The 267,337-nt window shown below is 39.5% G+C and overlaps 2 protein-coding genes, 2 long non-coding RNA genes, 1 other non-coding gene and 1 pseudogene across 8 annotated transcripts; 4 read left to right on the top strand and 2 right to left on the bottom strand.

Moving 5' to 3' along the window:
• Positions 1–8,289: 8,289 nt before the first annotated feature.
• Positions 8,290–9,073, bottom strand: LOC114456794 (uncharacterized). The gene is made up of 3 exons (XR_003672884.1): positions 9,027–9,073; positions 8,849–8,909; positions 8,290–8,482 (listed from the first exon to the last, which is right to left on the bottom strand). It is a non-coding gene; the product is annotated as an uncharacterized LOC114456794 (long non-coding RNA).
• Positions 9,074–51,601: 42,528 nt separating this feature from the next.
• LOC114456330 (uncharacterized) lies at positions 51,602–57,882 on the top strand. The gene is made up of 4 exons (XR_003672817.1): positions 51,602–52,024; positions 53,282–53,448; positions 53,542–53,623; positions 56,968–57,882. It is a non-coding gene; the product is annotated as an uncharacterized LOC114456330 (long non-coding RNA).
• Positions 57,883–94,487: 36,605 nt separating this feature from the next.
• Positions 94,488–210,493, top strand: ccdc88c (coiled-coil domain containing 88C). 4 transcript variants are annotated; one of them, XM_028437743.1, is made up of 32 exons: positions 94,488–95,104; positions 112,415–112,527; positions 123,366–123,474; positions 142,633–142,702; positions 143,326–143,384; positions 143,960–144,043; positions 150,190–150,333; positions 152,144–152,367; positions 152,747–152,828; positions 154,219–154,377; positions 154,449–154,595; positions 158,088–158,232; positions 159,972–160,153; positions 161,878–162,015; positions 163,093–163,377; positions 166,409–166,696; positions 166,769–167,206; positions 169,778–169,905; positions 169,972–170,113; positions 170,977–171,096; positions 171,284–171,445; positions 171,528–171,808; positions 174,316–174,459; positions 174,525–174,711; positions 176,417–176,562; positions 176,637–176,726; positions 178,077–178,375; positions 191,775–191,873; positions 191,951–192,070; positions 197,155–197,292; positions 199,322–199,560; positions 208,795–210,493. In XM_028437743.1, exons 1-32 carry the CDS (start codon positions 95,045–95,047, stop codon positions 209,518–209,520), a joined length of 5,748 nt encoding a protein of 1,915 aa, XP_028293544.1. In that variant the 5' UTR covers positions 94,488–95,044; the 3' UTR covers positions 209,521–210,493. The 4 variants fall into 4 exon arrangements, 3 of the variants coding, with proteins under 3 accessions (XP_028293544.1, XP_028293543.1, XP_028293542.1); XM_028437742.1 differs by having other exon boundaries at positions 166,409–167,206; positions 169,975–170,113; XM_028437741.1 differs by having other exon boundaries at positions 166,409–167,206.
• On the top strand, positions 136,583–136,656 carry trnan-guu (transfer RNA asparagine (anticodon GUU)). Its single transcript has one exon. It is a non-coding gene; the product is annotated as a tRNA-Asn (tRNA).
• On the bottom strand, positions 204,934–205,051 carry LOC114456962 (uncharacterized; annotated as a pseudogene).
• Positions 210,494–219,025: 8,532 nt separating the features above from the next.
• LOC114456267 (ovarian cancer G-protein coupled receptor 1-like) lies at positions 219,026–259,788 on the top strand. Its single transcript, XM_028437916.1, is given in 9 exon segments — positions 219,026–219,135; positions 250,699–250,801; positions 254,246–254,395; positions 255,380–255,513; positions 257,250–257,479; positions 257,598–257,668; positions 257,670–257,759; positions 257,761–257,773; positions 259,351–259,788. Coding segments are annotated over 9 exon segments (1,290 nt in total). The 3' UTR covers positions 259,740–259,788.
• Positions 259,789–267,337: the final 7,549 nt, after the last annotated feature.

Here is a 267,337-nt window from a genome sequence, read left to right as displayed (position 1 = left end):
GCTCTGACCACACCCACCTCTCCACTTTGTTCACCTGCAGGGACCGTGCCTTTGCCGACCCTTTAAACACCTTCCAACGTGTGACACTGTGACATGCGCACACAGTGCACACCGATTGATCCAATCATTTCTAATCAATAACTTATGTTTCCTTTGATCCATAGACATGTTTAGCATTTATAAACCCTTTCCAACCATTTTTACACCTAGTGTCACATATGTTTTTATTTTATTTTCACCATATTTCATGATTATTTCTGCCAATTTACCGACATTCACGATTTGTCATGCCCATTATTGTTCCTACTTCCTACACCCCTCCCCTTTAAATGCTAATTTTAAGCAAATATTGACACTTGGAACCCTTTTTACCACTTTTTCTGTTTTTGGCCACTATAATTTGCAACTTTTAACCAATTTCTGTTGGTTTTTTTAAAAGCCCATTTCAACATTATTTTCCCCATTATTTCTGAGTAAAATAAGGATTTACATCAATAAGATTACTTTATACTATGGCCCAAATAATAATAAACTTCCTGGATATCAGTGGATATTATTTGTATGAATAAATAAATATGGTTGTCACAGACATAACCCAGTGGTCAGCTGGAGGAAAGTGGAGCAAAAAACCTCAATTTTCATCTAAAAAACAGAAGAAAGTGAAATTAGTGGCTCTTCTAAAAGGCAAAAGAAAAGCAGCTCATGTCCCTGAACAATGACATAGACATAAATAATTCTGTGTCGGACCAGTACATTTAAAGTCAATTAATACATTTACAACCACAACCGTGGTGTCTGTGTGCCAATAATCTGCCTTTCACATGTGCAATTCCCCCAAAATATCACATTTTTCACCAGTTCTAATATGAGTACAAACATGTTTAGGCCCTCAAAAATGAGATCATTTTGCCCTAAATAAAATAATAATAGAGTTGCCCTAATTACGTTCTCAATTACTTAAATTCAATTACATTTAAACAAGAGATTACTTAGCATCTCTAATGATAACAGGTCCTAAATCAGCAGTAAAATACACTAAAAACAAATATCTTTCTTTCCTATCTATGATCAAAAATGTGGGAAAACTTGATATGAAACATATTTGAATAATGAACTACATGTGGAGCCATAGAACTGTAACATGGTTCCCCCAGTTTTGTGTTTAATTATAAATGACGATCCTCGAATTTTCATGGCAATTACAATTACAAGTCCATTTTCTGAACTCTGCAAATACAATTTCATTACGATTTTCGACAGGAACATATTTTTAAAATTACAATTATAAACCTGGTTAAAAACATCTTAAATAGCTGCATATCATCGCCACGTACATCGCGTGGGAACCAAGCGGTCCAACTGCGTGACGTCATCATCAGCCGCTGACTCGACGAGATGACGCTGATTACGTTCACAGACGCAGCTGTGAATCTGTCTGTTAGTGTCCTGAACTTCAGCCATGGATGAAACTCATGAAGAGTCGGTGGGCGGAGCTCTGGGTGATGACCATCACCTGGTGACGATCGATGAAGACGCTTTCCATATTTATTCTGAGACTCAAACTCTCAAGTTGGTTGGAAATATTCCGTGAAAGTCAAATGATGAGCGCAGATGTTGATGATGATGAAGATGAAGGTCAGATTAGAGATGTGGGCGGAGCTGACATGGAGGAGCTGCAGGTACTAAGTATCCGTATTATTGATAAACTGGAAAACATGATCGCTGGCCGTAATTATGAGCTGACACACATTGATGATGATGATGATGATTCAGGTATTTTGATACCAATGGTCAGAAGGACTGTTAAGCTCATCATTGTGACACTAAAGGTGATTTATCACCTGTTTGTCCTCCAAAATATGATGGGAAAACTAGATTTTAATAATGTAGCGTCACTTATTCCAGGAGCCAGTGAATGCACCACTAAGTGTTCTAGTCCCTACACCAGGGGTCTGCAACCTGCGGCTCTGGAGCCTCATGTGGCTCTTTGACTCTTTTGCAATGGCTCCTTATAGCTTCAAAAATATTGAAATAATTAATTCTTTCTTACAGAGGGTATTCATGATTAATGATTTTGACACCAAATGAAATCACGATATCACGATTTGTTAACCTAAAAATAAATCGCATGGTGCAATAACTCGGCAACCTTCCTACTTCACCTCCTGAAACATCTACAGAACATTAACTTTCCCTGTGGCTCACCTTCAGTTTTAAATCCCTGGTAAGATAAATAAATTAACTAAAATGACTATTCTGGAAGTAAATAGAGACTTTAATTGTGTGGGAACCGATTTATTTAACTGCCAACATACTGGATAAATATGTATGCTTGATATGTGGCAGTAAATTAGCATTTAGCATGTGTTGACTGACATTGTGTTATCAAATTAATGTTATTGTTTTGTATCTATTATCTAAAAAAACATATATATATATATTTATATAACATTATTGGATAGAATTTCAACTGTATATAATTTCTTCACTATGTTGTCTTCATTAAAAAAGTTTTTTTTTTTTTTTTTTTTTCGGCTCCGTAAGGACATTAATCCAGGTGAGATGAGGCAAAATGGCTGTTTTGAGAGTAAAGGTTGCAGACCCCTGCCCTACACTGGACTGAGCTGTGTCCTTAGAGGTCACATAATGTAGATCTAAATAGTACAGAGCAGCTCTTGTGTCTGTAGTCTGGTGGGGGTTGTGCAGTTTGCATGTTCTCTCTGTGTCTGCACAGGTTTACCGCAGGTGATCAGGTTTCCTCTCACAATTAAAAGCATGACTTTAGAGTTTTCCTGTGATGTCACGAGCTTGTGCGGGACAGTCGTGGAGCCCAACACCATCACTGCTGTGTTCATGTCTATAGTGAATAAGATGGCTTATTGTGCCGTGTCAACAGCAACAGTCGTTCCCTCAACCAATGCCAGGGTCCCGAACACGCAGAATTGTTTGGTAAAAGGATCGCATATATAATGAGCAGAAGTCCAGAGATTAAAAAAGGCCATTACTGCCCAAATACTAGCGAGACATTCAAGTGTTATCTCTGCGATATAAACGCTAATGTAGTGCGAGAAAGAAGGAAAACGTTGCAGCGTTGAATGCCTGAAAGCTGTAACCATAGCAACCCTTTCTCTTATCCCCCTACCTGAGGGGTAATTTCAGAAAGCAGGATCAACAAACTCACTAAAAGTGCTATTGTGTTTGATTACAGGTGTAAAAAAAATGGGGGAGGAGTTGTGCAGTTTGCATGTTCTCCCTGTGTCTACATGTGTTTACTCTGAGTGATTCAGTTTTCCTCCTACAATCAAAACATTTATAATAATATAAAATATACAGTATGTATATCAATATAAATGGGATTACAATATCATGTTGTCATTAGTGAGAATGTGTAACTTACTCACTATGGTTTCCCGTTTTTAAAAGTTGGTAAAGATGCAGCGATCTGTCAGGGAAATAAAAGACACAGTAACGGCACACGGCTCTAAGGAAGGCTACCTATTGGCTAACCACAAAAACAAAGGCACAGGGATTGTTATGAGACTGTCTGTGAGAACAAAACATGTTTGTGAATTAGTCTGTGGGAAACAAACTGAAGGAAAAATAGATGTAACAGAGCTCTGAGAAGCAGGGGAAGGGCATATATATATATATATATATATATATACTGTATTAAAGGTGCAGTAGTAACTTTTATAAAGTGTCATATTTGCTAAAACTGTCACTATGCCAAATACAGCATTACATGAAACTAGTAATCTGTAAAAAAAAAAAAAAAAAACGGGCTCATTAAGACAATTATAAATTGTAATTGAGTTTAGATGATGGACTTTGTAATGTAATTTGCATGAAAATTCAATAAACACTTTGTGGTTTACACATATCAGATAGCACTCACTGTTCTAGCCTTGTTCCTGCTTACAAAATACATGTGTGACCAACAAGGTCTCCTTAAAGGCGCAGTCCGCAACTATCAGATCCCTCTCTCCCCCTCCCTCCCCGCTGCTCTCTTGCCCTGCCTCCAACTTTCCAAAGTCCCTCCCTCAGAGGAGCTAACAAGCTAACGTTAGTCCGACAGCATCATCACAGTATATAACATGCTCTGTTAAAAGATGTTAACTGCAGCACTTCTCTCTCTCTGTGTGCACACACCTCAGCAGCAGCAACAACACAGTGGCCACGTTTACATAGGAGCTTTAATTCCTCTTTAAAGCAGAATAAAAGTTAATTCCTCTTTAACCTGACCATGTAAACCAGGGGTCACCAACGCGGTGCCCGCGGGCACCAGGTCGCCCGTAAGGGACCAGATGAAATCGCCCGCTGGCCTGTTCTAAATAGCTCAAATAGCAGCACTTACCAGTGAGCTTTTATATATATATATAGATTTATTTATTTTAGCTATTCTTGTTTAAATCACACTTACATGTAACTTAGAAATGACAATACATATATATAAACACTTAAATGTAAAGTGTTTTTTGTGTTTAATACATACTTGCCAACCCTCCACGATTTTTCTCCTGATTTCTGCCCGACATTGTCCGGGCGGACCATCCTTCACTTAGCGTCGTTTCCAGCCGGACAATAATAACGATTACAAAAACATACACCGCATAAGAGAGGAAGAAGACTTTCTTCCTCTTCTTATGCGGTGTAATTATATTATTGTAATAATAATATTGTTGTAAGTAAATAATAGACGATTACACCGCATAAGAAGAGGTGTAATCGTTATTATTGTCCGGCCGGAAACGACGCTCAGTGAAGGATGTCCGCCTGGACAATGTCAGTGAGGAATCGGGAGAAAATCAATCCACCATGTGTAGGGAAGGTGTTTCTGTTATGGTTATAGCCGTTGTTGTATAGGCTATGTTTAATTTTCCTTTTGTTGATTATTTTTATTTCAAGCATACATTGCATAGATTGATGGATAATTTATTCAATGTATGCCTTTTTTGTTTAATTTAATGTTATTTATTTTATTTATTCTACTACTACCACCATTTACCATTTGCACGGGTACTGTGGAATTTGTTCTTTACTTTATATGTGTTTTTCAAATAAAAGAACACTGAAATTGAATTATTTCATTTTCTCTTTAAAAAGCAAACTACCCCCCCCCCCCCCCCCCCCTCCCCGCTCTTCTAATTATTATTTAAGTGTGTATCAAACTGGTAGCCCTTCGCATTAATCAGTACCCAAGAAGTAGCTCTTGGTTTCAAAAAGGTTGGTGACCCCTGATGTAAACACATAATTCCTAATGATGATTTAATTCCTATAACTACTGGTGTATTTTTGCACAAATATTCCAATGCGTTTTTTTGCAAATGGCATAAATAGAACTTGAACCTAATTAAAGGAAATTCCAAATTAGGTGGCTAGTTTATTTCGTTTTTTAATTCCGAATCAGATAATTCCTCTTTCTTGTAAATACTTAACTTGGATAATTTCGCTTTAAGTGAATTCGGATCGTTTTGCGCTTGCGCGATGACGCCGGGTGACGACATAATCCAAGATGGCGGCAGCCTGGCTGGTTCGACTATTTATTAAAAGCCTTAAAAGACATGGATATAATGAAAAGAGTGGATGGACGGAGGCATAAACATACAGACTTTTACACAAACGCACCACACGGACCTCGGTAAACACGATAAACGGAACCGGCTTCACCGGACGGCAGGAAGTAAATGTGTCCCTGTACTGCATGTACAGGCTGTAATATCACCAGTTTATCATTTTACCTGTTGTTAAAGCTACTGTCTTTACCAGGGAAAAACTATTTATCTCATATTTAATATTTAGTTTTACTGGGATTTTTACAGGTGATTAGTTCCTATTTCCAAACTGAAACCGTGTGTTATTGTCGAGCTGCTGCTTCACAACTAAACGTTCTCCTCCTGTCCAATCAGAGCCTTCCCAACCCTTAGACCTGAAGCGGAATTATCTAAAGCCGAATTAACCAGTTTTTCCATGTAAACCTTGTTCCCATGTAAACATGAAGCAGAACACTTTAATTCCGAATGATTGAATTCGGAATAAATATTCCGAATTAAAAAACATCATGTACCTGTGGCCAGTGGACCCCCAGTGGGCCCCCCAGTGGACCCCCTATGGGTTCACACATGCATGACCTGACCCGGCCTGGCTGCATCCTTGTCTGCTCTACCTCCTAACGGTGGGTGAATCCCTACATGTTAATCAGGGTTTTATTTTTTATTTTTTTATTCAGTTCATTTCCGACATGGTTGCATTCACAGAAATTCATTTGACATTCAGAGCAAAATTTTTTTGTCCTTTTTTTGTCCTTTTTCATGCCGGAAAGGGCGACGGAAAAAAGCATTATAGCTTATCCAGATCGTCCCCTAATTGAACACAGATAATTTATTTACATCAACCTCGGTTTCTTCCCTTTTTTTTTTTTTTTTTTTGTGATGTGTTCTCGTCTTGCAGTCATTGTTCCTGTTGTTACTCCTCCTCACAGTCTTTTTCTTCCGTATTTCCTCGGGCTTTCTTTTCCAGTCGTTGTTTACGTTCCTCCAACTCTCCAAACGTGAAGTTCTTCTTCTTTCGGAGTACCTTCATATCCTCTGAAAGTCGCCTCTGCTTACGATCCATCCGGAAGGCACATGCACATACACATACCCCCATCATTAGCAGGCCAAGATCATGACTCCTAGCTGATAGATGTCCTCCACATCTTCAACTGTCAGCAGGGAGAGACAGAGCATCTGGCTTCTCCCTCGTGCGTCCACGACATATCCACCTGGGTATGTGTCCTTTGGACACGGTATTTCCTGCTGAAGCAATTGCCGCGTTGAGAAGATTTTGTCAATGGTGCTCAATGACCAGTTGATGAGTTCCATGTTGTCGCTGTAGCGTTCAATGAAGAGTTGACTTGAGATCTGTATGTGTGTAAAAATGTACTCCTCGTTTTGTCCTTAAATTGTTTCAGATTATCTGACTGTTGTGTCTCTGCGTCAAGGCTGTTCCAGAGGTTCATGGCTCTATACACAGTACTATGTTTGCCAACGTTTGATATGACCCTATTTGGTCTAAACACATTATTATGTCTGAATTCATAGGGATTTTGATTGTATGTGAAACGTTTTTGTATTCGATGTGGTAGTTTTTTTGATGCAGCCCTAAATGCGTGTATTTGTGTGTTGTAGTGTATTATTTCTTGCAGTTTTAGGTATTTTGACTTCTCAAATAAATCGTTTGTGTGTGTGTTGTATGGTACTTTATGTAAAATTCTTATAGCTTTTTTTTGTTGTTTAAATAGTGGTTCAAGATACGTTTTGTAGTTATTACCCCATATTTCAGAGCAGTAATTTAAATGCGATGCTATGAGTGAAGAATAGATTGTTTTAAGTGATTTGGTTTGTAGGATTTGTTGAAGCTTCCCTAGATGTAACTGCTTTGGCAACTTTGTTTTTAACTATTTGTATATGTTTTTTCCAGGTCAGCTTGTCGTCCATCCACACTCCAAGTACCCTATATTCTTTTACTTGTTCTATTATTTCCATGTTTAGTTTCAGTCTTATATCTACCATTTTATTCTCTTTTCGAATTAATGAATTTTGTTTTACTGACGTTAGGGCTAATTTGTTTACATCTAACCAAGTTTGAATTTTTAATAGTTCCTCATTTGTTGACTCTATTAGAGTGTTAATGTCTTTGCCTGAGCATAGAATGGTTGTGTCATCTACAAACAACGTTAGTTGAGGCAATTTGAGACTTTGAAAATGTCGTTTATGTATAGAATGAAACAGTTTTGGCCTAAAATTGAACCCTGTGGAACACCACATTGTATAGTTTGGCATTTTGATATGTGTTTGTAACACTTTTGTTACTATATAGGCAAGAATTTAAACCAAATGTAATTTAAAATGATATATATTATTCTTAACTTTGGACCAGAAGGTTCAGCTACTTACAGGAGCAGTAAGATAAATGAGACTCAGACAAAGGGTTTAAAAGTTTTAAATGCCGGCTCGTATTAAAATAAAAGTAATCTTGTTAAATGAAAATAATCATTTTCTTGGTACCAAAAGTTCAAAGAAACAGCTGTTTCACAATCACAGTAATCTCAAATTCTTACCTGGGTGCACCCATCTAATTCACATTCACAGTGTCTTTCAAAAATAAAACTGGTTGAATCACAAAAATCAATTTTCATCACAATTTTACACAACCAAACCTTAGTTGGTTGAATTGCTCCACCCACTCCAAGTTCACTTCCTGCTCATGAAGATGTGTTTGTAGTCGCAAAGTCCTTATAAGTTCGTTCAGTCCAATGTAAAAGTTCCAAGGGAAATGTGTGTGTGTGTGGGAAATGGGCAGCAAGTGACAAGGGCGTGTAAGGGGTTTTTGTTGCAGGGGGCCTACCACACTGCACCGTGTAGCAGAGGATCCAATCAACCAGTTCGTCCCAACGGGTGGCTCGCCATCAAATAACAGGTCCTCCCAACTAAAAAAACCTGACCTGTCAGACACAGTGTCATAAATAACATAAGTGTACAAATAAAATCCTTTTCACAATCCGTTTTGACTGTAACTTATTTCTTGTAACATTAATGATCTTTGTATTTTTAAATAAAACCCTGAATAATGAAATTATAATGTATTATTGCATAATACATTCCCCTTTTTAAATATTGTTTTCTGTTTTACATATAATTACTAGTACATTCTCAATTCAAATCAAAGATACAATGAACTGCATTAAAATAGCAGTAAATAACCATATAAACATAAATGAAGTAAATCCTTCTGATAATTAAACATTTCTCAGCATCTCAATATGAGCAATATACACTTTAACCTTAAACATGAACAACAAAATGCTCACCAATCTGCCGATAGGAAAAGACAAGAGGCAGAAAATGGCGTCGCCTCAATGCCTTCACTGTCTACAAACCAAAATGCAGAAGGAAAAATAATGAATTTCTAGGCTTAATGTTCCATTTTTTCCTACCTAAATACACAAGGTATAATGTTTATCTCTGTTGTTGATGTTAAATTCGTACCTTTTTCTTAGTTTTTAAAGTCCGTTTTTGACAGTGCCTTCTGTGCTGGTGTCGCAGGAGCTAAGAGATAGAGGCCTGCTTGACAACAGCGCTATTGGGGAAAAAAAAAAAAAAAAAAAAAAAAAAAGGCGGGGCAATGCGCCGTTTTACAGCAGCTCATTGGTCAAGAGCTGTGTCAATCATGTTAGGGAAAATGTTAACCCTTTAGTTGCTGATAGTTTTTTTTATATTTACAATAGGGGAATATGGCAGCATAGTATCACTATTTAAATAGCATTTTGGGGCTCATGAATGTTTATTAAAGCCATAGTTAATTATGGGTTACACCCTCCCCACTTAAACTGTATGCACGTCCCTGTGCATCCAAATGATTGAGCTGTGGCATAGAACTTGCAATGGCCTCACCCAAGCTACTAAAGACAGCATTAACAACATACAGTAAGGGGTTGCCCAAACTGCGATACTGCAATCTTTCTGGTCTCGCATGAGATCTCTGAGATCTACGTGGAGGGGTTCCAGCTTGAGAACTTATCTCTGCATCAAGTGAAACTGGCTGCTCGGTTATAGTCTCTTGAGGAGAACTACTGGAACACTCTGGCAGTGTCTCTTTTCCATCGAGCAGTATGTCTTCATCAGAATCATTGGTTGGAATGTTGCTTTCAAAAGAGCAAGGTTCGGGTATGTTGCTACATTCAGGTAGGTTCACATCTTCCACAATTTCCTCAGTTTGTTCATTTCCTTCTTTTGAATTTCCATGTTCGATTGCATTGTCAAATTCGGTTTCATTGTCACATTCGATGGTTTGGACTTGTTCGGTAAGTTTGACTTGTTCAGTGTCATTGCAGGTTGACAGATGTGGTACACTTTCAGCACTGGGCACAACTGGCCTTGGCAACATTTCATTTGGTTCGTTCGAGGGAGAGGACTGAGGGGGTAACCAGGTAGGTATTGGTAAGTATTCGGACTCGGAGTCCTCTTCAGATTCCTCTTCATCTCGAGCAGCACTCTGCCTTGTTTTAGGTTTTGTCTGCTTTTTGGGGTTCTGTTCAGTCGTGTCTGTGGCAGGTATAAAACTGCAAGGGAGGAGCAGATCACGATGCAAGGTCCTGACCGGCCTATTCTTGCTTTCAGGTTTTACTGTATACACCGGCAGTTCACCTGCTCTCCCCAGTACCACATAGACATCATCTTCCCATCTGTTTGCCAGTTTGTGCTTACCTCTGATCTTTACATTTCGCACGAGTACTCTGTCACCCACATTCAAGGTTGAGTCAACCACTTGTTTGTCAAAACGTGTCTTATTGCGTTCTGCATTTTTCTGTGCATTTGCAGTAGCGATCTTAAAGCTGTCCTCCAGTCTCTGTTTTAGATCACTGACATACTGAGAGTGTGACTTCCTTTGAGAGTTCACTGGCAATCCGAATGCTAGATCAATGGGGAGTCTAGGTTGCCTCCCAAACATTAGTTCATAGGGTGAATAACCTGTCACATCACTTTTGGTAGTATTATATGCATGGACAAGAGGTTTTACATGCTCTTTCCAATGCATCTTTTCTTGACCACTCAAGGTACCAAGCATTTGGAGGAGGGTTCTGTTGAACCTCTCAACAGGGTTGCCCCTCGGGTGATACGGAGTTGTACGCACCTTTTTTATTCCAGTGATGTCGCAGAGCTCACGTATGGTCTTTGATTCAAAATCGGTGCCCTGGTCACTTAAGAGACGATCTGGAACACCATAATGAACAATGAAGTTCTCCCAGAGTGCCTTTGCGATAGTTCGTGCTCGTTGGTTTTGTGTTGGAACTGCCACCGCGTATTTGGTAAAATGATCTGTCATAACCAATACATCTTTTGTGTTAGACTGGTCTGGTTCTATAGACAGATAGTCAATACAAAGTAACTCAAGGGGCCTACTTGTCTGTATATTCATCAGAGGAGCTGCTCTCTCAGGTTTACTTTTGCGTCGGACGCAGCGTTCACACGTACTGATCATCTTTTCAACAGAATTGTACATCTTGGGCCAATAAAACCTAGTTCGGACTAAATCGATGGTACGGTCAACTCCTAAATGCCCCATATCATGGTGAAGACTTTGGAGAGCTATTGGCCTCAGCTCTTCAGGGAGCACTAGTTGGAAAGAGGGGTCCGGACCGATTTGTCTTTTGCGGTATAGAACACCATTTCGCAGTTCAAGGCGATTGAGCTCACGTAGCAGTAGTGGAAGCTCAGGCAACTCTGTTTTGAGGCTGGGAGGTGGTGTAAGACCAGTTTCTAACTGAGTGATTACAGCGTCAATGGCAGGATCTGATCTCTGTTTTTGTCTGAGCTCGTCCTCAGAGATAGAAGGGACCAGAGGGAAACCATCTAGCTGTTCTACCTCAAAGCTACCAGGAACAGCAGCAGCAGTTAGGGCTAGGGATTCGACTAACGCAAACCCAGAACTGCTAGGGTTATTTGGATCAGGCTCTGTGGTGGTAATCGTATGCCTGTCACAAATAGCTCTTATTACCTCACTCGGGACTGAAACAGTTTCATTACTGCTCAGGTGAGTTAGCGCAAACTGTCTGATCCTTTCAAGTTCCTTTTGTGAAGTGGGATCATCTCCCAGAGCACTGTGTGGGCGACGAGACAATGCATCCGCATCCAAGTTTTGCTTACCGGCTCTGTACTGTAGGTGGAACGAGAATGTAGACAGAGCCGAGAGCCACCTATAACTCGTAGCATCCAGTTTTGCTGTGGTCAGGATGTAAGTTAACGGATTACTATCTGTTACAACTTTGAAATCCGTGCCGTAGAGGTAATCTGAAAACTTTTCTGTGACGGCCCACTTCAGGGCCAGAAATTCCAGCTTGTGGGCAGGGTATTTCATTTCACTTTTTGACAGTCCTCTACTGGCGAAAGCTATAGCTCTCAACTGTCCATCCTGAAGCTGGTACAGAGCTGCACCAAGACCAACTGTGCTAGCGTCTGTATGAAGGATATAAGGAAGTTTTGGATCTGCATAGCCTAATACTGGAGCAGAGGTGAGTTTACAGATGATCTGTTCAAAGGCTTCCTGGCACTTTTGAGTCCATCTTCGGCCAAATGGGTCTTTCGGATTGTGGTACTCAGAGCCAAGTTGTTTTGTGGGCCTCTTCGTCCCTTTTCTGATTGGCGGATAACCTGCGGTTAGCTCATTCAAGGGCCTTACGATGTTGGAGTATCCCTGGATGAACCGCGTATACCCAACCGCGCAACCCATGCAAAGCCCCAGCAAAGCCAAAAATGACCTGAGCTCTTTAAGGTTGGTGGGGACAGGCCAGGTTGTCAGGGCTTTGATTTTTTCGGAGTCAGTTTCGACACCATGTTTCCGATACCACATGGCCAGATATTTGACCGAAGACTGAAAAAATTTACATTTCTCAGGTGCCAGCTTTAGTCCATACTCTTTTAAACGCAGCAGGACTTTCCTTAAGCGTTGCTCATGTTCTTCTAGAGATGATGAGAAGACAATTAAATCGTCGATGAAGACAAGGACCTCCTTAAGGTTCATTGAGCCCATGCACCGCTCCATGAGCCTTTGGAATGTGGAGGGTGCGTTGGTTATCCCCTGGGGCATACGATTGAACTCCCAGAACCCTAAGGGACACACAAATGCTGTTTTCTGTTTGTCTGACTCAGACATCTCTATCTGATAGTAACCCGACTTGAGATCTAAGACCGAGAACCATTTGGATCCTGCAAGAGCTGAAAATGCCTCCTGAAGATTAGGGAGCGCATATGCATCCTTAATAGTTTGGAGGTTTAGCCTCCTGTAATCGATGCAAAGACGAACTGAACCATCTTTCTTTCTGACGACTACAATTGGGGAGGCAAACAGGGACTCAGACTCCCGTATGACTCCTGCCTCCAACAGCTCCTGAAGGTGTTTTCTGACGGCTTCCACATCAAGAGGATGTATTGGTCTGGGTCTGGATTTGAATGCTGTTTCATCACTGAGCTTTATTTGATGTTGTACTTTATCAGTGTGTCCAAAATCCAGCTCATGCTGCGAAAACACTTCAGGCATTGAATTGAGCAGTTCTACGACACGTTCTTTCCACTCAACAGGCAATGGGGAGTCTCCAAAGTCAAAGTTGATGGTTTTCAAATGGGTGGGTCTTTTGTATTATCGGGTTTGATACTTTCACACTTCACCGTTTGCTCTTTATGGAAGACTCGGGTTATGGCATTAACATCTGCTAGTACACTGCCTGGGGGGAGAACTATGTTGTGGTCCGCCTCATTTTTTATCAGTACTGGCAGTATACATGGCTGTTTAACTGGTATGTCAACAAGGCTAGTTAGCACTAACAGGCCACTGGGCAAAGAAGAGGCTGATGGTTGTTCTATGAGAGCACATTTCTCATTAACTGTGTTCGGAACATACACTGAGGCCTCAAAAACCGTTACCTGCCCTGCCTGCACGACTGTTGGATTTTTATCTTGCAGCCTTGCACAGCCCAAACTACTGACACTACGGGTTCTCTGTCGCATTTCAAGGAGCTTCAGGAGTGCTCTATAACCGTAAGGGGCAGGCTGAAAGTTAGGATTGGATTCATGGTAATCAGCATAAAGGGCATCCAAACTATTTGTGCCTACTAACACCTGCTCTTGTGCTGTAGCTCTCAGAAGAGGAATGACTAACGCCAAGGTGTTAACATTTATCTCTGAGCCTACAAAATCTTTAGGGAAGGTAAGCGAGAGCTCAACATAACCTAAATAAGGGACTGATTGACCATTAGCGCCCTCTACATCAAGGAGATCACCCAAAGGTTGAATAGGTAAATCTGATAAGTGTTCTTCATAGAAACTTTGGGGGACTGTTGTCACCTGAGACCCCGTATCTAAAAGACAGTTTGTTTCTTTACCAGCAATGATTACATTGGCAGTGGTCCTGGTGCCAACCAAGCCTTTTGGGATGTTAACTGACTGCATTTATGAATGGGTTTTCTTTAAAGAGGCTTGGTTTGTTTTGGGACGCGGTTTGTCTGGTAAAGCCTCCACTTGTCCCACAATGGAGGCTGTGATCAGTTTAAATGGGAATTGTTGCTGGTGCCATTGGCTGCTTCCCAAATAGCTTGCCTCTCTCTTAACGGCTTTTTCTTTGAGGCAACTCGGGATGGGTTTGGTTCCTCTTCACAGGCTGAAGCTATGTGGCCGTCCTCCCCACATTGAAAGCAATACCAAGGTCGGGGCTTTCCACTTGTCTTATCAGAGTTACGGTTTGGTGCATCTCTCCTTTTAACAGGCCGGGCCTCAACTTTGGCATTGGTTGTCTGGCACTTTGGCTTTTGCAGTTTAGATTGTTTTGGTTGTTGACCTTCCGTTTTCCAACTGTTCAGTTGCACTCAATCAGCAATTTGTCTCTTTAATGCGTCAAAATCTGATTCACTGGCACCAACTGTTTGCACATGAGACATGGCTCGTTGTTTTTGATTGGCAGGAGAGGGTTTGTTACGACCAAGGTGTTGTCTCATACGGCTAACTTTTGCTGTTTGTTTGTTCTCTTCAGTGCGTATAAGCAAAAGTAGTTTGAAAAGGAGGGGACTTCCCTTCTTTGCTCTAGTTGTAGATCACTGATCAGGTTCTCTCCCCAGCAGCCACGACAGAACTGCTTCAACAGCTGCTTATCAAAATCAGAATCACTAACTCCCCCACGGCGCATAGCTTTTGTTAAGCATACATGTAATCTTTGCAGATAGGTCGATGGACTCTCACCTTCATTCTGAAGGGTGTTCATAAAACGAGCAAAAAGCTCATCACCATCTTCCACAGCTCCGAAGGCCGAGTCAAGCACTTTTACGTACTCGGCAGGTTGGCATGTGGACCTAAATGCTTTGTAACGTCTGTAGCAGGGGGTAGGAGACTGTCAAGTATTCTTTGTGTGCAGTTCAAGTTAGACATTGCTGGGTCTTTGATGAGTACTTCAACACTGGTGCGCCATGTATCGTAATCTGCCTCATTGTTTGGGCGAGGATGCGACCAGAGAAGGCTCTAAATCGGCTTGGCATAGAAGGTGTGAGGGCGTTTCACTACTACGCACTACATGTTCCACCACAACTCGCTGGACACTGGGCGGATTGAGGTCGAGTGTGGGATGGGATGTTGCATTAGAATGCATTTGTACAAAGTTCAGATTAGTCAGGTTTTTATTTACAGTTGGTTCACTGGGCTGAGTAGATTCCACAATAGGTGGATCAAGGGAAAGAACACGTGATTCTGCTTCAGGACTTTCACTGGGTGCAAGGTTTTGCTGTTGATGAGACTCAGGAGGTGAAAGACTCAAGTTAGCAAGCTCCTCCTTCATAACATCCTCAAACGAGTTTCCACAAAGTTTTGCCATTTCACACAGCTGTTTCATGTATTCTCGTGTAGTCACTGCATATACATCTGCCAGGCATTTTATTTCAAAAGTAACTTCAGGTTGTACATTGCTTTGGACTTTGAGGGGCAGAAGAGGCTGTAAAGATTCCATTGCAGTGGCGTAAGTGAACTCCACTATTACGTGTGTGTTAAACTCAGATTCAGGTTTATCTATGCGGAAATGGCGGTTAACTGAGCCATGTTTTTGAAGGTAAGTGGATATTTCTTCATCAAGAGAAGCGTTGATTAAACCTTTTATGATTACTGAGTTTGGGACATTGACTTTTTTTTGTAATACGATTTCCATTTTTGCCGATCCTATCGATGGTTTATTAGGCTTTTTAGAATGTTGTCTGTGTAATACAGAGTCTCATGCACTCACTATATCTCCTGGCTGACTGGCTCGCCACTTGTAACACTTTTGTTACTATATAGGCAAGAATTTAAACCAAATGTAATTTAAAATGATATATATTATTCTTAACTTTGGACCAGAAGGTTCAGCTACTTACAGGAGCAGTAAGATAAATGAGACTCAGACAAAGGGTTTAAAAGTTTTAAATGCCGGCTCGTATTAAAATAAAAGTAATCTTGTTAAATGAAAATAATCATTTTCTTGGTACCAAAAGTTCAAAGAAACAGCTGTTTCACAATCACAGTAATCTCAAATTCTTACCTGGGTGCACCCATCTAATTCACATTCACAGTGTCTTTCAAAAATAAAACTGGTTGAATCACAAAAATCAATTTTCATCACAATTTTACACAACAAAACCCTTAGTTGGTTGAATTGCTCCACCCCACTCCAAGTTCACTTCCTGCTCATGAAGATGTGTTTGTAGTCGCAAAGTCCTTATAAGTTCCGTTCAGTCCAATGTAAAAGTTCCAAGGGAAATGTGTGTGTGTGTGGGAAATGGGCAGCAAGTGACAAGGGCGTGTAAGGGGTTTTTGTTGCAGGGGGCCTACCACACTGCACCGTGTAGCAGAGGATCCAATCAACCAGTTCGTCCCAACGGGTGGCTCGCCATCAAATAACAGGTCCTCCCAACTAAAAAAACCTGACCTGTCAGACACAGTGTCATAAATAACATAAGTGTACAAATAAAATCCTTTTCACAATCCGTTTTGACTGTAACTTATTTCTTGTAACATTAATGATCTTTGTATTTTTAAATAAAACCCTGAATAATGAAATTATAATGTATTATTGCATAATACATTCCCCTTTTTAAATATTGTTTTCTGTTTACATATAATTACTAGTACATTCTCAATTCAAATCAAAGATACAATGAACTGCATTAAAATAGCAGTAAATAACCATATAAACATAAATGAAGTAAATCCTTCTGATAATTAAACATTTCTCAGCATCTCAATATGAGCAATATACACTTTAACCTTAAACATGAACAACAAAATGCTCACCAATCTGCCGATAGGAAAAGACAAGAGGCAGAAAATGGCGTCGCCTCAATGCCTTCACTGTCTACAAACCAAAAGTGCAGAAGGAAAAATAATGAATTTCTAGGCTTAATGTTCCGTTTTTTCCTACCTAAATACACAAGGTATAATGTTTATCTCTGTTGTTGATGTTAAATTCGTACCTTTTTCTTAGTTTTTAAAGTCCGTTTTTGACAGTGCCTTCTGTGCTCGTGTCGCAGGAGCTAAGAGATAGAGGCCTGCTTGACAACAGCGCTATTGGGGAAAAAAAAAAAAAAAAAAAAAAAAAAAAAAAAAGGCGGGGCAATGCGCCGTTTTACAGCAGCTCATTGGTCAAGAGCTGTGTCAATCATGTTAGGGAAAATGTTAACCCTTTAGTTGCTGATAGTTTTTTTTATATTTACAATGGGGGAATATGGCAGCATAGTATCACTATTTAAATAGCATTTTGGGGCTCATGAATGTTTATTAAAGCCATAGTTAATTATGGGTTACATGTTCTTCAAAGTCAACATATTGTTTCCTATTTGTCATATAGCCTTTAATCCATTTTAAGGCGTTGTACTTTATTCCGTAATTTTGAAGTTTTTCTTCTAGAATATCGTGATTAATTGTGTCAAAGGCTTTTTTTAGGTCCAGAAAATTTCCGAATACAAATATTTTTTTTTCTAATGCTTCTCTTATATTCTCCGTGATGTCAATTATAGCCATTGCTGTTGAACGTCCTTTTCTAAACCCATATTGTCCTTCATGTAGTATATTATTGTCTTCTATAAATTTGTCGAGTCTGTTCATGAACAGTTTTTCCAGAATTTTTGATAATTGTGGTAATATTGATATAGGTCGATAATTAGTAAAATTCTATTTTTCTCCACCCTTGTAAATCGGTTTGATTTTTGCAATTTTCATCTTTTCTGGGAAAACACCATTCTTAAATGAGAGATTACTTATATGTGTTAATGGCGAGGTTATTTCAGCTGTTATGGTTTTTATTAGACTCATAGTTAGATTATTAACGTCTCTGGATTTTTTTGAGTTACTGGTTGTGATTATTCTGTCCACCTCTGCTTCTGTTACTTCTTCAAGTACAAGGTACTTATCAATGTCTTTCTTCTCATTGTCATAATGGTTCCATTTAAGTGTTGGGTGTTTATTTATTCCTTTCTCTGTGTTTTTTCCAGTATTTATGAAAAAACTGTTGAGTTCTTGTGCTATTATGTTTTTATTGTATTCTTTTACATTGTTTATTATAAAGTGGTCTGCATTTTTTTCTTTGCATTTGCGCATGGTTATATTGTTTATTATTTCCCACAACTTTTTGTTTTTGTTTTTATTCTCTTTTAATTGTTTTTCATAATATTCTCTTTTTTTTTCTCTTAGTAAATTATTAACTTTGTTTCTGTATTTTTTATAACGTATTTCTGCTTTTAATGTTTTTTCTGTTATATATTTTTTATATAATATGTTTTTCTTTTTGCATACGTTGGCTATTTTCTTATTAATCCATGGTACGTTGTTTGTTTTACTTTTGATTGTTATTTGTTTCAAAGGGCAGCATTTATCGTATATTGTTGTTATTGTGTCTGTAAATGTGTCATATGCTACGTTCACGTCTTCTTCATTGAAGACACTTTCCCACGTCTGTCTTTTTATCTGTTGTTTAAAGTTTTCTAGTTGTTTTTCTCCTTCCAGTCTTCTGTATGTCTGTGTGTTATGATTTTCACGGTTCTTCTTGTCTTTTGTGTTTAGTATCATAAATATTGGTAAATGATCTGAAATGTCATTTATTAATATACCACTCTTTACATCTGTGTTTTGTATGTTTGTGAAGATGTTGTCTATCAGTGTTGAGCTGTGTTTATTAATTATAGTTGGTTGCGTTATTAGAGGTTTTAATCCATTTGTGTACATGTAATTAGTAAAGTCTTCAATGTGTGTATTTTTTAAAGGATTTAAAATGTTTATATTGGAGTCTCCACATATCAGTAATCTCTTATTTTTAATTTCTTCTATCATTTTAGTTAATTTCTCATTAAATATGTCTATTTTACAGTCAGGTGCACGATATAAACAACAGATTATTATCTTACGTCCCTCTGGACTTGTAATTTTCACTGTTATACATTCCATTACTTCTTCCACAGTTAAACTCAAAGACTCTATTATCTCCATATCTATATTTTCTTTTATGAATAGTGCTACACCTCCTCCTGGCTTATATAATCTGTTGTAGACAAATTTATATCCTTTTATCATAAAATCCATGCCTTTTTTTTCTGTCATCCAAGTTTCTGATAGTGCTATTATATCAAATCTATACAAAGTAGAGATGTAATCCTTAATGTCTTCAAAATTTGCATACATACTGCGACAATTACAGTGAACAAGTGACAGACCTTTTTCCTTCTTATTTTCCACTTTGAAGTCAGTCTCTGTGTAGTAATGGCAGTTCGTGTATTGTTTCCAATGTGAAAAGTTGTTTGGGTCCACTTCGTCTACTTGATTAATCTCCCGTTGTTGATGTTGATGATGTTGTGGATGATTTTTAGTGGTTCTGTCCATATCCATGATTTTTATCATTGTTCTTGGCTTTTAGGCACCTCATTCGTATTTTTCCAGGTCTTCCATCCTTTGGATTAGAACTGGTTTTCCATTTTCTCCTCCTAGGGGTGTGATGTAAATCCTGCAGCCTCTGGTCCAAGTTTTCACAATTTTCCCTCCTTTCTTCAGTTGGCGTGCTTTCCATGCGATACTTGCATTCTGCTTCGTCAGGTTCTCGTTCATAAACACCATCGTTCCCACCAGTTTTCTTCCTTGTTTCATTATTTCAGCTTTATATTTCACGTTGGTGAATGTAATTTTCACATCTCTGGTGTCTTTGCGTTTTGGCAGCAGCTGGCAGTAGTTGATGTTGTCTGGGTTCACTTCAATACCTTTCCAGTCCAGGTAATCAATCACCTGTTCTTCAATCGATTTTTCGTCTTCGATGGTCGGATCCTCTGTTTGTCTTGTTGCACTGGCGTAGCTCCTTGGCCTTATCTTTAGGCCCGTGATGATGACATCCTTTTCTCTTTCTTTTCTTTCCAAATCTTCAACCCTCGCATCCAGCGTTTTTATCTTTTCAACATTCTTTGCATTTTCTTCTTTCAGTACCTTGACATCATTCTCCAGTATTTTCAATGATTTCTCCAAGGCATTCGTCATGTTCTCCATCTTCGTAGATATTTCCTCTCCTAAGGACGTGAAATCCTGTCTCATGTCCTTAATCATTTCTTTAAGCTCTTCTTTGAGGAGCTTAAAGTTCTCTTCCATTTTTGGTGGCATTTTCTGGGCCCAGTTTTCTCTCTCTTCAGATGCAGCTGGTCGCTGCTCGCTGGTAATCAAGGTCGCGTTATCAGACGGGAGTATAGCTTTTCCCAGAGCTCTGAAAAAACACGTCTGCTCTCTTCCTTGGCTCAGGAAGAAGTTGGTTGTTGCATTCTATAGGTGTGCATTCCTCAGACGACATCATAAATAATACCATTTGAATATTCACACCCACACAGGTAGTAGTATTATAGTTTTTCAGCATGAATCATTTATCATAGATTGGCTGTTATGAGCTATGGTACAAAGTACAAAGCTGTGATTTCCTCTGCAGGACTTTTTAGTCTTTGAAGTCAATGTTGTACTAGATTTTCTTTGGAAAATGTCTGTAAATTTTTTTTTAAAAAATGACAAAATGAAGTGCATTTATCCATTCCTCCATCGTTACATGTTCTCACTCATCTGCACCAAACCAGATACTAAGACACACAAAGAAGGAAACTCTTCTGTACGATACGACTACGACCGTTCACAGGGCACAGATGTGGCAGATGTGGTCAGGTACTTCTGTGCACTGGAGGACAGCTTACTGTGTGAGCCTGCATGTTTGGACCACCACTCTAATGGACAGGCCTGGGTACTGATGGTGGGCTTCGCTCGGTATCAACGCACACTCTTCCTCCTGTTCAGAATCAGACTCTGATGAAGCACCAAACTTCTTCCTTGGTGGCTCCACAGGTGCAACAACCCTCGGTGACCCACCCCTCACCCCTCAGCTCTGGGTATACTCGAGGTCTTTGAATCTCCGGTTTCAATGCAGTAGCAATCTTCAGATATGCAATGTTGGCCTTTTTTGACGTGTCTCCAGGTCTGTTCTGAATGTAGCTTTGGATTTGACCACGTGAGCAGTGTCATCCTCTGAGTTCCCCATCACCCCAGAAACAGAGAGAGATGGTACAAAGCAGGCAGAGCCACAGAGCAAAAAATGTCCTTTACTCCTCCTAAATGTTCAGTCACATACATGACACAGAAAAAACTTATTTCAGTCAAAATGTATAGCATTCACTTATACACACACACACACACAAGAAAAACTTGTCTACATTTGACCAAGGCATTTTCAAACACACTGTTCTGCAGCAATACTATGTTATATATGTGTGTGTATATATATATATATATATATATATATATATATATATATACTGTATTTCTGGCAGTGTCTGTACTAGGTGTGCTGACTATTTGAAATATTCCACTGCTCTGCAACATAAATAAAAGTTTCATCAGACGTTTCAGCGAAATGACAAATCATGTGAATGCCACGCCCACTGATCATGAATGTAATGCACAGTAACTCTGAGATAATTGTGGTTACTCAGTGATGTCCAGTAGCTTTTATAGTCGACTCTTTTTCATACAACTCATTAGGGATGTAACGATTAATCGTAAGGCAGTTAAAAATCGATTCATAGGTATCACGGTTGATATCGATTTTCTGAAAATTGAATCACAGTACTTTTTTTAACCAGCAGAGGGCGCTATCCGGAAGTGTTGGCGGTGGGCGGAGTCTGCTAATACTTTCTTTCTGGCCGCCTTCTACTCTTAAATATGTTAATAAATGATTCATTACCCCTTTAGCACTGAAAGAATATCTGTAATATTACTTGAATATCTGTAAAAGTCACGTTTTTCTATTAGCTCTGTCTGCTAGCATAGCTTCTCTTCTTCACTGCTAGAATATCTGCATGCCAACCGACCACTGTGTTACCAGCGCCCTCTGCTGGTCCAAACAAATATGACGTAAATCAGTGCAATGACGTTTTTTTTTTTTAAAAGTCCAATTGTTAAGGCACAAAATACATTTTCAGTTGCACTTTTAAAAGAAAAAGAACTATTATGCAGTTTTGCATTGTTTATTATAGAACCAGAATTTAAATTAATAGGCTTCATTTTCATTGGTATTATTCCTTTATTTATTTCATTCAAGATTTATTTTTAGTTAAATTGCATTGTTTTGAATAGTTTATCAAGGGATTCTTTTGACAATGAAAAATAAAAGGAAAATAATACAGTATTTTCTAATTTTTTCCCAAAAAAAAAGTTGTCTACAGTCCCATTTTGTAAATGAAAAAATCGTGAGAGAGTCGTATCGTGAACCCAGTATCGTGAATTGAATCGTATCGGGAGTTGAGTGAATCGTTACATCCCTACAACTCATGTATTGTTCAAACATCCTGAGAACGTTCCTCAGACCGACATCTGCAACGATACTTATCAGCCTATGTGTGTCCCTACAAATAATAACAGAGTGTAATGTCATTTCCCTTCAGGGATTAATAAAGTTATTAAAATTCAAAAAATTCAAATGCACGTGCTCACACTGAAAGTGAGCTGAGCTCCTCTTCTGCAGCAGCTGTGAGCATGCATGTGAGTAAGACGGAGCACAGAGGGGAGGGGCGAGGGGGTAAAGGCGGAGCCGTCAGGGAGGCTACATTCAAAATCATGCTAGCTTTTGAAAATCGCCTACCCTACCTTTAAGCTATTGTTAGGTAATTGCTAACGCTACGATAATGCTAAGGCTAGGCTAATGTTAATGCCAGGCTAATGCGATTGCTAGGCGAACATTAACATTAGGCTAATGTTAATGCTAGGTTCATGCTAATGCTTGGTTAATGCTAACATTAAGCTAATGCTAACATTAGGTTAATGCTGTTGCTAGACTAATGTCAGTGGCGGATGCTTTAAGACTACAAGGGAACCTCAGCTTCCCCTAAAATCAGTGGTCAAATATGTAGTGTTGTGTGTACATTTCATTGACTAAATATATGACAGAACACATGTATGTTTAGTTCAGAATCAGCTTCTTATAACAGGAAACTAACAGTGACAGCGTGACGTTCTTCATTCATTACCGCAGCGTCACAGTGTTAATAAACAGTGGTGAAGTTCAGCTTCAATTGACTTCAATGGGAGAGGGTTTAGGGGTTGATCCACTGCAGTCAAACTAGACGCTCATTGGATAAATGCTCGGTTATGACGCACTTAGTCCCGCCCATCGGACGCCGAGCTTCACAGGAGGTCTATGGAGCAGTGGGCTGGATCTGTCTGTTCCGGACGCTGGAATAATGGATGATGATTGGATGATCTGTCTCAGGCTAATTCAATTTTGATTGACAGCGAAATGAGCCAATCAGAGAGTATGACGTTGTAAGCACACAGGCGGGTTTTTCAAATATTTCAGTCTGTTGCTCTGTGTTGACACGGAGACTTTGCTGATCCTCTCATAGCGAATCAACTTCTGACAAACCTAGTGTCTGTTTTTGGTGTTTGTGGAGACTGTTACTGCTTGTGTTGTGAGACTTTTGACCAAACACTCACACTCCAGCGCGCAGCAGCTACGCGCGTGCGTGCGTGCGTGTGTGATAATCTACAAATAGTTGTTGACAACAAAATGTGAATTCTACTAGAATTCACATTTAAATAAACAGATACATTTTCTGAAGTAGGCAGAAAATGAGCTTCCCCTGCATGAAAGACCAGCAGCCGCCACTGACTAATGTGATTGCTAGGCTAATGTTAATGCTAACGCTAGACTGACGCTAACGTTAGGTTTAGGCTAGTGCTAATGCTAACGCTAGGTCAATGTTAATGCTAACACTAGGCTAAGGCTAGTGCTAATGCTAACACTAGGTCAATGTTAATGCTAACACTAGGCTAAGGCTAATGCTAGGCTATTACTAATGCTAGGTTAATGCTAATGCTAAGCTAATGCAGTGCGACACGGGCCAGCACATACATCACTTGCAATTTCTTAAAGAAATGCAAATATTCTAGTTATTTTTATTTTTATCCCATCCGCGTTTTTTTTTATTTTATTTTTTAACATTTACACTTTTTGAGTTATTGCCGTTGCAACTTTTTGTTCCCATTCACTTTCATTGAAACTTTTAAACCCTTCATCTCCAGCAATTTTGTAACTGATTCAAACCATTCAACCTTTAACATGTTCAACTACTTCCTCCAACCCATTTACACTTTTTCAAACTATTTCAAATTTTTTTCCCACTTTTACAACAAATTTCAACTTTTTTTTTTACTTTTTCATATATATATAAATATATTTAACCTAATAGCTAATAATAAGCTATTGCTAGGTTATTGCTATTGCTAGGTAGGTCAGTGCTAATGCTAGCTTAATGCCAATGCAAAGCTATTGCTAACGCAAGGTTAATGCCAATGCTTGGTTGATGCTATCGCTAGGTTAATGCTAATGCTAGGTTAATGTTAACGCTAGGTTAATATGATTGCTAGGCTATTGCTAATGCTAGGCTAATGTTAATGCTAGGGTAATGCTGATGATAGGCTAATGCTGATGATAGGCTAATGCTAATGCTAGAATAATGCGATTGCTAGACTAATGCCATTGCTAGGCTAATGTTAACGCTAGGCTTATACAATATCTAGGCTGTTGCTAACGCTAGGATAATACATACGCAAGGGTAGTACAATTGAGTTAAATGTAATCCCCTCCCTCTTTGATAAAAATGGGTCGAGGCACCTTAAATTAGCTGATATAAATAAAGTAATGAGATTGTTCTACAAAGACCTCTATAGCTCTGAATGTACATCTTCTGAAGAGACCAGAGCAGAATTTCTGAATAAGATAAGGCTCTCGTCTTTATCCGATGAACAACAGGCTGCTCTGTGTCGGCCGATAAGCAAGGCTATATCCACTCTCAGGGGAGGCAAGGCCTCTGGACCGAACGGTTTCAGGCCTGAATTTCATAAAACATTTGGTAAGATATTGGTTGGCCCTCTAACAAACATGTTTTTAGATTCTTTTGACAGGGGCTGTCTTCCCCCCACCTTAAACCACACCTGATGTGTGTGGGTCTTATAGGCCTATCAGTCTGATATCTGTTGATAGTAAGCTGCTCTCGAAACTTCTTGCCACGCGGTTGGAAGACTTACTTCCGACTCTTTTCAACTCAGGCCAGACAGGCTTTGTTCACGGGCGCTTGTCAACTAGCAACATGAGAAGGCTTTTGAATGTTGTACAGTTTACCTCCCAGAAGAAACAGAAAGTTCTGGCCATCTCTCTAGATGCTGAAAAAGCTTTTGACCGGGTCAAATGGGGCTACCTGTTTGATGTACTGGGGAGATTGGGACTGGGGGGTGACTTTCTTAAATGGATCCGAACCATTTATCACTCCCCAACAGCTAGTGTGATAACGAATGGATGGCGCTCCGAAACTTTCCCTTTGGCAAAAGGCATTCGCCAGGGCTGTCCTCTGAGCCCACTGCTCTTCACTCTAGCATTAGAACCATTAGCTGAAAGTATACGGCGGCACACTGAGGTTAGGGGAGTGCGGATGGGAAGCGTGGAACATAAAATTGCCTTGTACGCTGGCGATATCCTTTTATTTCTGACGTTCCCAAGACAATCAATTTCTGAGATACTTAACATTTTCAACAAATGTAGTTTTATATCGGGTTACAAGATAATTTTTTCGAAATCTGAAGCTATGCCACTGGGCACTCTGAGCTTAAATGATGTTGCGGACAATTTTCCTTTTAAGTGGACTGTTAACGGTTTCACATATCTTGGAATAAAAGTGTTCCCCGATTTGAAGGATATGTCGAAATTAAATTTTAGCCCAATTTGCTTTTCAATTAAAAAGGATTTGGAGCGTTGGCACAAACTTCCACTGTCTCTGATGGGTCGGATTAGTCTCATTAAAATGAATGTCCTCCCTCGCTTACTCTACCCACTTCAGATGCTCCCCCTATACATAACCAAGAAAACTAATCAGGATTTAGAGAAAGCATTTTCAAAATGTATTTGGCATGGCAAAAAACCAAGGCAGAAGCTCAAGAGTTTGCAAGTACCCACAGATATGGGTGACCTCTCTGTGATGAACTTGATATTTTATAACTGGGCCTGTCACGCACGCCACTGCTGGCCATGGCTCTTTGCTCTCCCCTATAGCTCTCCCCTATTACCCATAATCAGGATTGTTATGGAAATTATTATATTCATCATCATATCATCAAATGTGTGTTCATGTGTACAATTTGTCATGTTTTAATGCATGATGACTTCATTACTCTTTGCACTTTTAAACAGCTGAGTCATGTTAGATTAAACAGTACAGATCATACTGTATTCACAGTGCAACACACAGTCTCTGCTGAAGGCCAAACTCAAACTCACATGCAGATAAACACGCACACACACTATCAAGGACAGATAACAGTGGCGCCCAACCTTCCTCATAATATACACATCTTCATCATCCTCCAACATCTCCACTGTTGGGAGCATCTGACCCCCTCCTTTTCTTCCTTCAGGGTTGGGACTTCTTCTCATATCTGTATAAAGTTTAAGCTATTAAAACTGTTAGTCCTTTATACAAGATGCTTCACAGACTTCATATTACCCCCGTCATCTTGCACAAAATGAATCATTCCTTTTCCCCTATATGTATTAAGTGCTGCACTGATAGGGCAACATACTTTCATTGCTTTTGGGAGTGCAAGATGATCTCCAAATTTAGGACGTTTATTCCCAAGGAGATAAGCGGGATATTTAAATTAAAAATTAATAAAGACCCCGGCGTTTTCCTCCTTGGCCTACTATGCCTTCCTGCTATACATTACAAACTTCTTGAGAAGCTCCTTGTAATTGCTCAGAAATACATTTTGCACAATTGGATTAGAGATTCTCCACCGAGTGTTACCCTTTGGTACAGAGAGGTGTTTGGCCCCTCCCTCATGAAAGATTACATTCAGGGGAAAGATGATCTGTTTCTAAAGATCTGGACACCTTTTCTAGATTATTTACCTGCTGAAGAATTTGTGGAAGTCCCCTCCAATGACCTTTACATGATGGTTCTGATGACTGGTTACCCTAAAATGTACATATAGTGGGCTGGACATATGTTAGCACTCTCAAGGTTAACTGTTTACCATCATCATTATTATTATTTTCATTATTCTTTATTTTTGCGACATTTCAATATTTCTTTACATGCCGCTTCAAACTATAATGATTTTTATTATTACCTCTGTAATTTTGTGCTCTTTTATTGTATGACTGTCTGGGAGAGGGGGGTGTTGTGTTATCTGTCTGATTGTCATTATTTGTATTGTAATTATTCATTATTGTCATGTCATTATTGTAAAATTCAATAAATAGTATTTTATTAAAAAAAATTAAAAAAACATAGAGAAACTATACCCATAAACACTGTGCTGAGCAGTACAGAACAACATGCAATACAAATCAAAGCCCACAAAAGAGGAATTAACCATAAAAATCTCATAAAAATTAAAACTACAAACAATGAAAGAACTGTTAAATGTGGACTATTAAATATCAGCTCACTTTCGTCTAAATCCCTCTTAGTGAGTGATCTTATAACTGACCATCAATTAGGTGTAGTATGCCTCACAGAGACTTGGCTCAAAAGTGAAGATTTTTTTGCACTTAATGAAGCCAGCCCTCCGAATTATGGTAATCACCATATTCCCCGTGAGAGTGGTCGGGGAGGAGGAGTGGTAGCAGTTTTTCACTCAAACTTACCAGTTACCCCAAAAACCAAACTTAACCAAAATTCATTCGAAAGTTTCTCACTTGAAATTTATAATCCCAAAAACAAGATAGAAAAACCCACCTTACTGGTAATAGTTTACTGTCCTCCTGGTCCATATTCAGAGTTTCTCTCTGAATTCTCTGACTTTCTCACTGATCTGGTGCTGAGCACCGATAAAGCTATCATAGTAGGTGACTTTAACGTTCATGTTGATGATGAAAACAACAGCTTAAATACATTATTTACCTCACAATTAGATTCAATCAGCTTCACACAAAATGTAAACAAGCCAACTCATTATCTGAATCAATTTTTCAGGCTGTTCAGCTGTAGCCAGCTGTAGCCAAGGTCGTGTTATCGGAGCGAATGAAAACACGTCTGCTCTCTCCAAAGACCAGAGATGATCCGAAATATGGGGTAATAACTACAAAACGTATCTTGAACCACTATTTAAACAACAAAAAAAAGCTATAAGAATTTTACATAAAGTACCATACAACACACACACAAACGATTTATTTGAGAAGGCAAAATACCTAAAACTGCAAGAAATAATACACTACAACACACAAATACACGCATTTAGGGCTGCATCTAAAAAACTACCACATCGAATACAAAAACGTTTCACTTACAATCAAAATCCCTATGAATTCAGACATAATAATGTGTTTAGACCAAACAGGATCATATCAAACGTTGGCAAACATAGTACTGTGCATAGAGCCATGAACCTCTGGAACAGCCTTGACGAAGAGACACAACAGTCAGATAATCTGAAACAATTTAAGGACAAAACGAGGAGTACATTTTTACACACATACAGATCTCAAGTCAACTCTTCATTGAACTCTACAGCGACGACATGGAACTCATTAACTGGTCATTGAGCGCCATTGACAAAATCTTCTCAACGAGGCAATTGCTTCAGCACGAAATACCGTGTCCAAAGGACACATACCCAAGTGGATATGTCGTGGACGCACGAGGGAGAAGCCAGATGCTCTGTCTCTCCCAGCTGACAGGAGAAGATGTGGAGGACATCTATCTGCTAGGAGTCATGATCTTTGGCCTGCTAATGATGGGGGTATGTGTATGTGCATGTGCCTTCCGGATGGATCGTAAGCAGAGGTGACTTTCAGAGGATATGAAGGTACTCCGAAAGCAGAAGAACTTCACGTTTGGAGAGTTGGAGGAACGTAAACAACGACTGGAAAAGAAAGCCCGAGGAAATACGGAAGAAAAAGACTGTGAGGAAGAGTAACAACAGGAACAATGACTGCAGACGAGAACACACCAAAAAAAAAAAAAAAAAAAGGGACAAAAAAAAAAAAAAAAGGGAAGAAACGAGGTTGGAAGTAAAATAATCTGTGTTCAAATTAGGGGACGGATCTGGATAAGCATAATGCTTTTTTCCGTCGCCCTTTCCGGCATGAAAAAGGACAAAAAAGGACAAAAAAGGACAAAAAAAAAAAAAAAAAAAAACAATGATGTGATTTTGCTCTGAACTGTCAAATGAATTTCTGTGAATGCAACCATGTCGGAAATGAACTGAATAAATAAATAAAATAAATAAAATAAATGATATCCTCAAAATCCTCAGATCACTTCCTGTTATCTTTTGAATTCAAAATATCAGCCTGCTTAAATTCTGAGAGAAGAGTACACTATAGTAGATCACTGTCTGAGAAAGCTGTAACTAGATTTAAATATTTATCTCCATCATTGCTGACCTCTGATCCATATGATATATCAACAGAGAGTAGCTATTAATGTCTAACGACAGAGAAAATAGATGATCTTGTCAACAGTGCAATGTTGTCACTGTACACAGCTCTGGATGCTGTTGCTCCACTTAAAAATAAGACGATATGTCATAAAAAGGTCGCTCCCTTCTGAATTGCGTCTTTTAAAACAGGCATCGTGGAAATTGGAAAGGAAGTGGCTCTCTTCAAACATGGTAGAAGTTCATATAGCCTGGAGAAAGAGTTTAACTTATAAAGAAGCTCTTCACAAAGCTAGAACTTCCTATTACTCAACTCTAATACAGGAAAACAAAAATAATCCTCGGTTTCTATTCAACACCGTAGCCAGGCTCACCAAAGGCCACAGCTCGGTTGAACCCTCTATTCCTGTTAACCTGAGCAGTGATGACTTCCTCAACTACTTTACTGACAAAATTCTAATAATTAGAAACAATGTCCCCTCTGCAGGGGTGCTCAATCATTTCTTAAACAAAACAGCTCTTGAGGTATCCCCAACATGCAATTTTTATTTACATAGTTTCACTCCACTTGGTCTATCTGAACTGACCTCAATAGTTAGTGCTTCGAAACCAACAACCTGTCTTTTAGATCCAATTACAACTACACTATTTAAATTTATTATTCCACTATTTAGCACTGGATTAACACATCTTTAGTAACAGGTTATGTACCACAGGCCTTTAAAACCGCCGTAATCAAACCTCTCCTTAAAAAAACCAACCCTCGATCCAAGTGACTTGTCCAATTATAGATCAATATCCAATCTCCCTTTTATTTCCAAAATTGTTGAAAAAGTCATCACAGGTCAACTATGTGATCACCTACATAGGAACAATTTATAGAGAGCTTTCAGTCTAAATAGTGTCTCTGGATGACATTACTCTGTCACCCAGCACCACAGTAAAAAACCTAGGCGTTATCTTTGATACTGACTTATCCTTTAATTCTCAAATTAAACAAATCACAAGGACAGCCTTCTTCCACCTCCATAATATCTCTAAAATCAGGAATATCTTGACCCAAAGTGATGCTGAAAAACTAATCCATGCATTTGTTACATCTAGACTAGATTATTGTAACTCTCTACTGTCAGGATGTTCTAGTAACTCACTAAAAAGTCTCCAGTTAATTCAGAATGCTGCAGCTAGAATACTAACTGGAACAAAAAGGAGAGAGCATATTTACAGTTCGCATAAACAGGACTGAATCATAACCTAACCTAAATACTAGAGCGGATATGGGCTCGTCTGTGAACGGCCACATTTACAGACCTTGGAGTCGCTGTTAGCTTATCACTAAATGGAAAGAGATTTGTCACTTTTATAATAAGTGCTAGTGGTTGTCTGTCTGTGTTGCCCTGCGATGGACTGGCGCCCTGTCCAGGGTGTACCCCTGCCCAGCGCCCAATGAGAGCCGGATATTGGCACCAGCAGACCCCCGCGACCCTGACAAACAGGAAGAAGTGGATCTGAAAATGGATGGATGGATAATAAGTGCTGACTAGTCCAGTGGGAGTGAGGTCCAAGGCCAAGACAGGCTGACTTGATAATAATGTATCATGTTTTTCTGCAGTCAGTGTCTTCTCCTCGTTCTTCTCTCTCTGCTCTGTTTTAGGTGTCGTGAAGCTGATGATGTCACTTCCTGATCTGTGGTTCACGGCTCAACTAGTCTGAAACACTCTGATGTTCTATCTCTCTATCCTGTTCTGTTGGTCCTTCTGTCCACTAACCCCAACCAGTCCACGCAGATGGCTGCCACCTCTGAACCTGGTTCTAGGTTTCTTCCTGTTAAAAGGGAGTTGTTTCTTCCCACTGTCACTAAATGCTTGTTCATGTGGATCTTGTTGGGTTTTTTTTTTATTATGAATTTTATATTTTGATAAGAGCATTGAGATGACTCTGTTGTAAATTGCGCTATACAAATAAAGTTGAATTTAATTGAATAAACATAAATCTAATAATCAGTGATTTAGAAAAGTGATCAGCTCTCCCTCATCTTACTGTAAGTATAACAGTTCACTTTACATGTTTGGGCTACTTATACCAAGGCTATGTTACATATACAGTACTTATAGATAAGCTTAAAAAAAGGATTTGTCATCTATAATTTAACATGACTTCAATAATTCATTTAAATCAAACCTTTGACAGCAAATCCACGAGCAGTATTTATAAGTATTACAAAATATCCAGAGGTCCGACAGAAAAATAAATGAAGTGAAGAGTTATTGAAAAGTTAAAAAGTAAAATCAGAATATTGTGAAACCCTTCAGATCCAACAGTATTCTTTTTTTTTTAAGGATACACTTGAAAAATATATATTCTATTAGTTCCATTGCAGTTATAATGAGTAAAGTCAGATCATTCTGTATCTTTTCCAACTTTTCAGTGTTTCATTTATAAGGAAAATATTTCTCATGAACCGTCTGCCTTCTCACTTTTATTGTTCAAATATAGTTTTTTATGTTCTTTTTGTCTTTATATATAAACTATGATAATAAAAAATATTAAAACCAAAAGTCAACAGACATATTAAATGACTATTTATAATATTTGGGTGAAGAAACATGTATAAAAACTATGGACATTCTGTAAAACACATTTCTCACAGCACTGACAGCAAAACCACAACAGGGATAACTTTATCCTGGTTATTAACCTGCTCTGTAACAGGTTAGCTGTAGAGGCTAAATTACCACGGTTACAGGTTAGCTGTAGAGGCTAAATTACCACGGTTACAGGTTAGCTGTAGAGGCTAAATTACCATGGTTACAGGTTAGCTGTAGAGGCTAAATCACCACGGTTACAGGTTAGCTGTAGAGGCTAAATCACCACGGTTACAGGTTAGCTGTAGAGGCTAAATCACCACGGTTACAGGTTAGCTGTAGAGGCTAAATCACCACGGTTACAGGTTAACTGTAGAGGCTAAATCACCAGGGTTACAGGTTAGCTGTAGAGGCTAAATTACCACGGTTACAGGTTAACTGTAGAGGCTAAATCACCACGATTACAGGTTAGCTGTAGAGGCTAAATCTCCACGGTTACAGGTTAGCTGTAGAGGCTAAATCACCACGGTTACAGGTTAGCTGTAGAGGCTAAATCACCACGGTTACAGGTTAGCTGTAGAGGCTAAATCGCCACGGTTACAGGTTAGCTGTCGAGGCTAAATCACCACGGTTACAGGTTAGCTGTAGAGGCTAAATCACCACGGTTACAGGTTAGCTGTAGAGGCTAAATCGCCACGGTTACAGGTTAACTGTAGAGGCTAAATGACCACAGTTACAGGTTAGCTGTAGAGGCTAAATCACCACGGTTACAGGTTAGCTGTAGAGGCTAAATCACCACGGTTACAGGTTAGCTGTAGAGGCTAAATCGCCACGGTTACAGGTTAACTGTAGAGGCTAAATGACCACAGTTACAGGTTAGCTGTAGAGGCTAAATCGCCACGGTTACAGGTTAGCTGTAGAGGCTGAATCACCACGGTTACAGGTTAGCTGTAGAGGCTAAATCACCACGGTTACAGGTTAGCTGTAGAGGCTAAATCACCACGGTTACAGGTTAGCTGTAGAGGCTAAATCACCACGGTTACAGGTTAGCTGTAGAGGCTAAATCACCACGGTTACAGGTTAGCTGTAGAGGCTAAATCACCACGGTTACAGGTTAGCTGTAGAGGCTAAATCACCACGGTTACAGGTTAGCTGTAGAGGCTAAATCACCACGGTTACAGGTTAACTGTAGAGGCTAAATCACCACGGTTACAGGTTAGCTGTAGAGGCTAAATCACCACGGTTACAGGTTAGCTGTAGAGGCTAAATCACCACGGTTACAGGTTAGCTGCAGGGGCTAAATCGCCACGGTTACAGGTTAGCTGTAGAGGCTAAATCACCACGGTTACAGGTTAGCTGTAGAGGCTAAATCGCCACGGTTACAGGTTAGCTGTAGAGGCTAAATCACCACGGTTACAGGTTAGCTGTAGAGGCTAAATCACCACGGTTACAGGTTAGCTGTAGAGGCTACATCAGGAAATACAACAGGTCAATAAGGAAAAACAATAGGTTAAAAACAAGGACAACAAACTGAAAGAAAGAAAAGCAAAACACACACAAAAAGCAGAAAACACCTACAAAGACATGAGAACAATTCCAAACATCTGGGGCATAACAGAACCAATACAACAAACAACGTTTACACACCAGATATTTACATGAATCTATGATCTTTATGGAAGAATACAGTCCAGGTTTGAACAGTCTAGCTCCAGTATTTTGGAAGTTGGAGCCAATATTGTGCAGTCAATTTGTTAAAAGAAATGAATTTTTACAAATCAAATAAAAGTGTTTAAAATCAGTCCATCGCTCCCCCTTAAGTTACCTCCATCAGCTTTGTTTGAACATCTGGACCACAAGATTTTTTTCTACTTCTTCTCCTTTCTTGGTTATTGGCGTGTTACAACCAACTTAAATAGGTGCATATCGACACATACTGTACATGTTTTATTTTATTATTACTTTCCTTCTACTCTGAGTCGCCCGGAACCAAGCATTCCAACATCGTGACATCATCATCAGCTGCTGATTTTGGAGATGACACTGATGACATCACAGACGCAATTCAAAGCGAAGCCGCTGAGTCCAAATCTCTCCAGTTGTGTGTGAACTTGTCTGTTAGTGTCTGAACACCAGCCATGGATGAAACTTATGAAGATAAAACGAAGTCACCGACTGAGGACATGACCGAGTCGGTGGGCAGAGCTCAGGGTGATGTTCAGGGTGATGCTCTAGCTGACACTCAGGGTGATGTTTTGACCTTCCTAAATCTTCTGAAAGAAGATCTGTTAATGTGGATAGAAAAACTCCATGAACATAATAAGACTGTGCATGTTGATGGAGATGAATGTTACAGAGTTTCAGACCTGGAGGAGTTAGAGGCACAAATTATTCACATGACTGATAAGCTTGAAGACATGATAATAGAACGCAATTGTGTGATGCTCTATGTTGATAGGGATGCTTTAGGAGATTATAGTGGTGATGAGGAAGATGATGATGATGATGAGGAAGATGATGATTCTGAGGAAGATGATGAATTTAAGGAAGAAGATGATGATGATGATGATGATGAGGAAGATGATGATTCTGAGGAAGATGATGAATTTAAGGAAGAAGATGATGATGATGATGATGATGAGGAAGATGATGAGGAAGATGATGATGATGATGAGTATTGAGCAAAGGGTTGCTTAGTGGGAAGCCTCCACGTAAGCGCATGGGGGTCTTTTTTCAACAACAGTTTATTTACACATTTTCACTTTCTACTGCAGGCTGGATCTGTTGCTCTGAAGGGCTGGATTTTGACACACGAGGGGGGGGGGGGGGGGGGGGGGGGGGGGTGCATGTTCTCCCTTTGTCTGCATGAGTTTTTTCCAGGTGATTGAGTTTCCTCTCACAATGCAAAGCATTATTGTGATGAACATATAGTTGATTACATTGCATAAGATTTGAATGTAGTTTGCAGTAATAAAATATGGGGGAGGGGTTTTGCAGTTTGCATGTTCTCCCTGTGTCTGCATGGGTTTACTCCGAGGAATTCGGTTTTCTCCCACAATCCAAAATATTGATATTTAATAACAAAAGTTCAGAATTCCAGCTTTTATTTCATGGTACTTACATCTAGATGTTTTAAACAACTCAGGATAGAGCACCTTTTGTTTGAACCCACCCACTAATAAACTTTGGTCCTTGCGGCTTGCCGTAGTTCGAGTACTTCTGATTGACTGACCGAGATAACAAATCCCAGACCAATCCATGTCTCCTTGTGCCTAAATCTAACCAACCACAGCAGGCATCACGTAATAATAAACCAATCAGAAGCAACGTCTCTAACTAGTATCTTTCTCACACAACACGCGCCTAGGAGTCCTCATGCTTTCAGAAACAAAGTTTCTAGAGAACAGACGCCGTCTGAGATGGTATGTACAGTAACTACCAAATTTTGTTCACTGTTTATATTGCTGTGTGTGTGTTAGTTTCCTCGTCTAAAAAAAACTAACATTTTGTGTGTGTGTGTCTTTCTCTCACTCACATGTGTGTGTCTGTGCTAGACATTAACTTAAATTAATTAAAACTCCTCCTCCATGAACCGCCACCTTAACGTGGTGGAGGGGTTTGAGTACCCAAATGATCCTGGGAGCTATGTTGTCGGGGGCTTAATGTCCTTGGTAGGGTCTTCCAAGGCAAACAGCTCCCAGGTGACGGGTCCGACTAAGAGCGGTTCAATAGCCATATATGTACATGAAACAACAAAGGCAGTTCACGTCGCCCGGATTGGCGCTACCGGGGCCCCACCTTGGAGCCAGGCCCGGGGTTGGGGCTCGAGTGTGAGCACCTGGTGGCCGGGGCTTTGCCCACGGGCCCCGGCCGGGCAGAGCCCGAAAGGACGACGTGGACCCGCCCTCCCATAGGCAAACCACCCACAGGAGGGATCATATGAGGCCGGTGCAATGTGGATCGGGCAGTCGTCCAGGGCGGGGGCCTTGGCGATCTGATCCCCGGCTACAGAAGCTAGCGTTAGGGACGTGAAATGTCACCTCTCTGGCGGGGAAGGAGCCTGAGCTTGTGTGCGAGGTGGAGAAGTTCGGACTAGATATAGTCAGTCTCACCTCAACACATAACAAGGGCTCTGGAACCAGCCTTCTCGACAGGGGTTGGACTCTCTTCTACTCTGGAGTCGCCAATGGTGAGAGGCGCCGGGCCGGGGTGGCTATACTTCTTGCCCCCCGACTTAGTGCCTGTATGTTGGAGGTCACCCCGGTAGACGAGAGGGTAGCCTCCCTCCATATTTTCAATCTGTTTTGATTTTTCGATTCTCGATTACGTTTTTTGAACAATAACGTCAGCGGAACTGCCAAATTAGTACATCGACTCCAGGTCCAACACTTCGAGCAATCCACCATTTTTATTTCTCGCTTTTATTTTGTAGTCCAAGCTCAAGGATGCAGAAGTTATGAGAGGATAAGTCAAAATGTTGGGTTGTTGGATGTAGTAACCCACACGCTTCATTACACCGTCTCCCAGCATCAGAACCTTTTCAAAGTGTTTGGTTGAGTTTTATTTTTCATAGAAATGTACCCACATCTGTGGGTAAGGTCATTTTTGTGTGCGTGAAGCACTTCAATGATGACTGCTTCATCAACCTCCACCAGTATAAAGAAGGATTTACAGAAAGACTTTGTCTGATTGAGGGTTCAATTACTTTTATCTTTGGAGACGACGAACAGAGCACTTTGGTAAGCTGTAAATAACGCTAAAAAGTGTGATGATAAGACGTCCCTGTCATTGTTTTGTTAGCATTAGCAGTTGCACCGTCTTCATATGTTAGCGCTGTGTGCTCGTTTTAGATCCTTGATGATATGGCCTACGTGATTTAATTTAAGTCTAAAGTTTTCATTAGTCATTTCATTTTGATGTTTTTGTCTTTGAAAAGACTGTATCAAAATGCATTTTGTGATGTTCGCTTGGCGCTAGCGTTAGCTCGGTGCTTGTGTTAGCTCACTTGTTAGGGTTCTACAGGTTCATCATCTTCATTTTCATCTCACTCCGCCGGGTCCGACTCTGGCTCGAACATGTAAGGCTGGATGGACAAGTCTAACGTTGTTGACATTTTGTAAATAACGTGTGAATAAACTTTTTCTGCACCGCTACATAATCGTATCTCTTCTATCAAACTACAAAAATGGCCGAGCAGGGTGGAGTTGAACCTGGAGAGGGGGCGGGGTATGAAGTGTCTCATTTGCATTTAAAGAAACCGCACCAAAACGAGCTGCTCTTGGAAGCACATCAGAAAAGGGTAGAAAAGGGGTGGAGCTATAATATTGAGGAATTCAGACCCAAGCATTGCAGTTCCACTTTATATAGACCACAACTGTATGATTTATATGTAAAAAGGAAGCATTTAAAAGCATGATATCTCCCCTTTAAGTGGGAGCCCCCTGCCTCTGTCATCATCAACATCTGTGACAAACACCTACACCTATGGACAGTTGGTTGAAATGAAATATTGACAAATAAATGTATTTTGTCAAAATTCTTGTTACTTTTCATTTGTAATTTCTGGTTAATTAAAACTAGCATTAGGAGGCCACAGTGCAGGGAGAGCTGCTGGTATGGAGGTGATGACATCATTCTGAAGGTAGAAATCAACGTTAAAACAGGACAAAGCCATGTTCAAAAAGGACACATTTTTTTCCGCCGGAATACATTATGTCACTAAAGTCTCACTCTTGTCATTTTCTGAAACTTGGCAGCACTGAGTACAGAAAATTCAGATAAATATAAACTGAACAGTGTAAAATATTTAGAATATTTGTGAATATCATGAAATAAACAGAACAACTGATGAATCTGATTAATTTAATTTGAAATAGTTTTTCTACATAACAGTTGATAAGTTGGGTCAGACGATGCTATCTGTAGCAGCTCTTCTAGCCCCGCCCACATCCTCTACCACAGAGTGGTCGACTGTCACTACAATCATTTATCACTGACTTTGTTCATTTGTTACTCATGGATTTATTCATTTTAGTTCTGAACCCTGTCTGAGTGTCAGTGTGGATTGGAGACACTGTCTGCTCCACTAGGACCATTGTCCCTGCTAGCTGCTACATGCTAGCATTAATGTGCTAACTGCAACATGTTAGCATTGATGTGCTAGCTGCTACATGTTAGCATTGATGTGCTAGCTGTTACATGTTAGCATTGAGGTGTTAGCTGCTACATGTTAGCATTGAGGTGCTAGCTGCTACATGTTAGCATTGAGGTGCTAGCTGCTACATGTTAGCATTGAGGTGCTAGCTGCTACATGTTAGCATTGAGGTGCTAGCTGCTACATGTTAGCATTGAGGTGCTAGCTGCTACATGTTAGCATTGAGGTGCTAGCTGCTACACGTTTAGAATGAGGCTGAGGCTAGCAGAGCTCTGCTGATCTACAAACTATTTTTTGCACAATTTGTACACAACTGGAATTTTGTTTTCAATCCAGTGTTTTTATTTAAATTAAAATTAATGCCCACGAAGCACAGCAATGACTTCTCCTCTGGTTCTCCTGTTTCTTGTGTTGCGCTCTGTGCATCAGTATTATGGGTATACTGGGAACTCAAGAAATTAGAAAAGTTCTGTGCTGTTTGGAATAAGTGTTTGCCCCCTTCCTGATCTCTTCGTTTTTTGCATGTTTTCCACGCTTAAATGTTTCAGATCATCAAACAAATTTAAACAATAGTCAGAAATAACAAAAGTAAACACAAACTGCAGTTTTTAAATGAAGGGTTTCATTAATGAGCAAGAAAAAAATCCAAAGCTACATGGCCCTGTGTGAAAAAGTGTTTGCCCCCTCAACCTAATAACTGGTTAGGCTACCCTTAGCAGCAACTCCTGCAATCAAGCGTTTGCAATAACTTGCAATGAGTGTTACAACACTGTGGAGGAATTTTGACCCACTCATCTTTGCAGAATTGTTGTAATTCAGCCACATTAGAGGGTTTTCGAACATGAACCGCCTTTTTAAGGTCATGCCACAGCATCTCAATAGGATGGAGGTCAGGACATTGACTAGGCCACTCCAAAGTCTTCCTTTGGTTTTTCTTCAGCCATTCAGAGGTGGACTTGCTGGTGTGTTTTGGACCATTGTCCTCCTGTAGAACCCAAGTTGGCTTCAGCTTGAGGTCACGAACAGATGGCCGGACATACTCCTTCAGGATTTTTTGGTAGACAGCAGAATTCATGCTTCCATTTATTACAGCAAGTCTTCCAGGTCCTGAAGCAGCAACAGCCCTAGACCATCACACTGCCACCAACATATTTTACTGTTGGCATGATGTTCTTTTTCTGAAATGCAGTGTTAGTTTTACGCCAGATGTAATGGGAGACAGACAATGGTTTAAGTGGGCCGGAACGCACCGGTACGGAGTCCCAGGACTTCTAAAAATGTCAATTTAGCGTCCTGGCACTTCTCCAAGCACCAAGAACGTACTTTCAGTGTTCCGGTACACTCACCAGCACGTCTCTTTTAATCCTTCAAATAGCTACTTCGCCGCTTATCAGAGCACATCAGCCTTCACAGTGCCGATGTAGGTACCAAATGTGTCCGGGCATCCAAATTAGTCCGGGGTCCGGCGCGCATGCGCAAAACGCATCTCCATCTGGTTGGTATATTTTATGGCAGTTCGTGTACTATTTAATAGGTTTAAAAGTTTATGCTTTCAGTGAATTCTGATTTATTTTGGTGTTTATCTTATTTTCTGTTTGGTTTTTGATTGTCAATGTTGTGTATTGTGTTTTAATCTGTTTTTTCATTTTTTATTTTTTTAATTAACAATTAAAAACACCAAAAAATAGCCACATATTTAAATGTGTACTATTAAAATATTTAATAAGCGTCGGAGAGTGAGGGGCACTTCCTTACTATCAAAAACTCAAAGATTTGTTTTCAAACAATTGAAAGAATTAAATGTCTGGTATTTTTATTAAGAATTGTGCATTTGTATCATACCTGGTCTAAACCAGGTCAGTCATAGCCCGAATGTGCTGTTGGTGCTTTTCACACTTTATTATTGAAATGTTTCTGTTCTTTGTTTGGTCCAAAAAAGTTGAATATAAGCTAAACTGAAAATATTTATGTCGTCTATTTTTGATCCATTTATCTTTGTTATGTTGTTAACTTTTTATGTTAACATATTTGAATTATATATATACATGAAAAAACCTGCTCAATTTGATTATAAGTAAGGATTTTGGGTCCTGGGGATCATGCTGCACGTGGAGAGGAAGGGTCTCTATCGGGTGGAGGTTGTGCTCATTAACCTTAGCAGTGTAAGTTCTGTCTGACTCCATCCAGCTGCCCTGGAACTCATATACTAAATATTAAAGATCTTTTGTTGTATACATGGTCTGCTAACTGCTGGAGAGGTAAAGTTCAACAAACATTGTTGTTGCAACCTAATGGGAAAAAATGAGTTTGTGGCAGGGATTCGAACGAGGGGTCTTTGTATGAAGAGGCGAGTTGTTTTTTAAGATTGACTCATGCAAAAGAGGGCACCGACACCTTTTTTGAGCCACTTAAATCACTGGACACAGACCTTCCCAAAAAGTTCAACTTTTGTCTCACCAGTCCACAGAATATTTTCCCAAAAGTCTTGGGGACCATCAAGATGTTTTCTGGCAAAAATGAGACAAGCCTAAATGGCCATTTTTGCCCAGTCTCTTTCTTATGGTGGAGTCATGAACACTGACCTTAACTGAGGCAAGTGATGCCTGCAGTTCTTTAGATATTGTTGTGAGGTCTTTTGTCGCCTCTTGGATGAGTTGTCGCTGCGTTCTTGGGGTCATTTTGGTCGGCTGGCCACTCCTGAGAAAGTTCACCACTGTTCCGTGTTTTGATCATTTGTGGATAATGGTTCTCACTGTGGTTCGCTGGAGTCACAAAGCTTTAGAAATGGCTTCATAACCTTTTCCAGACTGACAGATTTATATTACTTTTTTTCTCATTTGTTGCTGAATGTCTTTGGATCTTGGCATCATGTTTATAGCTTTTGAGGATCTTTTGGGGGCAAACACTTTTTCACCTCACTGTATACTGTAATTTCTGGACTATAAGACCTTACTTTTTTTTCAGCTTTGAACCTTGTGGCTTAAACAATGACGCTGCTAATTTGTGGTTTTATAAGCTTCATGCTGCAAAAAAACTGAGCTCCGTCACATTAGACCAGGTGGACCAATGAAACTGTTTACATTAAAGGAGACATATCATGCTTTTAAATCCTTCCTTTTTACATATAAATCATACAGTTGTGGTCTATATAAAGCGGAACTGCAATGCTTGGGTCTGAATTCCTCATTATTATAGCTCCACCCCTTTTCTCCCCTTTTCTGATGTGCTTCTGAGAGCAACTCGTTTTGGTGCTTTAAATGCAAATGAGACACTCCATACCCCGCCCCCTCTTCAGATGACACTCTGTTCAACTCCACCCTGCTCGGCCATTTTTGTAGTTTGATAGAAGAGATATGGCTATGTAGCGGTGCAGAAAAAGTTTATTCACACGTTATTTACAAAATGTCAACAACGTTAGACTTGTCCATCCAGCCTTACATGTTCCAGCCAGAGTCTGACCCAGTGGAGCGAGATGAAAATGAAGATGATGAACCTGCAGAACCCTAACAAGTGAGCTAACACAAGCACCGAGCTAACGCTAGCGCCAAGCTAACGTCACGAAATGCATTTTAATACAGTCTTTTCAAAGACAAACGTCAAAATGAAATGACTAATGAAAACTTTAGACTTAAATTAAATCACGTAGGCCATATCATCAAGGATTTAAAACGAGCACTCAGCGCTAACATATGAAGACGGTGCAACTGCTAATGCTAACAAAACAATGACAGGGACGTCTTATCATCACTTTTTAGCGTTATTTACAGTTTACCGAAGTGCTCTGTTCATCGTCTCCAAAGATAGAAGGAATTGAACCCTCAATCAGACAAAGTCTTTCTGTAAATCCTTCTTTATACTGGTGGAGGTTGATGAAGCAGTCATCATTGAAGTGCTTCACACACAAAAATGACTTTATCCACAGATGTGGTACATTTCTATAAAAAATAAAACTCAACCAGACACTTTGAAAAGGTTCTGATGCTGGGAGACGGTGTAATGAAGCGTGTGGGTTACTACATCCAACAACCCAACATTTTGACTTATCCTCTCATAACTTCGGCATCCTGGAGCTTGGACTACAAAATAAAGATAGAGAGAAATAAAAATGGTGGATTGCTTGAAGTGTTGGACCTGGAGTTGATGCACTAATTTGGCAGTTCCGCTGCAAATACTGTGATGTAATTGTTCAAAAAACATAATAGAGAATAGAAAAATCAACACAGATTAAAAAATATGACCAAAACAGAATATAAAGACATCAACGGAGCACCTGAAGAGACTAATTTGAACTTTTCTGTACTTCTAAACACTCTAAATATACAACAAAATGCATTTAAGGGCTAAAAAAGTGGATTTAGCATATGTCCCCTTTAAATCATTCACGCTTCCACTGCATCATTCTGATCAGTCATTTAGTCATACACACCCTCATCATGGCAAAGGCACGGAGAAATGCATACGATGCAGCTTTCAAGTTGTCACACACAGAGAGAGAGACAGTGCTGCCGCAGCCTGGATGAAGTCAAAGTCAGCCAGTTTGGAATAGAAGCAAACAATAATAGAAGTTGTTAAATCACAGCGTAAGGTTTGATCAGAAGCGATCGTGTCCATATTCTGACTCAGAGTTTGAACTCGACATGATTGCTCCGCTGTAGTTCACGGTAAGAAGAACTGACGAAGCAGTGTATCAGTCTCGATCTAGTAAAAAGTTACCATAAAAAGCTGTAAATGAATTGATATGCAGACATGGAGCAGTGAGGAGGAGACTTCATGTGGAGAAGGAAACTCATCAGTACACTACACTACAGTAGTCCCTCATTATATTGAGGTTCACCTTTCGCGGCCTCTGTGTTTTGCAGATTTTTTTACAGTGCAGTTTTGAATGCATTTTTTACAGCGTATGAACGCACATTGTGTTCTGCGTCCTGATTGGCTAATGCTGCGTTCACCCACCAGCAACACATCCAACTCAGTGAGTTTCACTTCCTGCTGAAACGAGGAGCTGTGCTCCTTTTTCTCCTCTCATAAACATAAATCATCAGTGAAAAAAGCCGGTGTGATTAGCGGCTAATGCTATGCTAGCTCAGTGCTACAGAAAGAACTTTTACCTGCTACTACCACCTCCTCACTGATTCTCCTCCACACCTAATCCTTCCTAGTTCGATCCCGGTTTTAAAGGGCGTGTCCTACAGCTCCAGGTGGTCACACAGCTTCTACTCCATGGTTTAATGGGTGAACAGACCAGTGTCCATGTTGACGTGACGTCATCGTCAACAAAGACTTTGAATGCGTTCGGCATCAATGTCTGATCACTAGCAGTGTGACTCTGAAGTGCTGTATGTTTGAAAACAGGTTTATGTTTTAAAATCTACGAAGGTTTGAACTTTGAGAGTTTTTAAACGAGAGAGAAATGTTCATTCCTGTCTGAGAAAAGTGTATAAAGTGTGTGGTGAGGGGTTTTACAGCCTTAAAACATAATAATAATAGTAAAAAATAGAGCTGACTACTTCTCGGATTTTGCCTATTGTGGGTTATTTTTAGAACATAACCCCCGCGATAAACGAGGGACTACTGTAATCAGAATACTGTTCTGATTGGCCAAGTCGTCTGAAGGGCACCCTCATCAGCCAATAGGGTGCGGCCTATGTGATGGAAAATTGCTAAATTACTGGAATGCGGCCAGTACAACGGTGTGTTCAAATGAGAGCCAGGTCAATTAAGTGCAAAGCTCAGATTTCATGACCGTGCAGACTAATTTGCTTACCTGGTGTCACACAAAACACTGCTCGGCGTTGTATCAACTCGCCTTAAATGTAACACCGACCTGTATTTCAACACGAGCTTAGAGGAGAGACTGGCAGACGGGCTACGAAAGTACGACATCTTTAAAACACGTCCCAGGAGTACAAGGACTACAGAGAAGCACTAAGGATTGTGGGAAATGTAGGATTTTAATGGAAACTACTATACAGCAGTGAGTTTGATCATTAACGCTCTGAGGAGAGCAGACAGTCCGCGCAGAGTCTGCTTCACGTACGTTGTGCCAAGTATGTTTGATTCATTCCATTACATCATTCATTCATTATACACAGTGGCGGTAAGCTACTATTGTAGCCACAGCTGCCCTGGGGCAGACTGACAGAAACAAAGCTGCCATAGTGGGCCATCGACCCCGCCGACCAACACTGGCACTAATCATTTTCAAGTATAATGCTAAGAAATGTTTTGTTTCCTCCTCTGTCCACACGTACCATGTCATGTTTTCTCAGACGGCAGTGGTCCGTGAGTGTTTCCGTTGAGCTTTTGATGATACATTTCAAGATGGAAACAAAAAAAAAAAAAGAAAAGCTGTATTTGAGTGTGTGTTTTTTAAATTCAGGTGTTTCCATGACCAGTTTTTATTGCATTATTTAGTTTTTACACATTTCTAAGAGTAATGGAAACACGGCTATTGCTATTAAGGTCAAAGACGAAACTGTTTGGGTCAGGGTGTGTATTTAAACAATACCTTTAACAGCCATTTTCACATGAAAAATCTACAAATATATTGAGAGAGAATTATAAAAGCTTTAGAGTGTTTAGACACAGAAGGTTTGCTGGTTCATTGTCTATTGCCCTACTCATGTGCTCATGTGTTTTAATACAGTGTGACATTATAAACTATAATCTAAATAGAGCAACAGGCAAGTGACACATTGGGCTCTGTAGGACTGCCCTCTAGTGGTGAGTAAAATCATTACATGATTGGTTTTACACCTGTGATAAGTCTGATTGTGAACTCAACTATCTGACTTGTGTCCATAGATCTGAGAGAAGCTTTCTTGTGTAAATTCTTATTATACATTATATCCAACAGGATACGTAATATTCAGAAGCAAATTTCACTCTAGAGCTACATTGTATGTGACATTAAGTTTGTTCAGTGTGCAGGAGTAGGGGGTACATTGCTTCAGGTTAAATGTCAGAAGCAGTACGGGAGTGGGAAAAGTTTGGGTTCCACTGCTTTACATGATTAAAAAGTTCAACATTTAACAGTTTTAAAATGAATAAGAAATCAGCAAATTAAAATCAGCAATTAAATCAACAATATGACTAAGAATCTGCAGTAGATGATAGAGTTAAATGTGGCTGTACTTACTTTTCAGGCAGTTGTCTCTGGCGTTGAGCAGGCCCACTTCCATTTTGAGCATAAATGGTTCCCCATACCATTTTGGTCCTGTACTACAAAGTTGGATTTCTTTTTATCATCTAACTATCAGGATTCATTCAGCGTGTGCTGTACTACGACACTGGCTAACTTCTTACCGGGCTAAATCACCATGGTAACTTAGGATGAACACCTAAACTGGTTGGGACCAGGTTATGAAGTGGATAAGATCTAAGTAAGTTCAACCTCCTGACCAATCCGTTATCTTGAAAAATGGCCTTTCCACTCCAAGAAGATTCCTTATCATTGATGGGGATAGAAGCAATCCCTTCGACGTACCAGAGGACAAATTATATGAAAGGTACAGATTTCCCCAGATGGACTGAGCTGCATCTGTAACCTGCTGTAGTCAGAGGCATTGCAACAGGGTAGGCAACACAGGCAATAGCCTCGGGCCCCGAGCTGAAGGGGGCCCCCGACGGATGGCTGACAGTCAATTTCAATGTCAAATTAATGTAACTGCTTTGAGACGCTGTAGCTTTTATACAATACAGACACACTGGATGGATGAGAACACCTTGCAGTGTTACACAAAATGACAGAAAAAAAGTGAGGCAAGGGCCACACATCTAGATGTCCAAAGCTGCCAATAGACAGTAAAAAGAAACTTCCCCTCACTTAAAAACAGTCCTGGGTAAAAAACAACAAAAACAAACTTAAAAAAACACACACATATATGGGTGGGAGTAAATCAAAATCCTCAGTCAGTATGCCAAATAAAGCAGAGTTTGTACATAATGCAATATAGACAGAACACAGCAGCACAGACCATCAATGAACCAATGAGTTGAGCCTTATCTAGCATTGTCAGAAAAGGTTTCCACACTTTATTGAAATAACCACCAGAGTTCTGTTTGCTAAAACAAATCTGCTCCATCTCAGCAATGAGAAGAATTTAATTTAATTTAATTTAATTTAAAACACGGAGGTGTTGTAGACTTAGCCTCAACCATGCCTGCATTGAGAGTCTGCGTTTGGTGGGAGGGAAACCTCGTTAAGTCAGAATGACCAAATATTGCCAAGTTGACGTCTGGCTGAATGTCCGTTTCATATTGTTTGGAAAAGCAATTTAATATGTCACTCCAGAAATGACTTGGTGCCAGACAATGCCAGAACCTTCTGCAGTACCACGCCCTTCACACAAGGGGGAGACTGATTCAAAACAAATGACTTAGTTTAGTTTTAGAATAATGCAGTCTATAGATAACTTTGAATTGAAATACCTATATCTAGAGTTTATAGAACAGCTCCTTATACTAGACAAACCCTCCACCCATAGTTCATCTGACAATGGAGCACCTACAGTAGTTCTTTAGCCCACGCCTCTTTGAAATGACCATAAAAGCTGATACAAAGCCAGAGACAAGACGTTTAGAGTTTGGATGTGAATTAAGTTCTTTAGTTTGGTTGTAAACTGTGGGATTGATTCCTGTATCAAGTGCCTGGCTTGAAGGTAAGGGTAGAAATGAGGATGAGGGAGATTACATTTAGTTTGGAGAGCACAGTCCCCTCTTCCTCCAGTTCAGAAAAACACTGTCCATTAACCCTGGCTTGAACAAGTGATTACTTTATATGTTATAGGAGTGTGCACTGAAACATTTGGGAAACCAAAAAACATACAGAGTTAATTTTTGAAAATCCTGATTCTGACCTTTCCATCCATTCATGGACGAACTCCTGTGTAACTTAGTTGACCTGATCAAACCTTACAGCTGGACCTGGGGGCCTCAGGTGCTCCTGACGGTCCCTCGTACATGCTTTTAAACTAGAGGGGAGCGGCCATGTAAAGCTGTGGGATGAGCTTCCTCTCACTTTGTACTCTGTAGATTCTTTTAAAAAGCACTTAAAGACCTACTTTTTAAAGAAAGGGTTCAAGCCTTAGCGACTTAGTCAGAGCTGCTGATATTGAATGTGTCTTTTCTCTGTCTAGCAATTTGACTGTCTGTGAAAAGCAATATAATAAACTTTACTCACAGATTCTTCTGCAGATGCCATGTGACCATGGTGATGGTGAGCATCCTTGTGGCCAGGGTCAGTCCATGATTCATGGGTCTTCAGGGAGTCTGTACTGTTACAGACACTTGAGCAGGGTAGGACATGTTCATAAATGTGGTCCTCGCAATAACCAGGGTCAGAATTATGATCACACAGGTTCAACTCATAGACTGTACAAAGAAGGGATGGGACAAGCTCCTCCAAATGTCAAGCTTTTATTTTTAGACAGGCGATGATTGGGCCATTTGCTAAATGGGTGGAGTGTGTTACCAGGGCTCCTCCCACAGGACCCAACTGCACAGACTCTGGCTCCAAATGACGTCAAATTTACAAGATGGCTGCGCCCCTAAGCGCTGTATTTTGGCTTCAAGAACGTTGAGTGGGAACTATGGAGGACGACACATCCATTCTTTTTACAGTCTATGGTTCAACTACCTCTGAGGTCTCAGGGTGGCCCCCTAATAACAGCATGTGTTGTGCTACATAGAACAGCCCCCTGTTGGGCCCCCTCCTCATGATGTGGTGGACCCCATCACCCAACCACACAATGTCTGTGAATGAAACTCTAAATAAATGTGACTGCTCAATGTGTGAGGTTAATACTGTTCTTCAGCTTCATGTGAATACCTACCAATATCTATGCTTTTGGTAATGTGTACTAACTTGTGTTCATTGACAATAAAAACACACAGCTGAAGGAGTTTGCAATTCTTTTCTCATTCCCACTTTTTGTAATTTTGTAATTCAAATTCTGATGTAGCTGGTTATGATTTACAGTTCGCATAAACAGGACTGAATCATAATAAAACATAACCACTAGAGCGGATATGGGCTCGTCTGTGAACGGTCACATTTACAGACCTTGGAGTCGCTGTTAGCTTACCAATAAACAGGAAGAGATTGGTCACCTTTATAATAAGTGCTGACTAGTCCACTGGGAGTGAGGTCCAAGGCCAAGACAGGCTGACGTGATAATAATGTATCATGTTTTTCTGCAGTCAGTGTCTTCTCCTCGTTCTTCTCTCTCTGCTCTGTTTCAGGTGAAGCTGATGATGTCACTTCCTGATCTGTGGTTCACGGCTCAACTAGTCTGAGACACTCTGATGTTCTATCTCTCTATCCTGTTCTGTTGGTCCTTCTGTCCACTAACACCAACCAGTCCACGCAGATGGCTGCCACCTCTGAACCTGGTTCTAACGGAGATTTCTTCCTGTAAAAGAAGAGTTGTTTCTTCCCGCTGTCACTAAATGCTTGTTCATGTGGCTCTTGTTGGGTTTTTCTTTCTTATTATGAATTTTATATTTTGATAAGAGCATTGAGATGACTTTGTTGTAAATTGCGCTATACAAATAAAGTTGAATTGAATTGAATTGAATTAATTTGAATTTAATTCTTGTTTACTGTCATTTAATCAGTTTTAGAGGCACAGTTTTTGTTTTGATCGCTTTGAGGCTTACGCTTTTTTCAATATCTTTCAAATAAGATAATAATATGGTTTTAAAATCAATATTTGGTCGTTTTTAGTTAGCAAATTTGGTAGAGTGAATATTAAACTTGGCTATAATTAAGAGAAAGTTGATTACAATTTTTTTCTTTGATTTTAATATGTCACTTATCACCAAACCAAACAGTAAATGTTCAATATTCAATGTAAAAGATGAATCAACTAAGGAATTAAGAAGAAAAAAACAAGATTGTGTGTGTTTCAATCCCAAAATAAGTGATATATTGTTTCATACATAATATGACAAATAGAGCAAAGTGTGTCAATGTTCTGCCTATCTGCCTGTGAGCTGCCTCCCACCCTCCTGCTAAGCAGGGGAGGGGCCAGGTATAAGCCCCTCCCACTTGTGAGTGTGCACACCTGATTCTTTTAATGACACAAACCTGTCATGCAGTGCATGCTTAGCAGCTCCAGTGGAAAGAGTTGTGTACCCTCATTGGGACTGAACTTTGATATTAACACTTTTTCTATGTTTGGATGAACATCTGGTAAGAACCTCAAAATAACCACAGGTTTCATATAAACTTCTGTTGCTTGGATAATTCATTCAAAACGAATCAGGAAACCCAAGACCTAAACATTGTTCAGCATTGAAACTTAGGTTGAATACATTTCTTGTTCATTGATTTTAAAAAAGGCAATGCAAAGAATGTTTATTGCATTTGATACTTGTTTAATTTAAAGGTTTATTATGTTATTATTAATAATAATAATTCCTTTCAATATGTGACCTTGACCAAAGGTCACATATTGAAAGGAAATGTTCAATGGTACCAATCTGAACACTATCTTAACTTGTGGCCAAGTTATAGGGAAAAAAGTTTTAAAATTGTGGCGTCATGAACTTTGACCCCTACCAATCTTTTTACTGGTAGGTCGTACAGCTTAGGTCTAATTAAAAAAAATACTCCACTTGAGATGCACTTTTCAAAAATGGAAGCATCAAACTTGTACAATAAATGTTAAAACAGAAAATGTTAGTTTTTAACACTAGACGCGACCTTGACATTTTGGCTTCAAAAAGGGTTGACTGCACACCCTTGACATTGTCCCTATGAGATGACATACAGTACGTGTCATTAGTGCTGCATTAATAACCTATAGGAGGAGTTCTAGGACAAAGCAGTTGCAGAAGAACATTAATAAGAACTCCTACGATAACAATGTATTTGACCATTTTTAATTACCAAATACAATTAGAGCTCTGGTTCTTTGAATGAAGTCCAGAAAACAGCATCCATTAAAGAGGAGTTATTTTCAAGTCAAGAACAGCACAAGATTGAGATTGATTTGACACACAATATTAATCTTATACTATAATTGTTAAAAGGGAGTTGTTTCTTCCCACTGTCACTAAATGCTTGTTCACGTGGATCTTGTTGTGTTTTTCTTTCTTATTATGAATTCTATATTTTGATCAGCGCATTGAGATGACTTTGTTGTATTTTGCACTATACAAATAAAGTTGAATTTAATAAGTCTCTAAGTCAGTGGATTCCAACCTTTTTTGGGTCACGACCCAAAACACATTTATGCAAATTTATACAAATGCAGAGTAGTAAGGATTGATGTACAAAGGGACAATTTGCACCAGCTCAGATATTTTTTAGATATATTTTCAACTGTTCTGTGATATCTTGTCCTGTTTTTAATAATGAAATGCAATTAAAAAGAATAAAATTATTTTATTATTACTAAACATTTCAGCTGACTCCATTTTATTTCCAGGTGACACGACCCCAAGTGACCCTAAGATAGAAAAACCCTGCTCTTTTTTATTTTATTTTTTTTTATTATTATTTATGTATTTTATTTTATTTTTATTTTATTTTTTTACAAATTTTATTGATAAATTGCAAGTTTACAAATCAATAAAACAACAAAAGGAACAAAAGACAAAGTCATGGAAAACATCACTAGTAAGAATAAAAGCAGAGTTATTTCACCTTTTTGTTTTTCACAAACTTTTAATTTCATATCTAAACTCAATTAAAAAAAAGATGAAAAGTTGGAAGTGTTTGATAATTTCGATTAATGAGTATGGAATTTTTCCATTAGGATTATGGGACCAATTATGAAAGTTATCGATTTATTTTTGTTTATTAAAGATAAAAATAACATCTTTTGGCGTTATTTCTATCATGTTTTTGGTTGTTATAAACATAACCTTAACCTCATTACAAAATAATAATGTAAATTGGCAGCAGTAAAATAAATATGAAATCATTTCAGGTTCATTTAAGCAAAATTTGCATTTATCAGCCTTATCGAGATATTTGGAAATTAACATGTTACAGGGATAAATGTTGTGTACAATTTTAAAATGTACTTCCCTGATTTTAATATATATACAAAATTGAAAGGGGCATTACCAAGCTTTTTTTCCACTTAATATTTTCAAAATGTGAGTTCTAAATTGCTTTGCTTTTGGGTGTAATTTTATTGTGAAAAATTATTTTATTATTACTCTTTTTATTAGTTTAACACCACTTAACATTAAACAAGGGAGTTTTGAAAAAGCCTGCTCTAAATAGTTAACTGTGTATCACGGTGACGTCAGTTACATTGAACGCTACCAAATGATTGGACGTAAGTCGTTGTTTTAAAGCTAGAGGAAGGACTAAGCTGTATCCCGCTCGCTCATTGGTCAGTGTTGCTGTCGCTCAGGCTCGTGGCTCCGCCCCCACCCTTTCGGTCAGGTTGATGGAGTGAAGTAAAGACAGAAGAAGAAGAAGAAGAGTTATAGCTGTGGATGTAGCTAACGACCGTGACTACGGAAACACTATTTAGCTCTACTCCTGTGTTTTATCACTTTTTATTGTTGGATTTATCTTCTGGTGCTTTTCACTGCTTTTTCACCGCTTTACGGTCCGAGTGGTGTCTCCTTGGCAACATGATCAACTGTCCCTGCGAAGTTTGGATCAAGTGTTTCCCCCTCGGTCGGAGAATAAACCGGATATTTCACCGCTAACGACAGCATTAACGTGTTTACGGTGCTCACAGGCGGAGGCTGGGCGGCTCTGGATGGTTTTCACTCCGTTTTTCTAACTTTTTCCACTTCAAACCAAGTGTTTGGGACACCGCGAGACAATAGTGGTGAGCGAGGCTCGTGCACGGGGAGATCGATGCCTCGCGGGGGCTTTGTTCTGTCCGCTGTGCTGACCTCCCGCGAGCTCGCGGCGGATATCGACGGGATCTATTGGATGATCGATTAGTGATCAATCAGAAACATGGATGTGACTCTGTGTGTGTGTGTGTGTGTGTGTGTGTGTGTGTGTGTGTGTGTGTGTGTGACACACACAGTTTGACAAACTACAAAGTACTCACCTTTATTACTACTCCAATACTAAAGTATCTTCATAAAAATACTTGAGTATTGAAAGAAGGGTTGTGGTCAATTAGTGCATTTTTTTTTCCCAATTACAAATATGTCTTCAATTATCCATTTTCAATTGCAACTCAATTACCATTACGGGACTGCCATTTTTTTTCTTCCAATTACCAATAAAATTATTATTTTGCCCTGAATGTCAATTACAACTAGAATATTTGCATTTCCTGAAGAAAATGCAAGTGTGGTTGCAGGTGCTCGCCCACTGTGCACTGCATTAGCCTAGCATTAGCATTTACCGAGCAATAACGTCAGCATTAGCCTTGTGTTAGCATTAGCATTAGCTTAATGGTTTTTTAGCGACAGTATAGTAGACAGTATATACTATAGTATATAGTAGACAGTATATACTATAGTAGACAGTATATACTATAGTAGACAGTGTATACTATAGTATATAGTAGACAGTGTATACTATAGTATATAGTAGACAGTATATACTATAGTAGACAGTATATACTATAGTAGACAGTGTATACTATAGTATATAGTAGACAGTATATACTATAGTATATAGTAGACAGTATATACTATAGTATATAGTAGACAGTATATACTACAGTATATAGTAGACAGTGTATACTATAGTATATAGTAGACAGTGTATACTATAGTAGACAGTATATACTATAGTATATAGTAGACAGTATATACTATAGTATATAGTAGACAGTATATACTATAGTATATAGTAGACAGTATATACTATAGTATATAGTAGACAGTGTATACTACAGTATATACTATAGTATATAGTAGACAGTATATACTATAGTATATAGTAGACAGTATATACTATAGTATATAGTAGACAGTATATACTATAGTAGACAGTTCTATGGTTTAATATATATTGAGTTCCTTCAGAGCAGGTGGATATTTTATTGTAGTTAGTTTGTAAATGGACGAGTCTGTGTCTCTATATGTTTTTGGTTTGTTAAGGAGTTTTTTTGTGTTTCCAGATCCGGATAATGAAGAAATCCTGACCTATGAGGAGATGGCCTTGTACCACCAGCCAGCCAACAGGAAGCACCCATCGCACTGATTGGTCCAACCAGTTGTGGGCAGGCGGAGCTCCGACAGAGGCTGCTCACCAACCAACCAGAGAGGTTTGCTGGAGCTGTGCCTCGTAAGTGTCTCCACACAGAGCAGAGGATGCTAGGATGTTCTCTCTGAGTGTTGGTCATTTCAGTGTGTGTGTGTGTGTGTTTTCTTCTCGCAGACACCACACGGAGCAGGCGTGATGGGGGGAAGGGACTACCACTTTGTTTCCCGTCAGACGTTTGAGGCAGAGCTGGCAGCGGGTAGGATTTACTGTGTTCACCTTGTCCACAATAACGTCAAACAACTTTTTTTCTTATGAGCAATTTTCAGAGGTGACAAATAACAAAGTACACATACTTTGTTATTGAATTTAAAGCTGCAATATGTAATTTTTGGGGGTGTTATTTAGGGATGTAACAATTAATAGTAAGGCAGTTAAAAATCGATTCATAGGTATCACGATTGACATCGATACTTTGAAAATTGAATTGTAGTACTTTTTTTAAACAGCAGAGCATATATTTATCTCTTCTCTTGTCCAGTAGTGTACGCAGCAGGCGGAATCTGCTACTACTTTCTTTCTGGCCGCATTCTACTTTTAAACATAGATGATTCCTTACCCCTTTAGCACCGAAACAATATCTGTAATATTACGTGAATAAATGTAAAAGTCACGTTTTTCTAATAGCTCTGTCTGCTAACATTGCATCTCTTCTTCACTGCAAGAATTTCTGTATGCCAACCGACCACTGGGTTACCCTCTGTTGGTCCAAACAAATATCTGACCTAATTACAGTGCAATGACTGTTTTTTTTTTTTTTTAAGTCCAGTTGTTAAGGCACAAAATACATTTTCAGTTGCACTTCTAAAAAGAAAAAGAACTATTATGCAGTTTTGCATTGTTTACTATAGAACCAGAATTTAAATTAATAGGCTTCTATTTCATTTTATTATTCCTTTATTTATTTCATTCAAGATTTATTTTTAGTTAAATTGCATTGTTTTGAATAGTTTATCAAGGGATTCTTTTGACAATGAAATTTAAAAGGAAAATAATAAAGTATTTTCTAGTTTTTTTCCCAAAAAACATAAAGGAATATTTTTCAGTCATTTGCCTGCAGTCCCATTTTGTAAGATAAATCGTGAGAGAATCGTATTGTGAATCGAATCGTATCGGGAGTTGAGTGAATCGTTACATCTCTAGTGTTATTTGGTCGCGTTCTGGATCTGAGAGTAGGGACAGTCCCATGGATTTATATTCAAGCTGAAGTCTCTAACACAACTTTTAACACAGCAGTTACACAGCAAAGCAACAGAATAAAGGCACAAACGTGTTCAGGAGGAATGGTGTGTGCGGTGGATCCACTGCGAGTGATCCACTTTCAGTCAGTGCGCAGTCTGCCCCGAGTCAATGAGAGATAGTGATAACAGATGGAATAAATAGCTTGTAAACCTAAGAGAAACATTGTCTAAGGTGGAAACAGAGAACAAACACAATTCATCATGGATGTGGAGTGTGTCTGCTCTGATCAGCTGGGCTCGCTGCAGCTACTTGTGTGAGGAGCAGCTGTGACTCTGAGCCTCTTACTGATACGTGCTTTCATGAATATAAAACATCACAAAACTCTCCAATAACACAAGATAATGTCACTACATTTGTTACTAGTTTCTTTTGAGAAAACAGTCGCAAAGTGTTCCACAGTTGTGTGCGATTCTGCAGCTTTAAATGTTTTTTCTGGTATATGTACTTAACTTGAGTATTTCTTTTTTTGGCAAACTTTTACTCCTTACTTTTTAAAAATGAATTCATTTTTTAAGACCTTGTCAATCAAACTAAACACGCGAAACAAACAAAAACTTGTAAAGAACATGATCATGTGTTGCACCTTTTCTAGCAGGCCAAAAAGAGTGATATGGTACATTTTTAGTTTAAGTGAATAAACAGTTAAAAGCTCATTTACAAGTTTTTATTACCATGATGAAGATCATTTCACAAAATCTATTACAGTACAATAAAAGTGAAATTATTAAAAAGAAAAAAAGGACAAAATGAAAACTAAAACTGATTTCCACCAACTAAACAAATGTAAAATAAAAGACTAAAATGCGACTTTAACTAAATCAGTCTATAGCTGTAGTTCTGCTCTGGATCCAACATTGTTTTAATTAAGTTTCCATAGAAGAAAAGAAGACTCTCCTATTACTCCTATAGCTTTATCTGAACTAAGTGCCATTTTTTAAAATCATCATCAGTATCACTGCAACAACTCACAACTAGCTGCACTAGTTTTATATTCATTCTTCTGTCTGTTATTCTTTCTAACCAGGATCAGGACAGAGGCAGAAGGATGATAGGTTACGTTCACGCTGCAGGCCTTGATGCTCAATTCTGATTTTTGTGTTCATCCGTTCACATTACCATTTAAAATGTATCAGAGTGAACGGTTTGTGTCTCCAGACTGACCTGCGTCCGCATTGTCGCGTTTCTCTCAAGGTTTTTGTGCAGCAGAGCCAGAGAATGAATGAGCAGGTGGAGAAGAAAGAACAAGAGACAGTTATTGTTTTGGCTTTTTGTGGTGCTGATTTGCTTTTAAACACAGACCAGTTATGATATGAACCTTCCCACGCGTCCTTAAAAATCTTAAAAGGCATTAAATTCATGAATCTAAAATTAAAGGCCTGAATTGTCATTAAAATGTCTTAAATCAATGTTTCAAAATTCTTATATTTTAACACATATTAATTATGATTTTATGATTGTAATTAGTTTCACATTTCAAAATAAATGGTAACATTTGTTTGTTTTTTTAATGTATACACAACATGGGAAAATGTAAATTTAATGAAAATTGCCTGTCCAACAAAGATTTTTCTTTTTTTGTATTTTTGTTGTTGTTATATAGATTTATGGCTATTTTTGTAGTCATCTTGTGTTTTTGGAGTGATTTTGATTATTTTATTTTACTGTTATTTTGTGTGTTTACTTTGGGAGTCGCCAGTTGCACGTCTGCATTAAACACGAGAACAGAAAAATTAGCCCTAACTATGGAATTGATATGGCGTTTTTTTTCCCCAATTATGTTTACTGTGAAGTTGGTCTTAAAGGGCAATTAAAAGTCTTAAAAAGTCTTGCATTTAATTTGACTAAAGCTGTAGGAACCCTGTTCAAGTTTTGACCCGAACCCGACAGACATTAGGTATTTATTGTATATCTGTGCTCGACCTGAAACCCACAATTAGTGAGTGTCTGCATGAGACAGTGGATCTATTTACATGATCCAGGTATCAAATATAAGGATAATGTGCAGAAAAATGAATGTGGAAGCTTAAAGCCTGTCCCTCTCTGCTCCAGGGGAGAGCACACAGCCTGCAGCGCTGCACTCACTGCTCGTAATGACGTCATTGAAAAAGATCCGATCTGTGTGTGTGTGTGTGTGTGTGTGTGTGTGTGTGTGTGTGTGTGTGTGTGTGTGTGTGTGTGTGTGTGTGTGTGTGTGTGTGTGTGTGTGTGTGTGTGTGTGTGTGTGTGTGTGTGTGTGTGTGTGTGTGTGTGTGTGTGTGTGTGTGTGTGTGTGTGTGTGCGCGTGTGCGTGTGTGTGCACAGCCTGAGGAGCTGCGTGACATCATAGAAAAGGCTCGTGAGATGGAGCAGAGCTGTGGTCACCTGTTTGACGCCGTCATCGTGAACACGGACCAGGACAAAGCTTACAGCGAGCTGCTACGACTCATCAACAAACTGGACACTGAGCCTCAGTGGGTGCCCTGCTCCTGGCTGCGCTGAACACACACACACACACACACACACACAGAGCAGGAGGCGGAGCCACCTGGACGACTCATTTAGGTACTGACAGCTGTACGTTTTCAGTCCCAACTCAAGTGTTTGCATCTGTTCCCATTTCTTGATTGAAGAAGATATTTTAATCTTACACCACCCAAACCTTTACTATTTACTTTTCTTATAATCCTGTCACATTTACGTCTCCTCCAAACTGTTCAATCATGACAAACGTTTCCTGCACTTCCTGTGAAATGAATCGTCTTGTTGTGATTGGCCCAGTTTTTCCAGTGCCGTACATCAGCCTCATGGATTAACAGGAAGTAGACAAAGCAATGTGTGTAATGTAAGACACACACACAAACACACACACACACACACACACTCGCCTTTTTCATTCTGCAATCGTTTAAACTCACTGAATAAATGTTGATGGATAGAATTGTCTGTGACGTGGTAAAGGACGTGCAGCCAGATGTTTAGTGCAGGCGTGTGTGTGTGAGAGGACGGTGGAGTATTATCCTGAGCTGAAGTAGACCTGACGCCGTATCACTGTGTAGAACAATGTTATATTTGTATTATTAAAGATAGTTTTATAAGATTCCAGAGAGCACCAATAGGAGCGCACGCACTGCTCGCCTCTCATCATTGGTCGATGGGGTGTGATGGATGGAGGCGGAGCTTAGTGGACTTAACTGCATTGAATGTAAAGTGAATCGATGCCAGTACTTTAAGACAAACTGCTTTTTTCTATGATTATTCACGATGAATAAAGGAATAAACGATTGATAAAAGTTGAAAAGTGTTTTTTTTCTCCATTTACTTTTCTTTTCTGCATTTTTTTCCCACGTTCCAGACATGTTTAGCATTTATAAACTCTATCCACCATTTTTACACCTAGTGTCACATATGTTGACCCATTATTGTCATTTTTATTTTATTTTCACCATATTACATGATTATTTCTGCCAATTTACCGACATTCACGATTTGTCATGCCCATTATTGTTCCTACTTCCTACACCCCTCCCCTTTAAATGCTAATTTTAAGCAAATATTGTCACTTTGAACCCTTTTTACCACTTTTTCTGGCTTTGGCCACTATAATTTGCAACTTTTAACCAATTTCTGTTGGTTTTTTTAAAAGCCCATTTCAACATTATTTTCACCATTATTTCTGAGTAAAATAAGGATTTACATCAATAAGATTACTTTATACTATGGCCCAAATAATAATAAACTTCCTGGATATCAGTGGATATTATTTGTATGAATAAATAAATATGGTTGTCACAGACATAACCAGTGGTCAGCTGGAGGAAAGTGGAGCAAAAAGCCTCAATTTTCATCTAAAAAACAGAAGAAAGTGAAATTAGTGGCTCTTCTAAAAGGCAAAAGAAAAGCAGCTCATGTCCCTGAACAATGACATAGACATAAATAATTCTGTGTCGGACCAGTACATTTAAAGTCAATTAATACATTTACAACCACAACCGTGGTGTCTGTGTGCCAATAATCTGCCTTTCACATGTGCAATTCCCCCAAAATATTACATTTTTCACCAGTTCTAATATGAGTACAAACATGTTTAGGCCCTCAAAAATGAGATCATTTTGCCCTAAATAAAATAATAATAGAGGTGCCCTAATTACGTTCTCAATTACTTAAATTCAATTACATTTAAACAAGAGATTACTTAGCATCTCTAATGATAACAGGTCCTAAATCAGCAGTAAAATACACTAAAAACAAATATCTTTCTTTCCTATCTATGATCAAAATGTGGGAAAACTTGATATGAAACATATTTGAATAATGAACTACATGTGTGAGCCATAGAACTGTAACATGGTTCCCCAGTTTTGTGTTTAATTATAAATGACGATCTCGAATTTTCATGGCAATTACAATTACAAAGTCCATTTTCTGAACTCTGCAAATACAATTTCATTACGATTTCGACAGGAACATATTTTTAAAATTACAATTATAAAACCTGGTTAAAAACATCTTAAATAGCTGCATATCATCGCCACGTACATCGCGTGGGAACCAAGCGGTCCAACTGCGTGACGTCATCATCAGTCGCTGACTCGACGAGATGACGCTGATTACGTCACAGACGCAGCTGTGAATCTGTCTGTTAGTGTCTGAACTTCAGCCATGGATGAAACTCATGAAGAGTCGGTGGGCGGAGCTCTGGGTGATGACCATCACCTGGTGACGATCGATGAAGACGCTTCCATATTTATTCTGAGACTCAAACTCTCAAGTTGGTTGGAAATATTCCGTGAAAGTCAAATGATGAGCGCAGATGTTGATGATGATGAAGATGAAGGTCAGATTAGAGATGTGGGCGGAGCTGACATGGAGGAGCTGCAGGTACTAATTATCCGTATTATTGATAAACTGGAAAACATGATCGCTGGCCGTAATTATGAGCTGACACACATTGATGATGATGATGATGATTCAGGGTATTTTGATACCAATGGTCAGAAGGACTGTTAAGCTCATCATGTGACACTAAAGGTGATTTATCACCTGTTTGTCCTCCAAAATATGATGGAAAACTAGATTTTAATAATGTAGCGTCACTTATTCCAGGAGCCAGTGAATGCACCACTAAGTGTTCTAGTCCCTACACCAGGGGTCTGCAACCTGCGGCTCTGGAGCCTCATGTGGCTCTTTGACTCTTTTGCAATGGCTCCCTGTAGCTTTGAAAAATATTGAAATAATTAATTCTTTTCTTACAGAGGGTATTCATGATTAATGATTTTGACACCAAATGAAATCACGATATCACGATTTGTTAACCTAAAAATAAATCGCATGGTGCAATAACTCGGCAACCTTCCTACTTCACCTCCTGAAACATCTACAGACCATTACCTTTCCCTGTGGCTCACCTTCAGTTTTAAATCCCTGGTAAGATAAATAAATTAACTAAAATGACTATTCTGGAAGTAAATAGAGACTTTAATTGTGTGGGAACCGATTTATTTAACTGCCAACATACTGGATAAATATGCATGCTTGATATGTGGCAGTAAATTAGCATTTAGCATGTGTTGACTGACATTGTGTTATCAAATTAATGTTATTGTTTTGTATCTATTATCTAAAAAAAACATATATATATATATTTATATAACATTATTGGATAGAATTTTAACTGTATATAATTTTCTTCACTATGTTGTCTTCATTAAAAAAGTTTTTTTTTTTTTTTTTTTTTTCCGGCTCCGTAAGGACATTAATCCAGGTGAGATGAGGCAAAATGGCTGTTTTGAGAGTAAAGGTTGCAGACCCCTGCCCTACACTGACTGAGCTGTGTCCTTAGAGGTCACATAATGTAGATCTAAATAGTACAGAGCAGCTCTTGTGTCTGTAGTCTGGTGGGGGTTGTGCAGTTTGCATGTTCTCCCTGTGTCTACATGTGTTTACTCTGAGTGATTCAGTTTTCTCCTACAATCAAAAACATGTATAATAAGATAAATATACAGTATGTATATCAATATAAATGTGATTACAATATCATGTTGTCATTAGTGAGAATGTGTAACTTACTCACTATGGTTTCCCGTTTTTAAAAGTTGGTAAAGATGCAGCGATCTGTCAGGGAAATAAAAGACACAGTAACGGCACACGGCTCTAAGGAAGGCTACTATTGGCTAACCACAAAAACAAAGGCACAGGGATTGTTATGAGACTGTCTGTGAGAACAAAACATGTTTGTGAATTAGTCTGTGGGAAACAAACTGAAGGAAAAATAGATGTAACAGAGCTCTGAGAAGCAGGGAAGGCGATATATATATATATATATATATATATATATATATATATATATATATATACTGTATTAAAGGTGCAGTAGGTAACTTTTATAAAAGTGTCATATTTGCTAAAACTGTCACTATGCAAATACAGCATTACATGAAACTAGTAATCTGTAAAAAAAAAAAAAAAAAACGGGCTCATTAAGACAGTTATAATTGTAATTGAGTTTAGATGATTGACTTTGTAAATGTAATTTGCATGAAAATTCAATAAAAACTTTGTGGTTTACACATATCAGATAGCACTCACTGTTCTAGCCTTGTTCCTGCTTACAAAATACATGTGTGACCAACAAGGTCTCCTTAAAGGTGCAGTCCGCAACTTTCAGATCCCTCTCTCCCCCTCCCTCCCCGCTGCTCTCTTGCCCTGCCTCCAAACTTTCCAAAGTCCCTCCCTCAGAGGAGCTAACAAGCTAACATTAGTCCGACAGCAACATCACAGTATTATAACATGCTCTGTTAAAAGCATGTTGCTGCAGCACTTCTCTCTCTCTGTGTGCACACACCTCAGCAACAGCAGCAACAACACAGTGGCCATGTTTACATGGGAGCTTTAATTCCTCTTTAAAGCAGAATAAAAGTTAATTCCTCTTTAACCTGACCATGTAAACACATAATTCCTAATGATGATTTAATACCTATAACTACTGGTGTATTTTTGCACAAATATTTTAAAGCGTTTTTTTGCAAATGGCATAAATAGAACTTGAACCTAATTAAAGGAAATTCCAAATTAGGTGGCTAGTTTATTTCGTTTTTTAATTACGAATCAGATAATTCCTCTTTCTTGTAAATACTTAACTTGGATAATTTCGCTTTAAGTGAATTCGGCTCGTTTTGCGCTTGCGCGATGACGCCAGGTGACGCCATAATCCAAGATGGCGGCAGCCTGGCTGGTTAGACTATTTAATAAAAGCCTTAAAAGACATGGATATAATGAAAAGAGTGGATGGACGGAGGCATAAACATACAGACTTTTACACAAACACACCACACGGACCTCGGTAAACACGATAAACGGAACCGGCTTCACCGGACGGCAGGAAGTAAATGTGTCCCTGTACTGCATGTACAGGCTGTAATATCACCAGTTTATCATTTTACCTGTTGTTAAAGCTACTGTCTTTACCAGGGAACAACTATTTATCTCATATTTAATATTTAGTTTTACTGGGATTTTTACAGGTGATTAGTTCCTATTTCCAAACTGAAACCGTGTGTTATTGTCGAGCTGCTGCTTCACAACTAAACGTTCTCCTCCTGTCCAATCAGAGCCTTCCCAACCCTTAGACCTGAAGCGGAATTATCTAAAGCCGAATTAACCAGTTTTCCATGTAAACCTTGTTCCCATGTAAACATGAAGCAGAACACTTTAATTCCGAATGATTGAATTCGGAATAAATAATTCCGAATTAAAAAACATCATGTACCTGTGGCCAGTGGGCCCCCAGTGGGCCCCCAGTGGACCCCCAGTGGACCCCCTAGGGGTTCACACATGCATGACCTGACCCAGCCTGGGCTGCATCCTCGTCTGCTCTGCCTCCTATCGGTGGGTGAATCCCTACATGTTAATCAGGGTTGGTTGTTGCATTCTATAGGTGTGCATTCCTCAGACGCCATCATAAATAATACCATTTGAATATTCACTCCCACACAGGTAGTAGTATTATAGTTTTTCAGCATGAATCATGGTCTGTACCTCAGGCAGTTATTTTTATTTTTTTTATCATAGATTGGCTGTTATGAGCTATGGTACAAAGTACAAAGCTGTGATTTCCTCTGCAGGACTTTTTAGTCTTTGAAGTCAATGTTGTACTAGATTTTCTTTGGAAAATGTCTGTAAATCTTTTTTTAAAATGACAAAATGAAGTGCATTTATCCATTCCTCCATCGTTACATGTTCTCACTCATCTGCACCAAACCAGATACTAAGACACACAAAGAAGGAAACTCTTCTGTACGATACGACCACGACCGTTCACAGGGCACAGATGTGGCAGATGTGGTCAGGTACTTCTGTGCACTGGAGGGCAGCTTACTGTGTGAGCCTGCATGTTTGGACCACCACTCTAATGGACAGGCCTGGGTACTGATGGTGGGCTTCGCTCGGTATCAACGCACACTCTTCCTCCTGTTCAGAATCAGACTCTGATGAAGCACCAAACTTCTTCCTTGGTGGCTCCACAGGTGCAACAACCCTCGGTGACCCACCCCTCACCCCTCAGCTCTGGGTATACTCGAGGTCTTTGAATCTCCGGTTCAATGCAGTAGCAATCTTCAGATATGCAATGTTGGCCTTTTTTGACGTGTCTCCAGGTCTGTTCTGAATGTAGCTTTGGATTTGACCACGTGAGCAGTGTCATCCTCTGAGTTCCCCATCACCCCAGAAACAGAGAGAGATGGTACAAAGCAGGCAGAGCCACAGAGCAAAAAATGTCCTTTACTCCTCCTAAATGTTCAGTCACATACATGACACAGAAAAAACTTATTTCAGTCAAAATGTATAGCATTCACTTATACACACACACACACACACACAAGAAAAACTTGTCTACATTTGACCAAGGCATTTTCAAACACACTGTTCTGCAGCAATACTATGTTATATATGTGTGTGTATATATATATATATATATATATATATATATATACTGTATTTCTTGCACTGTCTGTACTAGGTGTGCTGACTATTTGAAATATTCCACTGCTCTGCAACATAAATGAAAGTTTCATCAGACGTTTCAGCGAAATGACAAATCATGTGAATGCCACGCCCACTGATCATGAATGTAATGCACAGTAACTCTGAGATAATTGTGGTTACTCAGTGATGTCCAGTAGCTTTTATAGTCGACTCTTTTTCATACAACTCATTAGGGATGTAACGATTAATCGTAAGGCAGTTAAAAATCGATTCATAGGTATCACGGTTGATATCGATTTTCTGACAATTGAATCGCAGTACTTTTTTTAACCAGCAGAGGGCGCTATCCGGAAGTGTTGGCGGTGGGCGGAGTCTGCTAATACTTTGTTTCTGGCCGCCTTCTACTCTTAAATATGTTAATAAATGATTCATTACCCCTTTAGCACCGAAACAATATCTGTAATATTACTTGAATATCTGTAAAAGTCACGTTTTTCTATTAGCTCTGTCTGCTAGCATAGCTTCTCTTCTTCACTGCAAGATATCTGCATGCCAACCGACCACTGTGTTACCAGCGCCCTCTGCTGGTCCAAACAAATATGACGTAAATCAGTGCAATGACGTTTTTTTTTTTTAAAGTCCAATTGTTAAGGCACAAAATACATTTTCAGTTGCACTTTTAAAAGAAAAACTATTATGCAGTTTTGCATTGTTTATTATAGAACCAGAATTTAAATTAATAGGCTTCATTTTCATTTGTATTATTCCTTTATTTATTTAATTCAAGATTTATTTTTAGTTAAATTGCATTGTTTTGAATAGTTTATCAAGGGATTCTTTTGACAATGAAAAATAAAAGGAAAATAATACAGTATTTTCTAATTTTTTCCCAAAAAAAAAAGTTGTCTACAGTCCCATTTTGTAAATGAAAAAATCGTGAGAGAATCGTATCGTGAACCCAGTATCGTGAATTGAATCGTATCGGGAGTTGAGTGAATCGTTACATCCCTACAACTCATGTATTGTTCAAACATCCTGAGAACGTTCCTCAGACCGACATCTGCAACGATACTTATCAGCCTATGTGTGTCCCTACAAATAATAACAGAGTGTAATGTCATTTCCCTTCAGGGATTAATAAAGTTATTAAAATTCAAATGCACGTGCTCACACTGAAAGTGCGTCACCGCTGACAGAGTTACTGTAAAACTGTTTTTGGTCACGTTTTTTTAACATAAATAATAATAAAGTTTATTGTTTACTTACTGCTGAATGAGACATGAAACAGTTTCTACACAGTAGAAGTGATGAGCTGAGCTCCTCTTCTGCAGCAGCTGTGAGCATGCATGTGAGTGAGATGGAGCACAGAGGGGAGGGGCGAGGGGGTAAAGGCGGAGCCGTCAGGGAGGCTACATTCAAAATCATGCTAGCTTTTGAAAATCGCCTACCCTACCTTTAAGCTATTGTTAGGTAATTGCTAACGCTACGATAATGCTAAGGCTAGGCTAATGCGATTGCTAGGCGAACATTAACATTAGGCTAATGTTAATGCTAGGTTCATGCTAATGCTTGGTTAATGCTAACATTAAGCTAATGCTAACATTAGGTTAATGCTGTTGCTAGACTAATGTGATTGCTAGGCTAATGTTAATGCTAACGCTAGACTGACGCTAACGTTAGGTTTAGGCTAGTGCTAATGCTAACGCTAGGTCAATGTTAATGCTAACACTAGGCTAAGGTTAGTGCTAATGCTAACGCTAGGTCAATGTTAATGCTAACACTAGGCTAAGGCTAATGCTAGGCTATTACTAATGCTAGGTTAATGCTAATGCTAAGCTAATGCAGTGCGACACGGGCCAGCACATACATCACTTGCAATTTCTTAAAGAAATGCAAATATTCTAGTTATTTTTATTTTTATCCCATCCGCGTTTTTTTTTTATTTTATTTTTTAACATTTACACTTTTTGAGTTATTGCCGTTGCAACTTTTTGTTCCCATTCACTTTCATTGAAACTTTTAAACCCTTCATCTCCAGCCATTTTGTAACTAATTCAAACCATTCAACCTTTAACATGTTCAACTACTTCCTCCAACCCATTTACACTTTTTCAAACTATTTCAAATTTTTTTCCCACTTTTACAACAAATTTCAACTTTTTTTTTTACTTTTTCATATATATATAAATATATTTAACCTAATAGCTAATAATAAGCTATTGCTAGGTTATTGCTATTGCTAGGTAGGTCAGTGCTAATGCTAGCTTAATGCCAATGCTAAGCTATTGCTAACGCAAGGTTAATGCCAATGCTTGGTTGATGCTATCGCTAGGTTAATGCTAATGCTAGGTTAATGTTAACGCTAGGTTAATATGATTGCTAATGCTAGGCTAATGTTAATGCTAGGGTAATGCTGATGATAGGCTAATGCTGATGATAGGCTAATGCTAATGCTAGAATAATGCGATTGCTAGACTAATGCCATTGCTAGGCTAATGTTAACGCTAGGCTTATACAATATCTAGGCTGTTGCTAACGCTAGGATAATACATACGCAAGGGTAATACAATTGAGTTAAATGTAATCCCCTCCCTCTTTGATAAAAATGGGTCGAGGCACCTTAAATTAGCTGATATAAATAAAGTAATGAGATTGTTCTACAAAGACCTCTATAGCTCTGAATGTACATCTTCTGAAGAGACCAGAGCAGAATTTCTGAATAAGATAAGGCTCTCGTCTTTATCCGATGAACAACAGGCTGCTCTGTGTCGGCCGATAAGCAAGGCTATATCCACTCTCAGGGGAGGCAAGGCCTCTGGACCGAACGGTTTCAGGCCTGAATTTTATAAAACATTTAGTAAGATATTGGTTGGTCCTCTAACAAACATGTTTTTAGATTCTTTTGACAGGGGCTGTCTTCCCCCCACCTTAAACCACACCTGATGTGTGTGGGTCTTATAGGCCTATCAGTCTGATATCTGTTGATAGTAAGCTGTTCTCGAAACTTCTTGCCACGCGGTTGGAAGACTTACTTCCGACTCTTTTCAACTCAGGCCAGACAGGCTTTGTTCACGGGCGCTTGTCAACTAGCAACATGAGAAGGCTTTTGAATGTTGTACAGTTTACCTCCCAGAAGAAACAGAAAGCTCTGGCCATCTCCCCAGATGCTGAAAAAGCTTTTGACCGGGTCAAATGGGGCTACCTGTTTGATGTACTGGGGAGATTGGGGACTTTCTTAAATGGATCCGAACCATTTATCACTCCCCAACAGCTAGTGTGATAACAAATGGATGGCGCTCCGAAACTTTCCCTTTGGCAAAAGGCATTTGCCAGGGCTGTCCTCTGAGCCCACTGCTCTTCACTCTAGCATTAGAACCATTAGCTGAAAGTATACGGCGGCACACTGAGGTTAGGGGAGTGCGGATGGGAAGCGTGGAACATAAAATTGCCTTGTACGCTGGCGATATCCTTTTATTTCTGACGTTCCCAAGACAATCAATTTCTGAGATACTTAACATTTTCAACAAATGTAGTTTTATATCGGGTTACAAGATAATTTTTTCGAAATCTGAAGCTATGCCACTGGGCGCTCTGAGCTTAAATGATGTTGCGGACGATTTTCCTTTTAAGTGGACTGTTAACGGTTTCACATATCTTGGAATAAAAGTGTTCCCCGATTTGAAGGATATGTCGAAATTAAATTTTAGCCCAATTTGCTTTTCAATTAAAAAGGATTTGGAGCGTTGGCACAAACTTCCACTGTCTCTGATGGGTCGGATTAGTCTCATTAAAATGAATGTCCTCCCTCGCTTACTCTATCCACTTCAGATGCTCCCCCTATACATAACCAAGAAAACTAATCGGGATTTAGAGAAAGCATTTTCAAAATGTATTTGGCATGGCAAAAAACCAAGGCAGAAGCTCAAGAGTTTGCAAGTACCCACAGATATGGGTGACCTCTCTGTGATGAACTTGATATTTTATAACTGGGCCTGTCACGCACGCCACTGCTGGCCATGGCTCTTTGCTCTCCCCTATAGCTCTCCCCTATAACCCATAATCAGGATTGTTATGGCAATTATTATATTCATCATCATATCATCAAATGTGTGTTCATGTGTACAATTTGTCATGTTTTAATGCATGATGACTCCATTACTCTTTGCACTTTTAAACAGCTGAGTCATGTTAGATTAAACAGTACAGATCATACTGTATTCACAGTGCAACACACAGTCTCTGCTGAAGGCCAAACTCAAACTCACATGCAGATAAACACGCACACACACTATCAAGGACAGATAACAGTGGCGCCCAACCTTCCTCATAATATACACATCTTCATCATCCTCCAACATCTCCACTGTTGGGAGCATCTGACCCCCTCCTTTTCTTCCTTCAGGGTTGGGACTTCTTCTCATATCTGTATATAGTTTAAGATATTAAAACTGTTAGTTCTTTATACAAGATACTTCACAGACTTCATATTACCCCCGTCATCTTGCACAAAATGAATCATTCCTTTTCCTCTATATGTATTAAGTGCTGCACTGATAGGGCAACATACTTTCATTGCTTTTGGGAGTGCAAGATGATCTCCAAATTTAGGACGTTTATTCCCAAGGAGATAAGCGGGATATTTAAATTAAAAATTAATAAAGACCCCGGCGTTTTCCTCCTTGGCCTACTATGCCTTCCTGCTATACATTACAAACTTCTTGAGAAGCTCCTTGTAATTGCTCAGAAATGCATTTTGCACAATTGGATTAGAGATTCTCCACCGAGTGTTACCCTTTGGTACAGAGAGGTGTTTGGCCCCTCCCTCAGGAAAGATTACATTCAGGGGAAAGATGATCTGTTTCTAAAGATCTGGACACCTTTTCTAGATTATTTACCTGCTGAAGAATTTGTGGAAGTCCCCTCCAATGACCTTTACATGATGGTTCTGATGACTGGTTACCCTAAAATGTACATATAGTGGGCTGGACATATGTTAGCACTCTCAAGGTTAACTGTTTACCATCATCATTATTATTATTTTCATTATTCTTTATTTTTGCGTCATTTCATTATTTCTTTACATGCCGCTTCAAACTATAATGATTTTTATTATTACCTCTGTAATTTTGTGCTCTTTTATTGTATGACTGTCTGGGAGAGGGGGGTGTTGTGTTATCTGTCTGATTGTCATTATTTGTATTGTAATTATTCATTATTGTCATGTCATTATTGTAAAATTCAATAAATAGTATATAATAAAAAAAAATTAAAAAAACATAGAGAAACTATACCCATAAACACTGTGCTGAGCAGTACAGAACAACATGCAATACAAATCAAAGCCCACAAAAGAGGAATTAACCATAAAAATCTCATAAAAATTAAAACTACAAACAATGAAAGAACTGTTAAATGTGGACTATTAAATATCAGATCACTTTCGTCTAAATCCCTCTTAGTGAGTGATCTTATAACTGACCATCAATTAGGTGTAGTATGCCTCACAGAGACTTGGCTCAAAAGTGAAGATTTTTTTGCACTTAATGAAGCCAGCCCTCCGAATTATGGTAATCACCATATTCCCCGTGAGAGTGGTCGGGGAGGAGGAGTGGTAGCAGTTTTTCACTCAAACTTACCAGTTACCCCAAAAACCAAACTTAACCAAAATTCATTCAAAAGTTTCTCACTTGAAATTTATAATCCCAAAAACAAGATAGAAAAACCCACCTTACTGGTAATAGTTTACTGTCCTCCTGGTCCATATTCAGAGTTTCTCTCTGAATTCTCTGACTTTCTCACTGATCTGGTGCTGAGCACCGATAAAGCTATCATAGTAGGTGACTTTAACATTCATGTTGATGATGAAAACAACAGCTTAAATACATTATTTACCTCACAATTAGATTCAATCAGCTTCACACAAAATGTAAACAAGCCAACTCATTATCCTAATCAATTTTTCAGGCTGTTCAGCTGTAGCCAGCTGTAGCCAAGGTCGTGTTATCGGAGTGAATGAAAACACGTCTGCTCTCTCCAAAGACCAGAGATGATATCCTCAAAATCCTCAGATCACTTCCTGTTATCTTTTGAATTCAAAATATCAGCCTGCTTAAATTCTGAGAGAAGAGTACACTATAGTAGATCACTGTCTGAGAAAGCTGTAACTAGATTTAAATATTTATCTCCATCATTGCTGACCTCTGATCCATATGATATATCAACAGAGAGTAGCTATTAATGTCTAACTTTTTTTTTTTTTTTTTTTTTTTTTTTTTCTACCTTGTCTGCACATGCTGTTGAAGGTTAACACTACAAGAAGTGCAATCTTTTAACAGCAATGCATATTTTATTATTGCAATTAAATAAATGAATTTATTTCATTGCATAATTGTGACCATCACCAGCCCTCCCTAGGGAAGGGTAAATACTTTATTAAAGGGAGGATGTAAAAAAGAGAGGGCAGTGTTACACCAGGGTGAGGGGGGTGGGGGGGGAGTTAACAGGGAGGAGGGATACAAGATAGGAAAATGAATGGGTGGGGAATAGTCAATAAGTTTCAAGTGATGTGATGTGAAATTGTGGTTGTGTATATTGTGCTTATTGTTGTGTTATCAAGCCAGTCTGGTGACCAGTGTGCGGCTTAGGAATAATGGTGGTGGCTGTGAGCAGAGGAGGAAGTGAGTGGAAGTTACATAAAACAGGTATTTGGGAACAACGTGTCTATGGTTGAGCCCAGTATGAGTGTTATCCCACAGCCCAAGGCCAGTGCGTCCATGACAAATGTGATTCCAAGAGCCGCTACTGCAAAACCAATGAGCCGCCCCCGGGCCCGAAGAAGCAGTCGGGCCAGCAGAAAGAGCGAGAGATCTAGGGGCCCCCGGCGACCACCCCACGGCCAAGCAGCCCCCCGAACGCCCCCAAGGTCCCAAGCCGAGAGGCTGCCATTGCCCCCCCCATACACACCCGAAAAGCCCCCAAGGAGCCAAGGACCCAGCGCACCACGCCCCCGACTCCAACCCCCAACCCCCAGGTCCCGGCCACAGCCCAGCAGGACCGCACAGCCCCAGACGGCACAAGGCCAGCAGCCCAGGGCCCGCCGCCCCCCGGACAGCGCAAGCCACGGGGCAGCGCCCCCCGCCGGCCCGCGAGCAACCGGCGACCCCCACCGCGGGGACGGAGGCACCCCAACGGCACACATCCAGCGCGGGACAGCAGCCCCCAGCCAAAGATGCCCCGGACCCACCCACCAGTCCGCAGATGGCAGGACATACCCACCAGGCGGCCGAAAGCAACCTCAACCACCGGAATAGCTAACGCCGCCCCCCCAGTAAACAGCATCATCCCGAGGCGCCAAACAACCCTGCCCCAACCCCGGTGAGGACACCAGCACCCCCCCAGCACACCCACCCCCCAAACCGGCGAGGCAGGCCGCCCCGGGCCCGCACACCGCGGGGCCCGCCCCCAAGGCCACCAGGAGACAAAGCAAGCACCAAGCCACACCCAAGGGGGAGAGGCACCCCCGCGCCCCACCCGGCCGACACAGCCCGGAAAGACCCCGCAAGGAGAGACCCCGGCAAAGCCCCCCCGAGACCCACCGGCACGCCCGACCGCACCATCTTGATGTACTTTTACTCTATGCAGTGGCCCAGCCACCAACAGAGGGGCCAGGCCCCCACCGGAGAGGCCCAAATATGTGTACCAACCCACCACCCTGTTATGGTGCCTCTCCATTCCCCAATGGAGAGGCACTTCCCCTCCATTCCCCAATGGAGAGGCACTTCCCCTTGGAGAGGCACTTCCCTCTGAGAAAGCTGTAACTAGATTTAAATATTTATCTCCATCATTGCTGACCTCTGATCCATATGATATATCAACAGAGAGTAGCTATTAATGTCTAACGACAGAGAAAATAGATGATCTTGTCAACAGTGCAATGTTGTCACTGTACACAGCTCTAGATGCTGTTGCTCCACTTAAAAATAAGACGATATGTCATAAAAAGGTCGCTCCCTTCTGAATTGCGTCTTTTAAAACAGGCATCGTGGAAATTGGAAAGGAAGTGGCTCTCTTCAAACATGGTAGAAGTTCATATAGCCTGGAGAAAGAGTTTAACTTATAAAGAAGCTCTTCGCAAAGCTAGAACTTCCTATTACTCAACTCTAATACAGGAAAACAAAAATAATCCTCGGTTTCTATTCAACACCGTAGCCAGGCTCACCAAAGGCCACAGCTCGGTTGAACCCTCTATTCCTGTTAACCTGAGCAGTGATGACTTCCTCAACTACTTTACTGACAAAATTCTAATAATTAGAAACAATGTCCCCTCTGCAGGGGTGCTCAATCATTTCTTAAACAAAACAGCTCTTGAGGTATCCCCAACATGCAACTTTTATTTACATAGTTTCACTCCACTTGGTCTATCTGAACTGACCTCAATAGTTAGTGCTTCGAAACCAACAACCTGTCTTTTAGATCCAATTACAACTACACTATTTAAATTTATTATTCCACTATTTAGCACTGGATTAACACATCTTTAGTAACAGGTTATTTACCACAGGCCTTTAAAACCGCCGTTATCAAACCTCTCCTTAAAAAAACCAACCCTCGATCCAAGTGACTTGTCCAATTATAGATCAATATCCAATCTCCCTTTTATTTCCAAAATTCTTGAATAAGTCATTGCAGGTCAACTATGTGATCACCTACATAGGAACAATTTATACGAGAGCTTTCAGTCTAAATAGTGTCTCTGGATGACATTACTCTGTCACCCAGCACCACAGTAAAAAACCTAGGCGTTATCTTTGATACTGACTTATCCTTTAATTCTCAAATTAAACAAATCACAAGGACAGCCTTCTTCCACCTCCATAATATCTCTAAAATCAGGAATATCTTGACCCAAAGTGATGCTGAAAAACTAATCCATGCATTTGTTACATCTAGACTAGATTATTGTAACTCTCTACTGTCAGGATGTTCTAGTAACTCACTAAAAAGTCTCCAGTTAATTCAGAATGCTGCAGCTAGAATACTAACTGGAACAAAAAGGAGAGAGCATATTTACAGTTCGCATAAACAGGACTGAATCATAACCTAACCTAAATACTAGAGCGGATATGGGCTCGTCTGTGAACGGCCACATTTACAGACCTTGGAGTCGCTGTTAGCTTATCACTAAATGGAAAGAGATTTGTCACTTTTATAATAAGTGCTAGTGGTTGTCTGTCTGTGTTGCCCTGCGATGGACTGGCGCCCTGTCCAGGGTGTACCCCTGCCCAGCGCCCAATGAGAGCCGGATATTGGCACCAGCAGACCCCCGCGACCCTGACAAACAGGAAGAAGTGGATCTGAAAATGGATGGATGGATAATAAGTGCTGACTAGTCCAGTGGGAGTGAGGTCCAAGGCCAAGACAGGCTGACTTGATAATAATGTATCATGTTTTTCTGCAGTCAGTGTCTTCTCCTCGTTCTTCTCTCTCTGCTCTGTTTTAGGTGTCGTGAAGCTGATGATGTCACTTCCTGACCTGTGGTTCACGGCTCAACTAGTCTGAGACACTCTGATGTTCTATCTCTCTATCCTGTTCTGTTGGTCCTTCTGTCCACTAACCCCAACCAGTCCACGCAGATGGCTGCCACCTCTGAACCTGGTTCTAGATTTCTTCCTGTTAAAAGGGAGTTGTTTCTTCCCACTGTCACTAAATGCTTGTTCATGTGGATCTTGTTGGGTTTTTTTTTTTATTATGAATTTTATATTTTGATAAGCGCATTGAGATGACTCTGTTGTAAATTGCGCTATACAAATAAAGTTGAATTTAATTGAATAAACATAGAAATCTAATAATCAGTGATTTAGAAAAGTGATCAGCTCTCCCTCATCTTACTGTAAGTATAACAGTTCACTTTACATGTTTGGGCTACTTATACCAAGGCTATGTTACATATACAGTACTTATATATAAGCTTAAAAAAAGGATTTGTCATCTATAATTTAACATGACTTCAATAATTCATTTAAATCAAACCTTTGACAGCAAATCCACGAGCAGGATTTATAAGTATTACAAGAGGTCCGACAGAAAAATAAATGAAGTGAAGAGTTATTGAAAAGTTAAAAAGTGAAATCAGAATATTGTGAAACCCTTCAGATCCAACAGTATTCTTTTTTTTTTTAAGGATACACTTGAAAAATATATATTCTATTAGTTCCATTGCAGTTATAATGAGTAAAGTCAGATCATTCTGTATCTTTTCCAACTTTTCAGTGTTTCATTTATAAGGAAAATATTTCTCATGAACCGTCTGCCTTCTCACTTTCATTGTTCAATTATAGTTTTTTATGTTCTTTTTGTCTTTATATATAAACTATGATAATAAAAAATATTAAAACCAAAAGTCAACAGACATATTAAATGACTATTTATAATATTTGGGTGAAGAAACATGTATAAAAACTATGGACATTCTGTAAAACACATTTCTCACAGCACTGACAGCAAAACCACAACAGGGATAACTTTATCCTGGTTATTAACCTGCTCTGTAACAGGTTAGCTGTAGAGGCTAAATTACCACGGTTACAGGTTAGCTGTAGAGGCTAAATTACCACGGTTACAGGTTAGCTGTAGAGGCTAAATTACCACGGTTACAGGTTAGCTGTAGAGGCTAAATTACCACGGTTACAGGTTAGCTGTAGAGGCTAAATCACCACGGTTACAGGTTAGCTGTAGAGGCTAAATCACCACGGTTACAGCTTAGCTGTAGAGGCTAAATCACCATGGTTACAGGTTAGCTGTAGAGGCTAAATCACCAGGGTTACAGGTTAGCTGTAGAGGCTAAATTACCACGGTTACAGGTTAGCTGTAGAGGCTAAATCACCACGGTTACAGGCTAGCTGTAGAGGCTAAATCCCCACGGTTACAGGTTAGCTGTAGAGGCTAAATCGCCACGGTTACAGGTTAGCTGTAGAGGCTAAATCACCACGGTTACAGGTTAGCTGTAGAGGCTAAATTGCCACGGTTACAGGTTAGCTGTAGAGGCTAAATCACCACGGTTACAGGTTTCCTGTAGCGGCTAAATCGCCACGGTTACAGGTTAGCTGTAGAGGCTAAATCACCACGGTTAAAGGTTAGCTGTAGAGGCTAAATCACCACGATTACAGGTTAACTGTAGAGGCTGAATCACCATGGTTACAGGTTAGCTGTATAGGCTAAATCACCACGGTTACAGGTTAGCTGTATAGGCTAAATCACCACGGTTACAGGTTAGCTGTAGAGGCTAAATCACCACGGTTACAGGTTAGCTGTAGAGGCCTAAATCACCACGGTTACAGGTTAGCTGTAGAGGCTAATCACCACGGTTACAGGTTAGCTGTAGAGGCTAAATCACCACGGTTACAGGTTAGCTGTAGAGGCTAAATCACCACGGTTACAGGTTAGCTGTAGAGGCTAAATCACCACGGTTACAGGTTAGCTGTAGAGGCTAAATCACCACGGTTACATGTTAGCTGTAGAGGCTAAATCACCACGGTTACAGGTTAGCTGTAGAGGCTAAATCACCACGGTTACAGGTTAGCTGTAGAGGCTAAATCACCACGGTTACAGGTTAGCTGTAGAGGCTAAATCGCCACGGTTACAGGTTAGCTGTAGAGGCTAAATCGCCACGGTTACAGGTTAGCTGTAGAGGCTAAATCGCCACGGTTACAGGTTAGCTGTAGAGGCTAAATCGCCACGGTTACAGGTTAGCTGTAGAGGCTAAATCACCACGGTTACAGGTTAGCTGTAGAGGCTAAATCGCCACGGTTACAGGTTAGCTGTAGAGGCTAAATCACCACGGTTACAGGTTAGCTGTAGAGGCTAAATCACCATGGTTACAGGTTAGCTGTAGAGGCTAAATCACCACGGTTACAGGTTAGCTGTAGAGGCTAAATCGCCATGGTTACAGGTTAGCTGTAGAGGCTACATCAGGAAATACAACAGGTCAATAAGGAAAAACAATAGGTTAAAAACAAGGACAACAAACTGAAAGAAAGAAAAGCAAAACAAACACAAAAAGCAGAAAACACCTACAAAGACATGAGAACAATTCCAAACATCTGGGGCATAACAGAACCAATACAACAAACAACGTTTACACACCAGATATTTACATGAATCTATGATCTTTATGGAAGAATACAGTCCAGGTTTGAACAGTCTAGCTCCAGTATTTTGGAAGTTGGAGCCAATATTGTGCAGTCAATATGTTAAAAGAAATTAATTTTTACAAATCAAATAAAAGTGTTTAAAATCAGTCCATCGCTCCCCCTTGAGTTACCTCCATCAGCTTTGTTTGAACATCTGGACCACAAGATTTTTTTCTACTTCTTCTTCTTTCTTGGTTATTGGCGTGTTACAACCAACTTAAATAGGTGCATATCGACACATACTGTACATGTTTTATTTTATTATTACTTTCCTTCTACTCTGAGTCGCCCGGAACCAAGCATTCCAACATCGTGACATCATCATCAGCTGCTGATTTTGGAGATGACACTGATGACATCACAGACGCAATTCAAAGCCGCTGAGTCCAAATCTCTCCAGTTGTGTGTGAACTTGTCTGTTAGTGTCTGAACACCAGCCATGGATGAAACTTATGAAGATAAAACGAAGTCACCGACTGAGGACATGACCGAGTCGGTGGGCAGAGCTCAGGGTGATGTTCAGGGTGATGCTCTAGCTGACACTCAGGGTGATGTTTTGACCTTCCTAAATCTTCTGAAAAAAGATCTGTTAATGTGGATAGAAAAACTCCATAAAAGTAATGAGACTGTGCATGTTGATGGAGATCAATGTTACAGAGCTTCAGACCTGGAGGAGTTAGAGGCACAAATTATTCACATGACTGATAAGCTTGAAGACATGATAATAGAACGCAATTGTGTGATGCTCTATGTTGATAGGGATGCTTTAGGAGATAATAGTGGTGATGAGGAAGATGATGATGATGAGGAAGATGATGAGGAAGATGATGAATATAAGGAAGAAGATGATGATGATGATGATGATGATAATGATGAGGAAGATGATGAGGAAGATGATGAATTTAAGGAAGAAGATGATGATGATGATGATGATGATAATGATGAGGAAGATGATGAGGAAGATGATGAGTGGGATGATGAGGAAGATGATGATGATGAGGAAGATGACGATGATAATGATGAGGAAGATGATGAGTGGGATGATGAGGAAGATGACGATGATAATGATGAGGAAGATGATGAGGAAAATGATGAAGAAGATGATGATGATGATGATGATAATGATGAGGAAGATGATGAGGAAGATGATGAATTTAAGGAAGAAGATGATGATGATGATGAGGAAGATGATGATGAAGATGATGATGAGGAAGATGATGATGATGAGGAAGATGATGATGAAGATGATGATGAGTATTGAGCAAAGGGTTGCTTAGTGGGAAGCCTCCACGTAGGCGCATGGGGGTCTTTTTTCAACAACAGTTTACAACTGAATGTGTTGGTAATTTACACATTTTCACTTTCTACTGCAGGCTGGATCTGTTGCTCTGAAGGGCTGGATTTTGACACACGGGGGGGGGGGGGGGGTTTGCATGTTCTCCCTTTGTCTGCATGAGTTTTTTCCAGGTGATTGAGTTTCCTCTCACAATGCAAAGCATTATTGTGATGAACATATAGTTGATTACATTGTATAAGATTTGAATGTAGTTTGCAGTAATAAAATATGGGGGAGGGGTTTTGCAGTTTGCATGTTCTCCTGTGTCTGCATGGGTTTACTCCGAGGAATTCGGTTTTCTCCACAATCCAAAATATTGATATTTAATAACAAAAGTTCAGAATTCCAGCTTTTATTTCATGGTACTTACATCTAGATGTTTTAAACAACTCAGGATAGAGCACCTTTTGTTTGAACCCACCCACTAATAAACTTTGGTCCTTGCGGCTTGCCGTAGTTCGAGTACTTCTGATTGACTGACCGAGATAACCAATCCCAGACCAATCCATGTCTCCTTGTGCCTAAATCTAACCAACCACAGCAGGCATCACGTAATAATAAACCAATCAGAAGCAACGTCTATAACTAGTATCTTTCTCACACAACACGTGCCTAGGAGTCCTCATGCTTTCAGAAACAAAGTTTCTAGAGAACAGACGCCGTCTGAGACGGTATGTACAGTAACTACCAAATTTTGTTCACTGTTTATATTGCTGTGTGTGTGTTAGTTTCCTCGTCTAAAAAAAACTAACATTTTGTGTGTGTGTCTTTCTCTCACTCACATGTGTGTGTCTGTGCTAGACATTAACATAAATTAATTAAAACTCCTCCTCCATGAACCGCTACCTTAACATGGTGGAGGGGTTTGAGTACCCGAATGATCCTGGGAGCTATGTTGTCGGGGGCTTAATGTCCCTGGTAGGGTCTCCCAAGGCAAACAGCTCCCAGGTGACGGGTCCGACTAAGAGCGGTTCAATAGCCATATATGTACATGAAACAACAAAGGCAGTTCACGTCACCCGGATTGGCGCTACCGGGGCCCCACCTTGGAGCCAGGCCCGGGGTTGGGGCTCGAGTGTGAGCACCTGGTGGCCGGGGCTTTGCCCACGGGCCCCGGGCCGGGCAGAGCCCGAAAGGACGACGTGGGCCCGCCCTCCCATAGGCCCACCACCCACAGGAGGGATCATATGTGGCCGGTGCAATGTGGATCGGGCAGTCGTCCAGGGCGGGGGCCTTGGCGATCTGATCCCCGGCTACAGAAGCTAGCGTTAGGGACGTGGAATGTCACCTCTCTGGCGGGGAAGGAGCCTGAGCTTGTGTGCGAGGTGGAGAAGTTCGGACTAGATATAGTCGGTCTCACCTCAACACATAACAAGGGCTCTGGAACCAGCCTTCTCGACAGGGGTTGGACTCTCTTCTACTCTGGAGTCGCCAATGGTGAGAGGCGCCGGGCCGGGGTGGCTATACTTCTTGCCCCCCGACTTAGTGCCTGTATGTTGGAGGTTACCCCGGTAGACGAGAGGGTAGCCTCCCTCCACCTTCGGGTGGGGGGACGGATCATGACTGTTGTTTGTGCCTATGGGCCAAACAGCAGCTCGGAGTATCCACTCTTCTTGGATTCCTTAGAGGGAGTACTGGAGAGTGCTCCTTCTGGGGATTCCCTCGTTCTGCTGGGGGACTTCAACGTTCACGTTGGCAGCGACAGTGAGACCTGGAGGGGCGTGATTGGGAGGAATGGCCCCCCTGATTGGAACCCGAGCGGTGTTTTGTTGTTGGACTTCTGTGCTCGTCACAGATTGTCCATAACAAACACTATGTTCAAGGGTGTCCATATGTGCACTTGGCACCAGGACACCCTAGACCGCAGTTCGATGATCGACTTCGTAGTCGTGTCATCGGACTTGCGGCCGCATGTCTTGGACACTCGGGTAAAAAGAGGGGCGGAGCTGTCAACTGATCACCACCTGGTGGTGAGTTGGCTCCGATGGCGGGGAGGATGCCGGTTAGACCTGGCAGACCCAAACGTATAGTGAGGGTCTGCTGGGAACACCTGGCAGAGTCTCCCGTCAGAAGGAGCTTCAACTCCCACCTCCGGGAAAACTTCAACCATGTCTCGGAGGAGGCGGGGGACATTGAGTCCGAGTGGGCCATGTTCCGTGCCTCTGTTGCTGAGGCGGCTGATTGGTGCTGTGGCCGCTAGGTAGTCGGTGCCTGTCGTGGCGGCAATACCCGAACCCGTTGGTGGACACCGGGGGTGAGGGATGCCGTCAAGCTGAAGAAGGAGTCCTACCGGGCCATTTCCGGAGGCAGCAGACAGGTAACGACGGGCCAAGCGGAGTGCAGCCACGGCGGTCGCCGAGGCAAAAGCCCGGACATGGGAGGAGTTTGGTGAGGCCATGGAGAACAACTTCCGGATGGCTTCGAAGAGATTCTGGACCACCATCCGGCGTCTCAGGAGGGGGAAGCAGTGCACCGTCAACACTATGTATGGTGCGGGTGGTGCGCTGCTGACCTCGACTCGAGACGTTGTGGATCGGTGGGGGGAATACTTCGAAGACCTCCTCAATCCCACCGACACGCCTTCCAATCAGGAAGCAGGGCCCAGGGACCCGAGAGTGGGCTCTCCTATCTCTGGGGCTGAGGTTGCCGAGGTGGCAGGGCTCCGGGGGTGGATGAGATCCGCCCGGAGTTCCTCAAGGCCCTGGATGATGTGGGGCTGTCATGGCTGACACGACTCTGCAACATCGCGTGGACATCGGGGGCAGTGCCTCTGGATTGGCAGACCGGGGTGGTGGTCCCCCTTTTTAAGAAGGGGGACCGGAGGGTGTGTTCCAATTATAGAGGGATCACACTCCTCAACCTCCCCGGTAAGGTCTATTCAGGGGTACTGGAGAGGAGGGTCCGCCGGATAGTTGAACCTCGGATTCAGGAGGAGCAATGTGTTTTTCGTCCTGGCCGTGGAACTGTGGACCAGCTCTACACCCTCAGCAGGGTCCTTGAGGGGTCATGGGAATTTGCCCAACCAGTCCACATGTGTTTTGTGGACCTGGAAAAGGCATTTGACCGTGTCCCTCGGGGATTCCTGTGGGGGGTCCTCCGGGAGTATGGGGTATCGAACCTCCTGATAGGAGCTGTTCGATCCCTGTATGACCGGAGTCAGAGTCTGGTCCGCATTGCCGGCAGTAAGTCGAAATCGTTTCCGGTGAGGGTTGGACTCCGCCAGGGCTGCCCTTTGTCACCGATTCTGTTCATTACTTTTATGGACAGAATTTCTAGGCGCAGTCAGGGCGTTGAGGGGGTCCGGTTCGGGGGCCTCAGTATTGCACTGTGAAGAGGCCGGAATGAGAATCAGCACATCCAAATCCGAGTCCATGGTTCTCGACCGGAAAAAGGTGGAGTGCCTTCTCCGGGTTGGAGATGAGGTTCTGCCCCAGATGGAGGAGTTCAAGTACCTCGGGGTCTTGTTCACGAGTGAGGGAAGGATGGAGCGAGAGATCAACAGGCGGATTGGTGCGGCGTCTGCAGTGATGCAGAGTCTGCACCGGTCCGTCATTGTGAAAAGGGAGCTGAGCCAAAAAGCGAAGCTCTCGATTTACAGGTCGGTCTACGTTCCAACCCTCACCTATGGTCATGAACTTTGGGTCATGACCGAAAGAACAAGATCACGGGTACAAGCGGCCGAAATGAGTTTCCTCCGTAGGGTGGCTGGGCTCTCCCTTAGAGATAGGGTGAGAAGCTCAGTCATTTGGGAGGGGCTCAAAGTAGAGTCGCTGCTCCTCCGCATCGAGAAGAGCCAGATGAGGTGGCTCGGGCACCTAATTAGGATGCCCCCTGAACGCCTCCCTAGTGAGGCGTTCAGGGCACGTCCCTCCGGAAGGAGGCCCCGGGAGAGACGCTGGAGAGACTATGTCTCTCGGCTGCCCTGGGAACGTCTCGGGGTCCCCCCGGAAAAACTGGAGGAAGTGGCCGGGGAGAGGGAAGTCTGGGCCTCCCTACTGAGGATGCTGCCCCCGCGACCCGGAAACGGCTAAGCAGGAGAAGATGGATGGATGAATGGATAATGAAAACTCTTATTCAGCTACTAGCAGTGTTATGAACACTGCTAGTAGCTGAATTACACTTGTAGGTTATATCAGCATAAATACATAGTAAATGAAATAAATGCCTTGTTTAATCTAATGTTCATTTAAACTGTTCTTATGATTATTTTTGTATGTAATAGTGTATTTCTATAGACATTGAGTCTGCTGCTAAGACATTCATTCAATCAAAAATCACGTGATGTTTTAATGTTTTTTACATGATTATCTTTTAAATGACCTCCTTTCTGTTGCAGACAAAGAGAGCTGAGGTAAAGGTAGCACTGCCTTGGGCCACAGTGTTTTAAAGGGGACATGTCATGCTAAATCCACCTTTTTAGCCCTTAAATGCAATTTGATGTATATTTAGATTGTTTAGAAGCACAGAAAAGTTCAAATTAATCTCTTCAGGTGCTCCGTTGATATCTTTATATTCTGTTTTGGTCATATTTTCAATCTGTTTTGATTTTTCGATTCTCGATTACGTTTTTTGAACAATAACGTCAGCGGAACTGCCAAATTAGTACATCGACTCCAGGTCCAACACTTCGAGCAATCCGCCATTTTTATTTCTTGCTTTTATTTTGTAGTCCAAGCTCAAGGATGCAGAAGTTACGAGAGGATAAGTCAAAATGTTGGGTTGTTGGATGTAGTAACCCACACGCTTCATTACACCGTCTCCCAGCATCAGAACCTTTTCAAAGTGTCTGGTTGAGTTTTATTTTTTATAGAAATGTACCCACATCTGTGGATAAGGTCATTTTTGTGTGTGAAGCACTTCAATGATGACTGCTTCATCAACCTCCACCAGTATAAAGAAGGATTTACAGAGAGACTTTGTCTGATTGAGGGTTCAATTCCTTCTATCTTTGGAGACGACGAACAGAGCACTTCGGTAAACTGTAAATAACGCTAAAAAGTGTGATGATAAGACGTCCCTGTCATTGTTTTGTTAGCATTAGCAGTTGCACCGTCTTCATATGTTAGCGCTGTGTGCTCGTTTTAGATCCTTGATGATATGGCCTACGTGATTTAATTTAAGTCTAAAGTTTTCATTAGTCATTTCATTTTGACGTTTTTGTCTCTGAAAAGACTGTATTAAAATGCATTTTGTGATGTTAGCTTGGCTCTAGCGTTAGCTCGGTGCTTGTGTTAGCTCACTTGTTAGGGTTCTGCAGGTTCATCATCTTCATTTTCATCTCACTCTGCCGGGTCCGACTCTGGCTGGAACATGTAAGGCTGGATGGTCTTCTGTTGTTGACATTTTGTAAATAACGTGTGAATAAACTTTTTCTGCACCGCTACATAGCCGTATCTCTTCTATCAAACTACAAAAATGGCCGAGCAGGGTGGAGTTGAACCTGGAGAGGGGGCGGGGTATGAAGTGTCTCATTTGCATTTAAAGAGACCGCACCAAAACGAGCTGCTCTTGGAAGCACATCAGAAAAAGGTAGAAAAGGGGTGGAGCTATAATATTGAGGAATTCAGACCCAAGCATTGCAGTTCCACTTTATATAGACCACAACTGTATGATTTATATGTAAAAAGGAAGCATTTAAAAGCATGATATCTCTCCTTTAAGTGGGAGCCCCCTGCCTCTGTCATCATCAACATCTGTGACAAACACCTACACCTATGGACAGTTGGTTGAAATGAAATATTGACAAATAAATGTACTTTGTCAAAATTCTTGTTACTTTTCATTTGTAATTTCTGGTTAATTAAAACTAGCATTAGGAGGCCACAGTGCAGGGAGAGCTGCTGGTATGGAGGTGATGACATCATTCTGAAGGTAGAAATCAACGTTAAAACAGGACAAAGCCATGTTCAAAAAGGACACATTTTTTTCCGCCTGAATACATCATGTCACTAAAGTCTCACTCTTGTTATTTTCTGAAACTTAGCAGCACTGAGTACAGAAAATTCAGATAAATATAAACTGAACAGTGTAAAATATTTAGAATATCTGTGGATATCATGAAATAAACAGAACAACTGATGAATCTGATGAATTTAGTCTGAAATAGTTTTTCTACATAACAGTTGATAAGTTGGCTCAGACGATGCTATCTGTAGCAGCGCTTCTAGCCCCGCCCACATCCTCTACCACAGAGTGGTCGACTGTCACTACAATCATTTATCACTGACTTTGTTCATTAGTTACTCATGGATTTATTCATTTTAGTTCTGAACCCTGTCTGAGTGTCAGTGTGGATTGGAGACACTGTCTGCTCCACGAGGACCATTGTCCCTGCTAGCTGCTACATGCTAGCATTAATGTGCTAACTGCAACATGTTAGCATTGATGTGCTAGCTGTTACATGTTAGCATTGAGGTGTTAGCTGCTACATGTTAGCATTGAGGTGCTAGCTGTTACATGTTAGCATTGAGGTGTTAGCTGCTACATGTTAGCATTGAGGTGCTAGCTGCTACATGTTAGCATTGAGGTGCTAGCTGCTACACGTTTAGAATGAGGCTGAGGCTAGCAGAGCTCTGCTGATCTACAAACTATTTTTTGCACAATTTGTACACAACTGGAATTTTGTTTTCAATCCAGTGTTTTTATTTAAATTAAAATTAATGCCCACGAAGCACAGCAATGACTTCTCCTCTGGTTCTCCTGTTTCTTGTGTTGCGCTCTGTGCATCAGTATTATGGGTATACTGGGAACTCAAGAAATTAGAAAAGTTCTGTGCTGTTTGGAATAAGTGTTTGCCCCCTTCCTGATCTCTTCGTTTTTTGCATGTTTTCCACGCTTAAATGTTTCAGATCATCAAACAAATTTAAACAATAGTCAGAAATAACAAAAGTAAACACAAAATGCAGTTTTTAAATGAAGGGTTTCATTAATGAGCAAGAAAAAAATCCAAAGCTACATGGCCCTGTGTGAAAAAGTGTTTGCCCCCTCAACCTAATAACTGGTTGGGCTACCCTTAGCAGCAACTCCTGCAATCAAGCGTTTGCAATAACTTGCAATGAGTGTTACAACACTGTGGAGGAATTTTGACCCACTCATTTATTTATTTATTTATTTATTTATTCAGTTTATTTCCGACATGGTTACATTCACTTTTTTTTTTTTTTTTTTTTTTTTTACATTTTTTGTACATGCCGAAAAAGGAGACGAGAGAAGCAGTTTGCTTATCCGGGTCCCGTCCCCTGTTTTACCATCGCAGATTTACATGGGTTTACATGTCTCTCTGGTCAAAACATTCTTGATTTCTTCTGAACGTCCATCTGTAGTCAGTGTTGTCCTCTCTATCTTTGTTTTTGTTGGCCTTGTTCCCTGCCAGACATTGTTAGCATTCCTCCAGTTCAAGAATAGTTCCTCTTTCGAAGGTGTTTGGAAGGTTCTTCCCTTTTCATCCACAATGTCACCTTGTTTTGTCTCTACATCAAAGGTAATCCAGCTGTTGTTAGTTCTATTGGCCATTGCTGTTGAACGTCAGTGTTGTATTTCCCACTGTCTGATGATGGGATCAGATCCAACTAGTATAAACACATCACCACATCCCAGTTCACAAGCAAAGTAGTATTTTAATGTAATATATCTTAGTTCATAAGCGTGTTTCTAACTGCTGTTGTTAGTTTTATTGGCAGTGTTGTATTTTCCACTGTTAGATTTAACTTGTATAAACACATTATTATATCTTAGTTCATAAGCAAGGTAGTAATTTCATTGTATATAAAAAAAAAAACGTGTTTCTAACTGCACATATGACAATAAACACTTTGAATTTAAATTTAATGTAATCCTTAATCACCCCACCACCTAGCAATTGAAATGAATAAATGACAGACCTTTTTTACTCTTGGTTTCCACATTTAATTCGGTCTCCGTAAAATAATCACAGTCTGAGTTTTGTTTCCAGCGTTTATATAGATCTGGGTCCATATCCATGATTACCATCAGTAATGTTGTTGTTTAGGTGGATCCTTCGTATTTTCCCAGGTTGTCCATCGTTTTGATGAGAACTGGTTTTCCGTCCTCTTCTTCCTGGATGTAAATCCTGCAGTTTTTTGACCACGTCTTCAAAATCTTTCCTTCTTTTTTTATTTGGCGTGCTTTCCATGCAATGCTTGCATTTTGTTTCGTCAGGTTTTCATTGATGTACACCTTCGTTCCCTTGAGTTTGTTTCTTTGCTTGATTATTTCTCCTTTGAATTTTATATTCGTGAAGGTTATTTTTACAGCTCTGGTATCATTTCTCTTTGGCAGGAGATGGCAGGAGTTGATGTTGTCAGGGTTCAGGACAATGTCCTTCGACTTCAGGTAGTCAATGACCTGTTGTTCAATCGATTTTGTTTCTTCGTCACTCCTGGGTTTTATCTTTAGGCCTGTGATGATGACATCTTTCTCTCTTTCCTTTTGTTCCAGCTGTTCAATTCTCGCGTTCAACAATTTTATCTCTTCAGCATTTCTTTCATTCTTTTCTTTCAGTACCTTTGTTTCGCTTTGTAGTCTTTCCAGTGAATTTTCCAGCGTCTTTTCCAACGACTTTATCTCGGCAGATAGGTTTTGTAGACCCTCGCGTATCATCTCCTTGACCTCTTCCAAACCCGAATTGGGTTCTGAAGGGCCTCCCTGCGGTTTTTTCACCATTTTCCTTCAGTCTTGGGCCCAGTTTTTCAGGCTGTTCAGGCTGTTCAGCTGTAGCCAGCTGTAGCCAAGGTCGTGTTATCGGAGCAAACGAAAACACGTCTGCTCTCACCAAAGACCAGAGATGTCTTCTGCAGAATCTTTGCAGAATTGTTGTAATTCAGCCACATTAGAGGGTTTTCGAACATGAACCGCCTTTTTAAGGTCATGCCACAGCATCTCAATAGGATGGAGGTCAGGACATTGACTAGGCCACTCCAAAGTCTTCCTTTGGTTTTTCTTCAGCCATTCAGAGGTGGACTTGCTGGTGTGTTTTGGACCATTGTCCTCCTGTAGAACCCAAGTTGGCTTCAGCTTGAGGTCACGAACAGATGGCCGGACATACTCCTTCAGGATTTTTTGGTAGACAGCAGAATTCATGCTTCCATTTATTACAGCAAGTCTTCCAGGTCCTGAAGCAGCAACAGCCCTAGACCATCACACTGCCACCAACATATTTTACTGTTGGCATGATGTTCTTTTTCTGAAATGCAGTGTTAGTTTTACGCCAGATGTAATGGGAGACAGACAATGGTTTAAGTGGGCCGGAACGCACCGGTACGGAGTCCCAGGACTTCTAAAAATGTCAATTTAGCGTCCTGGCACTTCTCCAAGCACCAAGAACGTACTTTCAGTGTTCCGGTACACTCACCAGCACGTCTCTTTTAATCCTTCAAATAGCTACTTCGACGCTTATCAGAGCACATCAGCCTTCACAGTGCCGATGTAGGTACCAAATGTGTCCGGGCATCCAAATTAGTCCGGGGTCCGGCGCGCATGCGCAAAACGCATCTCCATCTGGTTGGTATATTTTATGGCAGTTCGTGTACTATTTAATAGGTTTAAAAGTTTATGCTTTCAGTGAATTCTGATTTATTTTGGTGTTTATCTTATTTTCTGTTTGGTTTTTGATTGTCAATGTTGTGTATTGTGTTTTAATCTGTTTTTTCATTTTTTATTTTTTTAATTAACAATTAAAAACACCAAAAAATTGCCACATATTTAAATGTGTACTATTAAAATATTTAATAAGCGTCGGAGAGTGAGGGGCACTTCCTTACTATCAAAAACTCAAAGATTTGTTTTCAAACAATTGAAAGAATTAAATGTCTGGTATTTTTATTAAGAATTGTGCATTTGTATCATACCTGGTCTAAACCAGGTCAGTCATAGCCCGAATGTGCTGTTGGTGCTTTTCACACTTTATTATTGAAATGTTTCTGTTCTTTGTTTGGTCCAAAAAAGTTGAATATAAGCTAAACTGAAAATATTTATGTCGTCTATTTTTGATCCATTTATTTTTGTTATATTGTTAACTTTTTATGTTAACATATTTGAATTATATATACATGAAAAAACCTGCTCAATTTGATTATAAGTAAGGATTTGGGGTCCTGGGGATCATGCTGCACGGGTTAGGGTTAGGGTTAACCCAATCAGAATACTGTTCTGATTGGCCAAGTCGTCTGAAGGGCACCCTCATCAGCCAATAGGGTGCGGCCTATGTGATGGAAAATTGCTAAATTACTGGAATGCGGCCAGTACAACGGTGCGTTCAAATGAGAGCCAGGTCAATTAAGTGCAAAGCTCAGATTTCATGACCGTGCAGACTAATTTGCTTACCTGGTGTCACACAAAACACTGCTCGGCGTTGTATCAACTCGCCTTAAATGTAACACCGACCTGTATTTCAACACGAGCTTAGAGGAGAGACTGGCAGACGGGCTACGAAAGTACGACATCTTTAAAACACGTCCCAGGAGTACAAGGACTACAGAGAAGCACTAAGGATTGTGGGAAATGTAGGATTTTAATGGAAACTACTATACAGCAGTGAGTTTGATCATTAACGCTCTGAGGAGAGCAGACAGTCCGCGCAGAGTCTGCTTCACGTACGTTGTGCCAAGTATGTTTGATTCATTCCATTACATCATTCATTCATTATACACAGTGGCGGTAAGCTACTATTGTAGCCACAGCTGCCCTGGGGCAGACTGACAGAAGCAAAGCTGCCATAGTGGGCCATCGACCCGGCCGACCAACACTGGCACTAATCATTTTCAAGTATAATGCTAAGAAATGTCTTGTTTCCTCCTCTGTCCACACGTACCATGTCATGTTTTCTCAGACGACATACATTGTATGTGACATTAAGTTTGTTCAGTGTGCAGGAGTAGGGGGTACATTGCTTCAGGTTAAATGTCAGAAGCAGTACGGGAGTGGGAAAAGTTTGGGTTCCACTGCTTTACATGATTAAAAAGTTCAACATTTAACAGTTTTAAAATGAATAAGAAATCAGCAAATTAAAATCAGCAATTAAATCAACAATATGACTAAGAATCTGCAGTAGATGATAGAGTTAAATGTTGCTGTACTTACTTTTGTCTCTGGCGTTGAGCAGGCCCACTTCCATTTTGAGCAGAAATGGTTCCCCATACCATTTTGGTCCTGTACTACAAAGTTGGATTTCTTTTTATCATCTAACTATCAGGATTCATTCAGCGTGTGCTGTACTACGACACTGGCTAACTTCTTACCGGGCTAAATCACCATGGTAACTTAGGATGAACACCTAAACTGGTTGGGACCAGGTTATGAAGTGGATAAGATCTGAGTAAGTTCAACCTCCTGACCAATCCGTTATCTTGAAAAATGGCCTTTCCACTCCAAGAAGATTCCTTATCATTGATGGATGCTTCTGAGAGCAAGAGGACAAATTATATGAAAGGTACAGATTTCCCCAGATGGACTGAGCTGCATCTGTAACCTGCTGTAGTCAGAGGCATTGCAACAGGGTAGGCAACACAGGCAATAGCCTAGGGCCCCGAGCTGAAGGGGGCCCCCGACGGATGGCTGACAGTCAATTTCAATGTCAAATTAATGTAACTGCTTTGAGACGCTGTAGCTTTTTATACAATACAGACACACAGGATGGATGAGAACACCTTGCAGTGTTACACAAAATGACAGAAAAAAAGTGAGGCAAGGGCCACACATCTAGATGTCCAAAGCTGCCAATAGACAGTAAAAAGAAACTTCCCCTCACTTAAAAACAGTCCTGGGTAAAAAACAACAAAAACAAACTTAAAAAAACACACACATATATGGGTGGGAGTAAATCAAAATCCTCAGTCAGTATGCCAAATAAAGCAGAGTTTGTACATAATGCAATATAGACAGAACACAGCAGCACAGACCATCAATGATCCAATGAGTTGAGCCTTATCTAGCATTGTCAGAAAAGGTTTCCACACTTTATTGAAATAACCACCAGAGTTCTGTTTGCTAAAACAAATCTGCTCCATCTCAGCAATGAGAAGAATTTAATTTAATTTAATTTAATTTAAAACACGGAGGTGTTGTAGACTTAGCCTCAACCATGCCTGCATTGAGAGTCTGCGTTTGGTGGGAGGGAAACCTCGTTAAGTCAGAATGACCAAATATTGCCAAGTTGACGTTTGGCTGAATGTCCGTTTCATATTGTTTGGAAAAGCAATTTAATATGTCACTCCAGAAATGACTTGGTGCCAGACAATGCCAGAACCTTCTGCAGTACCACGCCCTTCACACAAGGGGGAGACTGATTCAAAACAAATGACTTAGTTTAGTTTTAGAATAATGCAGTCTATAGATAACTTTGAATTGAAATACCTATATCTAGAGTTTATAGAACAGCTCCTTATACTAGACAAACCCTCCACCCATAGTTCATCTGACAATGGAGCACCTACAGTAGTTCTTTAGCCCACGCCTCTTTGAAATGACCATAAAAGCTGATACAAAGCCAGAGACAAGACGTTTAGAGTTTGGATGTGAATTAAGTTCTTTAGTTTGGTTGTAAACTGTGGGATTGATTCCTGTATCAAGTGCCTGGCTTGAAGGTAAGGGTAGAAATGAGGATGAGGGAGATTACATTTAGTTTGGAGAGCACAGTCCCCTCTTCCTCCAGTTCAGAAAAACACTGTCCATTAACCCTGGCTTGAACAAGTGATTACTTTATATGTTATAGGAGTGTGCACTGAAACATTTGGGAAACCAAAAAACATACAGAGTTAATTTTTGAAAATCCTGATTCTGACCTTTCCATCCATTCATGGACGAACTCCTGTGTAACTTAGTTGACCTGATCAAACCTTACAGCTGGACCCGGGGGCCTCAGGTGCTCCTGACGGTCCCTCGTACATGCTTTTAAACTAGAGGGGAGCGGCCATGTAAAGCTGTGGGATGAGCTTCCTCTCACTTTGTACTCTGTAGATTCTTTTAAAAAGCACTTAAAGACCTACTTTTTAAAGAAAGGGTTCAAGCCTTAGCGACTTAGTCAGAGCTGCTGATATTGAATGTGTCTTTTCTCTGTCTAGCAATTTGACTGTCTGTGAAAAGCAATATAATAAACTTTACTCACAGATTCTTCTGCAGATGCCATGTGACCATGGTGATGGTGAGCATCCTTGTGGCCAGGGTCAGTCCATGATTCATGGGTCTTCAGGGAGTCTGTACTGTTACAGACACTTGAGCAGGGTAGGACATGTTCATAAATGTGGTCCTCGCAATAACCAGGGTCAGAATTATGATCACACAGGTTCAACTCATAGACTGTACAAAGAAGGGATGGGACAAGCTCCTCCAAATGTCAAGCTTTTATTTTTAGACAGGCGATGATTGGGCCATTTGCTAAATGGGTGGAGTGTGTTACCAGGGCTCCTCCCACAGGACCCAACTGCACAGACTCTGGCTCCAAATGACGTCAAATTTACAAGATGGCTGCGCCCCTAAGCGCTGTATTTTGGCTTCAAGAACGTTGAGTGGGAACTATGGAGGACGACACATCCATTCTTTTTACAGTCTATGGTTCAACTACCTCTGAGGTCTCAGGGTGGCCCCCTAATAACAGCATGTGTTGTGCTACATAGAACAGCCCCCTGTTGGGCCCCCTCCTCATGATGTGGTGGACCCCATCACCCAACCACACAATGTCTGTGAATGAAACTCTAAATAAATGTGACTGCTCAATGTGTGAGGGTAATACTGTTCTTCAGCTTGATGTGAATACCTACCAATATCTATGCTTTTGGTAATGTGTACTAACTTGTTTTCATTGACAATAAAAACACACAGCTGAAGGAGTTTGCAATTCTTTTCTCATTCCCACTTTTTGTAATTTTGTAATTCAAATTCTGATGTAGCTGGTTATGATTTACAGTTCGCATAAACAGGACTGAATCATAATAAAACATAACCACTAGAGCGGATATGGGCTCGTCTGTGAACGGTCACATTTACAGACCTTGGAGTCGCTGTTAGCTTACCAATAAACAGGAAGAGATTGGTCACCTTTATAATAAGTGCTGACTAGTCCACTGGGAGTGAGGTCCAAGGCCAAGACAGGCTGACGTGATAATAATGTATCATGTTTTTCTGCAGTCAGTGTCTTCTCCTCGTTCTTCTCTCTCTGCTCTGTTTCAGGTGAAGCTGATGATGTCACTTCCTGATCTGTGGTTCACGGCTCAACTAGTCTGAGACACTCTGATGTTCTATCTCTCTATCCTGTTCTGTTGGTCCTTCTGTCCACTAACACCAACCAGTCCACGCAGATGGCTGCCACCTCTGAACCTGGTTCTAACGGAGATTTCTTCCTGTAAAAGAAGAGTTGTTTCTTCCCGCTGTCACTAAATGCTTGTTCATGTGGCTCTTGTTGGGTTTTTCTTTCTTATTATGAATTTTATATTTTGATAAGAGCATTGAGATGACTTTGTTGTAAATTGCGCTATACAAATAAAGTTGAATTGAATTGAATTGAATTAATTTGAATTTAATTCTTGTTTACTGTCATTTAATCAGTTTTAGAGGCACAGTTTTTGTTTTGATCGCTTTGAGGCTTACGCTTTTTTCAATATCTTTCAAATAAGATAATAATATGGTTTTAAAATCAATATTTGGTCGTTTTAGTTAGCAAATTTGGTAGAGTGAATATTAAACTTGGCTATAATTAAGAGAAAGTTGATTACAATTTTTTTCTTTGATTTTAATATGTCACTTATCACCAAACCAAACAGTAAATGTTCAATATTCAATGTAAAAGATGAATCAACTAAGGAATTAAGAAGAAAAAAACAAGATTGTGTGTGTTTCAATCCCAAAATAAGTGATATATTGTTTCATACATAATATGACAAATAGAGCAAAGTGTGTCAATGTTCTGCCTATCTGCCTGTGAGCTGCCTCCCACCCTCCTGCTAAGCAGGGGAGGGGCCAGGTATAAGCCCCTCCCACTTGTGAGTGTGCACACCTGATTCTTTTAATGACACAAACCTGTCATGCAGTGCATGCTTAGCAGCTCCAGTGGAAAGAGTTGTGTACCCTCATTGGGACTGAACTTTGATATTAACACTTTTTCTATGTTTGGATGAACATCTGGTAAGAACCTCAAAATAACCACAGGTTTGATATAAACTTCTGTTGCTTGGATAATTCATTCAAAACGAATCAGGAAACCCAAGACCTAAACATTGTTCAGCATTGAAACTTAGGTTGAATGCATTTCTTGTTCATTGATTTTAAAAAAGGCAATGCAAGGAATGTTTATTGCGTTTGATACTTGTTTAATTTAAAGGTTTATTATGCTATTATTAATAATAATAATTCCTTTCAATATGTGACCTTGACCAAAGGTCACATATTGAAAGGAAATGTTCAATGGTACCAATCTGAACACTATCTTAACTTGTGGCCAAGTTATAGGGAAAAAAGTTTTAAAATTGTGGCGTCATGAACTTTGACCCCTACCAATCTTTTTACTGGTAGGTCGTACAGCTTAGGTCTAATTAAAAAAAATACTCCACTTGAGATGCACTTTTCAAAAATGGAAGCATCAAACTTTTACGATAAATGTTAAAACAGAAAATGTTAGTTTTTAACACTAGACGCGACCTTGACATTTTGGCTTCAAAAAGGGTTGACTGCACACCCTTGACATTGTCCCTATGAGATGACATACAGTACGTGTCATTAGTGCTGCATTAATAACCTATAGGAGGAGTTCTAGGACAAAGCAGTTGCAGAAGAAAATTAATAAGAACTCCTACGATAACAATGTATTTGACCATTTTTAATTACCAAATACAATTAGAGCTCTGGTTCTTTGAATGAAGTCCAGAAAACAGCATCCATTAAAGAGGAGTTGTTTTCAAGTCAAGAACAGCACAAGATTGAGATTGATTTGACACACAATATTAATCTTATACTATAATTGTTAAAAGGGAGTTGTTTCTTCCCACTGTCACTAAATGCTTGTTCACGTGGATCTTGTTGTGTTTTTCTTTCTTATTATAAATTCTATATTTTGATCAGCGCATTGAGATGACTTTGTTGTATTTTGCACTATACAAATAAAGTTGAATTTAATAAGTCTCTAAGTCAGTGGATTCCAACCTTTTTTGGGTCACGACCCAAAACACATTTATGCAAATTTATACAAATGCAGAGTAGTAAGGATTGATGTACAAAGGGACAATTTGCACCAGCTCAGATATTTTTTAGATATATTTTCAACTGTTCTGTGATATCTTGTCCTGTTTTTTTTAATTGTGCAAAATAGATATGAATAATGAAATGCAATTAAAAAGAATAAAATTATTTTATTATTACTAAACATTTCAGCTGACTCCATTTTATTTCCAGGTGACACGACCCCAAGTGACCCTAAGATAGAAAAACCCTGCTCTTTTTTATTTTATTTTTTTTTTTATTATTATTTATGTATTTTATTTTATTTTTATTTTATTTTTTACAAATTTTATTGATAAATTGCAAGTTTACAAATCAATAAAACAACAAAGGGAACAAAAGACAAAGTCATGGAAAACATCACTAGTAAGAATAAAAGCAGAGTTATTTCACCTTTTTGTTTTTCACAAACTTTTAATTTCATATCTAAACTCAATTAAAAAAAAGATGAAAAGTTGGAAGTGTTTGATAATTTCGATTAATGAATATGGAATTTTTCCATTAGGATTATGGGACCAATTATGAAAGTTATCGATTTATTTTTGTTTATTAAAGATAAAAATAACATCTTTTGGCATTTTTTATCATGTTTTTGGTTGTTATAAACATAAACTTAACCTCATTACAAAATAATAATGTAAATTGGCAGCAGTAAAATAAATATAAAGTCATTTCAGGTTCAATTAAGCAAAATTTGCATTTATCGGCCTTATCGAGATATTTGGAAATTAACATGTTACAGGGATAAATGTTGTGTACAATTTTAAAATGTACTTCCCTGATTTTAATATATATACAAAATTGAAAGGGGCATTACCAAGCTTTTTTTCCACTTAATATTTTCAAAATGTGAGTTCTAAATTGCTTTGCTTTTGGGTGTAATTTTATTGTGAAAAATTATTTTATTATTACTCTTTTTATTAGTTTAACACCACTTAACATTAAACAAGGGAGTTTTGAAAAAGCCTGCTCTAAATAGTTAACTGTGTATCACGGTGACGTCAGTTACATTGAACGCTACCAAATGATTGGACGTAAGTCGTTGTTTTAAAGCTAGAGGAAGGACTAAGCTGTATCCCGCTCGCTCATTGGTCAGTGTTGCTGTCGCTCAGGCTCGTGGCTCCGCCCCCACCCTTTCGGTCAGGTTGATGGAGTGAAGTAAAGACAGAAGAAGAAGAAGAAGAGTTATAGCTGTGGATGTAGCTAACGACCGTGACTACGGAAACACTATTTAGCTCTACTCCTGTGTTTTATCACTTTTTATTGTTGGATTTATCTTCTGGTGCTTTTCACTGCTTTTTCACCGCTTTACGGTCCGAGTGGTGTCTCCTTGGCAACATGATCAACTGTCCCTGCGAAGTTTGGATCAAGTGTTTCCCCCTCGGTCGGAGAATAAACCGGATATTTCACCGCTAACGACAGCATTAACGTGTTTACGGTGCTCACAGGCGGAGGCTGGGCGGCTCTGGATGGTTTTCACTCCGTTTTTCTAACTTTTTCCACTTCAAACCAAGTGTTTGGGACACCGCGAGACAATAGTGGTGAGCGAGGCTCGTGCACGGGGAGATCGATGCCTCGCGGGGGCTTTGTTCTGTCCGCTGTGCTGACCTCCCGCGAGTTCGCGGCGGATATCGACGGGATCTATTGGATGATCGATTAGTGATCAATCAGAAACATGGATGTGACTCTGTCTGAGCTGCTGGTCGCGTTCATGGACTCACCGCTCGTGGCGTGGGTAAGTGAGGCACATCACTGCTTTTACTGTCAGCACGAGCACCTCAACATCTGCCACACACACACACACACACACACACACACACACACACACACACACACACACACACACACACACACACACACACACACACACACACACACACACACACACACACACACACACACACACACAGTTTGACAAACTACAAAGTACTCACTTTTATTACTACTCCAATACTAAAGTATCTTCTTAAAAATACTTGAGTATTGAAAGAAGGGTTGTGGTCAATTAGTGCATTTTTTTTTTCCAATTACAAATATGTCTTCAATTATCCATTTTCAATTGCAACTCAATTACCATTACGGGACTGCCATTTTTTTTTTCCTCCAATTACCAATAAAATTTTTATTTTGCCCTGAATGTCAATTACAACTAGAATATTTGCATTTCCTGAAGAAAATGCAAGTGTGGATGCAGGTGCTCGCCCACTGTGCACTGCATTAGCCTAGCATTAACATTTACCGAGCATTAACGTCAGCATTAGCCTTGTGTTAGCATTAGCATTAGCTTAATGTTATTTTAGCGTTAGATTAGCGTTAACCTAACTTAGCATTAGCATTAGCCCAGCATTAAGATTAGCCTAGCATTGACATTAGCACTGACCTATTATTAGCATTCACCTAGTGATAGCAATAAGCTAGCAGTAGCCTAATATTAGCAATTAGGTTGGAAAAAGTTAAAAATAGTTGAAAAAAGTAAAAAAAAATCACGGAAGTTTATTTCCTAATAATCACAATTACTGAACTTTTAATAAATAACCCCATAAAACGTCCTGTTAGCATCTCTAATGCTAACGAGTCAGTTTGACCCATGTTTTAAATCATCTGTAAAATACACTAATAAATATTATCTATCATCTAATAAGTTTCTCATCTATTGATTACCTTGTTAGGATTCCTAATCATTAACAATAGTGGTATTAATATTTTGGGTGTGGGCGTCTGAGCCTTTTTTCTGTCACTATACCATTAGATTGATATCTTTAAAAAATGGTAAAATGATCCTCAAGAGCAGTGACAGGTTAACCTGATATGAAACATATTTTAATAATTATTAACTACATATGTGTAGGACATAGAACTGTAACATGGTTCCACAGGTTTGGGTGGAATTAAATTGTAAATTAAAGTTTTTATAGAATTTGTCATTTACAAATACAAAATCAATTATCTGAACTAAATTATTTTACATTTTTTTAATTATTAAAACAGCAACACATTTTTGTAATTAAAATTGTCATAATTGAAAATAATTCTCAATTATGCAATTACAATTATAATTCACCCCCACCACGCGATTGAGCATAATTTTCACCCTTTTATGTCTATAGTACTGTAGAATCTAGACCACCGTTTCTCAAATGGGGGTATGTGTACCCCTAGGGGTACGCGATGGCACGATGGGGTACTTGAGAGAGAGAGGGGGAACATTAACAAATGAAAGCATTAAAAATATGGGATTTTATGTTTATTTTAGTTAAAAATGATAATCATACTAAATATGACCAATAACTCACAAAATGACACCAAAAACACACAAAATAAGATTATTATTAATAATTATATTATTCTTTTTAATGAATAATAAAAAGAACAGACAAATAACAACAAAATACACAAAATGACACCAAAAAACACACACTAAAAGAAAAATGTTTACCATGACAAACAACAACAAACACTAAATGAGAGAAAAATACACTAGGTTGCTACAAATTACACAAAAATAACAGAGAAACATACAGAACGACACCATAAACACACACACTGAGAGAATAATTTAAATATTACCAACCTTACACAAAATAGAGAAAAATATACTGAATAAGAAAAAGAACAAAATACACAAAATGACACAAAAACCCCACACAAAATACTGATAGAAATGATTTTGATTAGAACATAATTTAAATGTGTTACCACTCATTCATTCCATCATTATACTTTAGTCAATGGTTGTTTTTTCACAGAATTCTGAGAAAAATGTAGAAGTCAAACATAAGGAGAAACTTGAACCAATAAAGTTTAGAACCACTGCTGTAAACACTACAGTTGAATAACACTAGTGTTCTATTATTAACAGCCACAAGATTTAGATTTGTGTTAAAAACACATCAAATCATTAAAATCATCGTTAATCACACAATGAACAATAGGATCAACTTCATACAAATAAAGGTTAGAAATCTGAGTTTAATATCTCAGCTGCATTCATCAACTGTTTAATTTAACTAAACCAAATATAATAATAATTAATTAATTTAATATTATTATCAAAGCAAAACAACATATTTCTGTTACTTGATCACCAGGTCATTTTTGTGTATTTCTGTTGTCCTTTAGTGTGTTTTCAGAGAATCATTCTGTATTCTTCTGCAATTTTGTGTGTTTTTAATTCTGTGTTTTGAATGTTTGTTTTTAAATCATTTTTGTTGTTATTTTGTACATTTTTTGTGTTTCTCTGTTATGCTTTTTGGTGTCATATTGTGCATTTCTCTCTAAATATGTGTTTTTTGTTGTATTTTTTTTTTTTTTATTAATTTGATGTGTTTTTGTTGTTTGTGTTATATTTTAGTGATTTTGTGTTATTTGTTGTCATTTTGTGTATTTCTGTGGCCAGATATTGGTTTTTTTTTTTTTTTTTTTTTTTTTTTTTTTAGACGTGGGTTTGTGTTTTGTGTATTTTTGTTTGTATTGAATGTTTGTTTTTTAAATAATTTTTGTTGTCATTTTTTCACACTGTTTTTCTGTCATGGTTTTTGGAGTCACATTGTATATTTATCTCTAATTATGAATGTTGTTTTTTCATTAATTTTTTTTAGTTATTTCTTGTTTAGAGCATTTTATTTTAGTCATTTTGTGTATTTTTGTGTTCAGATTAGGACTTGGCGATATTACCCAAAATTTATATCACGGTATGAATTGAATCCCTTCACGTTAACGGTATATATCGCAGTATAAATGTTGCGGTGTAAAACTTGTTTTTGAATGGGGTTTGTAGTCCCTGAGCTAAGCTAAATTGAATTGAAACAATAAAAAAGCAAAGATATAATGTAATTTCTTTTAGCATTTATTGTGCAGAAGAACAACAGAAGTTAGGATAGTACCTCAGAAGTACAACAATTCTTACAAAAATAAAGTGGATCTTGTACTTCAAGTAAGAGAGGTTTTCTATAAGGCAATTGGCAAAAACAGTGAAAAGGTTCTGTAATCCAAAATAGTGCAAAAGTTACCAAACATTACATTTTCCACATCTTAAAAAACACAAAAATAAATAGATATTCTGATAACACTACAAGTACACAGAACAGGCTTTTGTTCTCTTGGTTTCATATTTCAAAATAAAATCAAGCTACAAAGACTGAACTTTGGTTGCCAACAATAAGTTTTTTTTTTTTTAATCTAATCCAAAGTAGTGCAAAAGTAACCAAACACATTTTCCACATCTAAAAGAACACAAAAATACAATTCTAAATAACACTACATCAAGTACACAGAACAGACTTTTATTTTGTTTTATTTGTTGTGCAAAAGTTTAACTGATTGAACAATATATTTTTAAGAGAGAAACACTTACAGTACACAGCATCTTTTCACTAAACACAACAATAACAAAAAGCAGCATATTTCAAATTAAAATCACAAGCTGCAACACTGAACTTTAGTGTTTACTCCGGTTCACTTGTTTCCCAAGTTCCCATCCTCTTTTATAGGTTGTCAGGGTTTTAATGGCCACGTTTACATGGGAGCTTTAATAAAAGTTCATTCCTCTTTAACCTGATCTTGGAAACACTTCATTCCTAATGCTAATTAAATTCGGAATTCAACTCAATTCTGTATTGGGAGGCTGGTTATTCCGTTTTTAATTCTGAATTAAATAATTCCTCTTTCTTAGTTATTACGGGTGGTTCTGCGCTTGCGCGACGACCCGCTGGTGACGACATAATCCAAGATGGCGGCGGCCCGGACTCCAGGCGAGACCATTTAATAAGAGCCTTAGAATACGTGGATATAATGAAAAGAGTAGATTGACGGAAGCATAAACATGGAGACTTTCACATGGACATACACAGATTTATTAAACACACACGGACCTTGGTAAATGCGGTAAACGGAACAGGCTTCACCGGACGGCTGGCACTAGGACCCAGAGGCGGAGTTAATGTGTCCCCGTACTGCATTCACAGGCTGTAATATCACCAGTTTATCATTTTACCAGTTGTTAGAGCTACTATTTTTTACCAGGAAGCAAATATTTATTCCTGGTGTAAGTAATTAAGTCATTTATTTATAAAGCACTTTTCGGAGATAAAATCACAAAGTGCTGTACGGAGCTGTGGGGAAATTAATACAAGTGCAACATCATAATAGAATAATAAAACATGGGTGCATATACATCATAGGAGCATCATCGTAAAAGGATAAAAATTATTTCAAATCCAGTTACCTAAAAGCTTTTCTGAAAAGTCTTCAACAGTTTCTTAAAAGTGACCACACAGTTGAGCTCCCTGACAGACTGGTGCAGGTTTTTTCAGAGTCTGGGGGCTACAGCCTGGAACGCCAGGTCTCCTCTGGTTTTAAATTTAGTTTTTGGGATCTTTATGAGACCCTAACCTGAAGACCGAAGACTGCACCCCGAAGTGTAGGGGCACAACAAGTCTGAGATATATTGATGAGGGGCTTGGCCATGTAACGCTCGGAAAGTCAGAACCAGTCCACAACCTCAAACAGTCCCACTCCAAACTCCATTATGGCCAAGACCAAAGAGCTGTCAAAGGACACCAGAAACTAAATAGTAGACCTGCACCAGGCTGGGATCACTGGATCTGCAATAGGTAAGCAGCTTGGTGTGAAGAAATCAACTGTGGGAGCAATTATTAGAAAATTGACAGACATACAAGACCACTGATAATCTCCCTCCATCTGGGGCTCCACGCAATATCTCACCCCGTGGGGTCAAAATGATCACAAGAACGGTGAGCAAAAATCCCAGAACTACACGGGGGGACCTGGTGAATGACCTGCAGAGAGCTGGGACCAAAGTAACAAAGGCTACCATCAGTAACACACTACGCCACCAGGGACTCAAATCCTGCAGTGCCAGATGTGTCCCCCTGCTTAAGCCACTACATGTCCAGGCCCGTCTGAAGTTTGCTAGAGAACATTTGGATGATCCAGAAGAGGATTGGGCAAATGTCATATGGTCAGATGAAACCAAAATAGAAATTTTTGGTAAAAACTCAACTTGTGTTTGGAAGAGAGAGAACACCATGCCTACTGTAAAGCATGGGGGTGGTAACATCATGCTTTAAGGCTGTTTCTCTGCAAAGGGACCAGGACGACTGATCCGTGTAAAGGAAAGAATGAATGGGGTTGTGTATCGTGAGATTTTGAGTGAAACCTCCTTCCATCAGCAAGGGCATTGAAGATGAAACGTGGCTGGGTTGTTCAGCACGACAATGATCCCAAACACATCGCCCGGGCAACGAAGGAGTGGCTTCTTAAGAAGCATTTCAAGGTCCTGGAGTGGCCAGATCTCAACCCCATAGAAAATCTTTGGAGGTAGTTGAAAGTCTGTGTTTCCCAGTGACAGCCCCAAAACATCACTGCTCTAGAGGAGATCTGTATGGAGGAATGGACCAAAATACCAGGAACAGTGTGTGAAAACTTACAGAAAACGTTTGACCTCTGTCATTGCCAACAAAGGGTACATTGCAAAGTATTGAGATTAACTTTTATTATCGACCATAATTTGCAAATAAATTCATTAAAAAACCTACAATGTGATTTTCTGGATTCTCATTTTGTCTCTCATAGTTGAGGTTTACCTATGATGAAAATTACAGGCCTCTCTCATCTTTTTAAGTGGGAGAACCTGCACAATTGGTGGCTGACTAAATACTTGTTTGTCCCACTGTATGACATTAGAGCACAAGTCTCTACCATGGCCAAATTTATATTGTTTCTACCGTTATACCGTGCAGTTTTATGCCAGATTGTATTTTTGCAGTAGCTTTTGTGTGTTTGTTTGGCCATTTGTGTGTTTTTATCCTAGTCACTTTTGGTATTGTTGTTGTAATTTCATTTTTGTTTTTTAAAGTCATTTTGTGAATTTACTTTGGGAGGATCCACCACTGATATCTGTATTTTATAGCTTGGATGTTTTTGGTGCCTTACATACTGTATAATCAGTTATATGTTCTAGTGTAAACTAGGAAATAAAAATTCTGAAATACATATATATTTTTTTCCCTCCTAAAATTTGATGCCCACTCGAGATCAAACTATTCCATTATTTGGCCCCTGAACTAAATATTTAGCCAGCCTTGATTTAGTGAGAGCTGTACATACGTTTACCTTCATCCCAGAGAAACCAAAGTATTATGGGCACAACAGCATTTCCTTCTAATTTACAGCCTATATCAATTACTTTGTGTGTAAAGCACCAAAGAGAGAAGCTGTATATTTATTTGAACAAAGTCTCTTTCTTTGTATTTGATCTGTTCTTAAACAGGAAGTTGTACTCATAATTAGGATGTAGTCTCTCCAAGCTGGATTAAAGAGCATAATAATTGTGTTATGCTTGCCTTCATTTAAATTATAAGAAAGTAAGTCTGAATGAATAAAAGAGCAGTTGGAGAGTGATGGACCTCCTCTTTTCCAGATATCCTCAGAGTACCATGATCATTCACACTTTAAAGGCTTAGGACACATTTATAGACTCATTAATAATCATACAGTAGGTCACAATGTATGAATGACCTCCGGTTAAATGCACGATCCAGATAGATATGAACCTATTTATTTAGCGGTGACATTAAAACAATGCACAATATAACATTTCAAGTGAATTATTTATTGGAATTAACCACAAATTGAGAGCAATTTTAAACGATTGTATTATATTCAATCATAAATATTAGCATCTATGTAAAATGAAACAATAAAAAAACGCATTTCAATAAGGGTTTGCTAAATTCCAGAACTTTTCAAAGTTTGAAACATTTCTTGCAAATTAACGGGATTAAAACAGGGAAGTTACAAAGTCGAAGGGTGGCCTTAAATAGAAATGTTAAATGTAGTTGGTTAGGAAAATATATTTTAGCCTCATCTAAAATAGCATCATCAGTTATTTGAAATTAAATTACTCTCATTTTCTAAATTATCATAGTGAAAGTTTATTTTGGACACATACATGGACACAACAACAACAGACATATCAACAAATATAAAAAATGATCACCCAAAGCCATACAAACTAAAGCGTGTTTCCACAGACGAGAGAAGAACCTAACCAAGCTTTTTACAGGGTTGGTCACAGAATAAATGATGGTTTTTACAGAGTCTGTTAGTCGACACTTACATCTGTACATGAGGTTATGAAACACAGCAGAGCATGTTGGTAAAAAATAATAAGTCCCATGAAAAATGTTTGAATATTTCAAAACTTCCTGAGCTTAAGCTCCTGTAGAAATTTCACCTCTGTGCAAACTTAATGGAATTTTTTTTAAAGGCTGGGACTTTATCGCATTAATTGAGATTAATTACAGAAAAATAATGCACAAAAAATAAATAACGGTTAAACGCTTTTTATTTTGTACTCCAAACAGCGCGTAACCTTTGTCCTTGAACAAGTTCCCAGTATACCCATAATACTGATGCACAGACCACAACACAAGAAACAGGAGAACCAGAAGTCTTTGGTGTTAATTTTAGTTTAAATAAAAACACCAGATGGAAAACAAAAGCACAGTTGTGTTCAAATTGTGTAGTGGATCAGTGGAGCTCTTCTAGCTTCAGCTAGCACCTCAGTGCTAAACATGTAGCAGCTAGCACCTCAATGTTAACATGTAGCAGCTCGCACCTCAATGCTAACATGTAGTAGCTAGCACCTCAGAGTTAAACATGTAGCAGCTAGCACCTCAGTGCTAACATGTAGCAGCTAGCACCTCAGTGCTAACATGTAGCAGCTAGCACCTCAAAGTTAAACATGTAGCAGCTAGCACCTCAAAGCTAAACATGTAGGAGCTAGCACCTCAATGCTAAACATGTAAATATGTAGCAGCTAGCACCTCAGTGCTAACATGTAGCAGCTAGCATCTCAATGTTAAACATGTAGCAGCTAGAACCTCAATGCTAACCATGAAGCAGCTAGCACCTCAGTGCTAACCATGAAGCAGCTAGCACCTCAATGCTAACATGTAGCAGCTAACACCTCAATGCTAACATGTAGCAGCTAGCGCATCAATGCTAATATGTAGCAGCTAGCAGGGACAATGGTCCTAGTGGAGCAGACAGTGTCTCCAATCCACACTGACACTCAGACAGGGTTCAGAACTAAAATGAATAAATCCATGAGTAACAAATGAACAAAGTCAGTGATAAATGATTGTAGTGGACAGTCAACCACTCTCTGTGGTAGAGGATGTGGGCGGGGCTAGAAGCGCTGCTACAGATAGCATCGTCTGACCCAACTTATCAACTGTTATGTAGAAAAACTATTTCAAACTAAACTCATCAGCTTCATCAGTTGTTCTGTTTATTTCATGATATCCACAGATATTCTAAATATTTTACACTGTTCAGTTTATACTTCTCTGGAATGTTCTGGACTAAGTAATGTTTCTTTTATTTGAGGAATTTAACAAAAAATCCAGAAAAGCATAACAATAGCTTAGATAAATTTAAGTTTGTGCTTTGTGAACAATGCAGTCATAATAATCTTTATTCATTGTACACATTGTTATCACTCAGTGATGAAGTAATGAACACTATTTAGTTGTTTAAGCTAATTTATTGTTTTCATTGATTCAGTCATAAACCAACATCCATTTAAATTAAAAAACATTACTTCTCATGTCAAATATTGCTAGGCCATTAATTTAGATTAATTAATTACAAGGTCACCAATTTATTAGATTTATTATTTCAGTTGAGTCCCACCTCTAGTTATTATACCACCACAGAGTTGAAGTGTCGCCCACTGCGGTCACAGATTTCTTGGGGCCACAGCACAGCACCTGTCGTACCCTCTCAGGAACCACCGTGTCCAGTTGGGTAGATAAGGCCACTTCGTTGACATCGATGTCTGTGATGGCAGAATATGTAGCCAAACTCTCTATAGTCACATTCAGAAGTTGTATTTAATTCCACATTAGAAGCTAATTGTAACGAGGCGTATATATGATGACTGTGGTCCAACCACATAGAGAGAGAGCGGTTACTGACGTCTCTGCTGGTAATTCAAATTCAATTTGCACGTAAATGCAATATTTGTTTTTTTTAGTTGTCTCATTAATTGAACAGTTTTAATTCTTGAAACAGAAAATTAAAATGCATCTATTTTCAAATTTACCCTTTCAAATTGAATATTTGTAATTATTTACTGGGGCATCTTTTGGAAATTAAATTTTACATGTAAGTTAATTTATCATTTAAAAATGTAATATTCAGCATATTCATTTCGTCTTCTTTTTGAATAATATGTTATGGTTTCATTTAGTCAGACAACTTTTTTCAGGAAATTTAATTTAATCTCCTGACATGTTTTTCGACTGTTGTTAACTGCCAGTCTTCAATCAATCAATCAATCTTTTATTTATATAGCGCCAAATCATAATCAATGGTATCTCAAGACACTTTACAGTAGAGCAGTCTTAAGGACGGACTCTTCATTTTATGGATACACACATATGCATATATACGTATATACACATACATATGTATCCCACACCCAACATGAATTCATCATGGCGGCAAGGAAAACCTTCTGTTAAGCAGCAGGAACCTTGTGTGGATCCCATTCTCATGATGAACAGCCATCCACGTTATGCTGTGTTGGGTGTGTGCAGAGGAGAGGGTGGAGACAGAGTTGTTGAGACTCTGTAACTCCACACTGAGGATCCCACGGACCTGCAAGACAAAAGCCAGAAGGAGTACAGGAGCAAGCAGACATAGAGGGAGTGTTAGAGAGAAGAATGGGACCCTCTCCGGTCCCTCTCTAACCTAAATGACCTCTCTCTTAACGCCCTCGCCAACCTCTCTCCAACCGAGCATGCCAGACCCCCCCGGCAGTCTATGCCTACTGCATCTTAACTATGAGCTATGAGGTGGTTCCTAACTAAAAGCTTTACCAAAGAGGAATGTTTTGAGCCTAACCTTAAAGGTAGAGAGGGTGTCTGCCCCCCGAACCGTGGTTGGTAGATGGTTCCAGAGAAGTGGGGCCTGAAAACTGAAAGCTCTTCCTCCTATACTACTTTTAGAGACAAATGGAACAACGAGTAGTCCAGCATTTTGAGAGCGTAGTGTTCTGGGGGATTGTATGGCACTACAAGCTCCTTGAGATAGACTGGTGCCTGTCCATTTAGGGCTTTATAAGTGAGAAGAAGAATCTTGAATTCTATTCTATATTTTATGGGAAGCCAATGCAGAGAGGCTAACACAGGAGTAATGTGATCTCTTCTCCTAGTTTTAGTCAGTACACGTGCTGCAGCATTTTGAACCAGCTGAAGTGTCTTAAGCGACTTGCTCAGGTAGCCTGCTAAAAGAGAATTACAATTATCCAGTCTAGAGGTAACAAAAGCATGGACTAGCTTTTCGACGTCGCTCTGAGACAGGATAGGTTTCTAACAGCTGTGCTTCATGCCAGAGTAATGCCATCTAGGGCAGTTAGGCTAGCATAGATTTATCTAAGGTGTCGTGGGCCCAGTACAATGACCTCAGTCTTGTCTGATTTAAGAAGAAGAAAATTTTGGTCCATCCAGGCCCTAATGTCCTTAAGACAGGCCTCAAGTTTAGATAGCCGATTTGTCTCACATGGCTTCATTGTTACATACAGTTGGGTATCATCAGCATAGCAGTGAAAGTTAACAAAGTATTTTCTCATAAAATTACCAAGAGGGAGCATATAGATGCAGAAGACCTAGCACAGAGCCCTGAGGAACCCCATAGCTTACTTTAGTGTACACAGGAGACTTATTATTCACGTGTACAAACTGGTAGCTATCAGATAGGTAGGACTTAAACCCAAGCCCAATGGTCTCTTCCTCAGAGACCATTGGGCAACGGGGGTGTCGCCAGCCTGACAGAACTGCCAAGTTGGCCACGCCCAGAAATAACTCACAAGGACACATCAAGGCGATGAGCAGACGCCTCTGAGGAAGACTGGCAGTTGACAGTTGAAACATGTTGTGAAATCAACGTAAATTTCCAGGATAAAGTAAATAGTAAATACATGAACCTAACCTATTTTAAAGATTGAGTTACAAAATGAGCAGTTTTTTAAATCATAATGTTATGAGTCAGAAAATGCAGCTATATTCTGAAAATGAAGAAGCGTTTGTGGTCCATTTTAAAGTGAAATATAGTACAGAACTACAGATAAACTTTCATACTCATGAAGTTTCTCAAAGACATCTTTTAACCGTTATTTTTAAAGACATGAAATGTCTTTATCACATCTGTTTTTCCACGACGATGCTCAGCCTGTGCAATATTATTATATATTATATAATATTAATATATTGAATTTTCTATTTTAGTAATATAGAAAATGACAATATCGCCTATATCGAGATATATATATTTATTTTTTTAACTTGTTTTTATTTACACAGTACAAATATCATATATTATAAGTATTTAATGTTATTCAGAGTACAGTCAAACAGAATTGTTTATCATTTTTCCACATTTCAGAGATGTATGTTTTATAGCTTATTTTATATTAACCCTTTAACACCTGTAATATTAACATCTCCGCCAGGTTTTTTAATCAGTTAATGTCCTCTGAGGAACTACTTTTACTCTGTTTTCCACTTTCCACCCTTCAGACTTCCAATATTTGGCTTTGTTTTTTTGTTTTACAATTTACAATATATTCTAACAGTGTAATATCATTTTAAAATGAAGAAAATGTATTTTTTATTTTATAACTTGTTTTGTATTAAAATAGTTGTTTTAGAAGCTTTTGTTACTTTTCACACGTGCTGTCCTTTATAAGAGAAAAAGCCAGAAGTGGCACATATTGTGCAGTAGTTTTTTAATAAATGTCTGTGTGGCATTTTTCATCAGAAAAATTTAACTCAGAATTGTCTTTTTGGTAAGATTTTATTGAGATAAAAAATATTGAGATTAATATCGTATATCGCATTTTGAGAAAAAATATGGAGATATAAATGTTGGTCCATATCGCCTCGCCTTGTACACAGAGAAATGTCTGAGTGACTAACCAACATGTGTTGGCTTTGCTCCTCTTCAGTGCTCTCAGTTTGTACAATAGTGCTCAGATTAATTGCATTTTTCAAGAGAATCGTTCACTTTGATATAAAAACATGACATTTGGCACAGATACTCTCTAAGGGCCACTAGTTTTGGCCACTCAATTAGAAACCAGTCAGAGCCAAATGTCTCATCTGGTACATTTGGTAAATCAATCATTTTAAATAATTATACGCTAGGGTTCCCACGGATCCTTAAAAAGTGTTAAGGCATTAAATTCATCAATCTAAAAATAAGGCCTTAATTGTCATTAAAATGTTTTAAATCAATGATTCAAAAGTCTTAAATTTTAACACATTAGTAGGATTTTTTTTTTTATTGTAATTAGTCTCACGTTTCAAAATTAATGATAACATTTGTTTTTTAAAAATGGGAAAAGGTAAATTTAACAAAAATTGCCTGTCCAACAAATATTTGTTTTTGTTGTTTTATAGATTTCTGGCTATTTTTGTAGTCATCTTGTGTTTTTGGAGAGATTTTGACTATTTTTTTTGTGTATTTGTTCCTTTGCACTGGACACGAGAAAAAAATGTCCTTAACCCTATGTAATTGTTTTTTTTCTCCCCAATTATATTTACTGTGAAGTTGGTCTTAAGTTGGTCTTGAAATGAATTTGACTAAAGCTGTAGGAACCCCGTACGATGACGTTAGACAGTCAGTGTTTGAAATACGATCAATTACATTTTCTTTTTGAAGAAGCCTCACATGTTGACTCCACAGTGACGTTTGTTTGTGATGGTGGTGTTGAGTTTGTTTTGGACCCACTGTGACCAGTGGCTCATTAACCCTTTGCTACAGTAGGGCTCTATAAAATTAGTTTGATTTTTTTTCCAAATTCCATTTTATTTTTTTCCAAATTCCGTGTTTTCCACATACAATTTTTAAAATTCTGTTTCTTTTTTAAATATGAATACATTTTTTCAGAAAATATTCATTTTTAACCTCTGTGAGGAAACAAAATAAATATTAATTTTAAAAAACATAATTAAACAAAAATGTATGTCAAGAATAAAGTAAGATGCAATTAAATTAAAAGGTAGATATAAATTGTAGTGACTTTTCCTTTTTAATTATTTATATGCCATATAAAAAATGTATGAGAGCAGCATTAATGTCACCATATTCACCCTCAGGAATCAATGGCTTACTGAATCTGATCAGGCTTATTGTTTGTTTTGGTCAACTTAATTTAAAGTCATCTTATTTAAATGATCCTGATGACATCATGATTAAACAAAAGCAAATAGACACAAGAATACATCAGTTATTTCACCACTAGGGGTCAGAATATTTGACAGTTATTAATCTATGATGTTTCAGACTCTACAATCACTGGTATCGATGCTCTCGTTCACAACAAAACGTAACTTTTCCACAGATCTTCTATAGCTCTGATGAGATGTTAAAACGCACTGAGCAGGTGAAACTGATTAAAGCTGACTCATGTTTTCATGGAGTGTCACAGCTCTTGACGAGAAACGGACGGAGCTTCACAGGCACAGCAAAGTTAAGCAGGCACTGGTCGGCTCTGTATTTAGGAGTCACTGATGATTTGCGTAGTTTTTTGTCAGTTTAGACAATGTTTCGGGTGGTTTAGGTGGTGTTTGAAGAGGGGAGGGCCGTGCACCTAATGAGCAGTCCCCAGAAACATTTCCCCCCCAAAAAAGTCCTTTGCCTCACGGTGACGGCGTTTCATCCTGCGCCCCGCATTCAACAGTGGATTTTGTTTTCATTGGTTAATTCTATTTGCGATTTCGTTAACGTGTATTTTATAGAGCCCCAGTTAAGTCCCGTTCCATAGACCTGATTACTAACCAGGACTGTCATTGTTGGACACGAAAAGAACGTTTTCACTGCTTCCTGTTAGTTTCTGTAGTTTATTTGAGCTTCTCTTTGAATTTGGCCAAAGAAAGAATTCAGTGTGATCAGACTGTGGTTGAACTGCAAAGCCACTGTGTGAATGGGAGCAGGGCGTTCCCTGAAAGAGTTGGACTCAGGAAAGTAGCTAAGCATTAGAATCAAGTGTGTCTCTGATGTTACGTCTATGTGTGAGTGTTTTTCCCTCAGTAGCAGCAACAGGAACCATCACAGCTGCCTTAATGGACACATTCTGGTCTTGCTAAATATACTCAGCCACATTTCTACCACTTTTTTAGCCATAACGACAAGTTTTGTGGGTTTGAGGGACAAAGTTCACATTGGTTAAACTCTGCCAACATAGAAAGCCATCAGTACTGATGAGAGCAACACACACACACACACACAGTAAAAAACCTATTTTATTAAACAACAAAACATAAATGTTGATTTTTAAGATCAAAGTGACACAAATATACGTAAAAAAATCAATGATTTTTTTAGTGGGTCTAGTGTCCGACCATCCAGTTCAAATCCTGCACCATTCCAGTCACTCTCGTTGTGACACTAGTTGCGTTTCCATTACCCTTGGAAATGGGCAAAATCTAAAATGTGCAAGAAAAACTGGTAATGGAAACACCTGAATTTTGAAAAAACACTCAAATATTGCTGAAGGCGTTTTGATATTGAAATGTGCCACAAAAGGACCATGGAAACACTTTTGCCGCAAATGCACATCACAGAATGAAGTACCTGGTCACATGACCACTTCTCTGCGAGAAAACATGACGTGGTTCGTGTAAACAGAAGAGGAGACATTTCTAAGCATTATACTTAAAATGATTAGTGTGCCATTAGGCATGAAACAATAAAAGAATAGTGTTAAAGGAGTTTTGCAGTGTCCGTGTTTCTGTAGTGAAGTCTCACGGGATGAGATTTCACGGGAGTGACGAGGCTCCTCCCCAAAAAAACGTTCAGTGGAAATACGTTCAAAGTGCAATTATACTTTGTCGACATTTTGAAATATTTATTTATTTGTTTTTAATTTATTCAGTTTATTTCCGACATGGTTACATTCACTTTTTTTTCACATTTTTTTTTTTTTTTTTTTGTACATGCCGAAAAAGGAGACGAGAGAAGCAGTATCGCTTTTATTTTGCGAAAATCTGTAATGGAAACCCAGCTATTAAGGGTATATTCTGTCAAATCGCATTTTCCGCTTGACTTGGCTTAAATTGAGTTTTTTTTAAAGGCAACACGATTTAAAAGAATAAAAAATAAATAAAATCCAGTTCAGCTCAGTAGAATTATCAGCAGTTTCAGTTTTGTTTAGGGGTGCAGGTGCACTGTTTTTTCTGGTCTTAATCAAATCACTGATTTAAAATGTGATTGTGTGTGACAAGCGCTGCTTCGGAGCTCAGACCTGCTGTATGATGGTCAGTAGATCATCTTCAGATGGTACTGATTGACAGACTTTGTTGATGCATTAACTCAGATGAATGGCATCAACAGAGAGTTTTAGGGTCAAAACATGGAGAGAAAGTCACAGGAGCTCCCGAGAGAGGTGCGTCCGACTCAGGAGGAACATCCATGGATCTCAGTGTAAAGCATCCTCTGCACAGCAGCCACACACTCCACACTAGGGTTGGGCATCGTTTGGATTTTTATGATTCTGATTCAGATTCTCAGTTTCGATTCCTGTTCTAAACGATTCTCGATTCCGATTCTTGAAGTTGTGCAGGTAAACAAATCACAGATTTCACAGGAAATTTTTTTCATTTGAAAAAGCCTTTAAACAGGCCATTTTTTTATTTCACTTAGTTGATACAGTTTAATTTGGTAACTAGGATATTTTATTACAGAGGTCTCCAACTCTAACAGTAAAACTGAAACTTGCTGAAATAAAACTACAAACAAGTTGTCAGCAGTCTAAAAAACAAAGAGCTACAGCCCAGGTACATGTGAAACTAAATAAAACAAACTCAAACCCTGGAGCAGGGTTCCGGGCCCGGATGTTAGGAACTGGTTCCAAATAGCCCAACCCTACTTCACACGCACCTTTTCTCTCCCTCACACTTTACTCTGCATTTTCTTATTCAGTGGATGTTAATATTGACTGTTTTATTTAAATTATTTTCTTACACTAGAAAGGTTAACTGGAGCATTTTTTTTCCATCTCCGCTGTGTTTATTCGGTGCAGCTATGATCTCTGTGTGTGTTTTTGAACCTGAATGTCAGTCATACTATTTTCGACGCATAAAACAGTCACCGCAAACAGTTCCGGATTTGATGAATTGCATTGCGCCCATTGCATTCATTTATTTGCATTTCCTCCTCCCATTTTTGTGAGATTCGCCTTCTTTACATATTCATCAGAGGGAAACGCACTAAATGGATTGTGGGCGTATAGTGACGCGCAGTACTGATTCCCTAAAGTTTGCACCCCTTATTAGCGCGTTGAGTGACGTTTGCACTTTTTAATACCCCTAAACCTTTAGTGAATCTGCCCCTGAGACGTTTGCGGAGATAGAAAAGATCGGTTTCATATCCAAGGATGAGCGGATCACTGATCTCTCAAAATCAGGGATATCGACGCCAATTGATTTGCAATTTACTTTTTAAATTTATTTTGTTATTAATATTTTCTTTTCTTTTATGTACGGTTATATAGGAATAATATTTGATATGTGGGTGAATGTCTCTATGGTGTGTATAAATAGTTGACTGATTGTGATATACAATAGAATTGTTGTAATGAGTGACGTTTGTGTCTTTCTTTGAAAATATTGTATGCAATGGAAAACTGTTGATTGAAATGTTATATTGTTATGTCTCCTAATAAACAAATGAATAATTAAAAAAATACTTGTATAAATGACTAACGTCTGGCCCACAGCTTCTGAAAGTTTGTTTCCAACATAAACCTAAAAAACCTAAAAATAATTTTCGTGAGTAACACAAATAAACAGTTTGTCCTTTTTTATTTATTTATTTACCTTTCTTTTAGATTTTCCCTGAACTTTCAGACTCTGGTATTCTGTGAGGTACAACTGAAAATGCCTCAGAGAGAGAGCAGTTACTGGGCTAGAACTAGAACCTGATTGCATAACAAATGTGTCCTGTGTGTCTCCAGGTGCAGACTCTGGGCCCGTTGGGTTCTCGTCACGATGTGGGCTCAGAGGAACGGGTCCATATGTTCATGGAACTGGTGGATGGAGTCTTCCTGCACAAGATCATGACACACATGTAGGTACCAGTGAAGCTTCAACATGCATGAGTCTGTGTGTGTATATTAGGGGTGCACCAGTTAATCCAGGGTTTCCTGTGTGCGTCTATGACTGTGTCACACAAACCACATCCTGAGCTGCTGGTTTCTCTTTCAGCGTGTGCGTGTGTGCGTGTGTGTGTGTGAGCCACATGTGCATCAGTCAAAGAGTGTCACGAAGACCCAGAAATAGAGAGAACATTTGTAGGGTTCGGAATCCCACAGCAAAACCTCAAGATGTTGAATGTATTTCAGACATCACCACCTGGGGGCCCGGGGGTCACCTGTTAGGCTAAAGCTGTGTTGTAAATGTCATACTAACGTACTACTCACACTAATGTACTACTCACACTAACGTACTACTCACACTAATGTATTACGCATCGTAACGTATTACTCGCACTAACGTATTACTCGCACTAACGTATTACTCACACTAACGTACTACTCACACTAACGTACTACTCACACTAACGTACTACTCACACTAACGTACTACTCACACTAACGTACTACTCACACTAATGTATTACGCATCGTAATGTATTACTCACACTAACGTACTACTGACACTAACGTACTACTCACACTAACGTACTACTCACACTAACGTACTACTCACACTAACGTACTACTCACACTAACGTACTACTCACACTAACGTACTAATCACACTAACGTATTACTCACACTAACGTATTACTCACACTAACGTACTACTCACACTAACGTACTACTCACACTAACGTACTAATCACACTAACGTACTACTCACCCTAACGTATTACTCACACTAACGTACTACTCACACTAACGTACTACTCACACTAACGTACTACTCATACTAAGTTTGATGTCGAAATGAGTATGTGTATTAGCACCTGGAGTGACGTTTGCACACGTTTTAATACTTCTAAACCTTTAGTGAATCTGCCCCTTAAATATAAACAAGTTCCTTATAAACACAAATAAATCTGAATACAACAAAAAAAAGGCTACAATATCTGCTGACTCAAAGAGTTCATGGGCTATTTTATAGAATATATTTGTGCATGTGGGTCACTCTGTTAGTGTTATTGTATGTAATTAATTTATTTCTTAACTTAAATTATTTCTTAAAAAAGCACATGAACAGCAAAAAATAACTCCAATAGTGTTTTTACTGCTGCTGAATCTAGTTTATTTTATATCTGATAATGAGTTACATTAAGCTATGATTGATAAATATCTCTCTGATTTCCTATTATTAAACCAGATCAAGCTGATGATTTAATCATTCAGTATATTTATGTGTAATAATCTCAATAGTTACATTAGTCTATAATGGGACCAGCTTTGTCTGTGAACACATGAAATATAATAAAAAATATTGTGTTTCACAAGTTGGGATGGTGACATTATTATTTATGCTAACATTTATTTCACGTGACTTGTGACATGTTAGCTTTTATCCTCCATACAAGTGTTAAATCTGACCATAAACAGTAAGCCGTGTTCTTTTTACTTGGCTATTATTTTTATGGAGTCGTTAGCATTTAGCCCAGTCTGTGTTTTGGTGAGTTAGCTTAGCTTATTTAGCTTTAGTTGAGCATTTGAGCTCACCCTGCTGTAGGAAAGGAGCAAATCACCCTTGAACTAATGATTGAGGGAATCAATGAAAAAAAAACACTTTGGGAATGTGTATGAAGCCCAAATAGCACTTTTATGATGTTTAAAGCACATAAAAGTCCATTTAGCTTAACATGGGCCCTTTGAAGCACATGAATATGATTTAATTTAATTGAATATTGCTTCATCATGATTGAATAAGTACATTAAATAATAAAAAAAAAGTGTTGGTCCTGTGACTCCAATTTCAAACTATGATTGCCTTTAAATGTTTAGTACATCTTTCTTTTGTCGCTTTGTGAGAAAATCTTTCACCTAATTCTTGGTTCAAAATCAATCATTGAATGGTGGTTTCCTCCAGATACTCGGGCTTCCTCCCACAATCCAAAAACATGAGTGTTAGGTTGATGGCCACATTCATTGAGCTGTGTGATGCTATTGAGCCTCTTGTTGCAACACATTTTCCATGCCCTTCGGAGCCGGTGCCTACTCGAGTGGCGATTGCCTTCTACAAACTCGCAACCTGCAATGATGCACATGCGGAAATAGTTTCTAGTGAACATTTGAGTTCCATCTTAACCATTCTGATTCAGCAATCGTCTCCTGTCAAACAGAATGACTTTATTGAGGAAAACATGGACAGCCTGAAGGAGTTCCCGTTTCAGTGTCATTCCTTTTCTTTCATTTCCTGTTTAAAACACATTTACTGTTTGGGAAAAAAACAACCTCCACCTGATGAGGACAGACAAACCTTTGCAATACTGTCAGACATGGGCGACTGGCAGCCCCTGAAGTAAATGAACAAAATGACAGAAAAACACAATAAAGAACAACAAAAATGCACAAAACATAGGAAATTAAAGAAATTTCACAAAGCGACAACAAAAAATACACAAATCTTCTCCAAAACAACACAAAGGGCCTGTACTATGAAGCTGGATAAGTACAATATTTCCTTCACTTAACCAAACATTCTCCCTCACAGAGCAGCTGTACTACGAAGTAGGATATAAACACGTTCACTTAACCCAGGTGATGTCAGCCAAAAAAAAGCTGACATCACGGAAGAAAGCGGGAATAAAAGAAGAGACAGAGAATGTTAATTTGAGAGATTATAGATGGCTGTATAGATTTTTAAAGAGCTTTGATACTCGCTAAGAAGTTATCCGAGCACTTGACCTTGTTTTGACCAGGTTAGCCGTTCAGCATAAGTTATTTACCCGGTAAGAAGTTAACCAGCGTAGTTGTACATGACATCCTGGAAGTTAGCATAATACGAGGAAATCGAGCTTCGTAGAACAGGCCCTAGAAACCTGCATATATTAAAAGAAAATCTTTACATACAAAAACGACAACAAAAATGTACAAAATGACTCCAAAAAACATACACTACAGAAAAACACCCAAAATAAAAGACACGAAACAAAAACAAGAAAATACGAAAATGAAAGGAAAAATGATAAAACTACACAATAACACACAAACTCTTTGTCGTTTCCTGTGTTAATGCTCGGATTGGTCATCATTTTAATGCTGACATAAATTTTGATCATGTGACTCTCAGATCAAATACAATCACATGTTTGTGGCTCTGCTGTATGAACAGGATGATGCTCTTTATCAGCCTTTCTTTTCCCAGTTCAGGCTATACTTTGAGTTTTTAACATGGACATTTTTCAGTTGTTGAACCCTTTAATTAGGAATGATATGCAGAGTTCTCAGCAGGAATTTTTCACAGCGTAGGGGAATCACATGGCGTGAATATTGTAGTTTTTTTTTTTTTTTTTTTAATGTCTAACCCTCTGAAACACTATTCCTGCAATTTGATGCCAACGTTTTTTGTTGAATTGGTGAAGTTGATGATGGATGTAGCTAGAGAGTTACTCATGGTTGGTATAGGTCCTCCACTAATAAATACTCACACACACAGCAGGGATGTCCAGAAGCGTAGGCGGCGGGCGGAATGGCCTACTACTCTCTTTGTGGCAGCCTTCTACTCTTAAACATGTTCATAAATGATTCCTTACCCCTTTAGCACCGAAGGAATATCTGTAATATTACGTGAATATCTATAATATTATGTGAATATCTCTAAAAGTCAGGTTTTTCTATTAGCTCTGTCTGCTAGCGCATAGCATCTCTTCTTCACTGCACAGAATAGCTGCATCCCAACCGAACACGCTAGTCCAAACAAATATCTGGTGGCTGTAACTGAAAGAAAACAATCATTCTAAGCATTTCCCCATTAATATAATAAATGTTAATATTCACAAAATTACTGAATTCAAGTAAATTAGATATTATAAACATTATCTTTAAGAAAAATTCAACAAAGAAAAGAGTCGCTGGTAAGAATAAATCATTAGAGCTCTCCCTGCTGACTGGCTGCAGTATAGATCATAAACCCCTTCTCCTCAATGATAACAGATGTGATGTGGGTCAAACTGTAAAGTTCAAATGTGTTTTTCCAAAGCTAAAATCAGCTGTGATCATTAATTATCACCCTACATTGTGTTTAAGTGCTCATTTTTCTGTGAAGTTTGTTTTAAATAAGTTATTTGAGGTTGAAAAATGGGATTTTACGTTATAAGACAATGACTGACAGCCGCGGGTCTTGCGTAGCTCTCTTTGTGAACATCAGTTACATCATGAAGGAAAGCAGAGATGCCATTTGAGTGTAAATATATGGTGGGTTTGTACTAATCACTATGATCTGAACAGGCTGGTAGAATTTCCAGTGGGAAAAATATTTATGTTCTTGGTGTAGCTGGGCTGTGTAAGGCATCAGGTCAGTACGCTGTTAATGTTTTGGGCAGGAACCTCGTAACGCCCGTGAGATCTCATCCTGCGAAACTTTGCTACAGGAAGACTGGCACTCCAAACCTCCTTATAACACTCTATTCTTTTGCTGTTTCACGTCTAATGTGGCAGTAATTATTTTTTAGGAAATAAAGCTAAGAAATGTCTGGGTCTCCTCTTCTGTTCATGTTTACTCGGAGAGTATTTGTCATGTGACCAGGTATGTCACGTTTTGTGACGTGTATTTGTGGAAAAAGTGTTTTCATGGCGCTTTTGCAACACATTTCAATATCGAAACGTCTGAAATACTTCCTCATGAAAGAGTGAAATCTTTTTAGCGAAATTTGAGCTTTTTTTTAAATTCAGGTGTTTCCATTACCGGTTTTTATTGCGCTATTTAAATTTTGTGCATTTCCAAGGTTAATGGAAACGCAGCTTAAGATGACACAGCAGTATTAAACAATGAGGCCGCCGCCCACTGTGCCCCCTCCCATTCCCTGTGTCCTCAATCAGAGCACATGTCCATGTGTCTGTTATTGTCTTGTGAAACAATGCTAATCTGACTATTGTTCTTCAGCCTCTCAATGGGTCCTGGCTTGGATGGAGAGGTGGTGATTATTATTAAGACCTGGAAAGTGGGTTAGATCTGCTCCGGGTTGGAGGAAAGCTTCTCACAGGCTGTTTGCAAACCAGTCAATCACACAACAGGTCAACTGGTAAAGCAGCCAGCGTGGAGTCAGCTGGAGCTCCCCAAACACACACATGCTCATATCTGTCTTGACTTTCCGTCACCGTTGGCTCTTAACAAACAAACAACAAACAGCTTTTAGCAGTTTGCTGTTATGACCTTTGAAATGAATGAAACAGAGAGAAACTGAAATGTGATATTTGTTCAAATAAACAAACATTTAAAGCAGGGGTTCTCAACTGCTCTCACACTGGGACCCATATTTTGGCACGGTCATGAAATTGTGACCAACTTTTTTTTTAGAATTCAACCAACCAAATTTAGTTTTTCTAAAGTAACTATAATAATAATAATAATGGCTTGAATTTATATAGCGCTTTTTTCAAGGAGACTGAAAGCACGTACAGAAACCATTATTCATTCACACCAGTCACTCACATCAGTCATATCAGTGGTGGTAAGCTACAATGTAGCCACTGCTGCCCTGGGCCAGACTGACTGAAGCTTGGCTGATATTTTGCGCCTATGGCCCCTCTGACCACCACCAAGCACTATTCACACCCATTCATACAAAGCAATGTGGGTAAAGTGCCTTGCCCAAGGACACAACAACAGTGACTTGGATATAGCGGGATTCGAACCCCCAACCCTTCTGTTATTGGACTACCCAAACACTCACACGCAATCTTTTTTTTAAAACATACAGTTGTGTGCGAAAGTCAGGGCACCCCTTTAAAAACAGCATATTTTATATATTTAAAAAGTTAAATTCATATTTACTGTCTCTCTGGTATATGGGAAAAAAAGACAATATTGTCAGGAAACATTAATGCATAGTTACATTTTATTTTATAAATTGAACAAAATTACAAAAATGAAAAACATAATTTTGGCATGTGCAAAAGTCGGGGCACCCTACAGCATCAGTACCTTCAGTACTTAGTAACACCCCCTCTGGCAGATATCACAGCTTGTAAACGCTTCTTATAGCCAACAACAAGTCTCTGGATTCTATTATTTGGGATTTTTCCCCATTCTTCCTTGCAAAAGGCTTCCAGTTCTGCAATATTCCTAGGACGTCTTGCATGCACAGCTCTTTTAAGATCTACCCACAGATTTTCGATAATGTTTAAGTCGGTAGACTGTGAAGGCCATTCCAAAACCTTCAGCTTGCGTTTCTTGAAGTAGTCCATGGTGGATTTGGAGGTATGTTTAGGATCATTATCCTGTTGTAGAAGCCATCCTCTTTTCAGCTTTAGCTTTTTTACAGATGCTGTGATATTTGCCTCCAGAATTTGCTGGTATTTAATTGAATCCATTCTTCCCTCCACCCGAGCAATGTTTCCTGTCCCACTGGCTGCAACACAACCCCAAGGCATGATGGATCCACCCCCATATTTAACAGTTGGCAAGGTGTTCTTTTCATGAAATGCTGCTCCTTTTTTTCTCCAAACATACCTTTGCTTATTGTGGCCAAAGAGTTCTATTTTAACTTCATCAGTCCACAGCACTTGTTTCCAAAAGTCATCAGGCTTCTGTAGATGTTCTGTTGCATATTTTTGACGTTGTATTTTATGATGAGGTCGTAGATAAGGTTTTTTTCTACAGACTCTTCCATGAAGGTCTTGTTTGTGCAAGTATTGGCGCACAGTGGAAGGGTGCACCACCACTCCTGAGTCTGCTAAATCTTCCTGGAGGTCTTTTGAAGTCAAATGTGGGTTTTGGTTTACCTTTCTGACCAGACTACGAGCTGTTCTCTCCGAGAGTTTCCTTGGTCTTCCAGATCTCTTCTTGACCTCCACAGTTCCCCTCACCTGCCATCTCTTAAATATGCCTCGCACTGTGGAAACTGCAAGCTGAAAACGCTTTGCTATCTTCTTGTAGCCCTCCCCGGCATTGTGGGCATCAATTACTTTCATTTTTTCTGTCTTACACAGCTTCTTAGAGGAACCCATGGTTGCTGAGTGTTTGTACAAGGTTTGTGGAGTCGCCGTATTTAAGAAACCCTCAAATTGGCACCAGCTGGCACTCCCTAATGACAATTGTTGACACATGCTTCAGGACCAATGAGCTGGTAGAGGTCTGAGCTTGTAAAAAGAATCTGACACTTTGAAACTCTCAGGGTGCCCCGACTTTTGCACATGCCAAAATTATGTTTTTCATTTTTGTAATTTTGTTCAATTTATAAAATAAACTGTAACTATGCATTAATGTTTCCTGACAATATTGTCTTTTTTTCACATATACCAGAGAGACAGTAAATATGAATATAACTTTTTAAATATATGAAATATGCTGTTTTTAAAGGGGTGCCCTGACTTTCGCACACAACTGTACATGTATGTATATATATAGTTTTTTTTAAATTTTATTTATTTTTTGCTGTGCAACATGTATTTCACAGCATGCCTGTCAAAATAAAAGTTTCTTTCAAAATAAGACAAAGTATTTATTTTTGACCCACCCAGTACAGGTATGTGACCCACTTTTGGGTCCTGACCCACCAGTTGAGGATCGCTGCTTTAAAGAATCTGATAGTGGAGGTGCTGAGAGGAAGCCACATAGGGCTGGGTGATATGTCTGGAAATGTATCACTACATACTGTGTTTCATATCACTCGATATTAATCATTATTAATTGTTTTTAACCTATTCAAAATAAGGATCAGAAGAAAAAATGGCTGAATTTTAATCCTTTTTTTTTAAAACTACTATTTAACATTGAAAAAAGGTCACCACAACTGTGGAAGAAAACAGTCTGTCTACATCCCCCAGAATGCCTTGCGGTTCTGGGTCGGGGGTTGTTTCTAGGTTCAGTGATTTTTATCGAGCATTCTATTGCACATTTTTTCTATAGATATCGTTATAGATATTGATATATTGTTATGGTTTTATGGCCCAGGCCTGGAGTCACATCTGAACACGTATTTGAATTAGAAGTGAATTCACATCTGAATGTAACATGATTTCATTAAGAGAGACTTTAGAAAAGACAACAAACCAGTGCAGATGGCGTGCTTTGTAAAAACCTCTAATTAGAGAATAAAAGATTGTTTGATGCAATAATAGAGCCTCAGCTGGACTTGTTTACTTTACTCATACCTTTAGTGGCTTGAATGGGCTCTGAACATGACCTTAAGCAGCTTTAAGCCCCTCGTGTAGCACCGCATTCATGCAACAACATAGTGTTTAAACACAGTTCACATAGAAACACCACACCATCACTCATCTAAGATGGAATAGTGTGGGAACAAACAGTAGTGAAGGCTTTGGAATCTCACTCAGGTTTCAGGAGAGCGTTCTTCAGACATTATTTTAGTGCTTTGAGGGTAAACTTCTTACTTCTACTTTCTTTTTTAAACAAATATCTGTACTTTCTACTTCTTAAATAAAAAAAGAGGGCTCGTAACTTTTACGACCTTCGAAGATGACGTCACAACATAAAAATACGCAAACTAACAACTGCAAAGCTTGAGGAGAAGCTTGAAACATTTTATTTACAAATGTATTATTCTATAATGGGTGCTAAATTCAGATTGAAAGTTCTTAAAAAAAACTAAAATGTGTTAAACTTTTTGTCTTATTATTGAGGTGATGTTTGTTTTACTTTTTACTTTTTTACTTAAGTACATTTAGGAGCATGTACTTTTTTTTATATACTTTTACTCTGGTAAAGGTAAAAGTATTGGAAGTTGCTCCCTTAACTGAGTAATTTTTTATTCAAGTATCTAAACTTTTACTTGAGTTTTCATAATTTGATGATGTTTTACAATTCAACAACCATTTAATTTAAGGCCACCTATTACTGTAGGTAAAAGTTACAACTTTCAAACAGAGCAAAGACTATAAACACTGCTCTTTATAGGGAAGTTCTGCTTCAATGCACACGCACAAAGAGCCACAGCTAGTTTGGACTTATGCAGCAGGAAGAAACTCCCAACAACATGTTGATAAGGCTTTGTCACTCCTCAGCTGGAGAAAAGTGAGGAAAAGGGTGTGGGAAAGAGAAAGTACATACTGTGTGCTGCGTGGACTAGAAAATCATTTTCTTCTTTCGAGGTTAGCAACTAAAACATGCTGGACTCCACTCAGGGACCCCTGCCCTAAACCAGTGGTTCGTACCCTGAAGGTACACAAAACACTGCTCGGCATTGTATTGACTTGCAATGAACGTGACACTGACCTGTATTTCACCACCTGGTGAAACAGAGCAGGAGAGATGTAGACAAGCTACGAAAGTATGGCACCTTTAAAACACATCCCAGGAGTACAAGGACTACAGAGAAGCGCTAAGGGCTGTGGGAAATGTAGGATTTTACTGGAAACTACTATGCGACGGTGCGCTTGAGTATGAAAGCTCTGAGTAGGGCAGACAGTCCGCCCGAAGTCCACTCTGTGTACGTTCTACCCGAGTATGTTTGAACCTTTACGCGTCACAAGTGATGTCACTCAGCGTTTCATTTATTTTCATATCGATGCTCTTAAAAACAATCCCGTTATATAATAATTCTCTTATGCTGCGTTCACACCGGATGCGTCACGAAATGTCCGTATGTCCAGATTACATACAAAGTCAATAGATAGATGCGTCCCAGATGCAAAATCTTTCCTATGCGGCCCGATCCGCACGTCCAGCGCGTTGGCCGTGCGAGCGCGCTCCCGATTTTGCGCATATCTGCACATCCACAAGAGTTGAAAATATTGAACTCTTGCGACTGGTTCGCATAACAAAAGCCAATTAGAGTCTTTGTTGACAATGATGTCAGGTCGGTCTGTTCACCCATTCAACCATGGAGTAGAAGCTGTGTGTGACCACCTGGAACTCTATGACATGGCCTTTATAACCGGAACCGGACTAGGAAGGATTAGGCGTGGAAGAGAATCAGCGAGGAGGTGGTAGTAGCAGATAAAAGTAGTTTTCATCTTTGAAAGTCAGCACTGAGCTAGGATAGCATTAACCGCTAATCACACTGGCTTTTTTCACTGGTGGTTTATGTTTAAGAGAGGAGAAAAAGGAGCACAGCTCCTCACTTCAGCAGGCAGTGAAACTCAGAGTTGGATGTGTCTCTGGTGGGCGGTGCTTCACTTCAGACGTGCATATAAAGCGAATGGGAACATTTTTGGATCCTGCGACACATGCGGAACGTTTTGTGCGGCAGACGCTTCTGGTGCCACAGAAGACGCATTCGGTGTGAACGCAGCATTATGTTTACTGTAAGTGCTACTACCCGACAGTATTTCTGCACTTATCACAAACCAAAACCACCACACACAACTATATTTTAAACACCTAACCCATTTAAAAATATTTACAGTAACAAAGAATTCTTTCAGAATCAGAAAACATTGTATTACCCAGGGCCTCAGGTCACATACTGTAGGTTTGAGTGGAAAACGAGTTGGAATTAGAACCCACAAACCTTCACTGTGAGTCAAGCATTAGAAAAAGTGGTGTTGGTGGTTGGTGTGAGATCAAATCCCAGTGGAAGTGTTGGCGTGTGTGAACACAGCTCCTGTTGTTCCAACAGTAAAAAATGTTGGTGCTCATCTTTATTCAAGAGCACTAATGTTAAAGTGACGTCATGATGTTCCCAGTGGGTCAGCCAGACAGTGCACCCCCCCCAACATGCTAATCAGTGTGTCACAGTCTGCCATGTGCTGTAGCACAATGGTCCCCCTCACTGTGTGTAGTCTAAGCTCTCCTGTGGTGTTTGTGTCTCCATAGCGACCCAAAGCCCACCAATCAGAGGCTGACCAACATCGTGAACAATGACGTGTCGCTTCGCCTTCACAACCTGACAGTTCTCAGCAGCCACATACGGACATATTACCAGGTACGTGCTCATCACTCACTGGTGCTGGTTCAATGGTTCAATGCACACATTTAAAAGAGTTCATTGTTTCAAAGTCATGAAGTCAGAACAAAACACATTCAAACACAACTGTTTCTCTGATATGTCCTGACAGTTTATATCAGCTGCTTTTTTTATTTTTATAATTGTATCTTTTATTTGGAATGAACAAAAACATCAACATGACATCATTTGCTTAAACAAATACAAGTGGGTCTAAAAAGTGAACAAACACCATCTATCTGCGGGTGTGAGTCTGAATATAACGTTCAGTCCCAAAACAGGGTGAGATTTCTCCTGTTCTGTGATAAATCAGACTTCACAGGAATTATAGTAGAGTAGCTTCAATGGACAAAGAAAAAAAAAAAAAGAACGGTCGTCCCTGTAAAACCTGTGCAGAAAAGCTGCCAAGAATGAATGGGCTGGATGGGGCTCGTTTAAAGAGAATTCTGATACAGCACAAAGAATGAAAGAAAGGTCAGTTTTTCCATCCTAAATGATTCCAATCCATTTGTTTTGAGTTGGTTGTGTAGGGCTTAACCATCTTCTTGTAATTGATTTCTTACTTACCACCAAGAGTATTTTCAGCAGCTTTATCTCTCTCCTGTGTTTCAAAAAGGAACAAGATCGAGGTACAGTACATCAGAATCAGAATCAGAATCAGAAATGTTTATTTGCCATGTACAGTTTTGAGGACAGTACAAGGAATTTGACTTGGTGGTTGGTGCACAAAACAAGCAACAAAAAGAAATAAAAGAAATAAAAACAGAACAACAAAGCACAACCCAGCAACAATAATAATAATAATAATGATAAATATAAAGGATGAGGGATAAATAAAGGATAGATAGAGAATAAAGGATAAATAGGATAAATATAAATATAAATATATATATATACAGTGCAGCAGGTATCAAGCTGGTGGAGGTGGTGATCGGGTGGGGGGGGGGGGGGGGGGGGGGGGGGGGGGGGGGGGTTCAGTGGGTGACTTGGGGTGTGTTCATGTGGATGGTGGCAGAGGGAAAGAAGCTGTTTTTGTGTCTGGAGGTTCTGGTCCTGATGGACCGAAACCTCCTACCAGAAGGAGAGATTGAAACAGTTATGACCGGGATGGAGGGGTCGGCCACAATCTTTCCTGCACGCCTCAAAATCCTGGAGGCGTACAGGTCCTGGAGGGAGGGCAGATTGCAGCCGATGACCTTCTCTGCAGAGTGGATGATACGCTGCAGTCTGGCCTTGTCCTTGGCCGTAGCTGCAGCGTACCAGATGGTGATGGAGGAGCAGAGGATGGACTGGATGATGGAGCTGTAGAAGTTCACCATCATCTTTGTTGGCAGACTGAACTTCTTCAGCTGCCGCAAAAAGTACATCCTCTGCTGAGCTTTTTTGATAAGGGAGCTGATGTTCAGCTCCCACTTGAGGTCCTGAGTGATGATGGTCCCCAGGAAGCAGAAGTACTCTACAGAGCTCACTGTAGAGTCTCCCAGGGTGAGGGGGGTGAGGGGGGCTGGGTTCTTCCTGAAGTCTGCTATCATCTCCACTGTCTTTAAAGCATTGAGCTCCAGGTTGTTCTGGCTGCACCAGGACACCAGCCGGTCTGTCTCCCACCTGTAGTCGGACTCGTCTCCATCAGCGATGAGACCGATGATGGTCGTGTCGTCTGCAAACTTCAGGAGCTTGACCGACTGGTGAGAGGAGGTGCAGCTGTTGGTGTACAGGGAGAAGAGCAGAGGAGAAAGAACACAGCCCTGAGGAGATCCAGTGCTGATGGTCCGGGGAGCAGAGATGGTTTTCCCAGCTTCACGTGCTGCTTCCTGTCAGACAGGAAGTCTGTGATCCACCTGCAGGTGGAGTCTGGCACGTTCAGCTGGGAAAGCTTGTCCTGAAGGAGAGCTGGGATTATTGTATTAAAAGCAGAGCTGAAGTCCACAAACAGGATCCTGGCGTAGGAGCCTGGGGAGTCCAGGTGCTGGAGGATGAAGTGGAGAGCCAGGTTTACAGCATCGTCTACTGACCTGTTGGATCTATAGGCAAACTGCAGGGGGTCCAGGTGGGGGTCGGTGATGTCCTTGATGTGGGAGAGCATGAGGCGTTCAAAGGACTTCATGACCACAGATGTCAGAGCGATGGGTCTGTAGTCATTAAGTCCTGTGATCCTCAGCTTTTTAGGGACAGGAACGATGGTGGAGGCCTTAAAACAGGCTGGTACGGTGCATGTCTCCAGTGAGGTGTTAAAAATGTCTGTGAACACTGGAGACAGCTGATCAGCACAGTGCTTCAAGGTAGAGGGAGAGACAGAGTCCGGTCCACAAGCCTTACGGGGGTTTTGTCTCCTGAAAAGTCTATTCACATCTCTCTCTTTGATGGAGAAAGGTGTCTCTGTAGGAGGGGGGGAGGAGGGGGGGAAGATAGGGGAGAGAGCCTCTGTAGGCAGCTGGGGTGAAACTGTAGCTTTGATGTGGGGGGTGAAGGTGTTGGAGTGAGGCTGGTCAGAGGTGTGAGGGGGGTTGGAGTCAGGTCTGTCCCATTGTCTGTCAAATCTACAATAGAACTCATTCAGACTGTTGGCCAGGCAGAGGTCGTTAGCAGCAGCAGGGGCTCTGGGCTTGTAGTTTGTAATTTGCCTGAGCCCTCTCCAGACAGAAGCCGAGTCATTTGCAGAGAACTGATATTGTAGCTTCTCTGAGTACAAACGTTTGGCTTTTCTCACCTCCTTTTCAAACGTGTACTTCGACTCTCTGTACCTGGCTCTGTCTCCACTCCTGAAAGCGACCTCTTTGTCTGTCCTCAGCCCTCTGAGCTTAGCTGTGAACCAGGGTTTGTCATTGTTATAACTCACCCTGGTCTTTGATGGAATACAGCTGTCCTCACAGAAGCTGATGTAGGACGTCACAGCGTCTGTAAACTCATCCAGAGAACTGTTCGCAGACCTGAAAACATCCCAGTCAGTCCAGTCCAAACACTCCTGGAGTTTCTCCACTGCTTCACTGGTCCATTGTTTAGATTCCTTCACCACAGGTTTACAGAGCTTCAGCCTCTGTCTGTATGAAGGAATCAGATGGACCATCAAATGGTCCGATTGGCCCAGTGCAGCACGGGAAACGGCGTGATAAGCACTGCTTAGTGTGGTGTAACAGTGATCCAGTGTCTTCTCCTCTCTGGTCGGACATTTAATTAATTGTCTATATTTGGGGAGCTGGTGTGAGAGGTCCCCTTTATTAAAGTCACCAAGCACAATGATAAAAGAGTCCGGGTAGGTCCGCTCCATGCACAGGATCTGGTCGGCGAGTGTGCGCTGTGCCTCGCGCACATCAGCTGACGGTGGGATGTACACGCCAACCAGGATGAATGAAGCGAACTCACGGGGAGAATAGAAGGGTTTGCTGTTGATAATAAAGGATTCCAGGTGAGGAGAGCAGTGCTGGAGGATCACTGTCACGTCGTTACACCAGTTACTGTTCACATAAAAGCAGATTCCTCCACCTTTCTTCTTCCCGGTGAGCTCCGCGTCTCGGTCCGCTCTGTGAAGTTGGAAGCCGGCCAACTGCAGCGCAGAGTCCGGTACCGCTCCACACAGCCACGTTTCCGTGAAGCACAGAACAGAAGATGAGGAGAAGTCTCTGTTTCTACCCAACAGCAGCTGGAGTTCGTCCACTTTGTTACACAGTGAGCGCACGTTAGAGAGGAATATCCCCGGTAACGGTGTGCGTCGGCCGCGCTGGCGGAGGCGCACAAGCGCACCGGCTCTTTTTCCTCTCCTCCGGCGCTTCACTGCGTGAGCAAAGGTGAGCGCACCTTTGAGTAAAATGTCCAGTAAATCCACAGAGGAAGCGATGAAAGTGGGGAATAAATCTCTCGGGGTTGTTGCCCTGACATTCAAGAGCTCTTCTCTTGAATAAGAGAAGCCAGTTGCGGATTTTACAACAAAAACAAGACAAAAAAGTGCGCACCAACACACCACAGCAGCCATCCGCGGCGCCATGTTAAAAAGTGTCAAAAGCCTTTACATCAAAACTTAAGATCCGTGTGAAGCAGAAATAAATGTGTTATGAGTTTGTCACACAACAGAAACAAGTGTCATTGACCACTGAGTCAAATTTGTAAGATGAAATAAATTGCCAAGTGTATAAATTAGGTCTCAGTGGCCATGTTTACCTGGGAGCTTTAATTCCTCTTTAAACTAACCATGTTAACACTTAACTCCTAATGAAAATTTAATACCGAATTACAAACACCTAACTTGCTTAATTCCGCTTTATGTGAATTTGAGTCATTCTGCGTTTGCGCGACTTGCAGCGATGACTCGCTGGTGACAACATAATCCAAGATGGCGGCAGCCCAGACTCCAGTTGAGACTTTTTAATAAGAGCCTTAAAAGACATGGATATAATGAAAAGAGTGGATGGACGGAGGCTAAAACATACAGACTTTCACATGGACATACACAGATTTATTAAACACACACGGACTTCGGTAAACACGGTAAACTTAACAGGCTTCATTAGGCGGCTGGCACTAGGACCCGTAGGCGGAGTAAATACGTCCCCATACTGCAATCACAGGCTGTAATATCACGTCATATCATATCATATCAAGTTTATCATTGTACCTGTTGTTAAAGCTACTATCTTTAACAGGGAGCAACTATTTATTCCTGGTTATTGTTTTCCAGAGTTTTACTGGGCTTTATTTACCGGTGATTAGTTCCTATCTCCTGCTGCTCCACGGTCCAAACTGAAACCGTGTGTTATTGTTGAGCTGCTGATTCAAAACTACAATCAAAATAAAGGTGAAAACAGTTCTCATGTGTGGTGTTCTGTGTTATAGCCGACAATAAAAGGTTTGTTGTGTGTTTTTCGCGATAGACGTGATATGTTCGCCTCCTGTCCAATCAGAGCCTTCCCATCCCCCAGACCTAAAGCAGAATTGAATAAAGCCGAATAAACCGGTTTTCTATGGAAACATCAATTCGGGAATTACTATTTCCATGTAAACACGAAGCAGAACACTATAATTCGGAATGAATTTGGAATAACTAATTCCGAATAAAAAAAAAAAACCATCATGTAATGTGGCCATAGAAAAACAGGCCCTTCTCTCTGCTCTGAGACGCTGGGAGCGTTGTTGTGTTTGTGTGAGAGATGAAAGGTCTTTTTAGTATAAATCAGACATAAGGAGCTCAGATCCAATTGATTTGGCACAGAATGTTTACACACACACACGCACACACACACACACACACACACACACACACTCACACACACTTTATCTGAGCTCTGATTTCATGCTACAAGCTCATGCTGTGTATTGCTTGGACGTTTGAGGAGGATTATCTATTATTAGGTCTTTGAGGCTCATGGGATATTGAGTAAGTTTGAAGAAGTAGTTTATTTTGATTTAAACATGATGACATAATCCATCGCTCCACTATCTCACAGCCTCTTCTGTAATGATTTCCATCAGGCAACAGGTTTTTAATTTGTGGGATTCTGCTGGATATGTGTTCTATTGGAAGCACTAGCGTGATCTTGTGCTAATATGTTGTCAGTGGAGCATATCTCTATGTTGTAATGCTCTCTGGCACCGTGTGCACTCGCCTCAACTAACATCACATGCGTGACGTCTTTTGGTTGTCAGATTAGTGTTCGTGATGGGGAAAATGTTGAATTTTTGGCAAATGACACGTCCTCAGATGTGTTTATTTTTGTTTTGATTATTGCAGGCTTGGGAGTGAAAATGAGATGAATAGTGAAAACATGGCACCCTTTGTCTTAAAGACGTAATAGTCAAAATCATCCAGCGACTCTAACTTTTAACCCATGAATTCTGGATTTAAAACTGTTACAAATATTGTTAGAAATATCTTTGGGGTCATTTTATATGAACTTTTAGCTTCTGTTTATATGTGGGCGTCGCCATTTTGGAGCTATTAGTTAATCAGCGTACACGTTATACTATAAATTAAAACAGATCAGATGTGTGAACAAAAAAGATAAATAATGTTTGGGGGATTTTCAGAGTGTGAGAGCCAATAACCATTCATATATGTGACTAATCATTAGTGACGTGAACAGTCTATGTTCATAGCTCTAAGCTGATCACATTACAGGGAGCTGAGACATATGCTAAGTAGTTTACTGAAGGACCAAACATGTTCCAGACCCAAACACACACTGACAGCTGACATGTCCACCAGATAGAATGTATAGTAGATCTTTTTCTATATTCTGAGAGAGTAGGTGGAGCTTATTACTATACCATATTTACCTTTCTATGTGATGGAGTTACTGACATATTGGAAGATGAAAATGGAAGAAAAACAAGGATGCATTCTCCCCCTCGCTACATTGGCCTTTTCTCAAAAAGTATCAGATCAAACTAAGGCTGCAACAAGAAATTCATAAAAATTGACGATTAAAAGTGTTGGCAGCGAATTTAATTATCAATTTGTTGCGTCGTGTGATTTATGTGTCATTGACCGTGACGCAGAGCCGTTTGAATCACCTGCAGACATTTGTGTGTGTGTACGAGGGTTTCTGTACATCCTTTAACCAAGCAGCAGCCATGTTGAAACTCTCAGGTCAGTCTGATTCTGATGTGCTGAAATATTTGAGGAACAGATGCACAGACAGACAGAGATTAAATAGATATATAGATGCATATATATATATATAGATAACGTGCTATATTACGCATATAATGTTCATTTATTGAAAGAGTAAATCCTCCAGATAATTTAAACTGTGGTTTTCTTTTGTGACCAACACATGTTGGTTTCCTCAGCACTTCATCACATCTGCTCTGTCATGGTGCTTTGTGCGTCTGACTGTTGTAGAAACACAAAACATTCATGTATGAGCTGAAAACATCCTGACTTTGTGCTTCAAGATGCTGCAGACAACACACGAGGGAGAAACTCACAGCGTGTGTGCGTGTGTGTGACAAAGAGGTCAGACACAAAGAATGTGTGTGTGTTTGTTTCTGTGTCAGTGAAGTGGGTCATTCTGGGTTGAATGGAGTTAATCTGTTGATGATGGGTAATCTTCTCAACCTGAACACACACACACACACACACACACACACACACAAATTCTGGGATTCACCAGTTTCTGTCGACTCCTGGGACCTCGTCTAATTAGGAGACAAAGCTAACGCCTTCCCTTTTGTGAACAGCTGGAGTGTGTGCGTGTGTGTGTTTGTGATCCTTTGTCACTTCTATCTTTGATCTTCTTTGTTTCACCCTCACACCCTTTTTTGAAGTCCTGACTTTTCATCCCCAGAATCATGTGTAGAATGATATAAGCCGACCAATCAGAAGAGCCTAAACCCTAGATCAGGAGATCACCAACACGGTGCCCGTGGGCCACAGGTAGCCCTCATGGACCAGGTGAGGGGCCCTCAGGAGCTCTAGTCACCAATGAGCTCCATCTACAATCTGATTTCCTTTCCAGGATTCAAACTCACAAAGATAAATACACTAATAAATAAATAAATACATTATATACAACAAATACACTAACTTTTCAAGTGGTGGCACTGGTGCGACTAACTTTCTCAGTTGGTCGCACCAGCCGTACCGTAGTTTTTTATGAAGTAAAGTTTGACCGTGACTCGAGATATATTTGCTAAATTTTTTAATGTTTTAGTGTCAATATTAAGTTTTTCTGCAACAACCAGATAAAATTTTCACTCGCACACACTGAAAATATACTCGCATATGCGACCATTTTGGTCGCAGTCTTGATCCCTGTGGCTGCTTCAGATGGCGTGACGTCACATGGGACATCCCTATAGCTATAACAGAAGCAAAGATATATAGGCTCGAGAGAATTTCCGGAAAATTAGCGGCCATTTTTAAAAAAAGGTGCTTATTTCTGATCCAAAGTGTGATCTCACTTGTCTTAGGATGAGTTTATTTGTATGACCTTAAGGTACTTGAATACCAAAGGGGACCTTTGCATCATGAGTCAAACACCTATTTTTGAACCTCTAAACCTCCCTACTAAAACCACTATGGTCTCTTAGGGGTTGTGTGTGCGTGTGTTTGTAGAGGTCTCAGCTCAGGCTGTGGGGCCGGGCTACTGTGACTGGGCGTGTTTTAGCTGCTCCAACACTCATAATCAAGGCATTTTTTTTTAATCCCCCCAAAGGAAGAATGGATAACTGTCCTAGATCCCCTGGGATTGTTTATGCAGTCCTTTGTTGAAACTCCCCTTTATGCTTTTCATACTTAACATTTCTCAGAACATTATAATTTATTGTCATGATTTGTACGGATAAAATTGGACTAGAGGTGTTCATGTTCCTCAATGTTTTTCACTTTGTTATAAGGTGCATTCCTGTTGTAAAGGCTTTTGTTTGTGTCTTTGCTCATGCAGTAACTTTAGCAGTGACTCTCTTTCTCTTTCCTTTCTCTCCACTTGCTTTGCCCCTCCTTGGTTACTGTGGGAACTGCAGAACAAAAACCCTGAACCTACACAGGATGTTTTGAACTTTGTATCCTCTGGCCTACTTTGTAAAACACACACATACACACACACTTATGCTTTGCACGTCTGCATTCACTTTATGGGATTTGCTAATTGTGATTTAAATGATTGTGTTGAGAAATATATACCTTCCTCTTTCTACAAAAAAAAGTGTTCTCATTTCATTTATTCATTTTCATTTTATTATTTATTTCATTCATTAAAAAAAATGCAACAACAGCATTTACACGAATGAAAAGGAGCAGAAAGAAGTAAAAACTTATAATGTCTGCCCCCTATCAACACAAAATTATTTACAGTTCCAGTTCCTTTGAGCTGTCTCATGCAGCCGTCTTATCAATTACAAGACATCAAAACACAAAATACAAAATAAAGTTAATCTAAATACAAAATAAAGTTAATCAAATACAAAATAAAGTTAATCAAAACACAAAATACAAAATAAAGTTAATCAAAACACAAAATACAAAATAAAGTTGATCTGCTACTCTGCAGTGTTATATTTCTGTAACATTGATAATTTAACATACTTTTTAAACACATAAATGGACTTAGAAGTTTTAATTTTACAATCAAGACTGTTCCACAGGGCGATTCCTTTGATTGAGATACATCTTTCCTTTACAGCCGATTGAAACCTGGGATTTGTAAAAACCTCAGTACCTTTTAGTTCATATCTACTTTTTCTCTTGGTGAATCTGTTTTGCAAATTGTTTGTAAACTTTCCAGATGAGCTTTATAGATGGTTTTTAGAAGATAATACTCTACTAGTTCATTAAATTTCAGTGTTTTTAGTTGTATGAATAAGGATTAGTGTGGTCTCTGTATCCACTTCCACTGATCGATGTTTTCTGTAAAAGAAAAATTGGATTGATGTATGTTTTGTAGGCACTTCCCCACACTTCAGTGCAATAGGTCAGATGTGGAACAATCAATGAGTTATACAACAGAAACAATGCATTCTTATTTAGAGAATCTTTGACTTTATGCAGTACAGCTATTATTTGGGAGACCTTTACTTTGACATTATCAATATGTGATTTCCATGTCAAGTGTTCGTCAATCATAATACCTAGAAACTTAAACTCATGTGCCCTTTCAATTTCTAATCCGTTGATAAATAATGACGCTTCGGCATATTTCCTTTTACTACAAAAAATCTTTAAATTTAGTTTTGCTAATATTAAGGGACAATTTATTGGCATTGAACCACCTCATAATTTTCTGGAATTCATTCTCTACAATTTGTAGGACATCTTTTAAATGTTTTCCTGAATGTAATAACGTGGTGTCATCCGCAAATAGAATACACCTAAGTAACTGAGACACAGACACAATGTCATTTACATATAGAAGAAAAAGTATAGGTCCTAGGACCGATCCTTGTGGTACCCCGCAAGTTATGTTACAATTTTTTGACTTTACGTTGTTAATTTGGACAAACTGACTTCTGTTTTTTAAGTAGCTGGTAACCCATTGGTGGGCCACACCTCTTATACTATATTTATGTAATTTATGCAACAATATCTTGTGGTCCAGCGTATCAAACGCTTTTTGAAGATCTACAAAGATGCTTACTAAATAGTGCCTTTTGTCTATAGCATTGGCGATTTCTTCATTTAGTTCCATAATTGCTGTAGCAGTTGAGTGATTAGGACGAAACCCACATTGGCTATTACTTAAAATCTTAAATTCATTTAGAAATTTATTCAGTCTAATCGCAAATAACTTCTCCAGAATTTTAGAGAACTGTGGAAGTAATGATATTGGTCTATAATTAGAAAATTCAGATTTATTTCCTTTTTTAAAGAGTGAAATAACTTTGGCTATTTTCATGTGGTCTGGAAATATCCCTGAAGTAAATGACAAATTACAGATCTAGGTAAAAGGCTCAATAATTACATCTATAGTTTGCTTTATCAATACCATATTCATATCAGTATATTCATTTGATTTTTTTGTTGGCATACTTCTGGACATTTGTCAATATGTCACTCGCTTGTACACTTTCAAGAAAAATACTGTTAACATTATCTGGTACTGTTTCATCATTGATGTTTCCATCTGGAATTTGTTGTGACAAAGTAGGACCAATATTTACAAAATAATTATTGAATTAATTTACACTTTCAGTTTTATTGTAAATGTCAACATTATTCTTTGTTAGATAATTAGGAAATTTTGTTTTTTTCTTGCCTTTTTGCATGACAGTATTTAATACGCTCCATGTGTCTTTTGTACTATTTTTATTTTTGTCTAACAATTTAGTATAGCAATCCTTTTTTTGCCTTCTTATGATTCCAACTAATTTGTTTTTATATGTTTTATACCAAACTTCATCATCTTTGGTTCTTGTTCTTAGAAACAGTCTATACAAATAGTTTTTTTTCTTGCAGGCATTTTTCAGTCAATTTCTCATCCATGGATTGTTAACAGCATTTTTCTTGGTATGAGCGCTCTTTTGGATATTTTACAATTTTTATCATATAGATTAATTAATGTTGTCATGAAAGCCTCATAGGCGGTATTAACATTATCTGTGTACACCCTATCCCAGTTCTGTTTCTTCAGATCTTCTCTGAAGGCCTCTATAGTCTTACTAGATTTATCTCGAAAGAATGTTGTAATTTCATCTTGTACAGTGTCATAACATGTTTTCTCATAAATTATAAATATAGGGAGATGATCACTCACGTCTGTCATAATGATACCACTGATTAATTTCTAGATTAGTTTGAGAGCTAGCTGTTCAGTTGTTGAAACCTGAATTAGTTTTCACTGAATCATAAACAATGTTCCAGGTGAACACCAACTCTCCACTGTTCCATATCTTCTACTCCCCAAAAGACGACAGAAAGGAACACCACATGCTTTCACACAAACCGTGACTGGTGCAGGTGCAGTGTGAACGAGCTAACTCTGACCCAGTAGCAGGTTTGTACTACCACTGGTGATACTAGGGTCAGAATCAGGTCTAAGGATGCATTCACACTAGGGGTGGGCGATATGGACTAAAATAAATATCATCATTTTTTCTTTGTAAAATTACAATCTCTCCATTTATATCATTTACACTATTTTAAGGTTATTTACCACTGACATCCACATACTTAAAACCATTGCCCTAAAAAAGAAAAAAAATGGATAAAAGATAATTTAAGTGAGGGTCATTTTCAAACGTTTTCAAAAAATGATGTAAGCAATTTATCAAACTGGTTCCAAGTACAGTTAACATCAAACAAAAGGGCTGATATGTTCTTGTAGTCACACAGTCTTTTTACTTTGTTTAACTAAAGTGGTGTAGCATTAGCAACACTTGCTACATAATGAGGCAGTATTTCAGTCTATTGATTTCCCTTTTTTTTGAGGTAACACACTCATGTTAATAAAATCCTACTTTAAGCAGCCTTTGAACGCCTCATTTCACACAGTTTGGACAATAATATCCTTTACAAGATAAAACGTTACTGCTTTGGTTACATTAGGCCTGGGTGATATGGACCAATATTCATATCTTAATTTTTTTTTCTTCAAAATGGCGATAGGCTATATAAAACCCATTTATTTTAATTGGGTTAAAATAAAGCCAGATAGCAAAATAATAGGTGACATGTTTGTGGTAGCAGCTCACCTTTGGATGCAGAGCTCAGAGGGAGAGGAAAGGAGTTTCCAAGACAGAAAATTTACTCCGACAATAATGCATGTAGACCCTTTCCTTTGCAACAAACCTTTATTTAAGTAATTTCCAGTTCTTGACATTCCAACTACAATGGTGGAAGTTTAGTGCATTTAAGCATTTTAGTACATTCACACAGAATTATTACAAACAACACACATTGATACATACATTATATTGGTGATTATGATCTAGCTTTTTGATTAATTCAAAATATTACGGGGTTACCTGTGGTTAAAAAAGAGTGATTATCCAATATTTTTTGCATATTTCTCCAAAACACTACTCTTATAATGTATTTTGAATGTCTGCAGACTAATAGCACTTTTCATAGGTTTTCATTTAAACTGTTCCATAGGTTGACAACTTTTGGTGTGATACATTGATTTTTAAGGGTAGTGTGAGCATACCGTACTTTCAGATTAAGTGATCCCCTTAGGCAATATCTTCCCTCTCTATTAGCAAACTTTTGTTGAATGTGTATTGGAAGTTGGTTATCTCTGGCCTTATATATTAATAAGTCATCAAGTTTTAGAGTGTTAGATTACAAGAACAGTGAGTTGGTATTATTCCATAGCCTACTTTGTGCACAATTCAAATGGCCTTTTTTTGATGTCTATATAAGATTTGCAGATGACTGTTATAGATGTTGCCCCAGACCTCAATAGTTGATATACGACCGGATTAGAGAACAACACAAGATGAAGAGAGCTTTTTGGTTCAGCAAATATCTGCACCCATGATTACAGCAACATGTTTGAGTGTTGTGGTAAATCTTCGGACAGCTCGTGCTTTGATAAGGATCTTAAATGTTTGTATTCAACTGCACTTTAGTGTGTGAGGTGCCATGAAACACTGAGGAAGAGCACACAGTTGGTGACTCACATGCTCTCTGTAAGAGCCCTTCCCCCCTCCTCTCCGCATGGTCTCTGTGGCGCAATCGGTTAGCGCGTTCGGCTGTTAACCGAAAGGTTGGTGGTTCGAGCCCACCCAGGGACGTCTGCTTTTAATAAAGTAGACACATTTGATCCTTTTAAGATAAATGCCTGTCAAATCTTTGTCTTCTCACAAGGAGTTGTTTTTGTCTGCTGGCTGTGCTCACTGCAGGAAGCACTGGGATGGAAGTCAGCTACTTTTCAGCTAGTGAGTGATCACATTAATGCCACACAAGCTAAAATCACATCACAGTGCTTTAAGATTGGAAACAGAAAAATACACAAAGACAACAACAAAAAGACACAAAAAGAGTAAACAATGCACAGAAATACATAAAGGATGAACAAAAATACTACAAAAACATACACCAGTAGCACAACTGTAAAGTCTATTCTGAGGCTGACTGGGAGCCAGTGGAAAGGTCTAGGTCTATTTGTCAATCTGATGTGCATGTTTTTTTATTGGAGCTAATGCTAAATCAATTCAGTTCTTGTTTTACTCGCTTGTTTTCCTCGAAACTCAATCAGTCTAACGTCACCAGAATCATCACGTACAAAAACGCCCTCAAGTCTCATGTCATCAACAGTAAAATAAACAGTTTTTTCTCCTTCAGGGTGTGTAAGTAAGCAAAGGTTAAAACCTGCTCAACAGTTTTATCAGAAATAGAACGTATATTTATTTATGCTGATAATATTCAGAACAAAGTGGATTAGGACTAGGAATGTGATCCTTCGTGTGTGTGTGTGTGTGTGTGTGTGTGTGTGTGTGTGTGTGTGTGTGTGTGTGTGTGTGTGTGTGTGTGTGTGTGTGTGTGTGTGTGTGTGTGTGTGTGTGTGTGTGTGTGTGTGTGTGTGTGTGTGTGTGTGTGTGTGTGTAACTGGGTCACTGTTGCAGGCCGTATTGATCTCCTGTCAGTTTTAAGAGTTGGACGTGGTGGAACATCACAGTTTTGTTTCCGCAGGATTGATTTGACCTGCTTCACTGTTGCATTGTTCAAACATAAATAGTTTAATTCATTAGAGTAATGCTCTATTCAAATTTTAATGATTTTATCAACTGTATGAAACCCTGTAATTGATTTAAGCTCTCTAATTATTCATCAGCTTAGTGTTATCTGTCTCTGTGGCGCAATCGGCTGTTAACCGAAAGGTTGGTGGTTCAAGCCCACCCAGGGACGTTTCTTTTAAGCTGTGTGTGTGTGTGTGTGTGTGGGGGGGTGGTTATCGGGTAGTTGTTAGCTCTCACATTACCCCTGCTGTAACAGTAGCTGCAGGTAATGCTCTGCTACCTCCATGACTACAGCTCAGCTGTATCTGAGGAAAGATGATCTGAGGTATTTTACTGCTGAGCAGATGACATGAGTGGAAACCCTAGCCTTATGTCTCATTAAAGCTCCAGTATTATGCTATTTCTCACCCATCTCAGTTTGTTCTAAGGACCCCAACAACATAGTATTTGAGGTTTATTTTCCCAAACTTGGCTGTTTTCTGGAGTTTCAGCCCTCTGAAAAGTCACTTTCATGACGCTCCTAAAAACAGGCTGTTTTTTTTGGCCCTTCATGCATGTGCATGAGTGGGTGTGAAAGCACAGGCTGCTTCAGCGTGTGTTTATTGTAGCAGCAGCAGTAAATCATTATGCCGTCCTTCTCCTCCTCTGACCACAGGAATAATTCATTTAAGTCCATTGTTTTGTCCAACCGCGTCGTATTGGGTCACAAACACTTCAGATCATCCCATAAAGGTGGTATAACAGCTACTAAAAGTGAAACTGATTGTGAGTTCTCTTCTGTACTTTATTTATATCCTCCTGAGACCCAGAAGAAGAAAGGATTTGACATCCATATCTTTTTTCTTATAATATTGAGATACTTAAAGTTAAAGAAAACATTTTGCAACAAAGATTTTCTCAGAAATATTTTTATTTTTGTATTTATCATCTGTCCTTTGTAGGGGACATCAGGTCTATATTAATACAAATTGAACTTTAAAATGCAATGACAATGTATTATCTTTTGTTGATTATTGTCTACATTTCTTTGCATTTCATCAACATTACTACTGTTAGATGAGAGAAACATCTAACAGTTGGCCCTAAACATTTTGTAAAACATCGTCTCACAAAGGTCATGGGTTCAAGCCCTGGGGTGGTGGAGTAACAGTTAAGGATGCGGGCTGTAATCAGAGGATCATTGGTTCTATTGGTAAATCACTGTGGGATGTTGAGCAAGACGTTGCTTTGGATAGAATAAAAATGTCCTTTCTGTGTGGAGTTTGCATGTTCTCCCCGTCGTTGATTGGAGTCTCTAGATTACCCATAGGAGCCATACCCCCACAGGTGAGGCCTCATTAGAAAGGCCAGGATGTCCTGTTGACAGTACAGTGGGATTGAAGTTGATGAAATAAACTTAGAGAGTGCAGACTGATGTCCTCCTCAGAGGACCAAAATGCATTGCCAGGTCTCAGGAGGATGTTTAGGGCCCTATAAAATAATTTTTTCCACTTTAATTTTTAGAAATATTTAGAATTTTTTAAATAAAATATTAGTTTTTAACTCCTGTGGGGAAATAAAAAATAAATAAAAAAACTCATAATTAAACATGAAATTATGTCAAAAATAAAGTAAGATACAATTAAAAGGTAGATATAAGTTGTAGTGACATGGATTATTCTGACTTCTCCTTTTTAATTATTTATATGTCATATAAAGATGTATGAGAGCAGCATTAATGTCGCCTGATTTTCTCTCAGGGATCAATGGTTTACTGAATCTGATCAGGTTTAATGATTAACTTTTGATCAACTTAGTTTAAATTAACCTAATTTAAATTATCCTGTCTTCTATAGCTATGATTAGATATTGTTTGTTCTAATGTAACATTCTAATAACGTTGCTCCAACTGACTTTTATTTTGTAAACCAGAAGTTCCCACTGAAACGGTTGTACTTGAGGTAGCTAGCTGACTGTGAATGTGTAGCTACGAGGTACGGACAAAAGGCTGGAATAAAAAGAACTAACAACACGGACTGAGTTATTCTTAGTTAACCAGACACAACAGTTCAAACACTGAGCAGGTGTAGATGATTAAAGCTGATCACGTTCTCACGGAGCGCTGCTGCGCTATACCAAAAATGGGCGGAGCTTCACAGGCACAGCAGAGTTAAACGCACACTGGTGGCTCTGTATTTAGGAGTCATTGATGTTGTGTGTTGTTTTAGAGGGTGTTTGTTGTGGTTTAAGATGAGTTTAATGCAGGAGGGAGGAGGACGGTGCACCTAATAAGCGATCCCCGGAAACATTTCCCCATTAAAAAAAAATGTTCTTTGCCCCACAGTGATGGCGTTTTATGTTGATTTTGCCCATTTCCGCATTTAACTGTTTTCAATGGTCGATTCCATGATTCCGTCCGTGATTCTGTTAACGCAGATTTTATAGGGCCCAAAATATACTGGATTATCTTTAAACTGAGCGTAAAGATATTAACTAACCTGCCTTCGCTATGTTTGTTTTACCTTTGAGGTAGTTTGAGAGGGAGGAGCTCACATTTCTATGTAGGGTAGGAGGAGCCAGGAGTTTCCACGTTATGACGTCACAACGTGAGTAAACTCCAACTGTCCTTGTTTGGAGATGACTTTTTGCAAAATGTGGAATAACAATGGAGGGAGGAAACAGAACTTTTTCTACTTTGTCCCTCAGAATGAGGCTAAAGCGATGTATATCACTGTAGCAACACCATTATAAAGTGATTTTTTTTCATAATACTGCCCCTTTAAGGCTATTAGCAGTGCTACATTCAATAGTGTTTGGTAGAGTGTTTCCAGCTCTTGTTGGCATGTTAGCATGTTGATTAAATGTTTACTCAGACCTCTTCATCTTCCTCTGTGATGTGACTAGACGGCTAGACGCTTTGATAGTGGCAGAGCATCCTATCATTGTACACAACAAGCCTCGTGTTAACCCACAACCATCTGCAGCATTACAGTGAGACCTTTTTTAACTTTTATCAACTCTGCGGCAAGAATCATAGGCAGAAAGAAAAGAGTTTAGCATTTCAGCCTCTCTTAAAAGTTCTGCCTTGGCTCCCAGTGTTGATTAGAATTGATTTTAAAGTGATTTTAATAGTTTTTAAAGCTGTAAATGTCCTTGCTCCTCCATACATCACAAACCACCTCAGAGATCCGTCAGATGCTCGACACCTGCACCACACCAGGTAGAGAGCGTTCTGTTTTATAAACTCAATCCCCCTCCACACTAGATTATCCAGTTCCACTGAAGTTTTTAAAAGAAAACTTTTTTTTTTTTTTTTTTTTTAAAAAGCCTATAGCTAATTTTAACTTGTCCTGCTTTTATTGTTGTATTGTATTGTATTTTTATCCTGTTTTACTATGTAGCACTTTGAGATTTTATTTGAAATGTAAAGTGCATTATAAATAAAATTCATCATTATTATTATTATTATAAAGACACAACTTTTTAATGTGGCTTTTAACACCCGATAATCCTTGTTTTGTAATGTCTTTCTTTTTGATTATAGTATATGTTTTTAACTCACTATTATTATTTTTCATTGGTTCTCCACTAAATTAATTTTATTTCCTCACTCTGTACTTTTTATTTATCTCTGCGGTCTGTCGTTCTTGTAAAGCACTTTGGACTACATGTCCTATCTATGAAATGTGCTATAGAAATACATAAAGTTGAGTTGAATATACAGTTTGTATATATAGATATGGGTAATTTTGATCACAAACACGTAATCTGTCCAAGGTTCACATGATCAACATGTATGTCAGCATTTAGAATAAAGACCAATCTGAGCATTAACACAGGAAACAACAAAGTTTGTGGCTTTGTAGTTTTTGTATATTCTTGTTCTTGTTTTGTGTATTTTAGTGTTCATTTTGGGTGTTTTTCTGTAATGTTTGTTTTATGGAATCATTTTGTGCTTTTTTTTATGATTTTGTATATTTTCATGTCATTTTGTGAGTTTTTAAAATGTATTTTGTGCACTTACTTTGCGTTCCACACAATTAGATTTATAGAAAGTTAGATTTATATGAGTTCAGTGTGTAAATATATTCCCTATGGATGGGAAGACATTTGTTCTTTAATGTATGTGTTAGTTAGTTAGTGGGACTTAGTTGGATGATCACGTGTTTGGGACATAACTATAAACATTATTATAATACATACAGTATGTAATAATACAATACATTATTAAAGGATGATCAGGAATGAAAAGCGCTGCCTCCTGCTGGCTCTTTTCTTTTTTCCTGACACACAGACACCGTTTGTTTATAGCCGGGTGTTTCTTCTTGGCTGACTGCCTACACACACACACACACACACACACCTTGGGTTGTCACAAGCTGGACTTTGACTGGTGTTGTGATCACAGGTGAAAACCAGAGAAATCGAGGCCATTACTGTGTGTGCCCTCATGAGTATGTGTGCGCCCCCCCGAGTGTTATTTTGTGTGCGCGCAGGAGTATTTGGGTGTGTGTGCACCCAAGTGTTATTTTGTGTGGGCGCACCCGAGTGTTATTTTGTGTGCGTGCGCCAGTGTTTGTGTGCGCGCACCCAAGTGTTATTTTGTGTGTGCGCACCCGAGTGTTATTTTGTGTGCGCGCGCCCGAGTGTTATTTTGTGCGCGCGCGCCAGTGTTTGTGTGTGTGCGCACCCGAGTGTTATTTTGTGTTTACGCATGAGTATTTGTGAGTGCGCACCCGAGTGTTATTTTGTGTGCGCGCGCCAGTGTTTGTGTGTGCGCACCTGAGTGTTATAGTGTGCACGTGGCAGTTTTTATGTATGACTTGCTTGCGCGAGCATTTCTTTGTGCCTGAGAGACACTTTTATTTCAGTTTAATCAGCTTAAGCAGGGTTTAAATGTGCTTTATAGATAAACTGTGTTTAAAAAGAAATGTGATTAATTGATTAATCAATTAATTTATTGACCGATTAATCGATTATAAAGATAATTGTTGGTTGCAGCTCTACATTTGACTCTTTAGTTGTTCTTCCTCTTGTCTGTGTGTCCTCTAGGAGACGTTACAGCAGCTCATAGTCATGCCTCTTCCCAACATCCTGTGCATTGCCAAGGACCCCCTATCAGGTAACATTGATCAGCCCACAATGACTCCCAGGTGATCAAACGTTTTATGATCAATCAAATCTTGTAATAAACAAATGAATGTGTGTATCATCTCAACTACAAGTGGTGATCAGTAGGGGTGTCCCATCTAAGGAACCTCACGATTCGCTTCCATTTTGATTCAGGGTGCTACGATTAATCAACGATTATTATGATTTTTAATGCATTCACCACCATAAAAATAATCATGGACCTGGTTAGTGAATGGTGGACCTCTTAAATTTACCTTTTCAAAGTGAGAACTCATACTGTCCTTTTCACTCTCGGGCATCTTGCTTTACCATTAGTAATAATAATACATTTTATTTATAAGCACTTTTTAAAAACTCAAAAACTCTTTACAGTTGTTAAAACAATTGCAAAAGTCAAATAAATAAATACATACTACTAACAATAAAGGTAAATAAGAAAAAAAACATACATACTGCAGGTTTAACTGGCAAGATGACAAAATGGAGTGTTTTTACTGCGTGTGATGATGTTGATACATTTCAACAGTGTGTGGTTGGCTGTTCATCACAATCACTAAATAAATCAAATAAGTAATTATGATCATCATCTCTCGTTCTGCTCTCTTCCCTCAGCCAAGAGCATGGAGGAGCTGAAGAGGCTTCTGTTGCTGCTGCTGGGCTGTGCCGTACAGGTAACACACACACACACACACACACACACACACACACACACACACACACACACACAACCTTTCCCTGGAAACGCGTGTGTGTTTGTCTTCTTTTAGCATGTCTGAGCATATATCATGAGCACAGGGTGGGTGAGGTAGAGTCAGTTACATTTACAGTGGTTTGAATATTAATGTCAGCACTGAAGTGAAAAGGTGACACTATATAATGCATATGTAAATGTGTGATATCCACTGGGGAGGCTGGGTCACAGGTGTCCTGGTTGTTGTTTTTCCTCTGAGTCCAACCTCTCTTGTGGCTTCTTTTTCCTTCTATCATCTCATCTTTCTTTTTCATTGCTTTGTCTCTTCCTTTCTCACTCTCCTCTTTTCCCCTGGTGTTTTCCCTCGCTCTTTGCCTCACCTTCTTTTGTCTACTTAGCTGTACCGGTTCTACTGGTTCCACAAATGCCCATTAGGCAGGGATAGAGGGAAACATGGAGGGAGACTGAGTGTTCCTATTGATAGCATGAATAAGCATGAAAATATCCACATGTCAGTGATATCATGTGTTTTTCTGTGTGCGTGATTTTTTTCAGTGTGACCGTAAGGAGGAGATGATCGAGAAGATAAAGCTCCTGGACATAGAGACCCAGGCTGCTATTGTTTCTCATATTCAGGAGGTCAGTGTGCTTCATGTGACCTTAATGTATTTATCAGATTTAGAGTAGTATGAGTTATTTTTTATGTTGTATGATTAAAAAAAAAAAAAAAAAAAAAGGAATCTCTTTCCTATGGAAGAGGATTAGGGCCACTGAAAAAAAAAAACAGTAGTGGAAGACACATTTAAATCACATGTATTTATTATTATTTTTTTTAAATTAAATTATTTTTTGGGATGCCTGCAAGCTCCTCCCGCACACACCACAGGTGGAGGCAGGCAAGTCAAAATAATAATAATAATAATAAAACCATAGAATTTAAAAAGGTATTCTATATTTTTTTCCTCGACTTAATTTGTTTTTTAGTTTTTTCAACCTTCAAGCTGATTTTAGTGATTCAATGCACTGCTCTCCTATCATGGTGTTAGTTGATGGTATTACCCTCCGGGGTTTCACACGTATAAAAAGGTACTTTGGTTTCTTTGTCTCTGCTCATAGATTGTTATACAAGCCGTTGAAGGAATAACAATGTACACATTGTTTAATGGTTATGCAGCATGAAACCTGCTGAGTCAGTTGATAACACACAACACTGACAGTTTGGTTACAAGTAATCCCTCTAAGGGTTGAACGCTGCTATTACAATTGAATTTTGCTATTGGTTGAGACGGATTCTTTGGATTCTCCTGCGTCACCAACTTTCACTGTTGGCCCCGCCCCTCCTATAAAAGCTGAGAGGCGGGAGGAGGGTTTCCTCCAATCACAGCCCTCAGTGAGCATTGATTGACAGCCATAATGGTGTGAGTGTGTGTACTTATACTTGTGGGCTGTGTATTGTGTGTAGTAGTTGAGCAGGCAATGGTAAATGGTAAATGGACTAGATTTTATATAGCTCTTTATCACCACACTGAAGCAGTCTCAAAGCGCTTTACATATCAGCTCATTCACCCAATCACTCTCACATTCACACACCAGTGGGACAGGACTGCCATGCAAGGCGCTAGTCGACCACTGGGAGCAACTTAGGGTTCAGTGTCTTGCCCAAGGACACTTCGACACAGAGTCAGGTACTGGGATCGAACCCCCAACCTTACATTGGATTTCCACTGGATGTGATGCTCTGTAATGTCTCCACTGCGTAAGTTGTAGTGAATACAAAGAGAGGCACAAAGCCATATAAACAGTTGATTGTGTCCTTGGAGTAGAAATACATCCACTCGGTCCTAGTGTCCTGTAGATCTTCAGCTTTTGTGGAGCTTGTTGTGATCCAACCATAGATTATCTCAATATTTATATGTGAAATAGCTGTCCAGGGTGTAGCCCCACCCTCTTGCTCCTGACGAAAGCTGGAGATAGGCACCAGTAAACCCCCACCATCAGAAAATGAATGGAAATATGATTCGCCTTGAACTAGGGATGTAACGATTCACTCAACTCCTGATACGATTCGATTCACGATACTGGGTTCACGATACGATTCTCTCACGATTTATTTTACAAAATGGGACTGTAGACAAATTTTTTTTTTGGGAAAAAAACTAGAAAATACTGTATTATTTTCCTTTTATTTTTCATTGTCTAAAGAATTCCTTGATAAACTAGTCAAAACAATGCAATTTAACTAAAAATAAAACTTGAATTAAATAAATAAAGGAATAATACAAATGAAAATGAAGCCTATTAATTTAAATTCTGGTTCTATAATAAACAATGCAAAACTGCATAATAGTTCTTTTTCTTTTAAAAGTGCAACTGAAAATGTATTTTGTGCCTTAACAATTGGACTTAAAAAAAAAAAAAAACAGTCATTTTACTGTATTTACGTCAGATATTTGTTTAGACCAGCAGAGGGCGCTGGTAACCCAGTGGTCGGTTGGCATGCAGTTATTCCACCAGTGAAGAAGAGAAGCTATGCTAGCAGGCAGAGCTAATAGAAAAACGTGACTTTTACAGATATTCAAGTAATATTACAGATATTCTTTCAGTGCTAAAGGGGTAATGAATCATTTATTAACATATTTAAGAGTAGAAGGCAGCCAGAAAGAAAGTATTAGCAGACTCCGCCCGCCGCCTACACCTGTGGATAGCGCCCTCTGCTGGTTAAAAAAGTACTGCGATTCAATTTTCAGAAAATTGATATCAACCGTGATACCTATGAATCGATTTTTAACTGCCTTACGATTAATCGTTACATCCCTACCTTGAACGCATCTGTGCACTACTTCCTGTCCCACTCGATCTTTGCTGAATTTATGCATTTTTGCTCTGGCATCCGGCAAAAAAGAGAAGCTGTGTGTATCTGTTTGGAGGGCTCAGCTCATTACTCAGCTGTGATGCAGCACCTACGCATGCGGTGGAAAGTGGTTACAGACATGGGAGAATAGAGCCCTATGAAAATAACAGGTTAATCCTACATTTAATGTGATACTCACTGGTATATTCCACAAATAAACATCATCTGTGCAAAACAAGAATATATATTCAACTTTAGTCATGAAATATTAATTAATTAATTAATATTATGATGTGAGTAGTAATTATTCATTTTTAACATGTCACAAACAGCAGCTGTATCGGCCTCTAACTAATTATCCACGCAGGTAAACTTTAGTGTCAAACTGGAACAATACACAGTAAAATAACCACTCAATAATGTTCAACAAACAAATCACATACAACATTTTTTATATAGTTTGTACATGTGGTGCTAATCGATTAAGTTAGATAGCCCGTGACTTAGTTACATACAGTATGTGCCACATTGATCAATATTACCGCTTCAAATGACTGAAACACATCATATACACTGTCTACTAACTGAAAACACTCACAGATGTTACTTTAGCACAAATTGTAGAGGTTAACCACACATTTTAATAGGAACGACGTGTCACAGGAGAACATTCCGGTACTTTCGGTTTTGACAGAAAATGACCCGTATTGAAAGGTCAAGCTGGTAAACCCAAACAATAATCTTTTCCACCACTAGTTGATGCCGTAACACCATGAACAAAGTCAATTCAATAACGCAACGCTTGAGGCAGAACCAAATCAAAATGACAAATAAACAGTGCAGCTATTTTGTTTTACTGATTTAAAATCAAAACTGAAATACAGAAAAAAAAAAACAGACAAGCAGCGTTTTTCTGCTTTAAAATTGAATCTTGTTCTGTTTGTGTGATATTTGTATATTTACCGGAAAACTATGGACGAGAGCTTCATGTTTTAATCTTAACACACAGAGGGGACACACAGGGGGGCAGACTTTTACTCTGCTGCGTTTGATAAAAAATTATCGTGTATCATGTTTTTCACCTCACACCAATGACAAAGAGCTGTAATTTTTGTGTCGATGACCTTTCTTTAAAGATCTGTGAGTATTGTGCCAACTTTACCGAACAGCGTTATGGTCCAAATGGTATCTAGATAAACTGGTGACTGACTATGGACTGTGAGGCTGGTGGAACAATAGATGTTAGAACTTCCACCATTTGACACTTTTGCCAAAACAATTATAGCTTTTTTGAGGGCAGTAAAAATATATTTTGTGCACATTTTAATACTGCTAGCCACTAACGACAGCCATCAACACACACTGAAGTTGATCACAAGAAATGAGGAGCACCAATAGATTCATTACACCACCTCTGGTTTCTTTAATTACATTTCATTTGCATGATTTACCTAACATTTATTTATTTATTTATGTATTAACGTTTTAATTCACCAGTTCATCAGTAATGTGACTCATAAGTAGGGATGTCCCGATCAGGTTTTTTGCTTCCGAGTCCTTTGATTTTGAGAATTGGCCAACACCGAGTTCTGATCCGATACTTCCATAATACATTAACAACATAAAGAAAAGCAAAAAACAGATCTAGGATGTCCCTTATTTATTTTATGCACCTTATTTTAACATAAACAGAACACTTCTGTGACGTAGTTTGATCAATCAAGAAATAAATTAAAAGAAAATTAACTTTAGACTTTAGTGCAAGATTAAATAATATTATATAAAAATGAGTGTGCCTCATCTTAAAATACCCAACAGGTATGTTAACAAATAAGAAAATGAAAGTGCCACAGTGCTGTAAAGTAAGGGCAGTAATGTGCTTTTAGAACTGTACTCTTAATATTTACTCTCCTCATTTAGTTTCACAGATTAAAATGTATGGTTTTTCTTGATGAAAAGTATGACAACTTCATTTTGTTGGCATTGCAGGTTTAGAGCATCTAAAGTATTAGCTTCTTAATAAATAAAGTGTGATTTTTTTTACACCACACCTGCACGTCCTGCTGTAGGCGCTTGATCTAGAAATACTGCATTATATTGACTTAGGATGGTTTATTCTCACACACAAACATACACGTGCACACGCAAATCACACAAACACTGGCGCGAGCGCGCACACACACAAACACGCGTGCATGTGCAGACAAACACGCCCTCGAACATCTGTGCGCAGTGCGCACACATACTAGCATCAGGCTAGTTAGCAGAGAGGCTAATGATACTTTTGGTCTCTTCCAAACAGAACAAATGTTGTTGGGATTTATCTGTTGTTTAACTCCTTTATTCACAAACGTCTGAGAACTTGTGTCTAACTCTCCACCTCCGCTCTGCATCCAACTTGTTCTGCTGACCAAACAACAGACAGGGCTCCTCCTCTTTTTGACACAAGTTATTCTGTGTCATCATGTTCTACTAGTTGTGCAGCTTCAGAGCTTTATTATCCATTTACACCGTAACCATGGTAACCAGAGCGCTACTGTTTAACTTCACAGTGCAACATTGAAAAGGCTCCAGTCTGACGCGGTGTAGCATAGCGTTCCGAACTTTGTGTAATAAATATACAAGTACAGCGGTATATTAAAAATGTATATCATAACAAAAATATATAGCGGTATTTGGTATGAAGCGGTATACCGTCCACCCCTATAATGATAATAAATATACATATATATCCGAGTCCTGATTGGGAGATAACGTCCGATTCCGATCAACCTTGAGACCACGTGATCAGCCCCGATTTTCGATGTTGTGATCGGATTGGGACATCTTTACGTATAAGTGGCTCTTTTTTGTGAGGGAGTAAAAGTCCTCCCCCATTCTTGGGTCCCTCTGTGTGGTGAGATTAAAACATGAAGGTCTCGTTCATAGTTTCCCTTAAATATCCAAATATCACAAACAGAACAAGATTTAATTTTAAAATAAAAAATTGCTGCTTGTCTGGTTTTTGATTTTTCTGTATTTCTGTTTTGGTTTTAAGTCAGTAAAATGAAATAGCCACATCGTTTATTTGTTATATTGATTTGGTTTTAAAACCTAATAACCAAAGAACGAACGGTACACAGATTAAAGAGCAGCGCATATTGTTTTTTCCACATTTCCACAGATATTACATTTTATAGAATGAATAAATAAGGGGCGATAATATCTCCCATCTCTAGTCAGAATGCTGTATGGAATATTGTACTTGTTTATCTGCTGACACTTAAAGCTGGGGTACTCGATTTATTTTTTTAATTAAAAAAAATATTATTAGCATCATATAGTATATTGTAAAATCATTTCTGAAAAATCATGCATTTGCGTGCTGTCAGTGCCTTATAATGAATTATTTTAGTAATAAAATCCCAGAAGACAAAATCTTGGCGGTCACCCCCTCCCACTCCAATCACAGGATTTAGAGAAAGGAGGGGTGAGCAGAGCCCACGAAGGAGCCTCCTCATTGGCTGCCGCGAGATATAGTGAAGCGTGTGCACACTTGCTTTCAGTGTTGGACTAACTTTGGACGTGGAAGTGGCTGTTTTCCTTCTAGACATGTAATCTATTGTTCCATTGACCTATTTTTTGTGTGCATCCTTTTGCGCGGCGACTTGTTTTAACGGTAGTGCACGTTCAGCTATCGTGCGCAATTTTGTGCACTTCCACAAGAGGAGGAGACTGGGAGGGATTATCAGAGTGGGGGACGGGATTTGCGGTTCAAATTCAGCCACGCCCCTCTGTCATGGTTCAAGAATCAGGTAGTGCAGCTTTAACATTAAGGGATTTGAAAACAGTGACTAAAGTTTCCCTTTTTACTCCTAGTGACTTCAGATCATTTTTAAATCAAACATAAGGTGTTTGGATTGAGAACAGTTGAAACGGTTTGGGTGTGTTGCAGGTGACCCACAACCAGCTGAATGTTCTGGATCTGTCCTGGCTGGAGGAGGAAGCTGAGCTGCACCACGATGAGCTGAAGCCTCTGTCACGGAACATGGCAACGTCCCTCAAGCAACTCATTGAACAGCGAGACAAAGCCATCGAGGTACTGGGACACTAACACAGCAGCAGCAACACTAGCAGTTACACACTAACACATAGTTCAAGGATTATGTGGAAGATGTTTTTTTGGCTTCAAATTCCAGGTGGATCATCAAGACTATTGTCAATCATTCTGGTGATATGTTTATGTAAGGCCGTCATACGTGCACGTCCCTAGCTCGTTTTCGCTTGCTGCACATGCACACTTTCAAGTGTTAATGTGTCTTGTGAGCTACGGTTTCAGCCATTCATTGAAGCTCGCCGTTCTCACCGGGTCCTTTGAAAATGACTGAGAGTCGCAAGAGAAAAACTGTCTGCGAAGTGTATGAGAAGATGAGAAAGGCCTCAGAAGAGAGAAACAAGACCAGAGTGTTTTTAGGAGATTCTTTCACACGATGGCGTGCGCTGAAAGCACAGGTTGGGCTTCCCACTGATGCCTTAATCACAAAGTTTCTACTCGACGAGTAAAGTTTTTTTTGCTCTACTCTGACTCCTCTCTGCTGTCCATGGCCATGCTAGTAGCTCAGCTATCCACATGTAGCGCTGCTAGCATCTTGGTCGGCCGTACACCTTGAATATTACGCTTCACCTGTGGCTGACTGAGTGGTATCAGTCCATGTGGACGGACATTTATCTGTTTCATTTTCATCCGTTAAACACACACGATTGAATGAGTGACAGTCAATCACAGGTTTAAAGGTCCAGTATTCTGCTATTTTTCACCCATCTCCATTTGTTCTAAGATCCCTAACAACATAGTATTTGAGGTTTATTTTCCCAACCTCGCCTGTTTTCTTGAGTTTTAGCCTCTGAAAATTCACTTTCATGAGTGGGCGTGTCTGTAGATGCAGACTTCATGCCTCACTGTTGGAGATGATGATCAATGTGTGCATTCCACTCACTCTTGTTCTTGTTTTCAGCCTAAAAACTGCACATTACAGTAAAACACATGGATATTTAAGCGGCTATTGTGATTGTGAGTCAGACAAACGCTGCTTCAGAGTGTGTGTATGTGTATGTGGCAGCAGCAGCCGCGGAGTCTGTCAGCTGTTTCAGCTGCTGCAGACACTCAGCGGAGCTGCTAAGTCACTTCCTTCTTTTCCTCACCTATTGTAACTTCACAAATAGTCCATTTAAGGTGATAATCATTTGTTTTGTCAAACCGCTGCATCGCATTGGGTCACAAAGACGTCACATCATGTCAAAGGTGATACAAGGCGATAAAACAGCTTTAAAAAATGGAGCTGATTATAAGCGTTCACATTCTGCTTTGGATTATTTATATACTGGATTAACTATACACGGAACGTAAGTATATTATATGTGGATAAATGGACTAGTGGGATGTTAATCTTATATTAACCCTAACCCCTCCCTGGGTGCTACACTGTGGTTGCTCACTGCTCCTCAGGGAGGTGTTAAATGCAGAGAACACATTGTGTATGTAGCTTTCCATATATGACAATAAAGTATAATATATATTCTATATTAAACTGTAGTGTTTGTTTTACATGTGAGGTAGTTTGAGAGGGACGAGCTCACATTCTTATAGGGTAGGAGGAGCCAGGATTGTCAGGAGGAGGAGTTTCCACCTTATGACGTCACAATGCGAGTAAAATCCAACTGTCCCGTTTGGAGCTGACTTTTTATAAAATGTGGAATAACAAGGGAGGGGGGAAACAGAACTTTTTCAACTTTGGCTCTCTGAATGAGGCTAAATAAATGTATTTCACTGTAGCAAAACCACTAGAAAGTCAATTTTTCATAATACTGACAGCTTAACTTTTTATCACCATTTTCCTCCTGCCTTGTAGGTGATTGTAGACCTGACACAGGAGAGGGACTACCTGTCCAGTCAGCAGCCCCAGGAAGACTGCAGGAACCTGGGAATGAGCAGCCCAGAGCGTGGGAAGAGCTCCAGAGGCGTGGCGGTGAACGGCGGCCTGGGTGTGACGGCTCTGACCAAAGAGGAGAAGCAGCATCTGTCTGTGGAGCTGGCTGACACCAAGGCCAAGCTGCGCAGATACAGACAGGAACTGTGAGTGTGTGGCTCCAACCGCCCAGGTGCATCATGGTCCATAAATGTTAGTGTGCATTTGTTTGGTTCAAAGTGAACGTTTGGTGCTTAAACGGAACAGCTGTAAGTCATTAGAAAGCCAGCACTTGTAATTATAAAGCAGGCATTTACAGTTTAATCACACAGTTGTACATGTGTTTGTGGACTTCTCATCTGTCATTTACATTTACATTTACACCAGCCCCCACATAGAAGGCTGAGTCAGCTAGCGCCTGTTTGTTTCACTCAACAGGGGTGATTTACAGAAGCTAATGATAGATTGAACATCATATATTTGAAGGGTTGCATGTGTGTGTGCGTGTGCGTGTGTGTGTGTGTGTGTGTATGTGTGTGCACACAGAGAGGAGAAGACGGAGCAGCTGATGGACTCCAAACATGAAGGGCAGCGTTTGGTTCAGGAATTAGAGAAACTGAAACAAGAGGTGAGAAACATGAGGAGCTCAGAGTGGAGAGAGACGAAGAATCCCTTTATTCTTTTCATATGTTTACATGTAGTCAATAACACACCTTGGATTACAATCAGATGAACACAAGACAAAATGAGAGGAGACAAGATGAAATAAGATCAGATGAGATGATAAAATAAAATTCAATGAGATGATATAAAATAAAATGAGTTAAGATGAGATGAGATACAATGAGATAAAAGATGAGATGGTTTGTTACAGAAGCAAGAAGAGCAAAATAAAATAACACTTTAAAATAAAATAACACTTCACACATTGGGAATAAAGAATAGATAGAATAGAGCAGTTATTCCCAAACGTTTGGTGCCCACGTCACACCAAAGGACAAGTAAGAATCTGAAGGCGGACCTATTGTGTTATCATTCACATCATGTAAATGTACATAATCATTTACTAATGCCAAATGTGAAATATTCATTAACTAAATATATATAAAAAATAAACTAGGTATAGTTTGCCTGTGTATTATGAAAAGATTTCATACAAAGTAGTGCAATAAAATTTTTGTGTAGTTTTTTGCAATAATTAGGGCCCTATGAAATCTGTTTTATTCATTTTTTTTTAAAATTCCATTTTATTTTTTCCCAAATTTTGTGTTTTCCACATTAATTTTTTTTTATTCTGTTTTTTTTTTTAGAGATATTTATCAATTTTTTTCATAAAATATTAGTTTTTAACTCTTGTGAGGAAACAAAATAAATACTAATAAAAAAATTAAAAAAAACCATAAATACCATACTAAAAAAAAGTAGATATACAGTACGTGGTAGTGACATGGGTTATTCTGACTGTTCCTTTTTAATTATTTATATGTCATGTAAAAATGTATGAGAACAGCTTTAATGTCACCATATTCCCCCTCAGGGATCAATGGTTTACTGAATCTGATCAGGTTTATTGTTTAGGTTTTGATCAACTTCATTTAAATTCATCTAATTTAAATGATCCTGATGACATCATTCCAGACCATAATGATTAAACAAAAACAAATGGACACAATGATACATCAGTTATTTCACCACTAGGGGTCAGAATATTTGACAGTATCAGAAGTTATCAATAATCTATGATGTTTCAGACTCTACAATCACTGGTATCGATGATCTCGTTCACAACAACTTTATCACAGATCTTCTGTAGCTCTGATTAAAACACACTGAGCAGGTGAAACTGATTAAAGCTGATCACAGCTAATCTAGTATTTAATTTTTTTTAAGGAGGGTCTGACAAAAAAACTCCACTTAGACAATAAATAGTATGGTTTGATATGTTTTTTGATTAAGAAAACGCTAACGATGTTATTCTAAGTTTAACAATGATGTGTCTGGTTTGCTTGTGTTTTCAGAACCAGTCGCTGTCCTGCGAGGCCCGTTCGGTGCGAGCGTACCGGGATGAGGTGGACTCTCTGAGGGAGAGAGCAGCACGAGTGGACCGGCTGGAGACTGAACTCAGCAGATGTAAAGAGAAGCTCAACGACGTGCACTTTTACAAGTCACGGGTGGAGGTACGAAGACAGAAAGACTGAAGGATCCAACATCACCAGGGACTTGATCTTCTACATGTCATGTGATTCAGGAGCTTCGTGAGGACAATCTGACGCTGATGGAGACTAAAGTGTTACTGGAGGAGCAGCTTTCAGCCTCCAGGGCGCGCTGTGACAAACTGCACACGCTGGAGAAAGACAATCTGCTGCTGAGAGCCAAGATCCATGATCTGGAAATGGTACATCCTAAAAACAGCAGTGAATAGGCCTCAGAACCTACCAAAATGTTAAAAAAAGACACTTTGTAGCCTACATTAAAGTCCATGTAAAGCAGAAATCAATTTATGTTATGAGTTTGTCACACCAAAGAAACATATGTCATTTTTGCCAAAGTTAAAAGATGAAAAAAATTGCTAAGTATAGAAAACAAGCCCTTCTCTCTGCTCTGAGATGCTGGGGGCGTGTCAGTTAGAGGTGCTAGAACCACGCCCACGGGCAGGATGGTCGCCACCTCCGTGTACTGTGTTTATGGGAGAGAGAAGTGTGAAAGTGGCTCCAGCGTCGATAGTGCTCCAAAAGTGCTCGGATCAGGCCAAACAAGGTGTCAGCGGAAATGTCTGCTCCGCCTGAGTCTGAATATGTGCATCTCTCCTGGGTAGAGTCAGAACTGCGACCACTAGAGGCGAAAACACACAATCGTGGTGCAAAAAAAGTGCTCATTAATTGAAAATGTGACATTAGCGGACACGTTTTATTCCCCTGAGTATGAATATGTGGTTTGTTTTTGGCTAGGGGTCGAATTACGCCCACCAGCGGTCGTGGAAGTGTAGTGTGCTTCAGCAGCAGGGTCAGGTTTATGCTAATGGGAGCTCCGTTACGTAACGCGGCTATGATTTCTGACCCGCCCATTAAATCCTGAACATAGACATTTGAAACACAGTTTGTGAAGACTAGCTCCACAATTACATTATAAATGGTTGAATGGCTTTTTACATGTTTTAAATAATACATTTATGACCTATTTAATGTGTTAAGAAGAAAATCGCTGAATTTCCTTCACACGGTTTTTAACAATATACATTCATTCTTATCAAAGTGTCTTAAATAGGAATAAAATAAAAACAAAACAAGTTTTTATGATCTTTCATATTTCTTCTTTCGAGTAAAAAAAAACAGTTAACAATATGCGGTCACAAAGCAAAAAAAAAACAATAAAACTTTATTCTGTTAAATATTGTTTGTATTTATATCACATATTTTTATATTATAAAATTAATATATAATACATTTTGTACAATTAAGTTTTGTTTTGTTAAACGTTAAGAGTTCCAGATTTGATCCAAATCCATGTATTGAGGGACGCGACGTTCTAGAATGAACTGAATCTAGTTTATTAACATCAACAATCAGAACTGAGTGGTAGTTGTGTTTTGTCCTTTATCATTATTTTAAATTTCTATGGCTGTGTTTCACACACAGTCAAACACAATCTCCTCATCTGTTCCTCCTCAGAGTCAGTAGATCAGTCCTAAAGCTCAGCAAAGTACACGTGGTGTTTATAGAGAGCCAGTATCACAGGTGTGTTTGCTCTCAGCCAATCATATGGCTTCTTACATTTTCTCCACACTCTTGTTTAGGGATGTAACGATTAATCGTAAGGCAGGTAAAAATCGATTCAAAGAAATCACGATTCACATCGATACTGTGAAAATTGAATCGCAGTACTTTTTTTATCCAGAAGTGTTGGCGGCGGGCGGAATCTGCTAATACTTTCTTTCTTGCCGCCTTCTACTTTTAAACATGTTCAAAAATGATTCCTTACCCCTTTAGCACCAAAAAATATCTATAATATTACGTGAATATCTGTAAAAGTCACATTTCTCTATTAGCTCTGTCTACTAGCATAGCATCTCTTCTTCACTGCTAGAATAACTACATGCCAACTGACCACTGGGTTACCAGCGCCCTCTGCTGGTCTAAACAAATATCTGACGTAAATACAGTGAAATTTTTCCTTAAGTCGAATTGTTAAGGCACAAAATACATTTTCAGTTGCACTTTTAAAAAGAACCGTTATGCAGTTTTGCATTGTTTAATATAGAACCAGAATTTAAATTAATAGGCTTCTTCTTCATTTGTATTATTCATTTATTTATTTCATTCAAGATTTATTTTTAGTTAAATTGCATTGTTTTGAATAGTTTATCAAGGGATTTTTCGACAATGAAAAATAAAAGGAAAACAGTATAGTTTTTTATGGTTTTTCCCCAAAAAAATAAAGGAATATTTTTCAGTCATCATTTTTCTACAGTCCCATTTTGTAAAATAAATCGTGAGAGAATCGTATCGTGAACCCAGTATTGTGAATCGTATCATATCGTGGAGAAAATGTAAGAAGCCATATGATTGGCTGAAAGCAAACACACCTGATTGGCTGATGAATCTGTCAATCACTTTTATAAGCCAATGGTGACGTTCATTGACCCGTGGCGTCAGGGCAGTCTTATAATTCACCACAAATTTCTCTCAAATACACAGATGTTTCACAGAACAGAAGCAGTTTGTAAATGCGCATTCAGCATTTTGCATCATCTGTGGATTTATATTACATGTGTGGCTCAAAATAATATTTGTGAAGTAGATCATGTGCATTTCAGATTTCATATTACAATTTTTCATAAAACAAATATTTGCAAAACAGATCATGTGCATTTGTGAATCTGAAATACTACTGTGAAACAAAGCCTGTGCATTCATAATTCTCCTCCACGCCTAATCATTCCTAGTCCGGTCCCAGTCATGCATCTCCAGGTGGTCACACACAGCTTCTACTCCATGGTTGAATGTGTGAACAGGCCGGTGTCTGTGTTGACGTGACGTCATCGTCAACAAAGACTCTGATTGGCTTTCGTCATAAAAACAGTCGCAGGAGTTAAATATTTCCAACTCTTGCGGATGTGCGGATATGCGTAAAATCGGGAGCGCGCTCGCACGGCCAACGCACTTGACGTGCGGATCGGACCGCACCGCCGCACTGGAAAGATTTCATATCTGGGACGCATATATCTATTGACTCTGTCTGTAATCTGGACATACGGACATTTCGTGATGCATCCGGTGTGAACGCAGCAACTCAATACATTTTAGATGGAAGTTGATTACACTTTATTTTCATTAAACAAACTAAGAACTTTTATAGGTTTGGTAATTTTTTTTAATTTTTTTTTAAAGAATTAAAGAACTTTACAGAATCAGAATCTGTTGTAAAAGCAAAAGTTCAATTTTTTTGAAAAATGTTATTTGACAAAAATTTGATAAACATACCACTTGTTATTGATATTAATATTTTAATTACAATTAGTTACCATTTACTTGTTCTCGCAAGTTTGAAGAAAAAAAGCACCAACAACAAATAAATTGTATTTCATACCATTTTGTACTTGTAAAAGTGAAACATTAATATCACAATATATATTGCATTGTTTAGTAATGAGATTTATTGTAGCGCAACATGCAAATTGTATCGTCAGATTCATGACAATGTACAGCCCTACAAAGAATTATTAGTTTTCAAAAATGTTTTTTAGAGCAATTAGGTGACATTATGCACATGGCACACACCCAGTGGTTAGAAAACTCTGCTTTTAACATCTGTTTACTGTTGAAAAGCAACAAAGTGAAAGTGTGCAGATGGAATAATAAGAGCGTTGGTGTATGTTTGTGTTGAGCAGGAAAGAGACGACGAGCGACGCAGGCTGGAGGAGCTGGTGGAGGAGAACATGCTGCTGGAGATCGGACAGAAGCAGAGCATGAACGAGTCTGCTCACCTGGGCTGGGAGCTGGAGCAGCTCTCTAAGAACCATGACAGCGCTGAGAGTAAGACTACGTCATTAACACTATGTACAGTAGACATGCCAGGCCAACAGGTGGAGATGTGATGACACTTCCTCTGAACTCAAGTAAGAGTCGAGCTTTAATCAGATGTACAAAAATACACCTGACCTGACGGAATATCATTTGACTATAAAAGTACAATTATATAATATGTAATTTATGAGACTTGTGAGTGTTTTATTAATAGTTTGTTGAACATTAAATTCAAATGAACAGAGTAGGGGTGTGTATTGCCTGGCATCTGAGGATACGATTCGTATCCCATACATAGGTCACGATACGATACTGTATATCCTGATATTAAAGTATAAGGCGATTATTGTGATTTTTTTATATATACTGTATATGACTTAAGAAACAACTAATCTGTAATTGTGTACACCTTTATGAGAACATTATGTATGAAATATATTTTATTGGTATATTTTACACTCAAAACATTGGCTTTAACTTGCCATGTGCCAACAACCTCAAATAAAAAATAACATACAATCTGCCTGTGGTTTTTAAACCATAAAATACAAATAAATACAGAAAGTTAGTAGTTTCAGTGCTTTCTTTTTAGATTTGATCTAAAAAACACAAGCTGGTCAACATGCCTAAGTTTCAGTGCACTTCTCTGTGCAGTTACAGTGTCTCCTGCTGTAGAAAAGACTTTCCTGGTTAAATAAATTAATGTATACTAGACTTAGTGCTCTGCCCTGTGACTGTCCCTGAACAGCCCCTCCCTCTCTGTATATTCACAGCTTTCTCATTATTAGTCTCTGATCAATGATCGGACATTTATACCGTGCGGTAAACAGAGGCGATGGATGCTCGGGGTGTGCCAAAATATCCATACAACGATATATCACGATATTTCATCTTGTGATACGTTATCGATACACTAGCATTGAATATCGATTATTATTAGGGGGCCAAGCCCGCGGGGCCAGGGAACCGCTGGTCCTAGCATACGCGATTATTGTTACCTTTTATTTTTCCTTGGGTAAAAGTGGTGCTGCAGAATAAACTGTGCAAGGTAGGGCGGTGCCCTTTGGTGGTTGGGTCCACAACCCCCAGGGGACCTTGGACGCAAAAATTCACATACGTACGCCAGCAGGTGGTGCTATGACAAAGGTCAACGCGTTTTGGGCAATAACTCCCACACCGTTTGTTGCAAATTTAAAACCTTCATATCCACAGATTCCTTGAATAGCAATGAATCACCTGGGCGAGGCCACACCCATTTCCTCCTAACTTTTCTTGGAGCAAAATTGCAAAAACTGGAAAACCTACTTTTTCGAACTCCTCCTTGGGGTTTTGTCCAATCAGAGTGAAACTTGGCACGCATAGTCTTCAGTTGGACTTGATCTAAAGTTGAGAAAATAATTTTGTTCGGGCAAAATATGCGCAAATTATTAACGAGTAAAGTTTTCTAGCTAGCTATGAAAACGCGAACTGGCGCATATCTCGGTCAAATTAAAAGCTAACAACACCAAATCTGAGATCCTTAGTTGGCATGTGACTGTGAGGATATGCGCCAAATTTGAATAATACAGGCCACTAGGGGGCGCTAAAAATAAAGAATATTTATATCTCTTAAATGGCGAGACCAATATTTAACAGGGCAGGGCAGGTATAAGTAAGTGAGATGGCCGTTGTCCCGTGGTTGGTTGTCCTCTGTTTACCCGTGTCGGCCTCGTGTTTAACGCTAACTAACATCTGTCTCTCTGCTGCAGCTCGTAAGTCACTGGTCCACGAGCTGAACGAGTGCGTCTCCAGTCGGGCGCTGAAGCTGGAGAAGGAGAACCGGGAGCTGCAGGCGTCCATAGAGAGACTGAAGGAGGAGAACCACCTCCTGGAGGAGCAGCAGCTCCACACTCAGGAGCTGGACCGGGAGAACCAGAGTCTCAGTAACAAGGTAGGAGCCACAATTGCAATTATCCATGTTCAATTACAACTCAATTATGTATATCTTAGTTATTGGTTACTAGTCAGTTTTTTGTATTTTTCCAAACAGACGGAAACAATATCATGAAACTAATTGATTGAGAAATGGGGGTGGGATATAATAAGTCTTTCTTCTTCCCACTGTCTTTTGAGCAGACATATTATTACAATTTTTATATAATATTTTGAACATCTCTGATTGTTTTTCTGAGTTGGAGTTTCCTGTTTTTGTTCCTTTTGTTTTCTTGTCCCTGCTCGAAAAGAAACCAAATAAATAAAATGAATGATTACAATTTTATTTTCCCCCTAAAAGTCAATTACAATTGCATTCTGAATGACTGAAGTTCACCAATTAATCACAATTACTGAGCCTTTAATAAATAAGCCCATAAAACGTAACCTTCCTCTTGTGTTAGCTTTCTGTTAGCATCTCTATTGCTAACGTGTCAGTTTGACCCATGTCTTAAATCAGCTGTAAAATACACTAAAAAACATTATCTATCATCAAATTAGTTTTTCATCTCTTGGTTACGTTGTTAGGTTTACTAATCAATGACAATATTGGTATTAATATTTTTGGTGTGGGAATTTTTCTCGGTATACCCGGTATTTAATGAAAAATAAAAAATGGTAAAATGTTTGTTAAGATCTGACAGGTAGTGGGAAAAGTTGATCTGAAACATATTTTAATAATTATTAACTACATATGTGAGCTGTAACATGGTTCCACAGTTTTGCATTTCATCAAATTGAAAATGAGAGTTTTTATAGAGAATTCATGTAAATTACAATTCTAACAGATTTTTTTTTTCAATTACAATTACAATGAAATCGTAATTGTAATTAATTATCAATTGCGCGATTACAATTATAATTGACCCCAACCCTGGTGGACAGTAGAGCTGTGCATTAATCTGTCTATATGATACGATATATCCCGATACTAAACAATATGATATACATCGCCATATATCACGAAATTAATAATTACAAATTTCATCATTACAAATACAAAATGGTATGAAATACAATTTATTCAATTTTTTTTAAAGTAATTTGTAACATACTGCAATTGAAGTACTAATATTAAAAACAAGTGTTATGTTTATTAAACTGTGAAATTGCATTTTTCAAAAAAGTTGAACTTTTTCTTCTACAACAGATTCTGATTCTGTAAAGTTCTAAAATATTTTTTTTAAGTGTCCTGTATGTTTTATGAAAATAAAGTGTAATCAACTTGTGAGGTAGTTTAACAAGGTCTGACGATGCGTTCACTGACACCTAGTGACCGGACGTCAATTTTTTACTTACAATTACGTCTTCCATTACCCATGTTCAATTACAACATTTTTTCCAATTACAATTATATATTTTTTTCCCTAATGTCAATTACAATTATGTTCTAAATTATTAAAATTCAAATTTAATTTAATCATAATTACAGAGCCTGAAATAAATAACCCTATAAAACTTGTGTTAGCATCTCTAATGCTAAAACAAAACAAAAAAACATGATTTAAAAAATCTTTTGGTTCGATAAGATAATCACGCTGTGAAATATCGCAATATATTTCTGAATTAATTTAGTCTTACTGACTATTGCAGGCTCGGAACGTCTTTTTAAAAATCTGTACGAGTAGTATATGAGTTGATATATAATTTGTTAACCACTTTCTACCTGTTTTTGGGCTTCAGTTGGAGCGACTCCAGGGGTTACTGGACCAGGAGAGACTGACGACCCAGGACATGGAGGCTCTGGGAGAAGATTTACTGAAGGAAAAGCAGTGTTTAGAGAGAGAGATGCATGCGCTGAGGGTGGAGAAGGATCGACAGGTAGAGAACAGTCTATCCTAAATTTACTGTGGCGTAGGGGTGGGCAATATGTCTGAAAAATGTATCACAATATAAGTAAAAAGAACAAACTTGTCAACAAATCAATTTTTAACTGCTAAATACGTATTTGCCCTGCAAATACAGGTCTTGCCTAGTTTATAATGGTTGAAGCAGGTTCATCTGTCAACATGTTTGTGGATCTGATGGAGGAACTTGGACTGGTTCACTTTGTTGGTGGTGTGGTCTTAACCAAGTAGCGGTCCATGATGTACCGGTGCTCGGGTTGCCACCTTTCAAAAAAGAAAATAAGGGACCCCCAAGGGCCCGTCCCATGGGACCGTGAACACAATCCTCAAAAATAGAAACATTTGGACATAGAACAGTGTTTTCCTATCGTTATAGCTCCATGTACCCTCATGTTATACATTATTTATTTGTGTCTTCACACTCGTCTAAACTCTTTCCTGTGTTTCGTCCAACATTGATTTTTAGTCATTTATTTCTGATGTTTTGCACATTTTAGAATTTGAATTTCACCCTTTGGTGTATTTTACAGAGTTGTGCCACAAATTATTATTGATGGATGAAAAAAAAAAGTCTATAATGTAAAAAAAAAAACTAAAATGTTTTTGTGTGACACCTGAAAGGTGTTCAAGTACTCCTAGGGGTACCTAATAAAATATTCATGCATTTATTTATTGTGTATTATATATTAGCGTATCAGTATGATTTGTGTGTTAAAAGCCCAGACATATTATGGAGGGCTGTGTGTGTGTGCGTGTGCGTGCGTGCGTGCGTGTGTGTGTAGCTTTTGCTCGGTTCATCATTTGAGGTGGTGAAACATGAAATTACTAATGTACACTGCCTACATCCCCCAGAATGCCTTGCGGTTCTGGGTCAAAAGTTGTTCCTGGGTTTTTTCTAACGGAGTTCAATGAAATTATTCAACATTCTATTGAACATACTGTATCTTCTATTGATATTGATTACTGTACATCTCTATCGCAATATATATTGTTATGGTTTTATCGCCAGGCTTACTGGGGCGTGACTTCTTCATGTGTTTGGTCCAATCAGATCTCAGAGCTGAACAGCGAGAAGCAGCACCTGTCTGAGGCGGTGAAGTCCCTCCAGGAGCGAGCTCAGTCTAACAGCGAGGCACGAGTGCGGGAGGTGGAAGCAAAGAACCGCCTTCTGCACCAGAGCATCACCGACACCAGCTCCCGATTGGCCAGCTTGGAAAGTCAGCTGAGAGTGACCAGTGAGGAGGCAGAAAGGCTGAGGGACAGAGCAGGACGCTTTGAGGAGGCCGAGAGGGAGGCAGCTCGACTGGAGAGGAGCAGAGAGGCTCTGAGCAGAGAGGTAATCACCACCACTACGGTGTCCATGGTAGGACATCCTCAGGTCTCAGAGCTAGGTATCGGGTATCATTTATCAGACCAAACATACTCATGACTCAGCAAAACCTCACTTATCAAAACAAGTGCAGTCAAATATCACAGCCTCAGGCTTCAAAATAAAAGTCCCCAGACTAAATAGAAAATAAGAGCTTTCTCAAATCCGAAGCAGCTCATATTGATGACGTCAGGTGTATTTCCGTATGTGTATTTTCAAAGCTGTTATTTATTTATTTTTAAAGGTTAAGATATATCAATGTTTCATTTATTCGCAATTTGTATTTGTACACAATACGTGGATATATCTTAACTTTTAAAAATAAAAGGAAAGAACAGCTTTTCAACTTACTTTGTCATGTGTACCTTCGGTTCTTTCAAAATAAAACGCCATGTCTTGTTTTAAGCATAGACTGTATAAAGAATGGACATGACAAGCTCCCCGGTGGAGTGAAGCTTTTATTTTTAGACCTCCCCCTGCTGACTGTCTGCAGTATAAGTCATAAGTCATAATTTTTCTGTTCAGGTTTTTTTTAATTTATTTGAGTTGTCAAAATGAGTTGTTCTGCAGTAAACTGTTCTAAGACGTTGTAGAATTTCCAGACAGGAAAGATACTTATGTTGTTGGTGTAGCTGAGCTCAGGGCTGTACGCTAAACGGGCGGGGCATGTTACCAGGGCTCCTCCCACCGGACCCTACTGACAGACTCTGGTTTCAAAATTGTAAGATGGAAACGCCCCTAAGCGCCGTATTTTGGCTCCAAGAGCGTTGAGTGGGAACAGCTACGGTGTACGCCCACTTCTTTTAAGGCCTGAGGCCGTTGAGTCTGAGGACTTTTATTTTGAAGCTTGAGGGCGTGTTATTTGACAGCGCTTAGTTTGACATTTATTTTATTTATTTATTTTTATTTATTCAGTTTATTTCCGACATGGTTACATTCACTTTTTTTTTTTTTTTTTTTTTTTCTTTTTTTTGTACATGCCGAAAAAGGAGACGAGAGAAGCAGTTTGCTTATCCGGGTCCCGTCCCCTGTTTTACCATCGCAAATTTACATGGGTTTACATGTTACATGACATGTGAGGCCATTAGATTTGACGGAGGTTTTGCTGAGTCATGAGACAGTATGGTCTGACCAATGATAGAGGTTTACCTGATACCTTACTCTGAGACTGTAACTGTACACCACACGCTAAAACTAGGGCTGGGACTTTCACATTACGATTAATTAATTACAGAAAAATAAGAGTTTATTCATGATACTATTTTACACTGGACTAAGTACTGTTTTTTATTTTAATACAAAAACACATTTGTTTTAGAAAGTTGACAATAAATCTAGAAAAGCATGAATATAGCTTAGTTACATTTAAATTAGAGCTTTGTGAACAATGCAATCATAATGTTCTTTATTCATCAACACTATTTTATTGTTGTCATATAACAAAATCCATTTAAACTGGAAAAACGTTGCTTCACGAGGCAAATATTTTTATGTGATTAATTTAGATGAATTCATTAAATTTTTAATCTAGTCCCACCACTAAAAATAGCACATTTAATGCCTTTTTTTTGCACTCCAAACAGAGCGGAACCTTAATATCCATAATACTGATGCACAGACCTGAACTTTTTTGCACTGCTCAGTTTCCATTTTTCTGGAATATACTATACAAAGTGCTGTTTTTTTTATTTATTTTTTTTTTTTTTTTATTAATACACAAAAATACATCTGTTTTAGAAAGTTTACCAAAACAAATCCTGAAAAGCATTTAAACTATAAAACGTTGCTTCTCATGTCAAATATTATGTGAGTAATTTAGAATAATTAATTACAACGTCTCTTAAATAATTAAATACATTTTCTTAATTGAGTCCCACCACTAATAAAAACATTAGATGTCAAAACTGGTGCCATGTGCCCTTTTTTAATGTGTCTTTTTAATTATAATTATACACATTGTTTTTACAGCCTGAGCACAGACAGGCTGACTACTTCCTCATCACTCTAATCCAGTGTTTCTCAAATGGGGGTACGTGTACCTCTAGGGGTACGTGATGGCACTATAGGGGACTACTTGAGAGAGAGAGAGGAAAGTTAACAAATGAAAGCATTGAAATCTGGGGATTTATAATGTTTATTTTTAGTAACAATTTATAATCATACTAAATATTACCAACAACTCACAAAATGACAAAAAAAAAAAAACACAAAATAAGAGAAAAAGATACTGATTACTAGAAAGAACAGATAAACAACAACAAAATACACAAAACAACACCAAAAACACACACACTAAGAGAGAAAATATTTACAATTACCAGCAACACATAAAACGACAACAAAGACACACTGAATGCAAGAAAAATACACAACCACTACAAAATACACAAAAATAACAGAGAAACATAGAAAATGACAAAAGAAACAACCAAATGACACCAAAAACACGTTGAGACTAATTTAAATAATAACACACGAAAAACAACAACAAAATACACACAATAACACAGATAACATAGAAAATGAACTTAATTAGAACATCAACTGAACATACAAGTCAGTCTTGGTCCCACATCAGAAGGGAGATGACTGGAAATAATAAAAACTATAGAAATAAATCTATTAAGGAGGCACTAAATACTGTTTCATTCCACGTATTTACAAAATGAGATTCTTTAAAATGTGTGTTTTGACTCATTCATTCCATCATTATGATCTATAGTTGTTTTTACACATAATTTTGAGCAAAATGTTATAGTCTGACATCAAGGGGGACTTGGATTCAAAAGAAAAAGTGGGAACTAGAGCCAAAAATATTTGAAAACCACTCCTCTAATCTCCCAAAATCCATTTAAATTATAAAGGCATTGTTTTCTTGTCAATCATTGCTATGAAATTAATTAGATAAATGTTTTAATGGAGTCCCACCTCTAGCTAATACATATTCACCCATCAATAGAAGTGAGATCATGTGTGTACGTACTGTGATGTGTTTCAGGTGGAATCCCTGCGTGCGTGCACTGAGCACTCTGAAGCTCTGGAGAAGCAGGTTTCCTTCCTGGAGCAGGAGGTGCACAGGCTGAAGAGAGAAACGGAGGAGTCCCAACGGGAGCTGCAGCGGCTCTCCAAGCAGGAGGCCGACAACGCTCTGCTGTCCAAGGAGAACCTGGAACTGCGCTGCTCTGTGGAGAACCTGCGCTCCTCCTCCGCCCGGCTGCCTACGCTGCAGGAGGAGCTGAAGGAAGCTCAGAGGGAGATGCAGGAGCTGCAAACTCAGCTGGAAGAGGTCAAGGAGGAGGCGCAGGGAGAGAGGAAGAGGGTGGAGCGGGTGGAGCAAACTGTGATTTCTCTCCATCAGGAGAAGCATCGATTGGAGGAGGAGGTGGAAAGGAGCAAAGAGGAGAGGGTGGAGACTGAGAGAACTATGCAGGAGGCACAGAGCAAGGAAGAAGAACTGAGGAGAGAAGTGGAGGAGATGAAGGAGGAGAAGAGGAGAAGAGAAGAAGGCGAGGAGGAGAGGAAGAAGCTCCAGCTGGACCTGGAGCAGTCAGAGCGTAGCAGGAAGAGCATGGAGAAGGAGAGCTGGAGGATCAGAACTCTGTTAGAGGCGAAAGAGACGGAGCTGGAGGAGAAGAGCAGGAAAGTAACGGCCGTGGGAAAAGAGAGCGCAGCATTGACCAAAGAGGTGGAGAGGCTGAAGGAGGCGTCGCTGAAGGCCAAGGAGGTGGAACGGGAGAACAAAGAGCTTCAGAAACAGGCCACCATCGATAAGAGGATGTTGGCTACGCTACGGGAGGTGAGGCTAACGAGGCTAACGAGGCTAGCTAAAACTGTTTAAAAAGTAAACACATGCTTTCTGCTGAGCTGCCACTAGGGGGGGAAGTTAAAAATGCCTTGATTATGGACGTTACTCCTGATGCAGTAAGACACGCCCACTCAGGCAACTGGTCAGTGCTGGCAGTGACAGACTGCTGCCTCCTGAACTACTACACACAATACACAGCCCACAGACGCTAGATTACTCACAAACAGTCCCTGTTGTACTTCCACCATGAGCCTCAGAACACCACGGTCTCTCACACACACACACACACACACACACACACACACACACACACACACACATAGAGACACACACAGCAGCGAGAAGTACATGCACGTTCGCGCACACACAGAGACAGACGGGGATACGCACACTGTGTCTGTATGTACACACCTAGCTTGATGAACCCTCTGATTAGACCAGAATCTGATCTTTATAGATGCACAGAGTCAAAAACATCACCGCAGGAACACAGTTCCTCATTATGGCTGTCAATCAATGCTCACTGAGGGCTGTGACTGGAGGAAACCCTCCTCCTAGCTTTTATAGGAGGGGCGGGGCCAACAGTGAAAGTTGATGACGCATGGGAATCCAAAGAATCCGTCTCAGCCAACGTCAAAAAACAATTGTAATAGCAGCGTTCAACCCTTAGAGGGCAGTGACTCTGACATTTTACAACTAAATATGCAAAATTTAAATACTTTTACTAAAATGTTAAAAATTAGACGAGGATCAATCAACAGCACTACTTAATACCCAAATACATATTCAGCAAAAAAAAGTGGGTTTGGGGTTTAGCTACTCTTTAAAGACTTGAAAGAAACTTATAACTTATTAATAACTACACAGTAGGTCACAATATATGGACTCCCACATTTAAAGAAAAATAAAAAATCGTAATGGAATGCAAAAAAAGGCTTAAAAAAAAAAACAAAAGTAGAAGGCTAAAACTTGCATCAAGTTGCCGCCAGCGCGCAACACCTAGGGGGGTCAGGGGGCATGCCCCCACAGAAAATTGAGCAAAAATGATGCTAAATGGTGGCTTTTGGTGCATTATATTAGTGTAATTGTGGCTTTTCTTCTTTCTGTTTTGTAGCACTTTTATTATCATGATGTATTTTCTCACCTAGTTTTTGTTTGCATGATGCATTTATAAGATGAAATCTGGTATCCATGGTAATAATGACAAAGAATTGAGCATCATTATCAGTTTACCTCTTTCCAGTGTAAAATGTACCAACTTATAGTCTAGCAGTAGTATGGGGGCGTGGTCTGTTAGTAGACCTCGGTAGAATGCTGTCTGGTACTGGAACATATCTGTATGATTAACATTATTTTTGTGTGGTTTGCTTGTTGTTGGTTTTAGTAACATATTTAGTGTATCAATGCACATTAATATTCACTAGTACAGTGCCCGTCGGAGGTATGTATTCATATTGACATTAACATGAGTTCCACAGTGGGGATGGGAAAATATTTTTTTTTTCTTTTGGTAGCCAGAACATCTACAAAATTGTATCAGCTGTTCCTTGACCCATTATCAACGTTATCTGAAAATTTCATCAAAATCCGTTTATACCTTTTCAAGTTATCGTGTAAAGACAGACAACGTCGCACTGCATTAGCTTAGCATTAGCATAGAATAGAACACTGATGATGACATAACTGTTGATGACATCATCAGTTCCATGATTGGAACTCTGATGACATCAGTGTTGATGACATCGTCAGTTAGAACATTCTGATTGGAACTCTGATGACATCAGTGTTGATGACATCGTGAGTGTTCTAAAACAATGTTTCACAGGAGTTCCACAGTGTGAATTGGTCATTTCAAATTGATTATAAATTGGTTTTGGAATGACCAAATCACTCCAAAATAACGGACGCACACACTCTGGGTATTTGGAAGCTGTTGAAAAAGTTTCAGGTTGATCAGACACTGCGTCGGGGAGATATTTGCTCCACAAACACACGCACACAGATGTTCCTTCAGAATTAGGGCTGTCGCGATACAACTTTTTTTACTACCAATACGATACCGATATTGCTGCCTTGGTTGTTTTGGGCGATATCGATACGAGACGATATCAGCACATTTCATACATATTTTTATCACTTATTTTGTAGTGTGGAATGTTAGAAAAGTCTTGATCAAGTGATGTCACTCAAACAGAGAACAATAGTCAGCAACAGTAGGGATGAGAAAAACTGACCCATTTATTATTAAACAATTGGTTACATACATTTTAACCTTCAATATCATATCTGCAGTATTGTACAACTGAATAAATATAACATATCTGAGATTTTAGATGCAGTTCGATAAAATCCGATATTTGTTTTCTGGCTGATATCGGACCGATATCCGATATCAATTTGGACCGGGACACCTCTAGGCAGATGTCCTGAAAAATTGTTGAAATGACATGGAATGACTCACATGTGATGCTCGTCTCTGCAGTAAACCAATTTTCCTATCAGTCTATTTGGAGTTTAAACGCATCACTTTAGTTCATGTTTAGTGTGTGTGTGTGTGTGTAGGAGCTGGTGTGTGAGAAGCTGAGCGTGCAGCAGCAAAACGTTGAATTGGAGCGACTTAATGAAGAACTAGAGAAGATCGGACTGAACAGAGAAAAACTGCTGCAGCAGGAGCACACGCTGGAGGACAGGTTGGTTCTCTTTGTGTGATTCATGTTTGAAAGGTGTAAAGGTCCGAGTTGTTGTGTGTGTGTTAGCAGGTACAGGCTACTAGAGTCTAGACTGGAGGAAACTGTGCAGCAGACGATGAAGTTAAAGGAGGAGAAAATCTGCAGTCTAGAGAAGAAACTGGAAGAAAGCAGCGTACTCAACGCCAGCCTTCGCTCCGAGCTGGAAACTGTAGGGACACGCCCACTCACACACTTACTACGTCAGATCATGTGTGATGTTTATAACTAAAACTGTGTTTCCTGTACCATGAATTAGGATAAATACTAGCCTGGGTTTCTCTAAGCTGGACTTCCTCTTATCGCGCTAACTTCTGGGATTGATTCCATGTGTGCTGTGCTGTTCTATGACGCTAGTTAACGTCTTTTGGGCTAAATCACCATGGTAACTTAGGCTGAACACCTACCCTGGTCAAATATTGTCCACCTTATGATGTACCGTAGGCTGATGTGTATGAACACAACATCAGAGCCACAGACGACACCCAAAATGAGGTGCGTCTGTGAATAGAAACACGTCTGTGTTGTAGTAGTGAAACTGTTTATTCACCCATTCATTCATATTGTATTTTTTCATTAATTTAAGCATCAACACTCATCAATTATCTGCCTGCATTTCTTTCTTCCTGCCTTTCCTGCAGCAAGTTCTGTTTTTGGTCTGAATTATGGATTTAAATTCTTCATATCTTTAAAGAATTATTCCTCAATTGTGATGTAAGTTGCTTTTCACAGTCTCTCCGTGTTTGTGATTGGTCTGACGCTGCAATCTCCAACTATTTCTTTCGAGTGCACACGTAGCCAGGCTGAAATCACCTGGATTTAGTGAACGTATTTATATCCCGCTTCATAGGATAGCGTACCACAAAGCTCTGAACCCCAAAATGTGCAGTAATCCTACAAACTAGTCCAAAGTTGACTTTCTTCATGTTGCGTGTTGTGAGTTCACAGCTGTTAAATGATACTCTCTGTTATGCAGTGTCATAGCACAGCCCTCAGGTTTGTTGTTTACCCTTTTGTTTGTCTTCATTGCTGCAGGCTCGTCTAGAGCAGGAAAAAGAAGAACAGCACAGCTCTCATCTACACGCAGGCAGTGAACGCGGCGCCACGGCCGAACTGCTGCGAATCAAAGATCATCTTATTGATATAGAAAAGAATGTAAGATTTCTTTGAAATAAGCTGCAGTCATGTATATAATGAGCGTAATTGATACATTTTCTGTTTATCAGAACCTTTCTCATGTGTAGCTGCTGCAAAAACATTTACGTTTTAGTTCGATTGGAAGTTCTCAGGTTGAGTTCCTAAAATTCATATTTCTAAACTCTTGTTTAATGTTTTTCTCCAGAATGCATCACTGCAGACGGAGAGAAATCTGTTGAAGGAGCAGCTGAAACAGCTGGAGAACCAGAACACTTCTCTCAACAACCAGATGGTGGCGCTGCAGCGACATACCACCACCCTGCAGGAACAGAACTCTGCTCTGCACACGCAGACAGCAAAGCTGCAGGTACGATACACCACACTCTTCAGTTGATGGAGATGTAGTTGTTCCCAACAGAGCGGTTAGAATAAGCCCATCCTTCTCTCAGGTGGAGGGCTCCACCCTCTCCTCCCAGAGTGCATCTCTCATGGCCCAGAATGCAGTGCTGCAGGGCCAGGTGAGCGCCTTGGAGACGGAGGCGGAAGTCGTGTGGCAGCGGCAGCGTGAGGAGGCGTGGCGAGGAAGAGAAAACGTGCTCAGCGACCACGAGCGGCTGCTGAGCGTGCACGAGAGGCAGGCGCACGAGTACGAGCAGCTGATCAGTCAGCACGCTGCGCTGAAAGGAAAGCAGAGGGCGCTAGAGAGCGAGCACAGGAGTCTGCACGGCAAGTAAGTAATATAGGAAACACAAGAATACTGGTCTTAATTCATTATATAATATTATTATTAATTATATATAATATAAAAACTAGAGGTGGGGCTTGATTAAAAATAAAAATAATCATAATCTAAACAAACAACAAAAGTTTTTTTTTTAAATATATTGCATGAATTGGTTTATGACTGAATCAAGGAAAACAATAAATGAGCTTAAACAACAAAATAGTATTTATTATTTCCATAATATTATGATTGCATTGTTCACAAAGCACAAACTTAAATTAAACTAAGCAATAATCATGCGTTTCTGGATTTTTAGTAACAAATGTGTTTTTGTATTTCCAGAGAAGTATAAACTGAACAGTGTAAAATATTTAGAATATCTGTGGATATCATGAAATAAACAGAACAACTGATGAATCTGATGAATTTAGTTTGAAATAGTTTTTCTACATAACAGTTGATAAGTTGGGTCAGACGATGCTATCTGTAGCAGCGCTTCTAGCCCCGCCCACATCCTCTACCGCAGAGTGGTCGACTGTCACTACAATCATTTATCACTGACTTTGTTCATTAGTTACTCATGGATTTATTCATTTTAGTTCTGAACCCTGTCTGAGTGTCAGTGTGGATTGGAGACACTGTCTGCTCCACGAGGACCATTGTCCCTGCTAGCTGCTACATGCTAGCATTAATGTGCTAACTGCAACATGTTAGCATTGAGGTGCTAGCTGCTACATGTTTAATATTGAGGTGCTAGCTGCTACATGTTAGCATTGAGGTGCTAGCTGCTACATTTAGCATTAATGTGCTAGCTGTTACATGTTAGCATTGAGGTGTTAGCTGCTACATGTTTAGCATTGAGGTGCTAGCTGCTACATCATAGCATTGAGGTGCTAACTGCTACATGTTAGCATTGAGGTGCTAGCTGCTATAATTTTAGCATGAATGTGCTAGCTGCTACATGTTAGCACTGAGGTGTTAGCTGCTACATGTTAGCATTAATGTGTTAGCTGTTACATGTTAGCATTAGGTGCTAGCTGCTACATGTTTAACATTGAGGTGCTAGCTGCTAAATTTTGCATTGAGGCGCTAGTTGCTACATGTTGGCATTGAGGTTATTGCTGCTATATGTTAGCATTGAGATTCTAGCTGCTACATGTTTAGCATTGAGGTGCTAACTGCTACATGTTAGCGTTGAGGTGCTAGCTGTTACATGTTAGCATTGAGGTGCTAGCTGCTACATGTTAGCATTAATGTGCTAGCTGTTATATGTTAGCATTGAGGTGTTAGCTGCTACATGTTTAGCATTGAGGTGCTAGCTGCTACATCATAGCATTGAGGTGCTAACTGCTACATGTTAGCATTGAGGTGCTAGCTGCTATAATTTTAGCATGAATGTGCTAGCTGCTACATGTTAGCACTGAGGTGTTAGCTGCTACATGTTAGCATTAATGTGTTAGCTGTTACATGTTAGCATTAGGTGCTAGCTGCTACATGTTTAACATTGAGGTGCTAGCTGCTAAATTTTGCATTGAGGCGCTAGTTGCTACATGTTGGCATTGAGGTTATTGCTGCTATATGTTAGCATTGAGATTCTAGCTGCTACATGTTTAGCATTGAGGTGCTAACTGCTACATGTTAAGCATTGAGGTGATAGCTGCTACATGTTGGCATTGAGACGCTAACTGCTACATGTTAAGCATTGAGGTGATAGCTGCTACATGTTGGCATTGAGGTGATAGCTACTACATGTTAGCATTGAGGTGCTAGCCACTACATGTTCAACATTGAGATGCTAGCTGCTACATGTTAAGCATTGAGATGCTAGCTGCTACATGTTAAGCATTGAGATGCTAGCTGCTACATATTAAGCATTGAGGTGATAGCTGCTTTGTTTTTTGTATTGAGGTGCTAGCTGCTACATAGTTAGCATTGAGTTGCTAGCTGGGGCTAGCAGAGCTCTGCTGATCCACAAACTCTTTTTTACACCATTTTCACACAACTTGGCTTTTGTTTTCCATGCAGTGTTTTTATTTACACTAAAATGAACTCCCATGAAGCACACCAACTCCTCTGGTTCTCCTGTTTATTGTGTTGTGGTCTTTGCATTAGTATAATTGATAAACCGGGAACTCATGAAGGGCCCTATTCTCCCATCTGGACTTACACTTTTTTACGCACCTCTCTCCCTGTGCGTATCCTCGGGTCCAGGTTCCTGACTAGCCCACCACGTGTAAATCAAAAGCACGTAGTCTGTGAATGGAGGCGGTCTGAAGCCAGGGAGGCGGACTGGGCCATGATGTCATTATTTTTGGGGGCTGTCTTGAAATCACGGTTGGCCTGAAAGGTGCTTTGAAATTAAATTAATTATTATTATTGTAAACATAAAGTTAGATGGTCCAGAGCCGTGTTTCTTTACCGGGGCTGCGCAAGCACTTGAAGTACTGTGAACTCTGGTGGGAGGGACTTTGGAAGCAGATGCTAATAAAGCTAACTTGTCTTTGTATCTGCAGGTACTGTGTTTTGCTGAAGCAGAAGGAGAAGTGGGAGGAGCAGGAAGGGCGTGTCCAGAAAGACAAGGAGGAGCTAAACCAGGAGATTCAGAAGAGTCGCCTCCTGCAGCAGGAGAATCTGCAGCTGAAGACAGAAGTGGAGCGGTGAGTGTTCACAGAAGAAGACATTAAATACAAACCCATGACAACATTGTTGTTTGTTCGCTCAGACTGAAGGAGAACCAATCACAGCACAGAGAGCAGAACGAAGGCTTCCAGCAGCGCATGAATGAGGTGAAGAGCTCCTTAAGCTCCGCCCAGTTGGAAGTGAGTCGATGGATGTCTCAATACGACTCACTGATGGAGCAACACCAGGGTCTGGACATCACCATGACCAAACTAGACAACCACTGTGAGGTACTGCTCACAACTTCTAACAGTTTATTATCATTTCTTCACTAGATTGGAATGACATCACAATAGCAATATATATATATATATATATATATATATATGTGTATGTATTGTTATTTTGGCAGTAATTGGATGAATATATTCCAGAAATCAAAATTACTCTGAGATGGAGTAGTTAGCAACTTAGCCCCACAGCAGAAATATTGTGGGATTCTGTGTGTGTGGAGTTTACATGTTCTCCTGCAGTTCCATGTCTGATGTGAGCAGGACCTCCCTGTGACCCTGTGCAGGACTACCAGGGTACAGAGAATAAATAAAGTGTTGATGGTTAGTGGAAGGGAAAGTGAATACCTAAATAAAGCCACAGAGCAAAGACATGAATGATATATAAGAGAGTTTAAACTCAGATAGCGAGATAAAAAAAGTATTAGGCTTAAAAAAAAGTAGAAGGCTAAAACTCGCAGCGAGTTCCCACCGCTGCACGTCAGGGTGTTATATTTAACACAAGCACATTAATATTCATAACATATCTTATATATATACCCTTATATTTGTGATTTTCTTAACCCAGTACCCTGGACTTTTAATTCATGATTCGTGATGATATTGATCATTAATGTTTAATGTTTAATTATTCTTACCAGCGACTCTTTTCTTTGTTGAATCTTTCTCAAAGATAATGTTTACTTAATTTAATTGAATTCAGTAATGTTGTGAATGTTAAGATGTATTATTTTGTTGGGGAAATGTTTAGAGAGAATGATTGTTTTCCTTCAGTTGCAGCTGCCAGATATTTGTTTGGACCAGCAGAGGGCGCTGGTAATAGTGTTTGGTTGGGATGCAGCTATTCTGTGCAGTGAAGAAGAGATGCTATGGCTAACAGACAGAGCTAATAGAAAAACCAGACTTTTACAGATAATTTAAGATCTTTCACATAATATTACAGATATTCTTTAGGTGCTAAAGTGGTAAGGAATCATTTCTGGACATGTTTAAGAGTAGAAGGCGGCCACAAAGAGAGTAGTAGGCAACTCCGCCCACGCTTCTGGATATTTCTGTAGATAAATCAGTTAAAGCGACTTCACGCCTGGTTTTATTGTCATTGGTAAATAAATGCATTTGTCAACACTTTGATACAGTGATGGGGGACTGTTATCACAGCGGCGAGTCACATGATCAACATTCATTGCAGCATTTAGAATGTTGACCAATCAGAGCATTAATACAGGAAACAACAAATGGTTTGTGTTTTTGTTGTCTTGTGTTTTTTTGTGTTTTATTGTCATTTTAAAAAGTAGTTTTGTTCTCATTTTGTGTATTTTTGTTTACCTTTTTAAGATGTTTTTCTGTCATTCTGTATGATTTTGTTGTTTTTTTTTTTTTTTTTGAAAATGTTTCTGCAATTTTGTAAGTTTTTGGAGTCATACTGTGTGTTTTTTTGTTGCTGCTGTTTTTGTGTAATTTTGCTGTAGTTTTGTATAGTTTTCTGTTATTTGTGTGTTTTTTGGAGCCATTTTGTGTTTACTTTTTGGGGACACATAAAACTAGAGCGAGGGCCACATGTGTTCCATATTTGCGTTGATGCATCAAAGGGTCATTGATTGTTTTGGAAGTATTCCAGGTAGAGAAGAATACTTTTGATTGGTTTGATTGGGAATCTTTGCTTTTAATTGTGCGTGAATGAGTAATAAAAAATGCTTGTTTTTAGCTTTTGAGTCGCCTGAAAAAGAACCTGGAGGAGGAGAACCACCACCTCCTGAGCCAGATCAACCTGCTGAGTCAGCAGAACCACACTCTGCTGGAGAGGAGCATGGAGAGCAAAGAGCTGTATCACCAGGAGCAGAAGCTCTACATGTGAGAGCGTCACGTCATGACTGCCAGCACAAATGTTAGATGTTTTACGCCGACTCATTTCTGTTTCTGCTCAGTGATAAACTCAACACTCTGCGTCGTCAGAAAGAGAAACTAGAGGAGAAGATCATGGATCAATACAAGTTCTACGACCCCACGCCCAAGAAGTAATACTTAAATCCTTATAATCCGTGCTCATTAATCACATGACATCACTTTTTAATCAATCAGCATTTTTTATTCCATAGGAAATATCTAAAATGATAATAAAACACACAGACGATCACCTACTGCCACACCTACACAAATAGATATCGACTAATCAATGTGAATAAAGGAATAAACTAATACTGTGGCCACTCTTAATAACCAGGAGGGTTTTTCCTCAAAGTCAATCCTACGGTTTAAAGCTGTCCAGGACATTTCATCAAACTCATCTCAGCTTGAATCTCACAGATTTAATGATCAGAGACAAAGCTTTTACTCCAAATAAACAGCCAATAGAAACCAATGCTGAAGCCAACAGGATGTGACATCATCTGTTACTGAGCAGTGAGAATAAAGGGCAAACACGATTAACAAGTTTCTGTGGCTTGCACATTTTAAAAGTAGTAAAGGGTTAAAGCTGCTACCTGGAGTTTCTGAGAAACGTCTCGATGTCCCGCCCAAAACAGCTCCACTTCCTACCTCTACCAGAAGCCACGCCTCTACTTTTCTGCACGAGCATCTGTTGTTTATGGACAACAGATGGAAATTAGCCGTTGGCTACAATCTGGCATATTTACACTTTTTTGAAAAGTGGCCTTGTTTCCGTGCACAGTTCCACATTCACTTTGATTGACAGACTCAAAAACAGGAAGTAGAAGCCTATTGGCTGGGTGCAGTCAGCAATCGTTTCCATTTGTATAGGGGTCTATAGGACGAAGGAGGGACTTATATGCATTAATGTGTATGAATGACCACCAGCAGTAGACATAGTAAAAGACTAGTTAGAGATGTTTTTGTATTTCAAAAGAATGATACATAAACATAGATTTCTCAGAAACTCTGAAAAACGGAGGTGATGTCACATCCTGTTGGCTTCAGCATTGGTTTCTATTGGCTGTTTAATCAGAGTAAAAGTTGTAGCGCACGTTCCATCATGTCTCTGATCATCAAATCTGTGATTGATCATGTGACCCACACTCACTTATGAAGACAATCACTTAAGCTAAACACGATCAGCTGATTGGCTCAGCTGGGGAGCTCCAAGCTGAGAAGAGTTTGATAAAGGGGGCGTGGTTATTGGCGGCTTGGCTAAACCAGGTTTAAACCGTAGGCCTGGCTCTACTAAGAACACTTTGATGAAATACCCCGCTGGAGTTTGTGATTAAAAGTAAACAAGTAACATGACTTTAGTTTGTGTTTGTGTGGACATTAATTAGTTTGTAGACTGATAAAAAGGATGTTGTCTGATATGGTTGGATCTCAAACACTCCATCCTGTTGTTTCTAAATGATTATTGATCTGTGTTTCAGGAGGAGTCAGTGGTCTGGAGCTAAAGCTTTAGCGAAGCTAATCAAACCACGTAAGGAGAGCAGCAGAGAGAGAGTGGGCGATCGAGACAAGGAGGCGTCCAAGGAGAAGGAGCGAACCAAGAGCGCCCCCGACATCCCCCTCCCTCCACCCCCTCCTCTCCTGCCCCCAGAAACTCCGCCCCCTCTGCCTCGAAGGACTGTGAGCGACTCGCATGACGGCGCCCCCATGCTGGGTAACCATAGCAACGTTAGCGCTGGCCTGCGACCCCTGAGCCCTGCGTTGACCCCCATCAGCCGAGGTAGAGACACTAACACCACACTCTGTTTTTAACTTCCTGTTTCATTTGAAGTTCACTCAGAACAAACCAATAAATAATCAATATCAGAAAAGTCAAAGGAATTCAGCATAAAACACGATTTTACTTTATTTTATTTTATTGCTCGGGTATGAAGGTAAATGTGTTGCAAAATAGGAGAGCTTATAGAATGTGACAAATTCTGTGTAAAAATCAACACATGAAATTAATTTCATGTGGTGGAAAAAATGTAAACCTATGGAGTTATAATTTAAAGCTCCAGTATTCTGCTATTTTCACCCATCTCCATTTGTTCTAAGAACCCCAACAACATAGTATTTGAGGTTTATTTTCCCAAACTTGCCTGTTTTCTGGAGTTTTAGCCTCTGAAAAGTCACTTTCATGAAGTTTTTAAAAACAGGCTGTTTTGGGGCCTTCATGCATATTCATGAGTGGGGCGTGTCTGTAGACGCTGACTTAATGCCTCGCTCTTGTAGAGGGTGATGATCACCTTAGCGATTGTCTTCTGCTATTTACACACTGTTGTTATTGTTTTCAGTCAAAAACCTGCACATTACAGTAAAACACATGGATATTTAAGAGGCTATTGTGATTGTGAGTCAGACAAAAATGCTGCTTCACAGTGTGTTTATCACATCAGCAGCAGAGTCAGTCAGCTGTTTCAAACACTCACCAGAGCTGCTAAGTTGCTTCCTTCTCCTCCTCACATGTTCTATCCACAGGAATAGTCCATTAAAGATGATAATCATTAGTTTTGTTCAACCACTGCGTCGCATTGGGTCATAAACACATCAAATCATGTCAAAGGTGATAAGAGGCAATATAATATATATCAATATTATATATATAATATAAAATGGCCATACCAGCCTGTTATTGCCTGATCTGGTTAGATTTGTGAAGCTAAGCAGGTCTGGACCTGGTTAGTAGTTGATATAAGACCACTGAGAATTTCAGGGGCCACAGTGGGGGACAGTCACCTCAGTGGTATCTGTCATTGTGTCCTTGGGCAAGGCACTTCACCCACATTGCCTAGTATGAATGTAGTGTGTGAGTGAGTGTTGGCGGTGGTGAGAGCGGCGGCTTCTGTCAGTCTGCCCCAGGGGCAGCTGTGGCTACATTAGTAGTTTACCATCACTAAGTGTGGAGTGAAAGAATAATCCCTCAATTCTGTAAAGCGCTTTGAGTGTCTATGATAAAGCGCTATATAAAGTCCAATGAATAATTTTTATTATTATTATTATAACGGCTACTAAAAATGGAACTGATTGTGAGCGATCACACTGTGCTTCAGATTATCTATACACTGGATTATCTATACACTGGATTATCTATACACTGGATTATCTATACACTGGATTATCTATACACTGGTTTATCTATACCCTGGTTTATCTATACACTGGATTATCTATACACTGGATTATCTATACACTGGTTTATCTATACACTGGATTATCTATACACTGGTTTATCTATACACTGGATTACCTATACACTGGTTTATCTATACACTGGTTTATCTATACACTGGATTATCTATACACTGGTTTATCTATACACTGGATTATCTATACACTGGATTATCTATACACTGGATTATCTATACACTGGATTATCTATACACTGGTTTATCTATACCCTGGTTTATCTATACACTGGATTATCTATACACTGGATTATCTATACACTGGTTTATCTATACACTGGATTATCTGTACATTGGTTTATCTATATAGTGAAGGTAAATATATTATCTGTGGTTAAAGAGAGCAGGCTTGTAAACATAGGCTCACTGGTTCTAATCTCCCTGGTCCATCACTGTGTGATGTTGATCAGTCCCATGTAGCTTTACATATATGACCATAAAGTATAATATGTATTCTATATCACTGATTCTTAAACTGTGGTCCGCGGGCTCCATATTGTGGCACGCCAAAGAATCACTTAATTAAATATTTATTTAAGTACACTCTTTTATTTTCCTATATTTAAACACAACTGTGTGTAATTTTATAGTGGCCAACAATATTAAATATACTTGTTAAATAAAACCTCTGCCTTGTTGTTTTTAATGAATACTTAGGCCTACTGCGCTAATGTATTTTAATGTTGGTCATTATGATGGTACTTGGAGAGCCAAGTATTTTCTGAGGCGGTACTGGGTGACAAAAGTTTGAGAACCACTGTTCTACTGTATATTAAACCACAGTGTTTGTTTTACCTGTGAGGTAGTCTGAGAGGGAGCAACTCACGTTCTTATTGGGTAGGAGGATCCAGGATTGGAGGAGGAGTTTCCACCTTGTGATGTCACAAAGCGAGAAAAATCCAACTGTCCCGTTTGAAGCCGACTTTTTACAAAATGTGGAAATACAAGGAAGGGAGGAAACAGAACTTGTTCAACTTTGTTCCTCTGAATGAGGCTAAAGGGATGTATATCACTGTAGTAAAACCATCATGAAGTGAATTTTTCATAATACTTCCCCTTTAAACCCCAAAAAATATTCACACGTGTAGACTGATATTTACACAAATTAAAAACTTGTATTTCAACATTCACTCACATGTTTTTTTTCTATTACTCTATGAATATTATCCTTTACAACCACAACTCTGTGGTTACAACTTCTCCAATCTGACGCTACAAATGCACTACTTTTCTCGTGTAATTCTGTGCTGCTGTATGAAAACACATGTGTACCTTTAGAAATGCCCCATGACTCCTTTTGTTCAGAACTAACTTTACCAGAATAATGACTTTGTGTGATTGGAGAAGGTGTAACCTCAGAGTTGTGGTTTTAAAGGATAATAAACAAAAACCATGAGTAAATGTTGGATTATAAGTTTGCAGCTGTCATTTTATTTGTGTAAATATCATCTTCACACATTTGTGAATATTTTTCTTTGGGTTTGATTTGAACTCAACAGGTTCAATTTTTTTTCTTTCAAATTCTCAAATTCACATTTTCCTCCTATTTTGCAACAAATTTACCTTGAATAGAGAAGCTGCACCTGCAGTGAGTGGCCAGTAGAGGGAGATGTTTTCTCATGTCACTGAACTACTGTGAGTCACTGTTTAACCACGTTTAGAGTCGGACACACAACACAACCACATGCAAGGAAACCCAAAAGAAATGTTTATCATGAGAAAAAATGATTTTAGAGGCTTTTATTAACCGTTCATGTTTCCACACTGTGGGAGAAAAGTCGCTTGTTGGACGCTATAGTGAATATACACACTACAGTTTACCCTCTAACACACTATTTAGTTATTGGATAAAACTTTTTCTATTTGAGCGAATAGAAAAATGTTGCTTTCCAACATTTTTTGGATCGTGACCCCATTTAATTTTACACAATTCTAGCGACCCCAAAGACTTTATTTTTCTTCTAGAATTAGTTTTTCATCATGTTTGTTGTACTGCGTTACAAATACAGAGTAGACAGAATTAGTGATTTTAATAAAAAAGCATTTATATTATATTATATTTCATATTATATTACATCATATATTTAGTGCTGGGCAATGATTAACATTTTTAATCATGATTGATCACAGTGTTGTGCAGAAAAATTAAATAATATTTCAAATGTAGTGCATTGCACACTTATTTGAGAAGTACTGCTGTATGAACTAAAGTGCAACAACATTTGGCTTGAAACACTTAACACAAATAAATAAGGTGCTTATTAAGAGCAGAATTCTCTTTACACAGCAGTACAACATAATATAGGTATAAGTAACAGCAGAAACATTTTTTGTATATTAGGGAGCAGCATAAACAGGAGCTACTGTACCTGTAAAGAGTGAGATGAAGTGGTTGACCACACAAAGCTGCGATTTCCTCTGCAGACCACTTTTTAGTCTTTGAAGTCCATGTTGTTCTAGATTTTCTTTGGAGAATCTGAGTAAAAATAAATAAATAAATACAAATAAATAAAAAAGATTGACAATGGCAGAATTAACTGCATTAATTAATTCCTCCAACGTTACATTTTCTTACTCATCTGCACCAGTAGTCTCCAGTGAAAGCAACAGTCGGTGCACAATGTAACCAGTGACGTGCCGCAAGCACTAGGGTTGGATGGGCGGGGCGTTGCAAATCGGCACCAATGACAATTCCATATGTTTCTGCTGGCAAGTGTTAATCAAACAAAATCAACTTCATAAACACCATTAAAGAAACATAAACTATTATTTAATATAGCCTCCATACTCTCCCAACAAGATATATATCATGACACGACAGCGCATCCGTTGTTTGTGTTAGAAACATGGAGAAAATGACAACAACAACAACTCAGAACAGCCTCAGTGAGGAGCATCCACAAAGTCAATCCATTCACTGTGTGAAAGTACCGACAATGTTCTGACCTTCCCTTTGCTGAAGGTCTGGTTGCTCAGCTGTTGGTCTCCATCTTTCAAAAACTGTTGTTTTTCCACAAAAGAAAGTTTCTTTATCGTCTCTAGCGCTGCCATTCTGACTGTAGTGTTATAATCCCGCCCACTAGCTAGAGAACGTAACAGCGGCCATTCTGTATCAATTCACTAATGCACTGTGAACGTACGTATAGCATTTAGCATAGCACGGTTACATTCAAAGGCAGCGTAGAGAGCTACCTTTGAACGTAAATGGTTTTTATCTTGGGAAACTGACTGCGCATGGGCTAACACATATAAATACAGGCTATGGGGCCAGAGGCAGAGCAGCAATGTGCCTTTGGGAGAGGGTGTGGCCTAGTTTTATCCAATTGGCCATCTGGAAGAGATTTAAAATGAATTTGAGCTCGGTACCTTTTTCTTTGTTTCTGTCCCGTGAGTTCTTTTCTGTTCCGTCTCTTCATCATGTAACATAACAAGATCCGATCCAATGAGCAACGGACTTTCAAAATAAGATAATAATAAAAAACTGCGTTAATGCGTGATAAAATAATTGTCGGCATTAATTAATTACTGCGTTATATGCAATAATATGCTATTAATAGCAGAGAATGTGATTAATCAGGATTAAAAATGTTGATTTTTGCCCAGCACTAATTATATTATATCATATTATTTTGTTATCATATCATATTATTTCATTTATATTTATATTATATTATATTTTAGATTTATATTTGATGAAGTGAAAATATATATTACAGTTGTTTAAGATTGTGTTGTTTTAATTTTGAAAAGAATAATTGAAAAAACACAATCAGTAACTTTTTTTAAAATCAATTACTAGACATTTCAGGTGACCCCAAGGTTGAAAAACCCTGGGCTAGTTCATGACTCATGACTCATGACTCATGACTCATGACTGCTGTAGAGGAATCTTTAGTTTTCAAACATCAAACCAATGTTTATTCCAGCTGTGAATTCCAGAGCTTTTGTTGTGGATGAAGAGTTTATTGCACAACTAAATGTTGGTCTGAGTTTGTGTCGCATTGACATTCTTCAGAGGGTCAGAGGTCAATGTTCATTGTTTAGCCGACCGTTGGTGAACAGTGACAGTGATACAGAGAAACTGTACTCTATTTATTTCATCCTAAACATTCTTTAAATAGATTCTAATCAAGCTTTAAACTCACAGAATTCATCCTTCCTATCACTACCTGATGTATGTAATATGTGTTTTAACTCAGTCATTCTGAGCTCGTCCTGGGCAATATATCCACATTCAACATATATTGAGTTTTCTATTATGGCGATATAGAAAATGACAATACTGCTTATAACATAGCATATTTTATATTAAAATTAAACTTTCATGAGTCGCTGCTTTCTCTGCTTCTCAGAACAACATGAAAAGCACCGTTCAATGATCACTGAATACATCCTAACCCAGACTGCAGAACTCACTCACACGTGCTGTCCCTTACAGCACTGGTTCTCAATCTCTTCAGCACACGACCTCCATAATAAAGGTCCCAGAGAGCAGGGACCCCCACTGTAGCTGAAGGTGGTTGAACACAGACATGAACATTGAAGAACAGTCATGTGGAGACAGGACCATCTATAAGGGGGAATAAAGGAGAGAGATTTTTGGGGTCCATCCATAAAGTCAGTAAAATGATGGTTTATTGTTCTATGAATCTGTGATAACCACATTTATTTATTCATCTGAATAATATCCACTGTTATCCAGGAACGTTTATTATTATTATTATAGTCGTCTAGGTTCGATTCCCGGCCTGGGACCCTTTCCTGCGTGTCATTCCCTGCTAAAGATGGAAATCCTTGTTTTAATCACAGATAAAATAGGTTCAAAGTGACCAAAAATAGTGGAAAAGGTGGTGAAATGTGATTTTAAAAACCATAGAAATTGTTTTAAAAGTTGCAAATTAGAATGGATAAAAACTGAGAGAAAAAGTAGTTAAAAGGATTCAAAGTTTTAATATTGGAACAATTGGTTTGAACTGGAAAATAATGGGTGTGAAAAATTTTGAATGTGGTTAAATTGTCAAAAATAATCATGAAATATGGTGAAAAGTAGTTAGAAGTGACAATAATGGATCAACATATGTGACATTAGGTGGAAAAGTGGTGAAAAAGGTTTATAACTGCTGAACATGTGTTGGAAGTAGAAAAAATGTGCAGAAAAGGCATTGAAATTAGTGTCAGAAATGAAAATAATGTAGCAAAAATACATTAAAAGGCGCAAAAATAAGGCAAGAAAAAGTGATGAAAATAAGTTAAAATATGGCAAGTTTGGTGTAGTTGTTGAAAAATAGTAAAAATAAGCTAAAATGGGCTCAAATTGTTTAAAAAAAATCCTTATTTTCTTGAAGACTTCTAGCGACCCCCTCCTAGTGTCTTGCAACCCCAAATGGGGTCCTAACCCCAATGTTGAGAATGCCTGGATTAGAGGGCCACATTATCAATATTCATGTCAGCATTTAAAATATATAGATGAGTCTGTACTTTATTAATCCCAGAAATGGGAAATTCTATTGTTACAGATAAAACAAATAAGGAAATACACAATTTAGGGGCTGAAGTTTGGGTCCAAAATAAAATTATAAAATTATAAAATAATACTACGAATTAAAACAGAGATAGATTTGTTCTTACATTTTCACATGTAGTTATGGACCAATGAAAATAGTGAAAAAAAGAAGTATTTTAATCACCCAAGAACCAATGAATATCTGTGACTAATCATTAGTGATGTGAACAGTCTATGTTCATAGCTCTAAGCTGGTCACATTACAGGGAGCTGAGACATATGCTAAGTAGTTTACTGAAGGACCAAACATGTTCCAGACCCAAACACACATTTTAGAGGAGCTGACATGTCCACCAGATAGAATGTATAGCAGATCTATATGTACTGTATATTCTGAGAGAGTAGGTGGAGCTTATTACTATACCATATTTACCTTTCTATGTGATGGAGTTACTGACATATTGGAGGATGAAAATATAAGAATAATAAGGACACCCCCCCCCCCTTCACTAAATTGGCCATATCTCAAAAAGTATTAAAACTAAATATTTACAGTTATTGAATAATCACGGAACAAATTGGTAAAAACAATTCAGAATTTTCTGAAACTAAAGTGTTTGTTGAAACAACTCCACAAGATTTTGCACTATTTCTGTTTGCTAATGTTGTTACACATCAGGCAACCTCTTTTAAAGCCAAAAATATGGTGGAAATGTGTGATATTGTCCTAAAATATTGATGTTTGGTTTGCGTCAGACGATGAACTCACATTTAGTGTAAGAATGAACATTTCTGTCTCTTCGTTTTTCTGTTTACATGAACAATTGCTTTTAAGTGTGCAGTCAGCGTCAGATAATTATTTTAGTTTAGCTAATTATTCTTACTATTGTTTAAGAAAAAGTTATTTAAATAAATAAATAATAACAACAACATTGCCATTTCCGTTTCAGGAAGTGAATTCCGTTTTTGTTTTTCGTACATTTTCCATGATCATTAAAAACCTGAGTCCCTACTAATACTATTGATCTGGAATTACATTCCAGAACTTTCCAGACTAAAATACCAATCACTTCTTGATTGATGATCTGCCTTTGGGTGGTATGTTGGCATAGCAACCACCTGTAATTGTGATTCCACTTTTTATTTTCCTCATGGTTTCATTCTAATGGTTTCTTTTGCATGATGTCATCTATAATATTTTATTCAACATCTTTTTAACAGCTTTGTCATGATTTCATTGTTTTCGTCTCTTCTTCCTCCTCCTTCCAACACCCTCCACCTCAGCTCCTCCAAAACGTTTCCAATTCCTCCGGAGCAAAAGCCAAGACAAGCTTTTCTCCTCCTCCTCCTCCTCTTCACCCCCCCCCTCCGCCTCCAGCCGCCCCTCCCTCTCTCTCACCAGACGACTGCGGTTCTGGTCGTCCTCTGACATCACAGCTGACGTCATCAGTAGCCAGCCTCTCTCACCCAGTGGAGTTTTCTAAAGTCTTCCTCCTCCTCCTCCTCTTCTTCTTCATCAGCATCATCGTCTTTAGCACTTTTAACCACATCCCTCATCATGGTCCCTTTGTAGCGTTCAACACACACACAGGGAGCGGGACTAGTAAGTAGTGTGTGTTTGTGCACGCTGGTCTTGTTCATGTGCTTCTCTTCATCATTTTTGCATCCAGCCAACAAGCCTCGCGTTGCCGTAGCAACCGCACTACTCTTCTCACGCCCCCTTCGCCTAAATTTGTGTGTGTGCTGCAAATGTTTGTCAGATTTACTCATGTGTGCCAATCAGGGTTGGGGTCAATTACATTTTTCAATTCCAATTATGTCTTTAATTATCTATGTTCAATTACAACTCAGTGACCAGCATCTTTAGACCAGACGACCAGACTCAAAACGTTGTGTACACTAGTTAAAATCACTACTTCTCTGTTATTGGTCAACGGATCAGGCTGAAATGTGGTAGCTATAATCTGTAGATGTGTACGCATCGACGCTCGAGCCCCATTTTTGATTTAGGGCCCCAAAAGAAAAAAAAAAAACAAAGTTAATTTCTCATTTATTTGAGAGTCAAATATTACGACGGTATATATTGGTTTGTGCTGAATTATTGACACCAATGTATACTGTAAATAGGGCCCATTACCCCGTACGTGTCACGGAGGCGCCAGAGGGGCCCCATTTTTCCTCCGTTAGTTCTCATGAGATCAGAATGCAGTTTGGTATGAATACTGTATGAATGAATATGATGAGACGCTCTGAGCCCATTTACAGTCCTTTCCAAATTTATGGGAACATAGTCGTGTGATTTATCGTGTCAAAGATAATTCAACGTAGATTAAGATTATGCCTCACACAACTTTTTGGCAATTTCCATTAAAGTCGTTTTCTCATTTAATTGTGAGTCAAATATTGCGACAGTTGGTGGTACTGAATCATGTGCCATGGGGGCCCGCGGGGGCCCCCATTTTTTTACTCTGTGGAACCGAGACATTTCACTGAATTTTCAGGAACGTGCTACGTGCTATTCGGTACGGAGACGTTCCGCGGGCCCGGCCATTATTCATCCGAACTTGTTTATTTTCTCCTTGAAAGTTTTACAATTTTGTTCTTAATTACTAAAGTAACAATTACAATTACTGAGCCCATTAAATAAAACCTAACCTTCCTCTTGTGTTAGCTTTCTGTTAGCATCTCTTATGATAACAGATCAGTTTTGACCCATGTCTTAAATCAGCTGTAAAATACACTAAAAAATGTGATCTATCATCTAATTCAGGGATGACAAACTCATTTTAGTTCAGGGGCCAAATACGGAGCACTTTGATATCAAGTAGGACATAGATTTAATGTTGAGAAAACAAGAAATTTCAACATTATTGTGCCCTAGTGACTTTAAATGTCCTTGATTTTGTGAAAAATTCCTACCTAATTAATTGAATTATTTTGGAATAATTTGAGGAAAATTATATTTTAAAATTATAAAAGGGTTTTGTAAGAATGTGGAGTTTTTTTTCAACAGTTTAACATTTAAAAAATGACTGCAGTCATGTGATAAAAGCACCGGGAGTGTTGAGTTTCATGTTTTTTTTGTAAATTTTACTTTCTCCTGTGGGACGGACTGGATGCTGCAAAGGACTGGATTTGGTCCCTGAACCATGAGTTTGACACGTGATCTAATTTGTTTTTCATCTCATGGTTACTTTGTTAGGTTTCCTAATCAATTAAAATATTGGTATTAATATTTTAAGAATTTTTTCTGTCTGTGTACCCCTTGATTTTAATCGTTTTTTAAATAGTAAAACAGAAGCGACAGGTAGTGGGAAAAGTAAAGTTAAATTGTAAACGACAGTTTTTATAGAATTACAATTAAAATTATGCCATAATTATCAATTACGTGGTTACAATTATAATTGACTCGAACCCTGGTGCCATGTGAAGAACATGTGATGATAAAAAGTTAATATAATGTTTTATCACAGCAGGGGCCACAAACTGTGATAGTTTGATCTGACGGTCACATGATCAACATTAGTATGATGACAGATCTGAGCATTAATATAATACAGGGAAATACAAAAAGTCATTTTTTGTGCTTTTGTTGTTGTTTTGTCTATTTTTGGAGTCATTGTGTGAGTTTCTGTTGTTTTTATTTTGTATTATTTCTCATTTTGTGTTTGTTGTTTTTTTGTGTGTTTTCAAGTCCTTTTGTGTATCTTTGTTGCCTTTTTTATGATTTTTTGTATTTTTGTGTATTTTCTATTCTAGTTTTGTGTATTTTTGATGCTTTTATTAATTTTTTTGTTTGTGTATCTTTGATGTTTTGTATATTTTGTGTTGTTTGTGTTTTTGAAGTAACTGATTATTGTCTTGTGTATGTTGTTGTGTTTCTCTGTAATTTAGTATGTTTTCATAGTCACTTTGTGTGTTTTTGGAGTCATTTAGTGCTTTTACTTTGGTGGTCTGCGGACCACCTGTTGCATACGTTTGCTTTACACCATTTCCAACTAATCCTCACCTTCAGTGACCCTGAAAAAGCTCAGTGTCATGTGTGGAGAAGTTTATTTTCTGCAAACTTATTGCATGGCACCAAATCACCTGTGACTCAACATGTAAACAGGAAGTAACACCCACTTTGCTGTGTCCAATCAGAGGAGAGAGTCAGCTTGCAGCTTTACAGCTAAACTTTAACATGCTAGCACCTGCTGCTAATTGTTGTATAAAGTTGTCATGTAACAGAATGTATTTTATTGTCATTAGTCCCAGTGACGTGCAGAGCCTCATCATAGCCTGTAAAATGCTAACAATTATAAGAGAAAGTTTATCCGTTCACTTGACTGATCTATACATTAGTTTTCTGTATGATTTAAACATTTTCATGATCAAAATGATTGAAATAATGCATTTTCTGTTCAAATCTATTGAATAACAGTGAGAGGAGAACAAGACCCATAAACCCCTACACTTCAAGATAAGATAGAGATAGATCAGCCCCCTCCTCAAAAAATAATAAAAAATACATATTATTGAAAATGTTTTTTTATTTAATGAAAAATCTTCATTTTCTTGCTATTGTATTGTTAAAACATGAAATGGATTAAAGAACAATCAAAACCTTTCTAAACAACTGCATTTTTTAATTATATATATTTAAATATAATCAGAATCAGAATGTTTATTGTAAATTTTTTTTATTGTAAATCATACAGGCTCCACCCATACGGTAGAGCCTATGAACCAGGGCTGATTCTCCTCCAAGAACTCCAGAGATGGAGCTGGAAACAAAAACAATAGGTTTTAAGAAAACATGGAGCTGGATTATGGAGGTCGAGCAGTTCCACAATTAAATTAATTAAAACTGTTAATAATGAATTAAATGTCTCAATAATTCATTAAATCCATTTTACATTTCAGTAGTTGTTTGAAGTATAAATATTTTGCTATTTATTTATTTAGGGGAGAGCAGAGGTGTGTTCCATAAAGGAGGATTAACAAACTCTGAGTTTATCCATAAACTCTGGGTCAACAAACCCAGCGATGAGAAACTCTGTGTATCTGATTCCATTACAGCTGGTATGAAGTGGGTTAATCAACCCTGAGTATGTAAACCTTGGGTTACTGACACGCACGATAAAAAGCCATCATCAATGGATAAGAGAATACTCAACCTGCCATGGCAACCAAACGGAAGAGAGTGATTTATTCACCCTGATGGTGAAATAAGCTGGTGTTTGATGAATATGAGCCTGTTCTAAAGGTGTTCAGTCTTCAGTGACTATAGTGGCTTAAATCACCTGTAATTAGTCACACTTTTTGGTCAGTTCATCACTTTATCTCTTCAGTGACGTGACGAGCGGTGAATAATATGAATAAAATGTGTCTGAGGAGACGTGTCAGCATCATAGGATGTCTGCATAGAGAGTCCTCCTGTTACACTGGATATTAATAAATGCCGCTTGATATCAAATGAATTATGTTGATTTTTAATGTAATATTGTCGCCAGAGTCATCTCAACGTCCTAAAAAATGTCATAAAAAAACAGTGACACCGGACGCAAACCCTTGACCCTTCACTTCCAAGAGCAGCGTCACAATTCACTGCACCATCATATCTTCATAGATGTGTGATCTACAGATTTAACTGTATAACAATATAAAACAACAATCGAGCCTTAAAAGTGGATTTATTTAAATTATCATCTCCTCCACTGGGTGGTGTTATACAATCTGTACGTTGTTTTGTTCTATATTCCTGCTTCTACATTCTCAGCGAGGTCTAAAATCTCTCTCACCAACTTCACATGCACATCTTCCATCGTTGTAGCCGCCATGATCGGAAAGAGTGACGACCAAAGCAATGGATTTGGCTGGATTGATGTTAACCCCGCCCCCACAGACTTTGAGGAGCAAGTTTGACAGATACATTTAATTCATGGAGTGCTGCAACACCAAACCATGAAATAAATTAATAAATAGTTTAATATTTATACTTTATACATTTCAGAATGAAAATGAAATGTAAAATGGATTTATTTAATTATTGACACACTTAATCCATGAATGAACGGTGTATTTATTTATTTAATTGTGCCACTACTCGTCCTCCATACTGGATGGCTTCTGAGCGATGGTTTACAGTTTACTGCTGACATTCATCACACTGTGAGACACCAGGTCACAGGTTGATCATCTCTGTGCAGACTGGGGTCTGCCATGTGGTCGTGTGTGAACCTGTTTGGTGATGATATGGAATCTGTATTTTCTTAGATTAGGACAATAAACACTCATATGTACAGTATATAAAGCTCTGGTGGATCTTTAATGTCCTGCTTTGCTTTCTTGCAACATCTCTTTCTAGTGTTGTTGGCCTTGCTTTGTGTCTTTGGTCATGATGATTGTCCCATGGTCATTCTATGGACTCTGCTCCCTTTAACCACTGCATTCTGATTGGTCCACAGGCATCACAGACAGAGGGCGGAGCGGGCATCGCAGCAGCACTCCAGGAGGCAGCAGTGAAAATGTGAATGGAGAGAATGGGCAGGGAGGTGGTGGAGGAGGTGATTTACACACATTAAACCTTTATTAAGCTCAGGTGTGAAGTTAGTCAAGCATCACTGGTTTTCTGTGTGAGCAGGTCAGACCCCAAAGAGTCACATGAGCTCTACTCCCAGCCTTCACTCATCATCACTGTGTCTGACCAACAACAACAACAGCAGCTCCAGACTGGGACACAGCTCCAGTCGGAGGCCCCGGGGTAGGTACACCACGCCCCCTCATATATAACGTTCATGGATTATCCCCCATTGTTTTTACAAATGTGGCTTAAAACCTGAGAAATGTACTTATTAGTAGATTTGTGTCTAAAAGTGACTTCTTTACAGTTTTAGGCAAGGCAAATTTATTTGTACACATTTCATACACAAGGCAACTCAATGTGCTTTACATGATAAAACATTCAATTGTTTAAAATCATTAAGAACATCTAAAATCATCAGTAAAATCAATTAAAATCATCAACAAACACATGACATCAACAACATGACTAAAAATCTCTCTCAATCATATGCAGTAGAGAAAAAAAGTTCCTTTAACTTTGATTTAAAAATGTTCACATGTGATGCTGACTTCAGCTCTGCTGCAGTTTGTTCCACTTCTTTGCAGCATAACAACTAAAAGCAGCATCACCATGTTTACTGTGAGCTCTGGGCTCCACTATCTGACCTGTGTCCATAGATCTCAGAGACCTGCTGGGTTCATAACTGACTAACATGTCACTGATGTATTCTGGACCAAACCCATTCACACATTTATAACCAGCAGCAGAACTTTACAGTCTCCTCTGAGGCTGACTGGGAGCCAGTGTAAATACTTTAAAACTGGAGTAATGTGTTCTGACCTCTTTGTTTTAGAGCCTGTGTTCCTCCATCCTGAAATCATGTGATTGATGATGTCACACGGCCCCACTGCCTGTAAACATCCCATTGTTTTCTATTGGAGTGAAACATTCAGCCTGATTTTTAGATCATTTAGTAGCTTTTTAGTAGTGCTGTGACTTTAAATTGCGATTCATTAATTACAGGAAAAAACAACACGCTAAAAAAATTAATTGTGTTAATAGCTTCTTTTTTTGCACCCCAGATAGCGCGGAACCTCATTGCGTGTGTTTCCAGTATACCCATAATACTGATGCACCGGCTACAATGGTAGAACCTGAGGAGAAGTCTTTGTGGGCGTTAATTTCAGTTTAAAAAAAAAACACCAGATGTAAAACTAAAGCCCAGTTGTGTGCAAATTGTGCAAGAAAGAGTTTATGGATCAAAAGAGCTTATCCTCCTCAATGCTAACCATGTAGCAGCTAGCACCTCAACGCTAACATGTAGCAGCTCGCACCTCAATGCTAAACGTGTAGCAGCTCGCACCTCAATACTAACATGTAGCAGCTAGCACCTCAATGCTAACATGTAGCAGCTAGCACCTCAATGCTAACATGTAGCAGCTAGCACCTCAATGCTAACATGTAGCAGCTAGCACCTTAATGCTAAACGTGTAGCAGCTAGCACCTCAATGCTAACATGTAGCAGCTAGCAGGGACAATGGTCCTAGTGGAGCAGACAGTGTCTCCAATCCACACTGACACTCAGACAGGGTTCAGAACTAAAATGAATAAATCCATGAGTAACTAATGAACAAAGTCAGTGATAAATGATTGTAGTGGAGTTGTCACGATACCAAAATGAGTAACCACAATACTATACCAGACAAAGTATCACGGTTCCAGGTAATATTGCGATACTTTTTTATTTTTATTATTTTCATGAACTGCAAGAAATACTTATTAATTACTTATAGTGTTGTTTGGTGCATGATAAGAGTACATGAACAAAAGCGTATAAGCAATAAAAAAAAACTAATAAATGAAGTTAGTTAAAAAAATGATCATTCAGTTTCCTTTGCACATCAATTTTTGTTTAACTAATATAAATAACCAAATTCGGATAACAAATCCAGTCTTTAAAAAAAAAGAAAAACTATTTGACAATAATGCTTCTTCTCCAACATAATAATCCATAGAGGATAAAATACAATAAACAGGAACTGAATCCCTGAGAAAACTATATTTGTATGTATTTTCTGGATGACGTCACTGGTGTTTTATGAGATTGGATGTGATCCCTCCTTTGTATGTATATAATTTGTAAATATTGTTTGTACATTGTAAATAAATAAAAAAAGATCGCTCCGAGTCCGTGCAGAAAAAAACAAAAAGTGTTTCCTCCTATGGCTCCTATAGCTGGTGACAGCGCCTGCACAGTAGATCTCCTATTGCTCTACAGTCTCTGCTTCGTTTAAAGACAAACTAGTTCTAAATGGGACTTTTGGAGCTTGGTTTTTTGAGCAAAATTAGTGATGCCACTGACGACGTCGCCGTGGAAGACTTGCAGCTCGAGCCCGGTGCTTCTGCCATGTGTTGTCTCGTGTTTGCGACTGTAAGCCGTGCACGAGTCCAGTTAAGACAGTGTCTGTGAAGCGGAGCTGTCTTCATGGAGTTGGTTCTTGCCAGAATAAACACACAAACAGCCAATCAGCTAACAGACTGGCGGACCCAGCGTGCCTATCATATCTCCGGACGTCACCAGTAACAGGCAAACAGCCCATCATTCAGCAGCTGTGGAGTTTGGTTGCCATGTTGGTATGTTTTCAAGTAAGTAACATGCAGTGAGTTTAGACTGTGCAGTGAGAAGCCGGGAGGAGAGTAGAGGCAGCCGCTATGTAGCGGAAACTGGCACCGGTAGTATCGTATTCCACGGTAGTATCGTTGTGTAGAATTTCTGGTATAGTAGGAATTGTTACAATTTGGCACCGCAGGGTACCGTGGGTATCGTGCAACTATAGATTGTAGTGGACAGTCGACCACTCTCTGTGATAGAGGATGTGGGCGGGGCTATTACTACTAAGTGATTACTTGTTGTTATTACAGTACTTTAGTTTGTGATGAACAATGTTATTTTTGATGTTTTAATTTACAACACTGTGATTGACGGGTCTGTTTTATTTATTACATATTATCTAAAGGAGAGAAAAAGCAACAAGTTTGGCGTTCAATAATTGTATTGATCCTAAAAGTGTTCTTACTGTTAATGATGTGCTAACATATAGCACTTCATATAAACCTGATATTTCATTTGTATTTTCTATTATTTATAGATTGACTAAAGTACACACCAATATTCCCTGATGGTCTAAACTAAAGGTGTCAGCAGCCCTTGGGACTTCCTGCTTGCTGCTTGCACTCAGAGGAGAAGAATGTTTTTTTTTCCCTCGCCCCCTCCTTTTTTTTCTGCTTGCTCTCTTTGTCTTGTTTTAATCTAACAGGAGCCTCTATCTGCATCTCGATCCTAAATCTAAATCATGGAATTGATCAGCTGGTTTTTCTTCGCTTTTGGTCAAATTTCTCAACTAGGAGGACGGGCAATGGGAGAGTCCGTATGTCCTGAGGACGTGAAAGACGTCCACCACCAGATTGGAATTATGATAACAGGTCTTCTGCTGATTGGATCTGGCATTTTCCTGATTTATTGCAAAATTCCGATTACGTTGGCAATAATATTGGAAGCTGCTTGTCATCGATGGAAGGGGCCGAACTTTCAGAACTCTCTGATGGATTCCCCCTTGGTGAACTTTAAGAGGAGTGGAGAGTTTCTCTCAAGGAAATGGCCACAACATTGGATTATTAATCAATAGTGCTGGCAGTCATGTTGTGGCTAGCCCGTCTGAAAACATCTTCTCTTATTTCATTCAGCCCCCTGAGAACAGCCTGTCATGGTCTGTTTTTTTTTTTCTACACTTTCCATGGATGGATGTTTATTCGACGCTCTGACCTTTCCCTTACTTTTCATGAACACCTGCGATATGGCTCGGCTAACAAACTCTTGAGGTCATCTCTATGACAACGGCGTGCCATGTCATTGGCTGGAGAACTATGAGAGACTATAGCAGTCTCAGTAAACAGGCTTATCTCAAACAAACATTGAACGCCTCACTCCCACATATACATGCACAACCTGTTTGTTCACCGTCTCCTCTGGCCCCCTCCCCTCCTCCCTCCCTGCAGAGACAGCAGGAGGTGAGCCGTAATGGCAGCACCATCCTGTGGCCAACCTGTGAACTACCCACCCTGAGACCCTGTGCCAACGTGCTGTTATATTGAATTGGATGTTGTGTTTTTGGGTTTTTGTTGCAATGTTTGCTGAAGAGTTTTTTCATGATCCCAAACTCTGCCCCCTCTACAAAGATCTAGTTTGGTTTTGTCCTTTTTCACCTCTTGTTCTTCTTCTTCTTCCTCTTAATTAATCACAGAGCGTAATTAATTAATCACACAATATTTTTAATCCATTGACAGCACTACTCTTTAGATTTTGTAACTTTTTAGATCATTCAGCAGCTTTTTCAGTCAAAATGACAACTTGTGCTGTATGTGGCTGCTCTAAACCAGTGGTTTTTAAAACTTTTTTGCTCAAGTACCCCCTTTGCCTGACTACAACATTTTGCTCAGAATACTATGAAAAAGCAACTATGGAGCATCATGATGGAATAATGATTCAGTGTTAACACACATTTTAAAGAATATCATTTTGTAAACAAGTAGAATTTAAGAGTATTTACTGCCTCCTGCCTGGTGTTATTTCCAGTCATCTCCGTCACCATCGCATACTTGAGAAAAATTGCTCTAAATAATCAGAAAAAGTTATAGATGTCATTTGTAGACTTACTTTGTTTACAGAAAGAGGATAAAAACAGTTGTCACCCAAAGAAAATATGTGATCACAGGTGGCGACAGTTCCAACTCTGTGGTTTGGTAGTAGACAATAAAGTAGAGAAGAAGAGCTCTCTGAAAGGACAAACACTCCCTTAAACAGTGTGCTGACACGCTCTAGTGGCTGAAGTTAGCGAGTAATCACGGACTGTTGAAGAGACAAACTAAGGATAGAAATCTTTTTGAGTGAGTCCTTTAGAAAACAAAGGAACGTTTACAGGCAGTGGGGCCGTGTGACATCATCAGTCACGTGATTCCAAGATGGAGGAACACAGGCTCTAAAACTGTAAAGTAGTCCCATTTTTAAAAGGCAATAAGATGAATACAGTGCAAAATAATGTGTTTTGTTAGACATAAATCTAGAATGCAATAACTGATCATAACATGGTGTGCATAGACTTTAAAAATACGCTAATGTTACTTATATGTTTTCATATCCATGTCTCATGTTGAAGAGTTCTGCTGAGATGTATTATTTGGCCAGGAATAATTGAGCGTTTTTTTTCTACTCGTCTCTGTTACAGGTTTGGTTTTTGATGAAGACTCTCGTCACAATACGTCAGATTCTGTGTTTAGTCCACCTGGAAACAGTGGGACACGTCCAGGGTCAGCAGAGTTCAGCCTCAACACCTCCAGCTCTAACTCACCCATCAACTGCAGAGGTACACACACACACTGAAATAGTAATGTGTATTCTGTCTTAACTAGGGATGGGCGATATAGACTAAAAACATTATCCCAACAATTTCTGGTATTTATTACGGTAATGATACAAATTACGATAAATACATACTTTAAATATAAACAGGTTCCTTACAAACACAAATAAATGTGAATACATCAACATTAGACACATTAAAAAGGCTACAATAACTGCTGACTCAAAGAGTTCATGGACTGATATTTTATGGAATATATTAGTGCATGTGGGTCACTATTAGAGTTCTTGTATGTAATTATATTATTTCATCACTTAAAAGTAAAGCAAAAATAACTCCGTTAGTGTTTTTACTGTTGCTGAATCTAGTTTATTTTATATTTGATAATGAGTTACATGAAGTTATGATTGATCAATATTTCTCTGATTTCCTATAATTAAACCAGATCAAGCTGATGATTTAATCATTCAGTATATTTAGGTGTAATAATCTCAATAGTTATATTAGTCTAATGGGACCAGCTTTGTCTGTGAACACGTGAAATATAATTTAAAAAAAATGCGTTTCACAAGTTTGGACAGATTAATAGTGACATTATTATTTATGCTAACATTTACAATGAAATTACTACCTTGCTTATGAACTAAGATATAATACAATGAAATTACTACGTTGCTTATGAACTAAGATATAATACAATGAAATTACTACGTTGCTTATGAACTAAGATATAATAATGTGTTTATACAAGTTAAATCTAACAGTGGAAAATACAACACTGCCAATAGAACTAACAACAGCTGGATTAACCTTGATGTAGAGACAAAACAAGCTGCAAACTTGTGTGTCCAAAAGAGACATTCCCGAGTGGTGACATTATGGATGAAAAGGGAAAAACCTTCCAAACACCTTCGAAAGAGGAACTCTTCTTGAACTGGAGGAATGCTAACAACGTCTGGCAGGGAACAAGGCCAACACAAACAACGATAGAGAGGAGGAGGAATAAAAAAAAGACAACACTGACTACAGATGAGAATACACAAGAAAGGACTGTTCAGAACAACTCAAGAATGTTTGACCAGAGAGACTTGTAAACCCATGTAAATTTACGATGGTAAAACAGGGGACGGGACCCAGATAAGCAAACTGCTTCTCTCGTCTCCTTTTTCGGCATGTACAAAAAATGTAAAAAAAAAAAAAAAAAAAAGTGAATGTAACCATGTCGGAAATAAACTGAATAAATAAATAAATAAATAATTTATTTCACAGAACGTGTGACATGTTTAGTTTTTATTCTTCCATACAAGTGTTAAATCTGACATAAACAAATCATTGGCTCTCAGTAAGACGTGTTCTTTTTTACTTGGTCTGCTCCTTTAATGAAGTATTTAGCATTAGCTCTTAGCTCGGTTTTACTGTGTGTCGGTGTGTTAGCTTAGCATAGTTAGCTTTAGTTGAGTTTCTAGCTCATAATCGTTGCTACAGGTTCATCTCTGTGCCCGTGTGTGTGGAACTTTGGGTGGATCTGACGGAGGAACTTGAACTGATTCCCTTTGTTGGATGGTTTTCTGGTTTTAACTCAGTAGCGGTCCATGATAGCGCTGCATGGCAGCTTCAGGTAAGCTGTGACGAGCAGAGCTGTGTGTGAGGGACAGGGGCGGAGCCGCCGTGAACAGCGCTTGCTTCAGAGAATAATAATGTGTTGACAACAAACTTATGTTAGGGACATTCTTGGCTAAATTGTGGGACAAATGACCCGTGGCCCCCGCTAATTTATCTTTTCTATGGTGGGATGACATCTTACCGGTGAGAATGTTTTTGACGATACTTTGTAAATGATAAGATATTTCACATTCTTAGTCTTAACCGTACAACATGTTTGCTAAGATTAACAACACCATCACTAACGCTGTGATTTTTACCCGATATATTATACCCAAGAAAAGGTAATTATCATCTAAATATATTGAAATATTGTTTCATCTTCACTGATGTCATCGAGTAAAACAGAAACTTGATCTTTTTGTGCCAGACTCGTCCGATCGTCAGGCTCGCTCCGCCAGCTTCTCCAGCGATGATGTCGTGGGTCTCAGCCAATCACAGCAGAGTCTTTCTCGTAGCTCCACCCTTCCCTACGACCATGCGCCGCAAAGAGCCCAACCACAGCGTGGCGTTGGGGTGAGGAGTAAAACCGGCCCCTCGTCACCTGGAAAGGAGATGGTGACACTGGAGGAGTTCCTGCAGGAGAGCAACCTGCAATCCCCCGCTGTGGTACGATACACACACACACACACACACACACACACACACACACACACACACACACACACACACACACACACACACACACACACACACCGATCAACATCATCATGTGACAACAACATGTAGGCAAACACGACTCACAGTAAAATTACAAAAAATGGTTTTATAAACAAGAACTTAGGAGAGAAAGTTAAATGTCAAGTATCGAACAACAACATGGAGTTGACAGATATGTCTTTTAACATAAATATCTGCGATTCTTAAAATGTCTTTTTTACACAATTTAACAAATGCTTCACGATAACATTACACGATAACCAAACAGATAACGCATGCTAGTTAACAAATGCTAGCTACTAGCTAGCAGCTAGTACCTTTGTTCCAACCTTGAACTGCTTTAAATGCTTTAACATGTCACATGATTTAATGATTTAAATTCTAAAGCACTTTGTTATTCAGTTTTAACTATGTGAAAATAATAGAGTTTCATTAAATTAATTTAATGCTGCACATGGTAAGCTTCTAAGTTATTAGCAGTCAAAGAAGAAGAAGAAGAAGAAGAAGCATTTGATTTAGTCAGACTGGACACAGTGGCTAGGCTAGGCTAATGCTAACTGTAATAAGGATAATAGGCTGCAACTTTCAGAACACACAGTTATGCTGTAAAAGAAAAGTATGGTGGCCCTAAAAGTTCATAACACAAAAATAAAATGCATAGAAAATAAAATGCCACAAACAACAGTAAAGCAGTCATGTAAACACTAACAATAAAAGTAGAAAGTGACGTTAACGTAAAGAATGTTGCATGCTGGGTTGCTTTTGTGTTAAGAATGTTTACTTTTTTTTCTGACACATACACATATATATATATATATATATATATATATATTTGTTTTCATTACCAGGGTTCTCACCAGTGCTGTTTAGCGTAGGGGCCCCCAAATTTGTAATTTTTCTCCCCAACGGAGCAATGACGCCCCTTATGTTCAATTTTCGGCAACATACAGGGATGTTCTGTTGTTTTTTTTGTTTTTTTTTTTTAATTAATTTGTCATTATTGTTGCACACATGGACACAAAAGGGACTTCCAGATCCCCCAACTATTTAATACAGGCCATTTGCTCGAATGCTCCCGTCTTTATCTGAGGACCCCTGCAGCCACTTAGCTGGCCCCGATGCTGCCTGTCTACATCCTCCACGTAATTACCGTCCAACATAAACAATGTGCTTAAACCAAGGAGTAGCGTGTAGCGACACATGAAGCTGCTCGTCATGTTTACAACTCACAACAGATCATTTTACACGTGCGAGTCTGAATAAAACTCTAATGTATTTCTTGTCTCTACAGTGTCTGTGAGTGTTTAGTGTATATATAGATATTTATACTTTTGGTTTTAAAGTAAGGCTGGAACAAACAGCAACAACAAAAAAACCCAAACTTCAGTTTTACTTCAGAGATTGATACATTTCAAAATGTTCTGCATCAGTGACGCTCAGTCGTGCATCATGTGACCCCCCTGTGCTGTGAAAAATTCCTGGTGAGAACCCTGATTACAGCTTCAATTATATTATGAATTAAAACAAAGTGCAACGCTCATAAAACAGAAGATAGATACATACACTGATGGCACTGGAATGCCACTTTACAAACTGGAATGTGTCACTTGGGAACTGGTGAATTCCACTCAGCTGTGAGTGACAGATACCACTCCTCAAATGGGTGGAGAACAGCTGATAATTAAAACCCTTTGATTTGACAATACAAACCCCATCAGTTGCAGAGCTGCTTGTTTTTAATGTTTGACCTTATAAGGTAGTGTTGAGATGTTTAGCACCTTAAAGCAGTGGAGAACAAACATGGAGACCCCTAAAGCTGCTTCATGAGGCCAATTAAAGGTTCAATGCCAGTGTTTTATTGCTAAAAGGAGCATTTGTGTTGTGGGGTTGTTGTTTGTCTTATTGTGAAGTTGGTCTTAAATTTAATTTCAAGTTGCATTAAAAAGTATTACATTTAATTTGACTTCAGCTGAAGAACCCTGAATATAAAAATAATAAAGAATTCACCACCCGTATGAACCTTTGCTTTATAAATACATGTATGTAGACGTATATGTGGGTTTGTATAGTATATATCTATAGATGTGTTTATATAGATGTTTATTATATGCCAGCCTGTCATTGCTCGATCTAATTAGATCTCTGAAGCTAAGCAGGTCTGGGGCTGGTTAGTAGATGATGGAGACCACTGAGAACTCCAGGTTCCACAGTGGCGGACAGTCACCTCAGTGGTATCTGTCATTGTGTCCTTGGGCAAGGCACTTTACCCACATTGCCTAGTATGAATGTCGTGAGTGTTGGTGGAGGTCGATGGCGCACTATGGTGGCCTCAGTTCTGTCAGTCTGCCCCAGGGGCAGCTGTGGCTACAGTAGTAGCTTACCACCACTAAGTGTGGAGTGAAAGAATAATCCCTTAATTCTGTAAAGGGACTTTGAGTGTCTGTGATAAAGTGCTATATAAAATGCAATGCCTTATTATTATTATTATTATTATTATTATTATTATTATTATTATTATATACAGATAAAGGTATGTGAAGGCTTATAAACATAGGTCCAGGATTATAATTACCTATTGTGTTATTAAGGCAAATCTTTAATGTTATAATGATTGCAGTAATAGGATATGTCATGTAATATCCACATCATAGTAAAGTATTATTCAGTTGTGTTACGTTAATATGTATTAATGTGTAAAAGCTGATTTAGGAACTAACAGCACAGAAACCTAAACTTTTCAAATATAGATTAAATATTGTACAAACTATAAATAGGTTAGAGGTCCTTTTCCTTTTTTATTAATCCTACTCCTTTTTAAGTATGTTTCATTTATGTTGGATGCTATTCATGTATTGTGTGTAAATGTACAGTGTATATGTGTATGTAACAAAATGTGGTGTGTGGCTTCAGGGGATCAATACCTTGATGAAGTTCGAAAATAAGAAGCAATTATTTTTCTCGCGTTATTGCACTTTTTCCATTTTGTTTTTTACTCTGTTCGTGGTATCTTCAAAGGGGACAACTTTTCTTAGAAACCGTTTAAGATAGTTAGTCATTTTATATTTTGATGTGATAATATTTTCATATGTTTACATCTAAGTTCTTAGATTTACGACATTTAGGAAAAGGTTGTGCGTTATAATGACAACCATGACGGCGGGACATGTTGATGACTGTCTTCTTGTTACTTTTCTTTATAAATGAACATATATCATGTAATATATCATAAATCACATACACGACCCTTTATGTTGTAATATTAGCAGTAATAAAGAATCTCAGCCCATAAGGGAGTGTGTTACACAATCTGCTCCTGGAAACAAAAATGATCAAAGGAATCAATCAACAGAGGTTCTGCAACCTTCAAAATAAAATGCCTGACATTGGTTTATTTGCTGTCGTTTGCTGAAACCAGTTTAATGTACACTTACCATGGTGTGTCAGAAAGAAAATGCACATGGAGGGGAAATCATGTGAGGCTAGAATACGAGTGTGTTTGTGTGTGCGTGCGTTTTATATGGGATACGGGCCACAATCAGTCCTTGAAGGTAATACACAAAAGGACAGAAAAATATACAAAAAGACTCCAAAAACACATGAAGTGAGAACAAAAACATACAAAATGAGCAAATGAACATGAATAAATTCTGGCTCATTGTTAGTGACGGTTTGTTTTACCTTTGTTAGATTGTGTTTAGTTTCATGTTTTCCTGCATTTAATGTTCCTATTAGATATGAAACGTTTAGTTGAGACCACACCCCTCCATGCCCTGCTTCCCGCCTCCTTTCTCCTCCTTAACTTCACTCCTCTGTGACAGTGACATCTCTGCTTTTTCTTCACATTCTGATCATCTTTCCTTTATTCTCATAAAACTTAAAGTTTGTGAAGCTGGTTTACTAGATCTGCTTTGTTAATGACTCAAAATGTTAGACTGTTGCCTAAACTTAAATGTTTTGAATGTGATTGATTTAGAAATAAACACAAACACATTCAACCTGTTTTTTTACATCAATTAGAAGCTTTTTCATTAACAATGACAACTTGTGCTGCTTTTGGTTGCTCTAAATCAGGTGATTTCAAGATGGAGGAAGACAGGCTATAAACCCTGGAGTAATATGAGTGATGTCTCACTATCCGCGTCTTTCGTCATTACGCCAATCCTTATTGGCTGGTGAAACTTATCCGTCCACCGCAGGTAGTCCTACCTACTAGAGCTGCAAGGTTTATTGACATTAAATCGAGGTTACGACGACTGCAATAACGTAACCTCAAGAGGCTGAGGTTTTTTTCTTCTGTCTCTGGCATTTGAGTGATGTTCACCAATCAGAATGGTGGAGCCCTACGATCTCAGGTTCAGCTGGAACAGATGAAAGCGCTGAGTTTCCATAAAGCACACCCTAAAGTGTTTAGACAGAAGCTCAACGATTCCTCCAGAAGAGGGCGCTGTCCACATAAAACCAAATGTTTTTGAAAGTAGATTAATGTGTTTTGTTCTAATGTGGGGGAATATGTTGTTTGACAGTCTACAAGTAACATGACTTCCTTCACTCATCATTTTAGCAGTTTATGCATTTAAATGTATCAAATATAAAAATCACAAATCGAATCACAATCGCAATATCGGTCCGAAAAATCAGTTAGTTTTTTTGTCAAACTCATGCATTCCTACCACCTACTATAAGTAACATGGGCGGAGGATACTGCTCCATTTAAAATAAGCACCTCTTCTCACTCGCCCAGCAAGAAGGGTTGTCTGGTGGACCATCTCTCTCATGTTACTCAGAGAACAGGGGTTATAAGTTCTCTTTCATAGTATTACGTTCGATGTTTCACTATGGGATATGGAAGCTCCCATATCGCAGACAAGTTTATCACATGTGCACCAGCCCACAAGGCAAGCCCTGTCCCAACCTGGACAGGAAACCCGCCCTCGCCACCCACAGAGCGGAGACATTCAGCCTGTAGAATGAAACAAAAGTGAGGGGCAAGGACCAGCTGGCTGCAGCGCAAATGTCGTCCTGAACAGATACTCCCCTGAACAAGGCCTGACTTGTATAAGCCAAAGCAATCGCCTCCACTACCCCGTGTGACAGGCGTTGCTTTGTGACAGGCTTCCCTTTATGGGACGGAGCCCAGGAGGCAAACAGCTGATCATTCCTCCTGAAGCTCCCATTTATGTCCATGTAAGCGTGCACCGGACATAACACATGAGGCCACTGCTCACCTTGTGTGGCAGAGAAGGCTGTGAGGTCAATAGAACAAAGGCTGGGTTAGGGCTTCAAGACAATCCTCATGACGGATACCACTGGAGCGACTGTACTCCACTGTGGCACCTGGAATTCTCAGTGGTCTCCCATCCAACTACTAACGAGGCCCAGACCTGCTTTGCTTCCGAGATCTAACGAGATCGGGCAATGACAGGCTGGTATGGCCACAGATGTCACTGACTCGCTTAGTTGACCCGAGAGCCAGCAACAACACTATTATTAGGAACACAAACTTCAAGTCTGCTTGTCCCAGCGGTTCAAAGGAAAGACGTTTAAATCCCTCTAGAACCACAGCCAGATCCCACAGTGGCACCAGCGGCCTGGACATGGGGAGGAGTCTGTGTGCTCCTTTTATAAAATGGCACACTGGCAGATGCTGGCTCACAGTGATTGCCAGCGATTGCTGCCAAATACACTTTCATTGTGAAGAAGGCTTTCTGTTTGTCAGTCAGATCGTCTAGAAATGACAAAATTACTCCAACCAGACACTGAAAAGGGGTGTGTCCCATCCGGCGACACCTTTACTAAAACACCTTCCACTTACAGTCATACAGAGACCTAGTAGAAGAGGCCTGAGCGCTCTGTATGGTGGAAATCACACGCTGTGAGAGTCCCACGGCTAACAGATTGCGCCACCCATAGCGCCAGGCGCTCCTGGTGCAGGTCCCTGCGCAACGGGAGTTGCCAGGAGCACAGCAGCCGGTATATCTTTGCCAGCCATCACAGGCCAAAGTGGAGCCACCAGGATTAAGGTGTGGCCGTGCGGCCAATTGTGCACAAGTGCGTCTAAGCTGAGGGGAGCACCCGAGTTGTGTAGCGCGTAACAGGCCCACAGCTGTTCCACAACCTCTGGGTGTACCATCCATTCCCCATAAATCAGTGCCCCCCTGGACAGCAGGTCTGCGCCCGTGTTCAGGGCTCCCGGGATGTGTGTCGCTCTCAGCGAGAGGAGGCAACCACAGCCATTTGCGCGCCAGCAAATGCAACTGACGGGAGTGCAATCCGCCTTGGCGGTTGATGTATGCAACCGTGGCATGCGAGACCCCCAGGTGCATGCTTGAAAGCACAACAGGTGGAGCTGGAGAACAGAGAACTTCAAGCTCCGTGATCGGAGGAGATGAGAGAAGCCGGGGCACTGACAATTTAGGGGCCTTAAACTGAGAGCCCTGAGGAGCCGAAAATGCCTTGCGGTGCACAGGTGGAGATGGAGCCGCTGACTTTCTGAGAAGACAGAGGCGCAGAGCCTCGTCATCCTTTATTTTTACCTCACACCGTCACTGTATGTATGCCAGCGCGGAACCAAAGATCCCCTCCGGAACCACGGACAAATCCAAGATATCGCCCTTTTAGCTCTCGCAAGATCGAGCCAGCGTGCCCGTTCCTGCAGAACCATAGTTCCCATACCTCTCGCCATGGCCTGGACTGCGCAGCGCTCGACTCGGAGGCGCAAGTCAGTGACCACCGACATCTGCTCCTATCTGGCAAGGTCCTGAATTGGCCTAAGATCTTCACACAGCTCTGCCTGGTAGGCCGCGAGGAGGGACAACACATTGAGCGCTCTGGCCCTGAGCGCCGCCGCCTTGTAGAACTTTCAGTCAGGGCTGACTGCAGATGATCGGACTTGGCTGGCAGGCTCGGCTTCCGGGTGGACACTGCAGACAGACGCAAAAGCAGGTGTACTGCAACAATGTTGCAGCCTGAGCAGACTTGGTGTGTGTCTCTGCTCAAAATTGTGTTGCCACACCGGCAAAGTCTTGCTTCCAAGCCTACGAACCCCCTACTGTGTGGGGCCTTGTTCTTTATCCCTCTTGTGCTGGTGTGTAGGTAGAGTGAGTGGTGGTTGCCATTTGGTGGCCTGTGTTTGGGGCAGCTGCTCAAGATGTGGTCAAAAGTCTGCAGGGGGTCTCCACATTCACAGTGGGCACTGTCCGCGAGGCCCCATCGCTGCATTGATTCTCCACACCTGTCCTCAGGCGGTTGAGGGTTGTTCACTGCTTTCGTAGGGACATCTGTTGGGTCCTCAATGTAGCAGTAGAGCTAGCTCTTCACTGTTCCCGCCATCTTGCCTTGACCCAGGAAGCTCTGCTGGTGTAATGTTGAGCAATTCCTGGGCATGTATGGCAAATTGGCGCTAGGATTTGAGCTGCTTGTGCTGCGGTCTTTCCGCGATGGTCTTGTAGAGGAGGTGGGATTCACTCATCTGTGCCTTCTGAGCAAAGGTCAGCATAGCTCCTTCTCGTCTGACCTCGGCTGGGGCGATTCTAGCTTGGACAGGTAGTTGGTGGGTTGGGGTGGCTCGTAGGCATCCAGAGGCCGTGCAAAGTGCATCGTTGAGGGTAGTGTCAAGTTTTTTTTTTACATGGGGGCTGCGGCACCAGACTGGGGCACAGTACTCAGAAGCAGTAAAGACCAGGACCTCAGTGGAAATGTGCAGTGTCGTCGTTGTGGCTCCCCATGTGGTACCGGTTAGCCGGCGTATAAGTGTGCTATGGGCGGTGGTCTTTGCTTTGGCACTGTCCAAGTCTTGTTTGAATGACAGCATTTGATCGAGCTTAACGCTGAGGTACATAAGGGATGCCTGAGACTGTAGGCGGGTGCTGTCAACCATGATGTTAATCTGGCATGACGCTTCCATGTTGTTGAGGTGGAACATTGTCGACAGTCTTGTCAATGCTGAGCTTGAGGCGCCAGTTCTTCAAGTTTGAAGACAGGGTGTTCATGTCCTCTGAGAGTCCCCCCCTCCCCAGCCTGCCAGGATGGTTTTCTGAGTAGGATGGCCAGGTTGTCTGCATAACCTTACTTCCTTGATGTTGTTGGGAGTAGGTCGTAAGTGCAGATGTTAAACAGCATAAATGCCAGCATTGAGTTCTGTGGGACACCGTTATTGTGCTTTCTTACCCTGCTACTTTGGCCATTCTTGGTTGTAGCCAGAAGCTGTGGTTGCTCAGCATCTCCATTAAGAAACTCACCATGTGCTTATCTGGGATGGTCTCCAGTAGCTTCAGTTGTAACCCACGTAGCCAGACAGTGTCATAGGCAGCTGTGAGGCAGCTTTAAGTGGCAGAGACATGCGGAGAGGAATGAAAAGAGCACATTGGTTGCATCCTTCCCTTGGTGTTTTTTGTACTCTGCATGGATACCATCTAAGCCTGGCGAACGCTAACACATAGTAGCTAGCTGGTGTGCTAACTGGAGAAACAACAACCAGCGCCTGGCGACGGTGGTGGGGCGGCAAGGGCAGTATTTAACCGAGCTATCATCTGGTGTTTTAACGCCTGAGTTCGACAGCCATCAATAGTTGTTAATGGTCGGTGCTCAAAGGCCATGGTGAGGGGTCGAGGGCAGTGCTGAAGCGTGGAAGGCGAGAAAGCACAGGTCGACCTGGTGTGGCCGAGAGCAAAAAAGCATCCACCAGCTGTGTCCGGCGACGGAATCCAAAAAAACTAGTAAGGTGTTTGAATGACATAATATCATCTGTTCCCTTATAGTTGGTGGGACTACCTGCTGTGGATGAATACTGTACATTTCACAAGCCAATCAGGATTGGCGTAATGAGATATGGCTTCTGAGGAACAACGCAGGGGTGTGTATTCCATAGTGAAAGAGAACTGTAAAATGGTCCCATTTTTAGGACATGAAATAAAAATAATGTAAAATAAGTCACAAGACATAGATCTACTAAACTTATAAAAACAGTGAATGATACATTTTAAAACCTTACCTGGTTAGTTTAGGTTAGTGAAGGGGTGTGTGTGTGTGTGCGTGTGTGCGTGCGTGTGCTTGTGCTTGTGCTTGTGCTTGTGCTTGTGCTTCAGTGAAGTGGGTCATTCTGGGTTGTATGGTGTTAATCTGTTGATGATGGGTAATGTATACTATGTTGTATGTGGTGTGTTACTATTGTGTGTGTGTGTCCAGGTGTCCACTGGCAGCAGGGAGGAGCTAATGATTGACTACTTTACCAGGAACCCCGCCCCCTCACTTCCCACAAATAGAGATCAGGCGACTCCCACCAGTTATGTCACACCCACTGTTCAGCCTTCCAACCAGAGACCAGGCCAGAGTGTGAAGCCCTCCCCCCGTCAGCCTGTCGGCCAATCAGCAGCCTCGATCCAGGCCGCCACCCCCCTGAGGAGTGTTGGGTCTCTGAGCCGTGCCTTCAGCCTGGCCTCAGCCGACCTTCTGCGCTCTAACGGACCCGACGCTTTCCACAAGAAGGACACCGACGTAGTCCTCCGACGCCAAGGGGGCGGAGCTAACACCAGGGAGCGACCTCTGTCTGCTCGTTTTCCTGGGATGACCAATCAGCATGCAGACGGCAGTTTCCTGAACACGAGTATCCACCACTCGTCGTCTCTGAACCTGCAGACGGAGCGACACGCGGAGAGAGAGAGAGACCGAGGGAAGGCCTCGCCCTCCTCCTCCTCCCCCCACCACAGAGGAGAGGTCGCCATGGTGACCCCAGTGAGGGCGGTGCCCGCCTCATGCCGCGAGGCTGTGCCGGAGCACGGGGAGGACCCCCCCACAGGTGACTCCTCCCACTCAAAAAAAGACGGCTCAGTAGAACGACCCAAAAGCACGCCGGCCTCGCCCGACCCCAACAACGACCCTCAGACGGTCTGGTACGAGTACGGCTGCGTGTGAACCAAGGTTTACCACCAACATTTGACATTCAAAACAATCCACTGTTAGAACTTATTGATCACAGTGACGGTCTCACGCTAAAGGTGTTATTGTAGCGTCCTCCGTGAGCTACGCTAACACCACTGGAGAGAAACAGGAAGTGGAATGTACCAATAGTTCATCTGGAATCTACTTCCTGTGGGAACTAAAGATGAGCAGAAGCACCAGAACAACTGAATGTATCACAAACACACACTGGAGAGCTTTGAACCCATGGAACACACACACACGCAGACACACACACACACACAGACACACACGTATGCACACGCATGCACGCACACATACGCACGCACACACAGAGAACAGCTCCACCCATTTAAATTACAGCCTGTCTTTAGTTCTTGTCCCAGAATGCATCACTCTGACACTTTACTGGAAACGTTGTTCCACCCAGGTCAACACTAACACACTCATTTACAGTAAAATGATACACATAAACACAGGGATCGTACTTTGGATGTGGCCTTGACAACCACTGAGCTGGAAACACACGCGCACACACAAACACACACAGACGCACACACACACACACACATACACACACACACACACACACAGAGGTGGGTAAGCTGCACATCCATTGCTGCATTAAATCTACAGTTTGGGAAAATAAATGTCTCCTGATCGTAAATAATCAATAATATTGGTCAATAGCTCAACAGGAAGTAGTGAAGGATTGTCCTACAGCAGTAAACGCTCACATTTGATGCTGATGGGAACATTGGTCTGTTTCACATGGTGCCTGCTGACTCAGCAGGACTGGGATTGTTATTTGACTCCAGCCTCAGAGAAGAAGTTAGCATTAGCATGTCCATGATGTGGGTCTGATGAACCACCGCTAGAAAAAGATGAAGGAAATGAGTGAAAGTAAAGTTGGAAAACCTGAACAAACATGGTTGAAGTTTAAAAGCTGATGTTTTGACTGTGCTGCAGTGATGATGATGATGATGATGATGATTGGGGGGGGGGGGGGGGGGGTACGGGATGTAACACTGGATTTGTACAAATGAACTGTTTTCTAGAAAAACTCGATATGCAACCATATAATTTATTGTACATGATGTCACAGAATAATTTACAACTTAAAACCAAAAAGAACAAATAAGAACTTTGGTTTTTAGTCGCTGCATTTTCTGTTAGAAAAGAATTCTAAATACAAATAGTGGTTATTTGAGTTCAATTTTAAAGGTAAAAAATAAAGTTTGACCTTTAATAAGAAAAATTACTTGAGTTTCAGTTTCTAAAAAAAAGCTAATTCTTCTTTTCATATTTTCAAAGTAAAAGCACATTTGAAAACGTTTGAGGTGCTGTAGGTGAGAGAGGGTTTTGTTGTTGTGTAACAGAAGTTGATGATGAACATAGATCAGGAAAAACACTTCAAATCCCGTCAGAGTAAAGTTCCAAAAACATTTTAGTAGCTTTTCATTAGGCCTGGGCAATATATTGAGATTCGAGATATATCACAATTTTTATTTTGGTGATACAGAAAATTTTTATTTTACATCTTATTTTGTATCAAAATACGTGTCTTAGGAGTCACTACTTCTTAGAACATCATGAAAAGCTCAGTTTGATAAATACAGATCTTCCCCTAAACATCCACACAACAGAACTCACTCACACGTGCTGTCCCTTATTGGAGCATCAGCGAATTTAACCCAGAATTCTCTTTCTGGTAAATCTTTATTAGTTAAAAATTGGTTCATATCGCCTTGCTCTACTTCTCGTATGCGCTCTTACTTTGAAAATGGTAACTTCCGCTCACACCATATGAAAAAAACAGCCGTTTTTAATTAGCTTGTAATTGATAATAAAGTAATAATTACTTTATTATTACTTCATTATTATTATTATTATTATTATAGCATTTTCTTCCATAATGGAACTTTGTCGCGTTTCAACTCTTTCAGTGTTTGATTAATTTTGACAATTAAGATTTCAAAACATGTCAAAAATTCAGCACTGGTGCTTTTGTGAGGACGACGGAGTCGAAAACTTCAGCTGTTTGTTCACTTTCAACTGTTTTCTTTATCTTTTCTCTATATTCAGATGTTTTTGACTTTTTTTTTTTTTCGCTCCGATCCCATTTTCAGAGTAAAGTTATTAATGAATCTTCAGGAAATGCAAATCATTTATTTATTTTCTTAGAAACAGAAAATTATTATTATTTTTTTTATTTTTTAAGTTTTCTTTTCTTGGCCCTAGAGAAAAAAAATCATTGGATTTCAATCTTAATTTTTTAAATTTAAAATGAAAATCAAATAACCACTAATTTGTTTTATTTTTTAAATCTGAATGAGAAAATGCAATAAACTGAACACAGTGATCGACTTCCTTCAGTTTAGCTGCTTAACAACTCGTGTTTGTAGTTTGTGCTGTTTTATTGTCTCACTAATGTCCTCCTGACACACACACGCACACACACACACACACACACACACACACACACACACACACACACACACACACACACACACACACACACACACAGGTTGTAGAAGAAGAAGAAGAGGCTATAACTGGGTAAACTGGGATTCCTGCTGCTGTGGTTCACTTTATGACTGCTCTGTGACTACTGCTCAACACTTCCTGTGTGTGCTACTGTTTTGACTCTTCAAACAGGAAGTTAGTTTGGTAATAAAGATTTTTAAGAACAAATGGATATTTCTATGATCATCATTTGAAACATGTTTCATGAGAGTTTGACAGTTTTTCTGAAGGTGAAAAGAAGGATCGCTATTGCCTCTGGATGTTCACACCCAGTGCCCCTGAAGGTACCATGAATCACAGCCCCCTCATTACGACTGCCTGAAGTCTTACTCAGCAGTGAGATAATCTACCAGATCAATCAGGCTATTGATGACTTGATTAATCATGAAAGAAACTTGTTCTCTGGCAGTGAGGCAAGGAAAATGTATTTGTAAAGAACATTTCATACACAAGACAATTCAATGTGCTTTACATCATCAACAAGTTCAGATGAACTACGGCCGGGCCCGCAAAACGTCTCTGCGCCAAATGGCACATGTATACCATGTTCCCGAGAATTCAGTGAAATGTCTCGGTTCCACCGAGTAAAACAAATAAAACTGTGTGAAGCATAATCGTAATCTACCTTAAATTACCTTTGAAACGATGTCACATGACTATGTTCCCATAAATTTGGAAATTACCATCATATTCATTCATAGTATTCATACCAAACTGAATCTAACTAAGGAGTAGTCATTTGAAATATTCAAATATTTATATATTTGTGCCAATGATTCGATACCAAGGGCGCACGGTGGCTTAGTGGTTAGCATGTCCGCCCCACAGCAAGAAGGTCCTGGGTTCAAGCCCTGGGGTGGACTTGGGTCCTTTCTGTGTGGAGTTTGCATGTTCTCCCCGTGCTGCGTGGGTTTCCTCCGGGTACTCGGGCTTCCCCCCACAATCCAAAAAAAAAACATGACTGTAAGGTTGATTGGAGTCTCTAAATTGCCCATAGGAGTGAATGAGAGTGAATGGTTGTCTGTGTCTGTGTCCAGGGTGTACCCCCGCCCAGCGCCCTATGAGAGCCGGATATTGGCACCGGCAGACCCCCGCGACCCTGTTAAACGGGAATAAGCGGGTATGAAAATGGATGGATGGATGGATGGATTCGATACCACCAACCGTTGTAATATTTGACTTGCAAATAAGAAATCAACTTTTGTTTTTGTTTTTGGGGCTTCCTTGGGCCCCAAATCGAAAATCGGGCTCCAAACATCGATGCGTACATGTCCATAGATTATAGCTACCAAATTTCAGTCCGATCAGTTCACAAATAACAGAGTAGTGATTTTAACTAGTGTACACAACAACAACAAAGGGAGTGACGTTAGCGCAGCCTAAAAAGTGTAGAAAACATTCAACAGCTTAAAAATCAATAAGAACATCAGCAGTAAAACATTTAAAATCTTCAGTAAAACATTAAATCAACAATAATATGTGATTGATGATATGATATGATAAATCTCCCTCAGTCATAGTCAGTAAAAGATTTAAAAATGTTCCATGTTTGATGATGACTTCAGCTCTGTTGCAGCATAACAACTAAAATGTTTGCTGTGAACTCTGGGTTCCACTAGCTGGCCTGCTGGGTTCAGACCTGACTAACATCTCACTGATGGATTCACCACCACATTTATAACCAGCAGCACTACTTTACAGTCTCCTCTGAGGCTGACTGGGAGCCAGTGGAAAGACTAAAGCAGTGATGATGTGTTCAGATGTTTTAAGGTGAAAAACACATTATTGATGCCTTTGGGTGTTTGTGACAAACTGCTTTATGTTGGTCACAAAGTGAAGAATTGATTTGGTTGATTGATTTTTCTCAAACAATATAAAGCAGCAATGTTTGAATGTGTAGAAGGAAACTTATCTAGTCCTGTTCCTACTTCCAAGCTTTTCACAAAGAACAAAATAACTCTGACTTTTGGGTAAATGTATTATATACGCATATAAATAAATACACACAAATATAAACAAAAATAAGCATCTATGGTCTGCCTATACCAGTGACGTGCCATGATCACTAGGGTTGGGTAGGCACGTTGCAAATCGAGACCACCAATATCGACACCAATGACAATTTCATATGTTTCTGCTGGCAAGTGTTAATCTAACTAAATCAACATCATAAACACCATAAAAGAAACATAATTTTTTTTTTAATAAAGCCTCCATACTCTCCCAACAACATATATCTCATGACACGACAGCACATCCGTTGTTTGTGTTGGAAACAGAAACATGGAGAAAATGACAACAACAACAACTCAGAACAGCCTCAGTGAGGAGCATCCACAAAGTCAATCCTTCCTTTTGTTCCATTCACTGTAGAAAGTACCAACAATGTTCTGACCTTATCTTTGCTGAAGGTCTGGTAGCTCAGTTGTTGGTCTCCATCTTTTAAAAGCTGTCGTTTTTCCTCAAAAGAAAGTTTTTTTTCATTGTCTCTAGTGCTGTTATCCTGACTGTAGTGTTATAATCCCACCCACTAGCTCGAGAACGTAGCACTGTATCAATTTACTAATGCACTGTGAACTTACGCATAGCATTTAGCATAGCACGGTTACGTCCAAAGGCAGCTTAGAGAGCTTCCTTTTTACGTAAATGGTTTTCATATTGAGGAACTGACTGTGCAAACGTACCAGGAAATAGCAATGTTTAGTCATTTGGGCTCTGAAAAGCACAAAATGCTGACACTTTCAAACATATACTGTAGGTACTGTAGACTATCGGAAATGGAAAAATAAATAATTTATAATTATATTATAATTAAAACAAATAATCAAAATATCAATTCACCCTTGGGTAGGCACTGCCTACCTTGCCTACCCTGACTGCACGTCACTGATCTATACTTACATAACATAGACATCCACATGTCCACCTACCATCAGACTCTAGTCTTTGTACTGATCTAATAAGTTTTGGTTATAGAAAAAATAAAATGTCTTTATGTCGTTAGAACTTATAAGTTTATTATTAAGACTGTTCCAAATGGATAACCCAAAAACTGAGATGCACATGCATTTCAAAGTAGTCTAGAATGTTCTCTTTCTAAAGTTCAATTCCCCCGTAAATCATACTCCCCTTATAGTCTACTTGGAAAAAAAACTTCATCAAATCCATAAACTGAAGTTCAGTATGGTCCAGATATCCTGCATGATTTATGATCCTTATTATTCTTTTTTGCATAATATATAACTTTTGTAGTTTCTTATGTACAGTATGTGTTTCCCCAGATGTCAAAACAATAAGACAGATATGGTAGAATTATTGCACAGAATAACGTGTGTATCTACTTTTGTTCACTATTCCAACGCTTCATCAGATCTTCGTACACAAACATTTTACGTGTGTTTCCAGCAGAGGTTGTGATCTAATAAAACTCTTTCAATCTTTACATTATACGTTTCCAACTTAAAAACTATTTTTCTGTATTTAGTTTTTCTGTTTGTCAAAGCATAAAATCCACGTTAACACAAGTACGTGGTAGCAGAGAGTACGGAGCACGCGCAGCTAGCGTAACACAACGTAATGCTCTCCTTATTTGTGCTTTTTCTCTGTCACCACTAGAGGGCAGAATTACAGATGCATGGAGGCTCCTGACTGCTGCTCTATTTATTTAACTTCTACTTTACAATTTTGTGTGTGTGTGTGTGTGCGTGTGTGTGTGTGTGTGTGTGTGTGTGTGTGTGTGTGTGTGTGTGTGTGGAGGAGATGCAGAGAGTGAGCAGTGCTCACTTGGATGCAGACTTTCAGCGTAGACAGACCTGGTGAGTGTGGCTTGTTCCATGATTGTGTGCGTGTGTGTGTGCGTGGGTGTGTGTGTGCGTATGTGTGTGCGTGGGTGTGTGTGGGTGGGGGGTCTGCCTCCTGCACGTGGAGCTTCTTCTCACATAGTGTTGCAGATGCTGTTTGTGAGTCAGTTTTTACAGCTGGTGATGATGATGTTCATTTATTGATGGAAACATGCTGAGCTTCATTCTCCCTCTCTGTGAGAACATGATGATAAGTGTGTATGTAGAGCTTTATACTGTGAGAACATGATAAGTGTGTGTAGAGCTTTATACTGTGAGAACATGATAAGTGTGTGTGTGTGTAGAGCTTTATACTGTGAGAACATGATGATAAGTGTGTGTAGAGCTTTATACTGTGAGAATATGATGATAAGTGTGTGTAGAGCTTTATACTGTGAGAATATGATAAGTGTGTGTGTGTGTAGAGCTTTATACTGTGAGAACATGATGATAAGTGTGTGTAGAGCTTTATACTGTGAGAATATGATGATAAGTGTGTGTAGAGCTTTATACTGTGAGAACATGATAAGTGTGTGTAGAGCTTTATACTGTGAGAATATGATGATAAGCGTGTGTAGAGCTTTATACTGTGAGAATATGATAAGTGTGTGTAGAGCTTTATACTGTGAGAACATGATGATAAGTGTGTGTAGAGCTTTATACTGTGAGAATATGATGATAAGTGTGTGTAGAGCTTTATACTGTGAGAAGATGGCGCCGGTGTGTCTGGTGTGCCGCTTGGCTCTGCTCAGTTTTATTTGTTTTATGCTGATTTTAACATCTGTTACAAGGACCATCGACTCACTGCTGGTGTATAATTGTCAAGAATTGCTAAAAATAAAAGAAACGGTGCAATCGTGTACCATTCGTGATGCAAACAACAAGTCAGGTTCATTCTACCTGGCCGACCTGCCTGCGCACCTCCTCAGGGTGAATGCGCCGCTGCCCAGGAAGCGTAAACGCCGAGGAGTCCGATCCGGTCGGCTCGTGAAGCTGAAAGCCTGGTTGGCTCTTTCTCCCACCGCGGTGTGGTCCTCGGAACTTCCACGGGATTACAGAGACTGTTTTTTCCGCTATGTCTCGCGACGCACACTCGCTCCAGTTGGCGCTTGGTTGGTGCCCATTACCGGACAACGGGAGGATCTCTGCGCGCTGCGCCCTCGCCGCTCTTCTTTCCGGGTTTCTGACGGTGTGTCCCCGGCTAACCTCAGGCCGCTGAGCTGGGTAGCTCAGGCGGCTACTACAGCTTCTACGAGGTGCGCACTCGTGAACACGAGGTCTGTGGCGAATAAAACTTTCATCCTGCAGGACTTCTATACATCGTGCGATTTGGATGTACTGTTTTTAACAGAGACTTGGATCAACAGCGGTGAGTCTACTGCTTTCTCAGAGTTATTACCTCCAGACTGTACTTTTATCAACGTACCGAGAACCACTGGTCGTGGCGGAGGTATAGCTACTGTTTTAAAGAACTGCTTTTTATCACAAAGTGGTATCTGAGATTTGTCATTTACAGACCACCGAAGCACAACAAGGATTTTATTAGAGACTTTTATGAATTTGTTGCTTGTGTGCTCACGCGTTATGACAGGGTTTTAATTGTCGGAGATTTTAATGTGCATGTATGTTGTCCTTCTAAACCCATGGCCAGAGAGTTTTTGGACTTGGTGGAAGCTTTTAATCTGACGCAACATGTCACTGGCCCCACACAAGTGCACGGGCACACGCTAGACATTGTGTTGTCTTGTGGTTTTCCTGTGAACAATGTCGTTGTTGGAGATGCCGTGTTTTCTGACCACAGCCCTGTCATGTTTGATCTTATTTTGGACTTGGAGGTGAAGCTGTCTTGCGTGCGTCATGGTCGTGTTATTAAGCCCGACACGGCCGCTGCTTTTTCTCCTCTTTTTACTGCATCGTTTCTGGATCATCTAAACTCCGCTGCATCTATGGACACCGAGCAATTGATGAACTCTTTTACTTCCACCTGCTCTGAAGTCTTGGACAGTGTTGCTTCCCTCAGAGCCATATGTCCTAAGCCAAAGCAGGAACCGTGGCTCAATGACACTACGCGCACAGCTCGGCGTGAGTGTCGGAGGGCAGAGCGGAGGTGGAAGAAGGACCATTTGGAGGTCTCGCACCAGATTCTTAGAGAGTGCTGGAGAAACTATCAAAGTGCTGTTAAAGCTGAAAAAACTCAATATTTCTCTAACTTGATCTCGAATAATGTCAGTAAGCCTCGAGTTCTTTTTAAAACGATTGGTTCTGTTTTTAATCCGAGTCCGTCCAATTCATTGGAGATGACAAGTGGAACTTGTGAAAAATTCCTCTCCTTTTTTAATGAGAAGGTTGCTGCTATTAGGGCCAACATATCTCCCTTTTCAGTGTGGAGTTGTGTATCCACTCAATGCTGCGCTGTTTTCTGTCAGTTTGAGTCTGTGCCATTGTCTGTGCTCACAGGGATAGTTAAAAAACTTAAACCCTCCTCCTGTCCCACAGACCCGGTCCCTCCTCGCTTTTTTAAAGAGGTTTGGGACACCATTGGCTCTTCTGTTAGGGAGATCATCAACAGCAGCTTGGCTACTGGCATAGTGCCAGCTTTTTGTAAGAAAGCTGTAGTTGAGCCTTTGATTAAAAAACCTGGCCTTGACCCTGCAAATTTGGCGAATTATCGCCCAATTTCCAAACTACCATTGGTATCGAAAATTTTAGAGAAATGCGTTTTTGCACAGTTGCAACCTTTTTTAGATGAAAATGGCACTTTAGACCCATATCAGTCAGGCTACAAAGCTTTGCACAGTACTGAATTTGCACTTTTAAAGGTTTTTAATGACCTGTTTTTAATGACTGATTCTGGAGGTTCTGCCATTTTAGTGCTTTTAGACTTGACGGCTGCTTTTGACACAGTCGACCACACAATTCTTTTAGATCGCCTAAGAGATCGCGTGGGTGTCAGGGGGACCGCGTTGGAGTGGTTTAGGTCCTACCTGTCGGAGAGGTCATTCTCCGTCAGGCTGGGGGACTCCACTTCATCTTCTGCCCCACTTCACTGTGGAGTCCCCCAGGGATCTATCCTGGTTCCCATTCTTTTTGCTATATATCTCCTCCCACTTGGAGAGATTTTTAAGAAACATGGCATGTCTTACGACTTCTACGCAGATGACTGTCAAATTTACATGCCCATTGCAAAGAACGACCACAGCCCCCTGACACCCCTGCTCCACTGTCTGGGTGACGTCAAGGCTTGGTTAGCCCAGAATTTTTTAAAACTGAATGAGGGAAAAACAGAAATAATGGCATTTGGACGTACCCTCACAGACTTAGGATCACTCCAAAAGTATTTGCATCCCAAAGTCACCAGCCTTGGCATCACCATAGACAGTGATTTTAAATTTGATAAACAGATCAGTGGCGTTTTAAAATCGGGTTTTTATCATCTTCGTCTTTTATCCAAAGTTAAGCCTTTTTTATCATTTAATCTTTTTGAACAAGTCGTGCACGCTTTTATTTCAAGCCGTCTGGACTACTGCAACGCACTTTACTCGGGCATCAGCCAAAAGGCACTTTACCGCTTGCAGTTAGTCCAGAACGCAGCGGCATGACTTTTAACAGGGACCAAAAAGCGTGAACACATCACCCCAATCCTTGCTTCTTTGCATTGGCTCCCTGTTAAATTTAGAATTGATTTTAAAATTGTATTGTTTGTTTTTAAAGCTTGGAATGGACTGGCCCCTCAGTATATCACAGACCTCATCCAAATTTACCGACCCCCGCGCGCTTTGAGGTCTGAGGGCCAGCTCCAGCTCGTGGTTCCGAAGGCGAACCGTAACACTAAAGGGGACAGAGCATTTTCCGTTGTCGGCCCTAAGCTGTGGAACGCTCTGCCCCTCCACATCCGTACGGCCCCCACCGTGGAGTGTTTTAAATCTCGTCTCAAAACTCACTTTTATTCTCTGGCTTTTAGCACCGTGTAAGTTGTGTGGTCCTCTGTGTCTTTTACTTTATGTTATTGAGTTTTATTCTTATTTATAGTTTTTAATATGTTTTTATTTATATTTATTCTTTTAAACTGTTTTATTTTTATTTATTTTTTTATACTCATTTAGTGGCAGAGCTCATTTGTATTGTTTTGGTTTTATTGTTGTGGTCACATGTTCAGCACTTTGGAAACGTTTTGTTCTTTAAATGTGCTATATAAATAAAGTGGATTGGATTGAACATGATGATAAGTGTGTGTAGAGCTTTATACTGTGAGAACATGATGATAAGTGTGTGTAGAGCTTTATACTGTGAGAACATGATAAGTGTGTGTAGAGCTTTATATTGTGAGAACATGATGATAAGTGTGTGTGTGTAGAGCTTTATACTGTGAGAACATAAGTATGTGTAGAGCTTTATACTGTGAGAATATGATGATAAGTGTGTGTAGAGCTTTATACTGTGAGAATTCAAATCTCTAGTCTTTGGAGAGAGCAGACGTGTTTTCATTCGCTCCGATAACACGACCTTGGCTACAGCTGAACAGCCTGAAAAATTGGGCCCAAGACTGAAGGAAAATGGTGAAAAAACCGCAGGGAGGCCCTTCAGAATCCAATTCGGGTTTGGAAGAGGTCAAGTAGATGATACGCGAGGGTCTACGAAACCTATCTGCCGAGATAAAGTCGTTGGAAAAGACGCTGGAAAACTCACTGGAAAACCTACAAAGCGAAGCAAAGGTACTGAAAGAAAAGAATGAAAGAAATGCTGAGGAGATAAAATTGTTGAACGCTAGGGTTGAACAGCTGGAACAAAAGGAAAGAGAGAAAGATGTCATCATCACAGGCCTAAGGATAAAATCCAGGAGTTACACGAGTGACGAAGAAACAAAATCGATTGAACAACAGGTCATTGACTACCTGAAGTCGAAGGACATTGTCCTGAACCCTGACAACATCAACTCCTGTCATCTCCTGCCAAAGAAAAATGATAACAGAGCTGTAAAAATAACCTTCACGAATATGAAATTCAAAGGAGAACTACTGAAGCAAGGAAGAAAGCCGAAGGAAACGAAGGTTTATATTAATGAAAGCCTGACAAAAAAAAAAATGCAAGCATTGCATGGAAGGCACGCCAAATAAAAAAAGGAGGAAAGATTCTAAAGACGTGGACAAGGAACTGGGAGAAGAGAACGGAAAACCAATCCTCATCAAAACGATGGAAGACTTGGAAAAATACGAAGGATCCACCTAAACAACAACATTACTGATGGTAATCATGGATATGGACCCAGATCTATATAAACACTGGAAACAAAACTCAGACTGTGATTATTTTACGGAGACTGAATTAAATGTGAAAACCAAGAGTAAAAAAGGTCTGTCATTTATTCATTTTAATTGCTAGGTGGTGGGGTGATTAAGGATTACATTAAATTTAAATTCAAAGTGTTTATTGTCATATGTGCAGTTAGAAACACGTTTTCCTGTACAATGAAATTACTACCTTGCTTATGAACTAAGATATAATAATGTGTTTATACAAGTTAAATCTAACAGTGGAAAATATAACACTGCCAATAGAACTAACAACAGCTGGATTAACCTTGATGTAGAGACAAAACAAGCTGCAAACTTGTGTGTCCAAAAGAGACATTCCCGAGTGGTGACATTATGGATGAAAAGGTAAAAACCTTCCAAACACCTTCGAAAGAGGAACTATTCTTGAACTGGAGGAATGCTAACAATGTCTGGCAGGGAACAAGGCCAACACGAACAACGATAGAGAGGAGGAGGAATAAAAACAAGACAACACTGACTACAAATGAGAATACACAAAAAAGGACTGTTCAGAACAACTCAAGAATGTTTGACCAGAGAGACATGTAAACCCATGTAAATTTGAGATGGTAAAACAGCGGACGGGACCCAGATAAGCAAACTGCTTCTCTCGTCTCCTTTTTCGGCATGTACAAAAAAAAAAAAAAGTGAATGTAACCATGTCGGAAATAAACTGAATAAATAAAAATAAAAAAATATGATAAGTGTGTGTGTAGAGCTTTATATTGTGAGAACATGATGATTAGTGCAGTGTTTTTCAACCTTTTTTGAGCCAAGGCACATTTTTTTCATTGAAAAAATCACGAGGCACACCACCAGCCAAACATGTTAAAAAATGATACTCTGTAGCCTATATTAACAATATAGCCATTCTCATCAAAGTGTCTTGAATAGGAATCAAATAAACACAAAGAATAAAGGACTTTATCATCATTTGTGTTTCTTCTTTCAAATAAAAAGTGCACTTAACATGTCCACTTCAAAAATGTTGGATAGCTTCTCGCCACACACCAAGCACAACGGGATCGGTGTCGTTGCATCCCCGGTGGAAGTAAATCCAAATGAAACATAACTCTCGCTGTATTGCCTCGAGCTCACCGTCTTTGCTTTCTTTCCTCCACTCATACTAGGGCCTTCTTCTGTCCGAATTTTGTCCAGGGCCCAGTTCGGAATTGGTATTTTTCCTCTTCAAAAACTTCACCGTAGTTTCGCTTACCCACAATGCTTTTACCGCCAGCTGTCACTTTCATGCCTCACTAATTCTCTTGTCTCAACGGACAATGCAATTCGCTACCTGCTGCCATCTAGTGTTATGGAAGAGTTTTACATGATTACGCTCTCAAGGTGGGTTCACACCGAACGCGACTGAAGTGACTGAAGCGATGCGATTACATTAAAAATCAATGTAAATGACGCAACGTCAATTTATCCCCCCCTCAGCGACGCGACTTGCATGATCAAAGTTGAAAAATTTTAACTTTTTAAGCGACGTGAAGCGATATTTCCCGTCCTCCACTGTCTGTAGAGCGGAGGCAGCAGCCCCTCCCTCCCGCTCCCGCTTCAGTGCTGACGGCTGCAGCGGAGGCTGTTCTACTTCCTCAAAGTATCAGGTTCAAAATTAAAGCGGTAAATTTCTTTAAAACCACAGTAACTACTGATCAAACACATTCTGAGTGAAGTCATCCTTTAATATCTCCGTTAAGTTGATCATTTAACCGTAGAAGCGGAGCAAGAAGGAAAAAAAAAAGACGTCATCAACACTCTCTCTCTCTCTGTCTCTACCCTGTTACCGGGGCCACACACACACACACACACACACACACACACACACACACACACACACACACACACACACACACACACACACACACACACACACACACACACACACACACACACACACACACACACACATAGCTCCCTAGTGATCGCGTCGCTGGAGCGATGAAATGATGGACTGACAAAAAAGCACCACTATGTGCAAACTACCGATCAGGGACGATTTAAGGCAACGGCATCGCTTCCGTCGCGTTCGGTGAGCACGCACCTTTAGTCACTACTGCAGCACGGACACTCGACAATGGTATATTATTTGCAGATAATAATTAATATGTTTTCAAAATTTTTTTTTAGACCAATTAGGTGCAATTGGATAATTTCCCACGGCACACCTGACGATCTCTCGCGGCACACTAGTGTGCCGCGGCACAGTGGTTGAAAAACACTGGATTAGTGTGTGTGTAGAGCTTTATACTGTGAGAACATAAGTGTGTGTAGAGCTTTATACTGTGAGAATATGATGATAAGTGTGTGTAGAGCTATATACTGTGAGAATATGATGATGTGTGTTGAGCTATATACTGTGAGAACATGATAAGTATGTGTAGAGCTTTATACTGTGAGAATATGATGATGTGTGTTGAGCTATATACTGTGAGAACATGATAAGTGTGTGTAGAGCTTTATACTGTGAGAATATGTTGATTAGTGTGTGTAGAGAATATGATAAGTGTGTGTGTAGAGCTTTATATTGTGAGAACATAAGTGTGTGTGTAGAGCTTTATACTGTGAGAACATGATAAGTGTGTGTGTGGAGCTTTATACTGTGAGAACATGATGATAAGTGTGTGTGTGTAGAGCTTTATACTGTGAGAACATGATTAGTGTGTGTAGAGCTTTATATTGTGAGAAAATGATGTGTGTGTGTAGAGCTTTATACTATAAGAATATGATAAGTGTGTATGTGGAGCTTTATACTGTGAGAATATGATAAGTGTCTATGTAGAGCTTTATACTGTGAGAACATGATGATAAGTGTGTATGTAGAGCTTTATACTGTGAGAACATGATAAGTGTGTGTGTAGAGCTTTATACTGTGAGAACATGATGATAAGTGTGTGTGTAGGACTGAACTACATCCTGCATCACCTCGACTCCCCAGGGACCTACGCTAGGATCCTGTTTGTGGATTTCAGCTCTGTGTTCAACACCATCATCCCGGACATCCTTCACCAGAAACTCACCCAGCTCACAGTGCCGGCCTCCACCTGTCAGTGGATCACCAACTTCCTGTCTGACAGGAAACAGCAAGTATGGCTGGGAGGCATCACATCCAGCACCCAGTCACTCAGCACTGGCGCCCCTCAGGGGTGTGTTCCCACCCCACTTCTATTCTCCCTCTACACCAATGACTGCACCTGTGAAACTCCTGAAGTTTGCAGACGACACCACCGTCATCGGTCTCATCAGGGATGGGGACGAGTCTGCCTTCAGACGGGAGGTGGAACAGCTGGCTCTCTGGTGCAGTCAGAACCATCTGGAACTGAACCCGCTCAAGACTGTGGAGATGACAGTGGACTTCAGGAGAAATCCCCCCCCACTCTCCCCCCTTACCATTCTGAATAGCAAAGTGGCTACCGTGGACTCCTTCAGGTTCCTGGGATCCACAATCTCACAGGACCTGAAGTGGACCTCCCACATAGACACAACCAGGAAAAAGGCACAGCAGAGGATGTACTTCCTGTATCAGCTGAGGAAGTTCAATCTGCCCCAGGAGCTGCTGATCATGTTCTACACCTCCATCATTCAGTCTGTTCTGTGCACCTCCATCACTGTCTGGTTTGGATCTACAACCAAACTAGACAGACACAGACTACAAAGGATAATCAGGACTGTAGAAAAGATCATTGGTGTTGATCTGCCCTCCATCCAAGACTTATACCTGTCCAGGGTCAGGAAACGGGCAGGTAGCATCACTGCAGACCCCTCCCACCCTGCACACAATCTGTTTAAACTGCAGACGCTGCAGATCACTGTACAGTTTTCAATAATTTTTGAATATCTGTAGCATTTTGGGTTCTGGATTTCAAAGCAGAATAGAGACAATGCCTTAACTGTAGGTATTTCCAGAAAACTTGTTTAGGTATTTTATAATGATCTTTTACATGCTCAAGTTCAACCATGCATCCAACTTTAACCAGATTCCCTATGTGGAGAATTCCTACCTCAGCACATTCTAGCCATAAAAAAGGTTTCTTGCCAATTTTAATTTTAGAGTTCAACCATATAGAAGAACCTGCTGTTAATGTTGGATTAATTTTCACAAGGCTGTGAGCTGTGAACCAGCTTTGTTGAGTAAAATCTAAAATGGAATTATGAGTGAGTGAGAGCCTACTAGACCATGATACAAACATATCAGTTCGAAAAGGTTTTAATATTTCTTTTTCAATGTTAACCCATGTTGGTAGTTTAGTTACAGGTAGGTTGCACTTAATTTCATATATGTTTCTTGTAAGTTTTATTCCTAAATACATCATGTTGTTGGTGGTCCTTTTAAATGGCCATTGAGTACTGGACACATTTAATGATATTTCTGAAATAGGCATGACCTCTGATTTACCCCAGTTAATCCTAAACCCTGAATTTTTTGAAAAGTTATTGATTAGAGATGTTATAAGAGGAATTGTAGTCATGGGCCAGAGAGCACTTTGCTGTGTTTATTGTGAGTCCAGCTTCCCCTAGAGCCCCCAGAATATTAGCCAGATGCTCCACATGTTCCTCCCAGGTTGTACTGAAAATCACAATGTCAGAGATAAGCATAGGCATAATCTGAGTGACCACACAGTACCTGGTCCATCAATCTTGGAAGTTCGCGGGGGCACCATGGAGACCAAATGGGAGTACCGTGAACTCCAACAATCCCCATGGTGTGCGGAAAGCGGTCAACTCCTGTGACTGCTGAGAGAGGGGAACCTGCCAATAACCTTTGCAGAGATCAATAGTGGTCAGGTATTTGGCCTTCCCCAATCGTCCAATCAGGTCATCAACTCGGGGGGTTGGATAACAGTCAAACTTTGATATTGAGTTCAAGTACCTGAAGTCGATACAAAATCTGATAGTCCCATCCTTCTTAGGTACCAGCACCACAGGGCTACACCATTCACTTTTGGATGGCTGAGTGATTCCCAAGGATAGCATGAGATCCACTTCTTTCTTCAATGCCACCAGGAGGCGCTCAGATATCCTGTAACTCTTACGCTTAATTGGTGCATCAGGTTTCAACACAATGGTATGCTCCACCATATTTGTTCGATCAGGATATCCAGAAAATATAGTTTCATCAATGAAAGGCTTTACCTGGGCCCGTTGTTCTTCAGTGAGGTGAGCTATATCCAAGTGGGAACTTGCAATTGAAGGCAGGTATTGATCATGCACTTCCTCATCTTCCTCCACCCTCTGGATCAGCATCACCTCTGCCATTTTCTCCTCTCTGGAAAATCACTCTTTGAGAAGGTTAACATGAAGGATTTTTTTAGAACGATTACGGCCAGGCATAGAGACCTCATATGTAGTAGGACCCATTTTTCTTTTTCATAGGGCCCTTGCCACTTTGCCAGGAGTTTGCTGTTGCTGATAGGCAACATGACCCGTGTTTCCAGGCTCAAAGTTTCTGTGGCGCGCTTTGTGATCGTACCACACTTTTTAGTCATGTTGTGCCGCCTTCATGTTCTCCTGGGCCAGCTCGTTCATCTTCTGCAGCTTTTCATGCATCTGCATGACATAAGAAACAACATTAAGGGGCTCCCCCCTCCCCTGACTCCCCTCCCATGTCTCCTTTAACAAAGACAATGGGCCTCTCACTTCATGTCCATATAAAAGTTCAAAGGGAAAAAACCCAGATGAGGCTTGAGGTACCTCCCTATAAGCAAAAAGGAGGTAAGGGAGCCACTGATCCCTGTCGGAACCAGTGTTATTCACAAACTTACGGAGCATTTGTTTGAGTGTTTGGTTGAAACGCTTTGTCAATCCGTCCGTTTGTGGGTGGTAAGGTGTTGTCCGTATACTGCGAATGTCCAGCAATTTGTAGACCTGCTTCAAAAGTTCAGACATGAACTTTGTTCCTTGATCAGTTAAAATTTCACTCGGAAAACCCACTCTGGAGAATAACTGAATTAGAGAAAAGGCCACAGTTTTTGCTTTTGCATTTCGAAGAGGGAATACTTCTGGATATTTTGTGGCATAATCAGTGATTATCAACATAAACTGATTCCCTGATTTGCTTCTTTCCACTGGACCAACCACATCCATGCCAAGGCGCTCAAACGAAGTTGAAATTGTTGAGAGAGGCTGGAGAGGGACTTTAGCTGGAGCTCTAATTGTGGTCTTTTGACACTCAGGACAACTTCTACAAAATTGGGCAACATCAGAGCATAGGCCAGGCCAATAAAAATGCCGCTCACCTGGTGCCTTGACAACAGTGCGCTGGGATTCTTCTTGTCTTTTCTGACTGCGGGGCTTTCTGGATTTTCCGGGTTTAGTCTCCAGCTCTGCATCAAAAAAAGGTAAAGCACTGAGAACAGGAGATTCGTCACACCTTTTAGACTGCGCCCTTGTTACGACATTGCAGGTTTTTGTTGGTTTTATTAAATCATACAAGATTGGCAGATCTTCACCGAGAAGCACTGGAAATGGTAGGTTATCGGCTACTCCAACACTTATCAGGTAATACTGCCCTTGGATTTCATTTAAGCTAGCTGATCAGACCAAACATGAAGGAGGTGACTAGAATGACACATTACAGATATAATTAGATACATAAATTGGTAAGTAAATTAGCTAAATCTAAATAAGCAAATAAGATTTAGCAAGTAAATTACATTGACAAATAATATTAGCAAATTATGTATAAACTATAAATAATATCAACTTAAATTGACATCCCAGATCTCCCCTCATGTCCTGCCATGGTTCAGGCCATAGGGGTGGAGCCTGGAAGTTACACCCTGGAGCTGAATGAGTGACAGCTCTCCAGTGTGTGGGCGGGGTCAGCCCTCACAACGAGCCTGCAAATGATCTGTTATGAATTGAAGAAAATGTTTGAGAAGATCAAACTAGCATGTCTATCTTTGTACTACAGAGTATTTGAGACCAACTATGTGTTTTCTTGATACAACATAGATGCAAGAATAGGTCATTTTCAATGATCAAGGATACTTTTACAGTGACAGCCGAAACACTGAAGACTAATTAAAACTTAAGGCAAACTCTGATGTATTTGGTGTCAAAAATTACGTTCTGCAATTAATTCAAAACTGAGAATGAATACTATATGCTGGTATCAATATATATATAATACGTCTTACTATGTTGAGTTGTGTACTGGCAAGCTGGAAGAGGTTGAATTGAAAGCTCAGGCCTAGAAGTGTTTGATGTGACTTGAAGAACACGATGATCAAATTTTTATTTTTTCAATGTCATGTCTTAAAAGGGACAGTTCACCCCCAAATCTAAAATTAAAAAAATAACAAATCCAGCTTGTTATGATGTACTGTATATCCATGTAGATGTTTTTGGTGTGAGTTGCAGAGTTTTTGAGATATCAGCTGTGGAGATGTATGCCATCTCCCCAATACAATGGGACTAAATGACACAAGTTGTGTGGTGATGAACGTATACCAAGCTTACCAATTCTGGTAGCATTCTCCTGGCTCTTTGTTCTTAGCACCAGCGGAAAAGGAGGAGGGGCTCTTATGGCGTTGGGAGGATGCTTCTGAAACCTTTTGGGTGGTGGGAGTTGCATTTTGGGTTGGGTTGGAGGAAGATCATCTTTCTCTGACAGTGATGAAGGTGATGGTGACCTAAGTCTTTGTGGTCTGAATGTATAAATGAACAAGTACACACACACACACACACACACACACACACACACACACACACACACACACACACACACACACACACACACACACACACACACGCACGCATGCAGACCTTTGCTGCTTCATTGATAGATTTGAATGTAATCTAGTCGCTTCAGTCACTCCAGTCGTGTTCGGTGTGAACGCACCTTTAGTGCGCATGCGCGTCAAGCAAAAACTAGCTGAGGTCAGCCTTATGTCAGAATGATTGACATTTAGGAGGACCAATAGTCTAGATGATCCACATAACATCCTCCACAATACCTTTAACATAAAATTGTTTTGAATAATTTTTGGCATGTTAAAGGAGAAAGCATGAGAGGAAGTGAACGAGTAATATCAATGCCATCGACCAATCGGTATCGAGTTGCAAACGCGTGGAAGACTTTTTGAGCTTTTTAATTGGTTTATGGCAAGTGTTACTATGGCAATAGTTCTGATTGACAGCTCACAGTCCACAGAGATCATGCTTTTAAGCAAAATGCGCTGCTGCTTTCAGGCCACTTCTCAAAGAGGGGGTATCATGTTTTTTTCAGGCACATAGTACCATTCTATAGCATACTCTATTAACTATGCTACCCAAATGTCCCTCTGTAGCACACAGTTCATAACGCTTCGATTTCACCTCTGTTTCTTTCAGTTCTCATACAAACACACATGGATTTTGTTTACTTCTGTTTTTCTGTGCGCTGTATTTGGCTACTTTCTACATTTTTACATTGCTACAACACATTAGAATGATTATGAAAGTGAGGAATGCTAATGTACGGATGGAGTACTATTCATTGTCACCGACGCACACACACGCGCACACACACACACACACACACACACACACACACACACACACACACACACACACACACACACACACACACACACACACACACACACACACACACATGCTGCTGCTGGCTCTATAATCCAGAATAAGGATTGCATTGTGTCTGTGTACTTATTAATCCACTAATAATAAAGCAGTCGTCTGAAAAGGCAGCAGCTACTACAATGAGCAGATTAGACTGATGGACTTATCTCAGCTGTTTGCTGTGACTGCAGCTGATTTGATGGAGCTGGAAGCGAGGGAGGGGTACAAGTTTTATTTACATTTTTATTTTATTTTAATGTGTACATTATTGAGTACAGATAACAATCCATGTGTTTCTTACAAAAGTATTTAAAATAAGTAAATGAAAAGCTAAATCTGCAGAGTTGGGTGCTGTGTATATATATATATATATATATGTATATACACATACATACACATACACACATTAAATCATCTTGGTCACAAACTGATTTTGGAAAGCACTGCAGGGAGGAGCAGTGACATGTGAACCAAAGGGGAACCTAAAGACCAAATATCTGTTACAGAGAAAGAACTTAAGGTTCAGTCATTTATAAAATGATCAGAGCTTAGACTTTCAACATGACTTAGAATGACTTAGAAAGGGCTGCCATGACAGTAAGAATTTGTCAGCTGACCCTCTGACCCTATACCTTATCTTTTATAGTTTAACAAAGTACAGCATATCTTTAATCCACTGTGTAAATGTCGGAGGGTTACATTCTTTCCATCTAATCAAAATCTATCTTCTGACTATAAGAGTGGCTAAAGACAGACAGCTTTGTGTGTGTGTGTGTGTGTTCCAAACTTAGGTTTGTCGTCTCCACACCAAATACAGCCAGGAAGGCAGATTGTCGTAAATCTTTGCCTATAATTTTGGAAAGTGTATCAAATATTAATTTCCAGTAATTAGATAACCCAGTGCATTCCCAAAGCATATGAATTAAAGTGGCTGGGAACGATCACATATGGGATTTCTATTAAGTAAGAATCTTGAAAGTTGAACTTTGGTCCAGTGCAGCCGTTGAAGTATTGAAAAAAATGAGACCTTGGGATTTCAAATTTGAAGACTATCTGTTCAAATGACGATGACAGGCCATCCATAAACATGTCTTTAAAGAAGACATATCATGCTTTTAAATCCTTCCTTTTTACATATAAACCATACAGTTGTGGTCTATATAAAGCAAAACTGCAATGCTTGGGTCTGAATTCCTCATTATTATAGCTCCACCCCTTTTCTACCCTTTTCTGATGTGCTTCTGACAGCAACTCGTTTTGGTGCTGTCTCTTTAAATGCAAATGAGACACTTCATACCCCGCCCCCTCTCGGTTCAACTCCACCCTGTTCGGCCATTTTTGTAGTTTGATAGAAGAGATACGATTATGTAGCGGCGCAGAAACTGTTTATTCACACGTCAACAACGTTAGACTTGTCCATCCAGCCTTACATGTTCCAGCCAGAGTCGGACCCAGCGAAGCGAGATGAAAATGAAGATGATGAACCTGCAGAACTTTAACAAGTGAGCTAACACAAGCATCGAGCTAACGCTAGCGCCAAGCTAAAGTCACGAAATGCATTTTAATACAGTCTTTTCAGAGACAAAAACGGCAAAATGAAATGACTAATGAAAACTTTAGACTTAAATGACAGAGACGTCTTATCATCACTTTTTAGCGTTATTTACAGTTTACCGAAGTGCTCTGTTCATCGTCTCCAAAGATAAAAGGAATTGAACCCTCAATCAGACAAAGTCTTTCTGTAAATCCTTCTTTATACTGGTGGAGGTTGATGAAGCAGTCATCATTGAAGTGCTTTACACACACAAAAATGACCTTACCCACAGATGTGGTACATTTCTATAAAAAATAAAACTCAACCAGACACTTTGAAAAGGTTCTGATGCTGGGAGACGGTGTAATGAAGCGTGTGGGTTACTACATCCAACAACCCAACATTTTGACTTATCCTCTCGTAACTTCTGCATCCTGGAGCTTGGACTACAAAATAAAAGCAAGAAATAAAAATGGCGGATTGCTCGAAGTGTTGGACCTGGAGTTGATGAACTAATTTGGCAGTTCTGCTGCAAATACTGTGATGTAATAGTTCAAAAAACGTAATAGAGAATAGAAAAATCGAAACAGATTAAAAAATATGACCAAAACAGAATATAAAGATCAACGGAGCACAAAATGCATTTAAGGGCTAAAAAAGTGGAGCTAGCATGATATGTCCCCTTTAAATGAACAAATCCCCTGTCTAGACCAGGCACCAAACAAAGCATCTGTCAAGGGTGGGGTGAAAGCATGGTTTTTCACAATAGGAGCAAGTAATGATAATTGACAGATACCAAAATGTGGTCTAAACTGTTTCCAAATCTTTAAAGAATGAATAACAACTAGGTTTGAAGTATAATTAATTCGAGGGTTTGGTAGAGACGATAGTGAGGTGTTATTACAGGAGTCTTTCTCTAGAGTTAGCCAGGCAGGTACAGCCCATCAGAGTTTTTAAAGATGACTCAAACATACATGAATGAACCAAGGCAACACTCCAGGCATGTTTTTAATGAGGGAATGACATAGTAACATGAGAAAAATCTTGAAAAAGTTGATTTTACATAATACCACCCCTTTAATAAACTGGGACTGAGCTTCTGAAAAATCAATGGTTTGGGAGAAATCAACCAGGACATGGGACGTAACTCTGAAAACCGTGAGTGTCCCGGGTGTCACCCTAGGTTAAGATGAATCCAGTAAACAGGTCCCAGTCTGTGTAACAAGTGGTGGGATTTAAACAGATCTTCAGTCTTGGTTCACTCTCACAGATTCAGCTTGTTTGCAGTCTGGTCACATGCTCACCTTTAGTCGCTGCATGTGCCCGTTTGACAGAGCGCTGCAGAGAACCTCATCCATCCATGAAAATGCCATTCAGCTCATTGCAGACATTAGCACACAGGCAGAGAAAAGGCAGTTCCTGCTGCACATGCTTCATACCCATGCTTCAGCTAAGGAGGTTCAGCCACACACCAACTAATGTTCAGGACATCACATGCATTTTGGTCTAAAAAGAATCTGAACGTTTTACTAATTGGTCTGTGATTATTCAATAGTCACACTGTACATTTTTAGTTTGATGGGATGAATGTGGCCAATTTAGCCAGTGTGGATTTCTGCTAATCCTTATTTTTCAATCATTAGTGATGTGAACAGTCTATGTTCATAGCTCTAGGCTGATCACATTACAGGGAGCTGAGACATATGCTAAGTAGTTTACTGAACATGTTCCAGACCCAAACACACACTGTGACTATATAGAGGAGCTGACATGTCCACCAGATAGGATGTATAGCATGTATATCTGTTTATATATTCTGAGAGAGTGGGTGGAGCTTATTACTATACCATATTTACCTTTATATGTGATATTGGAGGATGAAAATGGGAGGAAAATAAGGACACACCCCCTAACTACATTATCCATATCTCATAAAGTATTCATCCTATGAAACTAAAAATGTACAGTGTGACTATTGAATAATCATGAAACAATTAGTAAAAAATTCAGATTTTTTTTACCTCAAAGTCATTTTCTGGTCTCTTCATTCAGTCAGATAAGACAAAATAAGACAAGACAAGATGATATGAGACGAGAATGGGCATGACAAGACAAAATGAGATGAGAAAAAGCATTTCATTTATTTTCTGACCCACTAGCTCCTTCTTTCAGGGTTGTGGACAAATCATTTCAATACAAGACAAGAAGATATGAGAGAACAAAGGGCATTATAACACCAGGTTGGACAAGATAAAATGAGACAAAACAAAGCATTTCAATACATAAAGATATGAGACATGAATGAGCACGACAGAATGAGACAAGACGAAACATTGCGAGATAAGATGATACAAGGCAACAAAAGGCACGAGAAGACAAGATAATACAAGATGATATGAGACAAGATAGTGCAGGACAAGACAAGATTAGACCAGACAAAGCATTTCAACAGAAGACAATGGGCTCTATTCTCCCATACGTGTAAGTCCAAAAAGCCGCACTGTGTCTGTCTGTGTGCTATTCTCCCCTGTACTTTAGTCACTGTGCTCCTTCATCCCAGTTACACACTGTGGGTGGAGCAGCCCTGAAATGTGGGCGTGCCCATTCAAATCTCCCATCTGCTTAAGTTATTTTCCTCTATGTTCTTCTGAACCTGGTATAAGTGCAGCGCCCCCATAAGGTGAAACATTATATTGCACTAGAAGTTTACAATAGTTAATATTGAAGCCACGCAGACTCATAATATTGCAGGAGAGATTTCAAGCCACAGTTTGATCCACTACAGAGTAAATAACAAGTGAAACATTGTTGACAGATGATGATGATGATGATGATGATGACTAATGCACGCTGAGTGTTTCTGAATGCAGGACTGTAAGAAGTTAATAAAATCAGGCTTTCCACACAAACACACATTAATCTATCGTTAATATGAGGGAAAAAGAGAGATTTTTACATAGACAGAAAAATGTGTCCGATCTTCACCCTACAATAATCTGATCAATAATCTGATCAAATCAACCTGTTACATTGTTTATCAACTTTATCATTTTCACAGATTTCAATGACATTTACATGTTCCATGATTTCTAGACGGCCGAAAAATAATGACATCATGGCTCAGTCCGTCTTTTTTGCTTCAGACCGCCGTTGTTCACAGACTACGCGTTTATTTTGGTTTATTTACGCACGGTGGGCGTGTCAGGAACCTGGACCGGAGAATACACGCAGGAGAGAGGCGTGCAACTGCAGGTACTGTACGTAAAAAAGTGCTTTAGTCCAGACGGGAGAATAGGGCTGTATATGAGACAAGCAAGGGCACAAAAAGACAAGACAAGTCAAGAGGCGATGAGAAGGGACAAGACAAGAAAAGACTGGACAAACGCTAACCAACAGTAGCTCGTGAGCATTAGCTGGTTCTAACAGTAAATGTTCTATTGCTTAAAGATCTGTGTTCTAATAATCAGTTGGTCAGAAGGATACCAAGGCATTGTGGAGCACTGGTCATATCTTTTTACAGATTACAGGATCATCTGTCCTCCTGATTCAGAGCCAATGGTGGAGGTCTATCACTTCACTGTGATATTATGGTTCCACGTCACATTCTGACAGCTTTTTTGTTCTGTTGCATATTGTCTGAGGGGATATTGAGACTCAGATGATGCATTAATAATGTTGTATATTCACTGTTTGACCCTGTGTGAGTGACACATTCTCATATTGTGCTGCCTTAGTGCTGTTGGCTCTGAAGTTTGAAAATGATCTGTTCAGACAGTTCTTCCAGGGTCCAGGACCTCGGGAACCCCTAACGCATCACAATCAAAGTGTACTGCCCTATTAGGTTTAGGTTTAGGAGGAAAATGCATCAAAACATTTGACTGTTTTCTACAGTTTGGTCAGAGTTAAAACCCTTAAAATAGTAATACTGTGGTTATCCCCAAATGATCAAAAACCAATATTCATTCCCTGTCAGCTTTCATTAAAGCTGCAGTGTGTAGAATCTGTGAAATTGGAATGGAAACTACGCTCCCCCTCCGCTTCCTGTTTCCAATCCACCACCATCCTTATGAACGTGCACGGCCGTGGAGCGACTTCTCTAAATCTGGAGACTTTCCAACTCATCTAAGTAACTTTTTTCTCAAAAGCCACTATCGTCAAAGTTTTACTTGTGCTTTTACAGAGTTTTCTGACATTTTAGAGATTTTAAGCCTGCTTTGACTTCGTTTACAGTATGTTTGGGCCTTTAAGGTGCGTTCACATCAGGGCTTTAAATAAACACCCACAAACCCTTTGAAGAACGAAACAAATGCCACTGCATCTGTTTGAATCGGCAGGCTGCAGAAACGATGCGACAAGTCATGGTTGCCAGATTGGGCTGTGGGGGTTTTGTGTGTTTAGATTTTAAAATGTAATGTATCTGGCAACACTGCTGGTTGTACTAATCCTATATTTCCCATAAACACTTTGTTCACACACACACACACACACACACACACACACACGCATGCACGCACGCACGCACGCACGCACGCACGCACGCACACACACACACTTTTGCACTTTTTTTTGAAAAACAAAATGTGAAAAAAATTATCATTTATGTTGTTCATTTGATTTCCATTAAAAACACTTATTTTGTGTTTATTTGATTCAAATTCAAGCCACTTGAAAGTGTCCCTAGTTTTAAGTTTCCTTGTAGAGCAAAAATAAAAATGTGCAAATGCAGCAGCTTTGTGGATTTAAATACAAAAATATTATTCTAAAACTATAACTTACAACAGCTGACAGGACAAAAGCTAAATGAATAAATAATAATAAATATTTAAGTGCAGCATGTGTAACATTTTCATCAGTTAAATGATAATGACAGAATAAACATGACTGTTAGTTTTCACACTTAAACACAGTGTTTAAAATAACGGTGTTAGGTAACGTGGTAATCTGACTAATTCATTTGTACAACAAATGTTAAATGTGGTGCGTTACATGTATTGATTGAATAAACTGTTATCTGAAAACACCTCTGGCTTCATGCAGGAGGCGGGTTAAAAACAAGGTGAGTGATTATGATTGGCTAAGGCGGCGTCATGTTTCCTGGTAGCCAATCAGAGCCAGTGTTTTTACGCACGCATGCCACACACACACACACACACACTACAGATTTGATGGCGATCGTGGAGCAGTCTGATGGTGACGATACAAACACTACTTTATATTAATTATGGTCAAAGTCAAGAACGTACATGTGAAGTGTTCATTATATCCAGGAGTGAAGACTTTGTCTACATCTGTTGTAAACAACTCTAGTTTAATGAAACACCTCACAACGACACACACATCTAAAAAATGTGAATTATTTGACATAAAGCAACTTTTTTTTTTTTTTAACAGTAACGTAAATAGTTACTTTCCTTGGTAATGAGTTACTTTTATTATAGAGTAATTTAGTTAATAACTCAGTTACTTTTTGGAACAAGTAGTGAGTAATTATAACTAATTATTTTTTTAAAGTAACGTTCCCAACACTGCTTATACATTAGTGGAAGGTTTTTCTTCATATCCAAAGCCATGAACTCCATCATTTTCCTTGTTTTCTCTTTTCACTGATAAGCGCTCTCAGCGGACCCTTGGCTCTGTTTACCGCTAGCATTAGCTTTAGCATTAGCTTGATTACTAGCTTCAAATGCGTGGTGTGGTGGTTTATTAAATGGTGAATGAAGTAGCGTTTTGTTGTGTAGCAGAGGCATGCGTAGCACACACACATACACACAAGCTGGTGGGCGGGTCTGTCAGTCAACTCACAACGGGACAGTGGCTGATTTTATGACTGACTTTAAGACCTTTGGGGGGTAGAAAAGATCGACGGAAAAGATAGGTTTCATCTGCAAAGATCGGTCAATCGCCGATCCCCCAAATTCGGGGAAATCGGCACCAATCGGTCAATCGGTGCATCCTTAATCTCTAAACCTGACAATCTGACCCGTCCTGTCAAAATGATCAGGTTTGAAGTGCACTGATGAATTAGTAGAAACTAAACCCTCCCTTCTTAAAACAACAAGATGCAATGAGAGAGAGAGAGAGAGTACCAGTTCCTGCTCTTATACATGTAAATAACGTTAGTTACGATGACATAATGTTATAAATGATAAATAAACAAAAAGTATTGTTCAATCTTACTTGTGAAAGGTGATCCCACGGGATCTGGTTTGAATATGCAACAGTCACTGCAATTAAAAGCTGTACAAAACACCGGCATAGTTGTTCTCCAGTGCTAGCATAGAGTGAGGAGACCTGTCCAAGATGGCGGCAACGTTTCATGCCTTCCAGCACGCCATGAGGCGTCTACGTATATAATGTTTATGCTTCTGACTGCTGCTAGTTTACAATGTTGTCACGCTGTTTTAAATTTTTTTCACGTACCCAAATGACAATTGTCGTACCACTCGAGGTACCCGCACCCCACTTTGGGATCTGGGGAAGTGATGTAGGGAGAAACTTGTTGCCGATTGGATGTTGCGACACAGCATTACTCACAGTAAGGTGATTGAAAAGTTCAAAATTTGAAGCGACTTCCAGCGACTCAGATCGCGAGTCGCGTCACTTGAAGGGAGGTCGCGTGACGTTGCGTCATTTACATTGATTTTGAATGTAATCTAGTCGCCACAGTCGCTGAAGTCGTGTTCTGTGTAAACGCACCTTAAAAGTGTGAACGCACCACCAAATACCTGTGATGAGTTGCTTGAACATTGTCTTTGTTTTTGGTCGCTTTTTAACGTGAAATCGTCACGTCATTTACATTGATTTCCTAGTAGCTTCAGTCGCGTTCGGTGTGAACGCACATTTAGACTGTCACTTTGTTGTTCTTACTTTTTTTGTCTTGCTTTGCTATGTAAGCCGTTGTGCCTAACGTCTTGATGGAACATTAATCTTTGCTACCGATAGGACAAGAATGCGCATTGACGTTAGTCGAGCAGCCAATTGTAACGCCCCAAAACAGCTCATGGAGCACTCTGTAAACAGATCTCTGATTGGCTGAAAAGTCAATATGATCAATGGTTAGAATGGATTTATTACCAAATGACGACTTACATACTGCAGCTTTAATTCACAATATTTTTAGAGGACTTCTATTTCCATCCATTCATCCAACACATGTTACATTGTTATCTGCTCACTCATAGAATAGAATCAACTTTATTGGCCTTGTAATGTATGTTATACACACAAGGAATTTGACTTGGTGAACTGTGCTCTCTCTAATAGTGTAAACATTAAATAATAACAATCAACTAGAAAAAATATAAACCGTAGTTAGACTAATATGTGCAAAACTAAATAAAATAAGATAATAACAAGATAAGATAATAATAAAAATAATAATAAATAATAATAATAAGATAATAGTGCAGTAGTGCATTGATGAGTAGTGCAGGTGAACATTTAAATTAAAGGTATGTACATGAACATTTCACAGTGACAGGTTGATCCAGGGTTGTTATGTTTAGTTCCAGGTTATTTCACAGAAACAGAAACAGGTCTGACACTCTATGACTGTGTAGTGTTGATCACAGTGACAGCCTGGGGGAAGAAACTGTTTTTATGGAGGGTAGTTTTGGCGTACAGTGATCTGTAGCGTCTGCCGGAGGGGAGGAGTTTAAACAGATTGTGTGCAGGGTGGGAGGGGTCTGCAGTGATGCTACCTGCCCGTTTCCTGACCCTGGACAGGTATAAGTCTTGGATGGAGGGCAGATCAACACCAATGATCTTTTCTACAGTCCTGATTATCATTTGTAGTCTGTGTCTGTCTAGTTTGGTTGTAGATCCAAACCAGACAGTGATGGAGGTGCACAGAACAGACTGAATGATGGAGGTGTAGAACATGATCAGCAGCTTCTGGGGCAGGTTGAACTTCCTCAGCTGATACAGGAAGTACATCCTCTGCTGTGCCTTTTTCCTGGTTGTGTCTATGTGGGAGGTCCACTTCAGGTCCTGTGAGATTGTGGATCCCAGGAACCTGAAGGAGTCCACGGTAGCCACTTTGCTATTCAGAATGGTAAGGGGGGAGAGTGGGGGGGGGATTTCTCCTGAAGTCCACTGTCATCTCCACAGTCTTGAGTGGGTTCAGTTCCAGATGGTTCTGACTGCACCAGAGAGCCAGCTGTTCCACCTCCGTCTGAAGGCAGACTCGTCCCCATCCCTGATGAGACAGATGACGGTGGTGTCGTCTGCAAACTTCAGGAGTTTCATAGTGAGAAACAAGGAAATACATGAAGACAGGGCTGCCAAGTTTCAGAAAATGACAAGAGTGAGACTTTAGTGACATGATGCGATCCGGCGAAAAAAAAGTGTTCTTTTTTAACATGACTTTGTCCTGTTTTAACGTTGATTTCTACCTTCAGAATGATGTCATCACCTCCATACCAGCAGCTCTCCCTGCACTGTGGCCTCCTAATGCTAGTTTTAATTAACCAGAAATTACAAATGAAAACTAACAAGAATTTTGACAAAATACATTTATTTGTCAATATTTCATTTGAACCAACTGTCCATCATTTATCTGGGGACATGTCTGATGTTGTAGGTGTTTGTCACAGATGTTGATGATGACAGAGGCTCCCACTTAAAACACTGTGGCCCAAGGCAGTGCTACCTTTACCTCAGCTCTCACTGTCTGCAACAGAAAGGACGTCATTAAAAAGATCATCATGTAAAAAACATTAAAATATTAAGTGATTTTTGATTGAATGAATGTCTTATCAGCAGACTCAATGTCTATAGAAATACACTATTATATACAAAAATAATCATAAGAACAGTTTAAATGAACATTACATTAAACAAGGCATTTGTTTAATTTACTATGTATTTATGATGATATAACCTACAAGTGTAATTCAGCTACTAGCAGTGTTCATAACACTGGTAGTAGCTGAATAAGAGTTTTCATTCATTTAAGTTAATGTCTAGCACAGACATACACACATAGTAGTGGGAGATTTGGGGAAAAAAATCACATCACAATTTTTTCTTTGTAAAATCACGATCACATCACAATTTTTTTTCATTCAAATCATTTAGACTATTTTAAAGTTATTTACCAATAAAACTCACCAATGCACTTAAAATCATTGCCTTAAATGGAAAAAGGACTAAAAGATCATTTATCTGCTGGGTGCTGCACCCTCCTGATCGCGATGCCTCTTTGATCCAGTTTTTGTGTTTGTTTCCGTCTTTCCCAGTTATGGTTGCGTAACTTGCGTTGTCCCAGTCCATGACACGATGTTCTGTTCTACAGTGGTCTCTGATATTGTCCTGCTCAGACTGAGGGCCTTATGTGGCCCCAGGGCCGCCACCAGCTGCCAATATCTGTTGTGGGGTGAAGCACCCGAGGGTTCCAATAGGGTTTCAGAGACAGCTTTAGCTCCGCCCCTTTCCTTCTACTATAAACATGGGGCCAGAGTCATGATTTCTTCATTTTGTGCAAAGGTAATTGATATTCAATAATGGAGCTCTCTGTCAGACTACACATGGTGAATCATTAATATGTGTGTCGTATAGATCTGTATGTACATGTCACGGTTTGCTGTTGTTGTGGACCCAAATGCAGGGAAAGATGGAGGCAGGATGCAAGAGTAGCGTTCTTGGAACCAGTCCATGTTTATTTCAAAATCCAAAATCCAAACTTAAATCCAAAAACAGGGGAGTAGGAACAGGGAGCAAGACCAGAAACACGGAAGGAGACAACTAACCAGACATCACACACACAATGATCCCGCAGCCATACTGTGTCCAAACACTCAGCTAAATAGTGGAGGAGGCCTGATTGGGAATGGGCCACACCTGGGTGAAAACACGAGGGAGCTAATCAATGACCACCCAAGCACACAGACATCACTGAGGGGTGGAGCCACAAACAGGAATCCCTGAAACACCGACAAGACTCAGAATAAACAGACACAGAATAACAAAACACCCAACAGAACATAACAGTACATGATAATAGTCTCAGTATTGATCCAGAAAAACATTGATTCTAATCTTTTCAGTCTATATATATATAACATGAGTAGATCTATGGGTGAGAACCAGAGTTTCCTCAAAGGTAGAGACTGGTACTAAAGTGTAAAAGGAGAAACTCAGGATAAATCTGCATTTACTGTATAAATGTGAAAGTTCATTTCCCTTCACGCTGATGTCATCACTAAATTATAACCATAAGTTAGTGAAGATCCAGGAACCGATTTCAACAAGTTTGATGTCAAAACGTGCAGATCATTTCTGGTATTAGCTTCTTTTAAAACATTTTTAATAACTTTTAAACTATTCAACATTTAAATTTTTCATTTTCCCATCCACAGACATTTGAACATCTTTTACCTTAAACTAAAAACACCAGATGTTCAGCCATTGTTCAGCCATTTCTGTTACCGTCCGGTGTGGGTGTGGGTGTGGACCCAAATGCAGAAAGAGAAGGAGGCAGGATCGACGCATAGCGTTCTTGAAACCATCTTTATTGCTAAATCAAAAGCAAACTTAAATCCAGAAAGACATGAGGAACAAGGACAACATTCACAATGATCCCACAGTCATACTGTGTCCAAACACTCAGCTATATAGTGAGGGAAGCTTGATTGGGAATGGGCCACACCTGGGTGGAAACATGAGGGAGCTAATCAGGCACCATCACTGAGGGGCGGAGCCACAAGCAGGAACACACGACCAGACTCAAAGTGAATAAACAAAGACACAGAATAAAGGGCTAAATAAACAGAACCTGACAGTTTTTAACTATTCAACTTTTAAAATGTGCAGCTCTTTGTCCACTTTCTGTAAGTTTCTGTATTTTCAACCCTTTTTGACTTACAGTCCTTTTTGGTAATGACCAAACTTCTAGAGTGCAGCGCTCTGTGGAAGTGGAACAGCTCCAGCTTTTACCTTAATGAACTCTTTGTGAACAAAATGTCATAACTTCCAAAATATTCAACCCACAGTCCTAATATTTTCTATATTAGCAGATATATCCGTCTAGCCGCTCACAATACCACATTTTAGTGATAGTATAAGCAGTTTCTGAAATATTAAGCCTGAAGTGGACCTAATTTAATTTGTACAAATGACTTCATGTTATTTCTCTTTTCAATAAAATAACTACTTTTTTTTTTTGCTCCAAAAATTGTGCGTTTCGCCTCCAGCGCATTTCTAACTCATTTTTACATTTTTCAATCTTTTTTAAATTTCTTTACCCTTTTTTCAACATTTCTACAGTTTTTTTCAACTGCATTTAAATTGTTTTTAAATATTATATTTAATATCTTAATTCTTTAGCTTTTTCACCTTTCTGCCACTTTTTGGACTTATTTCAACTTTCAGTGCCTGTCCAACATGTTATCGCCTGTATCTGTTATTTACACTGTTTTCATCATATGTTCTGCATTATTTCATAGAAGGTTCAGAGGTAATTACTAACACGTGTCTCCTCACTTGCATTTTCTTCAGGAATTTTCTTTACTCACTTCATTTGTACAGTTTAAATCTCACTCAGTGCTTGATTTCTAAAAATTCAACTAAACATAAGTAAGAAATGTTAATGTTGCTTGTTTTCATGCATTATTTAGACTCTATTTTTTATTTAGACTATATTGTTATTTAGATTTTGTATTTAGATAAGCTGTGTCGGTTTGATTGAATCAGATTTATTGCACTTATGACTTTATCATAATGTCCTCACAGTACACTGTGTGCACTCCACTTGTGGATCTATTATTGTTGGTGGAGCCAAATGATTAAATAAACTAACAAATCACAATCTCTTACTTATTACTGTTAACTAATAAAATTCAATTTTACTACCCTGCTCCCTTTCCCCTGTTCCCTTCCCCCTCACCCAGGTGTAACACTTTAATCAAGTATTTCTTACCCTTCTTTAGGGAGGGCTGGTGATGGTCACAATTATGCAATAAAATACATTCATTTATTTAATTATGCATGTTTTTTAACATTGCACTTCTTGTAGTGTTGACCTTTGCAGACAAAATTTAAAAAACCCAAATAAAATGCACTTGTAGAACTGTAAAAGCAATATCACAGTCAAGGGAGTGAGTTGTGATGAAATATCAGCACTGGTGTGATTATCTACGACTGAATCACACCAGTGCTGATAGTTCATCACAGCTATGAACACATTAAATGTAATGTCCTGTTTTCTATCTTGTATTTATTGTTTGTTTCCTTGTGCAGCGACTATATATATATAATATATATATATATATATATATATATATATATAAAATGCTAATCCTAGTTTTTTTAGCTTGTGGGGTTGATAAATACATGCTGTGCTGTAGCTTAGTGGATGTCAGGCATAGATTCTGTCCACTTCCATCCTGCATCGCTGCTGCCAACAGAGCAGAATAGTTTGTGGTTGTTGGTGTCAAAGAGGCAAACTGTGAGTCATTGATGTTATTTAGAGTGACAGAGAGACAGCTGGAGGGATGATCCATGTGAACAAAATATCTGGTTTTATTAGATTTATCCACATTCAGGTTCATAGAACAAGAGGAATGTTACTTAGTTTATCGATTGGAGAAAAGTGAATAAAAATGTCACAAAAATAAACACTTAGATTCACTAAGATCTTTAAGAAAGGCTGGTAAACCAGTTGCTTTGGGGACGCAGTCTAAACCCACTGTGAGCAATTCACTAAGATTGCAGCAATAATTAGTGCACAAGCAGAACTGGTGCAGACCACCCTATCTAAATGAGCGTTTTGCTTGTTTAATGTGGAGATTTGAGTGCACACAAGCATACAATGACATTTGAGGAAGTTAAATTTGAGGCAGATGGACTTCTCTGTCTGCTGCAAAAACATTTATTAATGTAGAAAAATAAATAAAGAAATAAAAATGTTTTTTTTTTTTAATGTAGGTGCTCTGTTTATGCTCTGATCAGTGCATGCAAAATAGGCAGATTAGGACAGAAACCATCCTATTGATCTACCATTGATCTGAGTTAATGTCAATCAGTCTGCATTAGGGATCGACTGATGTGGGTTTTTTAGGGCCGATGCTGATACCAGGTTTTTTTCCATCAGCCTTAGCCGATAACAATACAGACTGACAATTTTCTTGAGCCGATATTTGGAGCCGATACTACTTTTGCTCTGTCAGTTTACATCATAAAAATTACACAATGATGATAACAAATGGTATAAGTCTCAATTAAAAAAAGGAACATTTATTTAAATTAACAAAGGTGAGGCAGAACGACACCAAGTAAAAAATGTTTAACAAATAATAAAAACAGGTGATGTAGAACAAGAACAAGTAAAAAATAGAGTGAGACATCTCATGAAATATTATGAAAGAACTGTTCGTCCTTGTCCTGAAAATAGCTTTGACAAAAGTTGGCCTGACTGAAGATATATTTTATTAACCCGATTATTGAGTATAAATATATATAATTATAATATTAAACACAAAAAGAAACATGAATAATAGTCCATTCCAACACAACCCCAGAACATGAATTAACATAGGAAAATAATGTCAGATGTGCGTTGAGCAACAAACTGTTCAAGTTTCTGTTGTAAATTACATCAACATTAACGAGAGTAAATATTCAAACAAGTAGTAAACTGACTCTCAAAGTTTGAAGAGCTTCTTTCACGCTCTGCTATTGGGGGAGGGGCAACGGAGCAGCCTATAGCAGCCGCTCTGTTAATAAAGTGGATCAGCGAATGAAGCAGCGCGCATCGGCCCGATGCCGATGCACGTACGCACAAATTGGACGATGAATCGGTCGATCACTAGTCTGCTTTCTTTAAAGATGAACTACTGACCATCATCCAGCAAAGGTCTCAGCAGCACTGTGTCACGCACAGTCTCATATGTCGCCAACAGTGATGGTTACACTTCTGATCTGCTGATTCTGGCCTGACATCAACACAACACGAGACTTTGATGGTTAAAACATGGACTTATAGATACTTATAGATATTGATCTATGGTCATATCCATGTATTCATCTCTGCACAGAGCGACCCTCTCTCTCTCTCTCACACACGTACACGTACACGTACACGTACTGGTGCCTTTTTTCCATCTCAGCTGTGTTTTCTGTCCACATTTACGGCAGTACATGTGTGTTTCTCTGTGTGTTTGCACCTGCTTGTCAGTCGTGGTATTTTCTGGTGCTAAAACTATCACCGCAAACATTTCATGAATCACATTGCGTCCCCTGCATTATTTATTTGCATTAACTCCTCCCGTATTTTTGTTCCCCCTGGTGAGACCCGCCTACTATGCATATTCATTAGAGGAAAACGTGCTATATGGAATAAGCAGCACACCTGATTCCCTGGGCTTTGTACTGCTCATTAGCGTGTGGCGTGACGTTTGCACACGTTTTACTACCACTAAACCTTTTGTGAATCCACCCCTCAATGCAGACGTTGGAAGCTGGTGGCCCGTGGCCCACATGTGACCCTCGGTCTAATTTTGTGTGGCCCCCAAAGTTAACACACAAAATGAAAAAAAAATAAGAAATACACAAAACAACAGCAAAAATACAAAACAGTAAAACAGTTACTAGAAAAACATATGCAATTACATAAAAATATTAAAAAAGTCAAAGCAAAAATCTTGGTGCTGGGACTTTAACATGTTAATTTCGATTAATTACTAAAAACTTTGCTTCTCATGTCAAATATTGTTAAGCAAATTATTTTAGATTAATCGAAACAAATTAATTACAGACTCTAATTAATTTGATTATTCTTTTTAATCCAGTCCCACCACTAAACATACACAAATAGACAACAAAAAAACTAAATATGCAATAGGACAACAAAAGTATGCAAGACGATGATCATGTTCCATGAGGAAAACAACGTTTTCACAGTTCTGTGTCCTCCACTGTGTGATAAATATTGCCAATAATAGAACTATTCTATTCCACTCTATCAATTACATTCTATTCTACTTTAGTCATGTCTATGAAGGAGAATTTGTCCCTTTATCATTATGTAAATAACAATTTGATTAACTATCATAGAGTAATTATTTAAAGTGTCTGATATCAACAGGTGAAACATAGTATAAATGTTTGTGTGCAGAACTGTTTCATCATCCAAAGGCTCATTTAGTCATAGAATAAACCATTGCTTTTCCCACGATTTCAAATCAAAGCAATAGTTACAGTACTTACCTTTTCCATAAAAACCAAATCAGCACCATGTGAGGTTCTATCGTCACAAATGTAAGAAACGTATTTATTTAATGTATCAATGATAAATCTCAGCATCCTTCGTTAGACTCGTTAATATTCACTCTGATGATTGATTTGGAGGAAGTGGTTTAGTCGCTGTCACTCAGTGACCCGAGGTGAGCTTTGAATCATTCACTACGTTTACCAACTACTGACCCTGTGATCCATTCCACTACTTATTTCCCCAGAGCTCCTCTGGAATCAGTTTCCATAGCAACGGCACAAAGATGTAAATCTGCTCTTTTTCAACACCATTATTTATTAATCCTGACCTCAGATTATATAACATCATACTGTATATAAGTGATCAGGTCCATCCATCCATCCATCATCCATCCATCCATCCATCCATCCATCCATCCATCCATCCATCCATCCATCCATCCATCATCCATCCATCCATCCATCCATCCATCATCCATCCATCCCACTTACCCTCTAACACACCTATAGTACTCTTACTGCAGCTTACTGGAATAACTGGAGACATTGTAATGATTTACTGGTACATTCTGACATAAACAGTTACAGTCATATCATCCAGTCTAGATGAAATAAATGCTTGGATTAGATTTTCCAGCTTCGCTCTGGGTCAGAATCAAACTTTGGTTTGCTTCACACGTATCGCTGCGAGCTGATGATTCCTCACAGTCAGATGAAAGATTACAGACAACTGAGCTTTGTTTGGTGCGTCTACTACTGGAACATCAGCCAGAGAATAAGATGGTGTTAACACAGGGTCACATGGACTTTTAATGCATACATACATTCTTCTTCTTCTAAAGTTCACATTTATAAAACTTCATAACAAATCAACCATATGCGTTACAGATTTACAGCAACTTCCACCCAAATTTAGCCCCAATTCTGAAGAAATGTACATTTAAGGAGAGACAGGTCTGTTAGTAGAGCAGTGCTTCTCAACATGTGGTAGAGAATGGAGACATGACAGGTTGAAATGATCAATTTCATGACATTCTCCTTAAAAACCTTCATCAACAATAAAGATCATTACTCAGCAAATTTAGAATCCTAAAATGTATCAGAAATGAAAAGAGCATTAATTTAAGACTGCATTAGATACAGTATGTGACTGGGATCAAAATGTAACGTGGAACTAAAATGCAAACATAATGATTTACGTCAGCATGTGAAGTGGAACAGAACCAGAAACAAACTTTTAGAGTTGATTTAAAACATTGCAAAGTGTTGTTTCCTGAATATTTGACTGCTGTACTTTTATGCAGGTAAATAATTTCATTTAGTTTTTCAGTTTTGATTTATTCATGAAATATACTAATATACTACTGTATGCATGAGTTCATTTCATACTTGTACTGAATTTCTTTTTTTCTTTTTTTGGCTTTACTGCACTTTTTACATTTATTTTTGTTTGTTTAAATTCAGATTAATTTAGTTTTTGATTTATTATGAAATAATGTATTACTTGTTCCTTGTTGGTTCAACACATTTGTTATTTGTCAGGATTATTTGGGGGGCAATGGGCACAGACACACACACACACACAAATACACACACACACACACACACATACTGTATATATATCGATACGCAAGGCTGCAATATCGGTATCGTATCAGAAGTGATAAAGTTGTATCAGGACATCTCTAGTAACAATGGAATTTCCCCTTTGTGGGATTAATAAAGTACAGACTCATCTATATATTTTAAATGCTGATATGAATATTGATAATGTGGCCCTCTAATCCAGGGGTTCTCAACCTTGGGTTTAGGACTCCATTCTGGGTCATGTGACACTGGGAGGGGGTCGCCAGAAGCGTTCGAGAAACGAAGAATATTTTTTTAACAATTTGAGTCCATTTAGCTTATTTTTACTCATTTTCAAAAGCTACACCAAACTTGCCATATTTTATTTATCACTTTTTATTGCCAAATTTTTGCTCCTTTTAATGTCTTTTTGTTACATTATTTTCATTTCTCCATCAAATTCCAAAGCCTTTTCTGCACATTTTTTCCACTTTTAACACATTTTCAGCACTTTTTAAACCCTTTTCACCACTTTTCCACCTAATGTCACATATGTTGACCCATTAATCACCACTTTTCACCATATTTTATGCTTATTTTTGCCAATTTAATCACATTCACTATTTGTAATGCCCATAATTTGCCAGTTTAAAGTAATTATTTCAATATTGTCACTTTTAACCCTTTTTTCTGGCTGTTTTTATCCACTCTAATTTGCAACTTTTAACTAATTTCTGTTGTTTTTAAAATCACATTTCACCACCTTTTCCACTATTTATGGTCACTTTGAACCATTTTATTTCTGATTAAAACCATGATTTCCATCTTTAAGATGACTATAATAATAATAATAAATGTTCCTGGATAACAGTGGATATTATTCAGATGAATAAATAAATGTGGTTATCACAGATTCATAGAACAATAGACCATCATTTTACTGACTTTATGGATGGACCCCAAAAATCTCTCCCCTTTATTCCCCCTTATAGATGGTCCTGTCTCCACATGACTGTTCTTCAATGTTCATATCTGTGTTCAACCACCTTCAGCTACAGTGGGGGTCCCCGCTCTCTGGAACCTTTATTTTAGGGGTCGTGGGCTGAAAAGGTTGAGAACCAACCAGTGACCTAATCAATCACCTTTTTGAGGCTCCTGCTGTGATCAAAGATCTATAAGCTTTGCACCAGAGTTTATAGACGCAGTGACTGATTTTTCCTTTTTTCAGTAGTTTCTAACGTTCTCTGTGGCTCCTCCTACTGACGCTCTGCTAGTTTGGGATGTACCAGAATAAAGCAGAATGTTGGTGTTTGGAATGTGTGGTGTTTTTGTGGTTCCAAATGTGTTCTAATGTGTTATTATGGAGCCTTTGTAAACATTGATGTTAAGTAGAGGTTACACAACGTGTCAGATTGAACCATTTAGCAGCATTTCTCTCTGACTGCTAACATTTACTTTATAAAGAAAACACTTTGTAAACTCACTGGACATTAGTGCAGATATGAAGATTCTGGATGAATCCTATTATCGTATGTTTTGTTTTTGTCTGCCCAACCATAGGTTCTGTTTTAAAACCATGATACTCTGAGCAGACTGTAGGTTGTCATTTTGGTTTTCAACTGTAAATTCCAAAGAGCCATGGTGGATTTAGGGGAAAGGCTTTTAACAAGGAAAAAAACAACACTTTGATGTTTTACTGTCACTGGGAGCAGTGATAACTGAAGTCATGCTTTGTATTTGTGATTCCTGGAAAAAGTGACAGAAGACTTTATTTGATCAAATCTCAGTGTTTTAAAATGACATTCGACATATTCAGCAGCATCATTAGATTATAATTACACACATTATGGAAGATCCTGGTATTTATGGATCATGTTTCTATGCAGATACAATGGTTTACAGTGCAGAATTATTACTGTTCTTAACACAGATCACCAAGGTTGTTCAAAAGATTGATCAAAACTATACAGATTTTTTCACAAATGAATATATTACTTTTTGTAATATTATTAGTCAGACTCCTAATTTTACTAACCTGGTAAATAAAATCCCTCCTTCTCATCAAAACCTCCCAGAGATGTAATGATGTAAATATTCTTTAAGGTAGAAAGAACAATGTTTTACTCAATTTGGCAACCGTTTGTTAATTATTATAATAACTCGTACAGTGCCCGTCAGAAGTATGTATTCATATAGTGGGAGGAGCTTAAGTAGAGTTGTCAATTATGGCCAAATGAGTATGTGTTTGAAAAAGGTGTACATAATCTGTAGTGTTATAAAGGGGTTTATTTGTGGGTGCAAAGTAAAATAGCGTGTGTGATTTACCTGGTTTAATTCTATGGGACATGAATATGATAAATAAATAAAGTTTGTACCAAAGCAGCGATTTAGGTAGAATCTGACAAAAGATATAAACTTGTACAAATGAAAATATTTATTTAGCATTCCTTAGTGCAGGGGTGATTATCGTGTGTGTGTGTGTGTGTGTGTGTGTGGTGATTACACACAGGTTTAGTTTCTCTTGTGTTTTCAGGGAACGAGTCACTCAGATCATGAGGATAAAAGAGGAAACATGGAGACCGTGCAGTGATCCATGGATCCATGTTGAAGGTTGACTGCTGAGTTTTGTGGTTTTCACCATGAGTGAAGAGGATGTGATCAACTGCACCATCAGCCATGAAATCCACCAGTACGTCTTCTCCTGTGTTTACATCCTGGTCCTGCTGGTGAGTGTTGAAACATCCACTACTTACTACTGTGCAACCTTTCAACTGTAGGAGGGATATTCATAATCTGATATAATATTCAGACAACGGCCAGGGTGTCATATTCTGAAGATTTAGAGCTCAGACAGACAATTTTTTATTTCATTAATATTAAAAAATTCTCGAGCGTTTTTGGTTTTATTTTGGGGTCTGAACAGTTATGACATTGATAATAAAAACAATTTGTAGTTTAGGAATGTATTGAATATTTGAACAATACATCACAATTTCATGTAGCAGACACCTTTTTCCAAAGCAAAGTAAAACATGAACAGTTAGCATTAAGGGACTTGATCAACATCCCACAGTGATGGACCAGGTTAGATTTGAACCAGTGACTTTCCCATAATAGGCCCACTTACAAATGATTTGTTTTGAATATCTATATACAGTATATATAAAGATCACCACAAATATCATCATTCAAATATTTACATTTACATCCAGTAAGTTTCAATATGTTGGGCTAAAGCTAACTGCACTTACGAAGCATCGCTAACATTAGCCTAGCTGCTGACTGATGTACGCGGTTGTTTGCAATATGTATACTAAAGAAAAAGATTGAAAGTAAACTTGTAAAATGGACTGTCTTGGTTTGCAACATCTTCCTTGGCGCGACCTGTCTTACTCTGAAGCAGAGCATTGTGGGTCACTGAATGATGACCATCAGGAATGCGTTAAGCCTGATTTATGCTACTGCGTCACGACCTACGCCGTAGATACGGCGTTGATGTGATGCAGAAGTTGGCCAACAGCACTTCTGCATCCAGGGAACGCATCGCTATGCAATTGGCGACCATACCGCTAGGGAGTTGTGGCCTGGTGGCCATAGACTTTATATATATAGACGCTGCATTGACTGTGGAGGGACGTGTCTACAGCGCCGCCATCTTGGAACGGTGCAGGTGGAAGCAGCGGTGCATGGACATGTAAGGGATAATATATTGTTAGCATGAGGCATCTACGTATATAATGTCTATGGTTTTTTTATGTGTGTGTGTGTGTGTGTGTGTGTGTGTGTGTGTGTGTGTGTGTGTGGTTTCAGAGGAGCATTAAAAAGTCCTTGTTTATCTCCCGGTTACGTTAGCATTAACAAATAATGTTTTTCTAAGCTTCTACATGACCTACATGGCTAATTTTTGTTCAGATTGAAGTAGGACCCTTAGTGGTTACAGATGATACAAATATAAAGCAAATAATTGATCTAATGTATGGACATCAACTGCAGAAAGTATGGTGATAATAATAAACATTAGACCAAAGATACACGTCGGAAGCCCACTTTGCCACAACTGTGTTTTCACAAGTTTGGAACAAGTGTGTAACTGTAACATGTCAGTCAAATTGATTCCAATCATTATTAGTTTTATGTTTGACCACTAGGTGTTGCAATTTGGCTTGAAATAAACACATCATTTTTTATTCAGGTTTCTGCTGTGCCATGCGTAATACTTCGTTTTGTTCCACTCTTTAATGCTGTTACTTATGGGTGTTCTACAGCAATGCTTTCACCAATCACAATGATTGACACTTAGGGAGTGGCTTTAGCTCTGGCCAATCAGAGTTGGATCATGATTTGGATTTATCTAAATATGGAGTTTTACGCACATTGGAGCAACTTTTGATAAGAAACAATCAAGGTAACACACAATTTGTCATCATTGCTGACTTGTTTTTTCTGATTTTGTGGCAGTGTTTTAGTACGTAATACACCTGACCTGACGTAGTATCTAGTTATAGAGCTCTGAGTTTATTTTGTGAAGCATAGGACTAAAAAGTTTGCAGAGTTGTTGACTCGGGCGACCGTGGATCAGGTGGTAGAGGGTCGTCTTCTGATTGAGAGGTTGGGGGTTCGATCCCAGTACCTGACTATGTGTTGAAGTGTCCTTGGGCAAGACACTGAACCCTAAGTTGCTCCCAGTGGTCGACTAGCACCTTGCATGGCAGTCCTGTCCCACTGGTGTGTGAATGTGAGAGTGAATGGGTGAATGAGCTGATATGTAAAGCGCTTTGAGACTGTTTCAGTGGTGATAAAGCTCTATATAAATCAAGTCCTTTTACCATTTACTTTTGCCTCTTTGAACATGATGGCCTGGTGTGTGTGCTGTGGTCTTTAGTTCTGAATGTAGGTTGGCTACAGTTTTAGCTGAGTTTCTTAAGATTATGAAGATGAACAGTATAGAATGTGTGATTTAATTCATTCTTTACAATATTTAGACCTGTGAAGTGATTATATGCAATGTTGACTGAATATTAAGTGAGTATTTGCTACATATACTCATTTATATCTTGCACTATGGAAAATGGTAGAGCTTTTTTCACCACTTAGATAGTCCCAAAGCGCTTTACAATATTAGCTTTTAAGCCATTCACACATTAATGCCATGCAAGGTGCTAGTCGACCAATGGCAACCACTTAGTGTTCAATGCCTTGCTCAAGGACACTTTTACATTTTGACAGGTGATATGGTCAGTTGTGGTCAGACTGCCCTAAGCAGGCCAGATACCATAGTACACTGATAGCATTCACCAAGGTCTCTGCCAGAGGAGGCTCCGCTATGTTTTGACTACTGCTATCAGCAACACACAGAGCACTGTGCAGCAGCAGATTCACTGAGGCAAACATGCTGAAAGCTTAACTTCTGAGATCCCAGACTGGTCTGTTCCCCTTTGATGTAATAAACCCTGAGTCAGCATCTGACCAGCAACTCTAAAGCCTCATTCATCAAAACTGCCACAAATTGGCCTGGGATCCAACCCCCAACCTCTCAGTCAGAAGACGAGCCCTCCTGCCACATGAGTCATGGTTGAAAAACATCACCAGAGTGTGTGTGTGTGTGTGTGTGTTTCTACTCAGGTTCAGGGCATCAGTCATTGATGAAATATTTGATGGGTTGTAGTCTAAATGATCTAGGTTTTTATAGTTTACGCTTTGCATCCACACGCAACAAAGATTGGACTAGAACCTCCCCTACGTTCCAGTGTCATGCAGGAACTGCAGCACAGCCTTAGAAATAATCTAGTGATTCTTTTTATGACCAAATACAGAAGAATTAGAAAAAAACACTTTTAATCCAGACATGGTTGCAAATAGATGCTGCATTTCTCTCGGCGTCTTCATCCCTGTTTCAGTGTAGTTCTGTGGCAGCGTTACAGCGCCACATAGAGGCCCCTAATGTTTACTACAGCGTTTTTTGACTTTTCAAGTGGACGCACACATAATAACCGTTATGTCTCCGTGTGGACGGAGCCTTTGTCACTACATGTGAAGTAAACCAAGCCTGTCTGAGCTGTTCCCTGAGCATCTCCCCACTCATGATCCCTGCCTGCTAACACACACACACACACACCACAGATGTTTACGACTGGGCTTGTTACAGAATGATCTTGTCATGTTGGTTTCAGGTGGGCGTCCCCTCTAACGTGTACTCTCTGTACCACGCGGCGCTCCAGTTGAAGCAAAGGAACGAACTAGGAGTTTATTTACTCAACCTCACCGTGTCTGACCTGCTGTACCTGGCCTCGCTCCCTCTCTGGCTTCAGTACATCTTCCAGGTAATGTAGTGGCCTCTTCTGTTCTGGAGGCTGAGCCGTGAATCTGTCAACGCTGCAGGAATTCACTGATTTTCAAATTGGAAACTCGTTGAATGGAACAAAGGAAGAGTTTTTTTGTTCTTTAGATCAACACGCTGCATTTAAAGCACTTATATGTGTTATTTGTTCTATAAAATCAGATTTGGTTTCACCATATTTCTCTAAGCTGCATCTTGTTCTAAGTCTCATCTAGAGGTGTAAAAAATACTGGTATATTCTACTCAAGTAGAAGTACTGTTACTTGAGTGAAATTGTTCTCAAGTACAAGTACAAGTAAGTCATACATACTGTAAAATACTCAAGTACAAACAAAAAGTAGCTCAACTAAATAGCAATTAAAGTAAAAGTTTCTATTTACTTTCACCCCCCACGTTTATTGTTGGTAATAAATCTTGGTACGGTTCCCTTACATACAGTAAACATGTCACGTAGAAACTTAAAAAAGAAGAGACTAAATCGAATACAATTGGAACTCAATTTATTTTCCACAAAGACATCTGTATAAAATAAAAGGTTTGTCAAAATATACAATTCTTTTAAAGAAAAATAAAAAAAAACACCAATTATTTCAATTCAAATGAAAGTAAATTCTCAGGCTCTAAGTATAGCATGATTTCTAAACTCTAAGACATGTGGGTAACAACATAATAGGTAGAAACCCCAACATGAATAAGAACATATGGATTATGTTTGATGTGCCTTATAAAGTGAAAAATAAATAAATACATTTAAAAATAATAATTTACACAGCGATGGTTGGGTGTAGACATGTAATTAACTGCTTTACTTATTTTAAAGTAATCACGTTTTAAAGTAAATTTACTGATTTAGAAATATATAGAAAAAAGTTCAAGTACTCATAAAAGCAACTCACTTTCAGTGATGTGAGTACTTGTAATCCATGACTTTTACCTGTGGTCACATGTGAAGTTGTGTGTGTTTCAGGATGATGACTGGAGTCACAGGGAATGGTTGTGTCAGCTGTGTGGTTTCCTGCTCTACGAGAACATCTACATCAGCATCGGCTTCCTGTGCTGCATCAGCCTGGATCGTTACCTGGCTGTGGTTCATCCTCTGAGGTACGTCGCTCTAGTGTGGCTCATTATTAGAACCTAGACCATCACACAAGACCTATAAAAGTTAGATGATATAGCACAGTGGCTATCAAACATTTTTGGCTCAACTACCCCTTTCTCTTATTTCTGAATCCAAGTACCCCCTTTTGTTCGACTACAACATTTTGCTCAGAATACTGTAAAAAAAAACAACTATCGAACAAAATGATAGAATGAATGAGTGATAATACATATTTTAAAGAATCTCATTTTGTAAATAAGTGAAATGAAACTGTATTTATTTAGTGTCTCCTGATAATGGGGCCCAATGTAAAAACTCACTGTTTCATAGCCGACATATTTTGCCCACTTTTCTCACATTAAGCTAATTTTTATTTCATTTGAGACAAATTCCCTGTTAACATAAAAAATAAATCTAAATGCAAAAGTTAAATCTAAATGTTCTCACGCTCCATCCGACCCTCACTCATGAACGAGATACTTGAACTCCTCCACTTGAGGAAAGGACTCTCCACCGACCCAGAGAGGTGCTGATCCTCATCCCGGCCGCTTCACACTCGGCTGCAAACCGCCCTAGTGCATGCTGAAGGTCCTCATTTGATGAAGCCAACAGAACAAATCATCTGCAAACAGCAGAGATGAGATCCTGAGGTTCCCACAGCGGTCGCTGTATTGGACTGTTGTGGTGAAGAGGGAGCTGAGTCGGGGGGCAAAGCTCTCAATTTACCGATCGATCTACGTTCCTACCCTCACCTATGGTCATGAGATTTGGGTAATGACCGAAAGGACAAGATCGCAGATACAGGCGGCCGAAATGAGTTTCCTTCGCAGGGTGGCTGGGAGCACCCTTCAAGATAGGGTGAGAAGCTCAGTCACTCGGGAGGAGCTCGGAGTAGAGTCACTGCTCCTTCACGTCAAAAGGAGCCAGCTGAGGTGGCTCGGGCATCTGTTTCGGATGCCTCCTGGTCGCCTCCCTCGGGAGGCGTTTCAGGCATGTCCTATTGGGAAGAGGCCTCATGGAAGGCCCAGGACACGCTGGAGGGACTATGTCTCTGAGCTGGCCTGGTGTCGCCTCGGGGTTCCCCCAGAACGGCTGGAGGAGGTGTGTGTGGATCGAGAGGTCTGGGCATCTCTGCTAAGACTGCTGCCTCCGCGACCCGGCCCCGGATAAAGCAGAAGAAAATGGATGGATGGATGGAAATCTAAATCTAAATGTTAAATCTAAATCTAAATGTTAAATCTAAATGTTAAATCTAAATCTAAATGTTAAATCTAAATCTAAATGTTGAATCGGTCACGCAGTGGAAAGCTAAATGTTTAGAAATTATATAAAATGGGCACTTTGCATAATTGCATAAACATTTAGCTTTACATTTAGATTACACATTTAGCTCTAAATTTAACATTTAGATTTAGATTTACATTTAAATTTACATTTAACATGTATATTTAGATTTTCAATTTACATTTAGCTTTAACATTTAGACACACATTTAACATTTAGATTTAACATTTAGATGTACATTTAACATGCGTATTTAGATTTTCCATTTACATTCAGTTTTAACATTTAGATTTACATTTAACATTTACATTTGTGTACACATTTTAACAATAATATGCAGTAACAACATGCTGTTTTACATGTCTCAAATGAAAGAAAAGTGAGCTAAATGTTGTCCATGGCGTACCCATCTGAGAAACACTGATATATCTGATATTTTGGCCTCTTTTATCAGGTTTACTTCTCTCCGCTCCATGAGTGCAGCGTGGACTGTTAGTGTCGTCATCTGGTTGAAGGAAATCGCAGTGGGCGTGGTTTTCTTCAGACATAAAGAGCTGAGCAGAGACCGTAAGAACCAATCAGTGTGCTTCGAGCACTACCCCATGCAGCCCTGGGAATATCCAATCAATTATTACCGCTTCACCATTGGCTTCCTGTTTCCTTTGGCCATTCTGTTGGTACGATCAGCATTTTCACCTTAGACTACAATGATTCTAAAGCAATAAAACATGTTTGTTTTGTTTTTAAGTTTTGTTCTGAGTGAAACCAGTGTGTGTCGTGTCCTCTGTGATCAGATCAGCTAACCTTTGTGTCCTTCGAGCAGTCGGTCGAAGTGCGGGAACGCAACCAGACCAGAAGTCTCGGGTCAGACAGTTTAGTGAGCAGCACCATCCTCATCTTCCTCGTGTGCTTCTCCCCTTACCACGTCTTCCTCTTAGTGCGCACCCTGCTGGAGCGGGATTGCAAACTTCATTGCAGGTACGCTTTTTTGCAAAAATGAACAGTAACAAGTTCGGATGAACTACGGCTGGGCCCGCGGAACGTCTCTGTGCCGATTAGCACTTACCACGTTCCGAGAATTCAGTCCCTGGCGCCCCCATGACACGTACGGGGTAATGGGCCTGATTTGTATATTGGTATGTGCCAATGATTCGGCAAATAAATGAGAAATCAACTTTCGCTTTTTTCTTTCTCGAAAATCAGTCTCTGAGCATCTATGCGTACACATCTATAGATTATATCTACCAAGTTTCAGCCCAATCCATTCACGAATAACAGAGGAGTAGTGATTTTAACTAGTGTACACAACAACAACAAAGTGAGTGGCGTTTTGAGTCCGGGAGCCCCGCCCTAAAAACCAAAAGAACTGGAAGAGGTGAAGTTTTGTAAATTATTTCTAAATATCAAGTAAACATGTGGGTAAAGTTATCAGATAATCTGCTGCTACCACACATTCCTGTTCATGTTTTTAGCTCTAGTACCATCTTTCTCTTATTTCTGATTTTTATTTTTTTTTTTAAATAATATCATTTTGTAAATAAGTGGAATTAGCACAATGGTTCCCATGGTGACCTCGTTTTGATATCAAACATTTCAGGCGGCCCCAAAGACACTTTTTTCTTCTAGATTTGGTTTTTGATTATGTTTGTCTTACTGTGTTATGAATACAGAGTAGCCAGGATTAGTGACAAGTTACGCCAGCTCAGATATATTTGTAGTGCATTTTATTTTACATAGATTTATATTTGAGAAAGTGAACGTATAGAATACAGTTAATACTGTGTGTTGTTATACATTTAAATAATATATTTATAACAGTTATTATTTTTCATCAATTACTAGACATTGGGTCACCACTCTCCAGAATAGATTTATTCATAGTTCTTTTCATTTCTGGTCATCTTCCGCCTGCTGTGGGACCAAAACTGACCGTCGTAGTTTCAGTTTCTGTTCTAATCAAAATCATTTCATCATCATTATTATGATTATCATTTTTAACTAAAAATAGACATTATAAAATCATATTTTTCGTGCTCACTTTTGCTAATTTCTTTCTCTCAGGTACTTAAAGTGAGAAACACTTTAAGATGTATTTACTTTGTGTTCAAATAATTAGTATTCAATCATCATTATACTATACATTATTAAAGTGTGTGTGTGTGATCCACTATTACTGCAGGTCCCACATAATACCTCATTTAAATTTGAAAAGTGCGTCTTGGAATCAGTGTTTTGAATAAAATGTTATTTCTTGTCTATACAGTATTTATTAGTGGAGGATCTATAGCAAGCGTGACTAAACTCTCTAAAACTACATTCATCATCAATTCAACAAATAACTTTTATCTCTTAAGTAAGGCTGGAACAAAGCTTTAGCTTTACGTCACTACATTTTAAAATGATCCGTACCTTTGTTGCTGTGAAGAATCCCTGGTGAACCCTGCTGACCACTGTGATTGTTGTGCTGTGTTTGTCATTTCCAGTGATATTTAACTACTACCACCTGTCTCTGCTGCTGACCACTGTGATTGTTGTGCTGTGTTTGTCATTTCCAGTGATATTTAACTACTACCACCTGTCTCTGCTGCTGACCACTCTGAACTGCGTGGCAGATCCTGCCCTCTACTGCTTTGTCAGTGAAAGCGCCCGCAGAGGTCTGTACAGAGCCGTGCTTCGGCCCGTCGCTAAGGTCCTCTGCTGCTGCTGTCGCCGTGGCAACGCCAGTCCCACCAAAGCAGGGAGCGACTCCCACGAGGTGGCCACCGACCACAACAACGGCCACCCAACGGTCACTCTGCTCACACACGTCAGCACGCTGGACAGCAGGAAAACAGACGCTGCCTGTGAAAGTAGGATAATGGTGACCAGGACTGGGGAGGGAACCGTTATACCACTGATCGTTCAGAACACCAAACACTGTGACACACTTCCTGATTCCTATTAGAGAGAACTGAGAAAGCTCATAGCAACTCAGAGTACAAGGACCAATCAGAGAGGTTTGCTGAGGATTAGGTCAGAGATGGCAACTTTGATCACAGCAAGGCTAAGGGTCACATGATCAACATTCATGTCAGCATCAGAATGAAGACCAATCAGAGCATTAAGACAGGAAACAACAAAGGCTTTTTGTGTGTTTTGTTGTCATTTGGCCTCTTTTCTCTCATTTTATGTGTGTTGCTTGTTGTTTTGTATTTTCTGGTCATGTTGAGTGTTTTGGCATTCATTTTGTATATTTTTCTCTCATTTAGTGGGTGTTCTGGGACTTGTACTACGAAGCTGGATAAGCAATATTCTGATATTTCTCCGTTAGCTTCACCAAACCAAACATTATCTACCACAGATCAGCTGTACTATGAAGCAGGATATAAACACGTTCACTTAAGAAAGGTGATTTCAACATGCACACTCCTGTGACAGCTCATTGGCGTGGGACTGGGGGGGAAGTAAAGGGTGCCGAGTACCCAGGATCCGATGCAGGGGGCCCCCATCAGAAGTCTGTATTATATATATGTACCAAAATGTGTTTTAAAACATTTTTAGATGCATATTGGAATGAAAAGGGCCCTGTGTGGAAATAAGCTGGTTGTTAAGAATGCAGTTTTGCACAAAAAACAAGTTACTTCCAAACCCAGAGAGTTTAGACTATAATAATAAACGTTCCTGGATAACAGTGGATATTATTCAGATGAATAACTAAATGTGGTTATCACAGATTCATAGAACAATGGACCATCATTTGGTTGACTTTATGGATGGACCCCAAAAATCGCGGCGGCCGGCATTGGGCGGAAGGCATGTTGGCGGAGGGGGCCTTGCGAACAGGTGGAAAACCAGTATTAAAAACCTTAGCTCTATGAGTATATCCAAGCCTGTGGTCACGTGACTGCCGTAAAGTGATACGTTCTCCAGGTCACATGACCTGGCCAATGACGGTCCGTCTCTCCAAACATACATGGTCGGTATTTCAAGAGGGAAGCCCCGCTCGGAGCATTGATAATGTCAAACGCTGTATATTGGTCTGAGGAATCATTTAAAATAACTCATATGGAACAACTCTTTAGCTCACAAAGTCTGTGGTGTGCCTTTATATAGAGTTGTCAATTATGGCCCAAACGAGTGTGTGTTTGAAGGTTGGATGTACAAAGAGGTGTACATACTCTGTACTCTGTAGTGTTATGAAGGGATATATTTGCAGGTGCAAAGTAAAAAAGTGTGTGATTTCCCTGGTTTAATTCTATGGGACATGTGCATGATAAATGTGTGGAGTTTTTTTTTTACTCATTTTTATATATTTGTTTGTTTGGTGTATTTTCTGTTATGTATGTTTTTTGGAGTCATGTTACTGTTGTATCTTTCCGTTGTCTTTTTGTGCAATTTTTGTATATTTTTTGGTGTAGTTTTGTGCATTTCTGTTGTCGTTTTGTGTACTTTTTGTATAAACATTGTTTCGTTTTTTGTTTTATTTTACTTATTTAGTATATTTTTTTATAAATACCTCATGTGTGGTGAGGGCGTGTTTTGAGATGTCTGTGTGTGTGTGTGTGCGTCCTCCTGGTTGCCGTGTGGGACTCTCCCATCTCCTCCGTGGGCTGAGTCTCACACACATGCACGAGCATCAGCCGCGCGCATGCACATACTCCGTCACAGGTTGTTGAATTGTGTGACTTGATCAAAAAAAAAAAAAAGTACCCAGAAGTAACACGACGTGATCAAAATTTGGATCTGTAATCTCAAAACAAAATGAGAATAAACATTTTGCAACACACTTAAATAACTTTTAGCAGTACAAAAACGTTTTTTAATATGAATATGAATATGAACATATTGGTGCGCTAGCGCCCCCTCACACTCAGGTCAAAGCTGAATAGGTTTAATTTCTAGTGAACATGAATGTGCCGTCCGGCTAAAATAAAATTAAAATAAACGCTTAGCAACACCAAGTAAGTCCAAAATGATGGCTTGTAAAAAGGTTTCAGGTCAAACAGACACTGCGTCAGGTAGATATTTGCTCTAGACACACGCACACACACGTACACAGAACTTCCTTGATTTATTATGAGATTTGTTAATTTGTAACTACTTGTTTAATGTTTTTCTGTTGAGAGCAACAATAGATTCATCTATTTGTACATGGCTCTATGAGGTCAAAGAAGATATGTTATAATATGATATAATGTAACTGCATTTTCTAAATCAAACTGAAACCCTGTTGCATGGGAATGCCACTTATGTACTTAATATTTGGAGTGAATTTATGTCTTCATTCAGCTTTCATGCTACAAATGTCAGAGCTTTGATGAAACTGTGACACGTTTAGTCAGGTGGATGAATTTCACCCTCCACTTCAACGATGGCAGAATAATTGGACACCAAAATGTTTATATAGGCAACATTTTCAATAGGGACATGTTTGGGATGTTAAAAATCATGGAACTCAAAGATTGGAGTAGCTAGCTAAATGTTCCATGTTAGCTGTGCCGTATGAGCAGCATAGCACCAGTGCCAAATTTTTCCAAGTGTTTGTTGAACTCGTTGAGTGCTATTCACGTCTATAGACGTGAGTTGTGTTTTTCAGCTGATGTTGCTAGGATACAGTGTGACGAAGCTCTCCGTGAATATCTAACTTGTACAATGATGTAGTGACCAACTGGTGAAATGTAGGTGGCAGCAGCGCACCTTTGGATGAGAGACCACCCATGATGGGCAGAGCTCAGAGGGAGAGGAAAGGAGTTTATGAGACAGAAAATGAGAGTTGATGCTGAAGTTCTCAGTGAGCTCACAGCAGCGTACACTGGATATGGAACTAAGTGGACTATTGAAAGTGTTGTGATGGTGAGTGAAAACGATAAAAAAAAAAGGGCAAGCGCTGGCACTCGGCATGTCCGGGATGAGAAGGAAGTTGTGCGTGTGGAGAATGACGGGGGAGAGACTTGGAGGAATGCCAAAATACAGTAAAAAAAATCCATTAAATTCTGACATAGATAGTAAAATAATAATAATTTTGCCATCAAAAGCCCTGCCTCAGTGTTGTTTTTGTAGTTTTAAAGAAGGAAACCAATGTTGAGGTGTCCCTAAACAAAAAAAAATTGCTTCAAAGTCACTCAGATTTTTTTTCTCAGTTTTTTTGTCACAAACTGGCGATTTGTGTGAAACTTGCCTCTATTCAACTGCGGATGACGGAAGAACGAAACAAGCTACAAACAAAAAAAAAAAATTCTGATGAAATTAGATATTTTAACCTTTCAGATTTCAGATTGTCATAATACAAAATATTCTGTGGGTCTTTAAAATGAGTCAAATTGCTCTAAAACGGCTGGCACTGAGGGGGGTAGAAATATTGAAAATTGCTGGCACTGAATGAATTAACATGGAGTTGAATGTTGAAGGTCAAAAACGTAACGGAGTGGAATAAACAACATGAAAGTTGGTCACAACCATCACACACTGGGGTACAAGGAACAGGTTCCTGTTGTAATATAATATTTACCTCAAAAATTTGTTCTGGGGTTCGATAGGTGCCAGGGTTCTTACCAGTGCTGTTGAGTGTAGGGGCCTCGAAGTTGTAATTTTGCTTCCCTACGGAGTGATGTTAATCAACTAAATAAAACAATAGAAACATATTAAAATAATGAGTGTGTGTGTGTGTGTCCATAACAGTCTCAATATTACTGTGGGTCCAGCATATTACTTCAAACTTAAAAGCACGTCTTGGATTCAGTCTTTTTTTTTTTTCTTACTTTGTCTGCACATGCTGTAGAAGGTCAACACTACAAGAAGTGCATTCTTTCAAGACAGCAATGCATGTTTTGTGATTGCAATTAAATGAAAACATTTATTTTATTGCATAATTGTGACCATCACCAGCCCTCTGTAAGGAAGGGTAAGAGACACTTTATTTTAGGAGGAGGATGTAAAAAGAGAGGGCAGTGTTTACACATGGGTGAGGGGGAAGGGAAGCAGGGATGAGGGAGTCAGGATTAGAAGTAGAAGGGGTGGGGAAGAGTCGATGGTTTTAAAGTGAGAGTGAGATGTGATGTTATAGTTGTGCGTATTGTGCTTATTGTGTTGTGTAATCAGTTCAGCCAGTCTGGTGACAGGTGTGAAGCTTAGCTATAATGGTGGTGGCTGTGGACAGAGGGAAGGAGTGAGTGGTTAAACCTAAAACAGGTATTTTGGGATCAACGTGTCTAAGGTTAAGCCCAGTACGAGTTTATCCCACAGCCCAAGGCCAGTGCATCTACGACCAATGTTTGTGCAAGAACCACTTCTACCAACCCAAGCGCCTCCCCGGGCCCGATGATGCAGCCAGGCGGCAGAAGAAACAATGGGAGCCAAAGAGCCCCAGGTCACACCCCCATGACCGAGCAGCCTCCCCAGATGTCCCGAAGATCCCAAGTCGAGAGTCATCCACCGCCCCCCACACACACACCCCGCCACCGCACCCAACCCCCTTGGCCCACCGAGAAATATACATTACAAAATTTTCCACGCTAGTGACGCTCACTCACGCACCGCGCATTCCTCCTTGCTGTGAAAAAGAACCCTGGATACGGTTTTCTGTGACACTAACTAAAATTACTCTTGGAATAACATTCCGGTATTTGTGCATCAAACATATGGTGATACTGGACAATAAAATGGCTTATATGCTTAGGTAGCATAAGTACCACCAGTACGTAGGTTTTTTTTGGCACATTCCAGTACAGTAGGTGGCAATATGCACCTATTCAAGTGGGTTGCAACCGCCATTAACCGAGATCAACAACGACCACCCAGAAAGACACACCTAGCAGGGATGAAGTTAACACACACACCTAGCAGGATGAAGTTAACACACACCTCGCAGAAAGAGGTAAACACACACACCTAGCAGAAAAAGGTTAACAGACACCTCGCAAGAAGAAGTTAACACACACCTCGCGAGAAAGAGGTTAACACACACCTAGCAAGAAGAGGTAAACACCACACCTCGCAGAAAGAGGTTAACACACACCTCGCAAGAAGAAGTTAACACAACACCTCGCAGAAAGAGGTTAACACACCCTAGCAAGAAGAGGTTAAACACACACCTCGCAGAAGAGGTTAACACACACCTAGCAAGAAGAGGTAAACACACACCTCGCAGAAAGAGGTTAACACACACCTAGCAAAAAGAGGTAAACACACACCTCGCAGAAAGAGGTTAACCACACCTCGCAAGAAGAAGTTAACACACACCTAGCAGAAAGAGGTTAACACACCTCGCAAGAAGAGGTTAACACACACCTAGCAGGATGAGGTTAACACACACCTAGCAGGATGAGGTTAACACACACCTAGCAGAAAGAGGTTTACACACACCTAGCAGAAAGAGGTTAACACACATCTTGGAAGAAAGAGGTTTACACACACCTAGCAGAAAGAGGTTAACACACATCTTGGAAGAAAGAGGTTAACACACACCTAGCAGAAAGAGGTTAACACACACCTAGCAGAAAGAGGTTAACACACACCTAGCAGAAAGAGGTTAACACACACCTAGCAGAAAGAGGTTAACACACACCTAACAGGATGAGGTTAACACACACCTAACAGGATGAGGTTAACACACACCTAGCAGAAAGAGGTTAACACACACCTAGCAGAAAGAGGTTAACACACACCTAGCAGAAAGAGGTTAACACACACCTAACAGGATGAGGTTAACACACACCTAGCAGAAAGAGGTAAACACACACCTAGCAGAAAGAGGTTAACACACACCTAGCAGAAAGAGGTTAACACACACCTAGCAGAAAGAGGTTTACACACACCTAGCAGAAAGAGGTTAACACACATCTTGGAAGAAAGAGGTTTACACACACCTAGCAGAAAGAGGTTAACACACACCTAGCAGAAAGAGGTTAACACACACCTAGCAGAAAGAGGTTAACACACACCTAGCAGAAAGAGGTTAACACACACCTAACAGGATGAGGTTAACACACACCTAGCAGAAAGAGGTAAACACACACACCTAGCAGAAAGAGGTTAACACACACCTAGCAGAAAGAGGTTAACACACACCTAACAGGATGAGGTTAACACACACCTAGCAGAAAGAGGTAAACACACACACCTAGCAGAAAGAGGTTAACACACACCTAGCAGAAAGAGGTTAACACACACCTAGCAGAAAGAGGTTAACACACATCTTGGAAGAAAGAGGTTAACACACACCTAGCAGAAAGAGGTTAACACACACCTAACAGGATGAGGTTAACACACACCTAGCAGAAAGAGGTAAACACACACACCTAGCAGAAAGAGGTTAACACACACCTAGCAGAAAGAGGTTAACACACACCTAGCAGAAAGAGGTTAACACACACCTAGCAGAAAGAGGTAAACACACACACCTAGCAGAAAGAGGTTAACACACACCTAGCAGAAAGAGGTTAACACACACCTAGCAGAAAGAGGTTAACACACACCTAGCAGAAAGAGGTTAACACACACCTAGCAGAAAGAGGTTAACACACACCTAGCAGAAAGAGGTAAACACACACACCTAGCAGAAAGAGGTTAACACACACCTAGCAGAAAGAGGTTAACACACACCTAGCAGAAAGAGGTTAACACACACCTAGCAGAAAGAGGTTAACACACACCTAGCAGAAAGAGGTTAACACACACCTAGCAGAAAGAGGTAAACACACACACCTAGCAGAAAGAGGTTAACACACACCTAGCAGAAAGAGGTAAACACACACACCTAGCAGAAAGAGGTTAACACACACCTAGCAGGATGAGGTAAACACAGATTCAGATTTGCTTTATTGTCATTGCAACAAGTACAACGTAAGGTAAGGTGCAGGCAATTCAGTGTAAAAAGACAACAAAATATATAAGAAATATGAAATATATAAAATCTGTTATAATAAAAACACAATATGACAAGATGAAATAAAATTAAATAAACATAGTCTAAAACACAAGATTGAAAAAAGGTTGGTACATGAGGTGCAGAGAGGCTGTAGCCTGTATATACATGGTAGGATGGATATAACACGTATTACAGACACATGCTCTTACAGCAGTTGGAAAATAAGTTGTTTTTCAGTCTATCAGTGCTTGTTTTGATGGCCCTGTACCCTCTGCCTGCACTTCAAACAGGAAGTGGCCCAGGTGGTAGGAGTCCTTCAGGATGGAGTTGGCTCTCACACGATGAAGGAGAAGCTGGTCTTTCTTTTACCAGCGATTGAGATCTCACTGTAAGAGTTGTTGGGTCAGTGTTTTAGCCAGTGTTTGGTCCGTGATTGGTCCGTGTTTGTTGGTATTGACTTAACCTTTCACTCTCATAACCTCTGTAATTATTATAACTCCCTACGTTGGGATGTTATCGTAACTCACTGAGTATTCATTTAATTCAGAATGCTGGAGCCTGAATATCTTCTCCCCCTCTCTGCCCAACCTTCGCCCCCAATTCCCCCTCCCCAGATCCATCACCCACCCCCACCTGCCCACGTGTTATGGTTTTCATGACTGTGTATTTTTGTAGCCAAGAGGTTTTTCCTGGTTTTG

Source organism: Gouania willdenowi, chromosome 22 (assembly GCF_900634775.1).
Source record: "Gouania willdenowi chromosome 22, fGouWil2.1, whole genome shotgun sequence".
Taxonomy (NCBI): domain Eukaryota; kingdom Metazoa; phylum Chordata; class Actinopteri; order Blenniiformes; family Gobiesocidae; genus Gouania; species Gouania willdenowi.
Note: the sequence above shows the minus strand (reverse complement) of the source record. Positions and strands in the feature narration are given on the sequence as shown.

Excerpts from the sequence above, each read along its gene's own strand:
- ccdc88c (XM_028437741.1), top strand. The coding sequence starts at position 95,045 with ATGGATGTGACTCTGTCTGAGCTGCTGGTCGCGTTCATGGACTCACCG. Across the intron at positions 142,703-143,325 it reads TGCCAAGGACCCCCTATCAG|CCAAGAGCATGGAGGAGCTG; the intron begins GTAACATTGATC and ends CTCTTCCCTCAG. Across the intron at positions 176,563-176,636 it reads CAGGAGCAGAAGCTCTACAT|TGATAAACTCAACACTCTGC; the intron begins GTGAGAGCGTCA and ends GTTTCTGCTCAG.